Source organism: Melitaea cinxia, chromosome 18 (genome assembly GCF_905220565.1).
Source record: "Melitaea cinxia chromosome 18, ilMelCinx1.1, whole genome shotgun sequence".
NCBI lineage: Eukaryota > Metazoa > Arthropoda > Insecta > Lepidoptera > Nymphalidae > Melitaea > Melitaea cinxia.
This window is the reverse complement of record NC_059411.1, coordinates 14,430,847-14,719,204: the sequence shown is the minus strand read 5'-3', so window position 1 is coordinate 14,719,204 and position 288,358 is coordinate 14,430,847. Positions and strand designations below refer to the sequence as shown.

Here is a 288,358-nt window from a genome sequence, read left to right as displayed (position 1 = left end):
ACCTAAGTCACTAATTATTTAATATCTACCGGAAGTTGTGGTTTTAATCATGTTCGCGTCAAAAAGTGCTAAGAATAATTTTACCATTGAAACGTAATACCGATCGCTGGACAGAAATTGTCACCAGTTAAGGTAAGGCAATAATAAAAAAATGCGAGCCGTCACGTGACGGCTGGCAGATGCGAAACATTTAATAAACATTTATTTTCTTTATATAGAAAAATTTTAATTCAAAAATTTCTTTAAATTCGCGACGTTTTTATTATATTTAGTATATTATAGCACATATATCCCATCATACAGCATGGCGATGCGTCGCCACGGCCTGTATCGTCACGCCGACATTCAGGTTTACCCTCGCCTATAGCGCAACTACAAGGTCTAAATGTTTTAAACATTCATTAAAATAACAAAATATTATAATTAAAAACATTGTTCTATTTTTTACTAGGATTAAATATTTGAATGAAAATATTTACCATGAAAAGGTGAAATTCTCATTAAAACGCAAAACGTTTCGACCATATAGTAAATTGAATGGGCAAGCTTCATCATCAATATTAAAGGAAAACTCTTCGTTTGAATTAATTTACCCCTGCATTGTACATCTCTATTAATTAGACAGAGGCAGGGTGTGATTAAAAGGTAATGGGATCGTGGGATTTAACCAGGGTTCACTTACGTGAGCATCCCTTTACGATTTGACGCCTCGAAGATAAGCTAGTGAACGTTGAAATTAAGATAATGTTCATTATCTTGACAGATCTGGCTAGAGTTGAACCTTTGATACAAATAGTTGAATTATATTCGTATTTACTATTTATTGGCGTGTAAGATGTTTGCTTATAGATAATGTCCAAACAATTGTTGACAGCTTAAGTGAGGAAATTGCGCAGTATTATCGCTATTGCAAATGTTTTCTGCGTATTTTGTACGCTAATGTGAATAAAGTTTTTTAGCAATAATTAAATTTGGAACAATCAAACGAAGATCTAGTTGAACTTGTCAAAACTTACATTGGATATCCGTAGCAGTCCATACATTGAAAAAAGATTTTTGACTGTCCTAGACTTCATTTATTGACTAATAGACATGTTCTCGTACCCGTCCCTTACACTTTATTTTTTTAACTTTTATGTGACAGAACGTGTTTACACAAATATTTGTCAAAAAAAAAAACATCATTATAAGTTGAAATTTTACAATAATAATAAAAAATTGAAACTGTAAAATAACAAACAAAATACACAAACTAAATATTAACCAATGTACAAAACAAAACAATCAAATTGTCACTTTCACTCCAAATAAAGTTCGATAGCACATATAGCATTAACATTTAGTGCTATTGAAATAGAGATCAAATTTGCTATTTTTTTTAAATTTTCGTTCAATTTTGCTCGTCATTGAACTCGTGTTTTGATTATGTACGCTTCTAATGCAATACCCCTTGACATTTGCCTTTGACATAATGACGTGGTACAGGAAATTGACAGTGAGATAATGGAAAAAAATGAGATGCTGTCACTGATTATAGAGGAAAATAATTATGGTATATTATGGTCTTCAACCTAGTAATTAAAGATATACAAAATAAAAAACAAATTGAGACATAATCCGATTTTCTGCAAAATTCCTACAATTTTTGTATTGTAAAATTTCATTATTGACTTTCTAGCCTAACAACGCTAAAATCTTTGAACTCTTACCATAAATAGCCTTTATCGTTAAGGTCATGGTATTTTAAATCTTCTTGATTATTTTTTAAATTCCAATCTCGAATTAATTTTGCTAATTGGAACCAATCCTAATTTGTTTTGAATTTCCATTATTTTCCAAGTTATTTTAAGTACAGTATTCTTAAGAACACTGAAATGTAACATCAGTAAAAAAAATAGCTTAAAACATCTTTAATATATTCAGTTTATGAATATTTTAAAATAATAGCAATACCAAGCGTCTTATTTACATCATTAGATATTATATTTCTCGAAAGTAATGAAAATTTAAAAGCAAATACAAAACGTAAATGTCAAGTATATCAACGGTGCCATCGTTCTCGACAATATTTCTATATTCTCGCAAAAATAAAAAATAAATATTTCATTTCGTCCATTTTGTTTACAAATTCTGAACGTGTTTGTCTTAGAAAATAAGTTTCTGAGCTTAAAGCGGAGTCTTTTACCCTTAGTATGCTCGAGAGAAAATCCGTTCCGTGAAAATGTAGTTTAAAACACTCGCAAGGATTAATTATAATTTTAGTAAGCTGTTTTACATCAAAAAGTGTAGCTTGGGCTTGTTTACATAATAATTTTGTAAGTCGTAGGCGTGTCTGGACAATATTAACATCTCGAGTACTTTTTAGGAACAAATAATTTAATTTATTTTGAGTAATGGTTATATTAGCTTGACGTGATAATGCATGTTGTGATAACCTGTAATTAAAAGAGCATTGACGTCCTTTTGTAAACTCATGTGTAACAAACTATTATTAATGTATCTTTTGTTGGTTATCCTTTAATAAATAAATAAATAAATTAATAATTAAGTAAATAAATAAATAAATTAATTAGCCGTAACTATCAACTTAGTAGATTAAAATAAGTATATATTAGTGCAAAACGAAATCAAATAGAAAGTATAGGAAATCTTTAGAAGAAGAACAGATCATATATATATTAATACACTAAGGTTGTTTGCCTTCTTTTTTAGAAAAAACCTCACAATTACTGCACATGAAATATATATCATTTTATAGATATTTCCTTACTCTACCGGTATCGACAACTAAAAAAATATTTTTGCTTTTATTTTTGTTAAGTTAATTAATTATTAAAATTATATATATGACGGCTTTAATTTTGAAATAACGTCAACACGATTGACGGTCGGTAATTTTTTTACTTATTTAGTGCGAATTATTCGCACGGATATTACTAGTATATACTTATATGTAATAAACTGATAAGAATTAACTCTTATAATAATAACTAATACTCAAATAAAAATTGAGAAAATTTTTAGTAATTTCGTAAATATATCGCGTCAGCCGGTAATATCCCACAACTGGGCAAAGGCCTCTTTCCCCATGTAGGAGAAGGATCAGAGCTAAATCCATCCGCTACTCCAATACGGATTGGCACATAAGTAAATATATATTTATTTTATATTTTGACTAAATTAAATTCCTTAATTAAAAATCGAGAGTAATTTTAGTATCAGGCTAAAAACTGAGGTAGGGCACAGCAGAAATTTCCTGCTCAAAATATAGAGCAGCCCGACTGGGGTAGTACCTTGACCTTACAGAAGATCACAGCTAAATAATACTGCTTTTAAGCAGTATTGTGTTCCTGTTGGTGAGTAAGGTGACCAGAGCTCCTGGGGGGATTGGGGATTGGGTCGGCAACGCGCTTGCGATGCTTCTGGTGTTGCAGGCGTCTATAAGCTACGGTAATCTCTTACCATCATGTGAGCCGTACGCTTGTTTGCCGAACTAGTGATATAAAAAAAAATCTTCCGAAAATAAAAAATATTATTATCATTATTATTCTAAAGTTATTATTATCATTGTGATTTATATATTACTGTAAATCTAAGGTGTTCAACTGTCATTTTTATTTCTAAGTATGGACAGCGATAAGTTATCTTTGTGTGGATGGAGCCTTAGTTAAGGAGATTACTCGAGAACATAGGGGATAACAGGCGCAGTTAAGTAGATTCTAAGTTGTTCCATTTTACATTTCGACTGAGCGGAAATTATTTAAAATGAGCACGAAATATTTGGACCCTAAATTAACATAATCCTCGAGGTGAGTTTGTTTAATACACAAAGGCTTATAGGACGATTTATTTTTTATCATTCAGATGTCATGCGATTCTTACGAGTATGAGTATGTTTTTTATAAGAAAAAAAAAAACACAAATTTATTCGCTTCGACGCTTCTTTACTTCCATTCAAATTATTAAAAGAATGTAGTAACATTTATTAAAATAATTTAAAAATACATATTATGCCCTTTTTCTGTACGTGTGCGAAAAATATCGTTAAATTAATGTAAATTATTGGTTAAAGAAAAACTAAGTAAAAAAAGTCGAGTGTGTTTTGGACCAAACGACTGAAGTAAAACTTACGAAACGTAAATCTCTCTCTTTCTATCTAGCTTATATCTCCCTATCAACTTCCATTCGCCTCACCCCATCACACTTTTCGTAACGCCCTCGTCACGCATTCACCAGCTTACTAAATCAAGACTGCGTAAAAAAGTTTTACTTCAAAAATGATTTCAAGAGGTTTAAAAAATATGAAGTAATATTTGTTTCCGATTTCAATGCTTCTTTTTTCGAAACAGTTTCACAGGCGAACGTACATAGAAAAACATACAAACGAACATACGAGACCTAAATAAATAAATAAATAATAAATAACATATGACATACACACACGGTCATCTGTTCCTAAGTTACTTAATGTTTGTGTTAAAGGTAACAGCTGACTGTTATAATTATTATTATTATTATTATTTTGATAAATATACATAGAAATAATACATATATAAATACAAATAAAGGTAAAGTTATCACTACTTATATTAATTTTAACACAGATAAAAAGTTTTCATATCAAATTTATTGAAGTGTATGCCCCTTCTACAATGAAATTCATACCGTCACCAATTTAATCATATTTGCTAAGATTTTTTATCTCCGTGCACATTGACTTAATAACTCAGGTTTCATCATTTCTGTCTCCTGAAAATAATTTACAAATGTGTCATATAGTCAAAATTTCATCCTTCATCTTGAGATATAAAGTAAACGAAAAAAAAAAGTTAAGTCAGGTTTTGGACGCGGGGTCATCCGTCAATATTTACATAGAGTTGAGTAATTCCAGTGTTTGCATTGTATTTTCGTAGCGAGATGAAAAATCCGAACGAATCCAGAGACGCTTATTTGCCTTCGAAAATTTCTGATCCCTGTTTTATTTTACTTTGGTTATTCTTAGAGGATTTGAAAACTGGAATTTTTATGTTTGACTTTCGAACGTTTAGAAAGTTAATTTTAGTTCGATCGGACAAAAGAGTTTCGCTCATTTTAATTAAAATGCTCTTCCAAACACGTTTGACCGTGACGTTACCACAAGACCTTAATTCCGTGATCAGTTTTATCATGTTAATTAAAACTTAAATTATATTATTTGATTCGTTGATTTGGAGAAGATTGGTTTTGGTATTGGGAAGATTTGGAGAAGATTGGTAGCAACAACTTAAATGCTAAAATTTTGTAATAATAAGAATAGTCATTGTTCCATTAAACCTATTTTTTTTGCAAAATTGTTAAAATTTTACCGGTTTGGCGTATCAAGCTGTACGTCGTAATGTAAAGCCTAAAATAATACAGACTCAAATATATAACAACTGAAGTTGGGAAAAACGGCTAATTTCCTACTAAAAATATGGAGCAGCCCGACTGGGGTAGTACCTTACAGAAGATCTTCACTTCAGCCTATCGCAGTCCACTGCTGGACATAGAACTCTCTAAGTTCACGCCAAATATGGCGCGAACTCATATGTTTTGCTCTACAGAAGTGAAAATCAAAGCTAAATAATACTGTTTTCAAACAATGTTGTGTACCTGTTGGTGAGTAAGGTGACCAGGGCTTTGAAATGGAAATAGGATCGGCGACGCGCTTGCGATGCTTCTGGTGTTGCAAACGTCTATAAGCTACGGTAATCGCTTGTGATCAGGTGAGTTGTATGCTTATTTGCCGACTAGTTCAATAAAAAAATCTCAAGATCTGATTCAAATCGCAAAATTCTTTTTGTTTTAGGTAGTCCATTTTCCGCAGACGGCTATAGGCTATATAACAAAATGGGTTAAACCGCAGGACACAGCTAGTATAGCACTCGTATCGGAGGTGTTGTAAATGTATATTTTTGACTGATTATTTCTATTTTCAACGAACGTTGTGTATCTATTTGAAGATGATTCAAATGATAATGAATAAGTAATAACGTGAAAGCCTGTATGTGCTAAGTTTTGAAAAGTTTATTTAATTTCAGATTTATCTCTGTACCAAATTACATAAACTTGGTGTTTCCTTAACATAATATCAACTCACTTATGTAATCAAAAGATTTATTATAAGATTAAGAACTTAAAAAGTTAAGCCGGTAATAAGATTGATGCCTGCTATTCAGTTACTTAGAGACAGTGAAGTAGGTAGTGTATTTTAGAACATTTTTTTTCAAGATATAACCTACTAGCACAGTGGCATAGCACTCAGTGCACAGGCTGTTGCTTTTGTGACCGTGAGTTCGAACCTTGCCATAAAAAATATTTGCAAAGGTCTTTTATGCGTGTGTATTGTGTGTGATACTAGACACAGGAAAAAATACTGGGGGCTGTTGTGTGTCAAGTGTTTGTGAAGCCTTTTTAAAGTAATGTTATTGATGTTTTTAAATTAATTTTATTAATATTCTTTTCAAATTAAACTCTAGAACATAATAATATCAATTTAAAAATGTATAGAGAATAGACATAGTCCACAGAATTAGCAAGTTGAAGTGGAAGTGGGCTGGTTGGAGCAGACGGGTCCTGGAGTGGAGACCGCAGTGTGGGACGTCCTCCGGCCCGTTGGACCGATGATTTACGTAAGATTGCCGGTGTGGGCTGGATGAGGATTGCGGAAAACTGGGATGTCTGGCGCAAACTTGGGGAAGCCTATGTCCAGCAGTGGACTGCAATAGGCTGAACTAACTAACATAATAATACTTGAATCGCGTCTCATACACCACAATCTCATCATCAGTCGATCACCGTATTCCTTTGTATGATTAAATTTGTCATATTGTTATCATCTATTCATGTAAACATATAATTCCGTATCTCATCAAACCTACTTAACATTAATAATTGATCTCAAATATATCTTCCAATAAAACATAAGCCCTATTAAATTTTCATCCAAGATCGATCGCTTTAATTATGATAATAACCATAGACACCAATTAACAAGGTAATGAGATCATTTATGATTGACTTGTTAGGGAACAAATTCTGAAATTTCGTGTAAGTAATAATGCACCTTATTGTTAAAAGCGACAAGAGCGAGAATGTCTTGTATATGATAGGAGGAGATTAGACCTCCCATTACAGACTAAAGTCGACAGATATACATTATATGATCAGGAATGTTCAAACAGTGGAATTATTTGTACAATATGGGTGGGTGGGATCAAGTTTTAAGGTACGAGTGACGACTTACCATGTGTTTTGACTTGTCTAATTTTAATGTGAACTGATATGCGCTTGACAAACTACAATGGTGTAATTTCGCGTGTTGTCGCTTACTGGCGGTAAGGCAACTTACAACATGAGTCGCATCACGAGAAATTATTTGCAAATCCACAATAGAACAGTGTAGTAGATTAAGATTCAACCGTTCTCTCACATAGAAAAGAGGCCATAGCCTGACAGAACTACAGGCTTCCTATAGGCTGATTAAGAACAAATATTGGTTATTCGAGATGGTTTAGTTGACAGAACATAGAAACCCTAACAGACAAAAAGAGACTAACAAGACCTTTATCCAATACTAAGATATTTAAAGGTTTCTTAGTATAGCAAAGATTTGTTTTGTAGTTGTATAAGTGGTGATAGTGTTAACGCGCTTACAATTAACTTAATTATTTTTTATTGAGTACTTAAACGATTCTTACGATTACGACTTACGATACGACGAACGATTTCTTACGATTACTTAAACCTTGGTTATTTGTGATTCTGTATGAGTTATTTTTTCACAGCTCTTACCATTTTAATTTAATCACGAAAGTAATATCCTCGCTTGATATTTTATTGTAATGCAAAACTAATAAGGCCTTGATAAAATTTGATATGGAGTTAATTTTAGTCTGATAAATGATAAAGGCTAAATTGTATACGCAAGAACAGGATAAATAGTAAAATTCAACATAAAAGAAAAGCCGTGTCACGTAGTTATTACTAGATATCTATAAATATAATACTTTAAAAGGGATGTGATGGTTCAAAACTGTTGTTTACGATCAAGAAATTTATCGATATTTTCGGTGTTGCGAATTTTTATTTCTATCTACGTGGGTTATAATTTATGTGTAATTGGCAAACAAAACTGAAATCAACAACAAAACTTTTAGGGATCAAAATATTTTGAGCGTTGGTCATACTACCTTTTTAATTATTTAACTATTTATGTAACTGAGGCTATAACTGGTAATTAATATAATGATTAGTAACTAGCTGATTCAACAGACTTTACTCTGACTTGCGAAATTTAAGTTTAAGCCTTAGTTTTCTGAAGTTTTCTAAGTGTACGTAAGATTGCCGGTGGAGGCTAGATGAGGATTGGGAAAAAACAAAATGTTTGGCGGGAACTTGAGGAGGCCTATGTCCAGCAGTGAGCTGCGATAGACTAAAGAGAAAAAACTTTCCATAAAGTATTAGAAAATAGATGATTATTAATTAATGATTTAGTCAATGTCATGTACAATGTAGAGGACACAAAGAAGAGGGAGCTCGAAGCTCGAAGCTTACAGTAAATTTTAACTTCAAAATTAATTTACATTTTACATTACTACATTTGTACATGTATATTGGTATAAGTATAATTGGTGACTGTTGATTTTTATACATTTTAAACATGTTTTTTTTTTATATTGAAATGTAACGTTTCTTTTTGCATGTGGTGTTCACCTTCATTGTAACACTTAGCTCTAAAGTATTTATTAAGATTAGGTTTACGTTATGGTGTAATTAGTGTTAACAATTACTGGTGATCCCAAATAAGTAAATAAATATTGAAAAAACAATTGTAACATATTTATATAAGAGTAAAATTGAATGTATCCTTGTTAATTTGAATTCTATTTAATCGATTACTAAATATTGTATATTTGTGTGTATTTTGATATAATTATCCTATGTTTTGTTATTTTCCTATGTTTTATTTTGGTTTTTTCTCTGTTTCTTAATTATGTTTGTATTCTGCTGTTTAATTGTATGGACTTTGTCTGAAATAAAATTATTATTATTATTATTATTATTATTATTATTATTATTATGTTAAATATCACAATAACGTTCCAGCAATATTTTACAATAGACAATGAATAATACCTATTACAATATTTTTACGTCGGTGGAAGTCATTGTAAATGGCAACACTATACATTTCACCCGTCAAGTGATAGTCGAGGTCAAGCTGTCATCGAGTTTAATTGGCCATTCGCACTGAAGCCGTCGTTGAAGACACACGCTTGTTTTGACATAATTATGTACATTGAAACACTTATTAATGTTGAATGTTTTGATTTTAAATTGATGTTGAGAATGATATTTTATACCAGGCTGTATTATTTGTATTAATATAAAATTATATTATATTTTTTTATTGTAATTTTAATGAAATAGCCTGTAACCAACTTGTCACTCTTGGATAGAATTATAAAAAAATTCAAATTAATTAATAAATACCATCAATTTGTTACATTTATGGTACTTATATAAATACGATAGCTTTGCAAAATTAATTTCATATGAAGAGTTCGAGATGACAAAACTTAAGTATCAAAATAAAATAACTATTTCGTTTATTTTCATTCACAAAGAAAATATGATAAAATATAAAAAAAGGTACACATTAATAAACATTTATTCACGTTACAATATGCTTCTAAACAACTTAAGCTAAAGAACTTATTCAAGTATATTGATAGCATAAGTCACAAGTTCAAGTCTAACCCCTCTGGCTATTGTCATGCCCACTCCTGGTTCAAGTGTCACGCTTAGCTGGAGACGAAATTTGAATATTGAGCTTTAAATAAAACGGTTAAATTCAAATAAATCCGAACTATTTTAATGAAGCTGGTTTCTTTCACAGTTCTTTTATTTATTTAATGTTTTATAAGTATTTTGACTAGACGACAAATTTATATCAAACCGCTAAAGTGATTTATGACAATTTCATTTGTATGACTATACCAATTGCTTCGACCGTTTTAATCAGAATTAGGTATGCGATGAGTTTGACGTGTCCTTTATTAATTTTCAACTTGATATAGCATAGGTTTCCTCAATATATAATTGTAGTTTTTATTGAGCTGGAAAAATTAATAAAAATACAACATGAAAAGACTTGTTTGTACAAAGGAGGAATCTCTCTAGAGGAGATCTTTTCAAGCAGTAAACGTTATAAATAGACTAGTCGTCGCAAAATATTACTAAATTAAGATTATTTTCTGATAGAACTTCTGGCGTATTAATAAATATATTTGCTTAAGATTGCCGGTTGGATTGTAGGCTGGATGAGGTTTACGGAAAACTGGGATGTCTGGCCCGAACTTTGGGAGGCGTATGTCCAGCAGTTGAGTGCGATAGGCTGAAAAGTAAGAGCGCCTTCAAGTTAGAGGCATGAGGAAGCGCTACAATGGTGCCGCTGTCGTGCGCTAGCTGCGCGACTACTAGTTTTCATACAATTTCTAGAAACACAGTCGCAGCGCCACTACCACGACACGTGGACGTTATTTTTGCGTAAGGAAGTGACGCGCTTTTAATTATTATTATTGATAAACAAGATACGCTTCTTAACTAAATAACGAACTTAGCTCTAGAATTTGCCAAAGCATTACCGACGCACGTCTGCTGCGCCACAGTCGCGCCACTGCAGCGCTTCCTCGCGCCTCTAATTTGAAGGCGCCCTAAGTGTTACTTAAAAATTGTCAAATACAATTCTTTCACTATATCTAAATTAATAAGGAAGTGACAATAGTTAAAATGTTTCAATTTGTCTACTAATATTTTTATCAAATATAGTACTTGGTTATAACTGGGTTTTAACAATTGCACTTTTTTATCCTATCGCTCCACCATAGCAAGGCAATAATCTGCCCCTTCTCCAGTTTTAATAATTTATATTAAACACCAATCAAAATCAAAATAAAAAGTCCTATTTCAAAACCACAAGAATTATTAAGTAAAGTACAAAAAAAAAAAAAAAAAAAACAGATGAATTGAACTGAGAAACTTATCGCGATTAATCTAAACTTTTTTTAAAAATATAAAAAACAACAAAAACAATTTATTTCCATTTTTGTTTCAAAGTATGATAAAACAGTATTTAAATATTTTAAAACGAATACATCTAATTATATCATCCCAATAATAATTGGATGCATTCATTAATAATATTATAATAAATAGCTAAAATCAAATGAATTGAAACAAAATAATCCTGATATAATAATCAGATCGTCAATATTCATGAGTATCTGATTGTTATCATGATAATTATGGTAATAACATAATAATAATGTATATGTAATACATACCTACTGTATAATACACACATAGTAAAACTGTAACCGTCTTTTCCCTAAATTATCAATGTTATTTTGGTAATGTCTTAACAATTGCGTCTTTCGTATATTGTCAAAAAAAACCGCGTGGTGTCGTGGGACACATGATAGGAACGAAGTTCCTTATTATAAAATATTGATTTCAAGTTCTTTTCGAAGTATAAAGAAAATAATTATTTGGGCATAGATTTTTTATTATGATTTTTTTATCGATTAAAAAAAACTACTTTAGAAATTTATCATAATACATAATAATAATAGCAAACTGCAATAATAATAACAGTCATCACGTAGACTATATATTAGACACTGTATAGCCATCATACATAGACTATATCTATATATGAAAATCTTACGCTTTTTTTAACGTTACCAACGTTTTTTGCCGGCTGGGGTACCCCTCGCAACGCCCTATAAGGAACTTCGTTCCAAAATTGAATTTTGAATCTTTGTTATAGTTACCAAAAAATAAAAATTTATTTTAAGAGTTTCTTCTCAATGCAGATACGAATTTATTACCACCACTGGGTATGTGGTGAATTTTTAAACATAGTAAAACTGTATCGTAGCTCTGCGGTCTTTGCACGAAATCGATTGTGTGAACTTTCGGTTAAGATCCACATGCTCAATGTATTGATCATCTCTCTTCTATCTATTTGTGTATCTATCTTTTATATTTACATAATCAAAAACATTACTTATAAAAGCAAAAACTATGTATGTTTTTAACCGACTTCGAAAAAGGAGGTTTCTCAATTCGACAGTATATATTTTTTTTATGTGTGTTCGCGGGTAACTTCGTAGTTTATAAACCGATTTTACTGATTTTTCTTTTTTTTGTTAGAAATGGGATAAGCCAAGGGTGGTTCCATGATAAGGAAACCAGGATCTGATGATGGCATCAGAGAAATGTTAAGTATGTATGAATGTAATTGAAGTCGTTTTTTTTTCGTTGCTAGCAAACGCAATTATTGAATCAGTATTTAGGATCCAATTAATAAAAATCAAAACGTTTCGTATACTTTTTAAAATAACTAGATCTTGCTTGTATTTTATTCAGTATTAACTACCTTCCATTATTCAAGTTTTCTAGACAAGTTTGAATTTCACATTTTTTATTTAGCAAATCTCCGCTGAGATCCGACTAGATGAAAAACGACAGCTAGATGAAAAACACGCTTTCTTAATCCGATTAAAAGATCTCGAAATTCAGACCAAAATAGTACCTACACTTAATCATCTCCTTAAGCAATGTAAATAAAGAAAATACGAAAATATTCAGATTCCAAAAATGTGTATAATGAAGAAGACTCGCTAATTTGGGTGATTAATCTTCGAGATTACCTCTAAAGAGATGGTAACTACATTTTTTTTAAATTAAATTCTGCAAAAATAATATCCAACGTAGCGTGTTCTGGTCATTCTTTTAATGTTAAAAATGGAATTCGTAAATTTAATACTCATTTTCCTTATACTTTTGCATTCTTTACATTGTTACTTCTTCTCGATGTTATTTTCTAAATTTAGCCGTACTTCTAATCTTAGAGTTTGTTTAAAAAATACAGATATTTAGATAGTTTTTTTTTTTACCATCGAGCACTTATAAATTAATTTAGACGTATTTAGTTGTACTTATAATTGGGGTCACATCAACCCAGTTCTGGACATACATTGATACGGTATGTAACCCCGCAATCAAAGTGAATAACCAATATTTCACACTTATATATTATTATTCCTATTTGCTTTGAAGGATCGTAGTTGAATGTTATTTATAATTATATTTAAAATTACAAAACATTGAAATTTTGAAACTTTAATTGTCATTTATTTAGTTTCCTTGGTGACAAAATCTGTCGAACTTAGAAACAAATTTAGTATTTGAACAGATAAAAGAACAAGAGAATGTATGTTAGTAATATAATAGAAAGAGGTAACAACTCTAAGTTAATTGACTTGACTAAATTACGTAATCAAATTTAAGCAGACGGGTATTAAAGTCACCCATAAAGTACCTCTGTGTGCTAAGAAAGTTAATCCACAAAATATAATACAATAGATTGTGGGAAGGTAAATTTATATCAGCAAAAAAATACGCAAACTACAAGACAATTTTAAATAGTTTTTATTTTTTATTTTTAATTATTAGTATTTAGGAGAAGAAAAGCAAGATGGACGTTAGAACAGGATTTAAAATTAAATATTTATTAGACAATAAGTTCACACACCAACTCCATAGGCGTCCATTTCTAAGTAGATTAAAACCAAAAATGATCATTTACCAGGCATACTGGAGACTTGAAGAATACAGCGGGAAATCGCTGGGTTCAGAGAACGCAGGACCGGACGAAGAATGAACATTAGAGAGGTTCATGTCAAGCAGTGTACTGTTAAAGAATGATGGGTGGAAAATCATTTATATTTAAATTAAAAAAGTATAATTAGTATAGATTAAAAGCAAAAAGCTCTCCGATTGCGGCTTAAACTACACCGTATCATTATTACAAGTTTACGCCAAAAATAACGTTATTTAATAAAAAAGGAAATTTAATAAAAAAATATATCATTACAGCCTATACAGTCCACTGCTGGACATAGGCCTCCACAAGTTTACGCCAAAAATAACATGAACTCATGTGTTTTGCCCATAGTCACCACGCTGGGCAGGCGGGTTGGTGACCGCAGGGCTGGCTTTAACGCACCAAAGACGCTGCTGTCCGTCTTCGGCCTGAGTATTTCAAAGCCAGCAGTTGGATGATTATCCCGCCACCGGTCGGCTTTTTAAGTTCCAAGGTGGTAGCGGAACTGTGTTATCCCTTAGTCGCCTCTTACGACACCCACGGGAAGAGAGGTGGCTATATTCTTTAGTACCGTAGCCACACAGTACAGTACACAGTACAGTACAGTAGTCATAATGATTACTCGATGTTAATAGTAAAGGTCACTCCTACACTTGATTATGACAACTTTTCAATACAAACTAACTATAAAGCCAAATCAAAAACTCTACAAGCAAAGCCACGCTTATGTACTTGTGTAAAATAAATGAGGTTCAACAGCGGTACAAACGAGGACACAAGTGTAAACACTAAGACTACGGCAAATAACTATAATGTTGTCTAAACAAATATTTGCCTCGAACGAGAACCGGATTTGTCAAAGAAGACAAGTGATCGTTTTCAATCAGCTATATCATAGACATGTTCTGTTTTTTTGTACTAGTAAATCAACTTGGATTTGCATAAATTCAATTTTATTAAGAAAAGTGTGTGTGAAATTCACAGAAGGCAGAAGTGAAACATCTGAAAAGTTGTTTTCTCCGAGAATGTTATGTACTGCGTGACGTACTTTATCTCATTCTTAATCGTGATGGACTGTCGTTTCATCGAGTTTCAAACAAAATTATAGTTACGTTTGCTACTAGCTGTGCTTGTGGTGTCGCCTACATAAGCTTTTATTTACACAAATATGTTCGTCGTTTCTTGTGGTACCAATTTTAGAAATATTATTTCTAGTATTTATATCTTCAGTAACCTTTTATTTGATTACAATTTGACAAACAATACTATATTATTTCAATGAACACACATCATCCAACTAATTTGCATTAACAATAACTTCCTCGAGTGATCTTTGAGACCTTCGTAAGATACACTTGACTAAGATATGCCAATTACTCGAAACCGCTAAGTATTTAAGACTGCTTACGTTAGAAGTACTTAGTGTTTAACGACCTGGGTACTTAGTAAGGCTAGGATTTATGATTCAAAGTGCTGCCTGTCGGAAAATAAGTGGTTAAAAAGGGTATAAAAGTGTTTTTTTGGGTAATGGAGGTGAAATACTTTCTTAGATATAAAGGATTAATAACTGTTATAACTTAAAGTGTGGTAAAAATGAATAAAATTGTTGAACAGACGAAAAGTCGTTTGTTTCTAGGTAGGCGCTTAGTAACAAAATAAATAACATTTGAATAAATGCCTCACACTCAACGGGAACACGCAAAATACACAAGTACAAACGCCCAGACCACAGCCAATACCTGTATAGCCAATACAAATGTTTGCTATGTGCGGGGATCAAACCCGCAACCGCCAGCGTTACAGCCACAAATTAGTGTTATGACCGTTGCGCCAACGCAACGCGTTGTCGCATAAATACCTCTATTGTAAGTAAAAGCATCGTTGATTTATCTGGAAGAAATAGCTTAATAGCCATAAGTCAGCCTATTGAACTACGCAATCTGTATGTATCTTTAAATTATGTTTAATATTTGTTATGTAATTGTAGGGTAAAATAAAGTATAAATAAATAACAGCGGACGAATTTACATATTTTTGTAATAAATATTATACCTAGACTTGAGGCGCAAGACGTACCCTTGCTTCTGAAACAGATGGAAGGGTAACCATACCTACGTCTATGTACGCTACATATCTCATATTATGAATTTTCTTAATATAAGTAATTGTGTTTTCACGCAAACGAAAAAAACCAATTACATCGACAATACAACGTATGTAGACAAAGAAAATTAACAAACACACTAGTGAAGGTTAACCTCGATTTTCTGGGATGTCATCATTAGATCCTGGTGTCCTTATCATGGCACCACCCTTAAGATATCTCCTTTCCAATAAAAAAAGAATCATCAAAATCGGTTCACAAACAACGAAGTTATACACGAACACACGTAAAAGAATATATACGGTCGAATTGAGAAAAATCCTCCTTTCTTGAAGGTGGTTAAAAATAACAAGCTATTTTTATTACTGCATGATGACTATAGTCATATTCAGTAGGATAGTATACAGCATGTCTTATACCATTCACTTTCAAAATTATTAGGACAAGTCCAGATTTTACATACAATCAATATCCTTAAAAGAATTATTTTGGAATTTCTTGCTTCTCCTCAGCATAATCATCATTTCAGGCCTATAGTAGTTTCACATTATTTTACAATTTATTAAAACAATTATTGTGTTTGCAGGCAAACGAAAAAAAAAAGCCGACTTCAATTACATCGACAAGTAATACTACGTAAGTAGACGAAAAATTGGTCAAGTAAATATACGCATTATCAAAGATTACTCCAAAAGTTGTAATCCGATCTCGATGAAATTTAAATGTGACCACATGATAAACATCGACTTTCGATTAAATTAAAAATCATTAAAAACGGTACACCTAGTAAAAAAAATTATGCGGATTTTTGAGTTCCCCTCGATTTCTCTTAGATTTCATCATCAGATCCTGATTTCCTTATCATGGTACCAAACCAAGGATATCTCCTTTCCAAAAAAAAAAAGAATGATCAAAATCGGTTCATAAACGACGAAGTTACCCCCGAACATACATAAAAAAATATACGGTCGAATTGAGTAACCTCCTCCTTTTTTGAGTCGGCTAAAAATATAATATATATTCAAACCGACGGTTCTAACCTACTTCACATGTAACATTCATTTTCATGACACATTTACCAAACGTCTTATAAATATAAGACGCATCTGTTAATGACAAATCAAATACAGTTAATAGTGAAAGTGACAACGGATGTCTAACCATGGGGCACAGCAGGTGGCGTTTTCAATTAAACGCGTAATTTAGCAATAGTAGCGAATAATGATAGGCAGTATATCAATGACAGAAGTATCTTTATTTTTAATCTATACAAATAAATAAAATTGAAGTGTCCGTTTGTAATACTAAAATGACCGCTTTTTACGAAATGCATATGGATGTATACACGGTACATATACTAAAATAACGTTTTCTACAATTTTTGTCTATCTGTCTGTTTGTTCCGGCTAATATCTGAAATGGCTGGACCGATTTTGACGGGACTTTCCCTGGCAGATAGCTGATATAGTAAGGAGTAACTTAGCCTTCTATTATTATAGCAATTTATTTATTTTATAACCCTACAAACTGAACAATAACTTTTTGTTAAATTCCACGCAGACGAAGTCGCGGGCATGGCTAGTACTTATATCTAATGATATAAATTGATTAAGCATATAAAGTCCAAATAAAAAGCCTGTTTCTTTATATCAGAACATTGCGATTGCGAGCCTGTAACATCTCATCGTCATCATCTGTAACAATCAGATCAGAGCTAAATCCACCAATCCACCACGCTGCTCCAGTACATTGGAGAATATTCCCTACTATGAGTAACAATCGCTGTCAGGTGTATATGATAACAACCGAGACCAAAAGCTTAACGCGCTCTCCGAGGCACGATGGGAAGATCCCAAGAGGACAAACCTCCACACTGGAAAAAAAATTTGTACAAATACAAATTTCCATACCTAGCGGGAATCAAACGCACAAATCTCCGGCGCTTAGACTATACGTTATAGGAAGAAACTATAACTAACCTATTCCTAAATGAAGGAACCGTGAAATTCCTATAACCCTATCTTCTATTGCCTTTTAGTCTTTCAAATTAATGTAATACGTATTCAAGGTTCAATTTAAAAACGAAATATTCTCAAATGCAATAAATAACCGTAATCATGTTATATAAAAAAATAATAATTCTCAATTTGAAATGAAATAGAAATGATTTAAGGCTGTGTTTTATTCTAAATTCCAGCCTAAATTAACATACGTACTAGGCTGTTATTACCCAAGCTTTTTTGTTCTTTAACAATGAGATTTTAACTTAAATTTCTTCAATATAATTCGAAATGATTGCTACACTGATATTTGAAAAGAAGATAGTAAGAAATTTTCTTTTTTTAAGCATTTAATAATTTAATGACTGTAGAGTGATTCTGTTATTTCAATCGTGTCACATTTGTAAATCAATTGTATCATTTAAACCCATTTCAAAAAGGAAGGGGTTCTCAATGTGGCTGTATTTTTACTTGTGATTCTATTTGTAATTGAAAGGTTGCCATGTGGTCTTATAATCATTTCAGCCTATTGCAGTCCACTGCTGGACATAGTTGCCTATAGTCACCACGCTGGGCAGGCGGGCTGGTGAAAGCAGGGCTGGCTTTGTCCCACCGAAAACAATGCTGCCCTTCGGACTGTGTATTTCAAAGCCAGCAGTTTGATGGATATCCCGCGATGGGTCGTCTTTATTAGTTTCAAGGTGGTAGTGAAACCGTGTTATCCCTTAGTCGCCTCTTATAACACCCACGGGAAGAGGGGGTGGCTACATTCGTTAATGACGTAGCCACACAACATAATAAATATTTAAATTTAATCAAGATACGACCAGTGCTTTTTCGGTCATCCCTAATAATACATATTTACTTGACTATTTTTTGCCAACTTACGTAGTATTACTTGTATAAAAACAAATAAAATTAAAAGTAATTTTTTTTTATTAAATTAATTTCTAAGTGAAATAAACAACTAGGAAACTAAATAAATTAATTTATATTGTTTAATAAGCGAAAATATAAATGAACGATCAAATTTAAAACAAAAGACACATCAAAACTAAAAAGCTGATCATACAAAATTAAAAAGCTGATTACGTTGCTAAGAATGTTATTAAAGAAAAAAAATAATAATAACTTCTAAAAATATACTAACAAACGACATTTACCAAAACTACAAGTGGTCTGTCAATAAATACTAAATTAAGTTAAATGTCATGCGAGAATGTCATAACGATATTTCTGTAATATTAAATACACTTTATTTAACCGTCCGTCACGAAAAGTTAAATTAGGCGATATTAAATATATGTTGCTAGGTTGGGATTGGTGGTGGTTAGTATTAGAAGCAAAACTCCATTAGTCCAACTTATTAATAGCTTTCTTTCATAAATTTCATTTTATAATAAGCAAGTGTATCAGCTGCCAAATATATTAAAATTATGGAAAATAAATATTTTATGTATAGCTCATATGAGACACACGACCTTATAATTGCTGTAAAATAAATTATAAAGTTAAATTAAAAATAATTCAAGATTATATAAATAAATTAAATAAAAACTGACACTCGCTACGCGCGATCCCAGTGGAACTTACATTGATTATGTTTTTATCAAAAACCAGATACCTCTATGACTACAACAAATAAATGCCCAGAAGTCCGTTTTGCTCAATCTATACCTAAAACAGCCAATGACTCAATATACGACTACAATGATTAAAAATATTGACAGAAATACAATACTCAGATATATTTAACAGTGATTTTGGCCCTGTGTTAAGTAATCCGGATCCAAATAAATCCCTTGATTACTTCTTGAATCAATAAAAACTGCTATTCAAAATAACACCATAGTATTAACATTGTCAAGACGTAAAAAAAAAATATTAACGACGCGACGTCGACGAAAAAAATGGTCAGATAAACATGCGCTATTAGATAAAACTCGAAAAGCAGATGTCAGATCTCAATTTAATTTAAATGGGCCCATAATCCATACACCACTTCTCGCTTAAAAAAAACTTCGAAATCGGTCCTCTCAGTCAACAGTTCCGATAACTCCCCCTATCTTGGAAGTCGGTTAAACAAAGCTCAATAACTACTTCATTAATATATACACCAAAAAACCTTAATGTCGAACGATATTCTTTGTTTGAAACAGTTTTAAATTACGGTCACAATGAATTAGTATTAGGGTATGGATGGTTAATGTCGCTGTTTTTTCTTGAACGATTCTCACCTTGACCGAATTACGTAAGATATTTGGTGCTATTTCGTTTGTAAGGATTTGTATGACTTGCTTTTATACGTTGTGATTGCTTTGTATTGTTTCCTAGTACTTTTAGGTGTCCTACTGAGATTTCATTAGTTTTTACTATACCTGGCTGTCTTTATATAATTTCAAAGTGCTTCCTTTTTAACCGACTTCCAAAAAGGTGGAAGTTACTCAATTCGACCGTATTTATGTTTTTTTTTATGTATGTTCGTGGATAACTTCGTCGTTTATGAACCGATTTTGATAATTCTTTTTTTGTTGGAAAGGAGATATCCCAGGTGTGGTACCATGATAAGGAATCCAGGATTTGAAGATGGGATCCCAAAGAAACCGAGGGAAATCCTTGAAAATCCGCATAACTTATTACTGGGTGTACCGATTTTGTTGATTTTTAATTTAATCGATAGCCGACATGTGGTCACATTTAAATTTCATCGAGTTCTGATTACATCTTTGAAAATGCGTACTTGACCATTTTGTCATCTACCTACGTTGTATTACATATACATACATACATAAGTTGTATTACATATACATATATACATATACATATGGTCGATGTAATTGAAGTCGGTTTTTTTTTGTTTGCCAGCAATCACAATTATGAAGGTAATGATTGACGGATTACTTTTTTAGATAAAGCTGTAGATTCCATAAAATTAAATAGAAAAAAAAAACGAATAGTGGCCAGTTTTAAACAATTTTTTTAATAGTTTATTCATTTTTTTTTATATAAAATAACTTCTTTAAGCCCAACTGGACAAGACAAGCTATTAAATTGTTTATGTAATTTGTGTGTATGTGTGTTTATGTGATTAGTCAGTCAGTCAGCTCAGCCTATTTCAGTCCACTGCTGGACATAGGCCTCCCCAAATTCGCACTGATATAACATTTTTATTTTAACAATATTAATCTAAATAAATAAAAAATAAGGTAATATTCCTGTAGATATATCCTGTATAACAACATTACGAGAGTAAATGTCTTCAATGATATCATGTACTCACTTAGCGTTATCGACTTTCCAGTAGGTCAAAGAGCTCGAATCACGGAACAAAATATATTAATACACTTACCCGCGTATCGAGTGATAGATAAAATAAATGAAGATAAGATTCACATCCGTATTGGAAAAGAAAAACATTGCTAAGAAGTATGAATCGTTTTCGTATAAAATGTTCTAAAGACATTGACAATAAGTTACCAAGCAACATTTTGTTAAGAGTACGCTAAGGTATAGACTTAACTAGCTTAAATTTGGTACATGATTTTGACTGTGCGATTTCTTTTCGCTAGTATGCATCATGGCAAACGTCTTGGCAAATGCAGTGTGGGACGTCCTCCGGCCCATTGGACCGACGATCTACGTAAGATTGCCGGTGTAGGCTGGATGAGGATTGCGGAAGACCGGGACGTCTGGCGCGAACTTGGGGAGGCCTATGTCCAGCAGTGGACTGCAATAGGCTGAGCTGATACTGCTGATATCTCATGGCAATCAGATTTATCGTAGTGTTAGGGTGGTGAAAGAATTTTTAACACAGTTCTAGTTATTTTTGAAATTATCAACTACTTACAAACAAATAAAAAAAAAATCTTTAGAGCACACGACTGTAATAAAACTTACGAAACGTAAATCTCTCTCTCTCTTTCTATTTTAACTAACTTATATCTCCCTCTCATGTTCACCTCGCCCGATCACGCTTTGCGTAACGCTCTCATCATGCATTCACCAACATACTTCCCAAGTCAAGCGTGCGTAAAAAAGTTTTACTAAAAACAAATATTTCGTCTTTACAATGTTACTCCTTACAATAACTTGTACTCACTTAGTTATCAAAGACTATCATTGTCAAAAAATTATAAGTCACGTAATAAATAAGAAAATAGGTCTACAAAAGCTGATATTAATTTATATATCGTGTATTGTATTGTAGTAATATTTTATTTATTTATTTTCATTTTTGATAAGTTAATTAACAGATACTTACATACTAATTTAGTAATTATCATATATACACACTTCATTATAGGTGAGTGTTGACAGTTGTTTTGGCCATATAGATGTTTGTTGTGGTCTGGGCGTTTGTGCTTGTATATTGTGTGTATTTCCAAACCCCCGACACAGGAGAAAATCCTACTGGAGGCCGTTGAATGCGAAACGTTTATTTATTATTTATATTCGTATCGTAAAATGGACGACGAAAATAAAACTATGTGTATAATTTATATGGTGTAGCGCTTAGTTCGCTGTTGACAATTCGCAATCAATCACTGACGCTAGTTTGTTATGTCTCTTAAATTATTACGTAAATTTTATTCTTGATAAACTTTTGTATATCAGATTAATAATACATACTTAAGTACATTTTAATAGGATTCTGTCATTTATAAAGATAATAATAAGGAAATATGTTTAACGCTTCAGCCTGTAATATTCCACTGCTGGGCATAGGCCTCTTTCCCATGTAGGAGAAGGATCAGAGCTTAATCCACGGTGCTTTAATGTGGGTTGGCGGATATATTCCCTACTATGAATAACGATCGCTATCATAACAACCGAGACCGATAGGTTAACGTGCTCTCCTAGGCACGGTGGGGAGACTAACCTAAGGTCGTCTATTCCTAAAGTCAGCAACTTAATGTATTTTTAGGTAACAGTCGGTTGATATAGATTACATATGATTACCGACTGCGGTAAAGCCAAAAAAGGGTCATAATTTTAACAGTCTATGTTTGTATGTTCATCTGTTTACTGATATCTCCAAAACGAAAAATACCAATAAAGAACTTCGTTCCAAAATTCACAATAATAATTGATCGTAATCATGGTCTATTAGTAATAATTAATTAACATGAAAATTATATGCCCTAACGTTACCTTTTAATTAAAAAAGGCATTTTCTTAAAAATAAATTGTTTAGCGAATACAGAAAATCTCACAAGCATAACCTATATTAGTCCTATAAGTACTTGAGTAAGATTGATATAAGAACTAGCCATAATATAATTCAAAAATAAAATCCCACTAATATTTTAAATTCGAAAATGTGTGATGATGGCTGGATGGATGCTTATTTTTACCATTTCACGCAATCTTATTCACTGATTGTTACAAAACTCGACATACAGATAGCTGGATCACCAGAACAACGCATAAGCCACTTTTTTAGCACGATATTCCAATGAGATCGGAAACTAAGGGAGTGAAATTGCAAGTATCAATTATCACATAAATGACCAAGATAGAAGTCCCCAAAAGTTCTGATTATATCTCGAAATCTTTTATTATAGCACATAAGTATTTAAATCATTGCCAATATCTAGAATATCCAATTTATCTTATCTTTAAGGAGAAATTTAAAAGATATTGCGAAATATCCATAAAGTTTGAGATTATAACAATTTAAAATACTCTAAAACGGTAGATAAATTAAAATTAACAGAATCTGTCGAAGTTTCTTGCGGGCAAAATTTTGTAGATAAGGTTGATTAATAGTTCGAAACGAAGTTAAGAATGTTATAACTTCCGTTTTCAAGGATTTTAATCAAATTGTTTTCTGTATATTTGGGTTAAAAAAAAAATCTATTATATGAAAAGGTTGGGTATGTCAAGAATTGCTTTATATTTTATCATTGACCATGACGTTTAATTGGCGAAAAGGTTCTCGAATAATTCGAAGATCATTTTAAAAAATTCGGTTCCTTTTCTTGGTACGTTTGCTCTGAATAATTGTTTTGACTTTTTTTTCTAATTAATAATAATAATTTTTTGATCTAAAATGTCATAATATATATTTTTTATTATGATTTAATATTAACAATAGTTTATTAATAATTAAATTACGTATATCTAAAAGGCTATAAAAACTATTAACGAAACTAAAATATAACAAATCCGAGTAGTTCTTAACAATGCATAATTAAAATAAAATAATTCTCAAATACAGACATTTTCAATTATAGTAATTATTTTTTTATTTAATTCATACTAGTAATTATTTATTATATTTTAATTTAACACTTATTATAAATTATTTGAGTATTAAATTAACTAGTGCTATATTTTAATAATATAAAATTGAAAAGCACTTACAATATTTTCTAACCGCAGCCTTAATAAACCAGTAGCTATAGCTCACAGAAATCCAATTAGAAAACACAAAAAACACCTGTCCAAGACACTATTATTTTCAAATTATGTACACTAAAGCACAGTATGGGGAAATTGAGCTGTGTCACTGCACAAATAGTATTTATTTTTAAAATCAAAAACTGTCAAAGTCACATTAGTTTAAAACAAAAAATACATCACGATTTTTTTTTTTTAAATAGTTTTATTTTTCAAATCACAATGCAAAAATATATTGCGATCTCTCGTTTTACAACAGGATAGCGATAGAGGAACCTCATGACGTGTTTCAAGCTCAACAGCCTGAAGGGAACTGAGCGTTGATACCTGCAGCGCTACGCACACAGCTGCAGTTACGCACACAGAGAAGCTCCCGCGATTTTAAGCTACGTCTCCACGTGTTTAAGTTTTTTTTTTGTATCATCCTAATTCGCACGCAGTGCACCAAGATCTGATTTACTGCGGATGCAGTTAACACTAAATTAGTTCTAGTAAGGTGTTAATTTAATAAACGATAAAGCTGTTTATAGGTGCAGCAAATTTTGGAGTATGAAGGTTTTATATGTTTTACATAAATGAGGTGTTATATAATTTTTGATATAATTGATTAAAACACTATTTGTCGTGATATTTTATAACTGTTGACGCTGAAATAGGGATTCAATAATAATTTTAAACATCAGTAACGTAGTTTTAAAGCTACTTCAACACTTAACTTTCATATAAAATCGTTGAAAGGGTTAAAATTAATTTAGTTTATATCGGGATTGTGATTATTTAAAGGACTTTTCCCTTATTGAATTTACGAGTCTTTAATGACTTATTGCTCGGTAAAAGCTTCTGGAAGATTCTTTGAATAATTTCCCACACCCTATTAGTTGATTGTGAAAATATAGGCAATGTTCTATTGAAGGCCATTTTTAACCGACTACAAAAAAGGAGGAGGTTACTCAATTCGACTGAATATATATTTTTTAAACGTATTTTCGGGGATAGCTTCGTCGTTTATGAACCGATCTTGATAATTGTTTTTTTGTTGGAAAGGAAATATTCCAAATGTTTTACCATGATAAGGTAACCAGGATCTGATGAGAAGTATGGATTTATTAGTGGAAGTGGGCTAACTTCACTACTGGTGGTAAAATCTATTAGAAACTTATCTGCGAGATTATCAGCCAGCAGTGAATCAGGCCTCTGTTAATTTCATGTATTGATATGATTAAAGTCGGTTTTTTTCGTTTGCGAACAAACACTGATTATTAAAATCAGATCAAAAACATTATTTGAGTCAGATTTTTCAGATCTCTTTGTGTTTAGCAGACTCTACAATGTAAATTCTTTATAACTTTATAAAAGTAATTAATTATTTCAATAAAATGACGATTCGAATCTGCTTTGAATCCTAGTCGATTTTTTTTTTAATATAATATGATTCGAAATTTAAATAAGACTTAAAGCTGTCATTATTATCAATCACACTTATTAAGCGATTAATCTTTTATGCTTTACAATGTCACTTAATTTGTTTAAGGGGTAATTGATTAATTTCTGAGTTTATGATTAATCGATTTTTGATCAATTCAGCCTGTAACATCTCACTGCTGGGCAAAGGCGTTTTTTCTTCATGTAGGAGAAGCATCGGACGATGGAGGAACGATCGCTATTAGGTATTTATGATAACAATTAGGACCGACAGCTAAACGTCCTACTCGAGGTACGGTGTGGAGGACCACAGGGAGAGAGTGTATGATTAGGTAATGTTTTGTAATAATATAGTAACTAGATGAGATGACTTGTGCAATCCTTGTGGGTCTCCCCACCGTGCCTCGGAGAGCACGTTAAGCCGTTGGTCCCGGTTGTTATCATGTACATCTGATAGTGATCGTTACTCATAGTAGGGAATATATCCGCCAAACCGCATTGGAGCAGCGTGGTGGATTAAGCTCTGATCCTTCTCCTACATGGAGAAAGAGGCCTATGCCCAGTAGTGGGATATTACAGGCTGAAGCGTATGAGATGACTTTGAATAGTGGTCTTCCATACATAAATACTTGCATATTTCGAGTGAAGTATTAACTACTTATTTTACATTACGATTTAGTTTTCTTTTATACGCCTCAGGCGTAACGGTTACAGCCATGGATTGCATCTGTTGCGCTGGCGGTTGCGGGTTCGATCTCCGCACATGACAAACATTTGTATTGGCCATACAGATGTTTGCCGTGGTCTGGGTGTTTGTACAGTCCTAGTGGGTCTCCCCACCGTGCCTCGGAGAGCACGTTAAGCCGTCGGTCCCGGTTGTTATCATGTACACCTGATAGCGATCGTTACTCATAGTAAGGAATATAAGAGTTTTCTTTTATGATTTATTATGTAAAATAAAATATTTAATAATGATTAAACAAAAAAAAAACTTTTTATGGAGAAAGGCTGTATATAAATAAATGACTTTAAGACCGACATACGGTTGTTGGTTGTTGATATTTAACAAAAAAGGCCGGTGTGGTTACGGTATTAAGAATATAGCCACCCCCTCTCTTTCCGTGGGTGTCGTAAGAGGCAACTAAGGGATAACACAGTTTTAATACCACCTTGGAACTTAAAAAGCCGACCGATGGCGGGATAATCATCCAACTGCCGGCTTTGAAATATACAGGCTGAAGAAGGGCAGCAGCGTCTTTGGTGCGACAAAGCCAGCCCTGCGGTCACCAACCCGCCTGCCCAGCGTGGTGACTATGGGCAAATCACATGAATTCGCGCCATTTTTGGTGCGAACTTGTGGAGGCCTATGTCCAGCAGTGGACTGTATTAGGCTGAAGTGGATTTAACAAAACATTACGATATACTCGTATACAAGCTGAGCAGTCCACTGCTGAATATAAACCTCAGCAAGTTCGCGCCAAACATCCCGTCCGTAGTCCTCATCCAGCCCAAGCTGAATATTAAAGCTCAACACTAACCATTGAAACCATACTACTTAGACTACACACGACGTCGAGTAATTTAAACAAATTTATGTAAATACACAAGACATTAATATTTTTACTTTAAGCTTGTTTGATCGATTAAAAATATTTGTTTAGGCGTAGACATGAAGTTTGAAAGTGAAGATTTGTTTAGTTAGAAACGGTAATTGACTACTCAGGCTTTAGACAACCCACGCAATTATTGCATGCAAATAAAGAAACCAGTTCTACATTTAATTAATTAAATTTAATTTAACTCAAAAAAAAAAACCAAAAAAAAATGAAAATAAAGAACCTTTTTTTAATTTTTTCAATTTGACTACAGACTTTGACAATCAACAAAAGAGTATAATATGCGTGTGTGTATCAAATACATCGTAGTGTGTGTAATGTTCTTTTTTTTTATTGATTTAATATATAATTTTTGAATAATTAAAAAAAATTGTATTCTGCACCTCTTCTCTATATAAACTATAAGTGTACGAAATTTCATACTCCTTTGTTTGTGTAAAGTTTGTGCTTCACGTATTAATATATAAAAAACTGTTCCTAAATAGAATTAATATTGTCAAACATAATTCCTATTTTAAGAAATAAATTATCTTCACTCTTATCAACGAAAATTTTTCATTTTTAATTTTCATGTTTATTAACAAGGATCTTTTCAAAACTTATTTCTTAATAAATTAAATGAACATTACTACATAATATATAATCACTCACCTAACATTATTTTGTAAATGAGAATTTTATAACTGTATAATTATCTATTTACTCGTAAAATCTACATCTGTAACTAAAGGACCCTTCCGTTTTCCGTCGCATTATAATTAATGACTTTACCGTTGCGATAAAACTAGACACTTTTTTTTTAAAAAACATTCTTTAAGTATTAAAATGAATTCCGAGACGAGCTTAGAAAGATAGTTCCAAAGGAAAAGCTTGCAAGGCATACACATTATGATTGACGGGACCTCTCCCGTCTCAGCTTTCAAACATAGAAACACACTTTTTACAGCATGTTAAAATTTCGTTTCGTATTATTTGCCGTATTTTAAATACTAAATAATGGATACAATCATGTCACCATTTAAGTGATACGCATCAATGTAAAACAAAAAATACGCCAAAGTAAGAATTATTATCATCACATAATAGTCTAAGATACGAGCTAGACGTGATCTTCACCCATCTGCTTAATGGATAAAAATTAAATAATTATCTTTTATAGTATGTTAAAGATAAATTACGAAAGAGTTGGCTGAAAAACTCCTGACCAGGCTTTATTATATTCGGCAACCGTCATTAAAGCCAGACTTTTAGCAGACAACCCTATGTCATCGTATTTGCAATGAAACAGCGCTCATTTTTATGTAAGATTTATATATGAAACATGTAGGTGAAAGTAACTAGAATAATATTAATATATCTCTTTATACCTGCCAGCCCAGTAGTTATGCCAGGAAAATAACAGAAAATTCAACGGTTGCATTTTCTACAGGCTTCATACTGTCAGTATAAATTAATTATTAAAACTCGTAGTTGTATTTTTAAATAAAAATAAATTAATTAATATTGAAAATAACTAAAATAAATATAAAATAATTTTCATCCATTTAGCAGATGGGTCGTCTCTAATTCGTATCTCCTACTATAATGTCTACCGACTTTTAACAGATAATAACTTTGACTGACAGATAAGGCTGGATTACTTTCTGTCCGCTTTTTACAGTACTGATGGCTAAGCAGGACAATCAAGTAAATAAATTTTATAAATCACTATATTTTGAAAAGTAAAGTATAAGAATATGTCAAATTATTGGAACATAGAAACTGAGGATTTGTTTTGAAAATAACATTATGATATTTATTTTATTACAGTCATGTATATGCATCGACTGCGCTAATACATAAAAATGTCAAAAGGAGGTTCTAAATTCGATTGTATTTTTTATGTATGTTACCACAGAACTTTTGACTGAATACGTGTGACGTGTCATGTGGTCCCATTTAAAAATCGATTTTTTTTGACTAGTCTTTGATAACGCGTATTTATAACTATTTTTTCATGTATCAATGTCGTAGTACTCGTCGGTGTAATTGAAGTCGGTTGTTGTTTTCGTTGTGATCAAATACAATTATTAATGTTTTTCAAGAAAAAATAATACTGTACATAAAATCGAAGTTGGAACGTCCTTTGGGATATGTTTAGTAAGTAGCATTTATTTCAAGTACAAAGTGGTTATATTCTTAATAATGATACACTCTAATATATCGAGTAATGCTCTCATCAAATTTCTTTACTTATTTTATTAGAACCATTTCTGTACATAGAGGATGTTCTAAAAATGTTTATTGCAGGACGTTCTATACCTAATCGATAGCAATGCCCATGGTTTTTTTTTTGACTGTCTGTCTATTTTTCTGTTTTGTAGATGCATCAAGCTGAAATCACTAAATGAAATAAGATGAACCTTAGTATGATTTAAGTCCATGCTGAGCTAGGACAGGGATTGATAGAGCGAAAAAAATTTGAAATGTTCTGATTTAATTTCAATGGATATTTGTATTTGTAGAAATATTTCTTGCCGGTAAATAAAAGTAAATATGTCTGTTGTCGGTCACGCTTTTAATCATAAATATCTGACACCAATCCGTTACTTATAGTAGGGAATATATCCACCAATCCACAGTAGAGCAGCGTGGTGTCTACTACAAAATGACGCCTATTCCCAGCAGTTAGATGATACAGGCTGAATCGTGAATATCAAATGAAATTAGTCTTCTATATAAACTTAAATCTACAAGAAAATGTCCATGTACAAGAAAAAATTCTCATTTATACATAAGGGTTAAATCTTTATTAATTACCTTTAATAATGATATGTGATCAAGTTAGATAAAAAAAAAATAGGCGTGTAATAATAATTAGGCGCTATTGAAACTACACTAAAGCGTTGTTAACTTTACGATTTTAGTTGTAATATAATAATTATACAAGTTATATCATGGGTGTCTCAGTATATGAACGTCAAGGGCAAAGGGTTTCGTCCTAATAAGTTCAAACTGCCAGACCACGACAAACATCTGCATGGCCAGACACAAACATTTATCACGAGCGGGGATCTCGCCTAACACTAAAACTGTGACCTCTCCGTCAACCCGTTGTCAAATATTGTATAGCGTATATATAATATACATCCGATGCTGGTCAGAGACATATAACCTCTTTGTATAAGCCTTAACACTTGACTCTATATAAGAATATTAGTAACTATATATAAATCAACTATTTTATAACAGAGAACGTGTATTAAAAAAAAAACAGTATGTGCTCAAGACCGCACGGTAGATGTGAAAACTTCATGGAAATCGCAATTAAGCAATAACGCAATAAGTCCCAAGTTCACCCGATCGAGCCTTTCACCTTTTAGCAGCGAAGAGCAACTGTCTCTATATCTCTCACTCGGGTACTCGGCAGTCCCGAGTTCAGCCGATCGAGCCTTTCACCTCAGAGCGTGATGGATTAGTCTAACTTACTACCTACGGAAAGAATTTTTCACTTCAATAAAAGTTTCGTCAACTTTTGGAGACTTATAAAAGGTAAATATTACTTATTCGAATGTGGACATTGCTCTGGTGTTATGGTGCGTGCACCGTGTAGGCGCGATTGCAGTTTCGATTCCCGGTCAGGATGGATATTTGAATTTGTACAAATATTTCTTTCCAGTCTGGTTCTAGTTCTTGTGGGTCTACCCACCGTGCCTCGGAGAGCACGTTAAGCTGTCGGTTTCGGTTGTTATCAAAGATACCTTAAAGTGACCATTACTCATAATAGGTAATCTATCTTCCATAATTATTTTTCTATTCTAATTGTGAAATATAAAATTGTAAGCAAATGTGTAATTAATGTTGTATGTTGTAAGCAATACTTATGTAAATCTTTTTATTTTTTTTATAATCTTTGTCTAAGTGTAATAAGTGTTAAGTGTAAATTTTAAAAATATGCAACGTTTTACAAACGGCTCATACGATTAGGTACTAAACCTGCCTGCCGGCCTGATAACTGTAAAGTGTTTTTGTGTAAATATGTTATAATTACTTTTTCGTGTTTCAACGTGTATGTTTGTAAAGGTGAATTAGCCTAAAATTGTATTATAAATATGATGTTAAGAATGAGTGAGCTTTTGTCAAACAATTTGTCAAATTACATGATTTAATAAAGACGTTAAAAAATCAATCAATTAGTCAATATATCTTCCAAACCGCAGTGGAGTAACGTAGTGGATAAAACTCTGGCCTTACTTCTACATGAAGAAAGCGGTCAATGCCTAGCAGCATTACGGGATGAGTCGTGACATTGGAATGTTGCGAAAGTGCTAAACTCTTTATTACAAAATCTAAGTTAAACCTGGCTGATTTGTTTTTTATTATCTAAAACGGTTTTATTTGACTTACGTAAAAGTATATTCTGCGATCTTTGATATATGGTTTATAAAATAAATAAATAAATAAATAGTATTTAGTATAAAAATGACAAGATATAATAGAATTACGTAATGTATGAAAGTCCTAAAAATAATTTTGCAATCGTCATTGTTCACAACAAACACAATAGCCCGTTTCTTTTCACGTCGGTACACCTCACCCAACCGGGGCGAGGTATTACAGCGCTTAATCTAGGTTAGATTAAAAAGAAAAACGAAATGAATACATACAAAAATTCTAGTTTTATTGTTACGAAATAATATTAAAAATGTTCATTCTGTGTACATTTCCACAGGCGTATTAACATATTATGAAGGGGGAAATTATTCTTTGTAATTTTGCACTTCTCTCGTTAGCATTCTTGACTGAAGTATCTTTCAATATTTTGTGAAGATACTAATGAAATAATTCGTATATTAAGGTCGCAAAGGCATGTGTTAGATTAGTTTTATTATTTTAAACAGTACTACAGATAATTCGACTTGAGCTTTGAAGGCTTAATTTTAAGTATAATTATTTGAATACATATCTCAAGACAAATTCCAAGACATAGGAGAGAGGTAGAAAGAGCCAGAGAGAAAGAGAGATAGAGAGATTATCAGATTGTGACCAGATATATGACTGTCGCGGTTGTAATAATCTTTTATAGCCTACTAGCTGTTCCCTGTGTTAATTTGAAATAAACAATAGGCTACAGATTAGACGACCGTGTAATGGTGCGTGTGCAGTGTCACCGGTTCCTAAATACCGCCGGTCGTGGGTTGGGTTCCCGCTTGGAGTGGATATTTGTGTTTATACGAATATTTATTTCCGATCTGGTTGTTAGTCCTTGTGGGTCTCCCCACCGTGCCTTGGAGAGCACGTTAAGCCGTCTCTTCGATCCCAGTTGTTATCATGTACATCTGATAGCGATTGTTACTCATAGTAGGGATATCGCCAACCCTATTGAAGTAGCGTGGTGGATTAAGCTCTGATCCTTCTCGTACATGAGGAAAGAGACTCAGCGGTGGGTATTTCAGGCTGGAGCGTAGTAGTCTATAGATTTCCTCGATAAATGGGTTATCCAACAGAAAAAGAATTTTCAATTCGAAGCAGTAGTATAGATTAGCGAGTGCAAAACGCGCAAAGAAAACTACACCTTTTCTACGGAATTTACAAAATAAATACACTGTTGCAAGGTAAAGCATTTTATTTGGAAACATAACGGTGAAACAATTTTTTTTTTTTTTTCGAATTGTAGAGTGCTGTTGGCCCTAGCGGCCTTTACAGCGTCACCGGTGAGAGGGTCCGGGCACTTAGGCAAACCGGCCGTGAAGGAAGAAGTGGAGCCCTCTGGGAGGGCTCGGGGGGGAAAGACGCCCGCCCTAAGGGTGTCTCCTAGCGAGATCGCACCTCGGCTTAGAGCGTCGTCGGAGTGGAGGAGGCGCTATGCGGAGCGCTGAGACGGCTTACGGACGGTCAGCTACGCGCCTAGGCACGTGCGAGCCGTCAGAACGCGGGGACCTCGCCCTCGCCGGCGGGGGCGGTGTTTGTGTGTGGTGGTGTATATGGCGTTAAGCGCCGTGATCCTATCGTCAGGGTCGGTTAAGACGTGCATGGGACGCCTTTGTACGGTCTGTAAGTTTAAATTTTATATGGAGACGCATATATCAAAACCGTAGAACCAAACGATAGCGCGATTTAAATGCGTAAAACGACATCTATCGTCGAGTAGCGATATTACGTTGAACAGTTTCAATATTATGAATTACTAGCCGTGCCCGCTAACTTTGTCCGCGTGGAATTTAACAAAAAAGTTATTGTTCAATTTGCAGAGTTATAAAATAAATAAAATTTTAAAATAAAAGTAGCCTATGTTACTCCTTATTACATCAGCTATCTACCAGTGAAAGTCCCATTAAAATCGGTCCAGCCGTTTCAGTGATTGGCCAGAACAAAGAAACAGATAGAAAGACAGACAGACAAAAATTGAAAAAAATATCATTTTCAAAGAAACATGTTATTAATAATATGTCTTCGGCTTCATAATTAATTTAAAAATATAAAATAATTAACTACTCCTACAACTGCAGCTACATACGCACGCACGAACGCACACATACACACAAACACACATGCACACGCAGACGTGTTAAACGAAATTGTGTAATATTTTTAATATGTTGAAATTCAATATTTTCAATTGACTGCATGCGACTTGATAAATTGATTTGCATCAAGCGAGCTTCCAGTTATTAAAAAATTAGCATATTATATAAAACGAATTCATCAATTAAATTCACAATACACGATTGTTCAAATTATATTTATTTATAAATTTAACGATTCTTCGTAATATTGGTGTGTATTGGCAGATTGTCTCGATTTTTTTTTCTGAGGTATTGTTGCCTGTGGATGACGCGACGTGATGCGACGTATTGCGATTTAACACAACTAATATTTATATCTTCTAGATATCTAAGCTGACCCCACGAACTTCGTACCGCTAGGATTTTTTTTATGTCGTGAATACGTCGTTTTTTTTTTTACCCGACTGCCAAGGAAGTGTTATGTTTTTCGCGCGTATCTTGTATGTATGTAATATTCTTTACTACCTCATATTTCTAGAACCACTAAACGGATTTACATAATCGAGGTATCGTTAGGTTCGTCTTAGCTGCCCAAGTGTTCTTAGATAGGTGACATTAAAAAAAATCAAACATGGCGGCTGCACGAAGCCATTGTAGTTAATGAAAAAAAAATTTTTTTCTCGAATACTACAATATGAGTATCAAATTGAAGGGCACAATACAAGGATTTTAAAAAGGTATATCATAATTATTATTACCGTAATACTAATAAAGAAATACAATATTAAAGTTTAAAAAATGTGGACTTTGCTCTTTCCCACGCCTATGCGATACCAAACTCGCTTCCTAGGCAACGATCAACTTCGGGGTGTAGCCTTTCTAATAAAATACAATGGTTAAAAAAACCATACAATTAAAATTACAAATAAAAATTAATAAATGTCACACCAATTTACAATTACATTAATAAAATCAATAACAAATACATAATACCAAATACAAACAAATAATTTTAATAATAATTTCATTATATTATAACTAATAGTTGTTGACTTAAGCAGTCACCTATTTGCTAAAGGTCAGGCTTACGTTGCTTTGAGCAGAGTGAGATCTTTCTCCGGGCTTGCTATCAGTTCTCTTGACCCTAAAAAATTACTTAATCAACCACATGATGTACACTGTTTTAATGAATTGAACCGATTACGTAATTTGTCTGACTAAAAAGACATAAATAAAATAATAATTAAACAAAAAAACAAAAAACCCGCCTGCGTGAAGAACAACTAATAGAAAATCAACTGAAAAAGCTGGAACAGGATAAAAATTCAATATGAACACAAAGTCAGCGAAATAAATAGAAACAATATCAAACATTTTGTGCTGTACATTTAAAATATATTAATACGGTAGTCCTTCGAAACTTTATGCAACGTCGTAGATAATATGCAGTCTGCTCGATATATGGAGCAGCCCGACTGGGGTAGTACCTCGATCTTACAGAAGATCACAGCTAAATAATACTGTTTTCCAGCAGTATTGTATTCCTGTTGGTGATTAAGGTGACCAGATCTCCTGAGGAGAATTGGATAGGGTCGGCAAAGCGCTTGGGATGCTTCTAGTGTTGCAAATGTCTATAAGCTACGGTACTTTCTTACAATCAGGTGATCTGTATACTTGTTTGCTGACCTAGTTATATGAAAAAAAAAACTACACGAGTTAAGGTTCAATATTTACAGGTAAGGTAAGTATGAGAGGTAAGTCCGCTTGATAGAAGTATATTTGAACAAATATAATTCAAAACCCACCTCAAGGTATATTATGTAGTGTGATAGAAGAAAATATCGAACAATCATCACACTGAATAAATATTATAGAAAATGTTTTCACAACGAAAAAACGAAATCACATTCAATAATAAAAACTAGTAATAGAAATTTCTCGACGATATTTACTTCCAAGTTGGCTTAAATGAAAGTATTGTTGTGTGGCGCATTTTATAAGAGGTCTGTCTTTATTATCCTCACACACGTAAATAAATAAAATTCCAAAGGCATAAACAATACATATATACATGTACGTACATACATATAACAAATATTTTTAATTTAATATTAACAGTGACAAAAACGAAATTAATGAGGAAATGATAAGATAACTGAAAATATTATTGTATATCATTAATAGATCTTATTACACACAGAGATTAGAAAAGAAGATAACGCTCTTTGAGCACTTTAAAAAATGTGGTTGCTTAATAAATAATACATTAAAAATCCTGTACTTAAAAAACGCTACATCTTATGACTTAAGTAAACCAAATATCACCGGTGACAGCAAAATTCCTGCCCGGTAGCGATCAATCAATGTCGCTAAAAACTCCTTGTAACCGATAACGACCGAACGAAAATTTAATGATAATATAATTATAACTTACATTTTAATGTAAAAGGATAAAGTATAAAGTTTGACAGATGAATCTAAAATTGAAAACCCAAATAGTCTTAAAATAAAATAGCAGAAGAAGAAGACTTTAGTACTTACTTAATTAGAAGAAGACTGACTTAATACATAAAAAAAGAAATATTATATTGTTTTTATTAAAAAAAAAAAAAAAATGTTTCGTCTATTATTATAAAAATGTTTGTCACGGATTGATTTTCCTAAATTGATTTCAGTCGTAATTTAGATTTTCATTGCTAGTAATCTTCAAACTATCAACGAATCACCAAGAGTATTAACCGATCAAAGCTTAATCCAAGAATATTCAAAGTTACAACTTAGTGGTTAGTTACAAAGGGAAATAGTACCTGGCCACACTAACATACTTTCAGTAGCTTAGCTTAGACCAGGTTACATGGTCAAATATCTGAACATTCACACAACATCACCTAGAACCGTTCATTCTGTAACACCGCTAATCCTAGAACACTTGTAAGAGCAACGCTATTTGCTTTGCTTCAGGGATATAAGGAATTGTAAGGTAACACTTCGTAATCTACTATCTTGTGTTGTACTTGTTTTAGTTTTAGACTAAGGTCGATGAAATGCGTGCAAGCACGTACGCTGAAATGGTCCTGAGAGGAATTCTATGTTATCATCTACGTCATGCATTAGATCGTTCTAATGCAACATTTTTTTTTTACTTCAGTTAAATTGCATGTTATTTTATTTACATTTTTAAATATTTCGTTAAAAACGAACTGATCCGAAAATACATAAAAAAACCTATAGTATCAGATTTTAACATTAGGTGTTTTTTAGGAATTAATTTCATTTTGTGCGACATATTTAAGTGTTATTTCTATGATAGATATCGGTGTTATAATGTTATGTACTGTCCTGCAAATGTGTCAATATTGCCAAGTCACATCTATCTCTACTAAAAAGTCATCTTCTTAACTAATTTTCAGTGAATACTGAACATATAATGAATGATAACCATTGACTGAAAGAGAGATGTTAAAAGTCAAGTGACGACGGTCATGATGTCGCTTCAGCCTGCAAAATACAGCCACTAAGTACTGGGCATAGGCCTCTTTCTTCATGTAGGAGAAGGATCAGAGCTTAATCCACCACGCTGCTACGATGCGAGTTGGCGGATATATTACTATATATTATATACTACGAGTAAAGATCGCTATCAGGTATACATGATAACAATCGGGACCGACGACTTAACGTGCTCTCCGAGGCACGGTGGGGAGACCCACTAGCACAAACACCCAGACCACGGCAAACACCTGTATGGCCAATACAAATGTTTGTTATGTGCGAGGATCGAACCCGCAACCGCCACAGCAACAGCTGCATCCATTGCTGTAACCGTTGCGCCAACGCGGCATCGTGATGTCGATTTCATCTTAAAATTGTTTATTTCGTATTGCGGTTATATATCCTTGTAAGTCTAAATCTATCATGTACACATGGTCACTATAATCATTACTTATGGGGGAAAACTAATCCGTTGAACCCTAAGAATAACGTGAGGGGTTAGCTTGACCTTTCTTTCCTCTTCTTGTCCGATTCTTAGAAATAATACTGCTAGCTTAATATAGCATATCTACTGTTCTACCAATCCATTAATAGAAATACGTCAAAATGTATATGAATAACAACATTTCGTAGCTATTCTTACGACACTTCTCTCAGTCGAAATAAATTTTTAAGCAAATTTGTCCACTTCCGTCACTTTTTGGTTAAACGTGTATTTTGTTCTCTTGGCCATCTCGAGGTAAAATATATTTTCATAAGATAGAGCTATACACCAGTAATTGATTCATGAGTTATGTCACTTTTTAAATAATTTATTATTTAATAATTATACTCTAGTTCTGTAGATGGGTTGTATAAAACAAAGCTACTTCCCACTGTCTGTCCCTGTGTATGCTTAGGTCGTTAAAACTACGCATCGGATTTTGATGCGTTTTTTTTAAGATGGAGTGATTCAAAAGGAAGGTTTATACGTATAACACATGCGTAATATGGTAGAAAAATACTGATAGTTTTAGAGGTTTCTAACGTATCTTCTGTTGTCGATAGTCTCAACATTGCACCCGTGCGAAACCGGGGCGGGTCGCGAGTGTTTAATACAACATAAGTGAGCCTTTCCTAGTAACGTACTTACAAGAGGAATAACAAACAGTTCTTTGTAGAAAGAAATATTTTATATTTTTCTATACTTATAAAAAGTAAATTCCTTATTCAGCTTCAACTAATGAAATTTTGTATTTACCGTATTGAAATCTCAAAGACCTTTAATTCTGAACGTCTTCTTTTTGTACGAAATAATTATGAATAATTGTGTTTGCTAGCAAACGAAAAAAACGAGGTAGGTAGACGAAAAAATAGTCAAGTAAATACGCATTATCAACGATTACTCAAAAGTTGTAATCAGATCTCGATGAAATTTAAATGTAACATAATAAACATTGGCTTTCGATTAAATTAAAAATCATTAAAATCCGTACATCCACTAAAAAATTATGCGGATTTTCGAGGGTTTTCCTCGATTTCTCTGGGATCCCATCATCAGATACTGGTTTCCTTATTATGGTACTACAATTAGAATATCTTCTTTCCAACAAAAAAAAGAATTATCAAAAATGGTTCATACACGACGAAGTTATCCCTGAACATACATAAAAAAAAAAATATATATATATATATATATATATATATATAAGTACGGTCAAATTGAGTAACCTCCTCCTTTTTAAACATGTCAAAGATAATAAAATCACGTCAGTTATTGAAGTGAAAAATCTTTAGGCGTATGAAGGTAAAATTTTCACGGATGAAACCGCGACGTTTTGATGAAACGGCAACGTATTTGTCGATGGCACTGGAACGAAAATCAAAAACCTTAGATTTGTATAAATATAAACGAGACTTGAAAATTGGTTTGCCAAAGAAGTTTCACTTCTGACATGTGTACTTTGTACGCACGCACTTTTTTTATTTTCAGACAAACAGATACTTAAAACTTGAAATTTTAGTTTCGATTCTTACCAGCATCTTTTGCTTATCTCTTTGTTTGTGAAATCAAAACACTATTGAACTAAATTACTTTACATACTAATAAATTTATTATCTCGTGTCTTAACAATATCGTCTGTTATTTTGTAGTAATTAACCTATCGTATCCAATAACTACAGAAGCCTAACATTGAAATCTCTGCTCTGTTTCCCTCTATTAAATTGAGTTCATCCTCTTTATAGATAATATACATACGCACAATCCTATTAGTTTCTTGAAAGCAATCTTGAAATATTGATTAAGTTCGGGGAATTACAAGCCTCATATTTGTATTAAGGGATTCTGATAATATTTTATGTAAGTTCTTACGAACTTGACTATGAAACAATAAATTTCGTAGATATATATAATATATAAATTATGAAGGTAAACTTGGAGATACGACAGATATTTACATACCTAAGAATAGAATGTTAGAAAAGGATTGAAGAGGTAGCATTCATAAATGTATTAAAAAATCTTCACGGAAATAGAGTCCTGCGGTGGCCAACCCGCCTGCCCAGCGTGGTGACAATGGGCAAATCACATGAGTTCGCGCCATTCTTGACGCGAACTTGGAGAGGCGTGTGACCAGCAGTGGAATGTGATAGGCTGAAGTGATGAAGCAATTTTTAATCGTATCTCGTCACTTACAAATTATATTAGCTTGTAAGAAGCGAGGTCGTGACATTTATTTAATGAATCCATTTGTAAGAGTTCTACTGCTGGCCAAATGTTTTTTTCTTCATTTAGGGGAAAGGTACCTTAATTCACCACGCTACTCCACTGTAGATTGACAAATAATTTACCTGCCGTGAGTAAATATGTGTATTAGTTTCTATAACATCAACAGTAAAGCGGGATGGGTATGAAAGAGTTCTGGTTACGTTTGGGGACGAGAGAGTGAATGACAGTGGGAGAAGCCTACTTGAAGTATGTTTGGAATGGAATCTTTGCGTGGCCAACACAAGGTTTGACCACAAAAAGATCCATTTGTATACAAGAGATGAGGGTGAGTCTAGAAGTATGATTGATTTTATAATAGTGGATGAAAGACTGAGGAAGAAAGTCCTAGACACTCGGGCATACCGCGGTGTAGGTCTCGACACAGACCACTTCCTGGTCGGTCTGGTTTTCATCTATGTGTGTATGTATGTATGTAACAACAACAGGATGCGACAGCTTCACCTCCAGTCTGAGGAACGCTGAGAAAAACCCACTAGGACATAAACCCCTGCCCTGGAAGATATTAGAATTTGCGACTACTGGCTTTAAAGTAACTACTTTAATTACTGACTAGTTCGTTGGCGCAGTTTGTAGTGGCCATGCTTTCTGTGCCGCGGGTTGCGGGTTCGATTTCCGCCTGAGTCTGGGTGTTATATTTGTATTTATATATTTAAATATGTATTATTTCTATGTATATTTATAAAAAATATATAGTTATAACAGTCGGCTGCTACCTAATATGGGAACAGACGACCATGTGTGTGTATATTATAAGATATTTATTTATTATTTATTTATTATAAAATGAGGAATATTATCAGCAATACTTAAAAAATCTACTGTGCCAACGTTAATTACTCGAGAAAAACAACTTACGACCGAATCAAAAGAAAATCAGACCTCTCGACCAGCTGATCTTCGTCTCAATTTAAAATTATAATACCCGCCATTTCAGCAGAGCGGAATAAAATTATATATTCAAATATTCTTAAAACAGAAAGAGATAACGTTTTACTGGTCGTTCCGAATTGTGGCCCGCAATTGTCCCTTATCTCCGTTTAATGTAAGGGGAAAAACAAATTTCGTCTCCTCGAAATGGATTTACTGGTGACGCAGCTAATTGAAATTATCGTTATGTCTTTATTGATATGGAAAATTAAGGGTGTCTTTCGCATTGGGTTTATCGTCGGAATTATGTAATTGTGTGTGTGATTATTAAGTCCCAGTTGTTATCATGTACACCTGATAGCGATCGTTACTCATAGTAGGGAATATATCCGCCAACCCGCATTGGAGCAGCGTGGTGGATTAAGCTCTGATCCTTCTCCTACATGGGGAAAGAGGCCTATGCCCAGTAGTAGGATATTACAGGTGTGTGTGATTATTGTTTCGGTGTGAATGTGTTGTGAATTTTCCATAAAATTGTTAACATCTTCAACAGGGTCTTTGATATCTATTACGATTTAAGCGCTTACATGACGTGAGAGATAGATTTTAGATATACGCAATCGAACAACTAAAAAAGCCAGTAGATACCACTGTTAAAGTGCAAAAACTTAACCCTACGTAAAAACTAACTGAGACTAATAACAATGCATTCAGCCTGTAACATCCCACTGTTGGGCCTCTTTATCCATGAAAGAGAAAGATTTATTTATTTATTTATTTATTTATTTGTTTATTTATTTATTTATTTATTTATTCATTTATTTATTTATTTATTATAATGCGCCAACAAGGTAGACTAACAAATTCATTATAATCATCAGCATAGGGTACAAACAATTGAGTGTTACCTCAATTATAGGCACATACAGCTTACATGAGAGTATTGCGTTACAAAAACATATAGAATTAAATCAATGAAAATTAAATTATTACAATAAATTAAAAAATAAAATAATCCAATTTAACTTAATTAAGAAAATTAATAATTATACGATAGAATTAAAACTAATACTACAAAATTAAAATTGATACGAAAGATTAATAATAAAACAATCAATTATAGAATTATGAATAAATTCAACATTAAAAGCAATGCCATAAAAAAAATTAAGATTAAATTTGATTTGATACAATGATATCAAGGAAATTTATATTATAATAAAAATTATGAATAAATGGAATGGAAGGATTGGCGCTTAATCCTATGAGTAACGATCGCTATCAGGTATTTATGATAACAACCGGAACTAACGGCTTAACGTGCTCTCCGAGGCATGGTGGGGGATACAAGGACAGACATCAACACCGGAAAAGAAAATTTGTACAAATACAAATATCCATCAAGAGCGAGAATCGAACCAGCAAATTGTCGGTGTTTTAAGCGACTACTCGCAATACTATACCAGAGCGGTTATCGTCAGTTACTCGGGCTAATAACAAGTATTGATCAAAATAGTAAGATCTAATCGAAGCATGAACTCAACTTCTGACCGTCGTAGATGTTAAGTCAACTTTCGTTACTAAATACCAGAGATAGGTTTCCTCTACATATAAATAGAAACAGTCCCTATATCACAAATTTCTTCTAACTGAGGTAGGGCACAGCAGGAATTTCCTGCTCAAAATATGGAGCAGCCCGACTGGGGTAGTACCTCGACCTTACAGAAGATCACAGCTAAATAATACTGTTTTCAAGCAGTATTGTGTTCCTGTTGGTGAGTTAGGTGACCAGAGCTCCTGGGGGGATTGGGGATTGGGTCGGCAACGCGCTTGCGATGCTTCTGGTGTTGCAGGCGTCTATAAGCTACGGTAATCGCTTACCATCAGGTGAGCCGTACGCTTGTTTGCCGACCTAGTGACATAAAAAAAAAAAAAATTATTTTAGATCTAGGTTTTTTCTAGTTAAAGGTAAAATATAACAGTCGGACAGCAGATAATAATAAAGGTTCGTTGGAAATCTTGCGTAAGGAGATCGGAAAGCTACAATTTATAAAATTACTCTAGCAATCATATTAAGTACTATTAAGAAATAGTTTTCCAAAAATAATCTTCTTGTTACATACTCGTATTTACAAACATATAAAAGTAAATATTTGTTGTAAGCGTTGGAAGTTTAACCACTTAATTTAAAATCACATCATCCCTTAAAAAAGGTGCATCAAGTCAAGATTATCTGTTCGTGGAACGGTTCAACTCTTTCCATAACTCTCTATTGAATTTAAACTTCTATTGTATTGTAATAAAGTTGAGTATATCATAAACGTTTTTGTGATTTCTTTTCTAAAACAAGGGTACACGGTAGGCTTCAAGCGCTGAATATTTTAATTTCCGGGGTTAAAGTCAACGAGATTAAGAAATACTGACGAATAGATATCGTGAACATGATAACGTTTGCTCCAACGTGGGAATACAATAATTTTTTGTGCGTTTTTTCGATTAATTTTTTTCCAATTACACGGCATATAATTTTACATAAATTCACGGTTGATTTTGACTATAAGTCAATTAATCGTTAATTTGTAAAATTATTTAGAACTTATTAGAAGTTATAACAGAAATTCTTAAAAAGTTTTTATATTTGAAAAATAGCTTATTACTTGAACACGTGTAATCATGGCCACCATTACTTGATGTTAGAATAATATTGATAAGAACATAGGACAAATAATAATAAAATAAATATGTTTAAATAAAAACCGTTCGCTCTACAGCTCAACATACAAACATAACATCCAGAGAAAAAACAAGAAAAAAAAACATTTGCATGATCAGCGCAAAAACATGCCGTCAGCTGGGCTGCATCATACCTATACGGATGATATACGTAGTTCAACAGTCCTACGACTTCTGAAATATCCATTGCTCTACGGCTACGAATATAGTTAACATAATAATAAAATAGACACACAGACGCAATGACAGTAAAAATAATAATATGTTAATACAAAAATTACATTACATTTTTTTTACGAGAAATTAATGTAAAAAGTAATATAATGTGACAGCTTAAAAAAGTATTCCAAGTCCAACACCATTAGTGGAGTGAGGATGACATTTCTCAAAAGTTGTTTAATCAGGTCTGACTTGGTACCGTATAACTTTCGGTACGAGTTTTGGCATTCCGATTTTATTGATTACAAGCGATCCTACTTTTGCTCAATTTTGCTTTTATAAATAACATTGGTTATAAGAGGATAAATATAGGGATGGGGGAGATGGGGCGCTTAAATTGAATTACCCAATAGTACCTAATATTACTTTTCTCCCTTTTAATTAATTAGTGTAATATTTTTCAGTACTATTGTTGTTTAATACTGATAACAACTGGTTCCACCTTCTTACAAACCTTATTTACTGGACATAAGGTTTGTTTGTAGTTTAATCGGGCAATATATACTACCTTGTTACACGTTGACGAATACTTTTAGATGAGTCTTGATGTTTTTGTATAGAGTTTTCTTATTATACTTACATTTAATACATAACGCTTTACCGTCGTGAATTTTTGATGCTTTTAAAGCGATAACGTATTATCAAGTTCATATTTAGTAGTAAAATATTGCAGTCAAAAAGTATGACGATACCTTAGCGTTTAATGTATCTGAAATAATTTTTAAGACTTATGCAGAAGCTAATGTAGAAGACTGTTAAGCCATTTAAACATTAAAATGTCCCGCTCAATTCCTTTGTTTATCACATTAGAAATTACCATATTATCGGATATTATGATTCAAGCCCTCATATCTCCACCCCTCTTTGTCTAAATTTTACATACATAAGATATAATTATGTCATTATCGTTACCCGAATTTATCTTAAAATATATTCTATAAGTATTTATTTAATTTGTATTTTAAATTATATTAAATTTGTATTAGATTTTTCACTATTTGAAATTAAATCTGTACGTTTTGTGTAAAATTCAGAATTAGCTAGTTGTAGTGACATCGGTCTAGTTAAGTTAGTCCCGTTAGCGTACTCGGGGAGGCCAATGTCAAACTGTATACCTCAACAAACTGTTGTGATGTGATAATAATGTCAGTCAGTCTTGAAGCTTTGAACACGTTTTGTATACATATTCTCAAGAGTCTAGACTACTAAATAATAAATATCATAAAGTCTTCTCGTCCTGTCTTTCTTGATTTTAGGGTTATTACATACTAGTATAATATTATTATAACACTATATTATTTTATTTTCTAGAATAAAAATTAATAATATTCATATTACTGCAATAGAATGAAAGTAACCGACATAGCCAGCACAGAATTAACAAGTTGAAGTGGCAGTGGGCTGGTAATCTGTGTCGCAGGACCGATGGCCGTTGGAGCAGACGGGTCCTGGAGTGGAGACCGCGTCTTCGCAAACGCAGTGTGGACGTCCTCAGGCCCGTTGGATGGACAATCTACGTAAGATTGGTGTAGGCTGGATAAGGATTGCGGAAAACCGGGATGTCTGGCGTGAACTTGGGGAGGCCTATGTCCAGCAGATAAAAGATATTATAAATAATAATAAAAATATTTATTTATTTATTTATTTATTTATTTATTTATTTATTTATTTATTTATTTATTTATTTATTTATTTATTTACTTATTTATTTATTTATTAAGGGCAACCAACAGACGATTCAATATAAATGTTTCAATACATACTTAATAGGTAAACAATGATCATTGTACTTCTTTTTATAGGCAGTCACTACATGCTATACTGCTCAGTGTAAATTCCATTCGACTACACAAATAATCGGTAATACATGTGAATATAATTTTAAAAAATGAACATAAAGTGGTTAAAGAATAATAACGATTAATTATAATAAAAGTAATAAATGCAGCCATATCATTCTCTTTATATGTTTGTCTAAAAAAATATTTTTTTAAGTATGTTTTCGCAGTTTATTTTTTTTTTCTTTTTTCCTTTTTTAAATTTTTTCTTTTAAATCCGATGACAGATTATTTATTAAAAAAGAAATAATATATTCAAGCGTACGTTTTCCATAAAAATTACGATATGGATTTTTAATGTGTGATTTTTATATTTATTGTTAGTTTATAGTGACTCATTTTTATTTGATTGATGAATTAAAATATTGTTGTATTAATAATGCATATTTTATTTTATTATGTATTGGCATTACTTTGCAGTAGTTAAGTAATTTTAAGGAATTGTTTTTCCATTTATGTCTTATGTGGGTACGGGTACAGGGTAGAAGGGGTAGGTACAGGTAGTTTTTCAATATTCTTAATTGGAGATGATAGATAAGTAATAATATCATCATCATCATTACAGCCTATACAGTCCACTGCTGGACATAGGCCTCCACAAGTTTACGCCAAAAATAACGTGAACTCATGTGTTTTGCCCATAGTCACCACGCTGGGCAGGCGGGTTGGTGACCGCAGTACTGGCTTTGTCGCACCGAAGACGCTGCTGCCCGTCTTCGGCCTGTGTATTTCAAAGCCAGCAGTTGGATGGTTATCCCGCCATCGGTCGGCTTCTTAAGTTCCAAGGTGGTTGTGTATAACCTTGTTAGTAAAAGTAATAATATGCGTATCAGTATTTTTAACCAACTTAAAATGAATCGAGGAGTTTCTCATATATATATTTTATTCTTCTTCGTTATTATATATATTTTTTAAATATATTTTTTGTATATGTGATATGTCATAACTGTTTATTTAATGTACCGAGAATGTATCGAGGTATGACAAATAATTTTTGATTTACGGCTACCGATGCGTATTTAATTGAATATATTTACGTCTACCTACATTTTATTACTTGTAGGCTTATATTGAAGGTGGTTTTTTTTTTCGTTTGCGATCAAACATCACTTTTTTTTAAATTCAGCATGTATTCAAATATATAAAAAAGTAACAAATCTGCTATTAATACAGTATTTATCTACTGAAAAAATACTATTTTGAACCAATATAATTAGTAAAATAACGTAAATAACTCGAAATATCTAAAATAAACAAATATCCAATAATATGTACTCTTGTTAAAACAATATTGTCACAAATGTTAGGAAGGCAAACAATTAAACACTAATTTGACCGCAGTTTATTTCATACCGACATCACTTCGCCGACATCCGTTGCACATGTCGAGAACTTTGAAAGTGGAAATTATTGCAGTTTCCAATATTAGGTTCGGTATTGAAATATTAGTGATGTACACTTTATTAGTTTTAGTTATAAAAAAATAGATGAAATTAATTAATTACTTGGAGTTTTTTTTTATATCACTAGGTCGGCAAACAAGCGTACGGCTCACCTGATGGTAAACGATTACCGTAGCCTATAGACGCCTGCAACACCAGAAGCATCGCAAGCGCGTTGTCGATCCAATCCCCAATCCCCCCCCAGAAGAAGCTCTGGTCACCTTACTCACCAATAGGAACACAATACTGCTTGAAAACAGTATTATTTAGCTGTGATCTTCTGTAAGGTCGAGGCACTACCCCAGTTGGGCTGGAGTTTGGTGATATTTTAATTTTATTTGAAGTTATAAAAAAAGTGATACGTAAAACAAAATCTTAATGATTGTTTTTATATGTAATGAAAAACCTGATGGTAAGCGATTACCGTAGCTTATAGACGTTTGCAACACCAGAAACAGTGCAAGCGCTTTGCCGACCCTACTGGGGACCCCGACCTACTACTATCCCTCCCAGAAGTTCTGGTCACCTTACTCACCACAGAAACACAAGACTGCTTGAAAGCAGTATTATTTAGCTATGATCTTCTATAAGATCGGTGTACTTCCACAGTCGAAAAAAAAAAATCGTTACCTAATCTACATTTTAATGAAAGACCCTGAGATATGCAAATATGTCCTTCAATGAGGATTAAATTACAGTGGTATAGTTCAATGATTTCACTTCCTAAAAAAACAAAAAAAGGTCAAGTTGATGTAGAAATATATTCTTACTATGGGAAATCTGCAACATATAATACCGTACTGTGGCTATATTAATTAGAATTTAGGCTTTCACTAGTACCAAGATAGCACAGATAATTTCATTAATGTCATGTGAAATGGATAAAAATAAACGAGACTGGTGGTCACGGGTACATTATGATGACTTATGTAACTTGGATGACTCAACGCTGTGTAACGCTTAACCACTATAGAAAAAGTTGTGTAGTGCGGCGAACATGCTATGGATATCACCTCAATTAACCTTACAATGTAAACATAGTTTATATAATTTTATATTTCATAATTATGTTACCTAAATAAGATTGTGATTGTATTATAATTGGCTGACGACGCGTTGGCGCAACGGTCACAGCACTGGTTTGTGGCTGTTGCGCTGGCGGCTGCGAGTTTGATCCCCGCACATGACAAACATTTGTATTGGCCATACAGGTGTTTGCTGTGGTTATTTATGCAGTCCATGTGGGTCTCCCCAACGTGCCTCGGAGAGCATATTAAGCCCTCGATCCCAGTTGTTATCATGTACATCTGATAGTGATCGTTACTCATAGTAGGAATTATATCCACCAACCCGCATTGGTGCAGCGTGGTGGATTAAGCTCTGATCCTTCTCGTAAATAGGGAAAGAGGCCTATGCCCGGCATTGGGATATTACAGGCTGATGCGTGTAATTGACTATAACTGTCCCACTGATGAACAAAGTCTTTTATTTCTCTGAACACTCACAGAATAACTATCCAAATGTAGTTTTGCGGACCATTAATTTCAATAATATGTCATTTTAGAGGAAAAGATGCTTTATAATTATTATATTTTACAATAAAGATATTATGTAACAAACAATATAAATTTCAAACATGATTGATGTGGAGAATCTGAAAAGTCGGGCATGTAAAAAAAAAACCTAATAGATCGCAGTAGAATCCGAAACAGTTGTTTCATTATAATATTGAACTAAATTCCAAATTTATTTTATTTCGTATTCGGATATTGAAAGCCAAAAATCGATGTATATCAATTGTATTTTATTTTTGCAGAAGAGATCTGTTTTGTTGGAGTGTTCGATACAAAGAGAATTTAAGAGAATTCATACATTGTTTATATACTATTTCATAAAGGCTTGCGGCTTAATCCGCATTTATTAATAATTTTTGCGGTTCTATTTTCTTTAGTTAAAATAAAGCCTATCTCACTCAAATGTAACTCAAATATAACGTAGGATTTAACTGATACATTTTTGAATTAAGGTAGGATACAACAGGAAATTTCCTGCTCAAAATCTGGAGCAGCCCGACCTGGGTAGTACCTCGACCTTACAAAAGATCACAGCTAAATAATACTACTATCAAGCAGTGTTGTGTTCCTCTTGGTAAGTAAGGTGAGCAGAGCTCCTGGAGGTGATTGGGGATATGGTCGAATTTCGACCACTGGACGATCACTAGCTACTATAAACACATATTCAGAAGAACAGTAAAAACATATAACAAAAATGTTTAGTGTATTTCAAAATTTTAGCATTTATAAAATGTTTATATCGCAAATTCAATAAAATCAAAGATAAAATTGATTCATATTTACCTTCGTACTAACACGAAATACAAACCAACCATATACCAACCAAGCTACCTCTCCGTTCGGAGAAATTTAGCTTCCGAAAGCTTTGTTACGCTTGACTAACATATGTGTTAAATAGACAACCGAATTTATTGTTTAAACCGCTCCTATGAACTGCGGGCTATTTTATAGTATTTCCTAAAACATACATATTCTGAAATAACGAGAATTTTTAAAGCCAGATCTTTAAATATTTAAATTCAAAAAAAGAACATTTTCAATGTTTGTTAGGTATACGAGAATCGATGTTTGGTTGGTTGATTTAATTCAACCTGTAACATCCAGCTTGGTACAAATATCACTTCACTTCACTTCACTTCAGCCTATCGCAGTCCACTGCTGGACATAGGCCTCCCCAAGTTCGCGCCAGACATCCCGGTCTTCCGCAATCCTCATCCAGCCGACACCGGCAATCTTACGTATATCGTCGGTCCAATCGGTCCATCGGCACAAATATATCTAGTGTATATGATAAAAAACGGGATGGACAACTTTACGTGCTCTATTTTGACGTAAACACACATCACTACACCAGACCGGCTGTCTCTGGAAATAATGCCTTCTTACGTTATGTATTACAAATACGCATAACACTGTAAAATTTTAAAATAAATTTGTTAAAATATTCATAAACACTAAAAACTCTTTATTAAAACGGCAGAGGTAAAACAAACACTTAAAGCACTTTATACAATTATTACTTTATTAATAATCACTTATACAAACTGGCAGCGTTTCTACTTATTTGAATGCTAACACAAGAATAATCACATAAATCAACAATCGGCTCATTTATACCCTCTTTATTTGGCGGTGGAACGTAATGTCACTCACAACCGGAAGATCGTTATCGAACCGTATGGCTTTGGCTTTGGCTTGGCTTCGCTTGGCTATGGCGTGGCGTCATAAGGCTCGGCTAGGCAATATGGTGTGGCGTTACAGTCGGCCATCCTGAAACAATTGCTCCCGCAATGGGAAGACGTTGTCAATTAGCTTTCTAGAAGGTCAATAAGATCTTCAGTTTCTAGTTGGTCGTCAGAGCTGCTCGCGCTATCTGAGACTAGGGCTACACTACGATAGGGTCGCAAAGAGTCAGCGGAAACTAACCCGGTAAAGTTTTTGTAGCCTCTTAACCCCTTTATGCTCCTAATTCTATACCTATCGTTACCTATGACTTTAGTTACAATATAAGGGCCTGAATATAAGTCATCTAGCTTAGTGTTAACCTTAGCAGCACTACTTGTAGGCGCCTGCCTCCATAGAACCAAGTCTCCCTTTTTGTAAATATGACTCCTTTTGCGGCGTTTGTCAAAGTTTCGCTTCATCTTAGCGGTGGCCTTATCAATACGTGCACTGGCCTTTTCGCGCTTAGACTGAATTGACTCTGATACCTGATCTGGAATCGTTACATCACACACTGGCCTACCATCACGTGCAAACATCAAATCGTAGGGCTTAAAACCAGTAGTATCATTTACGGTATTATTTATACCCCAAATAACGTCGGGGAGGCAGTTAGACCAGTTATTAGCTGCTTCACTAGGGTCAGTGGCGCGTAGAGCATTTAGTATAGTTCGATTAGTGCGTTCAACTTGTCCATTAGCACGCGGACACGCAATTGAATTTAATGTATGTTTGAACTGTTTGTCTATCGCGAACTTTTTAAAATACCTACTGGTAAAAGCTTTACCATGATCCGTCACTACTCTATCTGGATAACCAAATAATGAAAATGTTCTTTTGAGTACTCTTAATGTTTCTACGGAATTGACTGTCCTAGTAGGTTCTGCGATTACAAATTTCGAAAATGCGTCCGTTATAACCAACATGTATTCGTGACCTTTCTTAGTTCTACAGAAAGGGCCTAAATGGTCGATATGGACCATTCTAAAGGGTTCATTTGGCTTGGGAATCGGGTGTAACATACCTTCCTTTTTACCGTATTCTCCCTTACCATAAGCACAATGCAAACAAGATGTTACATACTTTCGAATGAACCGTGTCATTTTAGGAAACCAAAATTCATTTTTAATTAGATCTGTACAACGTTTTAATCCTACGTGGCCTATTTCATCGTGATGCATTTGAACGATCTTCCACCTTGCCGCCCCAGGAACGACGAGGCGATTGCCGTTGAGCGTTTTTCTATACAGTCTGTTATCTAATATTACATAATTATTCACTATATCGGGCCCAGCAGACTTAGAGTTTAGTTGATCGATTATGCTTTTCAATTTATCATCCTGATACTGAATCGTATAGAACCAATCCGAGATTTCGAGGCGATTAATATTTACTGCATCAATAGGATTTCTACTTAACGCATCCACATGCTTCATTCGTTCCCCGGGTCTATATTCTACACTAATATCGTACTCTTGTATTAGCAACCACCACCTAGCGATACGGGGAATAATATCTCGTTTAGTAAGAGTGGCACGGACGGCAGTACAGTCAGTGATTATTTTTACGTGTTTACCTATAACGTACACTCTGAATTTACGCAAAGATTCCACGACCGCTAACGTCTCTAACTCATAGCTATGGTACATAGTTTCCTCTCTAGACGTTACTCGGCTAAAATACATAACCGGACGTAGGGTTCCGTCAAGCTGCAGCTGGAATAATATACCCGCTATGCCTAACTTACACGCATCGGTATGTATTTCTGTATTTAAAGTAGAATCATATAAAGCTAAAACTGGTTTAGAGCACAAACATTTCTTTAATTCATTAAAACTACCAATTTGTTTATCACCCCATACCCACGGTACATTTTTCTTTGTTAGTTCTGTTAAAGGGCGGGCGATAATCGCGAACTTATTAATAAATTTTCGAAAATAGCTACAAAGTCCTATGAATTGACGTATTTCATGTACATTCTTAGGTATAGGAAAATGTGAAACCGCAATCAACTTTGGCTCTGCAGGTTTAATCCCGTCTTGAGAAATTTCATGTCCTAAATAAGTTACTTTATCTTGTAAAAAAAGAGCACTTTTTCATATTTAATTTTAAATTTTCCGATTGAAATTTTTGTAATACCGCTTCTAACATTCTTAAACCCGAAATAAAATCTATTGAGGGTAGAAGTAAATCATCTAAAAAGGCGAGAATCTCATGACGTGAACTGTCACTCTGTGTACAACGAATTGAATTAACAATTTTGCTAACCACCCGCATAAAAACAGATGGTGCATTTGCTAAGCCAAATGGAACACGTAAATATTCGTACTGACCCTGAGGTGTAATAAAAGCAGTTTTGTGAGTGTCCTCTGGTGCGATTAATAACTGATGATAACTTTGGGCCATATCAAGACTAGTAAAATATTTCTTACCGGCTAATTTAGAAATATGATCGTCAATGTTAGGCAATGGATATCTGTCTTTAATAGTGATAGCGTTAAGAGCACGATAATCAATACATAATCTACTATCACCATTCTTTTTCTTGACTAAGATAACCGGAGAGGCATAATTTGACTCGGACTCTTTTATAATACCAGCATCTAATAATTCATGGACTTTGGAATTAACTATTTGTTGCTCAGTGTGCGATAACCTATAAGGTTGACGATATATTGGTTGCTGCGTAGTAAGTTTTATTTTCATTTGTATTATCTTTGTACAACCAAGATCTTTCGTATTATTTGCAAAGGTATGTTTATACTGTAGCAATAAATTTATTAAACTATTACGCTCGTTTTCATTTAAACTTCCCATACTAATTTCGCAAATAGGTACACCGCCTATGTGAATACTAGATATTTGGTTCACCGTAAAGATGGAGGCAGACGAATTTACATTATTTATATTGTAAGTAGAAGTCATTAAGCATTTTCTATTATTTGGTGAAGTAGCAGGCAAGTTGAATAAAAATGGCTTGGCTTGACTCACCTGGCTAGGCTGGCTGGCTAATTCGTCATAGCTCTCGGCTCGAGCTAAAATCTCGCCGGCTTCCCAGTCAACATTGACGGTCCCAGTGTTGACAACCTTAATGTAGCCCTCGCTACCTCGGAGCAAGGTCGCTGGTAACATGTAGGACACGCCCTGCAGTTCATAGTGGCGTGGCGTTGTACAAACATCGTTCCCGGACGTATTACCCAGCACTCTAACTTTGATGATTGAGGCACCGGGTGGTAAAGATTCCTTGCTTGAAGTCACCACTTTAAACTTGTTAACTTTTTCCACTACATCAAATCCAGTTAAAGGACCAGAATCCACTCTTAGCGTAGCCGTCCCATTTGTCACCACAAGTGATATGTGATCAGCGTTTATAATTGGTTGTCCAATTAATAAATGAATGTCTTGCATATCCATTTCTGTAACATGTGCAGTACATTGTACTACAGTGTTATCGATTTCTAAATCAAATTGTACTTCCCCGCGACTTGTAAGTAAACCACCAGAAAAACCTTTTAGAATAGTGTTGGTAGGTGAAACTTTCAGTGACAAAAGAGAAACAATTTGAGAATTTATAACATTCACTTGACTACCCGTATCTATATATGACTTTAGAAAAATTCCGTTGACCTTCACAACTTTCTTATAAATTTCGTTATAATTTTGCACTATTCTGATTTCCTTGGTATTGCTATCCGATTCAAGGTTCGGTTTGGCTTGTGAAGTTAATATACTTGAACAGCGGGAGGCAATATGACCTTGCCGACCGCACTTAAAACAAACTCGTTGATCAGGTAGCGTACAATTTCGTAAAATGTGACCTGTCTTCTTGCAACGCGGACAAGGATCGATTTCAGGATTAACTTTTTTATCAGCGGTGAACATTTGCTTAGTATCCTTGATTGGTGCGCGTACTTCGAATACTGGTGAACGATAATCATCGAGGGAACAGAGAAATGCCTCATATAGTTCATCCGGACGCTGGCATTGGAAAGCACGTGCATTCGGTTGTAGTGAAGTCGGTAATCCTCTGATTATACACGAGACACTGGCAGCATCAGATAGATTGCAGCGAAAACACATGGCGATTTTATCTTGATAGTATTTCGTCATTGTCTCGTTCGGTAATTTTTTTCTATGCATCATTTCGTCTAATAAAGCACTATAATCGCGATGTTTGGGAAAAGCTCGTACCAACAAATGTTTCCACTCATTCCAAGTATAGTTATATTCATCGAGTCTGTTGTACCACTTTCGAGCTTGCCCGCGAAGTTTGTCTTGTAAGTGAAAGGCTTTTACTTTATCATCCCAGCCATGTATGTCACCCAACTGATCAATCTTCTTTAACCATGCTGATACTGTGCAATCTTCTCCATCGGGGTCAAATTCTGGTATGAGGGACGCGGCGCGATGATCTTTAAAATTGCCAAGTGGTATGCTTTCTTCATTAAGTTCGCGTATAGCCCTTTCAACTTTGTTCTCTAGCAAGGACTTTAATAATTTTCTTGCGGGTGGTGACGGACATTCTTCATCTTCGCTGGTATATTGTTCTTGCTCACTCCATCCAGGCGGACGGACTCTGTTGCCGGCTTCATTAGGGCGATTACGTTTCATTATCCCACTTCTGAGTAAAACGGCAGAGGTAAAACAAACACTTAAAGCACTTTATACAATTATTACTTTATTAATAATCACTTATACAAACTGGCAGCGTTTCTACTTATTTGAATGCTAACACAAGAATAATCACATAAATCAACAATCGGCTCATTTATACCCTCTTTATTTGGCGGTGGAACGTAATGTCACTCACAACCGGAAGATCGTTATCGAACCGTATGGCTTTGGCTTTGGCTTGGCTTCGCTTGGCTATGGCGTGGCGTCATAAGGCTCGGCTAGGCAATATGGTGTGGCGTTACATTATTGAATATTTAAAATAAATATTTTCAATGCTTCCATTTCGAATACTCCTATAGAATATCGTAACGTATTTAAAATTCGAACCATTTTGAAACGTTGAATGCGCGAAACCACCTTATATTTAAAAACTCTCACAGTGGAGTGAACTCTTGATATATCTACCTCCTGCGTTTAATGGGACCGATCCCTAACTTGCGTGAAAAATCTTTCTAAGTTCAACCGTTAGCTCCGAGATTAAAGCGTCTTCGCATGACGTTCCTGTAGCGGAACAGTATTATTTATTAAAACCTGTTTAAAGAGATGAAAATTTAAATGGTTCTTTTGGTATAGTGGATTTTTCTAGAAGTATTCAATTATCCATATATCGGTTTTTCATAATTTTTATTATCTTTTAGTTAAGGAAGAATTACCAACCTGGTTTCACATTACTGAACGGTGTCTTAGGAATGGTTGTTTGAACTTTCAGAACATAGTTAACGTGAATTTTTCATTTGTTGGTTCTTATCAACTGAAGTCTTGTAAATATACAAATAAAAACCAAGATCACTAAGACCAGAATATAAAATCATCATATCAAAAATTTCGATCTAGCGAGTACATCGTTCCATAGCTTAATTGGCTAGAGCACCGACACGGTCAATCGGAGATGCAGGTTCGATCCCCGCTATAACGGTTGATTTTTGATATGATATTAAAAATGTTTAAATAAAAACGCATTTTTTAATAAATAAGTATAGAATCATAATAACATCATCGTGGTCGATCACTTGTTTCTGCTACCATAATAGTTCGTTCTGATTCTTTAGAGTATTGTAAAATGTTATGAAGAATCTAAATATACAGTTATACTTCCAATGTGTCTCATGTCATGTCATGATTTCAATTTTAAAATGATTATTCGTAACCTTTATACCGAACCAAACCAATATATGGTTATAAATATTTATTTAAAATTATATAAAGATAACAAAATATACAGAATTTCTTGATAAAACAAATAAAAATGTTTGAAAAGTTATTGTTATAAAGACTGCCTTGACACAAAGCCACGAAAACAATAATGTGCCGCAGGAAAACTCAAAACACGTTTCCTCTGCGGCTTTCAATTTGCACCCGGTTTAAACCAGTTTCAACCGATACGCTCCAAATGTATACGTTTAGATATTTCAAGGAATTCTGGCTACATGTGGTTTTATTCACTACAATGGATATCTGCTGACTATACAAATATTGTCTTTATTAATTTAAAAGGACGAACGAACAGAGAATTTCAGAGACTTTGAAAATCTGAAAATTTGGAATGAGATTCTTAATTCGACTAAATTTGTTTGTCTGTTACCTAATAATTTTTTACTGAATTTACCGATTTTTATGGTTTTTTTTTTTAAATCGAAACCGGGTACTTATTATATTTTATTAGATTGAGATCAGACGAGCGGTTTTTTTTATATCACTAGGTCGGCAAAGAAGCGTACGGCTCACCTGATGGTAAGCGATTACCGTAACTTATAGACGCCTGCAACACCAGAAGCATCGCAAGCGCGTTGCCGACCCAATCCCCGATCCCCCCAGGGCTCTGGTGACCTTACTCACCAACAGGAACACAATACTGCTTAAAAACAGTATTATTTAGCTGTGATCTTCTGTAAGGTCGAGGTACTACCCCCAGTCGGGCTGCTCCAGATTTTGAGCAAGAAATTCCTGCTGTGCCCTACCTCAGTTAAGGTTTTTGAGTAATCGCTAATAATTAACCGACTTCCAAAAAGGGGGTATTTTTTTCTTGTGTCTATTTATGATTTTTGTTTTAATCGAACGCTGATGCTTATCTTGTATTCCCGCTTAAATTTGATCGACACCCGATGTCTTCTTTTTGAGTAATCTTTGATAACGGGTATTTACTTGACTATATTTGGGTCTACTTACGTAGTATCAATTCCCAGTTTAACTTGTGTTATTTTTTTTCTTGAGAATAAATACAGTGATTTGGAAATTTACATTAACTTAGAAAGGCAAAAAATAAAAAAAAAACAAAAATTCGTTTCAGTTGCAGACTACTTAAAATGCTAAATGATTAATAAAGTAAGATAATATAAGATAATATGTGTTAAGGAATGTTACGTAAACTTGATGCGATGTTAGTAAAAATGGCTGTCTTTGAGTTTGAGCGGAATTTAAACTTAAAGGATAAGTGTAAATGACAATATTTATTTTAATAACGAGACACACCAACCTATCTCGAATATTCTGGAAACCACAACTTCGAAATGAGAATTCTGTTTTATATTTTACCAGGCATTTCTAGTGAGATCAGACATTTTAAAGATTTCTTTTGAAATATATTTTCAAACGACATTTATGGTTTTCCGAAAATATGAAAATAAATTCAATAATTTCGTGAACATGGTGTGCTGATATATAATATTTACAAATACAATTTGAAAGACCGTTGCTTTCTAGTTGCATATACAATACATAACTATGTAAGCGTTGATACAAATGACGAGTGTAGCGTAGGGTTAAAGAAGATACGTGAACAGCCATACACCATATATTGTGCCGTTTAACAAATTTGTTTAGGAAAGCGTTTTAACAGAATATTAATAATAATTTGCTAAAATTTATGTTCACTTTTAAGTACACTAATAAATCCACTTCAATCCGATTTCGGAACTTTTAAATAGAATTTAGTGACGACAAAAGAATTAAAATCGTATATTTACGAAATATATAATATAAATATTATAAACGCAAACGTTTGTATGTATGGATGTTTGTTCCTCTTTCACGCAAAAACTACCGAATAGATTTTAATGAAAGCTTACAATAATATAGCTTATACATTAGAATAACACATAGCTTTTAAACATAATTTTTAAAGATAGTGTATGAATTGTCCAAAATATAACGATAACCGGTACCGAGACCGGTATCGGTCGATGGTACCCTTCTCGAAGTTGTTCAGGATTATATTTACTTAGGCCATACTATCCAACTAGGCCGCAACAACTTCGAGAGGGAGGCCGATAGGAGGATTCGATTGGGCTGGGCAGCGTTCGTCAGGCTTCGTCGAGTCTTCACTTCGAAGATTCCGCAATGCTTGAAGACAAAAATCTTCGAGCAATGCGTCCTGCCTGTGTTAAGATACGCAGCCGAGACGTGGACACTGACGAAGGGACTAATCCTCAAGTTTAGGGCCGCTCAACGTGCAATGGAACGGGCTATGCTTGGGGTCTCTCTCAAAGATAGGATTAGAAATGAGACTATCTGCGAGAGAACGAAAGTAACCGACATAGCCCACAGAATTAGCAAGTTGAAGTGGCAGTGGGCTGGCCATCTGTATCGCAGGACCGATGGTCGTTGGAGCAGACGGGTCCTTGAGTGGAGACAACGTCTTGGCAAATGCAGTGTGAGACGTCCTCCGGCCCGTTGGACCGACGATCTACGTATGATTGCCGGTGTAGGCTGGATGAGGATTGCGGAAAACCGGGATGTTTGGCGCGAACTTGGGGAGGCCTATGTCCAGCAGTAGTGGACTGCAATAGGCTGAGCTGACTGACTAACTAATACTACTAGTAGAATTATGTTTTAGAAGGTTTTAGTTTTAAGGCACACAATGAAACATTCGTTCGTTCGTCTTTGTTAAACTTTTGTGTAGTCCAAATAAAGAAACAATAATTGTGTTTGCTCGCAAACGAAAAAAAAAACCGACTTCAATTACATCGACGAGTAATACAACGTATATCGACGAAAAAATAGTAAAGTAACTACGCGTTATCAAAGATTACTCAAAAAGTAGTTACAGATCGCAATAAAAAAATTATGTGACCACATGACAAACATCAGCTTTCGATTAAATTAAAAAATATTAAAATCGGTACACCCAGTAAAAAGTTATTGCGGATTTTTAAGTTTCCCTCGATTTCTCTGGAATTCCATCATCAGATCCTGGTTTCCTTATCATGGTATTAAAATAGGGATATCTTCTTTCAAACAAAAAAAGAATTATCAAAATCGGTACACCCAGTAAAAAGTTATTCCGGATTTTCAAGAGTTTCCCTCGATTTCTCTGGGATCCTATCATCAGATCCTGGTTTCCTTATCATAGTACTAAACTAGAGATATAATCTTTCCAACAAAAAAAGAATTATCAAAATCGGTACATCCAGTAGAAAGTTATGCAGTATAATACAACGTAGGTCGATAAAAAAAGCGTCAAGTAAAAACGCATTATTAGATATAACTCGAAAAGTAGTTGTTAGATCTCAAATAAATTTAAATGGGACCAATTGGCACACACCACCTTTCGATTAAAACAAAATTTGTCGAAATCGGTCTACCCGGTCAAAAGTTCTGATGTAACATACATAAAAAAAAAAAAAAAAAAATACAGTCGAATTGAGAACCTCCTCCTTTTTTGGAAGTCGGTTAAAAATTGTCACCCATCGGTTATAATCGGTTGTTATTCAGATCCCTGAAAACCATTTCAAATTATCGATTAACCTAGCCAATCAGCTAAGCATCGTGGCTGGTAACATTCAAATCTTCTAAAGTATGGAAAAGGTTCCTTTAACGTAGCATTATTTACTGGGTGTAGGCTGGATGAGGATTGCAGAAAATTGGCAAGTCTTGCGTGAACTTGGGGACTAATTGACATTTAAAGTCTGTTTCAGATTAGTTTATACCTAAACGGGCATCGAAACCATCTCAAACGCAACATCATTTTACGCAAGACTGTACCAATCCGTTATCGAAACAGCCGATACGTTAGCAGAGGTACTAATATTGAACTTTCGTTCCTAGTAGTTGACAATATCGTATTTTATTGTAGACTTGATTGATCGCCGCGGGTCCGAGAACGGTATTCGATTTAAGAAGGTAAATAAAATGTAACTTTATAGTTTCTTGATAAGAAAACACAAAAGGGAACAGTTATTTGATTGGTATGATCCGAACCATTCGCTTTTTGTGTTATTATTAAAAGGTACACAAAGAGATCAAGAGTTACTTGTATTTGTATTAATCTTACAAAACTTACGTTTGCTGTTTTATTGATACAATAATGTACGATATAATTATATAGATTTTAATTCCGTTTACAAACAGAAATGTACATTTTATTAAGTGGGATAGTTTTGTAGATAAAACGACTGAAATTTCGATATTTATTGACGTGACCTGGCACAAAACTGAAGCTCCTCTAACCTATTTTTTACATGTTTTGACAAGAGATTCTGTTCTATATTTAAATGAGAGAAAACGTAATATGGCTATAGCCAAAATCAGTTATTTAATCTTAATATTCAGTTCAGTTCAGCTGTGTGGTTACGGCAGTAAGAATATAGCCACCCCCTCTCTTCCCGTGGGTGTCGTAAGAGGCGACTAAGGGATAATACAGTTCCACTACCACCTTGGAACTTAAAAAACCGACCGATGGCGGGATAACCATCCAATAGCTGGCTTTGAAATATACAGGTCGAAAACGGGCAGAAGCGTCTTCGATGCGACAAAGCCAGCCCTGCGGTCACCAACTCGCCTACCCAGCGTGGTGACTATGGGCAACACACATGAGTTCACGTTATTTTTGGCGTAAACTTGTGGAGGCGTATGTCCAGCAGTGGACTGTATAGGATGTAAAGATGATGAAATGTTTGTAGTGCTTTAAAAAATTAGAAGAAGTAATAAAAAATGCTAATTAATAAGTTGACAAACTATTTGATAAATTAATACATGTTTGATAGTATATTATTGCTTTCTGTGTATAGTTCTCTTGTGATTCGTGAAGTGTTCAAGTGGGTCATTAGTGATCGTTACTCCTGGGTAGGGTCATTATGCATTTAGATCAAAGTAGGGTGGAGTTGTTCATCTCCTAACACGGACAATAGTTGTTAGGAAATCACTAAACGTTTTCAGGCTGTGTTGATAATGATATAAATTATTAATTTGATAAATGTTGTAGTTAAAAACGAGTAATCAATCGACGCTACTATATCATCTCCTCTGCCACTAGGTTGCCTGAAAGAGCTTATCAGCGATAAGGTCGCCCTTTGTATCTTATGATCATCATCATCATCATCATCATCATCATCATCATCATCATCATCATCATCATCATCATCATCATTCCAGCCTATTGCAGTCCACTGCTGGACATAGGCCTCTACAAGTTATCTTATGATAATTTGTTAAAACCAGTCTAATATGTACTATTTCTGTTTTGGTGTACAATAAAGTGTATTGTTATGTTATGTTATGTAAATCAAGACTTTACTCATAATATATATGTCAATGTAAATGAAAACGAAAAATGAAAATGGAAAAAATATTTATTTCAGCACCATCGAGGTATTTTACACATTGTGATTGACTCACTCAATTAGGTGCAGAAAGCACCTGAGCCAGATGGAGTCGCTCTTCCATTATAAATTAAATACAAGACAAAATAGTACTTAGCGCTAATTCAATAACAAAAATGTGTATAGTTCTACATTTAAGCAAATATTACATAATACCTATGTTTATTTAAAACTGAACAAGTGGTATAAATGTACGTAATAAGTTTGGGAGTAAATTGTCAACATATGTAGCACAGTTCGGTGAGGGTAACAAGTTGGCCTTGTCCTGTCGCAAATATGGAAACCAAATTTTCGTTTAATTGTTAGAACGCTCGTTTACTAATGTAACCTTACACGTGTAGTTATTTTATATTAACAAAATACTATCAAGAGTAAATTTGTTTATGTTAAATATTAATCATTATTTACAGCTTTTTTTACTAATATATCAACAGTTTTTTTTGTTTTTTAACAACATTCACGGGCTTAGAGGTGTACTACACAAAATATTTGTTTTACTATTGACGTGCTTTTTTTATAATTTGACTTCAGACCAGCAACCCTAAAACTGAATTAGAATTGCTAGGATGGTTCAACATTGATCACTTTTTGTTGTTACAAAGATATTAAATATATCTATACAAGTAAATAAATATGGATTTTCTGTTTGTAATATTAGAATAATGCTTTTTATTAATGCTTATTGGATGTATAAACTGTACATATACCAAAATAAAACTTTTACAATTTTTGTCTGTCTGTCTGTCTGTTTGTTCCGGTTGATCTCCGGGCTATCACTGGCAGATAGCTGATGTAATAAGGAGTAACTTGGGCTTTTTATTTTAAAAATTTATTTTATAACTCTGCGAACTGAACAATAACTTTTTTGTTAGATTCCACGCGGGTGAAGTCACGGGCACAGCTAGTAATAAATATATTAAACATAATTATAATAATACATGTTTGATTTTTTTTTAATTTGCACATAGAACATACAATGGTAGTTAGTGAATACAATTTCAAGCATTTCATCATTACATTACAGCCTATACAGTCCACTGCTGGACATAGGCCTCCACAAGTTTACGCCAAAAATAACGTGAACTCATGTGTTTTGCCCATAGTCACCACGCTGGGCAGGCGGGTTGGTGACCACAGTACTGGCTTTGTCGCACCAAAGACGCTGCTGCCCGTCTTCGGCCTGTGTATTTCAAAGCCAGCAGTTGGATGGTCGGCTTCTTAAGTTCCAAGGTGGTAGTGGAACCTTGTTATCCCTTAGTCGCCTCTTACGACACCCACGGGAAGAGAGGGGTGGCTATATTCTTTAGTGCCGTAGCCACACAGCAGCATTTAATTTCCAATTATTTCAATACACAATAAAATAATATACTAGGTTTTATCACGTCATTACTTACGTTATATATTATTACTAAATTGTATTTCGTAAAGAAGTGACTCTGCGTAAATAGATTTGATACCGCAAATTCATGATATTGTAGGTAGCGTAATACAACAAAAGATTTATTTGAAATATTAAGACAGACAAGGGTTTAAGTTAATTTCACTTCATGTTCAGTTACCTTGATAGATATAAGATTGAGTAATAATGTTTAGGAAGTTGGAAGAACAAATGGTATAGAAAAAAAAATCCAGGCTATGAATATGTCACCCGAAAAACAAATCTTGAATGTTATTCTGTTGAGAAACTATGAATGGACAATATTATATTTAAATGGACATTTAAGTGCTAAGCACACATGATTAACAACCGCTCTGGTTTAGTGATACGTGTAGCCTTAAAAACCAACGGTTTGCGGGATCGATTCCCGCTCGGGATGTGTATTTGTATTTATACAAATATTTCATCCCAGTATGGATATCTGTCCTTGTGGGTCTCCTCACCGTGGCTCTGAGAGCATTTTAAGCTGTCGATAACGGTTGTTATCATAAACACGTAAGAAACATATCGCCAACCCGCAGTTGAACATCGTTGCGGATTAAGCTCCAATTATTCTCTTATGCCCAGCAGTGGGATGTTACAATCTGAATGCAAGCATATGTCTAATAAAGTATTTTCAAACTTTTATAAATACCTATTTGTTCGTTTTCAAACTCTTGTATTGTGTAGCTAATTTAAGTGTAAGTACTGCGTTTCTAAATTTATACAATACAACAAAAAACAATCTTTTATAACTTCGCCTTTAATACAGTCGACATCATTTATGCACTAATCCTAAAAGGGGTTTCCGTCAACGATTGCCAAAGTTTATTTGACTTAGGAACCTTTACTTAATCCGATGTTAATAATGAAAGCCTTGTCCGTCGAATTTGAACGTAAATTTTCTGTTTCGTTCAATTAAAAAAAAAGTTCAGAAAAGTACTTCTCGAAATATATTCACGTGTAGTCAAAAGTTAGACAGCTTCTGTTTGTGATGTGAGAAAAAATGTGTCTGTAAACATTTCTGAACGTAAAATATAATTAAAATATATTAAATACTTATAATTGAGGGTTAGATTTATATAATCAAGGTTTCAAATGGTCCTTCTCCTGCATTTACAAAACACCTATGCCCACCTACCATGCCTTGCAAGCTATGTTACAAGCTGAACCGAGCTGTTAATAATATAATATAAACGGATTTGAAGTCTGACCGTCGGTTACAATCCACATGTACAATCCACGTTATTCTTAAATCCATCTTAGCTTCTGGGAAGTCGTACATAATCCCGGTAATCCATCTCCCGTTTTATTGTATAATCGATTGATCGTTACTACTTTGAGTAAACTATTTTATTCTACAGATAAAAATAAAGCTTTATCGTTCCTTAACTTGGATAAATTCTGAAAATAAATAATTGTGTTTGCTATAAAACGAAAAAAAAACGACTTCAATTACATCGACAAGTAATACCACGTAGGTAAACGAAAAAAATTTACAAACGCACTAGTCGCCACTACGATTTTCGAAGGTTACCCTCGATGTCTTTGGGATGCCATCATCAGATCCTGGTTTACTTATCGTGGTACAAACCCTTGCGATATCTCCTTTCCAACAAAAAAATAATCAACAAAATCGGTTCATAAACCACAAAGTTATCCGCGAAAACACATAAAAAATATATTTACGGTCGAATTGATTAACCTCCTCCTTTTTTGAAGTCGGTTAAAAAAAGTAACAAAATCTATTCTACGAATCATTTGTAACTAACATCAACGTTTCTTGAAAGGTGTTTTTGTGTAATAGCATTACTTGCTACACTTACTTAGAAGCGATTACTTTGTCTCTGACATAAACTGTTGTGAATGCAATTTTTGTCTCGTGGTATTATTAGAGAAATCTATGGGTAAACTACAGTTTGACACATTCTTTGTTCGACAAAGTTAAAGCTATGTATAAACTTGGGTAGTAAAATATGAACCTTCATAATTATTCAAGCACAGTTATCAAGTAAAGGCAGTTTCCTTTACACATATAGAACGTCATAGACGTTTTAAAGTAATCAAGTCCGTAATCCAAAGACCAAAGAAGTAGTTATTTTAGTTTGTAATAGTGTAAAAAATTTGTAAAATGTTATCTAACGGTTTCACGCATTGTAATTTAAATGTTTCTAATGTCTTCAAATGTCTGTTGAGGTTTCAGTGAGGTTCTTTGAATGCATCATTTCTCTATTATATGTTCTTGTCACTAGTTCTATATAGCAATTTCAAAGCTATTGATTGTAATAAAAAAATTACAAACTAAATAATGTAAATTTAATATCATGTCATAAATCGTACGAATTAAATGAAGAACAAAATGAATAAAAAAATATTAAATTGAATTTGACTAGCCCGTGGCTCAGTTTGTAACAACTCAGCTTTCTGTCCCTGTGTATTATCTGTATTTATATACGTATTTGTTTGTTATAATACAAACATTAAGTTACATACCGTAGAAACAGACGGCTTATGTGTATATTGTAAGATATTTATTTATTATCTATTACTATTTAATAACACGTACAACAGAAAACTAATATAACAATCCCATAGCTCCCCGTGTGTTATGTTACAAACCTTTGAAAATGAAATATGATATTCCCTTACCTAATTCCTACCTTTACCCTTGTTCTTTAGAAGCATGTAAAGTGTCTCATAGTACGTGATGTAAGAGAAAGCGTTTTATTGGCAAGAAGCGACGTGTCACCCCAAGTGAGACGTAACTTTTAAAATGTATTTACCAAGAACAAATAGTTTTCTTGTACAATGACTTGCTTATATCATCGAATGTTTGACATATTGAAGTTGTAAATCTTATCTTTATCAGTTAGTCTTGCTGCTTCTTTCAATTTCAATCTATATTTTTAATTTGATGAAGCTTAATTTAAACTAGAATTGATTATTTAGTTGCTACAATAACGATTCAAAAAATGATTTTAAGCTTTATTTTATTTATTCATTTTTATAATAAACAAACAGTACATAACAAATTTTATACCTAGCATATATTTAAAAATCATTACCAAAACAGTTTACAATAATTATTTAGAATACAATAAAGTACATGGCGTATATGCACCTTTCGAAACCAAGCAAACTTAAATTTAATAACCGACATTAGAGAGAGAGTGTGTAATTATTCAAATTACCGATCAACATAAAAAACAATAATAAATAAATAAAAATTGTATCATTTTATCATTAACTATAATTTAAATTAAAAATGATTATAAAATAATAGAAATAATAATAAGATAAAATAGGATTACCGGGGAACAAATTTGCTTATAATGTTAACCTTATTGATTTATCTAATACTTTGTTGCAAATAAAATAACAATATACAAACTAAACATAGCAACATATACGATTTTGTATACGTTTTACGTACAGATATTGTAAGTAATATCATTGAAATATATCCAGCAAATATGACATAAGACATTATAAGATACTAATTCGTTACCAACAAATCCTCTCCGAAAAATTCCAAGGCCTCAGTCGCCAGCCAATTACGAATGAGTTAAGTCACCCATCAGCAAACAGAGTTTCCAATATTTACTTAGGAAACTTCGGACGGAATCGATCCCTTGACGAGATACGACACACACTCGTTTATCCGTTCAAACATGTATTGAAAATGCTTTATACCTTTTGACTTTACCGTGGAGATTTCGAGATTTATTTTTAATTTTTAGCTATTTTTACGAATACATACTGGTTGTTAAATTCCAGAATATTCTTTAAATCTGACGATGCGTTTTCGTCTCCATATACTCGTAATGTGGTTTGTACTGAGGTAGACAGAACGTAAAAAATCTGGCTCAAGAGCAGAATTCCTCAATCCTCAATCTTATGGAAAATCACAACTAAATAACACTGGTCAAACAGTATTGTATGCCTGAGTTGAGTAAGGTAATCATAGCTTCTTGAGGAGATCGGCTAGGGCCTGCAATGCAGATAACAAAATTCTCCTGGTGCTAATAATTTCGTAATAATTACGTCAGTCAACTATTAATTCTCGAGATAGGTTTCCTTGCAATGTTTTTCAAATAACACATTTTTTTTATTTTACAAATTGAGAATATATTGTGTAGATGATTGACTGCTTGTTATATCATAGATTGATCGCTGCAGAAAATTGTTGTGTGGAGAGAATGTTCGATGAGCCGATGACAAACATTTACCAACAGTGAAAAAGTTTGATGTATTAAGCTCTTTATTGAAGCTCTGAAATTTTTCTATTTACTGTTATACTCGTTAACGCTGCATTATAAAAGTATAACTTCACTATTTATTACTTATTAAATTAAACAACAAAATCTTGTTGTTTTTTTTTTTCGAATTGTTGAGTGCTGTTGGCCCTATTGGCCCCAGCGTCAACAGTGAGAGGGGCCGGGTACTATAGACACCGGTCTCTTGAAAGAAGGTGAGCCCTCTGGGAGGGCTCGAGGAAAACGTTCGTCCTAAGAGTGTCTCCTAGTGAGATTATAAGATGTATATTTAAGAAGTTTTTATATATTTGAGAGGTTTTAATATATTGTTGAAAAAATGTGGGCATTTAATTTTTAAAACTGGATGTTGTTGAGCTTGTTTCTTGGACTCGGGACACCGTTTATTCACAGGGGGTTCAGAGATTCGAAGGACTATAGAAAAGAGCGGGGGTGGTTAAAATCCGGCTCGAATTACCCAAAAAATGTAACCGCTGGTCACACGCGACGATGGGTCTGTTGAGCGGGGGCGCTTACACGCGCTGATGGATATGATGGACTTACTTGGGAGTTGGGATGCAGATGAGCGGATGGTAGGTGTACAGCGGCTAGTTGCACTCGATGGCGCTGGGCGGATGGCACGAACAATCCACTCACGCGTTAACGTCTTGTCGCGAACAGGGCGCCGCGGGGTGACGCTCGCGTCGAATCAATGAGCGAGTGAGTGAGCGAATTAAGGAATCAATTGTCGCGCTAAATGGCGCGTACACATGCCATACTTGAACTAATTCAAGTAATAAAACTAAATACCTAGTTAATTTTAAATTTAATTACTTAGCTAATTTAATTTTCTTCTCTGCAGATCCTACATTCAGAATCGGTGTGGTAATCGGTATCTGTAAAATGACGATTTAAAATCAACTTTGAAGCCTACTTGGATAGCGTAAATTTTTCTGAAACCCAAACATGTAACCAAAATACAAATTACACATTAAAAAAAAAAATTAGGTTTACATAGGAATAGTCTGTCGTTCAACAATCATTCGCAACACAAGAATCACAATACAGTTCTTAATCAAAAGAAAACAATATAATTATGAAGGTAGTATTAAAAGAAATCCGACAGGCATTGCATATAATATCCTCGAGTATCCACACAGATTTGATAAATTGATACCATAATCACCTGAATCTAAATACATTTACCAAGAAGCCCCGAGGCTGGAAGACCTAAAATAACAAATAAGTTAACCTACATGATCCCTACTTACAGAGTCATAATATTACAATCTTGAACAATATAATAAAGATGGACCTTTACTGTAATTCGTGTAGGTTTAATATAATTAATAACACATTTCAAGTCTGTAACTATAATTACAATGTTTGAATAATTAGCTGAGGTAGGGCATAGCAGGACATATTCTGTTGAAAATTTGGAGCAGCCCGACTGGGAGAAGTACCTGGACCTTACAGAAGATCACAGCTAAATAATACCTCTCTCAAGCAGTGATGTGCTCCTGTGGTGATTAAGGTGACCAGAGCTCGAGAAGGATTAGGGATGAGGTTAACAACGCTATTGCCAAACACGCTTGCAATACCAGAACACCAGAGTGTTTCAGACGTCTATAGGCTATGGTCGTTTACCATCAGGTGAGCCGTAAGCTGTTTGCCAACCAAGTTGTATAAATAAGTGAGGTGGGGTCAACTGAGGTAGGGCACAGCAGGAATTTCCTGCTACAAAATATGGAGCAGCCCGACTGGGGTGGTACCTCGACCTTACAGAAGACCACAGCTAAATAATACTGCTTTCAAGCAGTGTTGTGTTCCTATTAGTGTGTAAGGTGACCAAAGCTCTTGGGGGAATTGGGGATTGGGTCGGCAACACGCTTGCGATGCCTCTGGTGTTGCAGGCGTCTATAAGCTACGGTAATCGCTTACCATCAGGTGAAGCCGTACGCTTGTTTGCCGACCTAGTTATAATAAAAAAAAAATAAAAAATAAAGGGCAAATATAAACATATATTGCTATTAGATGATGCAAGTGGTTGGTTTCACACGCATTTATGATTACAGTTTTATTGACATACATTATGGTAGGGCTTTATAACTTTAATAACTTTATAACTTTAATAACTTTATAACTTTAATAACTTTATAACTCGATGAATAATCCTTCGAATACAAACAAAGTCCTGATCTATTTACATTAGTTTTTATTTCACTTTTAATATATGAATGTAATTATGTTTTTAGGATAGAGACTCTAGAAACTCTTAGAAGTTAATTTGTAAGCGTACGAGAATATATTTAACCCATTATACTAACATTTTGTATGTACATTTATTTTGAACTAGCTGTACCCGCGACTTCGTCATCATTCATGGAATTAAAAAAATATTGTTCAGTTCGCAGAGCTACAAAATAAATACATTACTAAAATAAAAATAGCCTAAGTTACTCCTTATTACATCAGCTATCTGTCAGTGAAAGTCTTGTCAAAATCGGTCCAGCCGTTTCAGAGATTAGCCAGTACAAACAGACAGACAGACAGACAGACAAAAAATGTAAAAAATGTCATTTTGGTATATGTACCGTATATACATCCATATGCATTTAGTAAAAAGCGGTTATTTTAATATTACAAACAGACTCCCTAATTTTATTTTATTTTTTTAGATGACAATGCATTGTTAGCTGTCATTATTCTAAATCCAAGATGGCGGAAAACGTAAAACTTCGGACTAGTTATTAATATTAAAACGACATTTTTTTGATAAACTTGGCACTAGATAGGATGGTTTTGTTGAAACTTTTTTTAATGACTTCAAAAAAGGAGGAGGTTACTCAATTAGATCATATATGTTTATATAATTATATATATACATATACTCGTATATATATATATATATATATATATATATATATATATATATATATATATATATATATATATTTTAATGTATATCGGGAATAATTTTGTCGTTAATGAACCGATTTAGATAATTCTTTTTTTGTTCTAAAGGAGATATCCTAAGGTGGTACATAAAAAGGCCACCAGGGTCTGATGATGGAATCCCAGACAAATCGAAGGGTACATTCGAAAATCATAGCGACGACTAGTGCGTTTATTAATTTTTTCGTCTACCTACGTTGTATTACTTGTCGATTTTATTGAAGTCGGTTTTTTTTCGTTTGCCTGCAAACACAGTTATATTAGAAGCGGTCCTGGAAACCATCTCTATCTAAGACAAATATTAATAGACATTAAGAGCGGTAAATATGTATGTGTATTATACAAAACAAAACAAACTCTTAGCTACCATCTCTCCTTCTCCCAGATAATTCAATACCTTCAATATTATCTAACAACAAATTGTTTTTGAGAAAATATCGATAACGTCTTAACAGACATGGGTAGTAAACTCGGTTTATTATATATCTCGTTTAAGTATTTTTCATATAACGGAAAGTTAAATAAATAAATAAATAATAATAAATAAATATCTACACAATACACACACGGTCGTCTGTCCCTAAAGTAAGCAACTTAATGCTTGTGGTATAGGTAACAGCCGACTGGTATAGCTACATTTTTTTTTTTGATAAACATACTTATAAATAATACATATATAAATAAATATATACATTACACCCAGACTCAGGGTGGGAATCGAACCCACAACCCTCGGAGCAGAAAGCAGGGTCACTACAAACTGCGCCAACGGGCTAGTCAGGGTCAGGGAGATTATATTCTTACAATTCTATGAAGGATTTCTTAGTTTTGTCTAGTTTGCTAGTGTACCTCACAAAATATTAATAATACAGTGAAAATAAAATATCACAAGGATGGGAGGGTTTGAATCATCAGAATAAAACTTATTACTTTATCTTGGGATTGTTATCATCATCTCAGTTTAAAAATAAAAAAAAAGTTATAAGACGCTCAAATAAAATTTTGATAAACTTTTAAATTATGATTTGTCTTCCAAACATTTTAATTTGTATTTTTAGTTTTTATTTTTAATAGTTTTATATTTGTATGTACCTGTATATTTATTATCTAGCAATTACTAATAAAAGTAGTAGAATCTAGAACGCATTTGATAAAAAAAAATATAAAAATAAAAACAAGACTTTCTAGGTTGATACAGTTTGCACTAGTTCCAGAGACGAAGCGGGTGTAAAGGGGGATCATGACAGATGACAAGCGATCCCTCCACATCGAATGTTTGTCATTCTATTAGCAAAGAAAACATCTCGTTGTTCAGGATCCCCCAAATCAATTTCGCTATGGACGGCGGTAATTAAATGGATAGTGCCTTTTTTTCTGGTAAAATGTTTCGTATCTTTTATTTTATTAATTTTTATTTTATATTTAATTAACTGAGTTCAAAGAAATGTAATAGGTTCTCGAACCGACTGTGTTTTTTATGTACGTTACTTCAAAAATTTTCACTAAGTGTACAGATTATGATTATTATTTTTTTATTCGAAAGCTGGTGCTTCTTGGTTCATTATAAACTGATTGAGATCTTACTGGTAACTTTTGAGTTATAATAATGCGTATTTGACTTCTTATTTTATTACTTGTCGATGTAAATTGGTGTTAGTTTTTCATACTTTCAAATTTTGTATATCAATGAACATAACGTAATAAGTCAGGCGTCAAGTCAAAAAAAAAAGTATTTTTGTCAGCTCCGACGTACGACTGGAGCTTACTCCTTCAGATCGACTGTCTAAATAGGCACAATAAAGGCTTACTACGAAAAAGATTAATTCCATATCAAATGGTAAATTAACAAATCAAATAACGCCATCTATCGGAACCCTTTTGAGTTCGAGTGAGAACTTAGTTGTATTGTACAAGAAGTTACGTTGTTGAAGTATGAGGCTGTGTATGGATATCATATTTACACTGTATTTTGTATTAAAATTTTCATAGGATTTAAGTTGATTGTTTTAAAATTATTCATCCGTGTACGTAAATATATTTATTTTTTTATATGATTTCGAAGCAATTACAATAACAACACACGAATTGCAAAAACAAAGATTGTTTATTGTTTTAATTTTGGTAACCTCTTTTCAACAGTGTTCAATAAGTGTGTTAGTTTTATTCTTGCAAGTTTTCTAATAAATTGTAATGACAAACTCATGTTCAACATAATTATGTATATCGGTTGAGGCATGGGTAACTTTGGCGCTGGCAGTAGAGAAGGATTTTTGGCCTTGATCGGAATATTATTTTATAGATGTTTCTCGATCGCACCGATCTCTTTTTATTGTATCTTCTTCATTCCACATCATCACTCCAGCCTCAGTCCACTACTGGACATAGGCCTCCACAAGTTCGCGTCAAAAATGGCGTGAACCCATGTGTGTTACCCATAGTGCGTGATAGCGTGGTGACGCTGCGCAGGCGGGTTGGTGACCGTAAGCTGGCTTTGTCGCACCGAAGACGCTGCTGCCCGTCTTTGGCGTGTGTATTTCAAAACCAGCAGTTGGGTGGTTATCCCGTCACCGTTCATCCTTATAAGTTCCAAGGTAGTAGTGGAACTATGTTATCCCTTAGTCGCCTCTTACGACACCCGCGGGAAGAGTTCATTCCATATAACCGTGGCAAAATATTTTGTGTCTAACTGACATATAAAAGCGCAACGTACACAGCACTGATTTATTTGACTTACTGTTGCTCTGGCGTTTGCGGGCTCAGTTCTCGCACATGACATACATTTGTATTAGGCATACAAATGTTTGCCGTCAAAGTTTTTTGGTTTGGGTATTGTGCCCCCCCCCCTCCTCGACAAATGAATAACTTCTAGTGAGGATCGTTGAGTTGGCAGATTTTATTTCATTAAGGACAAAAAACAATTGTACAGTAGATAAAAATAAACAATGATTGTAACTAAAACATATGTTTTGTTGTATAATCAACACCAACACACACAGTTGAAATTTTTATACGAATACTACGGAAAATGTAATTAAATCTATCCAAAAATGGGTGTATAGTTAAACAACTGGCAGTATAAGAAATAAAAATCGATTTAAAAAAGAATTCAAAGCTTATAAGGAAGTTAATTTTCATAGAAAAAAAATAAAAAGTATGGTAAAAATACGTGAACTCGAATTGGCTTAGCGTTTGAACTTGGAGAGATTTTTTACGCAAGTTAGAATACGGTCCTATTAAACACATCGCCCGGAGTTTCCAACTCGCGAGCTTTAAATGAAATAAATACTTTTTTCGAAGCATTCAACTGATTTTTAAGTATGAAATATTGTAAATTACCTACAAGCAAGGAAGTGATACTTGAAACGTGTTTGATATGTAACCGATTTTATAAAACTAATTAAGATTCAACTATTGTTTAATATTTCTGAACACAAAATGAATAATTCGAGTACATTAACTTCTTATTCTTTGCAAAAAATATTTGCTAAAACTAATTTTGAATTCAGAACAGATTTATTTGAATAGTCTTAGCCTTATTTTAAGTATGCAAGGCTCTGTCCAATACCTATTAGAACATTTTACGCTAATTTAATTTTGTTCAAATAATATTCAATTAATAGTAACTAGTAACTGAGATGGGGCACAGTCGGAAATATTATTACATTGCTTTCAATCAGTGTTATATTATGACGCCGACGTTGGCGCAACGGTCACAGCCATGGATTGTGCCTGTTGCGCTGGCGGTTGCGGGTTCGATCCCCGCACATAACAAATATTTGTATTGATCATACAGGTGTTTGCTGTCGTCTGGGTGTTTGTGCAGTCCTAGTGGGTCTCCCCACCGTGCCTTGGAGAGCACGTTAAGCCGTCGGTCATGGTTGTTATCATGTACAACTGACAGCGATCGTTACTCATAGTAGGGAATATATCCGCCAACCCGCATTGGAGCAGCGTGGTGGATTACGCTCTGATCCTTCTCCTACATGGGGAAAGAGGCCTATGCCCAGTAGTGCGATATTATAGGCTGAAGCGAAGCAGTGTTATGTTCCCGGGACGAGTAAGGTGACCAGAACTCCTGAAGTTTTGGGAGTAAGATCGGCAACATACTTGAGTGTGTGCGGAGCGATGCTTTCTACTTTTGCAGGTTTATTACCTATGGTTCAATATCTCAATAAAACTAATAAAAAAAAACACTTCAAAATCACAATTAACACTAACTTACACCATAAAACCTTCTCCTACATGGGGAAAGAGGCCTGTGCTCAGAAGTGGGATATTATATGCTGAAGCGTACAATATAAAAAAACTTCAAAATATTTTCACATTAAAATTCTCATGTCGCGGTGTTTGTAGTTAAACTCCTGCAAAACGGCTTGACCGATTCTCATGAAATTTTGTGTGCATATTGAGTAGTTCTGAGAATCGAAGAACATCTATTTTTCATACCCCTAAGTTACAGGGGGGGGATTAAAGGGTTTATAATATATATGGCAAAACAACGTTTGCTACGTCAGCTAGTAATATCATAATATTACGTTACGGAAAAATCCCCGAAGAATATCGGAGTGGCCATTGAAATCGAACTTATGTAATCAGGACACTCGCTTGCATTCGTATAACTTTCCACGGCACAAGTTTTGGCATTCGAACCGAATACTACACCTATGCGAACTAATTTTATTTCTAGATCATTAATAAACTGCCGCTGCTTCTACTTTTGTACTGATAATAAGGTCTCAACTTGTATATTTGTTTGTTTTAAACATTGCCATATTCTACTCACATTGTCCAAAATGTCATAGATAAAATTTTTTATGTTCCCAAAGTGGTTCTTGATGGTATAACCAAGTAATGGAGCTGGACTGATCTACATCTGGGTATATCGGAACTTTGTATAACCGACCTTATATATGTATATCCTTCTCTTTGCTTATGTACTAGGATAAAACTGGGATAGATGCCGATGGAATGGATGCCTTATTTTAATCTTAACCTTCCTAAATTCGGGTCTAAGAATTAAAATGTTACAGGTAATAGGGACAGCAGTCACCCCGCACCCCTTAGGCCACGGTACATCTTGCGGTATTGCGGTGAGGACTCGTTTAGCTCCAATGTGCAATTATCTCTGCGGCGAACTTTACGAAAACGTCAAAATTTTAAATTTTAATTTTCCGTTGTATAACTGTGTTTAGTAATGTAATAAAATGTAGCATGTTTTCTTATTCTTTATATAATATTGAAACTGTTCAACGTAACGTTGCTACTCGACGATATCGATGTCGTTGTACGCATTTAAATCGCGCTATCGTTTGGTTCTACGGTTTGATATATACTTATATATCATATGTATTTATACATTATACGTATGTACGTATATTTAGGTTTAGACTCGTTACGGATTGTTGCATAATATCTATCACACGAAAATAAATAATTGTGTTTGCTCGCAAACGAAAAAAAAACCGACTTCAATTACGAGTACATCGACGAGTAATACAACGTAGATCGACGAAAAAATAGTCAAGTAACTATGCTCAACTCAAAGATTACTCAAAAAGGGTTATCAGATCTCGATAAAATTTATATGTGACCATATGATAAACAACAGCTTTTGATTAAATTTAATTATCAAAATCGGTACACCCAGTAAAAAGTTATTGCGGATTTCCGAGAGTTTCCCTCGATTTCTCTGGGATCCCATCATCAGATCCTGGTTTCCTTATCACGGTACCAAACTAGGGATATTTTTTTTCCAACAAAAAAAGAATTATGAAAATCGGTACATCCAGTTGAAAGTTATGCAGTATAATACAACGTAGGTCGACGAAAAAAGCGTCAAGTAAAAACGCATTATTAGATATAACTCGAAAAGTAGTTGTGTGATCTCAAATAAATTTATATGGGACCAAATGACACACCGCCTTTCGATTAAAAGAAAATTTGTCGAAATCGCTCCACCCAGTCAAAAGTTCTGAAGTAACATACATTAAAAAAAATACAGTCGAATTGAGAACCTCCTCCTTTTTTGGAAGTCGGTTAAAAAGAAAGGAAGGAGCGTGAACTCGAGTAGCTCTTAGACTACAGAACAACTTCAATCTGCAAGTTACAAGCTTAAAAACAAAACGCGGAAATAAACAAAGTATTCTGACAATTTGAGATTCCTGTGGGTATGTAGTTAGTTAAAAATTCAAAATATTTTGTAAATTAATTTCTGGTTTCGAAATTTCTTATAAAAAAAAGTTATTCAGGTAAATATGTGAGGCGTAGATAGCAATAGCTTGCAGTATTTTTAAAATTGGGTCGGCAATGCACTCATGCATGTACATATTTCGAATATAAAAAGAATTATTAATGTCGGTCCTCTCAGTAAAAAAAAATATATAAGATAATACCTACATATTAAAAAATACAGTCGAATTGAAAACAGTATGTATTTTTTTTTTGTTATTTTATATATTTACAGAAAGCCATCACGATATATAAATTTATAATGTCTTTTTATACATTATCTACAATATAATATTTTCATATCGGAATTCATTCCTTTAGAATCGAATTACACATAAAGTGTGAAAAAATTAAATCTACTGAACGAATGACTTCGTTACGTTTCACGTAACGCCATCTATCGCGTAAAGTCAAAGGCGTAACGACGTTTTCTAATAACGCCATATCGTCGTAAGGTATCACCGATAAGTGGCGTTATTTGATTCGTTTATTTACCATTTGATATTGTATTAATCTTTTTCTTAGACTAGTAAGCCTTTTTTGTGCCTATTTATGCATTCGATCTGAAGGAATAAACTCCTATCGTGCGTCGGAGTTGACACATACTTTTTATACATTGCAATCTTAGGCTAACTTAACATAATTATCATTGGAAATATGTATCATAAAGAAAAAAAGAAAAAAAACTACGTCTTAGATAAGAGAAAAAATATTAATCTAACTATCCTATATAGTAAAATAAAAATAAAACAATCAAAAATAAATAATTAAAATGAATATTAACTAATAACTTACTAAAACTGACTATATTATATATCTGTACTTATAAAAATTATTAAACATACATTCTTATGTTAATAATACATAGAAATTTTTTCTTAAATATAGTAACGTATGAGTAAAGCCACATTTTTCGTCTTAACGAAAATCATCAAAAGTACTCGTAATAAAGAAAATCTGTAATACACCAGCAATGCATATTCTATCAGAATATAATTTACTGTAGCATAGGAGCAAATCTTCAAAACCGAAAATTAGGAGTATCTTCGCCTTGTCTTTTATACTGAATAAATAATAGAAAATGAAATTGTGGGTTTTTACCTGCCGCTTTAAAACTCATTTGTATTAAAAAGCCTACGTAAATAATTCATCGATGTTGCTCAAAAATTTTCTTGGTATTTTCAATTTAAATAGAATTTCTATTATGTAAGTGCCTTGTACCTCGACTGTTCATCCTTAGAAATGATTGTTTGGTTGCTTTTTATGTTATGATTATAATTGAAATCTATACTTATATTATAAAGAGGTGAAGTTTCTAACTTTGTTTGTATGTAGGGGGTAATCTTCGCAAATACTGATCTGATCATGAAAATTCTTTCACTAACAGAATACTACACTATTCAGGAGTGATATAGGCTATAGTTTATTGTTATTAAACAAAAACTTCAACTAAAAATAATTTTATATGTAAATCAAGTCGGAGAAATGCCAGTGAGATGAAAACCTTACTGTATATTTGCATCACAAAAATAATAATCAACACCCAACGAAGTGGGCACGGGTCGGCTAGTAAGAAATAAAACTGATTTTAGTATGTTTACAGGGAAATTGCTTGGGATTTTATTTGAAGAGAATTATAGGCTATAAAATATTGTGGTATTAATAAGCATAAAAGTCAGTCACGTAACAGATTAAAATTAACAATTTTATTTATGTTATATAATGAAATGTATAATTAATTTTAAATATTTAGAAAGTTATTTTACCATATTTACTGGTCTATAAGTAATTTTTGATACATGATGTAGTATAAATAATAATAAGCAAAAAACGTACAGACTTATTATCATCTAATAACACCACTCGTCCTTGTAACTGCTCTGGCTTATGTGTCACATATATATACTCGCCGAAGCGGTTTCGGTTCGACTCACACTCGAGATGAATATTAGTGAAAAAAATTTTTCAAGTAAAACTTCTTTATAATCGTTGTGATTTGAAACTTGATGAAAAAAAAATTGCGGCATAATAAAGAAAGAAATATATAAATGTATAGGTTAGAATGAGATAGAATACATTACACATCAAAACACGTAAGCGACGCGTTTCGCATGGCTCTTACGACCTTTTTCACGTGACCGTGATCATCGTCAATAGGACAAATCGCAACTGTCTACTTTCCTATGATGTTTCAGAAGTTTCAATTTTTCGGTTGTACACACACTTTTTTTATAAGGTTAACCGAGAGTGGTTAACACCGATTTTTAAATATTTAACGTTGAGAAATAATCTTTATATTGATACGAGAAGCAAAAACTTTGTAGCCCCTTAGTACAAAAATTGACCGCACGGAGAAGTATGAAACTTCACACACGTATAGTTTATATAGAGGAGTGCAAAATGCTAATATATATTTTTTAAATATTGTATATAAAAATACGTTCAATCAATAAAAAAAACGGTTATACACACTAGCATGTATTTGACACACACACATGCACATATCTTTTGTTTATTATAATAATTATGGTCAAATTTCAAGCACTGGGTGACCACTAGTAATATACAAATCCAACAACTACTTACAGGCTAACACTACAAGCAAAAATCGCACTTGCACTTAGTAAAAACGATTAAGTAAATTAAAACAATCAAAAATCACAATAACCATTTGTACAAATATTTCTTCCCAGTTTGGGTGTCTGTTCTTGTGGGTTTCCCAGCTTGTCTCGAAGAGAACGTTTGTTACTCAGAACTTTTTATTGGTGGGTCCAATTTCAAAAATTTTTTGATCAATCAAGATCTGATGATTACTTTGAGTAAACTTTGATAACGAGTATTTCATCATCATCACTTCAGCCTATCGCAGTCCACTGCTGGACATAGGCCTCCCCAAGTTCGCGCCACACATCCCGGTCTTCCGCAATCCTCATCCAGCCTACACCGGCAATTTTACGTAGATCGTCGGTCCAACGGGCCGGAGGACGTCCCACACTGCGTTTGCCAAGACGCGGTCTCCACTCTAGGACCCGTCTACTCCAACGGCCATCGGTCCTGCGACACAGATGACCAGCCCACTGCCACTTCAACTTGCTAATTCTGTGGGCTATGTCGGTTACTTTCGTTCTTTCGCGGATAGTCTCATTTCTAATCCTGTCTTTGAGAGAGACCCCAAGCATAGCCCGTTCCATTGCACGTTGTGCGACTTTAAACTTGTGGACCAGACCCTTGGTCAGTGTCCACGTCTCGGCTCCGTATGTTAACACAGGCAGGACGCATTGCTCGAAAACTTTTGTCTTCAAGCATTGCGGAATCTTCGAAGTGAAGACTCGACGGAGTCTGCCAAACGCCGCCCAGCCCAACCGAATCCTCCTATCGGCCTCCTTCTCGAAGTTGTTGCGGCCTAGTTGGATAGTATGGCCTAGGTAAATATAATCCTGAACAACTTCGAGAAGGGTACCATCGACCGATACCGGTATCGGTATGACTTGGTTGTTAAACATAACTTTCGTCTTATCCAAGTTCATACAGAGACCAACACGTCGGGAGGACTCGTTTAGGCCGGCCAGCATTTGGCCTAACTCATCCAGCGTCTCCGCAAAGATGACAATATCGTCGGCGAAACGAAGGTGAGAGATGAATTCACCGTTGACGTTGATGCCCCGTTCCCCCCAATCCAAGGTCTTAAAAACATCCTCTAGCGCAGTGGTAAACAGTTTCGGTGATATTACATCCCCCTGTCTTACCCCGCGCCGGAGGGAAATAGGTCTTGTTCTTTGGTCATTGACATGAACGGTCATCGTCGCCGCGTCGTACATAGATTTTAGTACTTCGATATATCGCCAGTCGATATGACATCTCTGCAGAGAGTCCAGGACAGCCCAGGTCTCGACGGAGTCGAAGGCTTTCTCGTAGTCCACAAATGCCATACACAGCGGTTGATTATATTCTTCCGTCTTTTGGATAATCTGCCGAACAGTATGGATGTGGTCCACGGTGCTGTAGCCATTTCGAAACCCAGCCTGCTCTGGTGGTTGGAATTCGTCGAGTCTTCTGGCGAGACGATTCGTAACAACCCTCGAAAACAGCTTATAGACGTGGCTCAGAAGTGAGATCGGTCTGTAATTCTTTAACAGAGACTTATCGCCTCTCTTAAAGAACAGCACCACCACACTCCTGGACCACGCCTCCGGCGTGGTACCTCGGTGGATGACGGCGTTAAATAGTCTTGCCAAGGCTTTCAGGACAGGTCGCCCTGCGGCTTTAAGGAGTTCAGTGGTAACTCCGTCATCCCCCGGGGCCCTTCCGTTTTTAAGCTGCCCGAGCGCTGCACCAATCTCATCCTCTTCGAAGTCCGGGATACACTCCGAATAATGGCGCAACAATGGTACCCGTGGATCTTCGGTGTCCCAAGTCGCAGGTTTGCGTGCGCTCGACGAGTACAGCTGTCCATAAAAATTCTCAACCTCTTCTCGGACCCGAGGGCGAGAGCAGACGGTTCTGCCATCTGCTGTTTTAAGCTTCGCAAGAAGGCTTCTCCCCAATGGTCTTTGGAAAACTTTGGACCCCCTATTCTGCTCAATCAGAGTAGCAACCTCTCTCGTATTTGAGCAGCGGAGGTCTCGGCGAATAATTTTCCGTACCCTCTTGGAAAGAGCCCTCTGTTCTGGCGAAGCAGCCGGCAACTCGCGCCTCTGCCGCATCAGATCCAAGGCTTCGGGAGAAAGTTTGGACTGCTTCGTTGGCTTTGTTGGTGGAAAGTGCCTGCGACCCAGTGTACACACCGTCTTCACCACGTTGTCGGTTATCTCGTCCACGTCGCTAGTAGTTTCCAGCGAATCGAATCGGTTTTGGAGTTCCAACTGAAACTGCTCGGAGCCACATAGTATTTGGGGCAGCGTAGGTCGGAGAGTAGATTTCATCAAGCGGGTCCGCTCCTTTCGGAGACATATATTCAGAGTGCCCCGTACTAGCCGGTGGTCGCTGCCGGTGTTAAACCTGTTAACCACTGAGACATCTCTGAATATATGCCTTTTATCCGCTATGATGAAATCTATCTCGTTCCTCGTCACAGTATCGGGGCTTTGCCATGTCCACCTCCTTTGGGGCTTCTTCTCAAAAAATGAGTTCATCAAGAAGAGCCCCTCCGATTCGAGGAAGTTGACAAGCGTCTGCCCCCTGTGATTCCTGTGCCCCAATCCGTGTGGTCCGATGCTCGATCCGTCGCGGCCTTGTACTCCCACTTTAGCGTTGAAGTCTCCCATAACAACGCTGTAGAAGGTCGAAGTAGTGGCATGTATGGCCCTTGTGATATCTTCATACAAGGCTTCGACTTCATCGTCAGAGTGTGCCGAGGTCGGCGCATATACCTGTATCACTTTCAGGGAGTACCTGTCGGTGAGCTTAAGTACAAGGTACGCTACCCGGGTCGACACACTACTGACTTCCACAACGTTGTTAGTGAGAGTCTTGTGAACCAGAAAACCGACGCCACCTTGGGAAAGCCCATCACCTTCACGGAAGTAGAACAAGTGCCCGGAGTCCAGGATCATCGTGTCCTCTCCCTCTCTTCGGACTTCAGACAACCCCAGTATGCTCCACTTAATGTGACTAAGTTCTACCTCAAGTTCGGTGAGGTGATGGTCCAACCGTAGCGTGCGTCCATTATACGTAGCCAGGAATATTTTTCTATGGCAGCCTCCCGTACCCCGGTGATTCTTAGCACCCTCTACCCCACCGTTACCACGGCCGCTGCCGTAGCCGGGAATAGTGGGGCTGCCGGGAACTGAGGGCCTTATTTTTAGGTTCGAACTCATGGGGGTTTTTGCCCATAGTCACCACGCTGGGCAGGCGGGTTGGTGACCGCAGGGCTGACTTTGTCGCACCGAAGACGCTGCTGCCCGTCCTCGGTCTGTGCATTTAAAAAGCCAGCAGTTGGATGGCTATCCCGCCATCGGTCGGCCTTTCAAGTTCCAAGGTGGTAGTGGAACTGTGCTATCCCTTAGTCGCCTCTTACGACACCCACGGGAAGAGATGGGGTGGCTAAATTCTTTAGTGCCGTAACCACACAGCACAACGATTACGAGTATTTACTTGTCTATTTTTCATCAACTTACGTTGTATTTACTTGTCGATGTAATTGAAGTCGCTTTCTTTTTTTCGTCTGCGAGCAAACAGTTATTAAATAAGAATGTCTGTAGAAGGTTATTCTCGATAATTTATTAAAACAAGTTTAGTGAGCAAAGGCAATTTTTAAATCTCATAATTAATTCCTTGAGCGAGGTGTAGTCGTTTGTAATCAGGCTTAGATAAATCTCTTGCTTGAAATCATACTAAATACTTGATGCATAAGCCGCATGTGAAGTTATATATTTGTAAAGAAAATATATTATATAGAAAAAGGTAAAAATGAAATTTTAATTACACTCATACATATAAATGACAGAATGAAAAAGGAAAACTAAAAATAAGCTTCTTTATTGAACAATGTTACTTAAATTTGACACTTGACAAGTTGAGAAAAAGTAATGTTTACATTTTTAATTTAAAAAGGACAGTTCCTATTTTTTCATCTATTTTGCTGTCATATAAATCACGATATATCACGATAAATATTTTTGCTAATTCTATTAATTAACAAATTAATAAAAATGCTATAAAAATAATAATAAATTATGTTCAGTAGTGGACTGCAATAGGCTGAACTGACTGACTGACTGACAAAGTATTTTTGTATAAAAATCAATGAATATATGTAACGCGGTCGTCTGTTCCTAAGCTTAAAGCCTTTTAAGTTAATTTGGCATTGAAATTAAAAAAATATTTTTTATCTATACTAATATTATAAAGAGGTAAAGTTTCTAACTTTGTTTGTAGAGGGTAATCTTCGCAAATACTGATCCGATCACGCAAATTCCTTCCTTATAGAAAGCTACACTATTCAGGAGTGACATAGGCTATATTTTATTGTCATTGAACAAAAAATTCAGTGAAAAATCTTATATATAAAATTCTCGGGTTTCAGTGTTAGTTACAATACCCCTCCAAAACGACTGGATAGATTTTTATGAAATTTTTTGTGCATATCTGGTAGATTTGAGAATTGGCCAACATCTATTTATCAATCAGCTAAGTTATAAGAAGGGCGGGGGAAGAAGGGGGGGCTTTAAAACGATTTTTTAAGAGGTTTAAAAGGGGGGGGGGGGTTAATAACATATATTCCAAAACAGCGTTTGCTGGGTCAGCTAGTAAATAAATAAAAAGGTTTAAGAGAAAGTTAAAATTAAATAATATTTCATTTAATTAGTAAAAAATCAGGCGAAGTAAACATAAAATAACAAAAGACGTTTGTTTGATTTAATGATAAAAAGTCAATTACGTACAAACAGCTTTTATCCATTTGTTTGCTCGCGTTGCATTAAATCGTTTGTACATTAAAATATATCAAATTATAAAAAATAGTCATGTTTGTATTATAATAGTTGTACCAATAAAAAAATATTGAATTTTCACTTATAAATTTTGAATTAGTTCAAAATATTTTAATAGTCAGCCATTTTTCAGACTTTATTTTCTTTTTGACTAAAATAGCTTAATTTCAGCAATAGATAATTACTAAGGATATTTTACAAGCTTTCAAAATTATTATTATTATTTTAAAAACAACGAAGTAATTACACCATTCGTTAAAAGATGGCGTTGTATACGATACAACTACTTTATTTACACTAACTGATTACTTAGTTTTTTTTTATATACATATAACTAGGTCGGCAAACAAGCGTAAAGCTCACCTGATAGTAAGCGATTACCGTAGCTTATAGACGCCTGCAACACCAGAAGCATTGCAAACGCGTTGCCGACCCAATCCCCAATTCCCCCCAGGAGCTTACAGTCACAGATAAAGTGTATTTTTAAAAAATATAGTTTTTCTTTCTGCAAAAAAGGTGGAATATTATTTGATCAACAATATTATATTTCATTTGAAATGGTTTTAACATATTTTGGATTATAGTACAATTGTCTAAGCTCCATGTGTTTACGGTTCACACAAATAAAATGCGTACATAGATAACCGAATTCATTATCCATTCTTTGTTGTAGCGTAGTCGAGTAAACATTAAGAGACACGTGCATAATTATCTATACATATTATAAAATGGTAGGAAAGTCAAAACTGTACATTGAATATTTTTTTAAAAAGAATACCTACTTGGGGTGTGATCTATTATCGATACCGAAGCCAAAAATATAGTTTTTAGAATTTTCGTCTGTTTTTCTGTTTTTATGTTTGTCTGTATGTATGTCCGGGATATACTCAAAAAGTACTGCATGGATTTACTTCAAATGAATGAATATTATTAATAAGTCGGGTCAACATATAGACCACATATTATCACCTACGGGGAACGAGCAGTGAACCTTTATATCTTCAACGCATTCTGTAACAACGTGTAATCTAACGACAAATATTTGAATGTTGTTGTTATTATGTTAATAACCACGATATAAGCTAGCTTCACGCTATAAATAACAACATTCTGTAGTATATTTAGTATCAGCATTGCACCTGTGCGAAGCCGGGGCGGGTCGTTAGCATATTTTTAAACTAAAATGAATCCAACTGATTTCTAATAATAACCGTGAATCAGATCCAAACTTCCGAATTCAGAGATTTAGAGAATCAATTTCAAACCCTTGAAAATGAATTCCCAAACTTGTCTGAATAATAAACAGACCTTGCCCAAAATCTTCGTTTCATTAAAATTTAATTATTATTACAGAAAGTCCATTGTTACAAAAGTTTTAATTTGGGTTAACATTTTAGGGGATTTTCCAAATATTGTAAGAGAGATTGGAAAAATTCAGTTGGTTAATTATTTAATTTATTAGCTAGATAATGATAAAGTTCTCACTTTATAGTTTTTTACATATTTCTAAATAATTTTATGAAATATTTTTACTATAGTTTTGACTTGATTAAAAGTTCAAAATGATATAACTTACGAGTACTTGATGGTTAGTAACTTATCAATACTGTTACCAGAATTGAGTGTTAAGATACAAAAATGATTGTATCACTTGTGTTTTTACTTATGGCCGTGGTATTTTATTAGAAACTAGCTGTGCCCGCGACTTCGTTCGCGTGGAATTTAACAAAAAAGTTACTGTTCAGTTCGCAGAGTTAAAAAATAAATAAATTTCTAAAAAAAATTAGCCTAAGTTACTCATTATCACGTCAAGTATTTAAAGTCCTATCAAAACCTGTCAAGTTGTTTCAGAGGTTAGCTGGACAGACAGATAAAAATTGTAAAAAATATTATTTTTGTATATGTACCGTGTATACATCCATATGCATATAGTGAAAAGCAGTTATTTTAATATTACAAACAGACGCTCAATTTTATTTATTTGTTTAGATTTGAAAGCGACACAAAAAGCACATAAGCTTTTCTCTAGTGTTCTAGAATTTTAGAAAACCTTAACATACATTATTTTTTTGTTCAATTACAATAATTTGATACTTCATACGTTATTTACTTAACTGCTACATTGTAAAAAATCTAAACATAAATTAGTCGGCTTATTATACGAATCAGCATCAACAGTGGAATAAAACCTTATCACGAAATACACGTTTCCATTATTCCATTTTCTCGTTCCGTCAATTTAAATTTTTCGAGTAGAATTGTACCTCCAGTAGCGAAAGTCATTGAATCTTCTATGACCTTATACAATAAGATAATTATTAATAATTTCGTTTGCTCGCAAACGAAAAATAAACCGACTTCAAATTACAGCGACAAGTAATACGACGTAAACAGTTGGTAAAAAGTCAATTAAATAATCGGTATTATTTATTATTGAGATAACTCAAAAAGTACTAGTTAGATCTCAATAAAATTTAAGTGAGATAACACTAAAAGAAACACCTTTCGATTAAAAAAAGAAACATCGAAATCAGTCTACCCAGTTCAAAGTTATGAGGTATGAGGTATGCATCTTTAACATTAAAATTTCCTGACTGAAAACCCTTAAACTAATTTTGTGCTACTCTTACTGAAACTACATTAGATCCATAAACGTCACAATTTTTTTTTCGCGTCTTTAGTGACACTTTTCCCTTTTTTTAAATATTATGTACCGAATTTCTTCGTTAGATTCACCCATTTTGGTGGGCAGAAAAACAAAAGAAAACTGGCGGGAAACTGTTCCCTTTTATGCTATCACAACTAATTAAAAGAAAATATGAAAATATTTTTTCCTCGACTTTTTTTTTATATTACGATATTTTTAGCAATGTTTCCTTTACAGGGTTTCCTATAAGAAATCCTTTCAGTGTTAATTTCACCTTTGCATTCTATTAATTTTGTTATCTACGGTTAATTTTTTCATATATTTTTGAATGCACAATATAGTATTAAATAAATAGATAGTAAAGTAGTCTATCTTGCTATAAGTCATAATGGCAAAAATTATTCGTACGTTATTTTTCTTTGTTTCAATTTAAATTGACGTTGTGTTACAATGTGAACAAACTTTAATGTCGCACGTCGTTCTCTGTTACCAGATTATTTTATCTTAGGCTCTTGATAGCCTCTAAAGGAATTTATTTTTAGAATATACTCTGTTGATAATTAGAATAAATTTGCGATTTTTACGCATAGTGTCGTAGTCACTTAGATTAGGATTTTAAAATGTCAATTTAATTAGGGGATATTTGCAATAGCATCTTAAAATAATTGCTAAAATTACAATAGTAGTCTGGTAGATTTAAATGTCAGGAATTTTAATGGAAATAGCCAGCTAAGCAACAAATGAATTACATCTTCCTAAGTACTTGTAGCAACAGAAATGCTACAAGATTTGCTGACTATGAGATTAAAGAAAATAGTAAGAATTTAAGGAAGGGGAGAAAGAAAGGGATATTAGGTTTCAGATCAATGAGTTATTTTTGATGATTAATGTTTATAAAGCTACAGTATAATACACAAGGTAACCATCTTGGCGTAGTAGCAGTAAAAGTACAATTTTAACTGTGAGGTCTGGCTGTTATCATAATATTAAATTATTAATGAAATTTATCCGTCTGTCCACAATGGGACAGCGTGCCGTATAGAGCTTTACGCTTCTCCCTAACTCAAACTTTTTTGCTGTATAGAAAAAGAAACTTTTACCTAACAATGAGATTTTTTTGCAGGCTATTTTTGCTTACTTCTAACGAATACTTATGACGGAAATATTTTATTTAATTTTACAAAAATTTTAATCTATTATAAAATATGAAGAGAATAGTAGCTAATACTACTATGAGGTGATAAGATAAGGAACATTATTAAGACTAGTAAATTTATCTCTTTTGTTTTACTAATCATTTCGCATCAGCCTATGTTGTTTGGAAAAGGTATAAAAGATAATGACAATAAATTTATCAATAGAATTACAGTATTCGAACAACATTAGCAGGGAAGAAGTTAATGTTTCTAATACTAATCCACTATAATTCCTCAACGTTTTGACAGTAAAAAAGTAAATAAGAAAGGCATAGGCACTTAAGATGCCATGGATGTTTAAAAAAAAAACACTAAAATTATGTGGTAGTTATTAGTAGGTACTGGAAATGTTGTGAGAATACTTATTTTTCAGGTGGTGCTATTTTCTTATAGTGAACGTTGGTTTCTGGCAGGATTTCTTCTAGAAAGTGAGACTGAATATTTTACGAAATCTATGCTGATTCCGATGGATGAAGGGTTCGTGTTGAAAATTTCCTAAAAAAAATTAAGGTAAGTATTTTAGGTCGTAATAGCTTCTTCAATGCATTTACAATAATGTTTTGTTGGAAGACCTAATAATTTGTTACAAATTCTGTCTCAGTATAATGAACTATCGTTGTATATTTACTTAATACTGTGTTTAGTTTTTTAAATATTGATATTTAAACAATGATTTTAATAGTCACCCAAGAATCACTGACGTCTGTATCGTTTACTGTAAATTTCTAGATTTATCATTAAAAATGTACAAAAAATTAGGAAGTATTCTACAAATAATACTGTTTTTGTCGTAACTTCACGAAGTCATATCTTATCTTAATTGTAGAATAATTCCTTTAAATACATTCGTTTTATTGCTTTGAAACAGTACCGTGTAGATCTCCTCTACAGCTAGATCACTTACATGATGGATATATCATTACTTTCTCATATGAAACACACGGCTGTCAAATGATATCTACGACAATTATTTTGGGATCAAAAAGGTAACTAAGATATTTATCATCTTCACCTTATTGTCCAAAATCTTCATATTTTGATTCTTTTATAATTTTTATTTAATTTCCAAGATTTTGACTTCCTCCGTCTTATCTTTTTCTTTTTTTTATATCACTAGGTCGGCAAACAAGCGTACGGCTCACCTGATGGTAAGAGATTACCGTAGCCTATAGACGCCTGCAATACCAGAAGCATCGCAAGCGCGTTGCCGACCCAATCCCCATCCCCCCCAGAAGAAGCTCTGGTCACCTTGCTCACCAACAGAAACACAATACTGCTTGAAAGTAGTATTATTTAGCTGTGATCTTCGACCTTATGGTCGAAGTACTACCCCAGTCGGACTGCTCCATATTTTGAGCAGAAAATTCCTGCTATGCCCTACCTCAGTTGAAAGTTTTAGAAACTAGAACGTTAATAATTTAATTACATCAAAAACGTGCATTTTAAAATATCATTATCTTTTTTCTTTCCCATTTTAAATTTTAAATATGTGTATCCTTCAACAGATATGAGTGAAGACAATAAGCAATGGACTCACCGTTGCTCGGAATCATCTCAAGAAACGGAAGAATGTAGCCCTGGAACTTCTCTAGTGCAACCTGGTACTTACCATCCATGCAAAAGTAAATATATATAATTATGTAAGATAAGTTATAGACAAATACATTGTTCCCAGTGGGTCATTAACACGAGCGTTCTATCGACCCAATACAATTATACATCACAAATAGTTCTTAATACGCCTTGTATTTATTATATATGCTTGCGATGCGTTTTACAATTTTTATTAAATATTTATAAATTTGTAAATCTTACCATAAACTAAAGTCAAGTCATTGAAATTTCGTCATACTGAATTTATACAGACGTCCTTTCTTAGTAGAGTGCTTAAATAAAATTTACCTACTTGATAATAATAAACAAATTCTAATATTTTCGTAAAACTTTAACATCGAATTAAGCTAATTTTTATCACTACTAATTAAATAAATCTAATTTATCTCAGGGATATCAAACTCAAAAGCAATACGGCGAAAATATCTTCGTGCTGTATTTAAAAATGGCGAATTCAATATCCACAAGACACCAACAAAAGTTTTTAAGTTATTCTCAAATTACTTCATGCTACTAGTGGAAGCAAGGTGGAGATGGACCCTTCTGAACTTCTTCACAGCGTTTACTTGTAACTGGTTATTCTTCGGTATTATTTACTGGATAATTTCTTACAACCATGGGGATTTTAACGAGGATCATCTGCCTCCTAATCAAAATATCACAGGATTCACGCCATGCATCAAAAACGTTTACGGATTTACATCAACATTCTTGTTTAGCGTCGAAGTACACACGACAGTCGCTTACGGCCGAAGAGCCATCACACTCGAATGTCCAGACACAATCACAGCAATGTGTTTTCAATGTATTGTGAGTAATATATTCCAATCAATTATGATTGGAATACTTTTTGCAAAACTAACACGACCAAGAGCAAGAACTCAAACTATCCTTTTCAGTAAGAATATAATTGTGAATATTAGAAATGAAAAATTTTGTCTGATTTTCCGTGTAGGTGACATGAGAAAATCGAGGATACTCAACATAGAACCAAAAGCATACGTTTTGAAATTCAACACTGATTCTAATGTACTGGACGGTTCAGAACAAATTGAATTAAAGTTGAATATCGATGAATGTGAGTCGATCTTCTTCTTATGGCCTGTAACAGTGGTGCACGTCATAGATGAAAAAAGCCCTTTTTATGGATTATCAGCAGCTGATCTCCTTTGCACGAAATTGGAAATTCTTGTTCTATTCGAAGGCATAATTGAATCTACCGGTCAGCCTGTCCAAGCAAGGTCTAGCTTTACTGAGCTTGACATATTATGGGGACATAGATTTGTACCTATGGTTGGATACAATTTTAAAAAAATGTTATATGATGTTGATTTTTCCAAATTGTCTGAAGTTCAACAAGTAGATACGCCACTTTGTTCCCCAAATGAGTATGAACATTTTTTATCGATGTTTCAAAGTGAAAAATGTGTAGATCATTATTGGCCATCAGATTAAATACGATTTCATTTTATAGAATAATATGTGAATTTTAAATTATGCATTTATTTGATTATAATGTTAATGTAATGTGAATAATTATTCAGTTATTGTTACATTTATACGAATAGAAGAGGAAAGAAATTACAAACAATATTCTTGTATTTACTTGAGTCTGTTATAAGAAATTTAATCCTTTCCTTAACTTTTTTCTAGATCTTACGATGTCTAAATATTTTTTTTTTTTTTTTTAACAATATATATCCACGGGCTCATAATGCCCGTGCTTTTATTATTCCAATATTAGTTTGTTAGTTTCGATAACTTGGTACTTACACATTCAACTTAGAGGACTAATTAAACTAGACTTAGTATCTCTAATCCTACGTGAGTCCACCGACCAAAAATTTAAAGTTATACTAAATTTACTTCTATATATATTAATTACTATGTGTTATATATTTTTTGTATTCCTACTGTCAGTTTTATTATCTAAGTTTATATTTACACTTATATACTAGTTACCGTATATGTACACTTATGTCCTAGTTACCTTATATATACACTTATGGCCTGCTGGGCTAGGATGTCTAAATATTTGAAGACATCAAATATTGACACTGTTGTTAAATTATGATCTAAGTTTGAATAATGATATCAAATAGCCCCGTATCTTAAGGGTAGAAGCGTAAATAACTGCCACATTATAAATACAGGTGAATCTAAGATAGTATATTGTTTAGAACTGTTTAGTGCTAACGATATTCTACCCATACATTATGCAGACATAAAAAACCTAAAATTTATTCAACTGAGATCATACAAATTTTATTTAAATTAACATACATATACATAAGTGTGCGTGCAGGGGGTTTTAAAAAATTCAGGAATCCAAGGAAATTTAAAATAAAAGACTGAGATCTTACTATGAGCAGTGCTAGCAGTATATTAATTAAATAATTTTAGTTCACCGTCACTTCCGATTAGCTGACGCCTTACAAAATAAAAAAGCAATCGCGTCTTGAAGCGAAGATGAGCCTGATGCTTCAACAATAAGTAATTATCAATAATAATAAAATTATTGTTAAAATAATTTATTTTTATTTAGTATGATTTCGTATTAATGTATTATTGTATTTTGCAAATTGTCGTGACATTCATTAAATTTTTTAGTTGTGTTTGTGTTATTAGTTTTTTAGAAAAAATGTTTTATGGGTCAATTCTTTCCTGAAATAAAGAAAATTATTATTGTTATTATAAATAGTCCGCCAACCTACAGTGGAGCCGCCTGATGGATTAAGATTCAGTGTTTCTCCTACATAGAGAAATAGGCATATGCATAGCAGTGGGATATTACAGGTTCAATCGTAAAAAAACTTAATTCATTTCTATCCAATGTTTTACATACAATAAAATTTGATAAATATATTTAAGATAATAAAATTACTTTGATATTCGTAAGAAAACAAGCTTTATTTAAAAATAAACCACTACAAACTATCATTGTATATTTACGCCAAAGTAAAGAATACTCTATTCTTTGAAGTTTATTTATTTTAACTTCAGTGCAGACATTGTTCACTCTGAATTTACAAGAATGCTTCAAATAAAACAACATCATGAATAATTATGTGTTTTACTGTTCTGTTTTAAAGGCTATTTTTACAAGATGGGGAGATATACATCTTTGTACCACTAGGGTGGCAAACAAGTGAACGGTCCGCTTGGTGGTGAGCGATTACTGTAGCCTACAGACGCGTACGATACCGGTTGCATTGCAAGCACGTTACTGGTCCTACTTTTGACCTTGAGATCTAATGTTTGGATCTAATTCAAGGTTGAGGTACTCACCAATTCGAACTGTTTCAAAATTTCGATCAAGATATAATATAAATAATATATAGAAGATATTTCCTGCTGAATACTTGAATAAGATTTAAGTAACCTATGCGCGCGTTGGCGCAACGGTCAAAGCATTGGTTTGTGACTGTTGCGCTAGCGGTTGTGGGCTCTACACATCACAAACATTTGTATTGGCCATGCAGATGTTTGCTGTGGTCTGGGTGTTTGTGTAGTCCTTGTACCCACCATGCCTCGGAGAACACGTTAAGCCGTCGGCCTCGGTTGTTATCATATACACCTGATAGCGATCGTTACTAATAGTAGGGAATATATCCGCCAATCCGCATTGGAGCAGCGTGGTTCTCTTACATAGGGAAAGAGGCATATGCACAGCAGTGGGATATTACTGGCTGAAGCAAAGCACACTATATGCTGTTTTTATTACCTCATAAATCGTGTCGTTTATCGCATGACATAAAGGCGACTAAGCCGCTAAGTTTACCGCTACGATCTGAAGAACTTATAACGAGGCTGAAGATAAAGCTCCACCAATTAATTAGCAAAAGTTTTGACTAGGTTTCAGAATTAATTGTTGGAATCAGAACTAGGTTGAAATTGAGCTGAAGTATCACGTTTGAACATGATGAGGTAACGAAACCCGATACGCTTGTTTGAGTTGGTTTGTTTTAAATCAATTAAATTAGTTGGAACCGATAAAAATATTGTAAGACTGTTTGGAACGGTTTACAAATTAGAAACTCAATCTAGGTTTATGTTATATGGATTAAATTGATTTTGTAAATAGTTTTATATCAAATTTACTATCGACGAAGTATCATTTTTAAGCGACTTCCAAAAAAGGTGGAGGTTCTCAATTTGGTTTTTTCTTTTTTTTATGTTACCTCAAAATTTTTGAATGGTTGGACCGATTTCGATGATTTTTTTATCGAAAGGTGTGTGCATACCATGTGTGTTTTTAAGAATCTGTGATAACACGTTTTACTTTATTTTTTCGGTTGTCTTACTTGTCAATATAAGTCGTTTTTTTTTTGTTTGTTTTGTAACCAAACAACATTATCATTTTCATATCGAACGCAGTGTGAGCCTATCATTTTTAAAAATCTGGTTCTTCTTTAAATATAATTGCTATATATTACGTATATATATAGCAATTGTTATATATAGTCCCATACCACTACAAGGTTTTTTTTTTGTACATAAAAAGATTAAACAGTAGGTATATTATATCAGTAATAGCTTACTTTTATGGTGAATTTATATGATAATCTACATAGTTTTATAGTTCCGTACCCAAAGGGACCAAACGATACTCTGTCTACGACTGTAAATATTTGAAAAAAAACAACAACAAGTGATACACGCACTTAGTCATTACAGCCTATCGCATTTCACTGCTGGACATAGGCATTCCCAAGTTCGCGCTAGACGTCCCGGTTTTCCGAAATCCTCATCCAGCCTCCACTTTATGTAGCTCGTCAGTCCAGCGGTAGAAGCAGAGTAGTAAAAAATCGTCGCAGCAGTAATTAAAAAAAAGACCGTTAAAACCAACGTCGTAAACTTTGTCATGAACTTATTTTATTGCTAAAATTTCGGGTTTAGTTTATCAATTTATTTATTTTATTTATTTATTTATTTATTTTATAGGTACATCCACAGAATACATACAAAACATTATATATGAATCATTATTACATTATTATCTAGTATGTATCCCATTACGGAGTACACAATATTCCACCATATATTAATGTCATGAAGCAAGTATAATTAAGATAACATCACATAAAAAAATGTAAAGTAAAAAGTAAAAATCCTACTCATTAACAATAAAATTCATTTTAAAAGATCTGTAATCAAATTATTATAAAAAAAGTCAAAGGAGCATTAATAATTATTAGATTAGAAAAATAATAAAACAACTAGAACTTATAAGTAGTTATTTTTTTTTTAACAATATCTCTACAACACGGAACTCAAAAAATTCGAATCAAAAACGCCTTTATTTAAGTGTATCTGTAATTCAGCCTATCGCAGTTCACTACTCGATATAGGCCTCCATAAGTCCAAACCAAAAATGGATTGAGTTCATGTGTGTTGCCCATAGTCATCGCTGGGCAGGTGGGTTGGTGACCGCAGGGCTGGCTTTGTCGCACCGAAGAAGCTACTGCCCTTCTTTGGCCTGTGTATTTCAAAGTTCAGTTGGATGGTTATCTCGTCATCGGTCGGGTTCCTGAGTTCCAAGGTAGTAATACCAGAAGCATTGCAAGCGCTTTGACAAGCCTACCCCCAATCCCCCTAGCAGCTCTAGTCACCTTACCACCACAGGAACACAACAATTCTTGAAAGCAGTATTATTTAGCTGTGATATTTTGTACGGTCGAGGTACTTCCCCAGTCGGATTTCTCCAGATTCCTTCTCCAGCCAAAAATACAACTCAACATCATGTCCACGTCATGTTACAAAACAAAAAATAGCGTTTCACTTAAAATACAATCGTTAATTTTAGTCAGTTCACGTAAAATCGAATACGAAAGTGAAAAATATTTTTTTGATATTTGTAAGCGCTTTTTAATTCGTGCCGACAGTTGCAGGTAGATCGGAGCGCGCAGAAGCAATATTGTACGTGACTGTACCAAACACAGCGCTGTCTTCGATCCCTGATTAAACTAGGATAAGGGAAAAGTTGAAAACGTTCAAAATTGCACATTTCTTATATTCAGTTTCATTTTGAGTCGCTTTTGAAAGAGAAATCCTTTTGTAACTTAAAATGTATTGTAATTCCTAAAGAAACGAATATATCTTGGAGGATAAGTACAAAGGATATTAGACGTTAATGGAAATTCCAAAATACATACATTGCTGCAAGAAAAACAATTTTGACGCATTAACAAACCGATGTCAATTTAAATTTTGATTATAATAACTTTTCTTCATATAAACTTATACGAGTAACAATAAAAACAGCAAACGACATATTAAACATAACAATTTAACGTTGTAACGACTCCATTACAGTTATCCGCACGAACATTCGTTTGAATGTATTATGCAATTATAATCCTTGTATCAATAATATAAAGCATGAATTCATGTGGATATAATTTTTAAGATAAAATGTGCGTCTCCGTACTCTTGAAATTAGGGCACGGATGAATCACGCTAGTAATATCGTACGTGACTGTACCTTGGTTTAAATCACGTCCTTATATGCATTAGAAATTAAAATTGAAAGAACATTTCGTTATGTCCATTACAAGAGAACAATGTTATAGAGGTGCCTTATGCTTGAAATTTCCTTTGGAAATATGATAAAAGTTATATCACAGTGCACTTAAATATTATACAGCTGAAAAGTTTGTTTGTTAGTTTAAACGCTGGTTGGTTCGAATTGAAAAAATCATTTTTGTGTCGTATAGCCTATTTAGAGAGGAAGGCTATAGGCTTTTTGTTCTTATATTAACGCGTGTGTAATCGCAGGGCATGGCATACTTATAAAGTATTATATTATATAAGTGTACAGTGATACATACCGATAGTTTCTTATACTAAGTGAATTTAGTAAACTGAATAAAATCATGTATTTGAACGCTCCACTTTGAATATTTACATTATTAATACGAATAGTTCTTATTTAATCAATTCACATAGTTATCACTTATCATATACAGTATCTGACGCGTTCAAGTAGATATTTCTTTGTTACTGACTACCCGCTCTCCTCATCGTTGATTGGTTATAAATCATATTTATATAACATTCATATAACCTTAATATCTTGTTTGCATCTAATCTTAATAATCATATAGGTCGATGACTCTCGAGTAAATCCATATTTAACTTTCTTGCCTCTAATACCATGAGTCGACTCGAATTCCAAGACTCAAAGTGAGTAAAATCAGAGGCTGTCATAGTCATAAATTTTTAGGACATGATTAAAATGTGGCCACACAAATGTTTGTAATTAGCAGTGCTGTAGCTGAAACAACTTATCGTCAAGACCAGTCCAAATTTAATGATAAGTGTGGGATTGCTTTGTCTGTCTTATCAGCCATTTATAGCTAGGATTTGTGTAAATGTTTGGGACTGAAATTTTTTTATAGTTAGAATTCTTGATATGTAAATCGGTAACAGTCTGCAACAGTATAACAATGTAAAGTCAACAAGTACAGGGTTATGAAATAATATTCACGTGAAAATAGATTTTCTTAATTATTTGAATGCAATCATTCATATCATATGTATTGCTATTGACTTTGTAACAGGCGCTTGCAATAATGCCGTTCAAAAATTTATTAATCAAAGATTAAAAGTCGAAAGTTTTCTTAATAAAAAGTTGCATATATCTTTACTTATATATTTTAAAACTTAAATATACACAAAGATATATAAAATACATGACAATGAAACAAGTAAAATAGATATGCTTATTCCTAAAAGAGATATTTTCCAAATATCAGGACTAATAAAAAAATAATAAATTCATTTTATTCATTTTAGTTTGTTTGCTTGCAAAAAAGAATATCACAATCAATCAACTCAAAAAATACTCATCAAATCTCAATAAAATTTAAATAGGACCATGTGACAAAAACCAATTTAAAATCGATATACTTACTAAAAAGATACAACGACAGTCGACAAAAAAATAGCCAAGCAAATACACATTATTAGAGATTACTCAGAAGTCCTAATTAGTTCTCGATGTGATTTAAATGGGACCACATGACAAATATGCCAACTTTTGATTAAAAAAAGAATCATGGAAATAGGTCGACCTATTAAAAGTTCTGAGGTGACTGAGACATATAAAAAAATTGCAATCGAATTGAGAATCTCCTTTTTTTTAAAGCCGGTTATAAACATGTACAAAATATTTCTAATCATAAATGTATTTTTATTATATCACTCGACTGATTTATTCCGTTCCGATATCAATCAGAAATTTTTTTTTGTTATTTCTATTGTTATTAAGCAATATTAAACATCAATCCAACCGATTTTCCTCACATCTTTTTTTTTATATAGGTATATAACTAAGTCAAAGAAGCGTACGGCTCACCCGATGATAAGCGATTGCCGTAGCTTATAGACGCCTACAACACCAGAAGCACCGTCAGTGCGACAAACCTACCCCCAATTCCCCCCAGGAGCTCTGATCACCTTACTCACCAACAGGAACACAACACTGCTTGAAATCATTATTATTTAGCTGTGATCTTCTGTAAGGTCGATGTACTACCCCGGTCAGGCTGCTCCATATTTGAGGGTGGGGTGCCAGAGGATACGGCACTCCACACGCTGGAGGTGTGCAGCGGCGCGCGCTTTCGGTGGTTCTCGGGCGAGTTCTCTCACTGCCGACCGTCGTAAAAGCCATGCTCGACAGTGAGAGATCGTGGCAGGTGGCGGTCTGCGTCATTACCTCTTCGCAGAAGGAGGCCGCGGAGCGGGCCAGGGAGAATGACGTCTCCGCTGACCCACTCCGGCGCAGACGTACGGGTGCAAGGAGGAAACGGTTTGTCCACCTCCTCCCCCCCTCGTAATAGTGGGGTCGCTGGCCGATAGTCGGGGGACTTGGCCGGCCGGACGACACGATCTCACATGTCTGAGAGGTGGCCTTGTTGTGAGCCAGGCCACCCCACCATTGTGCCGGGGCCCGGAGTCTTTGTCCGGGCCTACCGCCGGGGCGAGGTGGCGAATGCTAGCGCGACCCCATCTCGCCCTACCCAGGCGGAAGACTGCTCACACGCGGTGGTTTTTTAGTCATTAAGAGTCTGACATAACCCTCTGGCGCCCCCGCGCTGGAGGGTATCCATGAAGGATTTTCCCCACGTAAAAAAAAGGCTGCTCCATATTTTAAGCAGAAAATTTCCTGCTATGCCCTATCTCAGTTAAACCTTCAACATATAATTATGTCATTTATACATATCAATTAAAGTAACCGATTTTATTTTAAAATATTTAGACCTCTCCTCTATACAATATAAATAAATAATGATATATATAGTTGTAATATAACAAAAAAGTTTAATAAGCATTAATACAGACAGAGTATTTAATAAGCGCAAATTATCCACGTATATAATTTTCATTTCGACTTACAATACTAATTAATTTAATTTAAACGCTCTATAACATGCAATCATAACAAATTTCGTTCGTCACAAAGCGGCGTCAATTATAAAAGGAATCGTTATAATTAAATAAGGCATTCGATTGTTCGAAACGCCATCCGTTTATAATATTTGCGTACATTACTTTAAAATGTATGATTTTTATTATGATTCAACTAGTTACGATAATACTTTAATGATTGTTTTACAATTATTAAAAAAAAAGTGTAGTTCCTTATTATAAAATATTAATTTCAAGTTCTATTCGAGGTATAAAAAAGAGGATTATTCGCGTAGTTATAAATTTTTTATTCTGACTTTTTTATCGATAAAAATCAAAAACCGAATAGGGCAACTCCCCGGAATTCCCCATACTGAACTTCGTTAAAAAAAACCATCTTACTTTAATATAGTTGTAATAATCCCGTTATTAATATCAGATACGTAAATCATAAGCTTTTTTAAACAAACAAAACTCTCAAATAATATTGTAGTAGTACAACATTTCAAACACCACAACACCGACATCGTAAAGGTTTCGTTAACCTTTACGAAAACCTTTTTAAAACGTGTCATCGAATAAATACAAATATAAAAAAAAACTTAAAGTTCATTCAAGAACTTTCATAAAATATTACATTCAAAATATCCTTTCGCTTCGTATAATTATTTGATTTAATTTACACGTTTCGTGTTGAGACTTGCTGTACTTCGGCGTTCTCTCATACAACATAGTCAAAATGTTATAGCGTCATAAGTTTTAAGTAGAAATAAGCGGTTTGGGCTCGCAACGTCTCGGAGGTCGCGATAACACGACGGAACAGGAGTTTGAGGCGTGTGGTCTAAGTTACCGCAGTTAGGATTTAGTTTTATTATTTTTTTAAGAAATAATTTTTTTATGAAATTTAGTAATAAAAAACTGAAGACAGTTAATAGCTTTGTTGTCTGCTAGATAATGAATGATTTGATATTAGATTTCAAATGTAATAAGTGATTTGTATACATTAAGATTGCTAGATTCGAAATTATAAGAGATTAAAATTTACCTAATTTCCTTTGAAATTTACTTTTATATGTGTTACGTACATAAAAATATCTGCCAACCCGCGTTGGAGCAGCGTGGTGGATTAAGCTCTGATCCTTGTCCTACATGGGGAAAGAGGCCTATACCCAGCTGTGGGATATTACAGGCTTAAGCGTATATAAAAATAATTGTGAGGAACTGGTGATCTGTAATTCGGTATACCTGAGACTCCAGGTTCTCAAATACGCAACTGTAATAGGTAAACTTGTATCATTTTCCAGTTAATATATTTCATAAATAAAAGTTAAAAAAAATACGTCACAACTATGAAACAGTCCGCCATTTTCTTAACAATCGTACCAAAGACAAACATTACCAACTAAAACTTTCAAAGTGATTTCGAACAAAGTTTTCTTGGGCAAATAACAATGTGTTAAATATTATATTCGAGGATATATTTTTTATCATTTTTTATTTTATTTTCGTCATTTACAATGGAATATATTATATAAACAAATGGTTTATTTTGCAAACTTTTAGTTCTTTATACAAACGTCGTTCTATGGAAAATATTAATGATATAATGTCCCACTGATCTAAGGCTTTTTGTGAAGACTGGAGCTGTTTGTTACAAATAAAGAAAGTATGATGTACTGTATGAGCCCTCTCATAAAAATAATAACTCTTGATGTCAACCTATCGGATAGCTTGCAGTGAAGCAGTGTGTGTTCTAGCGCTAACGTCTTCCTTATAACTTCTACAGTTCGTTTATATATTCCACTAAATTTTCATCATCATCACTTTAGCCTATCGCAGTCCACTGCAGTATAGGCTTCCCTAAGTTCACGTCAAAAATGGCGCGAGCTCTTGTATTTTGCCCATAGTCACCACACTGGGCAGGAGGGTTGGTGACCTCGGGGGTGGTTTTGTCGCACCGAACTAAATTTCACACTTTCATAAATTCAAACAGTAATATTGAATAGAGATATTTTATATTTGTGATACAAATTTGTCGTCACAGTAGTTATTGTGATAAAGTCCTTAAATGTTAGTCGAGTATTCCAACAAAACGATTTGTACCGTTATATCATAATGTCATATATATTATAACTATTTTGACAATCAAATAAAACTATTTGGTAATGGGCATACCGAAGTACGAACTATGTCATGTTGTGAGACACCTTCCAATGGACGATTTCGGGTCGTTTTATTACTGAGTCGAATACTTGCTATTAATTTGTACATTAAACTTATTAATTTATCGAGAAATGTTTCCGAAGTGTTATAAATACAAATACAATACATTATTATAAATGTGGATCTGTTAAATTTTAACAATGTATTTATAATCTGAATTATATGATGTTACCAATATCACAGACATTAAGTTGCCAGCCTCAGGAACAGACAACCGTGTGTAAAAGTAAAAGATGTGTATTTATTATGTTTCTTTATTATTTTAGACAACGCAATTTTGAAACACACGCAGCACTGGCTTTTGGTCGCAGGTTCAATTGCATGGCAAATATTTGCAAAATATACAGACGTTTGCGTAGTTTGGTAATTTGTGCTTGTTTATTGTGTGTGTCCGGAATCCCGACATAGGAGTAAATCCTGGACTTTTGTTATTTTTAAAGCCAAAACTCGGGCTGCTTCAAATTTCGACGTATTTCCTGCTGTGCCTCACCTTAATAATAATGTAGCTAGTTAAAATAGTAAGAGATTCATCGAATATTTGATGAATGATGACTAGCCCGTTGGCGCAGTTTGTAGTGGCCCTGCTTTCTGCTCCGAGGGTTGTGGGTTCGATTCCCACCCCGAGTCTGGGTGTAATATAAATATTTATTTATATATTTATATATGTATTATTTATAAGTATGTTTATCGAAAAAAAAAATATATATGTAGCTATATACCAGTCGGCTGTTACCTATAACACAAGCATTAAGTTGCTTACTTTAGGAACAGACGACCGTGTGTGTATTGTATAGATATTTATAAAAAAAAAAAAAAAAAAAAAAAACATATTCTAAAATCGTAGCATCAATTGTGTTAGCACTTATAATACAATATGCCAACGTCTGTGCAGTGGGTTTCTAGTTAGGTACGAATCATACAGTCCATATTCTGTGCTCTTACCTTTGCAGAATATAATACTATTTTGTTCGTTTTTACAATTACTGTTGTATATAAATAAGTAAATATAAATATATTTAACATAGACATTTGATCGTCTCTTTTTCTGAAAGGTTTTTATTGAGAGTCGAGCTTCAATAGCCATGTGAGAGATGAACATTGGTCGCATATGTGCAAGCAATCCCGTAGCTCCTCTAACTCTATGTCGGAACGGCCATCGCAGGGATTTTAGTGGGTAAAAATCCCATAATACCTGGTTCTACCCCATTGACTGGAAATCTTTTTGAACATCATCATTTGACAAGAATGGAAACAGAAGAAAATATCATTCCATCAGACGAACCGTATGCTTGTTTTATCCTAGCAATAGAAAAAAGTGTATGCATCAGCTCTAACGCCCGACTGGAGTTTATTCCTTCAGAACAACTGTCTATATAGGCACGAAAACGGCTTAGTCTAAGAAAAAGATTAATACCATATCAAATGGCAATTAACGAATCAAATAACGCCATCTATCGGCGATAGTTGGCGTTATTAGAAGACTATAGTTTTTCGGAACCCTATTGAGTTCCGATATTGCAATCAGCAGCATCGTATATAAAAAAAATAAGAAATAAAATCTTACACCAAAGTTCTGCAAAACAGTGATTATAAATATAAAATAACGTCACAAGTGTCGAAACTCAACCCGATGGCACTCAACACGTGCGCAGTCCAGAGGGCTTTCCAGTTTATAATATTTAAAAATTACTTTAATCAATCACAGTGATTCCCACGTCAAGCTCTCATACTTAGCTGGTTATCACCGTCACACCGCACGCTTTAACCTATTTTTCTTATACGTTCCTTTAAACTTCTAATTCATTAAGTCCTCACTGTGAAATTTAATAAAAATTAACTAAATAGTTAAAGTATTTTTTTTTCTTTAATTCGAAAACATAATTTCAGATATGTAGGTATGTTTTTAGATTTATACCATTCGCCTTATTGATGCTAAAACAAAATTAAGTTCAGTGAAAGTAAATAGAGCCCAAATATTGTGGAATTAAACTTTCTATTTATTTTCTTTATGAATTATTATGTGAGTAGACGTGCCATCTGACTTTACTCGTGTTAAGGTTTGATATTTGTGACGCTGATTTAGGTAATGGGTACCTTCTCTTGTCTTGTAAAGCATGCAGGTACCTCACTAACAAACTGGTGTCTTAAAATGGACCTTATACTCTTAAGTTAGACCCTAATGCATTAAATTTAAGACTTTTTACTATACAAATACCCGACTAGGAAAAAGGTCAGGTTCAACCAGATCATGTATCTAGACCAGATCAGGATAGAGTGAGGCATGCCAGATTCGGCAAGCTCTATCAGGACCAGGCCTAGTCCAAACAAGGATAGCCTGATGTAAAATATAATCAAGTATGGTAAGGCATACTGGATCAGGACCCGGTCCGGTCCAGATAAGGACAACCTGATATAAAATATAATCAAGTATGGTAAGGCATACTGGATCAGGACCCAGTCCGGTCCAGATAAGGACAGCCTGATGTAAAATATAATCAAGTTTGGTAAGGCATACTAGATCAGGACCCGGTTCGGTCCAGATCAGGATAGCCTGAAAAAAATTACGCGAACTGAACCTGAATCGCGCTATCAATGTTTTTAAGCGCACTTAGTATATATACAGTTATCAGGACAGTCTAGCAGGGAGTCCATGTCTACACAGTGGAGCAGTCGTAAGTAGTAGGAACTAGTTAATTAAATCCAACCCACCCAGGAGCTTTGGACACCTTAATCACCACAGGAACACCACACTACATGAGAGCAGAATTATTTAGCTGTAATCTTCTGTAATGTCGAAGTACTCTCCAATCTTGCTGCTCCATATTTTGAGAAATGCTGCTGTACCTTACTTCAGATAAATTCCATACTTCAGCTTAATTTGATTAAAAAAATACTACTCAGATGTAAATATAAACCAAATTAAAACAGAACAGAGTAGATAGCAGTAAATATCTTTTAAACTTTGATTTATAAGTCAGATGGCGCTCTAAGCCCGTTTCCCTGCTTGCAGCGACGCATAAACAGTGAACTAATGTGAGCTACTATAATACAGGATATTTTGGGTAATTATTCATTAAATATCGTTTACAACTTGTTCAACTTGCGCATCTGCAACCTGCAAGATTCACTAACTGCTCGGTGAAATTTAAAAACAAATGTAGTTATGTTGTAAATTAATATATTATTTTGTCGATGTAATGAGGAGTAACTTAGGCTACGTTTACTTTAGAAATTTATTTATTTAGCACAGCGAACGGAACAATAATTTTTTTTTAAATCCACGCGGACGAAGTCGCGGGCATAGCTAGTAAATAAATAAATAAATAAATAGATAGAATAATGTATATAACGCAAACCGCCTGTGTTTAGGCGACCATACGCTCCACTACACCAGAGCGGTTGTTTAATTACCTATATTATGTCATTAAAAAAATCTTATTTAAGTATTTAAAGAATGTTATTCAAGTATTTAAATAAGATTTACTTTATGCCAAAGCAAGCGATTGTTCCAGTTATTTCTTCTAGATTCCAAAGCTGTAGACACTGTTGCGTGTACGTGTGGGAGTGTGTGTTTTTTTTATCAGTATAAAGTATGTTATTTTTTTAAATACGAATTTTACTTAGCAAACTATTTTTTTGAAGCTAAGACGAAAGCTAAATCACGTGTCTAAAATAAATTTCATAGGTACAAAAAAATATTTTCGTGTCTATACTAACTTAAGATTTTACGCGAAAACGCCCATCTTATCCTGTTAAGATTTTCGCCAAATAGACATATCTTATCCTAGTTCGGGAAAATGTGAAATATTATTTTTGGTCACGTGCGTAAAAATGTACCTGACTTTGGATCTATTATATTATCACGGTGAAGAAAATAAGGGTTTTTTCACACAGATAAAAAATGCCAAGATAGCTGAAATATTACAGTGGGTAGAATACCCTAAATGAAAGGTCGTGGACTCGTGGGTCGTGGAAGAACGATTGACGAAAAAAGTGTGTAAGGCGAGTGTGGATGGAAGGATTGGAAGGGTTAGACTTAGGCGGACATTCCGAGACCAAATAAGGGACGTCTTGAAAAAAGGCCAGGTCAAGAGTACCCTAAACCGAAGAGCGTATGAAGGGAATAATGAAAGTGGACGAAGCGAAAGAAGTATGTAAGGATCGTAGCAAGTGGAAAGAAGTGGTCTCTGCCTACCCCTACGGGAAAGAAGCGTGATTATATGTATGTATGTATGTATATATGTGGACCCCAATGTAGCGTAGTACAGCTGCGTTTACGAGCGGTTTCGTTTGAGAATCCTCAAAAATATCAATGACAAACCTACATATGCATCGGAAGAAAATTGAGACATTCCCTGTCATAATAAAGGAGATCTTTGTCCAGTAGTTGGGAATTTACATACTGACGATGAGAGGAATCCTCTTACTATCACCATAAAATGACTCATACCTACATTCATCTATAAAATCACCTTTTTCCATGATGTGTTTATAGATGAGTTGTATAAGTAATACAATTTAGATTAAGTATCTTTATTTTCTTATTTGAAATCATACATTCATTTGCACGTGAAATAGACAATTAACATACACATTACCAGACTAACAGACACAATACCATCTCCTCTGCCTCTAGGTTGCCTGAGATGCAGCGATAAAGCCGCCCTTTGGACCTAATAATTCTTTTTTTAAATCAATCTGATATGTATTATTTCTGTTTTGGTGTACAACAAAAAGTAGTGTTATGTTATTACATGAAAAATGGAATTTCGAAGTCAACGATAACGTTATACAAATTTAAAAAAGACGAGTGTGCTTTGGACCACACGACTGAAGTAAAATTTCTTTAGCTCCATCTATATGTAGCGTCTTCGGTGCGACAAAGCCAGTACTGCGGTCACCAACCCGTCTGCCCAGCGTGGTGACTATGGGCAAAACACATGAGTTCACGTTATTTTTGGCGTAAACTTGTGGAGGCCTATGTGTCCAGCAGTGGACTGTATAGGCTGTAATGATGATCTATATGTATGTATTTATATATGAGAGACTCTCTTTTTCGATCTTCACTAACTTATATATCTCTCTCAACTTCCGTTTTCCTCGCCCGATCATACGTTTCGTCACAGCAAAATAATACTGTTTTCAAGCAGTATTGTGTTCCTGTTGGTGAGTAAGGTGACCAGAGCTCCTGGGGGGATTGGGGATTGGGTCGGCAACGCGCTTGCGATGCTTCTGGTGTTGTTGGTGTCTATAAGCTACGGTAATCGCTTACCATCAGGTGAGCCGTACGCTTGTTTGCCGACCTAGTGACATTAAAAAAAATACTCTTGTCACGCATTCATCAACGTACTCCCCAAGTCAAGCTTGCGTAAAGAAGTCTTACTTCAAAAATACGCTATTTAGTATAAACAGTAGGTAAGGTGAATGGAACTACCTGTGCACCAATAGATCAATCTCGAAAGCAGTCAGGGGCCCGCGCTGGCGTATAAAATCGACGCGGGTGCCTTCGCTGAAATATAGAAGCAATAAACATCCTACCTCGACAATGTGATATATGTACATTTGTTGCGGTTCAACGGTGAGATTTTTGGTTTTAATAAGTGTCTAATTGTGTTTTTAGAATATTTTTAAATTAGAGATTATATAATTTCTTAATTATTGCGGTGTTTTTATAAGTCAATTGATAGATATCAATCAAATTCTAGATGTAATGAATTATTTAATCAAATGTCGTCACATAAAAATGTTGATTTTCAAGTGGCGTTTTTATGTACTGGTTCTAGTAAAATAAATGTAGGCGTATAATTAGCGGCTTTTATTAGTACAAAAAACTGTCTATATATATATATATATTGACTGACTAACTAATAAGTTTTTATAAACGATTAATATCTACAGCGATAAAGATACAATACATTCGTCTATTTTTTTTTTTCATAAATGTTCCAGATTTTATTAAAAAATAAAGAAAAGAATGGAACATTCGCAACGTTACGGACAAAAAATAAAATCAATAAATAATAAGTAAACATTTTTATTTCGCAAAATAATCAACCGGATTTTTCTATAAACGACCGATAAATAAAATTCGAAGTAACATCGATGCCTTCAATAGATGGGATTGTTGTGTAAGGAAGACGCGATTGTGAATTATTGGAGAGATATCGGCCGATACGTAAGAGCTTTCGCCCATCTCAGCGAACGATAATAAAACATACCGCTCACATGTATCCGCTGATAAAATATATGATACAGAGGATGTGGAGGAATTATGTTTTTGAGGGCGTTTAGGCTTTGAAACGAGATGGTCCGATAGAACACGGGAACGGTAATCGTCTGTCAAGTTTATATATATATATGCCCTGTTATGTATGTTATTTTTGGTTTTGACAGATTGGTATAACCAAAGATTGGTTATACGAAATTGCTGTTAGGCTAAACTTTGTTTTAGTGGGCATTTGTATTGTTTTTGCGTATACAATGCGAAACAAATATAATTCACACAACTTTTTCTACTCATTCTGACGATGAACTAAATTAACTGAATCAGCCAGTAACGTCCTATTGCTGGGCATAGGCCTCTTTCCCCGTGATAGTGAAGAATAGGAAAAACATTAAAGCTAAGTTCAACTCGCTACTGTTACTGTTTTTAAATAATTTCATTAAATTACTCCTATTTTAATAATTTGCATTATCATATCAGCCATTGGATGTTTACTACTGAACGTAGGCCCTACTCATCGACCTTGAAAACTTTCGATCCAAGGCAGCTTTCAACCAACACCTTATGGTGAGTCTTTTCATATATCTATATTTTATTACTCAGATGAATGGTACCATGTAAATTGATTTGTCACAACGATGTCACAAGCATGTCACTTTTGTCCAGATCCCAAAGAGTTCTCATTTTGTGCAATGACCGTGAATTAAATTATATTAATATGACTAGCTGTTCCCGCTATTTCATCCGCGTGGAATTTAACAAATAAGTTTTTGTTCAGTTCGCAGAATTACTTAATAAATAAATTTCTAAAACAAAAGTAGCCTTAGTTCTTACGTCAATTCTATTTATTTATATAGATTTAGATATTTTTCCGAAAGTCGATGCTTGCTCGAGAAGACAAATCACAAATCCTTTACTATCCTAACAATGAGACTATTGTATCAATTACTGAAACTCAATGCAGGTGACGTACGATGGTAATATCTAAAAGATACAATTTTTAAAGTTACGAAAATTTATTTCGTATTCGAATAGTTGCTAGAAAATGTGAGTCTTAAATATTAAAATATTCAAATCACAAAAAGGTTAAACCTAATCGTCTGGGCTAAAGTTCAATTCTAAAGCAAATTTTAAACTTTCGTAAGCGAATGCACAAAGCAACTAACGCCCGACCCCGGGGTTCGCGGGTTCGAAATAGTTGATATTAACATAGCTTTGTGAGAACTTTGCTTGCAACTAAAATACTGCCGTGAAAAGGCGATAAAAGTAAAATGTTTTTTAATTTCTTAGATATTCGTGTAAAGTAAAATAAGATTTGACTACAAGTATGAAGGTTGTCTGGAAGAGATCGCTACTTAGCGATAAGACCGCCTTTGTACATTACTATCTCTATGTGTAAATAACTGTTTTATGTATTTTTTTTTCTCCGAGTGGTGTACAATAAAGTATAATCTATCTATCTATCTATGAATACTATAATACTTATTTTACATTTTATTTTTAATGGCTATGACTTTGTATTGGATAAATGATTACTCCTCGATAATACCTTGAGATTTCACCTTTTCATATTATATGGTGTTTGATTACACGTTATCAATCTCATGTATGGTAAAATTGTTGAAAGTGAGTATTACTTTTAATATGCGGTCTCGTCTTACAGACTTAAGTTAGGGGCGTCCATTAATCATGTGAAGCTTAAAAGGGGTGAACATCACGAAATATTTCAAGAAGGGGGGGGGGGGTATAATAAGATATCACGTTTATTTATTTTTGTTGAACGCGAGACTTCTACACTAAAATAAAAAAAAAAACATCCTGTACCTTAATCCCTGTATAGAGATTTGTTTGAGTACTTAGTTTTTCAAAATTTAATCAGATTATACCTGAATTAAAAAATAACATTCTTAAATTTTGTATTTACTTTTCAAAAAAAAAAAAAAAACACGTTATTTTGGGTATTGTGTCTTAAACTTTACCAAACACAACCAGCTTGAGGGTCAGCAATTCAAAGGGTCGCTAAAAACACCAAGTGATTAGTGAACGACCCATTATGTTAGTCCTAATGTTTTGCAAAGAATTATAAAAACGTGGATTTTTAAACTCTGTGTAAGAAACATTACGAAACATAACATAATTTGGAAACTTGACAGACCCAAATATTACGCGAATATTACCGACATTTAAATCTTCACGGAATTACATTTGAAATTGTACCGTAGATACATTTACGGACCATTACATAACCATTATAAGTTTACAAAAGGTATGTCAAGCGGAACGGGTGAACTCGTCGAGAGCTATACAAAAATATCATGCAATATCATCTTTCTAAAAGTCGCGACATATCCAATAAGTGTTATGTATGAGCGACAATGCGACGGAGCGACTTTATTTTGAAAGTGACTATTTATTTCCTTCCTAATACCAGTCGGGACGTGTTTGTAATGTGACGTCGGAGTGCGGTTGAGTTACTGTCGTTTAGCTTTTTAGATTTAGTTTTTGAAACGGAGAAGTATTTTATGTTATATTTTTCATATTTTTGGGATAAATGCAGTATGAATTAATCCTAGTGAATTATTTTAGTGTATATTATGTAAGTTATTTAATATATTGCTGTTATGCCGTGTGCCCTGTTTGCCGTTATGTATAAGCTTTCATAGTCATAAAAATTATGATATAGATCGCCAGGTACATAGTAAATATTTGTTTCTGGTAGGTAATTTTAAGTGTTCGCTTTAGCTTGTAATGCTGGGCATAGGCCTATTTCTCCATGTAGGAGAATGATCAGAGCTTAATCCACCACGCTGCTCAAATGCGGGTTGACGGGTATATTCCCTATTATGAGTAACGATCGCTATCAGGTGTATATGATAACAATTGGGACCGAGGCTTAACGTGTTCTCCGTGGTACAATGGGAAGGCCCACAAGGACTGCACAAACACCCAGACCACGGCAAATATTTGTATAGCCAATTAAAATGTTTGTCATGTGCGGGATCGAACCTGCAACTGTCAGCGTAACAGCCAGAAACTGGTGCTGTGACCGTTAACGCGTCGTCAAATGTTCAATATTTCACAACTATCACAAGTGATATGGCCGGGGCTATATGCCGGGGATATGATACATTTGGAAAAAAAATATAAATATTTTATTTTACGCATATTTCATAGTTATTTAATGTTCAAATTATGGTTAAAAGTATACTAATAGGTATGGCCAAAGGTATCATATCCTCGAAATGAGATGAATTAGAGTTTAATCAACAGCGAAAGACTCTGCATATTCTGGATTCTTGAAAAAGTTTTGGTTTTTGTAAGATTCCGCGATGCTGATTAAATTCAGTAACTTCAATTTAGATTAATGTTTCTATAAAATTGGTCTTCTAGGTTCTACTGATCACTACATAGTTGTATAATACATGCATAATATAGTAGAGGAACACTGATAATTTTAGGCGTTTCTAATGTGATGTCGTAAATAAACACATTTTTTGCCTTTACATTGCAAATATTTATTATATATTATGTTTCAACATTGCACCCGTGCGAATCGTAGTAAATTATAAATCGTTACAGAATATAATTGTAAAGAGGTACTTAGTAAGCAATTATTTTATTTCCATTCAAAAAGAATTAATTCGTTGTTTTGCTTAACACATGTGTATTGAAAAAAAAACTCTTAGAACTGTATAACTAACTTGCAGTTGATTAGAACTAAATTCCAACGAAAAGACTAGAAAGACTGAAATTTCAGCTTCAGCCAAGACGGCTAAGGGACTTTTGACATCAACACTACTTGCTATGATATTTGTTTCGTTTTTTTTTACTAATATCGATTACTTTGAATAATATATAACTATATATTCAGTTTAAAAACTTTATCTGATTTTTACTACAAAATTCCAATTACCATCAAAGTTATTTGCTATGAGCACAAAACAAAGTTTTTGACTAAGTACAAATTCCACATATATTTTTTTTACAAAACTAATAAGTTTTGATTTTTGCACTATGGTCGGTAGCAATGTCTTCTTTTTCTTGGTTCTGCAGCAACTGGAGATCGCAGTAACAGTTGCTGTTTTATGAGTTTATCTGAAGCAGAATTAAGTGCCAACTGTAAAATAAAATCACCCCATGACCCATGAATTTATTATTGCTAAATCGAATGTATTGTAAAAACATTTTACAATTAGACGTTTGTATCGACCATATAAATGTTAGTGGTGGTCTGAGCGTTTTGTTTGTGTATTGTGTGTGCTTCCGGGCCCTAAACCACAGGAGAAAATCCTACTGGGGGATCCGCTAAGTGTGAAGCGTTTATTAGTTCTTAATTTAAAAAAAAAAAAACTTTCACAGGCTATCTTCTAAAACTTGATTGGATGTCCATCTTTCTAGTGCTTAAAAATGGGACGTCTTAATATATAAAGTAAATTAAAATATAAAAAGAGACACTGAATAATAATTAAAAAGCTAAATTTGATATTCGATAACCATAGCCAAAAAAAAACCCATTATCTCTCAAATTGTATTTAGGATTCATTAAATTTAGAAAAAAGTGCGTACGTACAAAGTACACATATCTGAAGTGAAACTTCTTTGGCAAAGTAATTTTTAAATCTCGTTTATATTTATACAAATCTAAAGCTTTAAATTTCCGTTCCAACGCCATCGACAAAAACGTTGCCGTTTCATCCGTAAAAATTTTACCCTCATGCGCCTAAAAAAGTTTCACTTTAATAAAAAAAAAGAAATAAAAAAATCTTCTTTAACTCATCGGATGCTAAAAGACCATTTGTCCATTTGAAGAGTAGACCTAGCGCGAGGTGAGACGTTTCTAGCCCATTTTAATGCACACAAAAACAAAACACATAAAAAACAAACGAATCAAATAAAAAATTAAGTGATATTTTTCAAAGAGCCATAACCTGAAATTTAAAACAATCAAAACTCTATTTAAACTGCTCGCATTAAGTACTAGATGCTAAGCAATTTACACTGACTCTAAATGCCTTCCTCAGTGAAATTGTTAGTATAAGCTTCTTTCATACTTTGGCGACCATTCGTGTTACTCGTAATCACATTTTAATGCTAATATTATAAATATGATACCATTTGTCTGTTTTATTTTCCAGCTAAACTGTTGGAACCATTTTAGTTGTATTTTGAATCTGGATAGGCAAATTAGTTATGTTCTTAAAAAACGTTTTTTTTTTATTAATTTTAAACAACTAGGTTAGTAAATAAGCGTACGGCTCACCCATGGTAAGCGATTACCCTTAGCTTATAGACACCTGTGACACCAGAAGTACCGTAAATGCTGCCTTTTCACCACCACAAGTACACAACATTACTTGATAGCAGGCTACTTTCTGCTGTGGTCTACCTCATTTTAAAAATACTAATATGTTTTTGAAATCTTAGTGCATTGTTTGATCTAGTAAATTATAATTATATATTCCTCATAATAGTAAATTATCTGGTTTGATACTTAATATAAATATTATTCTTTTGTGGAACAAATGATAAAATTTTGTTTGTGAAGTGTTAAAATTCGTTTAGTACACACGGTTTTGTAAAACATTTATGATATTTTGTAAGTATTATAATGTTTTACAGTAAATGTGCCAATCTATTAAAGCAATTTTACTGTAGATAACCCTAACTTACAAAAGAGTAAACAAATTTCAAGAAATATCTTTAAAACTGTAAACTTTTCAAAAGTAGCCAATAAAACATGAATACGAACCCGTCCCCAAACCCTTAATCACTCTCAAAATAAACAACATTAATAACCGTCTCCATACGTAAGCCTTGGCCATTCTTACATCGTAAAAAAGGAATATTTCCCTACTAAACCTTGCCATAAACACAATTCTGCAACATTATCATCTACCATCACCAACACCTCTAATACAGATCATTTAAGGTTGAAATTAACTTAATGTAATACATTGGTTAACTTTGTTCTGCCCAGCTCTGTAACGTTCCCTAATTCCTCTATAAAAGTATGCGGCACTTTAGTTTATTGCAATCTAAAGTTAATAACTTTGAAGATGGTTTATGCAAGCCCTTTGATGGTTTATAAAGCATTATTACTGTCTATATTCAAAGTTATTTCTTCACTAGCAAGGGTTTGTTTGAATTCGGATGGTTTTATGACCTTATTGAAAGTTAGATCTCGATAGGGACTCGAATTTCTATTTATGAGATATAACATGTGTCACTTGGGCTCCATATATAAGTGAGTGTTGTTTTACTGCATTTGGTTTTATTGAGTGATGAAATAAAACGAAAAAATAAGTTCCAATGAAATATTTCCCAAGATTTGTCGGTTTTTTTTTTTTAATGAGGAACTCTGAAGTAATTCTTGGACTTTTACGTCATTGAAGGTGATGAAATATAAAAAAGATTAATCTTTAAATTTTTGCAAATAATTTTTTGAAGACTTGAAGGAGGTTTGCTCGTAACTAATTTTCTTTTTCAAGTTTGGATACGAGAATTTATTTAAAAAGATTTGCACGTAATACAACCAATATAATACAAATACACTTAACAAAAAATGTGGCATATGAAAAATAAATAGAATAGTTCGATAAGACTATCGTATATCTTATATATATAAAAATGTGTTCGTAAGCGTATAACTCAACAACGCCAACTCAACAACGCCTAGATCAATTTTACCAATTCTTTTTTTAAATGTTCACTGAAGTCCAAGGATAGTTTTTACGGCGAGAAAAATTCGAATAATTTCCGTGAAAACCCTAAAAACAGCCCTTTTCTTTTTCCCATACAAACGTTTTTTTACTAAAATGTAGAGTGAATTTGAACTTTAATGCTATTTAATAAAGTTCCTGTTAAATAATACATTAGGGCCCATTTAACGTAAATTATTAATGATTAAATTGATCTTATTCGTAGACCGCATTTTAATTTAATTTACATACAGTAAAAGTGGTATTAACTGGCTATTTGACATTATCTATTATATTGTTGCGGAATTTCCCGTTTTTAAACTATCGACTCCAAATTTGGTACGAATCTCCTATATGTGATGTAGAAATGATCGATGAGCGGATTTTAGGATAACTCGTGCCATCAAGGATTACGGGGGTGGGCGTTAACAATGAAAATTATAAATGTATGTAACTCCGAAACTACTGAACCAATTTTTATCAGTTTTTTTATGCATTTGTAATTTGGTCCAACTTGGGAGATAGAGTAGTTTTTATCTCAATTGGACCCGATAGGTGACGCTGATATTGGTATGTAACTCCGAAACTACAGAACCAATTTTTATCAAATTTTGCACGCATTTATAATTTTGTCCAACTTGAGAAAAAGGGTAGTTTTTATCTCAATCGGACCTGCTAGATGGCGCTGCTATAAGTATGTAACTCCGAAACTACTGAACCAATTTTTATCAAATTTTGTAAGCATCTGTAATTTTGTCTGACTTGGAAGATATGGTAGTTTTTATCCCAATTTGACTCGGTAAGTGGCGCTGCTATCTGTATGTAGCTCTGAAACTACTGAATCAAATTTTGTAAGCATATGTAATTTTGTCTGAATTGGAAGATATGGTAGTTTTTATCTGAATTGGACTCGGTAGGTGGCGCTGCTATCTGTCTTTAGCTTTGAAACTACTGAATCAATTTTTATCAAATTTTGTAAAATTCTGTAATTTTGTCTAACTTGAAAGATAGTTAGTTTTTATCTCAATTGGACCCGTTAGGTGGTGCTGCTATTGGTATGTAAGTTATCAAATTTGGTAGCTGTTTTCCGGGCAGGACAACATCTGCCGGGTCCACTAGTAGTATTATAAATCCCGTAAAGACAGATCTAATAATATTTATAAGTTAATGTCAATAATGGTTAATAAAAGGGATTTAAAATTAAAATGTCAAGTTAAGCTTAGTAAATTACAATAAATTATAGTTAGCTATTATTAAGATTCAGTGGTAGGTAAATTTACACAATTATAAGCTATATCTTAATATATTATTATAACGTCTGCTAATGTAGTTTTTGAATTTCTGAAGGGGATTTGAGAAAAAAAATATTTTTCTAGTCTTTCCTGTAACTTGTTCACCGCAATTTTTCAGCGTTATACATATCAAAAATTCTATTTAAGAGAGAGAACCGTCCCAAGTTAGTACGCGCGTACTTTTGTGCAAATTGGACATACTTATTCAGTTTGGGCAGTCTTCTAGGCACATTTATGCTAATCTTGTGCAATAAGTAAGGAGCATCGATGTGTAAATGTGAATTAAGAAGAAAGAATAATAAGTCAAAAACTTTTATCTGCTGGATACCGTCATCCGTCAAATAGCGTTATCCACAACAAATGAAACAGGCTCTTACGCTAACAAGCTTGTACATATAAAACCTTATATGGGGCAGTCGGAGTAAAATGTAAACGACCGTTCTTCGCTACTGTAAAGTACACACTAATAATTTCATAATCAATGTACAACAATGTCAGCAGTAACAAAAATATGTATTTTTGTGAAGTTACCAGCTGTGGCACGCGGTTCATACGCGTTAATTTGAAGAAAAATTAGCATCTAATCATTAATAGAAAAATCCTTTTCGGTAAATAAGCTATCCCGTTGGATTAAAGAGTCCCGTTGGAAAGTTATCCTGTTGGACGAAACAAATTTTTCAATTTGGACAACTAATTCCCGAAATTGGCGCGCTTACAACTAAACTTTTCAGCTTTATAATATAAATCAATAGTATAAATTTATAAAAAAAGTTATGAAAATTCAGAAGTTGTTAACCTTTTGACTCGATCTTATCTAGTTTAATATAAGATTTCCTTTTGTAACATGTCTGTCATGTATAATAAATATTTTATCAGTTTGTACAAAAACCATTCACTCTTAATTTTATAGAACACTGGCTTCTGCCCGCGACTTCGTCCACGTGGACTCCACTCCGAAAGCATTTTTCGAATTGGACCAGTAGTTTCTGAGATTAGCGCATTCAAGCAAACAAACAAACAAACAAACTCTTCAGCTTTATAATATCAGTATAGATCTTAAAAATACACAAACATATTACATAATCATGTCATGCAACCAACAAGTTTCGTATAGCAGGATATACGCTGCGTGATACGCTGGTTTGCGTATTACTCCACAGAGCAACAAGTATTAATTTTATAGAAGAAAAAAAAAAACAGTAAAGAAAAGGATTAAAATAGAACTTAAACGTGTCTTCAGGGTCTGGTCCAGGATGAGCAAGAGACCTGGGGACTGTGAAATAAACATGACGGTCGTATTTGACAGGTATTCTGCATCGTTCATTTCGCTTCTAAACTTACTTTGTCTATATTGATAGTACAGATTAGATTTTAACAGAGAATAGTGGGAAAAAAATACAATAAAATTGATGAAGCGGCCACTGTTTACTTTTATTTCTGAAAAATTTTCCTTTGTGTCTTCTTCATTCTGAGTGTCATTGATTGTAATTCTTAATATTATTATTATTATTATTAATTATTAATTTAATTTTATTTTAAAGAATAAATGAATGATATGTTAAAAGTTTATTCAATACCATTGGCTTAATTGCCTTTTGTAGCGTGCATTTTTCAAATTTTAGAACAAAGTTCCTTATGGGGAGTTGCGGAGAGGTACCGTAGCCAGCAAAAACCGTCCGTAACATTACGTCGTTAACGTTTTCGGGGAGAAATCACTTGCAAGCCGCAACACAGTTACTTGTGATTTGCAAATTGTAATTGTCTTCAAACTGTTTTGTTATTATTATTTGCATTTTTTGTTGAACAATGAAAATAAATTAAATTAATAAATTTTAAATAAACCATTATCGTATATCTCTGTCGTGTCTCTGTCGTTCGTACAATCTAGACCAACAACTGGCACAGGCTATATGAAACGTACTGTATGCTCTAAACAAACAGTTACGGCGGAGTTTTACTGCGGGCGCACTTAAGTTGCACTGCTCATATTGTTGCATCACTTTACTGTGCCAACTTAACGTGGCTGAGTTGAGAACCCTTATGGCAAATGTTTGTGATCTTAGATTGTTTAGCTGGCAGCTCATTTTAGATTATGTACATGAATAATTGCTTTATCTAGATATTCAGACTATTTTGTCAACGTATCAATATTTATCTTTTTTATTATTTAACTTGCAATGTGTGTATCTATATGTAGATATGTTTGTTAGGGTGGAATCTTGCAACTCAATTTTGAAACATATATCTTTAATCGATTGAGCTGAAAGTTTTGTATACATTTTAAGTTGTTTAGCTATGTGACGTCATTTGAAATCCAACATGGCGTTCACATCCAAGATGGCCGAGTAGTTGTATTTGATGCACTGCTACAATATGGGTATCCAATGAAAAGGCTTTATGAGAATAGCTTGAAACATAAAGTGACGTCAGTCTATTTTAAATATGGCGGACTTTTAAAGACGGCGGACTAGTTACTTTAAATGCACACTTACAATATTAGGACTTGTGTAGAGTAACTCGAAAAAGAAAGTGACGTTACTTTAAATCCAATATGGCGGACTGGTACAGATGGGGAAATACTTTTTTAGCTTTCCTACAATATCGTATTAAAAAAAAGGTCTCGTTGGCAGTAACTCGAAAAACAAAGTGGTGTTACTCTAAATTCAATATGGTAGACCTCTAAAAATGGCGGACTAAGTATTTTATGCTTTACTGCGTATCAAACGAAATGATTTGTTGAGAATACTAGATGGAGAAACTTGTCCAGTGATAATTAAACAGTGAAAAAAAGTAAAATAACTGTTTAAAAACAAGCTTTTATTTTTATTCATTTTATATTATTTTTATTTGGGAAACATACAATTTTATATAACATTATTATATTATGACTAATTACAATAACTGAAATCAATAAAGTTTTCACTATTAGCTAATACATACAACAGCACTATACATTGCGCGAAACATATTGTTTGGAAAAAAAAATAACAAAACAAAATGGAGAAAAAAAATGGAGAAAAAAATGGAGGATAAATTTTATTTTAAATACGCTCAAAAGAATTTTAAAAAAACTTTCACTATCAACGTATAGCGTAATTACACAATTTATATGATATTAATAAATAACTTGATCTCATTGATTTTAATTTTTATAATTTTGAAACTAAGTAAATACGAGTACTTGAATCTCCGCTTCAACCTTAGACAACTTTAATGTCAATATATGTAACTAAGTTAACAGTAGTTAAGCGATTACGAGAAATGAGCAATAATTGCTTTGGAATTTGCGACTGGTCGTGTAACTATTATTTTCAACTGAGATTTTTTCGTTATTAAATAGATTGTTTTGTTTTACTTTAAAAAAAAAGAGTGTGCATATATGACCATACTGAAGTAACACTTAGCAACAGGCCTGTACAATAAACCTACACTGTGACTTAGATCTACGAAACGTAACTGGCTATGGGAGAAAGAGGGAAAGAAAATGTGTACTCCCACCTCTCTTTCTTGCTCCGTTCGCCTTTCCCGATCACATTTTTTGTAACGCTCTCGTCACTCATTCACCAACTCACTCCCCAAGTTAAGCTTGCGTTAAGAAGTTTTACTTTAATTACTAAAATGAGGCCAAACGACATACTACAGTAACGGTAATAATTAGTAGTTAAATTATTTTATATATTACTTGCTGACTCGGCAAACGTTGTCTTGCCGCTAAACGCTATTTAAAAGTAGGGGTTGGTAGTAGAAGGGTGAAAATTTAGGGTTGTATGTATTTTTCAACGCCAAATCATAATAAAATAAAGAATAAATAATTTATCTAAAAATTAAAAAAAATTAGGGGTGGACTATCCTTAACATTTAGGGGGATGAAAAATAGATGTTGTTCGATTCTCAGACCTACCCAATACGACACAAAATTTCATGAGAATTGATCAAGCCGTTTCGGAGGAGTTTAACTACAAAACCCGGGACACGAGAATTTTATATACATATTAGATTAGTACATAGTAATATGTATGTAAATGAATATATTACAGAAAAGTTTATAGCTTTATTATTATCTAACACTAAAAACATTGAATTTAACATTTCATTAATCATTGAACATTTGAAGAAATGGCTATTTAGCGATAAGATCACCTTTGTACATCTTGTATTGTATCTTTCTTTATATTTGTCTGTATTTCGGTGTACATTAAGAATAAATAAATAAACATTAGAAGCGCTTTGTCTAACACGGACTTCCCCAAAAGCTACAACATATGCGTTAACATATTTTAAATACTCTACCATTGCTTAATCATAATATCCTCAAATCAAATTTTGTTAAATATTTAGTCAAATCCACCGATTTTCTGTTTTAAATCCGTTGATATCTTCATTCAAATTTTATCGTATCCGATTCAATATTTTTTTTTTATTTTTATATAAGGATACCCCTCCTTTCCGTGGGTATCGTAAGAGGCGACTAAGGGATAACAAGGTTCCACTACCACCTTTGAACTTAAGAAGCCGACCGATGGCGGGATAACCATCTAACCGCTGGCTTTGAAACACATAGGCCGAAGTTCCCACATTTTTGGCGAGACTTGTGGAGGCCTATGTCCAGCAGTGGACTGCAAAAGGCTGGAATGGAATGATGATATAAGCATATATGTTATAAAGATTTTCAGATGACAGTTGACAGGCCGAAGACGGGCAGCAGCGTTTTCGGTGCGACGAAGCCCTGCGGTCACCAACCCGCCTTCCCAGCGTGACTATGGGCAATACACACGAGTTCACGCCATTTTTGTCGCGAACTTGTGATGGCCTATGTAAAGCAGTGGACTGCGATAGGCTGAAGTGGTGGTGGTGGTGGTGGTGGTAATAAAGTGTGTCTATCAAAATTTAAGTGAAAATTTGAAAGCACTAAAAATTTGACAGTCAATATTTTGAATATATAAACTGGGTACAGGTGAAACTGAAAGATACGTTTGTCTTGTTTGAATTATAATGAAGTGACTTTGAAAGATGAAATCAACAAAGCGTTACCAAAATAAGAAAATTCATTAAATTTGCTATAGGTACGTCTCGATAAAGATTAATTATACTTTTTTTGATAAATATCGCTGTTTGGTTTCGAATTCATGATTTCAAAGTTGGACTGCACTGATAATATAAAAAAGAATGATAATTTAAGAGCCTCAACGGTGACTTAATAGAAAACGTTGATCAATCTACATGATTATTTTCATTGAATTGATTTGTTTATATTTTTTCTGTTCACATAATATTAAACTGACGGTGGTATGAAACACAAATAATTATGTACATCTATACACAAATAAGTATGTGTACATTTGTCTGTCTATCGCCTTTTTAGCCAACTTCAAAAAAGGAAGAGGTTAATCAATTAGACCATTTATATGTATATACCATATATATTTTTTATGTATGTTTGCGGATAACTTCGTCGTTTATGAACCGATTTTGATAATTCTACTTTTATTGGAAAGGAGTTATCGCAAGGGTGATACCGTGACAAGGAAACGAGGATCTGATTATGAAATTCCACATAAATAAAAGAGAACCTTCGAAAATCGCAGTGAGCTAGTGTGTTTGTTAATTTGTTTCGTCTCTTTACGTTGTATTACTTATCGATGTAATTGAAGTCGTTTTTTTTTCGTTTGCTAGCAAACACAATTATGTATTAATAAGATTCTATGGCAGGACAGAGTTATTAATTAAACGCCCATTTCTTCTGTAAACTGGATGGAACTCGTTGGAAATGTTTTCGACAAAAAAAGGTTGGTATTTTCATTTAAATAGAGTCTGCTAAATAATGTAACAATATCCATTTTTCTTTAGCTCAAAGTACTTCAATTAATGGTCGCTGTAACTTAAAGGAGAACAAATGTAACATTCTTAGCCGGCAACTTGGTGCCGCTACAAGATTTAAAACTTGATTTATATACTTGTAATGTGTGCCAGAGAAATTTAAGCTCGGAAAAAACAACTTTTAAAAAACTCCAAAACTTCGAGTGATTTAGGGTTTAATAACGCGGCAAGTTAATTTATTGCTGTTTTAGGAATTTGAACGATGAAAAATTATAATAAGCTGTATGTCAAATCACGTGAAATTACGCTGTTGTTATATTAAAAACTGTGCTCGCGACTTCGAACGCTTGGAATGAAACTTGACATGTTCAACGTGATTCTTTAAATTGGCAAAACTTTTTTTTATTTATGAACCGATTGACATGAAACAAACACTAAATTAGCTAAGCTTACCAGCAAAAACCACACCTAAATCGGATATCCGTTTCTGAAATTAGCGTGCACGAACGTACAAATAAACAAACAAAAAATTCGATAATCATTCTTTTGGGTTCTATTTGCGTTGATAAAGGTCCCAATAATATTTTTTCTTATATATCTTAAGGCCAAAGTATAGACAGCGACCCGTTACATTTTTATTATATGTATTAATGTCACTCATTAGGAGAACGACTGAATTGTGCCAACAATGTAATATTCATCACTTCAGCCTATCGCAGTCCACTGCTGACACAGGTCTCCACAAGTTCGCGCCAAAAATGGCGTGAACTCACGTGTGTTGCTCACAGTCACCACGCTGGGCAGGCGAGTTGGTGGCTATGGAATAAATTAGCAGATTATTTAGTATTAAAACAGTACGTGTAGAAAAAATAATCTTAAGTACCGTCTTTGTCCAAAATAACGATAACCAATATATTTAACAATAACAGAGACTGTTAAATATCCAGTTAAATAGGAACAGAATAGATGGAAATATTTTATTGTTTAAATAAATATCAATAATAAGTATGGCCATAGTCCATAGTCATATTAAAATAACAATATAACATACTACATACACAATTGTATTGCTGATTGGATACTTAACAAAAAAAAATCGCTACTTGCTCGCGACTTCTTCAGCGTGGAGTTTTAAAAAATAAATACTGTTCATAGTTCCCAGAGTAACAAAATAAAAAAAAATCTGAATAAAAGTAGCCTAAGTTCCTTATTACATCAAAATCAGTCCAGCCTTTTTAGAGATTTGCCGGAACAAACAGACAGATAGACAGACAAAAGTGTAAAAATGTTATTTTGAAGAGACACTCCAATTATATTTATTTGTATAGATAATTTGGATATGAGCTAAACATTTTCATTTTCAGCATTTTTCTGTGATGATTCATACAACGCTAATTTGCCGAATTAACAAAAAAAGTGTTGTTTTACAGATTTCAATTATAACTTAATAAAACATGGTTTTTGAAAACAAATCTTCTTACATCCGTAATCAAACTTAATCAAGCAAGGTTGCGGCGACAAACTCGAGTTGACGCGAAATGGATTCAAAACTTGCCCTTCTCAATATTCTTGATGGCTTCGAATCCAAATGTAGGAAGCCTCAAAAGATAATATGATTCGTTTTATGTAAGCACTTTTATGGATTTCAGTTTGATCTGGGATGTAAAGGTAGATTTATACATGAGGGTAGGCTGTGTTGATTTATTTGGATACTTTTTTTATATATTGTTTACTCTGTTCTTTTTCTATATATATATATATATATATACTAGCTGACCCGGCGAACTTCGTATCGCCTAACAGTCGATTCTTTAATTTTATTAATTTTTTTTTTTTAGAATTTTTCTCTCCGTAAGAACCATCCTCGTACTTCAAGAAATATTTTAAAAAAAGAATCAGCGAAATCGGTCCAACCGTTCTCGAGTTTTGCGCTTAGCAACACATTCAGCGACTCATTTTTATATTATAGATATATATATATACTAGCTGTGCCCGCGGCTTCGCCCGCGTTGAAATTAGTATGTCACAAAGTTTTCCCGGCAAACTTCCAGTGAAGCTCTCATCAAAATCGGCTTAGCCGTTCCATAAACCTGCCTCTTGCCAATGGTGAAACCGCATAAAAAACCGTTCAGTAGATTTTGAGCGAATCGATCACATCATACTTTTGGGGACTTTTTATAATACACTAACTGTTGCCCGCGACTACGTCCGCGTGGTTATGAAGATATGCATTACTTTTAAGATGTTTAACGCAAATTATTTTTTTATTTCAGTCACTTGAAATGCTTATCAAACTGAGTAACTTTTTAAAAGGCACAATTTAGTATAATTTAATAGTTATTTTTATAAAACCTCTCTATACACCACATTTTTAGTTTTATTTTCAAGCTGTGTATGTTTCATACAAACTATCAATCCCAAATAAATCCCCTTAGCGGTGGAATATCGTAAAATCCCTTCTTAGCGGACGTCTGCTAACTATAATCTACCTCCCTGCCAAATTTTATCTTTGTCAAACCTGGATGGATTTTGAGTTCTCGTGATGAGTGAGTTATTGACCTTTCTCTTTTATATATATAGATTACGATGCATTATTTGGACACCTTCTCACCATCTATAGAGCATTTATTTTAAATTTCAAGTTTCTTACTTCAAAAACATAAGACTTTCATACAAACTTCCGACCCCCGTTTTATCCCCTTTGGGGTCGATTTTCGTAAAATCAGTTCTTAGCGGATGTCTACGCTCTATAAGGAACCTACTTGCCAAATTTCAACTTTGTAGCTGTTATCGTTTCGGAGGTTTCGTGATGAGTGAGTCAACCTACCATCCCCCGTTTTAACCCGAAAAGGGAGTTGCTTTCTAAAGATACATTATTTTGACACCTTCTCACCATCTAAAGAGCGAACATTCTACATTTCAAATCTCTTACTTCAAAAACATAGGACTTTCATACAAACTTTCAACCCCCGTTTTACCCCCTTAGAGGTCGAATTTCGTAAAATCCGTTCTTAGCGGAAGTCTACTTTTTATAAGGAGCCTACCTGCTAAATTTCAAGTTTGTAGCTGTTATAGTTCCGGAGATTTCGTGATGAGTGAATCAATCTACCATCCCCCGTTTGAACCCCAAAAGGGAGTTGCTTTCTAAAGATACATTATTTGGACACCTTCTCACCATCTAAAGAGCGAACATTCTAAATTTCAAGTCTCTTACTTCAAAAACATAGGACTTTCATACAAACTTTTAACCCCCGATTTACCCCTTTAGGGGTCGAATTTCGTAAAATTCGTTCTTAAAAAATGTCTGTACCCTATAAGGAGCCTATCTGCCAAATTTCAAGTTTGTAGGTGTTATAGTTCCGGAGATTTCATGATGAGGGAGTCAACCTAACATCCCCCGTTTTAACCCCAAAAGGGAGTTGCTGTCTAAAGATACATTATTTGGACACCTTCTCACCATCTAAAGAGCGTATATTTTAAATTTCAAGTCTCTTACTTCAAAAACATAGGACTTTCATACAAACTTTCAACCCCCGTTTTACCCCCTTAGGGGTCGAGTTTCATAAAATCCGTTCTTAGCGGATGTCCACGTCCTATAAGGAACCTACCTGCCAAATTTCAAGTTTGTAGGTGTTATAGTTTCGGAGATTTCGTGATGAGTGAGTGACCTTTCGCTTTTATATATATTATAGATTATAGATTACTGTATTGTATGTAAGTGAAAGACCACTACAAATAGACACAGGTGACAGAAACTTATCTTCTTTTGATTCTCAGCTTAAATACCACTTCTCTGAACACAATAATATTTCCATTTTGATTTGACTAAATTGATTGAATCGGGCTGTAACAGTTCTGTTGCTGAACAAATACCTATTCTGTCTATTGCAAATTCACAAATAATTTTCCTACCAAAGGCACCGACCAGAACGGTATATACGAGAATACGGGATTTGATAGGCACAAAATGACAAAAGCCTACACCAAAACTAATAATTTGGGCACATACAGTTATTCCAAGCGCGCAATTTTATACCTGATACTTTTATCGTATTTAATCGTCAATTCTAGATCGCATTCAAGAAATATCCTCATAATCATAAACTTCTTTACAATGCCTACATCGAGTTTATTCAATTTTTTAACCGACTTCAAAAAAGGAGGAGGTTACTCAATTCGACCGAATATATGTATATTTTATGTATGTTCGGGGATAACTTCGACGTTTATGAACCAATTTTCATAATTATTTTTATGTTAGAAAGAAGATATCCCTGGTGCGATACCATAATAAGGAAACCAGGATCTGATGATGGGATCCTAGAGAAATCGAAGGAAACTCTAACATCCGCGTAACTTTTTACTGGGTGTACCGATTTTGATAATTTTTAATTTAATCAAAAGCCGATGTTTATCATGTGGTCACATTTAAATTTCATCTAGATCTAATCACAACTTTTAGAGTAATCTTTGATAATGCGTGTTTACTTGACTAATTTTTCGTCTAACGTAGGTACGTTGTATAACGTTGTATTACTTGTCCATATAATTAAAGTCGGTTTCTTTTTGTTTGCCTGCAAACACAATTATCATCAGTCAACTATCTTCTGCCTGGTCTTAGAGTGATAATATAGCCTATAGCCTCCCTCAATAAATAGGCTATCGAATACTGAAATAATTTTTCAAATCGAACCGGTAGTTCTGAGATTAGCGCATTCAAGCAAATAAATAAACAAACTCTTTAGCTTTATAATATTAGTACAGATATAAATTTTGATTTAGATGTAATAAATTTCTATTTTGTCTAAGATTAAATATTCTGAAAAATATAGTAACTTTAAGATGACTTCAGAATGATATAAGGTTTTACACACCTTTATACATTGCACATGTGACCATTACGCTTGGAATACAGACGAAATTTCGGAAACTCAAAATGACAAGCGTCAAAGGTAGTAATAATAATATATATACATATTCTTGCCCTAAATATTATTTTCTAGGTGCTATCTTCATCTCCCGAGATAAAATCTTTTGCTTTCGGACAAGATTTCCTCGAATTCTTTCCCTTACTGCTTTAATCGCCTTTCGTACGAACACTACGTGGACGGCCAAATTTATTTCTGTCACAAACAGAGGTGGTTTCTTTGTACCTATCAATAGCCCGGTATACAAACATTTGACTAATACCAAGTGTATGGAGAGCGTGCGATGCAATCACAGCGATTCGGTTCTCTTTATCACCCCATCCAATTTTAAAATCAAAAAATATTTTACAATTTATCGACGCGAAAATGAGAAAACACAATGAACAATATAAAAATGACAGATTCCAAATTCAAATGTATTATTTTGTTTATAAAAATAAACAAAATGTTACATTTGAATTTGGAATTGTAACAGTAATTATTGCCAGACTATGTATGTTTAATATCTTATAACATACACACACGGTCGTCTGTACCTATGGTAAGCAGTATAATATTTGTGTTATATGTAACAGCCGACTGTGATAACGAAATATATATATAAAAGAGAAATAATAATATATACATAGAAATAATACATATATAAATACAAATATTACACACAAACTCAGACAGGCACCGAACCCGCAACCTGCGGAGCAGAAAGCAGGGCACCACAAACTGAGCCAACGGGCTTGTCGAAGGTAGTAAATATCTTCAAAATTTTTAGCCAGTCTCCCGAAGCCAATTACGTTTTTTAACATACTTTCTTATTATTACTTTTAATTGCTGGTCAAGATCTTTTTTTCAATTAACATTAATTTCCCTATTACGTTTCTCCTTCCTTTGTCACTCATTAAAAGTTTATCTTGTTTTCAATATAATTCTTCCAAATCGTAACGAATATATTTTAAAATTTTCGCAAAATAATGTCATGTCATTCTTCACGGCGTTAAGTGGTACATTACGATAATTAACGCTGCAGCCAATACGTATATGTGGATTTTGTGCCAAATCATTACAGTAATTTGTAATTTATGTTCAATTAGCGTCAAGAGAGTGTCACATTGAAAAATTGGTAGCTTGATCCATAAAAACTGCTTGTTTTTTTTTATATCGGCTATTGTTTATAGCTTCAGTCTGTAATATGCCCCTGCTGGACATAGGCCTCTTTACCTATGTAGGAGAAGGATAAAAGCTTAATCGACCACGCTGCTCCAATGTGAGTTGGCGGATATATTCCCTACTATGAGTAACGATCGCTATCAGGTGTACATGATAAAAACCGAGACTGACGGCTTAACTCGCTCTCTTAGGCACGGTGGGGAGACTCCAAGGACTGCACAAACACCCAGACCACGGTAAGCATCTGTATGGCCAATAAAAATGTTTGTCATGTGCGGGGATCGAACCCGCCACCGCCAACCAGTGCTGTGACCGTACGCCAACGTGTCGTCGTCAACGCATTGTTTATAGAAAAATAGATAAATAAAAAGAAACATTTTATCGTACACCGCATTGAAAGGTAAAGTCATAAATAAGTAATTTAAATGTTAAAATACGGATATTAATGTACAAAATAATAATAATAATAATATTTATTTATTTCAAATATTTGGTACATAACAAAAACTATTTGTAACGATAATAACTGCATTAGTATAAAACTGTGTCGCAGTCATTAACGCCCTCCTCACAAAAGCGTCGTATCACAAAGATGACCAAAAGTTACAAAATATAAACATAAACATACATAAACACAATGAAACACAATGAAACCAGGAATAATAAAGATCAAACAACAATAAAATAACTATGATAAAACAAAGATAAAAAAAGGGATGCAATGATGTGGAATTTAGAGACGTGTGTTGTGTGAAAGTACGAAATGTTTGTGTGTGTGTGTGTGTGTGTGTGTGTGTGTGTGTGTTTGTGTGTGTATGTGTGTGCGTAGGTGTGTGCGTATGTGTTTGTTAGAATATGTGGATACGTTTCACCACGTTCACCTATAAAAACACCAAAATGTCTAGCCAGGTTACAGTGACCAAAAGTTTTTCCGTCTGATTATAATTTAATTTCAATAACCAGTTTGTCAATTTAGATTTACATACACGATAAGTTAGGGGGTAAATATTTAATTGCTTATTAATTTTATTGTACAGTATGGGACTCAAGTAATAATACTGTCGAAATGAGGAGACTCTGTGACAAAATTGAACAGGACATACTCTATCACATCTCCGTTTTCCCGACAAAAACCGTTCATCAAGTGGGGTGAATTTGTGTTTACGGAGAACAGAGCAAAGGACAAATAACTGTCGAACTGTTAATACGCCACAAATCCCGTACAGTTCTGTTGTTGGGAAACGGATAGGTCTCGAAATCATAATCTTTAGGATACATCTCTGCACTCTTTCCAGTTGAAGCAAGATTGTTTTGGTTGCACCACCCCAAACCGGTATGCAGTAAGCAAGTAACGATTGCACAAGGGCATAATAAACCATCTTTATAATTTGGAAACTAGCACTTGATCTTAACTGTCTAAAGATGTATGTAAGTTTACGCAACCGGGAGGCAATAGCTTGTATCTGATTCTTCCAAGTAAGATTTTCATCAACGAGTACACCTAGATATTTTACAATGGAAGAGCGAGTTATATTGCTACAGCTGCAAATAAACAAGTCCGGGATAGCAATTATGTGCGGTTATAGAGAAGGAATTGGAGGGTAAGGAGCGCTTGCAGCCAAATGTCATAAACACAGTCTTATCCAAATTTAAAGTCAGGATGTTGTGAGACAACCAACTCGTCACGACGGAGAGAGCCATTTCGCTATGCTTACGCGTCTCAGTCCAATTTTTACCATGGACGAGAAGAACAGTGTCATCTGCATATGATACAATTTTGCAGTTTGGTATTTTAAGATTACAGAGGTCATTTACGTATATCAAGAAAAGAGTGGGACCCAATATACTACCCTGTGGTACTCCATACGTAAGATTCGCCTCATCACTGATGACACTGTTTATTTTAACTCTTTGCGTTCTTTCAGATAGATAGCTTTTCAGTAGGTTTAGAGCAATTCCCCTGACGCCAATTTTTTCCAATTTAATAAGAAGAAAAGGAAGAGAAACTGTATCAAACGCTTTAGACAGGTCCAAGAATATACCCAGAGTCCTCCTTTTACCGTCAATATTTCCAATCACATCGTCCACCAAAGTCATAAGCGCATCCTCTGTAGATTTACCAGCTCTAAAACCATATTGGTTACAAGCAAGCAAGCTATATTTTTCTAAATAAGATACGAGTCTTTTATTAATAAGTTTTTCAAGAATCTTTGATAGAGAACTTAAAACAGAAATAGGTCTATAATTGGTAACAGATTCTTTACAACCTTTTTTAAATATTGGGTGAACAATGGCGGTTTTGAAGACTTTGGGGAATATTCCTTGAGACAAGCAGAGATTACAGACCCTAGTAATTGAAGGTCAGAGAATGTCCACGGCGCTTTTAAGTAAAGATGTCGTTATACCGTCCCATCCAACAGCAGAATGGCTCTTAAGACCATTGATGATGGTTGTGACTTCTACGTCATCAGTCTCATTCAAGACCATCGAAGTTGACGCCAAAGTTGATGCAATGTAAGGTAGGTAAAGCTGAGGCTTATTCTCCAAGCTACCAGTGGCAGAAGCGAAATTTTTACCTATACTTGCGAAGAATTCGTTAACCTTGTTTACTGACTCGATCGGGTCATTAGATGATTTTATGAGAGGACTTGATGTGTTAGTATTTTCGTTAGATATATTGGTGACTTTTTTATTAACAGCCCAAGTTCTCCTAACATCTTTGCCAGCCTTCTGGAATTCGTTAGTTTCGAAGTCAGTCTTTATTTTCTTCAACAAATTATTGCAGAAGTTCCTGTAACGAGTATAGATTATTCTGGCAGTCATGTCATTTGGATTACTTTTAGTTTTTTTGTATAATTTATCACGATGTCGTATGCAGCGTAGTAATCCAGGAGTAATCCAGGGTTTTATGATTCGCTTCCTGCCTGAGAGCGTTATAATACGAGTATGGTCCTGTATGGTAGAAGATATTGCCAGTACTAATCTCCTCGCCGCATCCTCTGGATCAGTGCTGTTTAAAATGTAAGAAAAGTCTGTCTTCTTTAGTTTAGTCAGAGTTGCTGATTCATCGACATAGGATATAAAACGTGAAGCCGTAGTATTTTTGTAAATCATTTCACAGCAAACTAGTATGGGGCAATGATCGGTAAAAGGGGTATCCATTACATATGTAGCCGATTTCTTATTGCTTCGCATGAGTACATGGTCCAGGCAGTTAACTTTTCTTGTTGGAAACAAGTGGGCCGGTAGCAACCCATGCATAGCGCAATGATTTAAATACTCCTCTGCATGTGGATCAAGAGGCGACTTGCTAATATTAATATTAAAAACACCAATAACGACCAAAGTGTTAAATTTGTTTAATGAGGCCAAAAGCATGTCCAAACTATTTAAAAAAGAATTAATATCGTGGAAGGAAGGAGAACGATATAAACCAACCACCGCAAGAGTGGACGAAAGCCTGATCATCAAACAATTTGCATCACTAACCTCAGGCTCAGAAACCTCACACTCCAATATGTCTCTAACGTATGCAACAACACCGTCATTCTGATTAGAGAAACCTGACCTAAAAGAATTGAAACCAGGTAAAACTGGTATTGTATGAGTTTTACTTAACCAGCATTCGGAAAGAATTAAAATATCAATTTGATAACCCAACCTCATCAGCAAAACTAGAAGTGAGTCAAAATTGCAGCCTATGCTACGTATATTAACATGCATAATTTTTAATCCAAAAGCGTTCGCCAGAGATTGGTTACACTGTTCAGGAGAACAGAGTTGCGATCCAGAAACTAAAATATTTTCGATATCTTCAACAATATTTCCGTCAATCATAACTTGATTAAGTTTGTAACACAAGTACAGAAGGCCGGGATTATACATATATTCCCGACCTTCAAACTAGTAAAACGAACCAACATATTAAGTGTAGCGTACTTGTTTATGTGTGAATTAATATATAAATAAGGTGTATGAGTATAAGTGAGTAAGTGTAAAAAAATTGTAAATATCATGCAAAGCTGAAAGTAACACGAAGTAATATAAAAAATAACTTTAAAACAAACAAAATTAATACAAAAAATAAGGTTATAGAGCATTAAGATTAAAAAAACTAAAACACCATCAAAGCAAAATGTATACATATTTAAATTTACTAGTCACTGTTTTGGTTTTAGTTCTGTTAAAACGTCTTCATTTCTAACAATTATAGGCTTTTCTCCTTCTTTCCTTCTTAATAATATCTTGCCATTTGAAATCCAACAATGTGAATATTGATTCAATTTGGCGAAGTCACGGGCAAGAAAGAAAAGCCTTTTCATCCAGGGTGTAAGACTCTCAGAGATGAAAACTGGTTTGGAAGGTCCTGGTAATTTCAGTTGATCGGTAGTTAAACGGGCATTTTCCTTATTTCTCTTTCTGTACATCTGAATGACTTTTTCTTTCAACAAGACTCCAGTAAAATCTACAAGAACTGTCCGTGTATTTGGGTCCCGAGAGTTGATGCGAAAGACGTCCTTAACTTCATGCGACTTAAAGGGGACATTTAAGCTGTTGCCCACAGAAATAACAGTGTTTAACAGTTTGTCTTTCGTTTCAGATGGAATTGCAGGAATATTTTTAATTTCAATGCAGGTTGACCTTGACAAACGTTCATAATTTTCCATTCTGTTCTCTAATAGTTGTAATTGATGAAGATGTTGCTGTCTCTCCCTTTCAAAATTTTCAATCTGAACGATTATGGAGTCATACTTCTGAGATAAAAATTGAACCGACGTTTGAATTTCGCTATTCTGCATTTTAATCTCGTCAACGGCTGCAGTTAACTTCTCAAATTTTTGATTTTGTTCCCTTTTAAATTCTTCAATGAGATCCTTAAACAAGGCGTTCTTATTGCTAAATATCGCTAATTATGTAGGTATCTTCTATGTAACCATTTATACTTTTTTTATTCATTTATTTATTTATCTACTTAGTATACATCAACAGTCGCTACAGTATATTATTATTATCGCTTCAGCCTATCGCAGTCCACTGCTGGATACAGGCCTTCCCAAGTTTACGCCAAAAACGGCGTGAACTCATGTGTTTTGCCCATACTTACCACGCTGGATAGGCGGGTGACCGCAGGGCTGGCTTTATCGCATTTAAAACGCCAGCAGTTGGATGCTTATCCTGCCATCGGTCAGCTTTTTAAGTTCCCAGGTGGTAGTGGAACTCTGTTATCAATTAGTCGCCTCTTACGATACCCACGGGAAGACAGGGAGTGGCTATATTCTTTACTGCCGTAACTACACGGCAGATTATTATTACATCAAATGTAATTAGTATATATAATGTATGAGTATATATATTATTATATTAATAACTTTAAGAAGTTAAAAAATGTTAAAAAGTAAGCTCGAATATAACCCTACAATAAAATGTGTAGCAATAAAGACAGACATAGAAGATGAAAAATAAAAGACACTGTTAAAAATATAAAGTTTATTTCAATCATAACATTTGAATGTCATACTAAAACGTATACACATGTAATTTCTTACGTTTGTTTCACAGTTATTGGTATATTATGACAGTTGAGATGGCTGAATGAGTAATGCACCTTTGTCTAAGTGATTTGATAGATTTTAGAAATATGTCTTTGGCGTCTAAATATATTTTTTTTAATTAGTTGTAGTGTTTTTCTTTTATTTTATCATATCAGCTTATTCTTTTACTTATAGGTATGAAAAAAGCCTATAAAAAGGCAATTCTGAATACATTACGAAACTTATTGTCACACTGGCGCTACACTCCAGTCTACGGACAATAGCAATGTTTTGTTGAAACTGATTAATTCTAAAATGAACGAATCGACAGCTGTAAAAATAACTTAAAAGCAAAAATAATCATATTTGCTTTAGTTGAAAATAGACGTGACTCATTCTATTACACCGTTTTTATATACAAATGTATTTGTATTTTAATTTTTTTCATTGGCTTAATAAATATTATTTTCTGCTATAAATCTGTTATAAATACGATATTCGGCGGTAATAAATAGTATTCCATGACGTTGAAATATTCTATTTACACATATTTTTTATCGTTCTTTGGTATTTGAATACATAATATATTTTCCTATAAATTAAAACTTATATTTACTATCATTTGATAAACAAAAAAATTAAAATAAACGAATACGATTAATAATATCAAATAAATAAATAAAAGTAGTAATTAAGTCACAATTATTACGGGTTTTCATTAATTACAAAGATGATGAAGATTCGACTTTACTTATCATTTGGTCTGGTGCACCCCAGCAAGGAGAAAGGGGCGGCTCTGGGTATTAAGAGGCGCCGAGATCCACATACTAGGTCCTAAAATCGAAAATATCGATATATAAATCCTTATTCCGAAACTTTCAGATTGTGATTTAACAAATTGAAGCTGTTCGCTTTCTTAAACTGGCGTCTTTATTCAAGAAGGCTCACGGTTAATTGGACATAGGCGCTATATTTGCGAGAGCCACCCCTGAGAGGATAATTTGAAATAAATCTAATAATAATAAAAACGCATTATATACAATCACTCATTTTACATTAATACGATAAGGCTAAAAATAAAGCTACTGTCGGTGAGTTTAACAAAAGTAAATCTATTACTAACAGAATACATTGATAGAGGAATAGAACTGTCTAGAATAATACCCGTATTTGATAAATTAATCTTTGATATGTCAGACATGGCTTCTATTTTTAATAAAGAAAAAACTAAAATCGTAATTATCAATTCTGTAAATAACACTCTTAATATAAATTATCACTAATACGTAATACTGCATGCATACACATCACAAAAATTCTTTGATTTTTCCAAAGCTTAAAATAATAAAACGCGTGAATAACTTCAAGAGAGTAAAGTAAATGTTAGAATTGTTTAAGTCTCTTGTTTATATGCAAAACATTTTAAGCTCTTCATCAAGTTAATCTGATTTCGCGGAATTATATTATTCCATCGTTATTACAATTATTGTGTCATAATTTTGTATTGGTTTATCAGTTTATCAGATTGTTTTCAGGTGTCTGTTTGAGTTTCCATGGCATCAAGGTTTCCGGTCAAATCTGTTTCATGTATTTCACCATCGCTGTGACCTGAATCATCAGCTGTAAAGAAAAATAAAATAAAAAATTTATAGTTGTTTTTGAATTAAAATTCAGTTTCTGACAGTTTTTGAAAAAAACATTTTCAGGATTGTTACATAGATAGTTTTCACTTTAAAATATTTATTATTTCTTGCATAGTTTTTGGATTATAAGAAGACAGTTTCTGAAAAATAGGACATGAAAGTAAAGATTTTACTTTAATATTTATTTCAATTCATGCCTCATAATATTTTGTAAACAAAAAATTATGAATTGGGTTTGTAAGTTTTTTAAATCAAATTTTTCAATTGTACTAAAATCGCAAACATTTTTATATTATCACGTTCGTACTGAAAATTTTCAATCTCACTTTTACTTTACTATGGTATGATAATTAACTTTAGAAGTGTGAATTGACACCATATTCATACCATGTGGTCTTGTATCCAATGCAAGTACAGCGAGTGGTGCGTCTTCAATAACTCCCGACCATCTAGCAGCTAGAACTCTCGATCCCCTGTGACCTCTAAGCACAACTGTTGGTACTATACTTGATGATATTGATGATCCGCTATACATAGACACGCCAACGCTTCTCCGCAATATTGTACTATAAATAGGCATAATGGTCATATAGAAAATAACAGTCTATTTACTCGAAATAAAATTATGGCTTTGGTCAAATAAGAATGACACGAACTAATTTTAGGTTGGATAAATAAATCAATATTGTAGACTCAATTTTTTCTACCAATATTTGAATCTTAGTCCGGAAATATACAGAACACAAATGCACAAGCATCAAGACCATAAAAAACACAGCCTCTTGTACACAAAAATGTATTAACAAAAACAGATAAAATAATTATATAAGGATCGAAGTGTGACTGCTAACACACAGTCAGTTGCTGTGTCTACTGCATCAAGGCGTTATTTCTATAAAATTGGAATTACTAAAAGTTAAGATAAATGATCATCAAATGAATATTTTCACTTCTCTTCAATTGCAATGTATTATGTATATATAGTTTTATTCTTACTTCTGTTCTGGATCTCTTTGTGGTTGTTGCCTCTTCTTGCACATGATGACGAGCGTGACACAGACAGTGGTAAGGACAGTGAGCATCACCAATGTTAATGAAGCTCCAATTAGAAGTGCTAGACTGTTATCACTGTTTGCTGGTGTCTGTGGCGGTGAGGGAGTCATAGTTTGTAGTGAACCTACAAAAAAATAAAGTCTTAAAAAAAACTTAGGATAGCACAACAATAATTCTAAATTCGTATTTTATGCACTTCAACAAATGCTTTTATTCTTCATATTACGTTTGTTTTATGTCTGGTTCAAGATCAAATAAACCGATGAATGCTTTAAATGTATATGGCAAATATTTATATTATTTAGTTTTAGTGAAATTATTTTCTGTACCTGGTATGTCCAAATCATTTGAAGTTCGTATTGGAATACTATGCAAAGCAGCTGGGTGTTGAGATCTTCCACGTGGCGTTTCAGAATATACTAGGAATGTGTACCGTCCTGGTGACAAGGCATCAAGAGCGAACTGAGGCGTCACATCGTTGCTAGCTCTGTAAACGGCTTCTGAAAGCCCTCTTCCAGAAATGCCCTAAAATAAAATTTTAGGACTATTGTATGTCATTTTATTGAAGTATATATAAAACACGTACTTTATTTTTGTTTAGTAAAGTTTGAAGGGTGAAGCCTATAACGTACTACCGGCCAAATGCCTCTTTGTTCATATTGGAAAAGAGTCAGACAAAAAGAGAGAGAAACAAAAAGTTTCATCAATAGATACTGCTGAAGCAACCAATAAGATGTAAACCACCACCTTACCTGATCGTTCATGGTGGACTCGTCTTCCGGTATGCGCTCATGATGCCGTACCTCCAACGCCTCCAGTATAAACCGCTGCGGCAAACCGCCGTCGTGTCCTGGCTCACAGTGAAGGAACTCGTCGTCAATCTCGCAATTACTCGGCGCTTCAGGTAACGCTGTTGGAATTATAAATACAAAAATTAACTACCTGTGTTATTACTCATAGTAAGATATAGAAATTTATATATTTTTACAATCTTATGCTTAGGGTAAGCTTTACTCTCACCATTTTTCCCTAACGCGCTAAAAGAAATATAACTGTAGGAACAATAAAAGACGCAAAAATTACAGATGATCTTAAACAACAATATATAATCATAAGAAAATGTACGTAGTATAGTTTTGACATAACTTTGAACACTGTTTTATCAAGGTTACCTGCAGGAACTATCTTAAACAAGCACGGTTCTCTCTGGTTTCCAATGTCATTACTGGCCCAGCAAGCTAGCCAGCCTAAGTCTTCTTCATCATCCAATGATGGCAGACCGTGAATGACTGTACTTGTAGCACCCATCATAGTAACATTTGATGCGGGTATCTAAAATAATAACAATATTTTAGTATGAAAAGTATCCTTATTTGTCGATCAATGAGTTTATAAACAACAATTAACTTCTTTACGTAAAATTTTATACTTGTCGTTATTTTGACTTATTATACGCAAAAGAAAGAAAAATGGCAATGTACCGGTAGGACGTCTTTTGTTCCATTATAGGTCCAGTAGAATCTGAGAGGACCAGCGTCTCCAGCTGAAGGTGCGGAGACAGAACATCTAGCTCTTACTTCACCTCCAGGAGCTCCCGCTAACTGCTGCACTACACTACCAGCAGAACATTCCGGTCGAGCTAGAAAATATTTAAATTAGAAATTTGGCAATTAGAGGCAAACTATTGACAAAAACTTGTAAGTTAAATTTAGCTGACCAATTGATCAACAAATTCAAAAAGTTAGCACAAAAGCAAACATAATTTTAAACATTATTCGTCCAGTTAACTCAAGCTAAACAAGAAGTTCTAATCTAATCTATTGATATTGTTATTTTATTATCTAATAAAAAGAACAATAAAGTGTAATAAGATTAGATATTATATAAGAATCGTAGAGACTATTAGAATAAATAAATAAATCAATATTTTTAATGAGTAGACAATAAAAAAGTATTATAGACAAAATACATACATAAAACATTAAGATTAAGTGGTTCACTTAAGCCACTTCCTTCTGAATTCCATGCTCGGCATCTATATCTTGACGCGTGATGTCTTCTGAGACCACGTAGATACAGCTTGTCGCCTTCCACTGATATCCCTCCAATCGGGTCATCACGGATGAGATGATCCTGAATGATGTTAAATAAATTTTATATCTTTCTAATGACTATACTTGATTTACTAATCGTCCTTTTTTCATTATGTTTAAGAATCGAAGATATAACGTGTAATTTTTTTTTTTTTGATACTCGTAGATATTTTTTTTTTGTTTTTTTTTTTTTACATGCGTACGGCTCATCTGATGGTAAGCGATTACCGTAGCTTATAGATGCCTGCAACTATAGCATTGCAAGCGCGTTGCCAACCCTATCCCCTATTCCCCCCAGGAGCTCTGGTCATCTTACTCACCACAGGAACACAACACTGCTTGAAAACAGTATTATTTAGCTGTGGTCTTCTGAAAGGTCTAGGTACTACCACAGTCGGGCTGCTCCGTATTATGAGCAAGAAATTTCCTGCTGTGCCCTACCTCAATTATGCTGGAAAAACGAAGAATTTTTCTTTTAAATGGTAACATTTCTGCCTATATTCAGAAAAAAGTGTAACCATTCTACAAAGTAGACTAAATTAAAAATGCGACATGTTTTCATTAAACGAAAAAAATTCTCCAAAAAGTATTGTTGTAATTATCTCCAAGCATATTTTTCAAATAGAGAATAATTAATATACACTGTGGTAAAATTCGAAAACTTGTTATATGGATTTTCATCTAAAATTCGAAACAATACGAACCGCCAATTACATATTCGTTGCGGTCACGGGAAGTTTAAATCAAAGAATTTTGTTATTACAAATAGACTTATTAATTATGTTATAATGTACAAGCCAATCTGCGTAGTTATACTTCCGTTGATGTTATTTTAATTAAGAATTGAGTCAGTAAGTAGTGTGTAATAATTGTTATTTTGTTATTACATATAATATGTTTTATTGTGTGTTTCATTTTAGAATCTAATCATAATACCAGGCTCTTTAAGGATTTACCACTGATAGTATTCAAAAAAGTTTTTTTTATGAATTTCTGTTAAATAAATTGTATTATAATGTTAATGACTACTTAAATGACCATATGTGACATGGATTTTGCTGTTTATTAATTCATATTCATATTTATTTTCTTTCTCTTACTGACATGATTTGTTTTGTTTTTTGACATTTTATAAATGAAAATAATATAAATATTATGTTACATTAAAAAAAATTGCACACCGAAAAACGGTAGAATATGTTGGCTAACTATGTTTGACAACTTGTATACCATATTCTTGCAAAATAAATAAATTATTAATATTATTATTATTATAATCAGCAAGATTTTACTTTCACTGACGAGGATTTAAATGACTGAGTATGTAGGATGTAATGAGTTAAGTGAGCTTTATTTAATGAGTTATTGAGTGCATATAAACTTTTTAAATTTAATAAAATATATTAATAGTTATGATTTTAAAAATAGAATCTGAGTTATTTTTTATTATATTTTTTTTAGTATATAACCAAATCCGTACTGTTTTATGGAAATTAACGTTATTTTAATGTTGGTGATTAATCATTAAGCAGCGAGTTGAATGAGGTTTATCTAAAATCGTAAGGGCGTTGCCAACCTTACCCCCAATCCCCCCAGGAGCTTTAGTCACCATACTGATCACTAGAACGCAACACTGCTTGAATGCAGTATTTTTGAATGCAGCTTTATTTTGAGGGGAATTAGCAAATACCCAGCAGTTAATCTTTTATAAAACTGTTAATAATTATAAATAACATACAGTACAGTATATTCATTATAATACTCATCTTTTATACAAACATTTCGCGTTACTAAAGCAATAAAAGTGTCAGTGACTTCTTTGTATAATTTCAATAAACCTGAGCGAAACGTTCGAAACGATTAAATTTCAAAAATGTATAAAAATATGAAATTGAGTCGTTCATTGCATTCTGTCGTGTCACACGGTCGAAATGGCTTGCATAGCCAGTTCACATAAATCCTAAAATGATTTACATCGTTGAAAAACTAATTTCACACGGTACGAAGTTTTAATGAAACTATTATAAAGTTATTTTCTTTGCCAGCAAAATAACAAATTGAATTTTCACAAAGTACTAATTAAAGGCTCATTAAGCGTATGGCGTCACGCTACACGAGTATTACGTGGGGTTTGATCGACTTAAGTTTCAATTTGCGTGAAAAGCTCTTTTAAGCCGCGATAGTGGCTGTAGTGAGCGGTGGAAAATGTGAAATTCATTTATTTACATGTACAAAGTTTAAAAAAAATGTTTTTGAACGATTAGCTTGTGACAAGCTTAATCGTTTTATTACAAAATAATAATTACGAAGCTGAAACTAAAAATATAAGCAACGTTTTACTTTTAATTTAAGTTGTTAATATTAATCTACAATACAAATTTATTTATTAAACAGACGCCGTGTCGGTTTACTATATTTTACTATATCGACACAATATTTTGGTTTATGAATGTTTTCTAATACTTAGATTTTTTTTTTAATTCTTGAATGTTAATCATTGGTGAGACGACTTCAAACTTATTATTATTATTTCTTTTATTCAATATATTTTCTTATGAATACATTTTTAAATATATTTATAAAAAAGACAAATAAAAATATTTAAAAGTTATTATTATTATTATTATTATTATTAAATTATGGTTGGCTAACCTTCACGACTTATGTCGGTCTAAATAAATACCCCGTCTCGTAACCCACGAGAAAAAAGGCATTTATATCCCTCCTATTCTATACGCGCACGTTGCGCGCCATTTCTTTTCCTTCCTCTACCTCTTCCTCGTCTTTGTAAATTGTTTGTGCTAGGTTCATGAGTTGTGTTGAGAGAGTGTGGTGTGTCTGCTAACTGCTGTGTGTCTGGTGATTGGTGCGTGTCTCTATCTACTGATAGTTGTGTATTTTGTGAAAGTGGGTCTTGTATATTGTGTACGAAAACAGTATCTCCAAGTACTTTACTGAGTATGATTGTAGTATGTATGGCTGCTTGTTTCTGAAGAATGCTAACGTCAATGTTGGAATCTAGCTGTTCTAAGTACTTTTTTATGCTTTTAGCTACTACTCCTGTTGCTCCTATTACTATTGGAATGACAACCGTTTGTGTGTTCCACAAACGGCTGATTTCAGTTTTGAGTAGGTGGTATTTGCTTAATTTTTCAATTTCTTTAGCTCCGATGTTATAATCTGACGGTGCGGTTACATCTATTAGGTAAGTTTTGTTATTATCTTTGTTTGTATAAATTAAATCCGGTCTATTGTGCGTTATGGTGACATCAGTTTGAACAGGGATTTCCCACATAATTTTGGCTGAGTTATTTTCTTTTACTTGTGGTTGAGTCAGTGTTTCCTTCCACCATAAGTGAGAAACTTCCATTTTATGGTGTCGAGCCAAGCACCAGTAGATGTACTGGACAAGGTTATTATGTCGTTTAACATAATAGGTCCCTGCCAGTTTTTCACAACCAGATATTATGTGCTGAGTGGTCTCATCTTTGCTTGCACACAGCCGACACTTGCCGTCTACTGGCTCCTTAAGTATGTCACGTTGGTGTTGTCGTGTCATAATTGCTTGGTCCTGTATTGCAAATATTGAGGATTCGATGCTTGGAGATATCTGCTGTTTCTTAATCCATTTAAATGACAGTTCCTTGTCTATGTTACCTTGATCTAAGACTTTTTTGGGAAATTGACCATGTAGCTGTTTATTTCTTCATATTTCGTTGTGCCTATTTACTGTGGATTTCCTAATTTCTTCATCTGTTAGTGCATTTCCTTGAGGTAGATGTAGTTCTCTTTCTATTTCTTGTGCTTCCTTTATTATTGAATATCTATCCCTACTTGTATCATGCTGTACTATTGCTTTGATTAGGTGATCGCTTTCTGCTTTTAGATATTGCTTGTATTTAACAATTTGTGTTTTATACATGTATTCCACATTTAGTAACCCTCTTCCTCCCTGATTTATTGGTAAGTACAGTCTTTCTACTTCTGCTTTCTGTTGTTGTGCTTTTTTAATCGCTAGTAGTTTTCTAGTCTTAACATCTATTTTCTTTAGGTCACTGTTTTTATAGTTAATTACACCGAAAGAGTAAAGTAAAACCGGAACAGCGTACGTGTTTATACCTTTGATGAGATTACGGGAATTCAAGTGTGTGTTAAGTAGTTTTTTGACTCTTTTTAAATATTCTTTACTTATCTGTTCTCTAATGACGCTATGTTCTATTTTTCCAGATTCATGTACTCCTAAATATTTATACCTATCATCTATTGCAAGTTGTTTGAAAGTTTCGCCACTCAGAAGTATGTGCCCACCACCTAATGCTATGTTTCTGTGTCCTGCATTTAAATGTAATACGTTGCATTTCTCGAAACCAAATTTCATACCTATGTCGCTTGTAAATATCTCCACACTGTCAAGTAATACTTTTAAATTGGTTCTATTGTTTGCATATATTTTGAGATCGTCCATATATAAGAGATGATTAATCCAGATGCTATCTTTGAGTTTGTAGCCTTTCATTTCATACTTATTGAGTACGAATGAAAGAGGGTTTAATACTAAGCAGAACAATAACGAAGAAAGGGAGTCGCCCTGGAAAATGCCGCGTCTGATATAAATCGGTTCGGTAGTTATTGACTCGTGCGAGCCACGGGCTGTCATGATTACTCGCCAGGATGGCATGGCTAAAATAAGAAATCTCTTACTCACAGGAGGACATCTATAGACATCAAGCAGCTTGAGAAGCCATTCGTGTGAAACACTATCAAAAGCCTTTCGATAGTCTATCCACGCCATACTAAGATTCTTTTGGGATTGGTGTGCATCCTCTAATATAGCTTTATTGACCATTAGGTGATCTTTACAACCCCTGACTCCACGGCGGCATCCCCTTTGTTCTTCTGAAATGATGTTATTCTTGTGGCAATGGTTATATAGAACGTTGGCTAATACAGAAGTAAGAAGTTTGTACATACTTGGTAAGCACGCTATAGGTCTCCAGTTTTTCGGGTCCTCGGTGTTTTCATTCTTAGGTACCAGTATAACTTTACCTGTCGTGAACCACTCTTCTACTGGTTCTGTTCCTGAGACTATGTTTGTAAATAATGAGGCCAAGTATTTGTGTACGTTGGTCAGATATTTTATGTAATAATTTTGAATTTGATCTAGGCCCGGTGATTTCCAATTGTGCATTCTACGTAAGGCAAATTTTACTTGGTCTTCTGTAATCTCTACTGAATCTACTGTATTTACTTCGTTTGACATTGTTTCTATTTCTTTAATCCAATTAGCTTCCGCGTTGTGTGGTTGAGGGTTTGATAAGATCGATTTCCAGAATTCTTCTACATTTTCTTTACTCGGTATTTTTATATCTTTTGCGGTATTACTTCCCAGGCTTCTGTATAGCTTATGTTCGTTTTCGGCAAAAAATTTATTCTGTTCTTTTTTTGTATTCATTTCTTCGTATCTTTTTATTCTTCCTGCTAGTGCTTTGATTCTTTGTTTGATGATTTCAGCTGTATTCTTATGATCATTTTCACTTCGTATATTGTGTTTTGTGTATAATTTGTCCCTGATTTTCCTCATTCTATTTGTATTGATTCCTCTTTCTATCTCTATTAGTTGTCCTAGCTCTTTTCTTAGTTTTTCTATTCTGATTTGTATTCGTTTTTTCCAAGGTGGATCACGCTTTGGTTTTATGGCTATTGTAGGTGCATACGGATTTTGATTATTGTTTACTATTAATGTTTTAGCAGTTGCGTACAATATGTTGTTCATTTCACGTAGACTATTGTTAGTTACTAGTAGATTAGGTAGGTATTTATTGAGTGTGATTAGATTTTCGATGAAACTTTTGTTTATTTTAGCTTTAGGTAGGAATAACCGTTCTTCAATGGGAATGTCTTTAATTTCAGCTAAAGTTTGTAAGAATTGTAAAACTATTGGTTCCCGATTCTCATCTACTACTATATTTCGTGTCAACTGGTCTATTTCTTCAGCTCTTTCTGTGGATGTAGTTTGTGTGTTGTTAGATGGTGGGTCATGTAGTGTTTGTATTTGAGTTATATCCGATTCCTCACTTTGAATGTGAGTATGTTCTATGTGGCTTGGTGTTGAGAAATGATCTATGTTTTCTGTAATAACTATTCCTTCAGCTCTTTTTTGTATGCGGTTGAGAAGTTCTTGAGAAATAACATTTTGTTTGATAACTCTACGAGCTTGGTTGGCTAAAGTGTTTCCGTAAAATTTTAGGATTTTTGGATTTTCAGGGTTTCTTGCTGTAAAAAGTTCTTCTAATCTATTTATGTACCCGTCTCCTCCTGATCTAGCCTTGAAGTAACAGAACATGAGTTCTTCAAGCTCTTCTGTTGACCACTTGCGTCTTCTGTCATCACTTACTGCTTTATTTGTGGTCAATGCAGATGAGCCGACAGAGTTTGTAGGCGAAGCCCTACTCTGCAAAACATCATCCGTCCCCTCCCCGCCCCGTTGGTCGGCTGTAGTATCTTCGGGTCCCCCGGCTCTCGCCCGCCTGCTCAGCAAAGAGCCGCTGACGGTTTGCATGCTGTCACGTCCAGCGTCAGCTCCAAACGTGCCCCGGCGCTCACCCCCGGGAAGCGGCTCTATACGTTCATCATTAATAAAACTCTCCATTTTACTGGGTTTACCTGAACCTTGTTGGCCGTATAAGTTTTCATTGTATACGTTGCCCGCCCCCCACGAGGTCTGATGGTCGACTCGGGCGTAAGGTAGGATTTTGGGGGGCTTATTATTATTATTATTATTATTATTATTATTATTATTATTAAAGCAAAGTGTAATACACTGCGTAATTTAAAGTAATCCTTTCAAGTTTTTTAAAAGAACTCTATTTTATTTTTATTCAAAATATAAAATAGTGATGGCTACTTAGATTTTACTGTGTTCGTAACTGTATTCGGTGATCGACTTCAACTATGTTGTATGAGTTTTACTACTCTTTAGATATCTGAATCCCAACTTATTGTACTTAATAAAATTCAAAAATTGATCGATTCAACAGACAATAGACCAAGCTATAGACTATTAGAAACTTGACCATTGAGGAATTAAAAAAAATTGACAAAGTTCTCTATCACAATAAAAGTCAATCAAATTGTAGTATGAAAAAATGAAACAACTTTTTCGGAGTTTTCCGCGGGACATTGGTTGCTGTGAAGTATCCGAAACGTCGGGCATCTAAAAATTTCAATAAACCGTGATGAAATCCGGAAAACTTGTTTCATTATAATTTAGTATGAAATTCCATTTTGAATACTCTAGATACTAATATAATATTTAATATTGTCAAAAACATATTTGTTCGGATTATTATGAGTTAAAAGTTTTTCCTTGAGAATTTCCGTATACAGGGTATCCCAGAAGACGTTATGTGACGCAATAATAGTAAACACGAGATCGCAAATGTAAAAGACTTGACAAGCCTAATGCGACCAAGGATATCCATGTGTATTGTCAATGAGTTTTTGCCATCAACTTGATTGTAATTAGGTACCATAATCGAAAACCGAAGATTGTGTCATCAGTGTATTCCACTGATCGTTTCACTTACGGATTACATACATTTTTTTGGATTATATGATAATACGGTACCATTGATGAGTAAGTGTTTTATTGAAATACTAGCTGACCCAGCGAACTTCGTATCGCTTAACACAAACTTTATCGTATGGTATTAAAGTTCAAATTGACTTTTAAGTATTATCACAAATCTTTTGTATGGGAGTATAGAAAAGTGTTGTTTTTAGACTTTTTCAGGAAATCTAAAAATTTTTTTTTTTTAGATTTTTTCTCTCCGTAAGAACCACCCTCGTACTTCAAGGAATATTTTAAAAAAAGAATTAGCCAAATCGGTCCAACCGTTCTCGAGTTTTGCGCTTAGCAACACATTCAGCGACTCATTTTTATATTATAGAAGATAGCGGATAAAGGCAACTTTTTCGGATAACGACAAATTTTTCGGATTTTATCGCGGTTGTTTCATTAATTTTATTATTTAATATTACAAAGTTATTTTGTTATAATGACTGAAATTCGCGTAAACATTAGAAAAGAATATATTCTAAATATTTTATTTACTCCTTTGACTTCATTTTCTTTAATAAATTTATATTTTATAATATATATTTTTATTTACTCGTATTCAAGATAGCCTAATTCTGGTAAATAAATTTATTTTTATAGTTTAATACTTTTGTTGTTTGTGTCAATTGGGGAAGTAATTGTGAATCGATAATAATATAGGAAAATTTAAAAATAGGGCAAAGTATGTTAATTATTCCAGAATATGACCATCAATATAGATTATGTTAATACGTTTTATCATTATTAGTTCAGCTTGTGGACACGACAAAATTTAGCTATTAATTCGCTTCAGCCTGTAATATCTCACTGCTGGGCATAGGGATTTTTCCTCATGTAGGAGAAGGATCAGAGCTTAATCCACCACGCTGCTCCAATGCGGGTTGGCGGATATGTTTCCTACTATATGTTACGATCGCTATCAGGTATACAACCGGGACCGACGCTATTAATTGTTATCACATAATTAATTTAATGTAAAATTATACCAATATCTCAATTACCAAGTTTATTGCTACGTTTTATTTATAAGTTACAAAAGCAAGTAATATGGACCTAAATAAACTTCATTATGCCCGAAGAGCCATCATTCACGTTGCCAATTAATTATACGTATAAATTTTCTTATTAACCGCCAGTGTTCTTATTAACTTTCTGATTCGACTTTTTCAATAAAACTTTTTATATTCGTATATCGAAAGTAACATTATTGCCGGCTAATGTTCTAAGTTTTAACCAGTTTTAAGATCTGTTTCTATAATGTCTGAAAAGTTTGATTTTAAAGTATTTTTTCTTCTCAATTAGTGAGTTTTGTTTTAGTGTTAGTAAAGACGTTATACATTAAAATTTAATGGTTATGTTTTGACTTCTCTGCAGAATCTACATTCCGAAACGGTGGTAGTTTCACTTTTACAAAAATAATGATTTATTTTTAAAGTTTTAATTTGTAAAATGACGATTCGAAAGCGCTCTTGCCTATTTGAATAAAGCTATTTTTGATTGATTGATTGCTTTACTATGCTAAGACTGTAATAGTAGTCATCGGATTTCAAAAATAAGTTTAAAGGTCTATTAAAATATTGTACGTAGAAAATAATTATCTTCACAAAATAAGAACGTCGAATATATTTCGTACCTCACTTTCTTTGTAGAAGGTAAAGTTATATGCAGGCGGTGATGCGTATGATGAACAGAGCAGTTGAGCATCTTCATCTTCTCTTAGTAAACGAGCTTCCTTCGGTTCGACCAAAGATATCTGCGCCACTGGAGGATCTGTGTCAAAAAAATAATAACTCAACTATAACATCAGCTAAGAGTCGAATGGTTAAAGATTTCGTACAACCGTATAATATTTAAGACTACAAGGTACAACATGTAAATGGTAAACTGCTGCAAAAAGTCCACTTCTGTATATATAAGAAGCGATAAAGCTTATCCAAGGTCTAAATATCTAATCTACTGCAGTTTGGTACATAATAATTTTGGTTCGTTAATAAGACCCACAAAAACACACAACACAGAATAAGGATTTTTTTTATAAAAACAGCAACAATATAATATATACGAGTATAGCTGTTTACATAAACTATTTTGCTAGTTTATTACAGTTTAAGAATTGCTTTTTATCATCGTTTTTTGTCTTGTATACAAAAAACTCTTGTACACATTTGTATGTAAAATGATTTCTAGTACTTTTTAAAATAAAAAGAATGTCTTAAATATAATAAAAAAATAAATATTAAAAAAAATATATATAAAAAAATATCTGCCCAAAGCGGGAATTGAAAATGTTTTTTTTAAACATCGAACTGTAATTGTTAGAGATCACGCCAAAGCATATATGATTATTTTAATATCTACGATTTTTATCGTATGTTTTATAAATACTTTTCTAAGACTTGTACTTTGAAAAGAGCCGGAAAACCAAGTCCGAGAGATGGCGATGTACAGACACTTATGGACAGACTCCGAAAGGTAGCGTTTGAGACCGATTAACAACATTAAGAGACTGAATACAAACGTTGACGACAATTGAAAATAGATGTATCGAAGTGATTTTCATTGTCAAATATCACAGACTGATGTTACATCGATCCCGACAACTTTTAGATAATACAATGGAAAGTTAATTTAATATTATATAAAGCTAAATTAAAATTAATTTTGATACTCCTTCTAATTAATATAATAATTGAATGTCCCGACTGAAGAACATAAGCCGATACAAACTTTTAATTAGCGGATTATGTAAGGAGCATAAAATTTGAATTTTTATTCAAAAATTAACGTGAAATCGAATAGAAAGTATTTTTTTTAATGAATTGACTTTCTTTTTTTTTGTAAACAAAAAATTATCATCAACAAAATATACGAATTTTGAAAACTTGAGCAACGTTTTTTGTATATATATATAGTACAAGAAAGGCTCCAAAATGCGAAAAATTTATAGAGCAATATTTAAATATTTTATATTATCTGCAATGAAGATGGAGGTCGGGAATTTTTTTTTGTTAATTAACAATAGCCCTATTTGTTGGGACATGGACTTTAAAAAAAATTTTTTCAACACGAATTCATTCATTTGAGTATTTTGAATACACCATATTTTTTTTTTAATTTTTCAATTAATATTTAATACTCCAAAAAAATTGTAATATGTTTGTAGGTCGTTCTCTGTTTGAAGCAGCGCGCGTGCTACAGCGACCGCACAGAGACGTATTTTCAGCATTAAACTAATATTATAAATAATAGACATGAAACTCCCGGAGTAAGGTTTTTTTATGGAAAATATTCTCTTATAGGTTATAAGTTATAAGGTTATTATTTTTAAATACCTTAAATATTAAATTCCTTAATTATTATAATAGTTTCGGAATTATCACCAAAAAACTGGATTCCGTACCATTTTCTATCAAAATGGCAAAAAAATCACGTTTGTTGTAAGCCTCCTTAATTTTTTTAATTTTTTAAGTGATTATATAACCAAATAGTTTGTAACATTTCAAGCGTTTACCTGATGCCGTTATCGATATCGAGCAAAAACGAGCATAAAATGACGTTTGTTAATATTTTATTCTACTTTTTAGTATTTGTTGTTATAACAGCAACAGAAATGCATCATCTGTGATAATTTCAACTGTTTAATTATCACGGTTTATGAGATACAGCCTGGCGACAGACGGACAGACGTACGGACAGCGGAGTCTTAGTAATCAGAGTTCAAGTCCCGTTTTACTCTATGTGTACGGACACCTAAAAATGAAATAACTTGTATTTTGCAACTTAATTTGTTAATAACTTTTGCAATTTTATGCGTGCTAAAAAATCCTTCGACATTTTTTCTAGACTAGGAGCTTTATCACTATTTGACACGTTTTAAAACTTTTTGACTAGACCATCAACAGTATACTTGTGTTTGCTGGCAAACGAAAAAAAAACCGACTTCAATTACATCGACAAGTAATACAACGTAGGTAGAAAAAATATTCAAGTATATACATTATCAAAGATTACTCCAAAAACTGTAATCAGATCTCGATGAGATTTAAATATTACATGTGACAGCATGATAAACATCTCATAATTATTTCAGCCTATCACAGTCCACTGCTGGATAGAGGCCTCCACAAGTTCACGCCAAAAATAGCGTGAACTCATGTGTATCTGATAAACATCTGCTTTCGATTAAATTAAAAATCATCAAAATCGGTACACCCACTAAAAAGTTATGCGGATTTTCGAGGGTTTCCCCAGATTTCTCTGGGATTCCATCATCAGATTCTGGTTTCGTTATCATAGAACCACACTTAGGATGTCTCCTTTCCAACAAAACAAGTATTACCAAAATGGGTTTATAAACGATGAAGTTATCCCGTATATAATATATACGGTCGAATTGAGTAAACTCCTCTTTTTTTGAAGTCGGTTAATAAAATAATCGACTACTTCAAATTTAAAACAAGATAATTCCTCACTAACATACATTGTAAAACAAAATCTAACAAAATTCAGTCAAATCAAAAAACGATATTAAAAGACCTATTTTAAATAAATACAAACTCAAGTGATCTTTGCTTTAATCTTGCCTAGCGAAAAGAAAAATAAAACACGATGCAGCCATCAGGACGGAACGCTAACTACATGTCAAGGCTTTCTATCCAACGTTAAATTAAAACTCCGCTGTTCAATAAATGCAGTTCTGTATTTTAATTTTATTTAAAAGATAAAGTGGATTTTATTTATGAATTAGATAGAGAAAATAAATCTAGTGGAATGGGTTTGAGCTGGACGTATCTTAGGGCTTAATACCATAAGGTTAAGATTTGCGACATGGCACATCCGACTATTTGTGTTTATTCTAAGTTATATGTATTTATATATTTAGTTCTAGATATAGTGTTTAGGCATATAGTGGCTACTACTACTGCTACTACTGCTACCACACAAGAATTTAAAAATAAGCTGATATTGTTCCAAATACTTTTTGTATACAAAAATACGGAAAGCTAGTTTATTGTACTGTAATAAAACATTGTTTAAAATATCCGAGTGTTAATAACATCCTTCGTCCTACAATATTCCTAAATAAGTCCTAAAGTAAGTAAAATAGTCCTAAATAATAATAAATAAACGCTACAAACTCAACCACCCCCATAGGATTTTCTCCTGTGTTGGGGGTCCGGAAACACACACAACACACAAACACAAACGCCCAAACCACAATAAATATCTGTATGGCCAATGTATGTATCATAATAACCGGCCACTACACATACGCATTAAAATCCCTACAGAAAAACATATGTTCTTAAAGAGTCTATTATTCTTTAAGGTTTGATTTTAAGAAGTAAGATTCAGTATCATTTTGTGTTAATAAAAAATATTCAGTTAACTTCAATAACAAAAAAAAATGGTGCGTCCAGATGCGGAATTTTTACACCCTTGGGGATAGCCAAAAAAGTTTGAGAGGCACTGTCATAAAGTTTCACTTTTAAAACTGTACAGCAAACTGTCATACCAAATCTAATGGGAATTGAACGGTCCCCATAAAAATAACCCGCTGAAAACAGGACGTCAGTTAACTTGGCTTTAAAGCCGTACAGTCGTTTTACAAAATTACTGTTGACACAATCTTCCAAAAAGACCCGCGAGAAAATTACACGGAAGTTTCCGGAGCAAAAGGTATAATACTCTCGCTGGATTTAAGTTGCGACGCATAAAATCTTGTTACAGTGAGATGCAAAGCGCCGTGTGTGTATTAAAAACTTTAATACGGCATTTGTATATGAAAAGGTGAATCGAGGGCATGTCGTTTGTATCTGATTTTAAGTGGTGTTTTAATTTGACTCTTTTGGTCTTTATTTATTCTTTTTTGTTCTTCTGCTTTAATTTATATTTCATGATGAAAAATATGAATATGCCAGATAATAAAAATATATAAATTTACTATATTTGACTAGCCCGCTTGCGCAGTTTGCATTGAACCTGCTCTCTGATCTGGAGGTTAAGCGTTCGAACCTCATCCCAAATCTGAGCGTAATGTATATTTGTACATGTAGTATTTATATGTACATTTATTAAAAAAATAATTATTATGTGGTGTCATGGGACACCAGGTAGGAACGAGTTCCTTCGGATAGTATAGAAGCAACACAATTTGAAAAAAAAAAATTTGAATTTTATACATATTTTCTAGTTCTTGATTTTTTTTTTTTAATTTTTTGATTGGTTTTTAATTAAGTACATAAAAGTATTTAGGAAATTTAGTGCGTACGTCACTTCGTGTTTTAGTATCACATTGTTTTCAGTTCGCTTGCCAAGCCAAATGTCAAGCCTGCCGTAAGGAACTTCGTTCCAAAAAACGAGCGTGCTTTAGACCACACGACTGAAGTAAAACTTACGAAACGTAACCCTCTCTTTCTACTTACGTATTATAAGTAAATATGTGTATTCAAATGCGATTATACTTTTACGTATAATACCTACGAGTACAACTCAGGCACGAATTATTTAATGCGAAATCTATATAAATAAAAACGAATGTTGCTAAGTGCATAACTCAAGAATGGCTCGACCAATTCGGCTTATTATTTTGTATGTTAAAGGTTTTAATACAAAAATAAACTTAATTTTTAATATTAACTTTTGACAGAACAAAGTCTGTCCGGGCAGCTATTTATAAATAAATATACAAATTAAACATATTACAGTTTCTGTTATGTGCTAATGTTAATTGCTATAATTCTTATTTTAGTTTTTATTTAACAACAAATGCTCAAACGATACCCAAATACTTTATTTGAGACATGAAAATAACAATCATTAACACAAAAACTTGGGTCGTACACATATGCCCTGCCCCCTCAAGGGACCGACGTAATAAACCCGGTTGACAGCACACGATAATATTTAAACTTGATGAGATAAACTCCTAGAAAGTTCCACGACACAACTGTTCCACGTCACGTTTCAGAGTTGTTAAGTTATGGTTACAAAGTTTGGGAAGTTTAGATGAATCAATTTTAGCAAATTGAGGGTGAAGTCTTAAGTTTTTTATGTAAATAGTTTGAGAACAACAGACAATGTACGTAACAATGTTCTCCTTGGGGTGATCTCCTGTAGTGGGTAAGTTATTTTTACTTTTGCTCCGTTAAAACTTTGGGCGTTCAAAATTTTAGTTATGTCACAACTTTTTCTATGTTAAAAATGTAAATATTATTTTATTTTATTTTATTTTATTTATATACAAGGGATGGTACACAGCACAGAAAAAATTATAAAACAAACAAGGATTAAATATAATTAAAAAGGCCAATAACGACCATCCATCGGTTTAAAATTTAAATTAACAAACGTGAAAAACAAAAAAAAGGAAACACAAAACCATTAACACGGTGGAAAAAAAAAGAAAAAAAAAAGAAAAAAGAAAAAAAAAAACTTATTTCTATATTTAACCTATAAGTACCCATGGGAAGTATAAATTAAAAACAATTTACTCTATTGGAAGGAAATATAATATTGATAATAATAATAGTGAAGATTATGTAAATATTTATGAAATATATGTAAATTATATATATTTTAGTTGTTGTTTTGATTATTTTTTTTAAAGAACTGTTGTTTTATTTTATTTTGAAAAATATTTTTTGAACCTTTGAAAATATCTACGTCTTGAAATTTCAAATTGTATGAGTTAGGTAATCTTGTAAGTATAGAATTCTGTACATAGTTGGTGGAGCACTTCGGGACATAAAATAAGGCAGTGTGTCTTGTGCGTCGTGAAGGGTTGTTTAGTATAATGCGTTCAGCAAGCTCCGGGCAGTTGATGCGGCCACGAAATATATCATACAATAGCCCCATGTCTAATACCTCCCTGCGTTCCGTTAACGTCAGAAGGTTATAAGCTCGGCAGATATCTACGTATTCATCACTTATATCGGCTTTTTTACACTTAAATTTAAGGTGATGAACAAATTTCTTTTGTACACTTTCAATGCGTTTTATATAAACATCACACCTTGGAGACCATATAGGAGCAGCGTATTCTAAGATGCTTCTAACGTATGCATAATAAACTATTTTGAAGCTAAGAGGATCTTTAAAGGGACTACAGGTTCGTATGACAAAACCAAGATTTCTTAGTGCTTTGGATCTAATTAAATCAATATGAGAAGACATTAACATTTTGCTATCAAAATATACACCTAAATCACGGACTAAATTTGTTCTGCCAATTTCAACACCATTAAAATTATATTTAAAAAGAATGGGGTTATTTTTACGAGTAAAACTAATACATTGACATTTCTGAATACTAACATTTATATTGTTCTTTGTATAGTAATCAAATAGGTTGTTAAGATCATGTTGTAACCGCTTACAATCATCAACCGTGCGTACGCTCATGTATACTTTTTTGTCGTCAGCATAGAGTAAGTGTTTTGAGTTTACAAGAACCGTACTTATGTCATAAATATATGCGCTATAGAAAAGAGGGCCGAGATGAGATCCCTGGGGTATTCCAGAGGGTACATGGATGTAGTCGGACCTATAACCTCCAAGAACAACAGTCTGCGTACGGTTTGTAAGATATGATCGCACCCAACGTAACAAATCACCATGAATTCCGAGACCGTGTAGCTTTTCAAGAAGGATGTCATGGTCTACACGGTCGAAAGCTTTCTCAAAATCCGTATAGACCACTTCAACCTGTCCACCCTTCTCCATTGCCTTTAAAACAAAATCAGAAAATATAGCTAAATTAGATAAGGTTAACCTACCGCGTATGAATCCGTGTTGTGTATGTGGGATGCCCTTAGCAATAATTGAGTAGATATCTTCATACACTACTTTTTCAAACAACTTAGCGATAGTATTGAGAATGGATATTGGACGATAGTTAGAAATTAATGATTTTGAACCTTTTTTATGGACGGGAACAATTTGGGCTTTTTTCCAGGCATCAGGAAAAATTCCTTGTTGTAGTGACCTGTCAAACAATATTGCAATAGGATAGCAGAGGCTGTCAGCACAAGAAACGAAAAACAATGGCGGGATACCGTCACATCCTGCACCTTTACTTGTGTCTATAGTACGTAAAATTTTCAAAACATTATGTTTGTTAACATTAATTTTGGACAAACAGTCACTACTAGAGTTAGTAAAGGTTGTAGGCGTTGTAGTGTTTGCTCCCTGAGGTCTTAAAAAAACACTTTCAAAAAACATGTTAAATGCGTTACATATATCATCGCCCTTGGTATAGTCAATATTGTAATGTGTGAATTTAGAAGAATAGTTTGCAGATCCCATTTTGTTTTTTACATATTTCCAAAAGTATTTAGGTGATTTTTTAATGAGTTTTTCAGAAGAGCTAGTGAAAAAATCGAAACAGGCTTTTTGAACTCGGTGCTGTCTTTCTCTTAGTAAACTAAACTCATCATAGTCTCTGGGGTTACCGTACTTTTTCCATCGCTTATGAAGTTTTTTTTTTTCTTTAATAATTTTTATTAGGGCACGGCTATACCATGAAGGATATGATTTTTTATAAGAAACTTTTATGGGTACTAATAAAGAAATACATGATTGAATGATGTTATAAAATATTGTTACAGCGTCATTTACCGAATCGCAAGATAACAAATGTTTCCAATCGAATTTTTTGAGGTAATTGTTAATATCATCATAATTACATTTGTAGGAATTGGCAGTTTGTACTTTATTCTCAAGTAAAGGGGATACGTTTAAATCTAAAACATCTATATTTAATGCTGGATGATATTTATCCTCAACAATGATTGGTCTTGATACTATATGCGATACGGAGCACGGAGTGTTGCTAAAGCATAAATCTAATATTTTACTAAATTCATTCTTAACTAAATTATATTGTTTTAATCCTAGGAAGTACATTAGATCTACAAATGAATTAGCACTATCAGATACGACTTTAGAGCCCGAGTAAAGGTTTAAATATTCATTATAGTTGGTCCAGGATAAACAAGGTAGGTTAAAATCGCCTAGCAATAGTAAGTTATCAAAAGGAAACCTATCAATTATGTGTTGTATACTTATGAATATTATTGTCTAATTTTTGTCAAAAAAATTATGCCTCTGTGAGTGCGAGATTTATTAATTTATTCCGATTATTAAGTCTTTTAAATGCCCGAAATTTCGAATGGTTAAGAGCAACCATGGTCACGGGAGGACATGATGATTAATTTACTTTTTTTTTCAGTATAATAAATAATGAAATAATAATACGAATAAGATAATGATAAAAACATTAAAATTTATTTTGTATAATTTTTAAAATAAATAAACACCTAATAAATAACATTTTATAATCACCACTTTACAATTTGTAAGTACATTAATCTTTAATTAATTAAGTATAGTTAATAAATAGCTATTACTCATTCGGAATACATGTAAATTTTACTAATAAGCATTATAATTTACAACCTTATTACTTACTTACTTATTTGACGGTAAAAACCCTAATATCACCTCGTTATTCAAATAAAAACTTTTTATACAACGTTGATTCATTCCTGTAGTAGTAACAAAGTTTCTAAAAACCAGCGACAATACATCAAAAGCGCACATAGATAGCGCTGTTCCGGCGCTTGAGCTGCCAACTTCCACTTTTACTATCAGACACATTATGTTGGTAACACTGTTACTTTAGTTTTAAAACGTTTTTGATACACCGCGTGTACTGTGAGACATCTTTATGTTTTAAATTTATGTTTTAATAACATACAAACATATAAGTATATGTACTGTGTGGCTACGGTACTTAAGAATATAGCTACCCCCTCTCTTCCCGTGGATGTCGTAAGAGGCGACTAAGGGATAACACAGTTCCGCTACCACCTTGGAACTTAAAAAGCCGACTGATGGTGGGATAATCATCCAACTGCTAGCTTTGAAATACGGCCGAAGACGGGCAGCAGCGTCGTCGGTGCGATAAAGCCAGTACTGCGGTCATCAACCCGCCTGCCCAGCGTGGTGACTAGGGTAAAACACGTGAGTTCACGTTATTTTTGGCGTAAACTTGTGGAGGCCATATATATAATAACTATATATTAATATTTCATATAAACACTCGTATATTTTTTTTACTCGATTACGTACTGAAGTCAATATATTTAACTTATTTGCATAGAACCAAGTCTTGTGGTCATGTAACTGACACATATTCTCTAAGTCAAAACAAATTCCTAAGTCCCTCAATCTAGTAAGTTTCAAAAGGTATTTAATAATAATATCTTTTATTTTACACCATTAAAAGATACAAAAAAGAAGAATAGTAGTTATCGCTAAATGGGTGATTTCTTTCAAACAACCTTTGGAAAGGGCATAGAAAAACGATTACGATTCAGCTTATTATATCCCACTGCTGGACATGGGCCTCTTTCCTCATGTAGGAGAAGGATCAGAGCTTAATCGACCACGCTGCTCCAATGCGGGTTGGCGGATATATTCCCTACTATGAGTAACGATCGTTATCAGGTGTAAATGATAACAACCGGGACCGATGGCTTAATGTGCTCTCCGAGGCACTCATAAGGACTGACATCCAAACCCAGTGGAAATATTTGTTCAAATACAAATATATATATGTGTATATATATATTTAACGAAGTATAACTTCTTACGTGCGTACATAAGTACATACACACACTTTAAAAAAATAGTTTTATACTTAAAATAATAAAAATAAATAAAATATACGTACATAGAACTTCTAAGTTCAGTAAATCTTCCAACGTATAAGCAGGGAACCAAGGATTGGAAACGCGGCAGACGAGCTGCCTACCGCTATCTTCTCTTCTGACGCGCCAAGTTAAAATACTTTTCGTAACATCTCCTTCTACCTCTACCTGTCATTGAATACAAATGAGTAAAATCTCTTACATCAGTCAATCCGATATGACGTCATAAAAAAAGATCACTCTAACATAGTATGACATACGACCAAAAGTGTTTAATAAAACGTTACTAAGTTTCATATTGCTATCTCAGACAACGGTATCCAAGAGATAAAGGTTTTAAATATCGTTGTTTGCTTTTCAATTTCAAACTATACCATTGAGAGCCAAAAGGTATAGATTATGTCACAAGTAATATACTGATAGGCTATTAGAGATATTTTATTGCGCACTTAAGCCTGGTTTACGGCTAAGGTATTAAAATTAAAACACCCAATACCTGAGTCAACGATGAGTCAATCTTCTGCGAATTGATGAACCAGTCGATATTCGGAGCGGGTTTCGAACCCCGTGTTGTACATACGAACGATCTCTCGTGGCCAGCTCGTGTCGGACCACCGCCGGTAACTCGGATGAATTGTGGTTTTACTGTTTAAAAAAACGGTTCAAATAATGTCAATTAAAGTGACTACGAACATTTTACTCACTGACATCGTCATTACGGTACGCTGTTATGTGCAATATTAAAAAAAATGATACAACTTTTTTTTTCGTTTTTCGTTTACAACTAGGTCGGCAAACAGCCGTACGCTTGCTCACCCGATGGTAAGCTGAGATTACCGTAGCTTATAGACATCTGCAAAACCCCTCACCCGATCCTCCCAGGAGCTCTGGTCACCTTACTCACCACAGGAACACAACACTGCTTGAAAGCAGTATTATTTAGCTGTGATCTTCCGTAAGATCGAGTTACTTTCCCAGTCGGTATGCTTCAGATTTTAAACAATTTCCTGCTGTGCTCTTGGTATACACAAATTGGAAATTAGGTCAGAGGCAGAATAAGTCTGTCTAGTACACTTGCCGTGATAGTATCAATATCGCCTTTACAATACTTTATAATGATATCAATTTGACTCGTTGATTCGTTCTGTAAAATTCTTTTTGTGTTGGATTGCCCATTTACAGAGGAAATATATAGGCTATTTTTTCCCCTCAAATTAAGGCATGTAAAATCGCGGGGTAAAGCTAATTAAATGATACTCTAAAGCATTCTTCTGGTATTTTTTTTTTTTTTTTGATTTAGAGCAATTTGTAAGATGAAAGTTATCACGGAAATGGAGTGGTTAGAAACTATTTTATTATATTGTGGAAGAAAATAAAATAATTATGTTATAACAATATAGTACAGAGTAGTGGAACCTCTATTTTTAATTTGATTTAATAAGTAAGTGCATTGAAAGTTAATTTTATAGCTTTCCATTTTATATTTTTAACTATATTATTATATATTGTTGTCTGTTTAGGCGAATTTTACTCATTATAATCAAACAATTATTTTGGATTTTATCGCGGTTTGTTAAGTCCTCTCGTGACCATGGTTGCTGTAAAGTATCTGAAACGTCGGGCATCTAAAATACAATATAATCCGATAAAATCCGATAAAGTTGTTTCATTTTATTTTTATAATCTACTAAGATAATACTTACAGTATAATTTAATAGTAACATCCCTGTGCTGAGACTTCAGTAAGGGTGGTTCGACTCTACACTGCAGCTTCATTCCCGCCATCTCTCTGGACAAAGATGGCAGATGAACTTGACATACAGAGCCATCTTTGGTCATTGCTAGACGCTCCGTACCTCGGTACCAAGATACGTCTGGTGAGGGTTTACCTGCGAAATTGTTTAGATTTCAGAATGCTGATGTAATTTTGAAATTTTAAATTGAATATATTTCTATATTTTATTAACTATCTCTATTATTATTCCACATAATAATTTTAATGTTTTTAAAGTTTACTTGTCATAAGAAACGATATGAAAATAGTATGGAAAAAAATAAGGGGGATTGAAATCCGGTGAAACAACTGACGCTGACATTCAGTGACGCTGTGGCTTAGTGACGCTGTGACTTTTAACTGTTTGTGTTATATGTAGGTATAGTAAGAAAGCAACATGTGCCGATGCGACTAACAAGCTTTAATTTTTGAAGTAAAACTTTTTAGCACGCTTGACTTGGGGAGTAATCTGGTGAATGCGTGACGAGAGCGTTACGAAAAGTGTGATCGGGAGAGACGAACGGAAGTAGAGAGGGAGATATTAGTTAGTGAAGATGAAAGATAGAAAGTTACGTTTCGCATATTACTGTAGGAGCTAAATAAATTTTACTTCAGTCGTGTGGTCCAAAGTTCACTCGTTTTTTTTTTAGAATTTTATAATTAAAATTAATTATAATTTGATTGACTAAATACAACATTTTATATTTTAAATGTCACGGTTATTGCTCTTAAAAAGTAAACTCCAGTTGCGTGTCAGATCTGACACACACACACACACACTTTTTTCTTTTTTATTATCATTTCAGCCTATCACAGTCCACTGCTGGACATAGGCCTCCAAAAGTTCACGCCAAAAATAGCGTGAACTCATGTGTTTTGCCCATAGTCACCACGCTGGGCAGGCGGGTTGGTGTCCGCAAGGCTGGCTTTGTTGCACTGAAGACGCTGCTGCCCGTCTGTGTATTTCAAAGCCAGCGGTTGGATGGTTATCCTGCCATCGGTCGGCTTTTTAAGTTCCAAGGTGGTAATGGAACTGTGTTATCCCTTGGTCGCCTCTTACGACACCCACGGGAAGAGAGGGGGTGGCTATATTCTTTACTTAATTCCGTAGCCACAGCACTTTTCTTTTTTAAATAAAATAAAATAAGTGTTCGAAATTTAAGTTGTTTGAATTTTTGGTATTAATACTAGTATATTAAAAACTCCATTGAACAAAACACCATAAAGCTACTCTTATCTCCAAAGTAATATAACCTTATACGTTTTAAATAGTTTTTAAGTAAACAAGCTCATATATAAATGTAACAAAATTTTAATTTTACAAATTCAATAGATAGGTTAACGTTCTTAATACGAATTGTTAAATTCAAATATAAGCACGCGCACTAAAGCTAAGGGTAGAGGGCTTAAGAATTTATAAAGGTTAATCTTACCGCCAGAGGCCTGACAGGAAAGTAGTAAGTCCTGCCCTTCTCGGAAAGGTCCCGCGATCGATCCAAGAATCTCTTTACCTTCAGAATCATAAATTCGAGGTGAATCCGGCGGAACTAAAAGAAAGGTTTAGGACTTGATTAAAATATATATATATTGGGCAACAAATTTAATACGCACAGGGGTTCGCTTTAATTTGTAATAATTCTTGTAAGAAGATTTTGATAACAATAGTTGAGATTGTCTATCTATCATTTTTATTACTTTATACTCTGTTAAATAGCTTTTTATGTTTATGAAAATACCTTTTAGATTTTAAATGCTTATATATTGTAGTATATTTTATTATTGACTAGCTGTGCCCGCAACTTCGTCCCCGTGAAATTTGACAAAAAAGTAATTTTTACTTCGCAGAGTTATAACATAAATAAATTTCTAAAATAAAAGTAGTAGCCTACTTTAGTAGTTACTCCTTATTACATCAGCAATCTGCCGATAAAAGTCCAGTCAAAATCGGTCCAGCCGTTTTAGAGATTAACAAACAAACAGACAGATAGACAGACAAAAACTGTAAAAAAATGTTATTTTGGTATATGTACATCCACATGCATTTAGTAAAAACCGGTTATTTTAATATACGACGCCGCGTTGGCGCAACGGTTACAGCCATGTATGTTGCGCTCGCGGTTGCGGGTTCGATCCCCACACATGACAAACATTTATATTGGCCATATAGGTGTTTGCCATGGTCTGGGTGTTTGTGCAGTCCTTGTGGGTCTCCCCACCGTGCCTCGGAGAGCACGTTAAGCCGTCGGTCCCGGTTGTTATCATGTACACCTGATAGCGATCGTTACTCATAGTAGGGAATATATCCGCCAACCCGCATTGGAGCAACGTGGTGGATTAAGCTCTGATCCTTCTCCTACATGGGGAAGAGGCCTATGCCCAGTAGTGGGATATTACAGGCTGAAGCGTGTGTTAATATAACAAACAGGTACTCCAATTTTATTTATTTGTATATATAACTCTTTTGAAATATTTTAGACTTAAAAAAACGTGTTTAACAGCAATATATTTTGAAGAAATATCAAACAGGATTGGTTTAACCTATATAATATACTAACCAATTTATTAGGTGATAATCGAATTGGACAAAAAGATGATTATAGAGATAGAGAGAAAAAGAAGATTCTATCTGTGGTTAGAATCGATTCACTATAATAAGTTAAAATGGTAAGTTAAAAAATTAACTTTCAATATAGTTACTTCTTATATCAATTTTAAATTACAGATCGTTAAGGATAAATACTTTAGTTTTTTCTAAGCTATATTATTTAGTAAATTTCTACGTTTAGCCTAAATTAATATTCGCTTAAGCCTGTATAATATCCCAAATATAGGCATACATATAGGCAAAGGGATCGTTCTCTTACATAGGGAAAGAGGCCTACATATAGGCTAGGCTACATATGTATGATGGAATTAAAAAGAAATGTAAGAGAACGATTAGAGCTTAATCTACCACGCCGCTTCACTGTTGGTTGGCGGATATAACCCCTACTATGCGTAACGATCGCTATCAGGTGTACATGGTAACAACGGGACCGACACATTAACGTGTTTTCCGAGGCGCGGTAGGGAGACAAACAAGAACTAGTAACCAGAACGCTTTTTTTTATAAACATAAATATCGACTCCGAGCGGGAATAGAACCCGCGACCGACACACGCACCTATAGGTACACCAGAGTGGTATGATAAGTATCAAAATGCGTTGAAATATAATTATTTTGGTTTAAAAACGTTTAGTTAGATTAAAACTCATCACAGTTTAAAGAAATATTTATAAATGTAATTAAGTTTTGAATGGCGTGCTGTTAAAGAATTGTTTTAGTTGTTCGCTTAGAATTAGAAGTTCTAGTTTTAAGCAGTTGATTTTAAACATTAAAACTATATTATTTTTTAAAGTTGTACTTAACAAGTTCTTAAGTTTTCGAAAAAAAATATGAAAAAAATAAATTTTGTAATAATTTTGACATACCATGTTTCCTGAAACGGAAAAGAAGGTGGGAGTGAACGGAAAAGAAAGTGGGCTCACTTTATTGCCTACTAAGGAAGAAAGTCCTTTCTTTTTAAGACATTGAGTAAGGGTTTTTTGTTGGAATAAAACGATAATGGCCATGTTTACGTGATAACTGTTTTACATTGTTTTCAGCATTTATTAAGTTTTACGTTAAAATGAATGCTCATGCATAGAAAAAATCTATAAAACTTACCAATAACTGTCAAGTTGACCCTGTAGTTCCTTGTTGGGGAATCGATGTAGTCGATCCGACATCTGTAGACTCCCTCGTCATATCTCGCTACTTTATTGACGACGAGGTGAGCTGAAGCTGGATCCGACTGGTTCAGGACGAAATGCGCCCGAGTACCAAACTCACCAGCGACGGCCCAATGGACCGGTGGACCATTTCTGAAGTCAACGCTGCAACAAAATATTCAGTTCTCGAAATTGCAAAGCCTCTTGCTTATGTTTTAAAAATAGAAAGAGATTGACATATCGAGAAAAAATGGGGGTGATTATAACTGTCTGGAATATGTATGTCAGATGTGTATGTAACTACTAAAAGGAACGTTAAGCATTTCGCCTTTAACATCCTACTGTTGAGTATAGCGTCTTTGGTGCGACAAAGCCAGTACTGCGGTCACCAACCCGCCTGCCCAGCGTGGTGACTATGGGCAAAACACATGAGTTCGCGTTATTTTTGACGTAAGCTTGTGGAGGCCTATGTCCAACAGTGGACTGTATAGGCTGTAATGATGATGTTGGGTATAGGCCTCTTTCTTTATGTAGGAGAAGGATTGCAGCTTAACCTACCACGCTGCTTCTCTGCGGCTCGTCGGATATTCCTTACTATGAGTAACGATCGTTATCAGGTATTTATGATAACAAGCAGGACCCGACGGCTTAACGTGCTCTCCGAGGCACAGTGGAAACACCCAAAAGGACAGACATCCAAACCGGAAAGAATATTTTTTTTAAAATTCGATTATCACATAATTTTATATAAATATTCATCCCGAACGGAAATTGAACCAGCAAACCGGTGTTGGTCGGTGTTTTAGGCTACTACTGCCACCACAGCAGAGGGGTTGTTATATATTTTATATATATAGCAATCCATTAATTTAATTAATTAGAGAAAGTAAGGTATTTTAACAGCATCTAAACCGAAAATACAGTGTTTTATACTTTTAGAAAATTTGTAATATTTTAATTGAAATATAAAGTTTTTAAGCCATTTATTCTTCAATGTTACCAAAACTATACATCTATATCAAGTTCTGTTGTTATAAATCAACACATTTTTTTTACATGAGTATCAGAAAATTCTAGAAAAGTAAATTCTAAAAAAAACCAAAATTAATTTCGAATTTAAGTAAAATTAACACTACAACAAAGAAACAAAGGATTACAAAGAATATTTACAGAAAAATCTTCACCCAAGCAATCCGGTTCATATCGAATACGATGCCAAATCTAGCTCACTTCCTTGAGGCACTGAGTCAGAAATTTTTAAAACAACCCCCGAGGAAGGAATCTGTAGTACATCTTCCGGTTTGGATAAAGTCCAGTTGGGTAGAAACAAGGGGATTGCTATAAATGGGGGAAGAATCAATAACTGTTTTCTAGACAAAGGTTCTTTACTGTGTTTTAAAGTTAAGAGATTGTTATTGCCTTGTAATAAGTATAACTAGTGGTCGAAATTCACCATAATTAAAAATTTAAATTAAAAAAAATGAATATAAAGAACCTTTTTTGAAATTTTTGAATTTGACTACAGACTTTGACAATCAACTAAATGTGTCAAATACATAGTAGTATGCGTAATGTTTTTTTTTTTTTATTACTATTTGAATAGAATTTTATGCATGATTAAAAAATTAGCATTCTGCACTCCTTCTCTATATAAACTATAAGTGTACGAACTTTCATATTCCTCGGGCAATTATCGTAAAAAGGGGCACAAAGTTTTTGCTTCACGTATTAATGTTTAGATTATATTAATTATAATGAGCTCTATAATAACTTTTAGTACACAAAAAAGTAACGTATCTTTTCAAATATAAAAATAAAAAAGTTATTCGATTCGACAAATTTGTTACTAGCAGTGTTTATATAACTTCTAAAATAGCAATTTTCACAAATTAATAAAACATTTTACCCTATAAAATTTTTCATCTACCCTTTTTTTGAGATAATTTTGAAACCTCAGTCTTAAAATTTATTACGATCTTAAATATCAAAACTTGTTTTTTATTATTTCCAAATTGCCATAATATACCTTTACAAATAACCATTCATTACTTGTTATTACGAAAACATTTATCAGTCGAAGTGTTCAGTAAAAATGGTTTTAACCCTTTCACGCACATAAGGTTTAGAGAAATGAAACAAAAATATTTATTAGTCATAACGGTTTATTAGGAGCTAATTAAACATAAAATAATGAAAAAAATAATAGTTTATTATTTTTTATGTATTTTTCAGGCTGGGACATATGTGTCCCAGTGTGCGTCAACGGTTACAAAATGTACCAATTTCACGCACGTTTTTCTTATCGTTATTTCGCAAAAAAATTCACTAATACACTGTAAATTAACGTTTTTATTATATCAACTGAAAATTATAATCTAAAACAGAAAATCTTCAGTGGTATTCTTCAAAACAATTTCTTTCAGAAGTAAAACATAAATGTACATTACACGTTGAACATGTATTGTTTGTTCGATTCTCAACATGAAATTTGGCACATTGGATACATATCTTCCTTATATTTGCCTTCACCATAAAGTGAGAAGGCGTTTCCCGTTTTGGAGTATGACTTATCCGCTTATTTACTTGCTTGGTTACTGAAGATGGAATACTTCTCTGACGAGACGAAAAATCAGCAATTAGGAAAAATAGGGGACATGGCATTGTTTTTGCAATATAAGGAACTCCCATATCAGTCCCTGTGGACCAATAAGAGCGAAAAGAAGGTAAAAATGATATCTCATTACGTAGTTCATTCCGAGATAATCCTTGGCCTCAGCACTAGAGAGAGTAAAAGACATTCCATTTTGCAATGCGTATTGTTCCGATTCAGGTACAATAATGTCGTCAATTAATTGATTAAAATTTGTAACTGCATTGAAAATATTTTATAGAAAAGGAATTTGAACTACTAAGACTATCCAAAATATTAACTTTGCCATATTTGTAGCCTGCTTGATCATGAAATTTATGCGGTATGTAGGAGTTTTTTCTTCAGTTGAACGAGGGTACAGCTTCTGTGCTTGTTTGTAGAATTTCTTGTTGCAATTGGCTATCTTCTTAATTCTGTATATTTTCGCTAACACTCGGAGGAATGCTAGGTTCAATCTCAACGTTAGAAAGACCTTCATCAATGTCTTGCACCAGAAATTGTTGATCTTCTTCGTCCAAAAGAAGTCCATCCTCGTCGCCACTATTACCAGCTACTAAATATTCAAAAATCTCACTGTCCGTTGACGCAAACTCCCTAGTCCTTCTCGCATACATGTTTTCGAACTACTGATTCAAAATTTGCATTGACTTACAAGAATAATGACTTAAATATAGTAAATTTAGAGGGTAGTCAAACATATGACAAAAGGCTCCGTTGACGCACACTGGGACACCCGTGTCCCTTTTCGATTTTTCATAAAAAAAAACATATTTAGTAATGAAAACATTAGAAAAACAGATGAAACTTGCAAAATACTAACCAAAGAATATAATTATTAAAGAAATAGCAACATAAAACTGAAGAAATATTTTAAAAATTAAAATCTAAAAGACAACTTCTGCCGACGAAAAACTCACAGCTTCGCGCTTATTTATTTCTTTTCTAATCCGTCTAGCTCAATGATCTCAGATAAAATATCATTAAACGTACTTTTAAATTTATAAATACAAACCTTTAAATTGATTTAAACTAATATGTATCGCAGGAAACTGAAAAAACGTTCGGGGACAAATGTGTCCCATATGCGTTAAAGGGTTAAAAAATCAACACGGAATCTCAACAAACAGTTTCACCCAAAATTTTAACATAAAATTGAAAACGTTTCAATTTTGGTTTTCGTATTAATTCTGGTATTACTCCATGGAGCACGGGGCCCTAAATTAAATTTCGTCAATGAAGCTGGAACCGCTTAATTGCAATTGAGACTTGTTACACTTTCTAAAATTTTAATTAATTTCAAATTCTGCACGTTTCGCAAAATATTTTGATAATTCTGAATTTATTAAATTTTCCATAAACTACATTATTTTTATAAAGAAATTTTTAATGAGTCTTATTTCAACTTTCCATTTTTGTAGCAAAGTTTTAGTGGTTCATATTATAAATAAAATTTCAGTGTTCATTTTTGGTTAAAATTAAATAAATATTACGACCTAACAAACAAACTTAAGAGCCCTTTCGCAATTTATCGCTCTGCAAATTTAGGTAAATTTGGTCGCATCGCGCGAAACCTACACCTAGGTCGCAAGTCCTGGGAACTGCTCTGAGTTTTTTCTGCTAACGATGGACCCGGCACCCGCGCGGTAAATCCATTGAATGCTAAGAAGTTTGTCTCCCCAAGGAGTCACTTGTAATATTAGTATATTTATGTTACATACCCAATAACTGTACTAAAAATGTGAATTTTTACTTAAACAAAAATAAATAACAGAAAAGAAGAGTTTAAAAAACATGTCTCTTAACTATTCATTTTAATTTTCTCTCTCCAAATCTTAGAAAGAACCACCAGAATCTATTACGCGAAGCTGGATGAAAATCCCTCATATAAATTAAACTCGAAGAAACGAAGTCACGTGCAAAGCTACTGATATAAATCCTCTTTTCATAGAATATAAAACAGTCTTTATTTCACACTGGACCATCTGACAGAGAGCATTAATCACGACGCAACAGGACCTAACAAAGCTTAGAACTAGAGTTCAGGTGATCGTTAGGAACCGTCCTGGCATCAAATCTGCTACCCGTTGGAAATAAGCCAAGTATTTTGGTAGTTTCATCGTTGAGAATTTATGAAGGCTTTTGTTTCAGATGTAATTTCATCCATCGTGGTTTATGGCGCTCTTGTAGTTTATGAGGATTTTCAGATGAACTAAAGATGTTTTGCAGGTAACCTTAACATATCCCGAGTAGGATGGTACTCAGAATTATCACAAAGATTCTTTGACTGATTTTTCAAACAGTTTTTTTTAAGGTCAATCGATCCATAATTTAGACTTAATTGGTTTATTTTTTAATGTTCCACTGTTTTTGGAATTTTTCGATCCCATTTTAATTAGACAATTATGTTTACTACCAAAATTACGTGCTATAAAATATTTTATTAAAAAGAAGTAACAATACCAATTTTGCATTTTAAAATCCACTTAAAAACACCACAGCAGTTTTTGCCATAAACCTCCACAACCTCATATCGCACGAAATCTATTTTAAGGATGCATATAAAATTTACGATCCATAATAGATTTAACTTATGAAATTATACAATAAACTTTTTAATAAAACCGTCGTAAAGGTGAACCGTTCGTCACTGCATGCAATTTAACAGTCTAGACGTGTATCGTAACTTTAAAATTCTAGCATGCATCAGAAAACCTAAGAATTCTTTGTTAGACCATCAAGTTCCTGGATGGCGGCCAACGTAACTTCCCTTGATAAATTACTTTTGGGTATATCTAAATGAAAGCCATCGATTTTATGTAGACTGGAACTATGTCCACTGAAATGTTTTTATCTAATGATACTTTCGTTAATCATGTCATCAGTCATGGCAAAGTATACGATTTAGCATTAATTTGTTATTGATTATAATTTACTGATTTAATCATATTAAAAATATATTGAGGTACAAATTTGAAGGACTCTTCACTTCAAATTCTTCTTGTTTTAAAATATTATTTATTTAGAAGTACAAATCTGACAACATCAAAAAAAAAATTACGACAGTCTCAGAATGGCAAGACATTATGACAATCTCAGGTTCGAAACTTTTATTTTATTTCATAATCAAGATATATTAAAAATAAATTTGAATAACCATATTCTACAATTAATTAAAATTACAATATTTTAAGAAAATACTTCAAACTAATTGCTAAAATATATTTCAAGACTCAAAATTATGATGACACTAATTACTTAGCTTTAACTACACCAATTATTTTAGTTGCTTGTAACACTAAACTATCTATCTAATTTACTATTTGAGCTTTCTGCATAAATTACTTCTCGCATAGAATCGTGCTTAAATTTTTGGCGCGATAAGTGGAACTCATACCTTCTCAAACGCCTCTTTTACAACGCATACGTAATAAAAAATATCCAGCACCATTTCAAGGGTCGACACTTCCAATTTTATTACAAGATTAATTAATTCAGTATTCACCGAATTACGTATAGGTGGTATCAACTACACGCCAATTTAGAGTAATCAGTATTTACCTCTAAGCAACGCAAAGCAATAATGCCAGGACGCTCGTAAAGAAAGCTATCCCGCGGTTTAATGTCCGTCCGCGTCGCAATAAACCCGGTACCAGGAAATAGACTCGTGTATTTTAAAATGAGATAGTCTAGGTTAGAAATAAAAAAAAAGATAGAAAAATGCTCGAATAAACCTTATAAATAATGAAAATGAGGAACTTTTTGAAAGAAAGAGCAGTATAAAGGAGTTTTGTCTAAAACTGGAGGCACATAACATTTTTTATCATGTCAAAGAACTTCTTAAACCTGCACGCGTCAGTGGAAATTTTGATTTATGTATTATTCAACACTTCGCTGTAAAGTGTAGCAAGTTAAACTTTATGTTTATAATATTATTAATAATTTATAATATAATATTATTAACTATATGTTTTTTCCAATCAAGAGAAAATAATTTAGCTTCGTCCATAAATGGGATATTAATTAACTATTACAAATATTTTATCAAACATATTTAACCTCATACGAATTTAAACAATTCGTTTAAATTAAGAATCGACGATACGATACGATGCAGCTTGTAAAACCCTACTGCTGGGCATAGTTTTCTCCGTATAGGAGAAGGATCAGAGCTTCATCCACCAAGTTGCTTCACTGCGGATGATGAAACAAAATTGAAGATAAATTACTAATAAAATATTTTTCTTATTATTTGAGGGTATTATTCATGTAATTAACAAGTAAAAAGCCCTGCGATCACAAACCCGCCTGTCCAGCGTGGTGACTATGGGTAACGTGCAAAGTTCACGCCATTTTTGGCACAAACTTGTGGATGCCTATGTCCAGCAGTGGACTACAATAGGCTGTAGTGATGGTGATGATGATGATGATCATGTAATTAGTGATACACAATACATTCAACGGATTCACATACTAAGTAAAAAAGTTACCATTAATGGTAGAATTAGTCACTATGCTGTATAAAAAATTCATAAGGAAACTGACAATTAATTTTACATTGTTCTATACGTAAATAAATCAGACCTACAAATAAATGTCAATTGTGACGAATTTCGCTTGTTCTAATATCCATTCGTCACACGTGTACCCGTTATTAAATTTAATAATTATAATTATAACTCACGAATTATTATAACGCGACTATGCACATTTTGTTCGCGAATATTAATTTATTCGATGAAATTCGATTGGGCATGGAATTTGAATAATTAATTCTAATAATTTAATATTTTAACGCTGCTAAGCAGAAAATATATCTTGTATTTGTGCACTGTGTTTACGTTAACTTTTGTTTTATTGAGGTTAGATCATAACTGGAAATAAATAAACATTTATATTAAATATCACGAGTAGTCCGACTGGAGAAGTGCCTCAATCTTACACAAGATTATTGCGGAATAATATTGCTTTGTATTATAATTAATTGGGCTATGCTTGAGATTTCTCTCAAAGATAGGATTATAAATGAGACTATCCGCGAGAGAACGAAAGTAACCGACATAGCCCACAGGATTAGCAAGTTGAAGTAGCAATGGGCTGGTCATCTGTGTCGCAGGACCGATGGTCGTTGGCACAGACGGGTCCTGGAGTGGAGACCGCGCCTTGGAAAATGCAGTGTGGGACGTCCTCCGGCCCGTTGGACCGACGATCTACGTAAGATTTCCGGTGTAGGCTGGATGAGGATTGCGGAAAACTGGGATGTCTAGCGTGAACTTGGGGAGGCTTATGTCCAGCAGTGGACTGCAATAGGCTGAGCTGACTGAATATTGCTTTCAAGTAGTGTTGAGTTTCTATGGTGAGTAAGGAAGTCAGAGGTCGAGCCGATGCTCTATTTTGACGGCTATATAAGATCGGCAAACATATTTATGCTGCCCCTTGCGTTGGAAACATCCATATTTGTAGCTTATAGCACAGTAACTACCATTCGTACGCTTGTTTGTCAATTCAGTCTTATAAAAAAATTAACATCTATGTTTTGCAATACAGGTCATTGACACTAGAATACTACGTGCCTTTAAAGACTTTCTTCATTCACTGGGTAGTCTTTGATATGAGGACAAAGTTTCCCAAAAGCTGTTTATAACGTACATGGATACAACTTATTAGAAACTAACGTAATACGAAGACAACTGTTCTCACAATAAACGCTCTTGAAGTTAATACTGTAATTGCTATTTTCGGATACATTTCACAAAGCAACGTTATCTCGCTTGGGGAGGAAGCTAAGTTTTTTGGACTTCCGCCAGAGCCCTTACTATTTGTTACTTATGAATTGCAAAACCTAAATCTACTATAAATCATCCGTATTAATGCTCGAGTTATGCCTTTTTTATGATTTGGCTCTCTACATTTTTGTTTGTGCAGTATTTTAAATTTAGACTTTTAGATACTAAAAGTTGGTAAAGGTATTTAAGAAATGTTTTATAGCTGCAGTAATCAATCCGAAGCGTGTTATAAAAAATATCTATGATACATTAGAATTTGAATTGTAACTTTTAAATAAGTACATATTGTTGTTCACGTTTACGATTCCTAGTTATAAAGAAAACATAAAAATTCAGAGCCTGATAAAAGTCAGTGTCTAAAACGCGACCACTATAGGTCAAAATTGATTATTGTATTTATTTATAATGGTTGAACAGTCAGTCAGTAATTTAAATCAACTTAGTGTAAACATTTTTTTGAATATCATATCAAAAATTGATCGCTCCAGCGGGATTCGAACCCGCGTCTCCGACTGACCGTGTCGGCGCTCTAGCCAATTAAGCTATGGAACGATGTACCTGCCAGAGCGAAATTCTTGATATGATGATTTTTATTTTCGGTTTAAGCGAACCGTGGCGCCGTCTATAGTGAGTTCTTTACAGAGACCCGTAACTATTCAAAGTTTCATATTACAATGAAAATCTTTGACAGGAGACGACACCATGCTATTCTTAATATGTACAATTTTATTTTTGTGTTACCCACACATTAGGAATTCTAAACAGAACTGTTACCCGCACATTAGGGATTCTAAACAGAAACTGTTTAGAATCCTTAATGTGTGGGTAACACAAAAATAAAATCGTACATATTAAGATTAGCATGGTGTCGTCTCCTGTCAAAGATTTTCATTGTAATATGAAACTTTGAATAGTTACGGGTCTCTGTAAATAACTAACTATAGACGGCGCCACGGTTCGCTTAAACTGAAAATAAAAATCATCATATCAAGAATTTCGCTCTGGCAGGTACATCGTTCCATAGATTAAGTGGCTAGAGCGCCGACACGGTCAGTCGGAGACGCGCGTTCGAATCCCGCTGGAGCGGTCAATTTTTGATATGATATTCAAAAAATGCTTAGAATCCCTAATGTGTGGGTAACACAAAAATAAAATCGTACAACTTAGTGTATTTTGTTTTAAGCAACTAGGTAAGCAAATGAGCGTACGGCTCACATGAAGGTAAGCGGTTACCGTATCCTATAGACGCCTGTAACACCAGGAGAATAGCAAGCGCGTTGCCTACCTACTCTGGCCACCTCCCTCACCACAGAAATACAACAGTACTTAAGGGCAGCGGAACACAGGTAAATAACCTGTGATCTTCTGTAAGGTCGAGGTACTACCCCAGTCGGGCTGCTCTAGATTTTGCGAAGGCTATATCCTGCTGACTCCTACCTCAATAAAATAGAGATATAAATCACACAATTACAAAAAATAATGTCTTTTTAATAAAACATTTTTTTCAAGACATCATAAAAATACCTTCTCGAAACATATATATAACAATATATTTCGAAAATATTGTATTTAGTAGGAGTCAGTGACTCAACGTTTTTGTAAGATATTAATTTTATTTTCATTTAACAATTTTACTTATGTCGAAACTTATGTCAGGCGTTTTTATCTTGTAACACCGAAATATACTTTTGATTTGTTTAATTACTAAACTGCTTAGATATAAAATGATATTGACAAAGTATACAATAATATGATTACAAACTTCTTAAGTTGATGTAAGTTTTATTAATAATATCTTACAAGTACTTTTTATATTCTTCAAGTTTATATTGACTTTAGTTATTCAAGAGCAATCAATAATACCCTTACTAGTATTTTCTTAAACATTATTATACAGAACATCATTATAGTGAGATCTAAAACTTTTGAAATTTGATTTTTTTTTGTCACCAGTATAACATGCATAATCTATTGCCAGCTGGAAAAATTGTGGTGATTCAAAAGCGCTTATCTACACAAATAAATAAAATTGGAGTGTCTATTTGTAATATTAAAACAACCGCTTTTTACTAAATGCACACACGGTAACCAACCCGCCTGCCCAGCGTGGTGACTGTGGGCAAAACATATGAGTTCACGCCGTTTTTCTAAACAAATATGGATGTATAGACAGTACATATACCAAAGTAACATATTTTACAATTTTTGTCTGTCTGTCTGTTTGTTTATTCCGGCTAATCTCTGAAACGGCTGAGCCGATTATAACGGGGTTTTCACTGGTAGATATCTGATGTAATAAGGAGTAACTTAGGCTACTTTTATTTTAGAAATTTATTTTATTACTCTGCGAACTGAACAATAACTTTTTTGTTCGATTCCACACGGACGAAGTCGCAAGCACAGCTACTTACTACGCTTCAGCCTGTAATATCCCACTAATGGGCATAGGCCTCGTTCCCAATGTAGGAGAAGGATCAGAGCTTAATCCACCACGCTGCTCCAATGCGAGTTGGCGGATATATTCCCTACTATGAGTAATGATCGCTATCAGGTGTACATGATAACAAGCGTGACCGACGGCTTAACATGCTCTCCGAGGCACGGTGGGGAGACCCACAAGGACTGCACAAACACCCAGACCACGGCAAACACCTGTATGGCCAATACAAATGTTTGTCATGTGCGGGGATCGAACCAGCAACCGCCAGCGCAACAGACCACAATCCATGGCTGTGATAGTTGCGCCAACGCGGCGTCATGATGAGATTTTATATATATAACATCTGTCATCAGTGTCTTGAACAAATAAAGTTTTTATTATTATTACGTATTTGTTCAATGGTGCATCGGTTCAGTCAACTGAAATAGATTTTTTTTTTCGTTTAAACAAGCTAAAACAATTCCTACACTAAATCCTAAAATAAAAAATTTGTTTATTTTTAATTACTAAATAAAGCATTGTGTTTAGAAATATTGTTTTATTTTTATTTTTATAAAGTTAGTTCCGTCGATATTAAAGAAAGAAATTTTAGATACTGACGGCGTAAAGAAAAATCGTTCATTTTAAAGCCTTCCATTATCAACGTTTTTCAACAATTTTTACGATTCCTTTTATTTGTGTCATTTTCTTTTCTTGAGAGACGTACGAAAGATTTTTTTATAGACGAGAGTACTCTCTGAAATGGGCCATTTCCTTATAAGAAAACTCTATAAACGATTTTTCATATCATCAATATTTAGTACGAAATAATACAGCTTGGAAGGCAGCCAAGACGCTCGCTAAGTGTTAACTGTTGACGCTTTCATTGATTGTTTTAGGTCTTAAGTTGCCGGTTTTTACCAAATACTATTCGAAATTGAATTTTAGTAATTGTAATTTCAATTTAAGTTGACCCTTTAAAGTTAATTAATTTAATATTTCTGTATGATTTTCGTATATTTTTAAAAATTGGAAGCGTGTATTATATATAACATAGCTTTTTTTTTTTTTTTTTTGATATCGCAGGGTAACCCATTTACGGGTGATATCCAGGATGCCCGGGTAGGCATTCCTAGACCGTATGTCGGCTTAGCACTTGGGGGTGCACTACCGACCAAAACCCCTGCGGGAGCCTTCAGCCGCTTTAATTGGAGGGTCCCGGAACTGCAGGCAACAGGATCCCTCCAGCGACAGGCTGGCCTCGGCGAAAAGACCAGACTTCTCCTCCATGGGACTGTCCGGCTCACCTCTGAACAATCCCGACGACGCCATGTCTAGCAGGACCGGGTTCCCATCCCGGCCCGACATGGGCACAGGGGCGTTACTGGAGACGCATTAAGTAGCGCCTCCTACGCACCCCCGTTCGTCGCCTGCGGACGGAGGCCTCGTCGGCGGCCCCCTCTCTCATCCGCTCGTCGTTCTCCTTCTGGGACATTACTGTCTCGCAGAAGGAGACCATCGCCTTCCAGGACTCGTCGTCACCGAGCATCGCGGTGATAACGCTCGGCAGTGACAAGTCCCCTCCGAGGACTGTCGTCAGATCGCGACGTAGCGCCGCCCATCTCGGGCACACCTCGAGGGTGTGCATAACATAGCTTACTTTATCTAACTTTATCCAACCTAAAATCAACATGTTACCAGTATGAACAGATACAAAAATATAAATTTGTTCTGGGCATTTTAATTCTTGCTTTTGAAAATTCCTGTTTACAATTCTTAAATGAGACGCTATTTGCATAACAAATTATTTTTAAATTTTAAATACGTCTGATTTTCTAAGCGTCAATCATTTTCATCGGTACAATAGACTTAAAATTTCGCTCATCATTCATCATCATCATTTCAGCCTAACGCAGTACACTTCCGCAGTCCTCATCCAGCCCTCATATTTACGTAGATCGTCGGTCCATCGGGGCGGAGGACAAATACACGCGGTTTCTACTCCAGGCCACGTCGCTCCAACGGCCGAAAAATTTATCCATTAATAAAATCTTCACCTGAAATATACACTACATTTCAATCATATTAATATAAATCCAAGCTTAAAAGTTTAATAAACTTTTTTATTCTTCATTCGCCAAATAGTCCCATTTGTTCTGGCAAACGTTAACCGTAGATTGTTAGGGTCGGAATGAATCTTTGCACTTAGGAGATTAACCAACAAATGGTAACGGTCAGCAGAAATACCAATATTGTATGCAAATCAATAGTAACAAGAGTTAGAGTACAGTCAATGGACTCATACGCATGTGTTTATTCTGGCGTTTGTGTGTGTTCTATGTGCGTTTTAGTCTATAGGTATAATTTAAATTAGAAGGGTCATTGAAGTTAAAGTAATTTTCAGCTTAATACAAAAAAAAAATTGAAGATCTTATTTCTTCTTGAGGTGTATGTATTTTTCTTAGTCAGTCATAGATTGTGTCATTTGTATCACAATTGAACCTTAAATTATTTACAAAATTTCAGTTTTAATTGAATTTTCATTCATACTTTTTCATCTTTAATAATAGGAGTTTTAAGAAAAAAAATTGTATCATGTGACTCATCAATCGTCAACCCGTAGTAGAGCAGCGTAGAGGGACCAAACCCTTTGCCCGTTTTATCCATCCCACTGTTAACAAAAGTGTCGTCTTATGACGGGACTAGAGAATTTTTAAGAAAATGCCCTAAAATATAAAAAATCATACCCTATTTGAAGATCATTTGACATTATGTTGTAAAGATGGAAATTATTATGATATAAAAATTGTTTTTTACTATTGGTCTTGCCGCACTGTCGTACCGTCGATAACTTGGTAAGACTAATCAAATAACAAAGTAAGATTTTCCTTCTCAAATCCGACAAATTCTCAGTATTATTATGTGTGTAAAATTGGGCTCATTATTTCTAGCTTAGCTTTATAAATCTGGCAAACTAAAAAGGTAACACTCACTTTTTAGGTACCTGATATGAAAGTCGTGTAAACATTTAAATGGTTTTTCTTTTTCAAATCCATGCATGCATGCGTTCAGCCTCTACTATCCCACTGCTGGACTTAGGCGTCTTTCTCCGTATAGGAGAAAGGCTTTAAATATTTTTTCTTTTTTTTTTTCAGAAATATCATATTGCATTTATGTGGTGTATTTTTACACATTTATTATCTCACAATATCACATTGAAATTCATCTAGCCTTAAAATAAAGTAGTACCACAAAGTGATTTCAAGAAAACATTTTTCACCTCGTTTAAAAATACTTTCTTTTTAATATATCATTGATGAAAACAAATAAAACAATACGAGTGTATCAAAACTTTGACCTTTATCCGCCTCTTGGGACAAAATATTGGATCCGTATATAAGTCAATCTTCCGGTTCATAAATTATTTCGTCCTACTTTATTGTTTTTTCAGAGTTAATACGATATTTGATCTCTTTTTCTTACCAATTTTATAAACAGAATGAATAATAAGACCAAGTATCTACGAATCGGATTTCCAATCGAAGGTTTCCTAGTCACCGTTGCGTTCTGTTTGTTATATAATGAAAATATATACAAAACGTAGCCTCATTGAATTTTCAAATTTAGTTTATGGAAATCACTTTTCCAATGCTTCCTTTAAGTCAACTGATGGTATGGCAGAAAAGAAGCTAGGGATAGGTAAAATAGGCCGATAATTAATTTTCTGACAATATAACAATGGGTGTAGCCATTTCACGAAAATTTTATTGAGGTCTTGATATTGCGCAAGTCTAGACAGCCATGTATGAACTTGAGTTAGATACCCACATAAAAAGTTATGATATCCGATTCTTTGATCTGTCTACGAAGTGAACGTTTTGAGGTATTTTTAAACAAAAATCGTTTAACTAGCGATGAAATTCTAAAACATAGAAAACAATTTATTAATATCACTTAAACAGAAGACACTTAACCCCAGCATTGGATTGAAGATACAATTCGCTTGACAAGATTTACAACTATATATTAATAAAACATAATCTTCAATAAACCAAAATCTACTAAACTATCAAGAAAGTTTCATTACCGAAACAGACACACGGTCGGTTCCTCCGCAGTAAGCACATAACTCAAGTAGGGCTTTAGTGTTTAATTACGTGAGGAATTTACGAGAAATACAAATGGCAGTGCCCAGGACAAAGCCGAGTTGGTTACAGGCGTGAATTTATGTACTCTATATGTACAATCGGTAACAATTATACGTTAAAATTAATTATCTAACTTCTGTAGAGAAGTGGCGGACTTCAAGTGGTAAAATTGATAAAAATGATGATGTGTCTGGTTCAGTATTAGAAAAACTTTGTTAAATGACACAATCAATATTTGTGTTTGTTCGTAAACGAAAAAAAAAAAATCCGATTTAAATTTAATTCGTCAAGTAATACAACGAAGGTAGTTGGAAAAAAAATCAGTTAAATTATAGAACTCATCAAATCTGTATATAATTTAAATGTAGTCTCACATGACAATCACTAGTTTACGATTAATAAAACAATCAAATCGGAAATCGGTACAACCAGTAAAAAGTTATAAGATAACACACATTAAAATATACAGTCGAATAAGGAACAACTCCTCTTTCCGTAATTGGTTAAAAAAAGGAAAACACCAATATCCTTCATAATTAATAAATGCCACGCGCATCAGACTCTTATTATTATTATCTCTCTCAGGTTATTATTTATTATTGTTACATAATTTATATGATAGAAAAACTTGTCGCGAGATTTGAGTACTCGTATTTCCTTATTTTTGTTAAATATTAATAGTAAAAATCAATTAAATCAAGTTATTTCATTTACTTGTTTATCTGGACAAGTAAATCTCGCGACTAGCTTTTATACCATAATTATAAATTATGTAATCACATATATAAAATTCTCATGTCACGGTGTCAGTAGTTAAACTCCTCCATAACGGCTTGACCGATTCACATGAAAATTTTTGTGCAAATCAGGTAGGTCTGCAAATCGAACAATATCTATTTTTTATACCCCTAAGTTGTAGGGTATGGTAGGGGGTGGGATTAAAGGGTTTAATAAAATATATGGCAAAGCAACGTTTGCGGGGTCAGCTCCTTATAAGTAGATGGTAAAAGTTTTAAAGTATATACATAAATAGTTAAAACTAAGCCACTTAATTTCTTCTGAGCTTAACTTTTAAACTGTTCGACTTAATCTTCTCACATTTTATAAAATAATAAATGATTTATATAAAATATGCAATTTAAATGTCCGACTGTACACGACGTAATTAGTGCTAGTGCTTCAGTGTCAAACTATGGCTTAAATAATACCGTGCGAGCATTAATACGCTGCAGAAAAGAAGATTGAAAAAAAAAAAATTATACTCGTTTATGAGAATGCGAAATGTTTTACATAATTTGTATTTTCTTTTTTTTTTTGAATAATTAATTACTGTTGGGTCACCACATTACTATTACCATTGATGCTGTAGAATAGTAATGTTTTTGACTTGTGTTAAGTGTAATATTAAATAAAGTACATCAAGACTACCTTTGAAATGAATTTTGTATTTTTATCTTTTGGTTTATAGAAGTTTTGTCCTCAGGTCCTTTACCTATATAGAAATAATTGTGTTTGCTCGCAAACGAAAAAAGAACTGACTTCAATTACATCGACGAGTAATACAACGTCGATCGACGAAAAAATAGTCAAGTAACTACGCATTATCAAAGATTACTCAAAAATTAGTTATCAGATCTCAATGAAATTTATATGTGACCACATGACAAACGTCAGCTTTCGATTAAATTAAAAATTATCAAAATCGGTACACCCAGTAAAAAGTTATTGCGGATTTTTAAGAAGTTCCCTCGATTTCTCTGGGGTCCCATCATCAGATCCTGGTTTCCTTATCATGGTACCAAACTAGGGATATCCCCTTTCCAACAAAAAAAGAATTATTAAAATCGGTACATCCAGTAGAAAGTTATGCGGTATAATACAACGGGTCGACGAAAAAAGCGTTAAGTAAAAGTGCATTATTAGATATAACTCGAAAAGTAGTTGTTAGATCTCAAATAAATTTAAATGGAACCTAATGACACACACCACCTTTCGATCAAAAGAAAATTTGTCGAAATCGCTCCACCCAGTCAAAAAGTCTGAAGTAACATACATAAAAAAATACAGTCGAATTGAGAACCTCCTCCTTTTTTGGAAGTCGGTTAAAAAGGGACTTTGCCCAACAGTTGAATGTTAACGTTCAGACGACGACGCGTTATCGCAATGGTCTCAGCACTGGGTTATGGCTGTTGCGCTGGCGAATTCCGGTTTCATCCCGGCACATGCCATACATTTGTATTGGCCCTACAAATGTTTGTCATGGTCTGATTTTGTTTTTGTATTTCGGATCCCTTACACAGTATTAAATCCTAGTTAGGGCTGTTGAATTTGAGGCATTTATTCGATTAATTCAGTTATTTTACCATAAATAGCGTACTATTACTTTGTAGGCCTCTTTTTTCTCGTAGGATAAGAGCTAAAGCTTGATCCAACACTGGCTGAATCAACAAATTGATCAAAAAAATAAATAATTGGTTGTCTGTGAAGTTGGTTTACGGACGATAGTTTAACGTGACAACGTCATAACGAAACATCTCCTCGGATGTATTGGTCAATCTAGTGATAGAATATGGAAGATAGTACATAGGACAGTGAGCGTAACACAGTGAGTCATCCTTTTTCGTGCATGCAGCAGGCGTTCATCGATTTATTAGACGTTGTCACGTCAATTTTGTTGTAAAATTAATATTGTCGACGAAGATTTTCAATTCAATTACGAATATATTCAAGATAATACGTACATATCATTGATTTTGTACGTAATTATCTGTAATCAGGATGTGTTACATCAATCAAAATGTCGTCAGATGTCGACTTCGGATGCTTGCTAATTAATTAATTGTACTTTGTGACGTTTTGTCTCTCAATTAGTCATTGTGATAGTTTGTTGAAAATAGACGTAGCCTTCTGTGTTATTAGGATTAAATCATTACATAGTAAAAAACAAAGTCGCCTTTCGCCATTCCGATGTCAGTATGCTGATCTTTAAAACTACGCAATTGATTTTGATGCGGTTTTCTTTAATAAATAGAGTGATTCCAGACAAAGGTTTATATGTATAAAACAGCCATAATATAGGAGAGGAACACTGATAGTTTTATGGGTTTCTAATGTGATTTCGTAAATAAACACACTTTTTTGCGCTTATATTACAAATATTTAGTTTATATTTTATATTAGTGCTGTGTGGCTACGGCACTAAAGAATTTAGCCACCCCCTCTCATCCCGTGGGTGTCGTAAGAGGCGACTAAGGGATAACAAGGTTCCACAACCACCTTGGAACTTAAGAAGCCGACCGATGGCGGGATAGCCATCCAACTGCTGGCTTTGAAATACACAGACCGAAGACGGGCAGCAGCGTCTTCGATGCGACAAAGCCAGTACTGCGGTCACCAACCCGCCTGCCCAGCGTGGTGACTATGGGCAAAACACATGAGTTCACGTTATTTTTGGCGTAAACTTGTGGAGGCCTATGTCCAACAGTGGACTGTATAGGCTGTAATGATTTAGTATCAGCATTATACCCATGCGAAGCCGTTCGCTAGTAGATAAAGATGTGTGGATTAATTGACGCTGCATTTCATGCAAGATATTACTAATTTTTTATTTTATTTTACTTGCCGATTCTTCTATGCAGAGTCTACATTCCGAATCGGTAGTAGTTTCACTTTTAAAAATAACAATTACCTAAAATTTTTAATTTGTAAAATGACAATTCGAAGTTTTTTGAAGCCTATTTTAATTTATTTATTTTTGATTTTGATTTATTCTAGTTTTTGCATATATTATAGACACAAAATTTTGTGAATATGACATTATGAATAAATACTTGTATCATTTCGGCATAAAGAGGAGTATAATACCGAAGATCGAAGTCATGTCCGCTAGCCAAGTAACCAATCGATGTGACCATTTTGTCAACTCATCGTTGGTGTGTAAGACTTGAATACAATGCCCGAAAATTCCATGTAATTAAATTACCTCATTATTGAATATTTTATATGGAGGACTTCATAGATTTGATTTAACATATAGCAAATGATCCAAAATTAACGCTTACCCATAAATAGGCAAACTCGCTTACATATAAGTTACATAATGTATATTAGCTATGAAATAAAAATATAATATCTAATAGAGATACAGTCATAAATATCAGTCACTTTATCAGACTTTTGTGTTGAAATTTAAATCCCAGAATAACCAAGGCTCGGCGTTAGTTAATAAGGCTATTGTTTCAGCTCTTGAATAGCTTAATCAGGACTGACAATAGGTCCAATACGTGCAGTGCTTTGAGCTCAGAGTTAGCATATACGTTTAATGGACAAGTTATAATGAAATATATTCGATAATATAATGTTGAATATTGTGAGAATTCTACAAACTAACCAAATTTGTGGATAATATTAGAACTAAAATCTGCTATGATACAAATTATACTGACCATTAACTAAAGTGACTTATGAGATTAATTAATGTTATGGTGGATGACAGTTAAATGTGTGGTATTGTGTTGAATTTTGATTGGTGTATAATTTTTTTCTGAATCTATATTTTTGTCTGTGTGGGTCGTATTTTGTCTTGAAGAGCGAATGTAATCTGCTAATGCTAAGACCTCAGATCCTTTTTCTCAGTAGACTGAGGAACCATTGCTATGAGCAATTTGAATTCAGTTCACATCTATGCGATCTATCTTATTTAAAACAAATCTTCTCCCCAGCGTTAATATGAAAAAATGAGCTAATACACTTTTTCAATAAAACTTTTTTTTTTTATTAAGACTGTTTTTTTTTTTTTTTTTTTTTTTATATAACAATATATATCCACGGGCTCATAATGCCCGTGCTTTTATTATTCCAATATTAGTTTGTTAGTTTCTATAACTTGGTACTTACACATGCAACTTAGAGGACTAATTAAACTAGACTTAGTATCTCTAATCCTACGTGAGTCCACCGACCAAAAATTTAAAGTTATACTAAATTTACTTCTATATATATTAATTACTATATATTATATATTTTTTGTATTCCTACTGTCAGTTTTATTATCTAAGTTTATATTTACACTTATATACTAGTTACCGTATATGTACACTTATGTCCTAGTTACCTTATATATACACTTATGGCCTGCTGGCCTACTTACAATATACACTTAGCCTAGGTTACTGTTAGTAAGATTTTTTTTTTTTTTTTTTTTGTAGTCAATATTATATAATTTATCCTAATTAATTTGGTACACATGTAAAATTATTTTGCACACGTTTTGTAATATGTAATTAATACTATTTAATTTAACACTAACTTTATATGTTTATGTACACCCTATTTCTTTACTGAAACTAATTTCTTCACACGCCAAAAGTTTTCAACATATCGAGCACACTCTCAGTGACGGCTGCGTCTCTGTGATGAATCGCCATCTTGAGACTGTGCTGGAGTATTTCCTTGTCCGTGGTCTCCACTGCCCTCGCCACAAAGCGACCAATTGCGTCGTCCCTGTCGTCGGTGTAATAGACACAGGTGTTGGTGTGTCTAGTCACCGCGACTACAGCGTGCGAAACGCTGTCGTGGATCCTGAGCCTCCTCGTCTTCGTCTGGAGGACTATGACGTCCTCGTAGGTCTGGCCCTGCGCCTCGTGGATGGTTAAGACGCGCGATCCCTCCCCGGATCCGTATCCCTGGTCAGTCAGCAACCTCTTCTCCTCTTGCGTAAAGACCAGGTATAAGGTCCGGTCTCTTCCTGCAGGAATACGCGCGCCCGTGAGGCTCTCCACTCGCAAAGATCGGATCTTTGAGCTTGAGCTGTACACGTCCTTATAAACTTCGCTGATGGCAAGGGCGACGTCTTTGGGATTACGATGCGTGCATGACAACTCGCACGAGATGGTTGTTATCTGGGTTGGTCTGCAGTACCGCATTTCGAACAGGTTGTCCCTGTCGATGTACGGCAGCTGGTTTATGTCTCCGATGAGGACCACCTTCTGTGCTCCCGATAGTCGGGCGGCCATTACTATGGCTCCGAAGTGGTTCATGAGGGCCTCGTCCACCGTTAGGCGGTTGATTTTTGAGCCCTCTTTGAAACCATTAACTAGTACGGAGGCCATAGTACGCACCTTTTGCTTGGCTTTGTTGCCGTAGCGGTGCGCCAGTTTTTCTTTCAAGTCTTTGGCCGCCTCGACTGTGGTCGTAATCACGACCTCCGTGTCCTCATCGAAGTCCCCGACTATGCGAGTTGTCTTGCCGCATCCCGGTACCCCGTTTATCCACTCCAGTGATGGTAGTTCCCAGGGCACGGTCAGTAAGCCGTCCCGGTCGCCTGAGATGGTTTTCGCCATCCGTAGCATCCGGTCTCCCAGCATTACCTTCGTGCATCTGGCCACTACCACCACTGGGTCCCCTTCAGGTGTTTCGAAGGTTTGTGGCTCCTCGTCATTCCCCTCCGACTCGACTGCGCTCACGAAGCCTGCAGTGCTGTTATACGCTGCCATATACCTACCCGACATCTTGCCCTTGAGTGTTTGTCGGGTTTCACTGTTATATATGGCCGCTTCGGCTTCCTCGAGTTCCACCTCCAGTAATCTTTGGTGATCATATTGGTAGGCCTGCATGATCTTTTTGCAGGTGGCAAGGCTTACCTCGCGGTTTGCCTTTATTATCGCCAGGAACTCGATTAGGGCGTTCTCCGCATGTTGTAGCGGTGTGGTCGCAGGTCGAAGTCTCGGCGGTGTTACATGTCCCATGTCGGCCTTAGTACGAACGGCCGGTGACGCCTCTGGGTGCCTCGGACTACTGTCTCTGGTGAACCTGCTCAGCGCCGCCGATTGCTGCTCAGCCTGTCCAGTCTTTTTGGGAGAGAGGTGATGCGGGAGCTTGCCTGGTTTTGGGGAGATGGTTGCGTGGATAAAGGTCGCCAGTGGCATCGAGCTCAGTTCAGGTGTAGCCTTTGCCTTAATTCGCTCTGCCTTCTGGGTCTCGATCCGTTGCTGTAGGCGCTCCGAGCCGCTGAGCGTGGACTCGTCGACAGCCGGAGATGCAGGAGGTGTCGGTGTTATGGATTTCGGTCTTAGATATCCGAGATCCTCCCCCCTGTCTTCGTAGACTATGACCTCACTGTACTTGGAGGCCATTAGGCAACCGTACCTATCAGATACGTCACCTCTATCATATCCGACCCTCATCGAATCCACGCTAATTCTTTTGGGGACTCCACCGGGGGTCTCGCTCAACCGGCGTAGCCACACACTAGACTGCGCGAAGGGGGACGTCTCTCCCCACTCGAACAACGCGATGCATTTGTTGTTCAAACGCACCAGACGGTAGGTCGAGTCGCCCTCCCGTTCTTGCAATAGCGCTGTGATTTTAGTGCGCTTTATACTTGTCTTTTGCGTGCTACCCTTTAACAGTAAAGCGAGCCCCGGCGAAATCGCCAGCCGATCGCGTCCTTCGGAACGACAGAAACTTATTCCCATCCTCTCTACTTCGCTGTCCATGAACAGAGCCACGCATTTGGTTTTAATTCCCACTTCTTCGCTTCCGTTCCCTTCGCTAAGCGAGGATTGTGTCATCCCGCTGTGGGTCGGTTGCGGAGGTGCGTTTTGGTCGGCTCTATTCCTGAACAGCTTCTGCAGCGAGGAGGGCATGGCCTTTGTTATTTGACCCAGAAGGGTGCGGCCAGGAGTCATCCGCGGACCCGTTGAGCTGTTACTCTGGGTGGCTTGTTGGACACAGTTTTGTTGTGTTTGTGGTTGTGCGTTGTGTGTTTGGGCGTGTGTTGCGTGTGTGTGTGTTGCGTGGACGACGGTGTTAGCGCTCTGCGTAGGTATTACAGCAGGTGGTGGAGCGGTCGTGCTGTTCCTTTTTGTGGCTATATTGACGGCCTTTCTCGCGAATGTGAGGAAGACAGTTCTGTTTGTTTCGCTCTCCAGGATGGTATGGAGCGAGGTCTGCTCAAGTTTGGTCTGGAGTTTGAGTTCCAGATCCAGCCTATCCTTACTGAATCTCGGACAGTCCAGTATAACATGCAGAACTGTCTCCTCACAATTCGGATCGCAGATACACGAAGGACTGTCAGTGAGATGGAATCTGTGGAGATACGCCGCAAATCCTCCGTGGCCGGTCAGAATTTTTGTGTCGACAGCTGTTGGTGCCGATTTCCTTACCAGCCTGCAAGCGGTCTTTACATCCGGTAGGAATATTTTCGTGACCGAGCCCGATTAAGACTGTTTTGGATTCGTTCAGGTCTGTTACCTTGGACATAATCAAGCAAAGGAAGCTCACCGTGGTTGAAAATAGCATAACCCATTATTTGTCTAGTATAGTTTGTAACAGTACATATATATTAAAAAAATTCAATAAGCATAAACGCCTCACACTTAACCTACTAGTATTAGTAAACACACTGTACACTAGCACAAACATCCAAACTACGGAAGACACTTTTATAGACTATACAAATATTTGGCATGAGCGGAGTTCGATCCCGCGATTGTCGGTGCAACCAGTTAGTGCCAAGAGCGCTACACTTAATAATTTATGTTCTTTATGTGCCGTCACGATTTCGCTATTATGCATCAGCGTCATTGCTGTTACGTTGTTATTATATATTTATTCATTTACGAGGGCCTTATATTGTTTCCTAAAAAGTAAACTCTAAAAACCTAATCACTTTTCTTTCCCTGTTATTATAATTTTATCGGTATGTAATTTTTCTTGGACCCTGCATATCGCAACCGCAATTTGAATAATATATCTGTATTCAAGTATTGCTGAAGTCCTAGAAGCAGTGGAGCAGCGCATTGTTACTCAAATTAGCACTATAATCAATCTATCGAGCGTTTGCCGAAAAGTTATAAAAACTAAAAATAACGCTAAAGATTGAATTGAAGGACCCATATGAAATTGCATCGGATTGCAGTGGCCATATAATACTAATCCGAAGCGGCATAAAGCCAGCCAGGACTCTGAAATTCAATGCATTACAAAGAGACGCTATGTATTTTAGACTATTTGAATGTCTGAAGGCCTTCTATGTACAGTACTCGTGTATCGAGAGTCGATTGTTGGGCATATCGTTATCGTTGTCTGATATCGATTTATTTTGCTACTTTTATATGTGTCCTTTGTGACAGTACTGTTGAAATAAAGTAAATGTGCAATTACAGATTTATTGTGTATTCAAATCGCACATTTATTATGGAGGTTTTTTTTTATTTAAAAATTTTGATCCACGGGCTCAAAATGCCCGTGCCTTTTGTTAATCATGCATGCATTATAATAATACCACAGGCGATTTTTCTACTTATTATACTACAGATCGACAGTCGTGTGACTGTTTTGTAAAACTAGGACGTGGTCCGACGCTGACGGTTTCTTTTTTTTTTTTTTTTACTATGGAGGTTTAAGTCACTTAAAATAATAACACAAAAGTATACAATATCTGAAGGGAAACAAAGTCTACAGACTACTTAAGTATTTCTTTCTGAACGTTTTCTATTTTAAAAGAAAACCTCTTGGTCATAGTCATCATAGCTTGGTACCAAAATGAATCAATCAATCAATCATATATTTTATGAATTGCGATTTACAGATGCTTTTGAAATATTAAATATTGATTACTATAATATTAATAAGAACGAAATTGGGTTAATCCGTACACAGCGTCTAATTAATTATATTATTACGATTTCTTTTTTTGTAAATTTACTCAATCCATTAATTCCATTTGACAGTTTCATCGCGATAGCTTAAAGTTTCAGAACAGACAAAGGCCGATTGTGTCAACCGAGAGTTACTTTAGTCCGAGAGCCTCTCCGAAACAGACTCTCATATATCAAAACTTTACGTGAGAAATTTATTGATTACGAACATATATTTGGATATTTTAGACTATGGAAACTTCTAAAGCTATCAACCTAGTTGATTGCATTTTTTACATAGAATATTATCAAACGAAACAAAAAAAAACTCAAATTTGATTTCGTCTTATTATTTTTATACATTTACATCTATGGTTTTCGTAATTTTATTAATTACTAGCTGCTGCCCGCGACGTTGTCTGCGTGAACGCTATACAGCACCAAAAATACCTACGATTATACCTTTTAAAATAATATTCATTTACCCGTTTCTTCTTTACATTTTATATCTACAGAAAAATCTCATAGATGGCGCTGCTTTAAAATTGTCTTGTCTACTTATATTCATTTAATTATGTTTATCGGCTTAGTTACTTATATTGCGTGATTTTTGTAGTGTAAGGGTAGCTTATATAGCATGGTCATTAACATAATAACAGCAACATTCAAATATGCGTCATTAGATTACACGTTGTTACAGAATGCCTTGAAAAAATAAAGGTTCTCTGCTCGTTCCCCGTAGGTGATAGCGTGATAATATGTAGCCTATATGTTGACCCGACTACTTAATAATATTCGTGCCAAATTTGAAGTAAATCCATGCGGTGCTTTTTGAGTTTATCCCGGACATACATACAGACAAACAGACAAACAGACAAAAATTCTAAAAACTATATTTTTGGCTTCGGTATCGATAGTAGACCACACCCCAAGTATTCTTTTAAAAAAATATTCTGTGTACAGTTTTGACTTTCCTACCATTTTATTATATGTATATATAGATAAGCATCTTTTATTTGTGTAAAAATTTTATTTGAGAGTTTTCTATAACATAATTTCTGAATAGATTGCAACATTCACCACTAGGATACAATTTCGTTGTAAAAGTTAAGGATGTTAGACTCCTAACTGCGTTCAAACGGGGAATTCTGGAGGTTTAATAAATCACATTCCACGTGAAAAAAAAAACTTCTAGTCCTTTTTTTTCGCGTGGAACGTGATATATTACACCTACATAACCTCCCATATAAAGGAACGTAGTAAAGAGTCGAAAGCTCTGTATATTTGTTATTTTTTAACTTAAACACATCCCGGGGGGGACAATATACACAACACACCCATAACAGCATGAAGGGATGTTTAGTAATACACTTACGTATAAATGGGCATTCGGTCGCCATCTTTAAACCACATCATCATAGCGACGTCGGAAACGGAAGCCGCCAGGTCGCAAGGTAATCTCGTTTCGCTACCCGGTGCGGACCATACTTGTATTATATCTGTAAACAAAGCAATGATTCAAGGTATTATTATATTTTTTTACTTTATATACAGGTTATTTATACTATGTTTTACTGTTTACTACACACAAAGTCTGATTTTTAAGAGAAAATTTGCTACTGGGGCTTGCTGGGGGCATTTAGATAATAAAAAGATAACAAATAATAAGGACATAAAAAGGACAAAATAAAACATTTTTTTTAATAGAAATAATTATGTATGTATGCAATTTTTTCTTCTGTTATTGTACAGAAAATTTCTTTTTCAATAATACTACTTTCAAGCATTGTTGTGTTCCTGTTTGTGAGTAAGGTGACCCGAGCTCCTGGGGGAATGGGGATAGGGTCGGCAACGCGCTTGCGATGCTTCTGGTGTTGCAGACATCTATAAGCTACATTAATAGCTTACAATCAAGTGAGCCGTACTAGTAGTCAAGTGAGTAGTACTAGCCGTACTGTTACCCGTACCGTACCCACATAGCTATATAAAAAAAAAGTGTGTGTGTCAGCTCCGACGCACGACTGGAGTTTACTCCTTCAGATCAACTGTCTAAATAGACACAAAAGGGTTACTAATCTAAGAAAAATAATAATAATTAATACCATATCAAATGTAAATAAACGTGTTAAATAACGCCATCTATCGGATGGCGAGAACCAAAACGTAAAGAGGTGATTCCTTCAGTAAATTTTATACCGAGGGCCTTATATGAAAATCGATTTTTTAAAGAGTAAACTCCAAAAAAATTCAAATCGTCATACAGCTCTAATATAAAATAAAGTCAATAAACACATATCTTGTATACCGTAGTATCTATAAAAGATAATTTTGTAAAGAGTAAAAATAAAATTAAAAAGTGTGTGTGCAAAGCACACACGGCAGAAGTGTCACTTCTGAAAAGTCGTGGGAAGATAAGCCGTTTCTATCGACGATGATTACGGTCTCGTGAAATAGATCGTAAGCGCCATGCAAAACGCATCCGTTTTGAGGAGTAATTCTATCTCATTCTCTCCTATACATTTATGCGTCTCTTTCTTTTTCTTTTTTCTAGTTTTAAATCACAACGATTCTAAAAAAGTTTCACTTTAAATATTGACTGATTGTGGGAGTCTCCATAACTAATGTATATTTTATAAAAGTTATTTTTTAAAAACACATACCTATATGAGATCTGGTGGAAATCATAATTATTTTAATGACTTTTAGATACATAAATAAAGCCGTTCATTCAAGGTGCACTTAATTTTTCCCAAACACATCAATGAAAAATCCATATTAAAACATCCAATATAAACAATATAACAGGCACAGAGCGAATTCGAATTTTTTTATGTACATTCAATACAGAATTTTTAATTATACAATACGTAAAAATACGCCGTATTTCAACATACATTTTTTTTTTTCGCGAATAAAACAAAAAGGCGTGTATTCAAAAATTTCATAGGAGACAAAGCATTTTTAACCAGAATACGTCGGAAAACTGCCAAGAGGCAGCGCACAAGTACGCGTGGAAAACATGGCGTATTGTCCGCGAACGACGTTGCTGCCTCGTTCAAACAGGCGAGTAACACGAGCGAGTACTATATAACAGCTATGTAATCGTATTAACATTTAAATACTCAAGGGAGACTACGATAGACTTATATTATATTTATTATCTTAAACAAGAGTTACAAAAAATGTTCTTGTAATATCTCAGGGAATAAATATGAATATACAAAGTTATCAGAAATTTATTATACGTAAATTTTCTTGTCAGACAATATTTATTTTTCTCAAGGGATTTTATATGATGTTCTACGATCATTTTGTAATGAATTCGATGGCTAAAATGTAATCACGATTCAGCCCGTAGCATCCCAATACCAGGCATTGGCCTCTTTCTCCATGAAGATGGAGGATTGAAGCTTGGTTCACCAGACGTGACACAAAGACCACTATACCAGAGCGGTTGTTAAAAAAATATATATATTAATATTTATTTTCTAACAAACCTTGGACGTAGAATATTGTGGTGTGTTTTAACATCGGTCACTACTATAATTGATGATGGCATGTGTGCGGACTTAATTTTAGTCCCTATTACCCTTTATCCCTTTTGCTATAATCAACTGTTAGTTGGCATTATTTCACTTTTTTATTCATGTTTGGGATGATGTCATACCTTTCATTTTAACGTTAAACGAAAATTATAGTAACGAAAAAAAAACTTATAATTGGGCATTTAAAAACTGCAGTGTGGTTACAGTAGTTAGAATATAGCCACCCCCTCTCTTCCCGTGGGTGTAGCAAAAGGCATCTAAGGGATAAGTGACAGTTCCACCACAACCTTGGAACTTAAAAAGTAGACCGATGGCAGGATAACCATCCAACTTCTGGCTTTGAAATACACAGGCCGAAGACGGGCAGCAGCGTCTTCGGTGCGACAAAGCCAGCCCTGCGGTCATCAACCCGCCTGCGCAGCATGGTTATTATAGAAAAAACACACAAGTTCATTCCATTTTTGGCGCGAAGTTGTGGAGGCTTATGTCCAGCAGTGGACTGCAATAGGCTGATGTGTGTGTGGGCACTTAAAATCCATACTAATATTGTAAATGTGAAAGTGAGTTTGTTTTTTGTTTGATCCACTTTCGCAGCTCAACGGCTTGGCCGACCGCCATGCAAATTGGCATGCATATATAGCTTGAAAACCCGGAATGGATATAGCTATTTTTAATTTCGGAAAAATGCTATTTCATCATGCTATCATCCCGACTACTTTCCTACGAACTTAGAGGCAAAGATCTAACAATTTCAACTAAGATTAGTGAAATAATCTCACCAAGGACAAAGCAGTCAAAGACAATTGTTAATAGAACCAGCTTTATTTGTAACAGTTGGCTTAATTTCACTTTAATATGAAGTACAAATTAAAGGTCATATTTATTTGTTTAATAGTTTTATTAAAGTGGGAATTTGTAATATTATTATCGTGTAGCGCCGCCACTTTTAAAATGACGTAAATTAAGTTGCAGATAAATGTCGATGTCAGTGTTTCAATTTATTATTGTCAACTGTCAATGTGTATTTGTTTATATATTTTTTGTCAACCCTTATTTATGTCTTTTATTAATTTTATTGTTTGGTAAAAGTGAAAGAAAACTTTTACTTCACATTTTCAACCAAGAATAATGCTACATAATTATAGGTTTTTACATTGTAACCTTATAAACTTCAGATAGTAGTTTAATACAAAAAATATATATAATGATTCACAAATATAATTATGATGATGATATACGAAGTCGTATTCCGTCAATTAATTCATTTCATAAATTATCAACCTATTTTTTAGCACTAGCAAACGTAATTAATTGTAAATAATAAATAAAGATTAAAATCGATTAAAAAATTGAAACGTTACGTTTATTGTTTGCTTATAATATTGACTATTGTTTGTAACAACATTTTTTATTGGTTTTTCTTTTACAAGTACCCGAGTTTAAGCAGGTACAAAACAAGATTCATTCATGAACAAGATATTTTTTGTTATATACATAGTGTAACAAACCGCTTTAACATATGATTGACAGTCTTAAGTAGCGAACTCGTCACTAAAGGGCGCTGACCTCCGCTAAATCGCGCTATCAAAGTTTATCAGCAAAGGATTGATATAGTTAAGTTTCGCCTTCGTCACTAGATGGCGCTGACCTCCGTTTAATCGCGCTATCAAAGTTCTTCAACGGTGAGACTACTATAGTACACAACCTAAACCAGTGACGCTGTAAAAGTAAATAGGGCCAACAGTTACAGTCATTTCGAAAAAAAAGTTTTTTATTAGACTTAGTTTTTCTTAATTTACTACATCTTAAAATAACATTCTTTTAAATTCATAGTATGAGAGCTGTTTTTATAATTTATTTATATAAATATTTATTTATATAAATAAATCATATAATTTATTTATATATATTGTTAGCCTTTAAAATCTAGACCTTCGCAGGCGAAGCCGCGATAAAAACCAGTACATAAATAAATTTTTGCCAAAAGTGCATAATCGAGCGAATAGTCATTTCTCTTGTTTTTTTCTATGTTTTGCGAGAAGCACACAGCAATCACTTTTCCATATTGAAATAGTCAAAAAGCCTCGCCCCGTTCGGTCATTACTGACACTTTTTCATTTCTTTTAGCGAAAAATAACGATTTTTGCTGTCGAAATGTTTTATATTTATGTTAGAGAATATTTGATGAATGATTGTTTTTTTATAGTAGGTACCTACTAAGAGAGAATTTTGTATTTGACACATATAAACATAGAAACAAGGAACTACTTCAATTAATATTCAGAGTATATCTGCAAATAAACTCCCTTAGGAACTTCAGACGCCGCTAGCTACTGCCGAAGTTGACAATAGGTCATTTGAAATCGATCTATGAAAACTCAGAACTGCAAACAAAGACAGGATATCGGGTAAGCGCGCACTTGTAGAATCTTTCAGAAAATTCTAAGAAACGAAAGTGCTAACTTTAGTTGTTGAGAATTTCTTCAAGCGGTCGCAACGAAAATCAGCGACAAGTGTCAGTCAAATTGTCTGACACGCGAACTAATCTACGACGTGCTTATATAATATTTAAACCTATATTTAAACGTATATATTTGAATATAGAATTGCGAACTCGTAATGAAAAACTAGTTTATTAATTAACAACTGAAATAGTTCAAAGTCTCAGTTAAATTATTAAAAACTAGCTGCTACTTTCATCCGCGAAATTGCCAATTCCGTGGAATGTCGGGACAAAAAGTGACCTGCGTATTATTTCTGAATCTTTAGCTATCGTCGTACCAAATTTCATGGCCAAAGCTTAGTAGTTCTTGTGGGAAAGAGTTGCAAAACATCCGTTAATCTTCAAAATCTTTCGCATTTTTAATGTTAGTAGGATTTCATCATATTAAATATTCTCTTATACTGTCCAGCTTTGATATAAGCATTCTTGTTAATATTGAACACAGCATAGTACTCGAACTCAGATTGTCAAATAATGACGGCTTAAAATCTTTTGTCACGCCAACCCGAACACTTCTAAGTCGATTCACACATCTGCTTTTGATCCACGAATTCTTGTCTTACATCCTTTGTGCTAATGCCCTTTATTTTATGTAAGAACACTGACCTGTTTCGCTTTGAAGAAGATCTATTGTTAGGTTTCTTCGTTGCTATTTTTGATCCCATTTTATTTAGCAGTTATTTAAGTCTTGTATTTCTATGACTGATTGACATGACATTTGTGTGAACCAGTATCTATATCTGAAAGTATACATACGAATATTTATTCAAAAATAAAACTGGTAATAAAGAAGTCAGACTCGTCTACGCCTTATTTGGGATCGATCTTGTTATTCCCAAAAGGAAAAATATTGTGTGGTATAATTTCAAGTATCAACGAATAATTAAAATTTTACATCAAAATAAAAGCCTTATCATTATAACAATGAATAATTGAGAACATACTTGAATAATAAGTATTTAGATATTAAAAAGTTTGTCAAAAACCAATGAAATGACCGTGATAAGTGGATTAAAATAAGTTACAGCAAAATATATTATACAATATAGAAATACTACTAAAATTTTTCACATAATATATACTTAGAATTATATGAAGAAACATAATGCTTAGAGCTTTCCAAGTAATAAAAAATTTCGGAAGTATTAAACTTCATTAAACATTATAAATTAAAAATCACAAATTGTTAGGTTTAACAAAAATAGATGGTACCGAATTTCTTTTATAAAGTATAACTCGTTCAAACTCTCCAATTTTAGATCATAATGTGTTTTTATTATCCAATCTAAAATTCCTTTTGTTGTATACACAAGCGAGGTGTTTGTAATTTTAGTCTATAATAAATTATTAAACTTCGCATCTAAATTATGGAGATTTTAATTAATTTTAGTGCAACACAGGACTTGTATTAATGTTCATTGTCTTTCGCTTAGATTAATGAATGTTTTGCGTTGGTTTGTTTTCACATAAAATGTCACTGTAAGAATTATCATCTTTAAATCGATGTTGCTGCATTTTTTATATCCTTCTTTCATTCCTCTTTTCATCATGAATGGCCCCATATGAATAACTTTAAAAAAAATTATAGAAATACAAACTATTTATTATTTTTATTCTAATTATTATTTTTCTTTAACCACTTTATGTTCATTTTTTAACCGCCTTCAAAAAAAGGAGGAGGTTACTCAATTCGACCGTATATATATATTTTTTATGTATGTTCGGGGATAACTCCGTTGTTTATGAACCGATTTTGATAATTCTTGTTTCGTTGGAAAGGAAATATCTCTAGTTTGGTACCATATAAGGAAACCAGGATCTGATGATGGGATTCCGGAGAAATCGATGGAAACTCTCGAAAAGCCGCATAACTTTTTATTGGGTGTAACGATTTTGATGATTTTTAATTTAATCAAAGGCCGATGTTTATCATGTGGTCACATTTAAATTTCATCGAGATCTGATTACAATTTTTGGAGTAATCTTTGATAATGCGTATTTACTCGACAATTTTTTTGTCTATCTACGTTGTGTTACTTGTCGATATAATTGAAGGCGGTTTTTCTTCGTTTGCTTGCAAACACAATTATTTCCAATCATATTCACATGTATAACGGATTATTTGTGTAGTTTAATGACACATTTTGATAATAGCTTATAATGTTATCAGGAATACTTTAGTATTATTACTTTAGAAACACAGTGCACTGTTAAACTGCTAATTGTTTTTGCTGCACTGTTTACCACATAAATTGTATTTTTTTCTGTAAATAAATAAATAATAATAAATAAATATTCTCTAATCATTTCGTATTTAGCAGGTTCTGGACTGACAACGCCAAATTCTACAGTAATTTTAATCAAGACTTATTATTTTGATAACGAGAGTTTAGATACATAGAAAGAGAGATAAATAAAAACTTTACTGCAAGCACAACTTTGCAGTAGCAATCACAACTTTTACAGCGAATAATAACAAAACGAAATTACAAAACATACACAAATATATATAAATATATTTACATAGTAATATGTATACCAGACAAACTTTTGTGAAGTAAATTATATATTAAATTAACTATATTTGCGTAGTGCAAATTTAAGTTCACGTATCAAGATTTTGCATAATGTTATATAAGGAATGCTTAATTCTGACGTTGATAATATTACAAAAGATCGTGTTTATAACCAAGTACCGTACAATCGTGTCGGCGGTAAGTTTATATATCACTACGGGGCCGTTATCAGATGTATGAGGGATGTGTTCGTGACTATGAACTATAAAGTTATTCGGAATTACCGTCGTACATCAGTAGTTGATCGTTATACAGAACAGGGTCAGGATGTTTGCGTTGTGCTATCTTCGAGGGAATTAATTCTTCTCTGTGTGTGTAATGTTATTCACTTTTATGGTTATGTACGCTAAGGTTGCAAATGTAACTATGTTATTATTATGAATTTGCTGTCCATCTTTCGCAAGGATATTTTTGGGAATGTAATCATTTCTGTGTTTTGTTTTGAAAGAACACATTTCAAATGAACGAAAATCGGTTCAGGAAATCGGAAATCAATATCGTAAATTTAACTTGATATTACATTAGTGACTTAAGAAGAAGCAAATGAAATTGTTCTGATTTAGTCTAAATTGTAGACTATTATGAAAGTTTTTTTTTTTAAATTAACGAATAATAATTTTGAAGTCAAAAACATCTTAGAAAAATTCTTAAGTATTGGACATACTTACTTTAAGTATAGGATATACGTGAACCAACAAAACACAAAAGGAAAATTATTTGTATTATACTTATTTTGTTACTACCTTTAAATAAACCATTAACTAGAACATTGCTCCAAATTCCCAAAAGAATATTCAAAGTGGTACTTAGCGGGTAACAGTAACAAAGAAACAAATTTGAAATACAAATCGTGTACTTAAAATACTTTGTCAACATTCATAAACAAACGAGCCGTTAGTTTGTTAACATCTAGCAAAAGGTAAGAACTCTCAGACCTTTTGAATTCAGTAGAAGAATTCTAGTAGGGTAAGTAGGTTTTTATATAAGTAATATATTCTTAAAAGATAATCTAAATAAGTTTTGTTTGTTTTTTATTCAATATACATTCACTGCCTTGAATTTTACAAGCATTTGGCGTAAAATGTGATTGAACTTATGATAAATAAGCTTATATGCGTCAAATATTTAAATAGGCCATCTATATGAAGAATATGTTGTGGTCAGAGTCTTTTGTTTTATATTTCACTAGCTTTTACACTTTGCTTCGCTCAAATTGAATTAAAAAAAATGTACCCTTGGTTCCTCTTACACAGAGTACAACTTACAAACAAACTTACATTCACATTTATAATATTAAATGAAAAATAACATTAAATGGAAGACTTAACTTACACAGCCTTTAAAACACTCCAGTAAACTATAACGAAAATTTCCATTTTCTAAATACTCATTTATTTAACGATGGTCTTAAAGCAAGCGATGATAATAGCGTCCGTATTCAAATAAAAGCGAGTTTTATTGACTCAGCTAATTGACGAGAAACGTAAACCATTCTTGTTCATGGTGTAGCAATTAAATCATAATCGAGATGATGTGTATTCATTAGCGATGGTATGCCAAGACCGACGTGGCCAGAATTTATGGCTAGGATGGGATATTTTTTTAAACCTTTGATGTCTAAGATCGAGTTTTAATGGAACTTATACTATTTTCGTGTCTCGTATTGCACGAAAAATTTATGGCTATGGTTGTTATAAACAAATAAATGAATAAATATGTATAAAATACGCATGGTCGTCTGTTCCTACGGCAAGCAACTAAGGTAGTGCTTGTGTTATAGGTAGCAGCCGGCCAATATAGCAACATTTTTTATTTCGAAAAATACGTACCAGTGTCCTGTGTGTGTAATTTTTAATCCTAATCCTATCCCTCATTACCTTATAGAACGGTTTACGTTTCTTTGCAATTCCCATGAACGTTCATTTTGATCTGTATATTAATAATAAATAATAATGATCACTCATTTCAGCCTACCGCAGTCCACTGCTTGACAAAGGCCTCCCCAAGTTCGCACCAAACATTATGGCGTGAACTCATGTGTTTTGCCCATAGTCACCACACTGGGCAGGCGGGTTGGTGACCGCAGGACTGGCTTTGTTGCACCAAAGATCTGCTGCCCTACTTCGGCCTGTGTATTTCAAAGCCAGCAGTTGGATGGTTATCCCAGCAGATGTGGATGACTATCCCACCATTGGTCGGCTTTATAAGTTTCAAGGTGGTAGTGGAGCTGCATTATCCCTTAGACGTCTCTTACGACACAGGAAGAGAGGGGGTGGCTACATTTTTTACTGCCGTAACCTAATAAGTACTAATAATATATTGTAATCTAATCAATCTAATAATAAAAATATTCTTTATTATATTAATAAATAGGCATTAAAAGATAAAAACAAAAATAGTACAAATAGTCATAGTAGTAGTATACAATAGATTTACAAAGTCTATGTTATCTTTAAAAGAGTCAACATCATCAATTTTGGTAATTTTTACCAATGAAACTGAACTAAATATAAAACATTACAACCCATATTAAGACTTTTGAAACAAGTTCATCATCATTCGTCATTCACATTAATCTGTCAGGCGAATACCAAACTTAAACAAAATTATGTCTTACATATGGACACGTTCCTCTAGTTATTCTAAGTATTTGTAATTATTTTTTAATAACAAATATTGGAATTACAAAATTCTGGTCGTACTACACATAGTGTCGATTAAATAAAGTGTAACTTTAAACCGCAGAGAACTGCAGTGGGTTTGATCACGCGAATTGAAATTAAGTGGTCAAACGACAATCCGTACTAATCTCCCGAGTTAATATTTTGGGAATTCAACTGATACCATATTTTTTGCTTTCACTGTTTTTAACTTAATAATAATAATTAAGTAAAACTAAATACTGAAATAAAATACTGTAAAACCTACGTTCAACAATGGTTATTCTTTTATACTAAATAAAAATAAATAATATATATATTTTTTGTGTCTTAGTATTTTTCTGATGTTTTTGTAATTTTTCCACACATTGACGTAAAATTTATGCCAACCTGATGACGTAACAGGGTGACGTAATAGGTGTTGCAATTTTTTATAGTTTTAATTATTCCTTACAACTCTTCATATATTAAGCTTTGTGTGTGGTTTATAGGCTATTATGATTGATCATACCAGATCAGAGTGCAGATCTTTGATCTTAGAACTCGGCGCTACATGTGCGTTTAATTCGACACAGCTTTGATTTTCGTTTTCATCATGAAACTGTTATCATCATCGCAATCAATGTACATAATAAATAAATAATTTATATAAAAAATCAACATTAATATAAAATGTTAATGCTGATTTTTTCTTTGAATAAGAAATAGAAAAAAAACGATTGTGCTAAACCACACGACTGAAGTCAAACTTACGAAACGTAACTCTTTCTCTCCTCTATCTTTACTAACTTATATCTCCATCTCAACTTCCGTTCGCCTTGCCCGATCACACTTTTTGTAACGCTCTCGTCACGCATTCACCAGCTTACTACCCAAGTCAAGCGTGCGTAAAAAAGTTTTACTTCAAAAATAGAAATAGAACGAAGGAGTGAATATGAAAATATTTCTGAATAAGCATTAAGGAATAGTTATAATAAGAAAGTAAATACCAAATATACATTCAAATTTTTGTCGAACAAAAATAGCGAGCAATCGACAAACTATTCACGAATAGATATTAATACATACAAGTACGTATCAGCTCAAGGCCGTATTTAATTAAAAAAAATAAAAAAAAAATAGAAAAAAAATATTTACAAAAACGTTTACATAACATGATACCATTGTTGGGATATTAAGTGAGTTTTTACCTGTGTCTGGATGTCCCTCTCTTCCATATTTATACTTATAAAATTAAAACTTAACATTATCATAATTCAATCACAAAAGACAAAAAAAAAACAGTTTATTTATATATATTTCTTAGTGCTGTGTGGCTACGGCACTAAAGAATTTAGCCACCCCCTCTCTTCCCGTGGGTGTCGTAAGAGGCGACTAAGGGATAACAAGGTTTCACAACCACCTTGGAACTTAAGAAGCCGACCGATGGCGGGATAACCATCCAACTGCTGGCTTTGAAATACACAGGCCGAAGACGGGCAGCAGCGTCTTCGGTGCGACAAAGCCAGTACTGCGGTCACCAACCCGCCTGCCAGCGGTGACTATGGGCAAAACACATGAGGTCACGTTATTTTTGGCGTAAACTTGTGGAGGCCTATGTCCAGCAGTGGACTGTATAGGCTGTAATGATGATATATATTTCTGTGTGTGTATGGGTGTGTGTGTGAACTCGTTTTAAGCCCACGCATCTTTACTATCACAATATTTCTCAACATACTATGTTGTCGTCTTAAAAGTGGCAGAATTTTTGTCACTTTAGTGATTTCAAAGTTTTTTTTTTTTTTTTAATAAAACAAAGATAACGTAAGTAAGATCTTATTCAAATTTAAATGTGACCACACGACAAGAATCAGCTTTCGAATAACAAAACCTATATAACCGCTATAACCAGTAAAAACCTATGAGGTAACACATAAGAAAAGCGTAACTAATGAGTATGTGCGTGAAATTCACGGCAGATCACGGTCACGTGATCACGATCTCGGAAAAAAGCACGCCATACAAGATGCATCGCTTATGCGTTTTAGCACTAATCTTTCTGTCTCATTCTCTTATACATTTACGTGTTTTGGAACGAAATTCCTTACGGCAGGCTTGACATTTGGCTGGGCGACTGAATTGAAAAAACTTTGAAACTAAAACCGTAAGAAAAATATATAACGGAAGTAACGTAATATCAGCCACACGACTGTATAATATGACGTTTGTAAAACTAAAATGTTACTAGTAAACTTTTTTTAAAAATTATTTATGTAATTTTATACTGTCGAAAAAAATAAATAAAGACATGTGTTTTTTATTTCACTTAATAGTTTGAATTATTATTATTATTATTTTGTTTGATTTATTTTATTTTACGGTATTTGTTATTTTCTAAAATACTAAATTTCCTAAATACTTTTATCTACTTAATTAAAAACCAATTAATAAAATTAAAAAAAAATCAAGTACTAGAAAATATATATAAAATTCAATTTTTTTTGTGTTGCTTCTATACTATCCGAAGGATCTTCGTTCCTACCTGGTGTCCCATGACACCACATAATTTTTTCTTTCTTTGTCGTTACGCATTTTCGTTTCATCGAGTTTCAAATCACAATCATTCTAAAGAAGTTTTACTTCTAAATACAGTCCAATAGAAAACCTTCTTTTTTAAACCTATCAAAAATAAATACACCCAAGATATCTATTAATAATCTGCACTTTATTTAAAATCGTTTTAAATACTCAGAACGTTGTCGTCAGCACAAAGGAAGTTAGACAATGGTTGATTCGTATTTTAATCGTCTAATTTATGTGAAAAGGAACCATCTTTACTTTGTGACTGGAATCTTTGAGAATTACTTTATTAAAATCACTACATTTCGGCCTGCGACTTTAGTCGCTGGATTACATGATTTTGACGTTTTCTCGAATTATCATATTTTCGTTGTATAACGCATAACGTTTTACACAGATGAACTCGTTTCATCAAAAGCTGATCCTGTTTATGTTGTCTTACTTAAATTGAATCGAGATCTGATGATCACTTTTTAAGTAATCTTTGATAACGCGTATTTACTTGACAATTTTTTCGTACAAAAGTTGTATTACTTGTCGATGTAGTTGAAGTCGGTTTTTTTCCGTTTGCGAGCAAATACAATTATTTATATATTATCAGTATAGATAGTAATAGAATGAAAATCTACACTGCTGCATCAGTAACTGATATAACCACAAAAATATTTCTCTGTTTGCTATTGTCGAAATTGTCAAAAGCTTCTATTAAAAATCCATATAACGTATTTTTATATAAACTTTACTATAACTATTTAACTGAGGTAGGGCACAGCAGGAATTTCCTGCTCAATATATGGAGCAGCCCGACTGGGGTAGTACCTCGACTTTACAGAAGATCACAGCTAAATAATACTGTTTTCAAGCAGTATTGTGTTCCTGTTGGTGAGTATGGTGACCAGAGCTCCTGCTTCTGGTGTTGCAGGTGTCTATAAGCTACGGTAATCGCTTACCATCAGATGAGTCGTACGCTTGTTTGCCGACCTAGTGATATAAAAAAAAATATATATAAAAATAAAATAAAGATTTTAATGATTATGTTTGATTGCAAACGACAAAACACCGACTTTACCGACCGACGACCATACGACGTAGGTAGATTAAAAAACAATAATGTAAATGCGCATTATTAAAAATAACTCAAAAACTGATTACTGATTCAGTCAGATCTAGGTCAAATTTTTATGGGACCACGTCACAAGCACCGGCTTTCCACTAAAAAAATAATGATTGAAATCGGTCCCCCGGTAAAAAGTTAGGAGGTATAATACAATGTACAATATGAGGTATAATACAATGTATAATATGAGGTATAATACAGAGTAGATCGACGAATAAATAGTTAAGTCGCATTATTAGTGATAGTTTAAAAATGGAGTGTAAAGTATCCGAAACATCGGCATCTAAAAAACTTAATAAACCACGACAAAACCTGAAAAAGTTGTTTCATTTGAAGTGAAATTCGCGTAAACATTTTAATTAAATTAAATATATTTTCTAAACACATAGAAATTAAATTAAAATATTTAGATAGCCATTTATCATAAATATACACTAATCAGATAAGTCACTAAAATAACCTCCCAATGCAATTGCCGTTTATATAATTTTTTTTAACCACTGCAAAATTAAGATCGTAAATCTCACACAAATACACCAGAAAGTTCCTTTTATTTTCCACTGTTACCAACATCAAGGATTAGTAAGATGAGTTTGTATGTAAATCGTTTCTGAGCTCCCAACTAACAATAAATGGATGAATGTATCGAATTCAGTTGATCCGAAACCTCTATTAGGCTAACTTTAAAAATGCATATAACAAAATCTAGTTTAGATATTAAAGTAAATCGACGCATTTGAATGTTATGATTTTGAAATCGCCCATACAAAACCAGCAATGTGTATCAGATGAGTGTAAAGATCGTTTTTGTGTCTTTTTATTTTAGTAAAGTCGGGAGTCCAAACGAAATGAAATTACGGCAACAGAGTCCGGTTTTTAATCGAGGAAAAATCCTGTTTTCGTTAATAAATTCATTTTACTTTTATATTTTATTCGTTTCGATAACAATAACGCTTGTAAGAAGGAAAAAAAACGTGGAAGACCTTTGAATGTTCCTCAAGGAGCTTAGAATTGTATTATAAGAACTCGAACGTTCCATTCAAACCGTATATTGAGATCTTTTTTATAAAATATAGAAATATTTTTGGTGGTAACTGATATTTTTAGCATATTATTATAAATTGTTTAAAATGATAAGTTACTTACGAATTTTATGAATAGGATTTTGGTCTGAAATTGTAATAGCGTAAAATTAATCTTGTTTTCATCAAACGGATGAGGAAAATCAGAATTAATTTGTCGTATTTTATTTACCGATTGAGATATGTCAGTTAAACCAAATTTACTCACTTTACAGAGATACGTCAGTAAAACCACATTAACTCACTATACATTGTTGCTAATACAGTTAGTATTCTGGATGAGAATTGCGGAAAACCGGGATGTCTGGCGCGAACTTGGGGAGGCCTATGTCCAGCAGTGGACTGCAATAGGCTGAGCTGACTGACTGACAGTTAGTAAAACGAAATTTAAATTTTTTTTTCCCCATGTAGGAGAAGGATTAGAGCTTAATCCACCACGCTGCTCCAAAGCGGGTTAGTGGATATATTCCCAACTATGAGTAATAATCGCTTAACGTGCTCTCCGGGGAACGGTGGAGAGACCCCCAAAAACTGCATTAACACCCAGACCACAGCAAACATCTGTATGGCTAATACAAATGTTTGTCAAGTGCGGGGATCGAACCGCAACCCCCAGCGAAACAGCCACAACGAAATATACATATGATATTTTTTATCCATAAATATTATTCAGATAAACATGAAAACATTTAAATTATTAAAATTAACGAAAATTCTCCATCAATTATATCGAAAAACAATACGCAAAAAATTTAAATTTCCACTATGGTTACAGGGTATATAAAATACCATTAAACTCGTTAAGTATTTTTCAAATTAAGGCATAATATAGCATTGAATTGTACACCTAATTCAGAACAATAGTACAAAAAGGAAAAAAAAATGAAAATCAAAGACCAATAGCCACTCGATCGAAATCAATTTCAGACATGCTAATTCAATTTTACAATAACAATACCCAAAAAAGCATTAAATCAGCTCCTATTCGGATATTCAAATTTTGGGTTTCATGGCAAAAAGCCTGGAGCATCCTCCAAATATAATTGGTGGCTCAAAACTATCGACTGGGTAATTGCGGCGATGTGTTGAATATGCATGAGTATCGATCGTTGGATTTAATGAACATGTGGAGGTTTCGTGGATTTCCAAATATGAAATTATGGTCTTGGTCTACGATCCTGGACTTTTCTGATAATGTTTCTCGAATGGATTTTGTAACGTCTTCGAATACATAAGTTAATTTGTCCCCAGTCATACAATTTAGATGTTTGACAATTGATGTTGACTTTGTAATAAAATAATTCTGACTATGTAATAATTTTAAATTACGGTTTGTTAAATTTTTTTGATAATATAAAAAATAATAACATTAATATGTTCTCTTCTATATGTATAATATTATTTTCTATATCTTTTTATTTTGCGATCATTACTTGGGATATTTTTTTTGATCCATAAATTTTTTGACATTCGTTAAGTTTGCAAAAATACATTGATTAAAAAATTAATGTTTTCATTTCATTCAAATTATATGGTAGTATGATATGAGACAGCAAAAGACGCTAATAAAATATTTCTTAGATTCTAAGTCTCCGCTTTCCGTCCTTCGACATCGCTTTGGTGTCGCTCACACAATGACGATTGCGGGTTCGATTACCGCACAGGATGGATATTTGTATTCGTACAAAGATTTTTTGCTTGTCTGCTTGTCTGTCCGGTATTCCCAACCGTGCCTCGGAGAGCACATTAAGCAGTTGGCCCTGGTTATTATCATAGACAACTGATAGCGATCGTTACTCATAATATGGAATATATCCGCCAACCCGCAACAGAACAACGTGGTGAAATATGCTTCGACCCTTCTGGAGAAAAAGGCCTGAGCCCAGAAGTGGGATGTTACAGGCTGAATCATTGTCCATCCTTCTATCTTTCAGACAAGACAGATAGCGGAGCAATATTCACCTAGCTAGTAAATATTTGTAATTGTCATAAAATTTGTCCATCCTTCTATCTTTCAGATAAGACAGATAGCGGAGCAATATTCATCGTAGCCAGTAAATATTTGTAGTTGTCGTAGACTTTGAACTCCTTTGACCTCTATGACGAAACATTAAATAAAAAAAATTAAAAATTTATGATGTTTCATAAAAAGTGTGTGTACGTATCTACGCACATAAGAAGTACGACTTTATTGGCTAGCTAACTTAACGTTGCCAACTTCTTCTTCATTGACTAGCTAATTTCAGGTTGAGGGTTTTTTGTGACGGTGTGCGCGCGCGTCAAAATTTATTCTCATCGTTTTCCCTAAAGCGCCAAAATAACTATAACTTCAAAAAGATATAAAGTTTTTTCGACATATTCATTTCATCAAAGATTTAAATTAAGACGTCTCGAATAACGGATATGTCGCTTCAGCCTGTAATATCCTACTACTGGGCATAGGCCTCTTTCCCCATGTAGGAGAAGGATCAGTGCTTAATCCACCACGCTGCTCCAATGCGGGTTGGCGGATATATTTCCTACTATGAATAACGATCGCTATCAGGTGTACATGATAACAACCGGGACCGACGGCTTAACGTGCTCTCCGAGGCACTGTGGGGAGACCCACTAGGACTGCAGAAACAATCAGACTACAGCAAACACCTGTATGGCCAATACAAATGTTTGTCATGTGCGGGGATCGAACCCGCAACCGCCAGCGCAACAGGTACAATCCATGGCTGTGACCGCTGCGCCAACGGATATATCATCATTACAGCCTATACAGTCCACTGCTGGACATAGGCCTCCACAAATTTACGCTAAAAATAACGTGAACTCATGTGTTTTGCCCATAGTCACCACGCTGGGCAGGCGGGTTGGTGACCGCAGTACTGGCTTTGTCGCACCGAAGACGCTGCTGCCCGTCTTCGGCCTGTGTATTTCAAAGCCAGCAGTTGGATGGTTATCCCGCCATCGGTCGGCTTCTTAAGTTCCAAGGTGGTTGTGGAACCTTGTTATCCCTTAGTCGCCTCTTACGACACCCACGGGAAGAGAGGGGGTGGCTAAATTCTTTAGTGCCGTAGCCACACAGCACTATAACGGATATATACGTACATATTATTAAACATATAAAATTCAATTCAATCTGTTTATTGGAATTGTAAATTATTTGCTAATATTTGAAACAGTCGAACGAATTGCTGTTATTTTAGTGAAAAGCAATTGAAATCTTTCAACAAAATTATTTTCTAATTTGTTTTCGCCTTTTATATTGAAGTCCGATTGCTTCTTGTCCTAAAATGTATACATTTAAATTTATTTGAGCACAGACTGACGTAGCCCTACACCATAGGACACATACACACAAACTACACTTTACACTACTACATAGTAGTTGACACAATTTATATATTTAGAATAAAGAAGCTGTGACGTCTTCACTTATAAAACTGATATTCATTTGCCAGATATTTTGCTAAGCTGTCCGATACCCACTGACCGATAATACGGACGGCCCTGTAACTTCATGCCACAATCATAGAAAAAATAGTGAATATACTTAACGCATGGAGAAACTATTCTTGATATATAAAAATATACAATCATTGATCATCATCATCATCAACACTTTAGCCTATCACAGTCAACTGCTGGACATAGGCGTCCACAATTTTGCGCCAAAAATGGCGTGAACTCATGTGTGTTACCCATAGTCATGGCTGGTTTTGTTGCACCGAAGGCGCTGCTGCCCGTCTTCGGCCTGTGTATTTCAAAGCTAGCAGTTCAGTAAGTTCTAAGGTGGTAGTGAAACTGTGTTATACCTTAGTCGCCTCTTACGACACCCACGGGAAGAGAGGGGATGGCTATATCCTTTACTGCCGTAACCACACAGTAGACAATCATTGATGTTAAATGGTAATTCCAAAACGATAATTAGCGAACGATCGTGTTGTCGTAATAAACAATCGCAGAAAACCTCTACTAGCCCGTTGGCGCAGTTTGTAGTGGCCCTGCTTTCTGTTCCGCGGGTTGCAAGTTCGATTCCCGCCTGAGTCTGGGTGTAATATGTGTATTTATATATTTATATATGTATTGTTTTTATGTACAATTATTAAAAAAAATGCTATTGCATTAAGTTTCTTAACATGGGAACGGGCGGCCGTGTGTGTATGTTATAAAATATTTATATTTAAACCTTAATAGAGAAACAACACTGTCGACTTGCTCAATGGGATTTAGTATAAACATAAGTAATAAACACAATATTTGAATTCCCGCAAATTCCAATTCAATTTTTTATTATTCGTACGCGGCTGACCAACTGATACTGCATTAGTGATCATCAAGTGCTACTGCATTAGTGTCCATGATACTGCATTAGTGATCATCAAGGGTAAGCCACGTTTATTCGCAGATAATAAAAAAATATGACAATAATAATCTGTTATGAGTGTTAATACTGGTACAACAAATCTTTTTAATGTATAAAATTTGAAATAAACTAAGGCTTTTTCACATTCCTACTAAGCAGACGGTATGAAGGTATGATAGTATGGTTCCGAAAGCGGAATAAGTCGTGACTGTCAAAGAATTTATATTCTATGATTTTTATATTATTTTTAAAGAATATATATATAAGGAAAAAACATAGGACTAAGGAAAAAAATACTAATAATAACATAGGTTAAGTATATATTGTAAGTAGGCCAAGTAGGCCATAAGTGTACATAGGTATACGTTAACTAGACAATAAGTGTACATATATTATAGATAGCAAGTAAGTGTATATATAAACATAGATAATACTAATAACAGTGACAACAATATATAAAGTAAGGCGTAATATAATTCTATGTCTTTTTGCATGTAAGATATCAATTAAGTTTAGCATAATTTTGGTCGGTGGACTCACGTCTGCATTAGGGATACTAAGACAGAATAATTAGTTCTCTTAATGTAAGCTGCAGTAGTGTAACAAGTAAACGATCAGTAATAAAACTAAAAATCGGAATAACAAAAGCACGGGCCCTATAAGCATGTGGACATAACTTTATATAAAAAAAGAATTTATATTCATTATTTATTTATTTTTTTCACTTTGAAAGTTTAGTAAATACATGCACATACCTACATAAGAAGATAAAATACTAAAATATATGCCAATAATAATATAATACGGAGAAGAACTACGTCACGCCTTGGCGAAGAAACCGGATTGCCGTTGGCTAAGAAACCCTATGATATTCGCAGCCAAGCAATAGCACCTTCTGTATTCTGATTGTGAGCGCGACAGATCCCCAGATGTCTCAGAAAGTTAACAAACTGTTGACATATATTACGATACTTTTTTTTATATATTAAGAACGTGAATTTAATTAAATGTGTCATTGTATTTGTACAATAACAAATGTAAAATTATTCAGTATAAATTCTTGTAGAATCATATAATTGAGTTAATTTCCATTAATAACACTCACATAATTCTCAAAGCAAACAACAATGTTGTAATTAATTAACAAAACCGCCACGTGGTCCGTCTGGCTCACTGAGCTGAAACGGTGACGGAAGTGACGTACAAATTCGTGAAAACATCCTTTTTCTATACTGATTACAACACAGCAGGAAATATCTTTCTCAAAATTTTAAGTTCAACTGGAGAAGTACCTCAAACTTACAGAAAATCACAGACAAATAACAATGCAAACATTGGTGTTGTGGACATACAGATAGCTGAGATAATTTATACATAGTTTGCAGTAGCTTCATCATCATTTCATCGTGTGCACGGTAAGCTTATTTATTTATTTATTTAGCTTCTTTGGGCTTATGATATAAAAAAATCCTTGTCTGTAAGTTATATTGTAAATTATGGCTATCTTACAACATGACTTATTAGGATTTATTACTTGCCGTAAAAAAGCTTACGACTTATAAAAAAATAAGAGACGAAAAAAAGCGTAAAACAATATGAGTGTCGTAAAGCCGACATTTTGTTGACGTCATCATCATCATGACGAATAAAAGTGTGGATACAAATAATCTAATTCACTCGATTAAGAAGACGAATCGAAGACTTACATTATTTGGTAATATCTAGCGGCCCCATACTAGGCAACCCTGTGTCTTTACAGGAGTTATACTACAGGAGTTTTTCTTCTTTATATGAATTTTTTTGTGTAACAAGTATTTTTGATAACAAAAAAAAAGCTGTTTTTTTTATATTTATTTACCTACTATTTTGAGATATCTTGTAGCTCTTTAATAGCTTAATTTTATAATAATTTCAGAAACATAATTATAAAAGTGCATGTTACGCAAAAAAAGGTAAAAAAAGATTGCTATTCTTAATTAATATGTTTTTTCTTAATAAAGGGGAACGGTATTTTTTTTAAATCATTGATAAGATTTCTGGTTTGTGATTTATAGAGAGTACTCTTAGAATTATGTCCACTTTTTGTATCATCTTATATAAATTCTCGTGTCGCAATGTTTGTTAACGTACTCCTCCGAAACAGCTAGACTCATTTTTATGAAATTTTCTGTACGTATCGGGTAAGTTTATGAATCGGCCAACGTCGGGGATTAAGAGGGTTAATAACATATATGGCAAAACATCTTTGCGCAGTCAGCTAGCTACAATATACTCATAATATTTGTTAACTAATCACAATAAACCAAAGAAATAAATCTGAGTGTACTGTTACATAACATTATCGACACCATATCCAAAGTTTGCATGTTCTGTGCTCTGCGCAGTTTATCTCATTAAGCTAGTTTGCGTCAAGGAGAAAATTACAAGCAGATGCAGCTTAATTATGTTTGCCTTTGCTACGACCCTGTAACTATAGGAAGTGAAATGCGTCGAGCCCGAAAATCTCCCTAAAAACCATCTTTAAGTTCTGTTTTTCTTAACCCTAGACACCTAACCTTCGAACATATCCCTTTTAACCTAACCATTCGTCGATTTGACGAACAGTTTTTGGCGGCGTATAATTTTATAAAAATATGTATTTTTTCGGTAGTTTTAAAAGTTAATAAAGTAAAACATACATTATTTTAGTAAAATAAAACAAAATATTTGTAGTTTGGTAAGAAAATATTTATTTTATACTAAAGTTACAAAACACTAGACTTTTTGAGATCAATGATGAAGACAATTACCTACAAATAAAATTTAAAAAACATAACAAAAATAGCCTTCTTTTCTTTGGCAAACATAAATTATAATAGTCTTGTTACTTGGTAAAACACAAAAAAACTAATTATTTTGAAGCGCACTGTACACAAAAATCAACTTTATGTTCACCACAAATTGCGGTATTGCATTTTGAGCAGTAACATTTTGTCATGCGCCTTTTTTTGTATGAACATAGGCCACAAATCTTTCTTTTTCTGTTCACAGCCTCGAGTGGCTGAAAATCATTGTTAGATGATGATGGCTGACCTTGACCTTCCTCGATGGACACTCCTAACACATTTTTTATCTTATCCTTCACGTGTCTTGGCATAGTACGAATTTCCAGACGGGTTTTGAGCCACGATTCTACCAGTTGCATATGCAGCTTCTTCATAAAATCACGTCGAGTCATTACTTTTTGTCCTATTACACAAGTATTATGGCAGTAAATTATATAGCTGTTAATACATGATATGTTCAACATACCGTAGAAAACACAGAGTGGCCACCGACTAGTTTTTCTGCTGCAAGACATTACTGAACACATTTGGTCAAACGTATCCACGCCACCTTTTGTACTATTATAAAATTGAACCATGTGAGGTTTCTTTGTGTGGGGGTCAACTGTGCCGTCCTCGTCACACGAAGAAAGTAAGTAAACCATTTTTGATGGTTTTACCTTGTAAGAAAGAAGCGTTAGGGGACCATCGTAACAGAACATCGACGTATTGACGGCTCTTGATCGATAGTTCTTCATTTCTTCAGGGATTTCCTTTTTATTGGCTCGTAAAGTACCTACAAGCGTCATTTTATAAGGTTGCTGGAGTAACTGCTTCGCCAATGGTACTGATGTGAACCAGTTATCCATGGTTACATTCCGGTTTGTACCATGAATACTGCGAGTAAGTTCTTTTACAAAATACTCCCCCAATGGCACACCTCTAGTATTGGTTCCTTTCCCGAGATATGGTGTACTATCAATCATATACCTTGTGCCGCTATCACATAGCATTTCTAACTTGACCCCATATTTCGCAGGTTTATTCGGAATATACATTCTAAACTTACATCTGCCACGGAAAGCCAATAGCTGCTCATCAATGGTGACATTTGTTCCAGGCACATAATTTTGGCGGCATTGAACCATAAGCATCTCCCATAGGTCTCGTATAGGTGTAAAGGGATCGTCCTTTTGTCGTTGCAAGCGGAATGTCTTGTCATCGAAACGCAGACATCGTAGGAGGAAATCGCATCTTTCTTTACTCATGCATGACACATATCTTGAGCCAGAATACTCGGTGTTGAATAATTCATCAAGAGACAGATGATTGTCTTTGAGAGCTGCAGATAAGACTAGAATACCTATGAGAGCTCTAATCTCTTCTTTGGTTGTCTCATTCTGAGTTGATGTATTTTGTTCATAGTTTTGCCTTTTTATTGTAATTTCAGCGTTTGTCCATTTTACAATATCTTCTTGCATCTGATTAGTTATAAAATGTTCAAATAACAGCAGAGGATCCTCTATACCCCTTAGACCACGAGTAGGTCCTCTGGCAACACGCACTATATTTATTGCAGCTGCTCTACTCGAAGTACGACCTTTGCTCGTAGTCCAAACATGACGGGACTGACTTCGAATATTTTGTTGGGGTAAGGTCAAGATAGCTGAATTATTACCTGAACCTTCTTCAGATAGAGTTGAAGGAATTTCTGGCTCCGGTACATTGTCGTTCAGATCAAGCGAAGAAATATTTTCATGGTCGGAAACCTCATCTTGAGCGTCACTTTCTGCATCATCCACCTCTAAATTATCTTCTGTTTCGCTGTTCGATGACTCCTCTAACGCACTGGGATCTTCCTCATCCATTAACAGTTGTGTTATATTATCCTCAGTCAGCCATCGCTTGGAAGCCATGGTAAAAGCTGTAAAAAAGAACAAACACTATAAACAAACGAAAGCAAACACTATAAAAATTTTATACACAAACCCTAACCATTCGTCAAAATGACGACTATTTTCGTAATATTTCGAAAAAAGAAGTACTTACCCGCCAGGCGCGGTCGTCACCCGGAAGAGCTCGACGAATACTGAATTGACAAGTGAAGATTCTGTGATCGGCGCGCGTGGCGAAAAGAAATAGCGATATTAGTGCGGCGTACTCGTCGATTCGACGAAGGTTAGGTGTCTAGGGTTAAATATTTTTAATGACTGAAAAGAAAATAAGAAATCATCCAATACATACTAATTTTATAAAAAATATGTGTTATCAGTTTGGTGTACTAGCTTATTTATTATTTGAATAATGTTTTAGGCTATATAACATCACACTACGATAGACACATACATATAGACGGACCAGTAACTGTAAAAGTAAATCAAAATCAAAAATTACATAAAGGATAAAAAGAAAAAGTCTTCATAAGCACTTTTAAATCGTAATTTTATAAAGTGTGCATTAGTTATTACATTTTTCGCTCGCTTCAGCCTTTAATATCCCACTACTGGACATAGGCCTCTTTCCCCATGCAGGAGAAAGATCAAAACTTAATCCACCACGCTGCTCCAATGCGGGTTGGCGGATATGTTCCCTACTATGAGTAACGATCGCTATAAGGTGTGAATGATAACAACCGGTACCGACGGCTTAACGTGCTCTCCGAGGCAAGGTGGGGAGACCCACAAGGACTGCACAAACACTCAGACCACGGCAAACACCTGTGTGGCCAATACAAATGTTTGTCATGTGCGGGGATCGAACCCGCAACCGCCAGCGCAACAGGCACAATCCATGGCTGTGACCGTTGCGCCAACGCGGCGTCACATTTTTCAGTTGTTGCAAATTCAGTCATATGTCCTGCATTCAAGCTACACTAATATTATAAAGCGAGAAATTTTGTTTGTTTATTGGTTTCATTGAAAAATTATCTTTGTGTTGGATAGATTGGTAGATTTACCGAAGAAATTATAGGCTGTGTAACATTTAAGTACTTCTTTTTTATGGCATAGCTAGTTGTCTAATATATATAGATACATTATAGAAATAATTATGTGGTGTTATGGAACACCAGGTAGGAACGAAGTTCCTTCGGATAGTATAGAAGCAACACAATTTGAAAAAAATGCTGAATTTTATATATATTTTCTAGTTCTTGATTTTTTTTTAATTTTGTTGATTGGTTTTGAATTAATACATAAAAGTATTTACGAAATTTAGTATTTAAGAAAATAACAAATACCGTAAAACAAAATAAATCTAACAAAATAATAATAATAATTCAAACTATTAAGTAAAGTAAAGAAAACATGTGTCTTTATTTATTTTTGTCGACAGTTATGAAATTACATAAATAATAATAAAAAAAGTTTACTAGTAATATTTTAGTTTTACAAACGTCATATTATACAGTCGTGTGACTAATATTACGTCACTTCAGTTATATATTTTTCTTACGGTTTTAGTATCACATTTTTTTCAGTTCGGTTGCCCAGCCAAATGTCAAGCCTGCCGTAAGGAACTTCGTTCCAAAAACGAGTGTGTTTTAGATCACACGGCTGAAGTAAAACTTCTCTAGTTGCTCCTACAGTAATATACGAAACGTAACTCTCTCTCTTTCTATCTTCACTAACTTATATCTCCCTCTCAATTTCCGTTCGCCTCGCCTGATCACACTTTTCGTAACGCTCCAGTCACGCGTTCACCAGCTAACTCCCAAGTCAAGCGTAATTAAAGAAGTCTTACTCCAAAAATAAACATAAAAAAGTTCTTAGTTTAATGTTAAATATCTTTAGCTATTTATAAACTATCTAACGAGAGGATTAAAATATAATTGTTTGCATACAAACAAAAAAAAACCGACTTCAATTATCATTACAGCCTATACAGTCCACTGCTGGACATAGGCCTCCACAAGTTTACGCCAAAAATAACGTGAACTCATGTGTGTTGCCCATAGTCACCACGCTGGGCAGGCGGGTTGGTGACCGCAGTACTGGCTTTGTCGCACCGAAGACGCTGCTGCCCGTCTTCGGCCTGTGTATTTCAAAGCCAGCAGTTGGATGGTTATCCCGCCATCGGTCGGCTTCTTAAGTTCCAAGGTGGTTGTGGAACCTTGTTATCCCTTAGTCGCCTCTTACAACACCCACGGGAAGAGAGGGGGTGGCTAAATTCTTTAGTGTCGTAGCCACACAGCACACTTCAATTATATCGACAAGTAATACAACGTAGGTAGACGAAAATAATTGTGTTTCCTCGCAAACGAAAAAAAAACCGACTTCGATTACATCGACGAGTAATACAATGTAGATCGACGAAAAAATAGTCAAGAAACTACGCATTATCAAAGATTACTCAAAAAGTAGTTATCAGATCTCGATAAAATTTAAATGTGACCACATGATAAATATCCGCTTTCGATAAAATTAAAAATTATCAAAATCGGTACACCCAGCAAAAAGTTATTGCGGATTTTCGAGAGTTTTCCTCGATTTCTCTGGGATCCCATCATCAGATCCTGGTTTTCTAATCATGGTACCAAACTAGGAATATCTCCTTTCTAACAAAAAAAGAAATATCAAAATCGGTACATCCAGTAGAAAGTTATGCGGTATAATACAACGTAGGTCGACGAAAAAAGCGTCAAGTAAAAACGCATTATTAAATATAACTCGAAAAGTAGTTGTTAGATTTCAAATAAATTTAAATGGGACCAATTAGCACACACCACCTTACGATTAAAAAAAAAATTGTCGAAATCGGTCCACCCGATCAGAAGTTCTTATGTAACATACATAAAAAAAAAAAAAATACAGTCGAATTGAGAACCTCCTCCTTTTTTGGAAGTCGGTTAAAAATGTCAAGTAAATACGTATTATCAAAGATTACTCCAAAAGTTGTAATCAGATCTCGATGAAATTTAAGTATGACCATATGATAAACATCGGCTTTCGATTAAATTAAAAATCATCAAAATCGTTACCTACACCCAGTAAAAAGTTATATGGTATAATACAACGTAGGTCAACGAAAAAATATTCAAGTAAAATCGCATTATTAGATATAACTCGAAAAGTAGTGGTTAGATCTCAAATAAATTTAATTGGAACCAAATGACACGCACCACCTTTCGTTTAAAAAAAAAACGTCTAAATCGGTCCACCCAGTCAAAAGTTCTGAAGTAACATACATAAAAAAAATACAATCGAATTGAGTCTCCTCCTTTTTTGGAAGTCGGTTAATAAAAGAAGACTATCCACTTTAAAAATAAATCGATTTAAATATAACTGCTTTAAACTTCAACTATTATTAGAAACACAATGTAATAATATCTTTCCTTGTTACTGTAAAGTTCTTAGAAACGCAAAAGAGATATCTATATTGCAATAGCTTGGAGCAGGGTGTCTGTTAGTAATTAGACGAAATTTCAGAATTAATTTAATATATATTATTATTATTATATTTATATTATTAAGTTTAATGTCGAAATTGTGTCAAGTAAGTATATATTCAAATAAATCTATATATACAGTACTATATATACAGAGTATAATAAAAATATATTTTTTTATCAAGTCAGGTCGGCAAACAAGCGACAGGCTAGCCTCGGCGAAAAGGCCAGACTTCTCTTCCATTGGAACTGTCCGGCTCACGTCTGAACAATCCTGACGACGCCATGTCTAGCAGAACCAGGTTCCCATCCCGGCCCGACACGGGCACAGGGGCGTTACTGGAGGCGCATTAAGTAACGCCTCCTACGCACCCCTGTTCATCGCCTGCGGACGGAGGCCTCGTCGGCGGCCTCCTCTCATCCGCTAGTCATTCTCCTTCTGGGACATTACTGTCTTGCAGAATGAGACCTTCGCCTTCCAGGACTCGTCGTCGCCGAGCATCGCGGTGATGAAGCTCGGCAGTGACAAGTTCCGCACAACACTGCACTGCTTGAAAACAGTATGATTTAGCTGTGATCTTCTGTAACATTAAGGTCCCCAGTCGGGCTGCTTCCGTAATTTAAGCAGAAAATTTCCTGCTGTACCCTAACTCACTTAGAAAAGTTTAAAAAGTAAAATTTAAACAAAAGCAAAACTGGTTACAGCGACTAGTTCATACTAATATTATATACAACGAGCCGAGAACTAATCTATAGGTATGAGTTCATTTACTGAGATAGTATTCAAACTTACTCAGTTGTCGATATCTTTGTCTCGCTTCAATGTAGACTTTGTGACGTATAGACAGGCGTTTAAATTTTTTGTAGTTTTTGTAGTAAAATTTCTTTACGCATGTTTAACTTTGGGAGTAAGTTGGTGAATGCGTGACGAGTGTTAGGAAAAGTGTGATCGGGCGGAGCGAACGGATGTTGAGAGGGAGATATGTATAAGTTAGATGGAGCTAAAGAAGTGTTACTTCAGTTGTGTGGTCTAAAGCACGCTCGTTTTTTTTATTATTTGAGTTAGAAAATGAATAAAAACCATTTCAAAGATGATAAATTAGTAAATATATAGTTAGATAGCATCTGTTCTCGCTTCGGCGTTACAAATATTGAAGTTGGAAAGATACAGATAAGATTAGCATGGTTCCTGAGCAAAATGACACACAAAGTCATGAAGAGTTAAAATTTTTAATTTTTGTTTTTAAATTTGATTTTCATTTATTTATTTGATTTTAATTTGATTAAAATTTGATTTTTCATGAGATAATTATCCATCTTTAACATATATAATAATATTTACAATCACATCTCAACATTCCTAACTCTCTATCCGGTCCCCGATACGGTTGTTCCAAGCACTTCAACTTGTGCATTCTATTTGCATTCAACAATACTGCGACACTCATTTTTGCTCTTAAGTAGGACATTTCAATGAAGTGCTGTTGAAACAGTGCAACGATTGTTGATGTTTTGTTCGAAATGTTCCCGTTTTGTCGACGCATTGTTTATTTATACGGGAGCGAGTGATTTTGATTCGCGTTTCGTATCGAATGTGTTATATATATTTATATATTTTGTATATTGTTGTCATTGTTGTGATTCTTTTGTTGTATCTTTTATAATGTGTCTGTGTATAATTAGATTTCTTTTGTTTAAATTTATATGCTTCTGCTGTCTCTTGTTGGTTTTAATGAATGTTGTTTGTTTATATGAAAGTTTGTAAAATAAACTCTAATGCAACACATAATAAGTACATTCATAAACATGTAGTTACGTTTTTTGTACAACTAGGTCGACAAACAAGCGTATGGCTCAGCTGATGGTAAGCAATTACCATAGCTTATAGACATAGATAGATATCCTGCAAAATCAGAAGCATCACAAACGCGATGCCAACCCTACCCCCATTACCACCCAGGAGCTCGGGTCACCTTACTAACCACAGAAACACAACACTGATTGAAAGCAGTATTATTTAGCTGTAACCTTCTATAAGGTCGAGGACTTCCCCAGTCTGGCTGCTCCAGATTTTCAGCAGAATATTTCCTGATATGTCCTACCTTAGTAAGTAGTTAACAATGCTGTAATAAATACCGTTTTCAAAATTAGCTTTATTACAATATAAAATATAACCGTCATATCTTAGTTTAATTTTAGCACACGTGTAATTATCAATTGTAGCATCTTTTTTAAAATTACCCTAAAAATTGTAAGATAATAAATTTAATTTTAGACTAGCTTAACACTAGGCATGCAGCCTATTTATATTCTCAATTCGACCGCATATATATATATATTTTTATGTGTGTTCGCGTTTATACGTCTTCTTCGTCGTTTATGAATAGATTTTGCTGATTATTTTTGTATTAGATATCTCAAGGATGGTACCATGATAATGAAACCAAGATCTAATAATGGGATCCCAGAGAAATTGAGTGGAATCTTCGAAAATCGTAGTGGCAACTAGTGCGTTTGTTAATTTTTTCGTCTACTTACATTGTATTACTTGTCGATGTAATTGAAGTCGTCCCATTGTAGAAGGGAAAACGGTCACGACAGGACTGCAGGAATTACCGCGGTATAAGCCTCCTCAGCGTCGTCAGTGAATTGTACGCAAAAGTGTTGATTGAAAGGGTTGTGGATGAAACAGACGATAAGGTATGGGATGCACAAGCGGGATTTAGAAAGGGAATGGGATGTACGGATCAGGTCTTTTCTTTGCGGTGCATAGCCGAAAAGTGTTTGGCAAAAAACAAAAAAGTCTATTGCGTGTTCGTGGATTTAGAAAAGGCCTATGATAGAGTGATGACGAATGAATTGTGGTCAGCATTGTCTGTAAAAAGTGTGAGCAGTGTCCTCATACGAGCATTGCAAACTCTTTATAGGGATTCTAGTGCTTGTGTGAGGATAAATGGAACATACACTGAATGATTTAATATCGAAAAAGGTGTTAGACAGGGATGTGTAGCATTACCGTGGCTGTTTAATCTATTCATGGACAATTGTTTGACATATTTAAAAGAGAATGAAAATGGGTTGAGAATGAATGAGTTACTCGTCAAATGTCTTCTCTATGCTGATGATCAAGTATTACTTGCGTCTTCGCCTGAGGAGTTGCAGGAGATGGTAACTGATATGAGTGGAGCCTTTGTAAGAAAGGGAATGAAGATGAATGTAAAGAAGACGAAAGTGATAGTGTTTGAAAGAGATGAGGCAGTGACAGACTGCAATATCGTGATTGGAGATGAACAAATTGAACAGGTGAATAAGTTTGTGTATCTTTTTTTTTATGTCACTAATTCGGCAAACAAGCGTACGGCTCACCTGATGGTAAGAGATTACCGTAGCTTATAGACGCCTGCAACACCAGAAGTATCGCAAGCGCGCTGCCGACCCTATACCCAATCCCCCCAGGAGCATCTGGGTTCAAAGTTTACAAGAGATGGAAAGTTTGAGAGTGATATTGAAAGAAGAGTGAATGCAGGAAACAGGGCAAATGGAGCTTTGCACTCATTTATGAGCAGTCGGAAGGTGTCTAACAAGGCTCGTTTGGCTGTGCATGAGGGGGTGTTGGTTCCGACACTCATGTACGGAAGTGAAAGTTGGATATGGCAGAAGAAACATGAAAGCAGAATAAATGCAGTTGAGATGAGAGCGTTGAGAAGTATGATAGGAGTTAAACTGAGTGACAGGATAAGAAATAGTGAGATAAGGAAACGCTGTGGTCTGAAAGAAGATGTAGTGACAAAAATTGAGAAAGGTATGCTCAACTGGTTTGGTCATGTCGAGATAATAAGTGAAGAACGATTGACAAAAAAAGTGTATAAGGCGAGTGTGGATGGAAGGTTGGAAGGAGTAGACCTAGGCGGACGTTCCGAGACCAAATAACGGGACGTCTTGAAATAAGGCCAGGTCAAGAGTACCCTAAACCGAAGAGGGTGTCTGAAGGGAATAATGAAAGTGGACAAAGCGAAAGAAGTATGTAAGGATAGTAGCAAGTGGAAAGAAGTGGTGTCTGCCTACCCCTACGGGAAAGAGGCGTGATTATATGTATATGTATATGTATGTATGTAATTGAAGTCGGTTTTTTTTATTTGCTAGCATACACAATTATTGCACGCTTTAGTATTAATAGGTTTTTTCTGCTATATGTAGTACTAGTTTTTAAATTTATCAACAAAACAAATTAGATTTTCGAAAATCTACCAAAACAATCAACTTTAGAAAAAATTAAGATTGTTTTCAATAAGTTCACACATTTGTGACAAGGAAATCGGCAAGTATACAAAACACACCAACTAATTTCCCTCTGTTTCAATTCTACTTACTTGTGTCTACTATTTCAAAGTTTGTTAAAAATAACACTATTCGATAAATAGTTTCTATATTTTTTAACACGAATAATCTGAACGGAAGTTTTTTAAAATTATAATCCTGTCACGAGCATTGACCAAGGTTTTAATTAAAACCTATACCAAGCTCGCCCCATTCTAAATCGGTCGACCTTTTCAAATCAATTAATCCTTTTTGAGCTAATTACAGGACTGTGGCTAAGTCCGTTTTAATTAAAATTTCCTCCCACGAAATTATAAATTAACATAACATTTGTTTATAATGTATTTTTGTTGCTGGTATCATTTCGGGAAAATACCCTTTGTGAATAAGGTTTTCGTTGGAGGTCGGATATTTTTTTTTGTGCCAGAACTGATGAAATTTTAATACTTTATTTATTCCACTTTTTTTTTTCTTTTTTTTTACATACAAAAACAAATTGGTTGATTGTATGTAAAGTTGGTTACGGACGACAGTTTAACGTGACAATGTCATAACAAAATCTCGGACGCATAGCCCAATCTAGTGGAAGAGAGATAGATGCGGCGCAAGCGTAGAATGAGCGCGTTTAAATAATTAACCAAAGACTTTGGCAGTTGAATCACCCTAATTAGAACTGGGGTCAGAACAACTAGTTCGTGATAAACTTCCTTTCTGTTTCGGTAGTTGAGGGTCTGATTTCCACCCCGAACCTGGATGTAATTTATATTTATTTATCTATCTTGATTTATATATACATCTATACAAATAAATAAAATTGTAGTGTCTGTTTGTAATATTAAAATAACCGCTTTTTACCAAATATACACGGTACATAAACCAAAATATATATTTTTTACAATTTTTTGTCTGTCTGTCTGTCTGTTTGTTCCGACTAATCTTTGGAATGGCTGGACCGATTTGACATGACTTTCACTGTCAGGTAGCTGATGTAATAAAGAGTAACTTAGGCTATTTTTATTTTAGCAATTTATTTATTTTAAAACTCTGCGAAATAAACTTTAATTTTACTTTTTGTTAAATTCCACGCGCAGAAAGTCACCGGCACAGCTAGTTTATTCCATAAAATGGTAGCCATATCAGTATGACACAAGCATTAAATTTCCTAGCTTAGGAAGAGATGGGAGTCAATGTACGTTAATCTTAAAAAAGATATGTAATATTTGAGACAACAAATCAGAAACACGTGGTTGAAGACGTGAGCGGGAGAGCATTTTTATAAAGTTATGCTGAGCACCACTGAATTTTTCAATAGATAAAATTGAAATTCATCTCATGCTTCTTGACGATAGAAAACATCTTGAGGAAACCTGAGTGTCGTGAGGAAATATTACTCATTTTATGAAGATGAGATTTAAAGAAGATTAATTATTTTGTCTGATTTTATAATTTACTAACTGACCCAGGAAATAATGTTTTGCTATATCAATTTTAAGCTAGTTAATCCCCCCCCCCTTGTTTGTAACTTAGGGACGCGAAAAACAGATGTGGGCCGATTCTCAAATCTACACGATATGCACACAAAATTTCATAAAAATCGGTCCAGCCGTTTCAGAACAGATTGGCAACAAACACCGTGACATGAGAATTTTATTTATTAGATTTGGCCCAACAAAGCTTTATAGGCTATTATGATTATTTAGGCTATTATAGATGGAAAAGTTATTATACTAATTTTATGAAGACGACCACATGATTACTACATGGCATAGTTGTATGTTGTTAGCTTATATATAATTTGTGCTCCTCAGTTCCACACGCATTAATTTAAGGAAAAAAATAGGCTATAGGCTCACCTCATTAAATAGGGTATCCAACACAAAATGCATTTTTCAATTTGAACCAGTATTTCCTGAGATTTTGAGGTTTAACCAATAAAATTTTTTAGCCTTATAGTATTAATGTGGATTGTTGCGTTGCCAGCATATATTATATAGCCTACGTTTTAAAAACCTCAATTAGTAGAACTTATAAGCTGTGACGACCGTTCTAATTAAATCGTGTTAAAACATCCATCAACGTTGACGGTTGCAGCTTTGATTACTTCGTGGAGCAGATGTTTGTATTTATTCTAAAATTTAGTTAAGTTTTTGGACTTCTCACCATGTCACATACATAGCAATCGGTATCGATTACTATCGCAAGCAAATGATAATTATCGTTACTCATTATAGGTAAATTATCCGGCAACACAAAGTAAGAATATTAGAATCGAGAAATTTTATCCTGTACTAGCTGTCGTAGTTGTAGTAGTCGTAGCTGTAGTAGCGTTTTCGGTGTGATAAATCCAGCCCTGCGATCACTAACCCGCCTGCCCAGCATGGTGACTATGGGCAAAACACATGAATTCACTCCATTTTTGACGCGAACTTGTGGAGGCATATCTCCAGCAGTGGCCTATATTAGGCTGAAGTGATGATGATGACTAGCTGTGCAACACGGTTTTACCCACGTTTATTAGAAGAAAAGCCTATTAGAAGAAAAGCCTTCCTTGGTAAATAGACTATGCAACACAAAACGATTTTTTTTTAATTTAAACAAGTAGTTCTTGAGATTAGTGATATTAAAGCAAACAAAGTCTTCAGCGTTATTATTAGTATAGATGTAGATTCTAATTCACCATTTTTTGTGAGGTAATATGACTCGCAAACATATTTTGAATATGTGTTATGGGTCTATTGTGTTATATTTAGTGTTATGAAATGTCACATACGTATACATCAACAAAAAAAATGATAAGAAAACTTCAAGTTACCAAGTTGCGAATTTTCTTCAACTACCCTCACAATATTTTTGTTCTCATTATAATGCTGCGTGCATACTCTTCTAAGAGAATCGCGCGAAAATTGTTCAAGGAATTTCACTTTTATTAAATTATCGGATTCCACGTAGAAGACAAGTTGTACACGTCACCGCGATTAAACGTGTTTGGCTTTTTATTAATTCCGATCTCTTTCCGTATTCCTGTGCCGTTCTCATCCGACGTTTGTAATTCAACATGAACATTTTTCGTGAATTTGACCAATCCGTAAATTATGGGGAGATTTTGGTATTTTGCACGTCTCCAAGGAAGACTGTGATTTATTTTCACAAAATGTAAAGTACAAGAAGCGTTTACTCTTCAACTTCTATATTTTTACACAATACACAATGCATTAATATTCGATTAAAATACATACTTTTATACACAATACACGTCAAACTATAAATCAAATGTAGTTTGAAGTTTTTTTTATCTGTTTGATTTAAAAGAACCGCTTAAATAAACAGTATGATGGATTTCAACATTTTTGAAATACGAATGATGACAAAATAACCCAAGAATCATTTCACGAAATAAGGTGTTTTTATTTTATTTATTTTTTTATTTTGTTACAATACTAATTAACTAAGAAAACTATTGAGAATGAAGTAAATGTGAATGTGAGTTTATGATTATCTGCAAGAACTAAATCAACTAATCGAAATTTTAATCGCTGTACGGTCGATCATTAGTTGTTAATCAAGCTACTAGAGGGCGATGTTATGTATAATTTGCAAACAATGGTTTTAAAAGTGTGCGTGGAGATAGCCGCGCCCTTCTGGATTTTCCCAAATATTTTTGGATATTTTTAATGTTTTTATGAAACAATGCTACTCTCACATTTTGCAACATAGAAAAAAATCTATAAATAAATGGTTAATTAGCTATATATCCGCCCATTATTATCTTTTCTCGTAAATAAAATTAAGAAAATCTAGTTATTGATTAGACAAGAGTGTAAATCTATAATAAACTAGCAGTGACACACGATTTCAATCGCCTTAATTTGAATAAAAAACGTACTTAAATATAATACAGCCTATAACCTTCCTCAATTAATGGACAATAAAAAGCAAAAATCTTTTTTTTAATTCGAACCAGAGATATTAGTCCAAACAGAGAAACCAACTCTTCAGCTTTATAACATTAGTATGGATATACGATAGTCATCTACATATTTAAACATTTTTGAATATCATATCAAAAATTGACCGCTTCATATTTAGAATTCCTAATGTGTGGATAACACAAAAATAAAATCGTACATATCGACATATTTTTTATTTTTATTTTTATAAATTGCTATGCAAAGTGATAAAAATCATCGGGAATGTAAAAATCTAATAAACTGCGATAAAATCAGAAAAAGTTGTTTCATTATAATGAGTTAAATTTGCGTAAGCATTGGAAAACAATATGCATAAGATTTGCTCTTGTAAGGTCTCGAGTTAAATAAGATTATTTAGATTTATTTTATAAAATAACTAGCCGACCCAGCAAACATTGATTTGCCATATATGTTATAAACCCCCTTCATCCTCCTCCCTTATTACTTAGGGCTATGAAATAATAGATTTTGGCCGATTTTCAGACTACCCGATATGCATAATAAAAATCGGTCCAGCCGTTTCGGAGGAGTATTGTAACTAACATTCACTTCAGCCTATCGCAGTCCACTGCTGGACATAGGCCTCCACAAGTGCCAAAAATGGCGTGAACTAGTGTGTTTTGCCCATAGTCAACACGCTGGGCAGGCGGGTCGATGACCGCAGGGCGCTGTTGCTCGTCTTCGGCCTGTGTATTTCAAAGCCAGCAGTTGGAACTAACATTGTGTCACGAGTATTTTATATACAAGAGAATCTATTTATGAGTATCGTTTCATCCTTTCGTTATCAACTTCAATGATAAAATTTCATATTCATTTGAAAATTAACAAAATAAAAACATATTTATATACACGTACGTACATTTCTGTTTCAAGATATGAAGGTGAGACTTCATTTTAAGTTTTAAAAGAAAACCTGTGTCAAGACGTCTGACTTTTGTACGTATATAAGCTTAGAAAATTCTATCCTATTTCTACCAAATGAATTCCTACGTATACACGTAGGAAAGGTGTTTATTTATTTTTTTTAATTTTAATACCAAAAAGACATACACTACCAATTTAAGTATAAGTGTTGCCTTAGTTAATTCGTGCTACACACATTTCGGAAAAGAACGCAAACGCAAAACATACAAATAAAGTTATATAGAACGAATTATATGCGTCAACGCGAATAAAAAAGGATAGAAGAAATATAATTAAGACGCAGCGTCTATTTAGATATAAATAAAATAAACATATTCAATAATTGTAAGAATCTGTCTCGAAATTATGACACTATAAGCTCGCTATGTGGATTATTTTCCAGATGACAAGACGAATAAAATTTTTAACGTTTCGATATAACTGCTAATGTGGTATTAATACACCAAACTTCTACGGTGTAGAGTATACGCAAAGCCATTGAATTGTAAACTCCAACATCATCAATACAACTTCACTGCAAACATCGAAATTTACGTCGAGAGCATTAGATAATTTCGTACACCTGAGCAGACACAATGTACCAGAATTAAACGTCATTCTGGTACTACGAATTTTGACGGTTTGTTTCAGAAATGTACATTATAATTGGGTACAGCGTTATAATTATTTATACTAGATTTATCGTGGCTTCGCCCGCGAATATCTAGACATTATAATAAAAATATAATAGATATTTAGAATTCCTAATGTGTGGGTAACACAAAAATAAAATCGTAGATATTAAAAATATAATAGATTAAAAGCGTAGCTGTGTATATAATTATATAGTACTGTAGTATTTTATGTATTAGATATATAATTATATATATTATATTAATGTAATATATTTATAATAGCAAAAAGCCTTCAGTGTCGGACCTTCCTAGCGATTTGAGAACTACTGGTCTGAGGTAATTAAAAAAAAAACATGCACGCCGATAATAAAACAAATATTTTGTGTAGTACAAATAGCAAGGGGCAACTAAGAGCCCGTGAATGTTGTGAAATACAATTAAAAAAAGATAATATAACCACAGGATTGTAAGAGGTTCACTCACACTCATTGGCCTTAGTCCGTCTATTGCAGACGATTTAGACAGTGTCAGAAAGACACTGTGTCGCCTAGGTCAATCTTCAGGAAAACGCAGAGTTGCCTAAGCTCTGCGCCACCCTCTCGATATCACTGACTAGGCCCACAGGAACGACGAGTCGATACGTGTGGAGCCAGTTCGGCTGCGGGAGTCTTTTTCATTTTAGAGCTATGCCACGAATGCTTGACAGAAGCCCCATTCTGGGTTTCAAATGTAAGGTAAGAGGTTCACTTTAGAAATAATTCCATAAAATGGCAAGGTCAATATTAAATATTGAAATTTTAATTAAAATAAGTATTAATATACACTATGACTCTGGTTTTACGTTGGTGTGTTAAAATATTTAAAAAAAAAATACGTAAAGTCTTTTCCCTATCCCCCGGGAACTACGCATTTTTCCGGGATGAAAGGTAGCCTATGTCCGTTATGGGTCTCTAACCTATATGCATACCAAATTTCATGGCGATTGGTCAAACCGTTCAGCCGTGAAAGTGGGACAAACAAACGAACGAACAAACTCACTTTCACATTTATAATATTACAATGGATAGGCGCCATACTTTGGTTCGTTTTGTAAATTATTTGTAATTGTTTATATTATATCATTATTTATATAAATTTCAAATTTATACTCAATTTAATAACATACAAACTACATTCACACGCTTTAAGTTTTTCTTGTTTTAATAAATGTTGTGTTCTGAAAATCTATACAGAATATTTCTAAAAATTATACTAAAATGGGCCATCCACCTTATTTAAAAGAAACATACTTAATTTGGGAAAATAAAATATGTAGTGCTGGTGAATTTATGGCTTATTCACTTATTATCACTTTGTATTATTTATTTCAAACAAAACTCAACAAAATTTACAGATACATGAAATCCATTTTTATAATACGCGTGATTATGTATTTATAACAAGTTTTCCCCAACCTTTATATTTTTTACGGGATTTAACACTTAAAGCCATTTTAATACAACGGTTAAACGTATAATTGCCAAGTACTTCTAAGCATTCCCAGCGAAATAATTAAACCCATACAGTAAAAGCCGAGGGCGAGAGCTTGTACCTAATAAACGCACTTCGAGCGCGAAATTTACCCCATGCCGTCTTATTTTACGGAAATTGCGAATTCTGGGTCGTTTCTATTAAATTTGAATTAATAATAATATAATGTGCGTAATTGGAATTAATTCGAGTGGACGAATTTGATAATTAATAGGAATTAATTTGCTATTTTCGTCGAATAATTAATTATAACAATCATAATGAAAATGTTTTTATGTTGACTTTCAAAAGAACGTTTCTAATCAAATTATATTGCTATAATACAATATTATAAAATTCATGTTGTTTAATGATTTCATCTATTCTTAGAACATACATGCCTTTTTAATTTTTACTTAACTAGGTTGGCAAACAAGCGTACGGCTCGCCTGATGGTTAGCAATTACCGTAGTTTGTGGACGCCTGCAACACCAGAAAGCAAGCGTGATCCTACCCTAAATCCTTCCCAGGAGTTCTGGTCACCTTACCCACCACTGGAATACAATACTGTTTGAAAGCAGTATTAATTAGCTGTGATCAAAAGATACAAGTACATAAATACAGACAGTGTCGTCTGGCCGGCCGAAGTCCCCCAACTATCGGCCGGTGACTCCAGTATTACGAGGGGGGAGGAGGTGGGCAAACCGTCTCCTCCTTGGCCCCGTAAACTTTCCCAGTCGGCCTGCTCCAGGTTTTGAGTAGGATATTTCCTACTGTGCTCTACCTCAGTTAACACACCTATGATTAACTGGACGATAACCGCCAGTCTGCCACTGCATGCCTTTTTCCCAGTTATCTAAACATGTGGGCAAAAGTTGCACAGATATCGGACAAGGAAGATCAATTATGGTTTTTGACCCTAAACTCTGGTTTATTTCAGGAAAAAAATGGGTACATAGCTTATAGATTTTCACGACACGTTAGACAATGGTCATAGTACTACCTTTTTATTCCATAGCACACGTTTGATAAGACACAAAGATTGCTATGGTCTAAGCATCTTTGCTTGTACTCGTATGTTGTGTGGGTTTCAGGACCACCAACTCAAAAGCAAATCAAGCAAAAGATGTTAAGTATGAGACATTTGTGTAGTTATTTATTACATTTTGAATTGTATGGCACTTCAGTTTAATAAAAAACGAGTTTGCATTAGACCACACGATTGAAGTAAGCCTTCTTTAGCTCCTACAGTTATATACAAAACGCAACTCCATTTATATCTTCACTAACTTATATTAAAAAAAAATTATATATTTATTTACATGTTTACACAACACATTCAAGTAACAAGTAACAAAAAAGGAACAATTAGTTTCTAGGTGTAATTTGAAAGTAATTACTAAGTATGATCTCTACTTCTCCTAGCTAGGTAGCTGAGCTATCTGTATTAAGGATATCTGCCTCTCAATTCCCGTTCGACTTACCCGATCACACTTTTCGTAACGCCCCGGTCACGCATTCACCACCTTACTCCCTGAGTCAAGCGCGCGTAAATAAATTTTACTTCAAGAATTAATTAAATCCTAAATTCACACATAATAACAGAAACGCACGATTTAGCATTTATACTCAATATTCAAGAACTGTGAATGCAATATGGCGTCGCTTGAAAATACCAATTTCCTGCCATATGACTTGTGTGAAACGTCTTTATAGATTGGCAATATCATTGAATTATGCTCAGTTTATCGGCCGTTCCTCGAGAGATAGTAAAGAAATATATTTGACGCAAATGTCGCCATGGATTCATTGGCGATTACGTTTAGTGCTTCTCCTTTTTTATGGTAAAGGATCTTTTATGAGTAACATTTGATGTCATATGTATGCTTGTGTTGAGATTGATTGTCAACACAATAATTTTTGAAGTTATAGTATTATGCATTGTGTATATTTCGAGAGCAACACCGTTCTAGTGTTTACGGGCACGTGAGCGCCATGTGCGTGCCTAACACCGGCCGTTTGCGTATTCGATTCCCGCTCACGATGGATATTTGTATTCGTACGTATTTCATTCCGGTTTGAATGCCTGTCTTTATGGGTCTCTCCTCATCATGACTCAGTGAGCTCATTAAGTTTTCGGTCCCGGTTTTTATCATATAATCCTGAGAGTGATCGTTACTAATTATTGGGATATAATATCCGCCAACCCGCGTGCGTAGTGAAGCAGCGTAATGGATTAAGCTCCGATGCTTTTTCTGCATGGAAAAAGAGGCGAGGCCCAGCAATGGGATGTTACACTATCAGAGATATTGACGGTATAAGCGATATGTACTCCATAAATTAGCATAAAAGGTAACTAATTGGTATAGTGACGGAGAATCATAGCTGATAGTTTCAAGTCAATAAAGGTGTTATTCTTTTTTTCGTGTTACGAGTGATATTAAATTCTTGAATATTATCGTTACATAAGTTAAGAATCGTGTTTAAAATTAACTGAATATTCCAGTGAAACGAAAAACAGACGTGTATTAAAAGAATATGAAAATTTAATAAATTTTCAAGAAATAAGAACTCTGCACTATATCCCACATATAATTATATTGTCGACCTTTAAACCCTTGTCTAAAAATAAGACATTTAAGGTTATTCTGTATGTCTGCAAAATAGTAATCATATAATATTTATAATACCGATAATTATTGAAATTTTATGGTTGCCAATAAATATAATAACATTATTTAAACAACTGAATATAGTTAAGAGATCACACAACTATGATCAATAAGTACACACAGACGAAAAACCCTCATAAAATACTAATTATTCAAACAAAAAACGGCGTGCCGGATCGATGGTACCCCTTTCGGTCGCCTCGAATTTCCTTTCGCTTTTTGGTAGATATTTGCTATACAGTAAAAACAAAAAAGTTTCTTATAAAATATATTGATTTCTATATAATGATTTACATGTTTAGGATGTATGTAAAAAGACCGAAGCATTACATGGAAAAAATAAATAAAATTAAAAAAAAAAAGATAAATTAAGCACTAAATGATAGAGGATTGTTTAGTTGCTATTATTATTTTATTATTTTATTAATGATTTTTTTTTATTTGGGAAACAAACTTTAACTGTAATTTGTAATAAAAATAATTAAACAACAGTTAAGGTATATTTAATAATAATTTTCAATTGCAGTAATAATTGGTTTGTGGTAACTAAAATATGACTCGTATGTTTGAGATCTAATTTTATACTATAGTAACAAATGTCGAGAAAGCCTTGTTACACTTTTCTCGATCTCGCCTCCATCCCGCTCAGTGCGTGTATCGGGCGACAAGGAACTTCGTTCCAAAAATACTCATATTCCCAACTTCCTAACTAATTTTCCAAAAGTATTCCAACAATCTAACTAAATCCATTCGCCTGAACATAGCCTTTAAAATTCTAAAAGTTAAAACTTCAGAACATTCTAGTCGTTATCTTATATGAAATAGGCATTCTGAAATAGTTAATAGAGCCAACCACTTTGCTGTTCGCACGCTTGTAAAATTTGAATCGACACTTAAAGATCTTGTTATATTATTATGATCTTTAACTGTGTAGATATATCGTTCATTTTCTAATGACAGGAGATAAACGGTTTGAAAATCTGCAGGCCAGATACGGAGGCAGGAAATTACGGGTGCGTACATCGATATGTTTTCTTGTTAAACTAGAATGATGGAGTTTGGGACGTATGACTTGTTTATACTAAGTGTGAATAGAATTAGTATAATATCAAATATGAAACAAAGTAAATTGAATCTAGTTTGCCTTTAAATTTGTATCATAAGTGTATATTTTAATACGTGTAAGAGTGTGCTAAACCTTAAAGAAAGTTCTGACTGGCTCAATTAGCATTGTTAACAGTGATCCTGCTTCCTGATTCAGGATTAAATATTCATTATTTCCCTAGGATTTGATGTTTAATTTAGAATTATATTTTATAGAAACATAGATTTTAAATTAATACGTATCAGTTGGCTGTTACGTAAAACGCCAGCGTTCTGTTACCTATTTTAAGAATAACCACCCGTGTGTGTATGTTAAGCATATAATATATGACTAGCCCGTTGGCGCAGTTTGTAGTTACCACTTTTCTGCTCCGAGGTTTGTGGGTTCGATTCCTACCCCGAGTCTGGGTGTAATATAAATATTTATTTATATATGTATTAGTTATAAGTATGTTTATCGAAAAAAAAATGTAGCTATACCAGTCGGCTTTTATCTATAACACAAGCATTAAGTTGCTTACTTTAGGAACAGACGACCGTGTGTGTATTGTGTAGATATTTAGATTTTATTTATTTATACATGTCAGAAAAATATCGAAATACCATATAAACATACCAGTTAGTATAGTTAGTATCACTGTTTCGTAGATAGAAAACTAGGAAATTATTGCAAAATTACTGTGTAAAATTATTTAATGTTTTGTAGGTATCCTTTCGAGTAAGTTAAGTCAAATTCGCTGTAGGTCTATCTTCTTTAATTTTATCGTCGTTGAGTCAAATTATACAAAGTTCCTCTTAAAATATTAATACTTAACTCTTATGACCCGTGTCACTAGGTGTTTGACTAAATTTATGTGTCATATAAGTAACTAATATGAGGCTTTATCATTGGAAGGACAAACAAACTACAAAGCTTAGGACCTCTTTTACTTACATTTATTATTTTTATTATGATTTAATAATCAAATAAATAATAAAATAATAATTTATTTTAACACTTAAACACTTAATGTTAATTTTTTTTTTCTTTCCAATTATATTCACATGTATTATTTATTAGTTTGTATAGCTTTATATCATATTTTTATGTTAGTATATAATATCGTATGTACTTTAGTATTATTACTTTAGAAACACAGTGCACTGTTAAACTGTTCGTTGTTTTTGCTGCACTGTTTATCACATAAATTAATTTTTTTTTCTGTTTATAAATAAATAAATAAATAAAAAACTTCGCTCAATAAACTATTACTTTTAAAAAAGAACAAAAGGAATATAAAACTTAAATCCATTGAAATTTCAATACATTTTCATACCTTATTCATTACGAGGAAACAATAAAATATAGGTAAACTATCATTATGGCGAAAATAACTAACTTCAACTTCCCCAGAGCCGTAAAATCTCCTTCAAGAAATTTCTGCAGACCGGGAAATAGTCCATTAGAATAGCGGTCTGCTTCCCTGATTGTGATTGATAGGTCGTTGTTACTCTTATCGGTGATAAATAAACATTTTGCGTGGACGTAAGTGCCCCATCCATACAAATATGAATCCCAAAGATTTCCATGAATGTTTAACCAGTAAATAAAGTCACACGGTTAACCTATCTATACTAATGTTATTTATTTGAAAAGTTTGTCTGTTTTGGTCTAATTTCAATTCGTTTCCATTTAGCGAGGAAGATGATACACTATACAATATATTTATGTACGTTTTTTTTTTTTTTTAATTAATACGGGTGAAACAGTGGTGCACGGTCCCAATACGATTTATTCTTAAAGCACAAACGTCTAGACCAGCACAACCATGTATACGAACTATACATATGTTTGTTGTCAGATGTGGAAGAATCCGCGACTGCCAAAGTCTTCTGCACTATAATTTATTTGCATACATCACCAATAACTAATTGAGAAATATTTTAAAACTCTTTTCATTTTTCATTTATTTTTAATTGTATCCAGCCTGTATCATCATACTGCTTTGCATAGGCCTCTATCCTTGTAGGAGAAACCGGACCTTCCGCGCTATTCCACTCCGGTTTGTATTGTAACGTTGATATAAATTACACATTGAATTTAAATACATTATCGTTTAATATTAACATAAACTCAATCGACTCTCAACGATCTGCATGGAGCAGGCCCTTACCTTCTTCGGGCACATTATGCGGTCTCCTAAGCATAGTCTTGGCTCAAGTTGAAGGGAAACGCGCCAAAGGGAGGACACCAGCAAGATGGTCTGATGTCATCAAGAATTCGGTGGGAGGCAGCTTGCACCGTGCAATACATGCTGCTTACGATCGCCTTCAATGGAGACATATCATTCGTGGTCGCGATCCTCATCATTGAGAGAACGAGGAAAAAGAAAAAGAAACTCAATTAGTAGGGTTATTAGTAGGATACAGCAGAAAATATCCTGCTCGAAATCTGGAGCAGCCTGACTGGGGAAGTATCTCGACCTTGCAGAATATCACAGCTAAATAATACTGCTTTTAAGCAATTTTATGTTCCTGTGGTGAGTAAGGTGACCAGAGCTACTAGGAGGGATTGGGAGTAGGGACGACAAGGCGCCTGCGATGCTTCTGGTGTTGCAGACGTCTATAGGTTATGGTAATCGCTTACCATCAGGTAAGCGCTTGTTTGCCGACCTCAAAAAAGTCCAGCGTAATAAACATTTTATCTTTAATAACAGGTTTTTTTCTGTGAATATTTTATGTACTATTTATGGTGTAACTAATCTTTTACAAATAAATGAGTGTGAAACTATGCACTTCTAAAATGATACAGGCTGTAATGGCGACGACGACTACGACTTTAAAAACAAAGGGACTGCGAATGTCTAGTGTTATGCGCAAACATAATACCACACAACATTATAGGAATTGCAGGCACGTTACTGGCTTTTTTGTCTTTTATAGAGCTTAACTATGAATTTTATTCTATACTAGCTTAGCGCTTATCTTTTGTTGCTTCTTCATTTTGATTTCAAAAAAAAGTAAGTAAAAAATTAAAATAATTGTGTTCGACTGCAAACGAAAAAAAAACGACTTCAATCACATTAACAAGTAATACAACGTAGTTACACAAAAAAAATAGTCAAGTCAAATGTCAGTTTAGCCTATTGGAGTCCACTTCTGGACATAGGCTTCTGCATCCCTGTAACATGAATAGTCAGGTAAACACTCATTATTAAAGAAAACTCAAAAGGCACTAATCACATCTCAATCAATATAAGATGAGACTATGTGACAATCACTAACTGATCAAAAAAAGAATCATCGACATCGGTACACCCAGTAAGAAGTAATGAGGTATAATATAACGTACTCGTAGGTAGACGAAAAAATAGGTAAATACGCATTAGTAGCGATAACTTAAAAAGTAATTGTTAGATCTGAATAAAAATTTAAATACAATCAAACATGCATCATCCTTTGATTAAAAAAAAATCATCGAAGTTGATCCCCCTGTCAAAAATTTTGAGGTAACGCGGGTAAAAAAATACAGTCGAATTGAGAACCTCGTTCTTTTTTTAAACTAGTATATATTTTTTTTAATTTATATAGTATAGTAGTCAGCAATATAGTAGTTCAATAAAAAAATATGTCTACAAAATATCAAAATAAAATTCTTACTCTGCAAAAAAATATATAAAACACACTTCAATTTAATATTATTTATAAATATATATTTAAAAGATCCTCCGAATTGATAAATAAAAACCTTAATTATATAATTTTAAAATTACACACATAAATATTAATTTTTATTTAGAATTTTATCTGGACGCATCTATTTAAACATTTGAAGATCCTATGTATTTGTGTTTCGTCGCTTATCAATCGCTTTTTTTCTGCATAGTGACTGATCTTCCCATCGATGTAGTGCGATTCTACCCTCACTTTTGTGCTTTTTGTGACGATATCGTATAATGAACTATTGTATATTACCGAAACGCTTGGCTAGAATTATTGTAAATTTATAGCTATTTAAAAATGTATTATTTCTAATGGATTTCTCATATAAGTGAAATGTTAATTCCTATGAGAATATCTTTGACCTGAAGTATTTTAATTATTGATTGATTACTGTTTTTGTAACGAATCAATTAAGTATAATACAATTCAGATTCATTAATAACGTCCTTGGGTTTATAATCACTTAACCTAGCCTATTTTAATAATTAATATTTAATATGTTGACCAATGGTGTCATACAAATTGTCCCAATTACCACACTCATACACATTAATAACACACAGTAATATAGCATGACTAATCAAAATATTTTAATCTCGCGATGATACATCATCATACATATTAATACGCTAAGGTTGAGATATTTGCCTCCCTTTAAAAAAAAAACCTCATATTTACTCTACATAAATCATATATAATTTTGTAGATGACTGCTTGTTCTACCGGCATCCACAACTAAAAACTTTATTATTGCTTTTGTTTTTATATATTAATTAATTACTTACTATGTATATGACGGCTTTAATTTTGAAACAATGTCAACATGATTGACGGTCGGTAAATTTTTTGCTCAATTTCAAATCGACTTAAGTATAAATACGGTTTTTGTAATTTTTTAAACTTATCTAATATATAAAATACTCGTGTCGCGGTGTTTGTAGTTAAACTTCTCCGAAACGGCTTGACCGATTCTCATGAAATTTTTTGTGCATATTGGGTAGGTCTGAGAATCGAATAACATATATTTTTCATCCCCCTAAATGTATAGGGGTAGTCCACCACTATTATTTTTTTAATTTTTAGATACATTATTTGTTTTTTGTTTTATTATGATTTGGCGTTGAAAAATACATACAACCCTAAATTTTCACCCTTCTACCACCAACCTCTATTTTTAAATAGCGTTAGCGGCAAGACAACGTTTGCCGAGTCAGCTAGTAATTATTATAATTATTTAGTGCGAGTTATTCTCACGGGTATAGCTGGTATCACTTCATAGAAAAATGACAACTTGATAAACTTTGGGCATATACACATATACACCTACTTGTAAATCACGTACACAGACATAAATACATACAAAAACATTTAAAAATTGGTTCTGATTAATTTGCTCGTTTATCATGTTAATCAGGACATGTGATGATATTCTTTGAAACGTTCTTTTTGTAATTGATACTATATTTCTTACTAGCTGTTCCCGCGACTTTGTCCGCGTGGAATTTAACAAATAGTTATCCTTCCTGGAGCTATAAAATAAATAAATTTCTAAAATAAAATACGCCTAAGTTACTTCTTACTATATCAGGTATCTGCCAGTGAAAGTCCCGTCAAAATCGGTCCAGCTGTTTCAGAGATTAGCCAAAACAAACAGACACATAGACAAAAATTGTAAAAAATGTTATTTCGGTATAATTGTACCGTGTATACATTCATATGCATTTAGTAAAAAGTAGTTATTTTGATATTACAAACAGACACTCCAATTTTATTTATTTGTATAGATAGTAGGTAGTTAGTCTGTAGAACACGACATTGTGACTTATTTTGGGCAAAGTCAAAAACTAAAAGTCACAGAATATGACAACACTGAATTAATTATGACTAATCATTTCTCGCTGAGATAACGCTACGATTCCTAGAAAAATAAACAGGATATAGTTGAGCAGAATACTTAGAAGGTTATTTTAGGCATATGCTAATTAATCTAATTTACAAATAGATTTTTATAAACGATAGGATTCATTCTTTGCTAACGAGAACGTTCTAGATCTAGATGTTTAGCAAAGAAGACACGGCTAAATAATACTGTTTTCAAGCAGTATTGTGTTCTTGTTGGTGAGTAAGGTGACCAGAGCTTCTGGGAGGAGGAAGAGGGGATTAGGGATCGGATCGACAATGCACTTGCGATGCTTCCGTTGTTACAGGCGTCTATAAGCTACGGTAATCGCTAACCATCAGGTGAGCCGTACGCTTGTTTGCCGACCTAGTTATATAAAAAAGATATATTTTTCTTTGCAACTATAATGGAACTATTTACGATACTTTCCACGTGCTACTACTCTGTTACCGTCGAGCTTTCATGCCATCTGTATCACCTAAAGTATCACAAGCGCGTTGCCGACTCTACTCCTGATATTAATGCAGCGCAGTCCAAAAAGCTCGGCTTGTCTTACTTATCACACGAGAACATTGCTTGAGGGCAATATTATCTAGTTATGACCTTTTTAAGGTTTACTACACCGGATAAAATAAAAAAAAAATATTTTACAAAAATTATCTTAACACCTTTCTTTTATTTACAATGATTTATAAAACTATATAATAATTATCGAATGATATAATAATAGCAAACTGTGATAATAATAACAGTCATCACGTAGACAATACACTACATACTGTATAGCCATCACATATGACTATTTATAAAAATCTTACGCTTTTTTAACATTACGGACGTATCGAAATCGATCCACCCAGACAAAAGTTCAGAGTTAACACACGTAAAAACAATTTAAAAAAATACAGTCGAATTGACAACCTCATCCTTTTTTTGAAGTCAGTTTAAAACGCTGCTCATGACCAAAAGCAGGACGCACGACCAGTTTCAAAATGACAACAAAAACATATAAAGAACGTCATATAAATTACCCTGTCCGCTTATTCTCACAGCGTCGAGAGCTAGATTGCTAAAACTTTGCCTCAGCGGAATTTTGTAACCGTATTATTATTATACGACGAGGCAGCCGCAGTGAAATTAAAAATAATGTTCGTGTTTCCTAACGTCATGTATGTCATGGACCATGGTGTAATGAAATGTTATTTTTGGGACAGGAAAATTTTAATTTTATATTTTAAAATTAATGTAACTGTGTATGTGGTTAAGTATATATGTATTTTATATCTCTAGTTTTGAATGTATATATTACAAAATAAGTTTATTAGTATTATTTCTATTGTTTTTGTTCGTTTTTTTTTTTGTACCTTATCACTCTTGCGCTAATGTGTCCCGCGGTAACAGCCCTGCGGTCACCAACCCGCCTGCACAGCGTGGTGACTATGGGCAAAACACTCTTGGCGCGACTTTTGGCGCGAACTTGTGGAGGCCTATGTCCAGCAGTGGACTGTAATAGGCTGAAATGATGGCAATGATGATGATCGATCGACAGTTACCTACAGTATATGTATTAATTTACCAACATTAATAGTACTAAGCCAAACTTTTTATAAAATTTTAATAGTTACCATACAATCCATTCCAAATAAAATAAGAAAACCTCTTGACTTATATGTAGCCTAAGTTGGTGATATACAAAAGCTGCACGTCCCGTTTAATTTGAAAATCAGTGAGTGCTGCAGTTTCCAACGAGCTCCCAGTAGTTACCCTATGAAGACAGTCTTCTTAAGAACAGCGCTTGCTGTAGTTCACCCTCTAAATATTTATAACGTTAACTTAATTGAATGTCATGTTCATTAATGTTTTGTTTAGTAACTAGTACTATTTTAATTGTATGTGTTGTATTATGCGAATATTATAATCTTTTAAATAAGAATACTTGTGGCGCCATCTAGTAACTGTTTTTAGGAAAGTCAAGGTTTATCAATTGTCTTTAGTTTCGATTGTCCTCCTCCTGTCTATTCTCCGTGTGTTTTAAAAAATGAAATGGTAAAATGATGTGCATCAATATAGAATTGTACAGGTTTACAAGTTTTTAATTATTGAACTTTTCCAACAGTAGGTATGTACCTATTTATTTATTTGTTAGTTTCTATTTACTGTTACTTAAGTTTTGACAGACGTTGATTAGCATGAGTTAGCGTTAGAAAACTGAATTGTTGAGATAAATAACAAATGACGACGCGTTGGCGCAGCGGTCACAATCCCTGCACACGACAGACATTTGTATTGGCCATATAGATGTTGGTGGTGGTTGATGATGTGAGCGTTTGTGCTTGTGTATTGTGTGTGTTTCCGCATCCCCGACACAGGAGAAAATCCTAGTTGAGTGTGAAGTTTATTTATTATTTATTAATTCATATAACTGCACATTTTTTTAAAAAATTAGAGCGATTAATATTACAAATAAAAAAGAATGGTTAAAGAAAAAAAGAATATATTTGTTAAAAATGTAAAAAAAAAGTAATTAAAACTTTTTAAATAAAACTAACTACTTAAAAAAGCAATTCGAAGTTTTTTTTTCTTTTCCAACTAACGAACGCCACAAATATATACCAAAATTCGTAAAACTATATTCAAATATTTAAAAAAAAACTTCAACATCAACTTGACCTTAAACTGAAACGTGTTCTCTATTCATTTTAAATCGGAAAAAAAGCACTATTTCTATTTCCATATCGAATTTTCTCAAATTCATTCAACAAAAACCTTTGTTATACAAAATGAAAAACACTTCTATTTGGCTTCGGGAAAAGCCAGCTAATATTCTGGGCCGGTCGTTATTGTAGGACGGGACGCCGCATACATAAAACATACTGACTCTTTGCCGCATCGCACCAGCTATGATCTAATAACGTTGTGCGTAGTACAGGATAAGGTTCCATGATTTGGAACGTCACGAACATTTTTTGTGGAGTGAAACTTCTTAAGGATTGTCGTGATTCGAAATTCGAAGAAAAGATATCGTCACGACAAAGAAAGAAACACATAAATAGGTATATAAGAGAGAATGAGATAGTATTAGTAAGAATAAATTAGCGCTCAAAGCGCATAAGCGACTCATTTTGCATGGCGCTTACGAACTTTTTCACGAACCGTGATCATAATAATTATATAAATTCCTACGACTTTTCAGTTAGTTCTTTCACATCTAGCATCTGTAATTTGGACACACAGACACTTTTTGTGTTTTGCTATGAATTTTATGAATCCAAGTCAAAAACGTTCTGACTTTTTTCCGCATCGTATGACTACGATCTATTTGATTGGGTGATTTGTGATATCACGGAAAATTTTCACATGAAGAGAATTTGATTGTGTTTTTCCTGTGAAGTTTATTAACATTTATGTTAACAACTGTTAATTGTGAAATGTTATTTAAGGAAACGCTTTTTATAGCTCTACATCTTGTGACCTTATATTTCCCTGATATAAAAGACATATATTACACACACACACACACACACACACTCATACATACACACAGCACAAAATGTTTTGCATTGTTTTTAACGTTCCATCAATTGTCTTGGCGCTATATATGCCAGTCGATATAAGTGATAGTAGAAAAATCTGTAGTTAGCAATGATGACAATGACAACGATTAAGAAATCACTTAAATTGCACAATTAGTCTTGCACTGTGAATCAATACCAGATAATTATAGAACTAATATTTATAACTTTCGACTAGTCCGTTGGCGCAGTTTGTAGTGACCCTGCTTTCTTCTCCTGAGATACCAAACATCACACATATAAACACCTGCTTTCAATTAAATTAAAAATCAATAAAATCAGTAACCCCAGTAAAAAGTTATGCGGTATAATACAACGTAGGTCGACGAAAAAATAGTCAAGTAAAAACGCATTATTATTATATATAACTTGAAAAGTTATTGTTAGATCTCAAAGTCAGCAATGTCAAAATGATGACTTTATTTATACAAAATATTATACATATTTACAATTCACAACTTAAGAACTAAATATTTACAGATAGTTTTGGTATAAATCATGTCCGCGTGGAATTGTGCCAAGAATGCTGGCAGCATTTCCCCGTTGAATCGCTATGCCGATTCTCTGGGCAAAAAATGCACCAGCCCTCTTGTCACCAGTGGAGGTAATAAGGCGAGGTGTTATCTCATTTAAAAATTTTTTAGCACTGCTACTCCAAGGTCCAAGTGTTTCGACTGCAAACGGCACAAAGATGTAATTTGGAATTAGTGACGAATATTTGTGCCGTTTAGTCGTTTCAGCTTTTTCCGCTGCGGCTCCCGCTTTTAAGGCTGTTTCCCTGACATGAGACGGAGCAAGTGTGTCAACGCAGGTTGCGTCCCACAAAAGCGCCCGTCCCCTTTCCCAGGGAACCAACGTCAAACCATCAGGCCATGCTCTTGCCATCATTGCGACTAATTCCAGTTGGCTCGATAAGAGCAGGAACGTCGATGGTGGCAAGAGCCCTTTTTATGGTATCGTTTAGGGAACCGTGGCGGGAAAACCTACCTGAACTCTTGTTACAGGAAAGGCCGTGTAGTCCGAAAGAATCGACCTCTTTTCCGCACGGACATCTGTGTTCAAAGCACAGTGGAGCTCCCAACCGGAGACCGAGAGCAATTCTAAAACTTTCATTGTCTAAAAGTGTCCCAAGATTTTTTGACGGGTATTTTTGATCTCAAATAAATTTAAATGGGACCAAATGACACACACCACCTTTCGATTAAATGAAAATTTGTCGAAGTCGCTCCACCCAGTCAAAAGTTCTGAAGTAACATACATAAAAAGAAATTATACAGTCGAATTGAGAACCTCCTTCTTTTTTGGAAGTCGGTTAATAAATGTAAATTGATTTAAGAGTTTTTTTTTCTATTAGCTACATCAATACTAAACTAATAGTTACATTCCTGTAATTTACTTATTTTAAAGCGAAACACCTGCTCCTTGACGTCATTTAACCAGTCCAATATATTGTTTTAAATATAACTAGGGCGTACGGATCACCTGATAGTAAGCGATTACTGTAGCCGTAGCTTATAGACGCCTGCAACACGAGACGGAGACCCTATCCCTAATCTCCCCAGGGGCAAATTTAAATATGATCAAATGATAAACACCAGCTTTCAATTAAATTAAAAATCAATAAAATCGGTAACCCCAGTAAAAAGTTATGCGGTATAATACAACGTAGGTCGACAAAAAAAATAGTCAAATAAAAACGCATTATTAGATATAACTCGAAAAGTAGTTGTTAAATCTCAAATAAATTTAAATGGATAACCAAATAACACGATGACGAAATTTTGTCGAAAACGGTCCACCCGGTCAAATGTTCCAAAGTAACATACATAAAAAAATACAATCGAATTGAGAACCTCCTCCTTATTTGGAAGTCGGTTAAAAAGAATCGCTTAATCAAAGTTTCAGGCAAAGTTTCAAGAGTTTGTCCTACTAACAATTATCAAGTTTAGGAGAAAAGGACTTTGCCAGTAAGTATAGTTTTAGAAAAAAAGACTCAATAAACAATGGAAACGAACATAACCTAACTCAATTCGTAGAGCTCTCGTCTTTTGATGTAACTCAGTCCTTAGCGGAGTTAGAACTAACGTCTTATGGCTTTGTGTTCACCTGTTTTATGTTGTGAAATTCTATGGTATTATATAAATATATATGTCTTTTAATACACTATATACAATATAATAATATAACGGGCAGCAGCGTCTTCGGTGCGGCAAAGCCAGCCCTGCGGTCACCAACCCAGCGTGGTGACTATTGGCAAAACACATGAGTTCACGTTATTTTTGGCGTAAACTTGTGGAGGCCTATATCCAGCAGTAGACTGTATAGGCTGTAATGATGATGATGATGATGATATGTCTTTTAATATCTTTTCTTTTTATAATTTTATTATCATAAGTAAAGAAAGCTTGAGTACTTCGGCCACATCATGAGAAGCTCTAAATATCAACTGCTTCGACTTATTATCCAGGGCAAGATCCAGAGCAAGCGCAGTGTGGGTCGTAGAAGAACATCTTGACTAAAAAATCAACGCCAATGGTTTGGGAAAAGCACCGTTCGTTATTCAGGGCTGCGGTATCAAGGATACAAGTTGCCAAAATGATCGCCGAACTTCGTGAGAGATTGCACTTTAAGAAGAAGAAGATACGTCTTTTAATAAAATAAATACATGTAATATTTATTGAATATTTAATATTTTTATGACAGCAAAAAGCTATCAGTATCGGTCCATCCTAGCGATTCTAGACAGCTTTAGAACTGCTGAAGTTAAACTATAATAAAACAAATATATATAATATTACTAGCGACCCGCCCGGGCTTCGCACGGTTGCAAAAACTATCAGTGTTCCTCTATTATATCATGCATGTATTATACATATAAACCTTCCTCTTCAATCACTCTATCTGTTAAAAAAAACCGCATCAAAATCCGTTGCGTAGTTTTAAAGATTTAAGCATACATAGGGATATAGGGACAGAGAAAGCGACTTTGTTTTATACTATGCAGTGATGTAGGACAAATGGCATGGACAACGAGAACCCCGTAGATGTTGCGAAATATAAAAAAAAACTTATCACTTCCAAACATAAATTAAATGCGACCGTCGGTATTAGTTAAACTTTCATGAACACACAACCAACAAACTTAAACAAAACAGCTGAAACAACGCAAAATATGTAATACAATAATAAATATCATAAACAAAACTCAACTAACATAACTAATACAGTTTAAAACATCGACCGTATCCCAAAAAGTTCGACTATAATCTTAAAATACACCGTTCCCCTTCAAAACCGTCCTAAATACAGAATTGCACTGCGACATCTGATATTTAAGGATCAGCATTTCTTGGCCACAATCCAAATAACATCTATAAAATTAGATTATAACATAGCGCCACCATTAAAAAACCGCTATCATTAGCCACAAAAATGATTTGATTACTTTGAGTTAAAACTGACGGAAACCAGATTTTTAAAGTTTAAGAAGCGATCTCTTTGAAGCTCCAAAAAAATTTGCTAGCAATTAAATTTTACTGTTTCGTGCAAGCACTGGTATTAAATATAGATTTTTTTTAAAAGGTCGGAAAATGACTATTTTTAATATTCCCATCAGTAAGTTCTTCAATTACACAAAAAATAATTCAAACAATAAAAATATAACCAATCTAAGTAATACTAATGTCTGTAAGGACTTTACGATACACGTTAGAAATATTACCCGACTGGGGTACCACGACATTACAGACTGAATACCACAGCTAAATAACACTGTTTTCAAGCAGTGTTGTGTTCCTGTTGGTGAGTAAGGTGACCAGAGCTCTTGGGGAAAGAGCTCCTGGGAGAAAATAGGGGTAGAGTCAGCAACGCGCTTGCAATGCTTCTGGTGTTGCAGGCGTCTATAAGCTACGGTAATCGCTTACCATCAGGTAAAAAAAATATTATGAATAAAGACTTGCAAAATAGTTAATATTTCTCCATAAACATTATTAATATCATTAAAACCGTGTCGGTGCTCTAGCTGCGGTCGCTTAAAACCGAATATAAAATCATCATATTAAAGATTTCATTCATTTAAATTGACACGGTCAGTCAGAGATGAAGGTTCGATCCCCGCTGGAACGGTCGACTTTTGGTATGATATTAAAAAATGCTTAGAATTCCCTGATATGTGGGTAACACAAAAATAAATAGGACGAATTTCTCCATAAATATCCTTTTTGAATACCTTACCTATATAAAAGTATTCAAAAATAGAAAAAGATGTACAAAAAGAAAAAGAAAAGATATATAAACAGATATACAAAGAGTGTGTCTATTTTTACGTTTAAAGAAAGCCAAAGGGTTTATCACTCGATAATCTTTTACGACCCAATTTGAAATTTTGTTAAGTAGCTGTTTATTGAAGGAAGTGTTTGGACCTAATAATATATCACACTCGTAAAGACTTTAACAAAACAAATATGATGAGGGGTTAGTAGCCGCGGGTTCGATCCTCACACGCGACAATTTTTGACCGTTATCAACATGATTTCGGTTTTTGTGTCTGTGAACCTTCAGCACATAACTTACATCCTTCCGTTTTGACGTAGAGTGTCATGATTCAGCCTATAACATCCCACTGTTGGGAATAGGTCTCATCTCCCCGTAGGAGAAGGATTAGAGTATAATCCACCACGCTGCTCAACTGCGGGTTGGTATCCACCAACTACATGTTCCCTACTACGATTAACGATCGCTATTAGTTATTGATAATAATAACCGGGACCGACGGCTTTACTTGCTCTCCGAGGCACGGTGAGGAGATCCACAAGGAAAGACATCTAAAGTGGAAAGAATATTTATACATATATAAATATCCATCCCGAGCGGGAATCAAACTATCACCAATCAAACAATCGGTGTTTTAGGTGACTACACTCACCATAACACCATATTGAGTGTAAATTTGATTTAATTATAAAGAAGAAGTACCTAGTTTTTAAATTTATAATTTAAAGTAAAAAGAGTCACATCTATTCTTAACACGAGGACATTTCGAAATGTGTTGACGTTAAAACATATTTTAGTTCAGTTTGATAAAATCGTAGCGAGGCTAATTGTATGAACATTTAACATTTCTTAAAAATAATTATTATTACAAAACAATTTTAACATATAATAATAATAATTTACTGTGACAACCTGTAAATTTTACTGCTAGGTAAAAAGGTATATTTTCTATAAAGGACTGCAAAAGTATATAAAAAGCCGACCGATGGCGGGAAAAGAATCCAACTGCTGGCTTGGAAATACACAGGCCGAAGAAGGGCAGCTGCGTCTTCGGTGCGACAAAGCCAGCCCTGCGGTCACCAATCCGCCTGCCCAGCGTGGTGACTATGGGCAGAACACATGAGTTCACGCCATTTTTGGCGTGAACTTGTGGCCAGAAGCCTATGTCCAGTAGTGGACTGCGAATGGCTGCTGTGATGATGATGATGACCGCAAAAGTATTATCGAAGAAAAGAAATAACTTTCTAACCATCTTTAACAATTTACTGTCAAACACAAATTACTTTTAAATCTATAACGTTAATCTTATGACTACTCCAAGCAAACAAACACTCAAACCATATTACATAAACATAGAAAATTTATATGATCCGATACTCTCAAAACCATTTCGACATACAATGTAATACGCTCAATGTTATTGCTAACCAGATAATTTTACTACGAAGACATGTTTACCCAAGCAGTAAGCCCAAAAAGGCCTAGAAATCGGTGGCGAGATGCCAAGTACTAATAATATCGGCCTAAGATCGGACGTAGCAAGTGTCAAATAGTTAAAATAGTGCTGACATTTAGATACAGTTTAAATACAGAATTGCTGTGTACAAACACTCAGATTTAATTAGGCCGAAGGCCTCCTAGAAGTCTCCGGCCAATCGTTGTAATTTCAAAAACTTTGACATGCTATTAGTTAAAATAGTCTAGATGTGCTTAAATAAATTTATTAATTCCATAACGATATATATTTCTTGAGGTTTAATTAAAACCATAATTAGGATTAAATATATATATAATTTATGTAATTGTATATTCTTAAAGTATAAAATATTAAGAATACAGATTATTTAGACAAAATATATTCTTTTATAGATTATTTGTTATAATTAAATTTATGACAGACTGTTAAGAGAAATAAATGAAAACCTCTTTTTTCGTTTCATTTGTAAAAACTGTTCTTTGTAACTAAACCAACATGACGTCTCATCTAAGTTAAATACAAGGATACAATCTGCTTTAAATACTAAATATTTGTCAAAAAAATAATAATAAAAAAACATTTAAAATTTTCTCGTAGTAACGAAGTGGTGTATTTATTTTTCAAACTCAAATAGTCTTAAACATTGGCATATATTAACACGTATCTATACAAATAAATAAAATTGGAGTGTCTATTTGTAATATCAAAATAACTGCTTTTTACTAAATGCATATGGATGTTTACACAGTACATATACAAAAGATAACATTTTTACAAGTTTTGTCTGTGATCTTGACAGGACTTTTACTGGCAGCTAGCTGATGTAATAAGGAGTAACTTAGGCTACATTTATTTTAGAAATTCATTTATATTGTAACTCTGCGAAGAAGAAGAAGAGAACGAAGTCGCTGGCACAGCCAGTAATACATATAAAATATCCGACATTTTTTAGTTTACTTATTACGTTTTAAAAATTCAATTATCTGATCCAAGCTGTTATAGATCTAATTTGATATAATAGATAAGTTAGCGCTTCAAAACTTTATAGACATCCCTAGTAACCATCGTAACCAGACATAGAGACGCCTAAAATAATACCAGGTACACTGTAATAGAAATAGCGTTTGGACAAATTGCACCGGGTCGCTTGTAGGCTAACGACCCGACTTGGATCAGATCCATAATGATTACACCTGTTGTTTACTATTATATAGAATTGACAAACAATTTGTCTATCTATTGTCTAAGATAATATCGTGTATTATTGTAGAAATAGCTTGGGGATAACTGCACCGATGCATTTGTAGGTTAATGACCTGACTTGGACTAGTACTATCCCTGTTGTTTACTATGTATATCCAACTGAGAAATAATTATCTATTGTCAGGATATTTTTTAACTTAAGGAAAAATATACTTCTGATTGTACGGAATTCGCATCAACCTATAATATCCCACGGCTGGGTATAGGCCTCTTTCCCCATGTAGGAGAAGGATCAGAGCTTAATCCACCACGCTACTCCACTCCGGGTTGACGGACATGTTCCCTACTACGAGTCACGATTGCTATCAGGTGTGCATGATAATAACTGAGACCAACGGCTTAACGTGCTCTCCGAGGCATGGTAGGGACAGGACTACGAGACTTACTATGATTTTTATTTTGAAACTCCCGAAATTTCGATGTTGTTGCAACCCTATGAGCAGAAATTTCACAAACCTCATAAAAAATATGGACAAACACGTACCAAATTCTCATACGGAGTTACGAGAGGCTATGAGATATACTGGTCGCGGGTGATGAAATAACGATTAAAAATGATAATCGTAATAACGCCCATCGAATCAAGTAAGTACATAGTAGCCGTGAAAGTTTAAGTACCTATAAGGAAAAGTATACTTACATGATAGTATAACACAGAAGTGGCAGTGGACTGGTCACCTGTGTCGCATGACCGATAAATGTTAGAGCAAACGTGTCCTGGATAGCGGAAACCCGGGATGTATGGCAGGAACTTGTGGAGGCCTATATCCAGCATTGGACTACAATAGGCTGAACTGACTAACAACACTTAATCCATAATGTAAAATCTATTAAGACGATTGGGTAATCTAACTTAAAGTAAATTACTACATCAGAATACTGTGGCTGGTAAACTAAGGTGCGTATTGTTAAATCATTATCCTTTATATTTACCATTCCATGCGATATAATTTAACCAATAAAACACATACAAAAAGACAGTATAAAAATAGACAAAGTATAAGTACAAAAATAGAGATAAAAAAAATTATGTTTAAACTAAATATTCTCAAACTAACCTTTTTAATATAAAACCTTTTGTTAAGCAAGGTTAAGTGATATAAAAAAGTCATAAGCCAAACTTACGAGAGCACATTAAGCTGTCGATTTGGTACTCACTATAAACATCTGATAATGATCGTTACTGGATAGGGAAATTAAACATCTGCGCAGTGGAGCAGCGGAGTAAATTAAGTTCCAATCAATTTTCATATGTATCAAAAAGAGCTTTTACATAGCAGTGGAACATTTGTTTATGTTGTTTGTACCTTTTTAGTTTAGTTCAGTAGGTCATAAAATTCCACGATACGACGAACAAGCGAAATAAATAACTATACATTATTTACCTGACGCTCAATTCCATTATTATTATTAAATTATGTGTCAAAGTTTTGAAACCACATAAAATATTGAAACAAACTGTACCCTATACACGTCAGTATGGGATATATTCGGTCAGTATTTATAACCCACACATAAATTTGGGTATAGTGGGTTGGTCGGGGTCCACGAATCAAGACAACCGAAACAGGCTGTTTCTGTGAGTACTACGCTAAGCTATCATCGTTGGAGAAAATACTGCACGAGACGCATAATTCTATCATAAAAAGAAAATAATAAAGTCATTATGAGGTATCTTGTAAGCTTACAAAAAATGATTAGTGATTTTTTTTATATGTAACTATGCCGGCAAACAACTGTACTCGGCTCATCTGATGGTAAGTGATTACCGTAGCTTATAGACGTCTGCAACACCAGAAGCATCGCAAGCGCGTTGCCGACCCTATCCCCATTTCCCGCCAGGAGCTCTGGTCACCGTACTCACCAACAGGAACATAACACAGGAAAACAGTCATTACTCAGCTGCCATCTTCTGTAAGGTCGTGGTACTACCCCAGTCGGGCTGCTCCATATTTAGAGCAAGAAATTTCCTGCTATGCCCTACCTCAGTTAAATCAATAGTACCTGGGTGACCTTACCTTGGTATTTTTAGTAAATCGTGTTTTTTGGAATTCATACATAAATACGAATTACATATTGATAAAATATGAATAATATTTTATCGATTTTACCGACATAATAATAAAAAATATGAACTGTTTATTTAAATAAAAAATCATGAGTGTAATAGTATTAGATTAAAATATTGTTTCATAACAGATCGAACTATTAGTCATTAAATTAGTCGATCCAATTTCATTAAACAGAAAATAATTACTCGCTCCAACTAAACTTAAAAAGACATTAAAACCAATCCTACCAGGATGGGTCACCGCAACCAACTAGAAAAACCATTTCGTAATCTACACAAACTTTTAAAATCCAAACAGAACCATTAAACTTAACCGGAGTCTAAATTTACCCGGATACGATTATTTAGATCACTTTAGTACAATTACAGTCTCTGTGAGGTCTTAAAAATCTTAATGGTTTAGTTGAATTTATTTGCTGAGCTTATCTGAGGATAATTTAGAATTGTAGCCGGATATAATGCGGTTGCTTTACATTTTTATTTATGTTTATATTTATATGCCTGTACATTATTTTAGTGTTATTAAAAATGTGAAATCAGAAAGACTTTATGTAATAAGCACAGAATTTTTTGAAGTAAAACTTTTTTACCCCAGCTTGACTTGGGGAGTAAGCTGGTGAATGCGTGTCAAGAGCGTTACCAAAAGTGTGTTTGGGTGAGGCGAATGGAGCAAGAGAGAGAGGTGCGACCACACATTCTCTTTCTCGCTTTCTCTCATAGCCAGTTAGATTTCCTATATCTAATACCAGAGTGCAGGCCTATTGCTAGCGAAATTTTCTTCAGTCGTGTGGTCTAAAGCACACATGTTTTCTTTTATTTACTGAATATCATATTATATTATTATTTTATACATAATATCAGTACTAATAAATTTAATTAGTAAAATACCAGATTTATCTATCGAAATTCAATTAAATCGAAAGTAAATTCGGCCCTCAGGAGAAATTAAAGATTAAATTATGATTCTTCAATACCGTCTATAAATTATCCGCTCTATTTCTATCAACATCTATTTTAATTATAATATTCAAAAATTAAATATTTTCACATACTGGTATAAAATTTCTCAAATATAATTAATAAACCTTAAAACAATTATCAATTGCTTGACGAACAATGCAAAGATCAAAGGAGAGGAAATAGCATGTTGGCAAACGCAGTATGGGACATCCTCCGGCTCACTGGATAGACTCATTATCACTTTCTTTCGATTTCTCTGGGATCCCATCATCAGATCCTGGTTTCCTTATCATGGTACCAAGCTAGGGATATCTATTTTCCAACATTATCGAATCGAATATCGAATTATCGAAATCGGTCCATAAACGACGGAGTTATCCCCGAACATACATAAAAAAAAAACATATATACGGTCGAATTGAGTAACCTCCTCCTTTTTTGAAGTCGGTTAAAAAGGTGCTAACTTAAGAAAATCACGAAATGTAATATTAGTGTAAACTTTTCTTTTCTTTTAAAATACATATATTGGTTTTCTTTAATTAATATTTATATTAAATTATAATTTATTACATGACTGCAGAATTGATCTAAGATATGTTTGGTAATGTTTTTTTTTTTTAATTTATTTTGTTGTCAACACAGTGCTATCGATGTAAATGATTAAAAAGAAATGAGAAAGAAAATTATTTCCCTAATTGATTTCAATAAAATAAATACAGTTTGATAAATGAATATTGTTTCAGGATTTAGTGTCTGAATCCTATAAAACTTATAAATCTTCATTTATCCGCTCAATTGATTTACTGCTTTATTTAGCAAGTTTTAAATTCTACAACGACGAACCTACAACACTTACTTGAACAAGTAATATACTATTTGTTCCTTGTGATTTCAATCGTTTAACTTTAGACCAGTAGACGAAGTTCAAGTATTATTTTGGATCACTAGATATCTACATACACAGTTCCATTGCCGTTTAGTTCTTTCCGTTTACGTAAGTAAACAAAAACATATAAAGCTACGAATATATATTGTATAATCGCTCAACTGTAACTAAAATATATTGTTTAATCACTAAACTGGTGACCCCGATTTTGATCGATTTCTTTACATTTCTTTATTTTGCATCATTACATCTTAACTAGGCATAACCTGTATCTTAGTTGTAAGCCTTTGTATCGTATATCGTTAAATCCATTCTTTTCAATCTTCATATTTAACATTCTAAAGTTAAGTAGTTATTCTGCCAGCGTCTCTGATTTAGTTGTGCGTGTGACATGTACGGCGATTTGCAGGCCCGATTCCTCTATCAATATTTCTTTCCGGTCGGATGTCTGTCGTTGAGGGTTTTCCCACCGTGCCTCGACAAGCACGTTAAGCTAGAATATATCCACCAACTGGCAGTGAAGCATCGTGGTGAATTAAGCTCTAACCCGTCCCCTACATTGAGATGAAGCTCTATCCCCAGCAGTGGGATATTACCAGCTGAATCAAAGGTATTGTGCAAGAAATTTGTTGTTTCTATCAGTATTGATACATAAAGATGTAATGAAGTTATGCGATAAACCATTTCTTCTTCGTCTTCTTGATTAATGGCTTTCAATAGTGCCAAATGAAATAAACCATTTCTAAATAAAGTTTGAATTAATCTATATGACAACCTTTCGAAGAAATCGTGTTAGTAGTCCTAGTTTTTAGTTTAGCTGACGGACCGAAATGAACATCTGCAATTGGAACATAACCAACTGTTTGTAGTTCATTTTAAAAAGCATAACTAATTAATTATTGTCGTGACACGTTTCTTGAATGTCGTTATTTTAATAATTAACATATTTGACCTATTTAGAAGTACAAATTCTTCTAACTAGATGCTTAGTCGAAATAAGAAGAATATTTTTAAATATTGTCATATTTTATTTAATATTACAAACGGAAAATCCGTGAAGATAGATAGGTGTTTGTGACTCTTTTAGGTAAAACAATAGTGAACTGAATGTAACGAAACTGGCTACGTAAATGTCAGGAATATCAGAATGACACATAGGTTACATCTTCACCCGACATTCTCGCGGGATCGGGAATTGAAATGAAATCACTTGGCTAATGTATAAAAATGATAAGTTTTATTTGTGTACAGAAATAATGTTCGTGAAGGGATATAGATTTTATTTTAGAAATAGAAAGACACTTCTAGCATACACTGGTTAGTACAGTTGTACTTTAGATAATTGCGTTTGCTGGCAAACGAAAAAAAAAAAACAGGACTTCAATTACATCGCCTCGTAATATAATGTAGGTAGACGAAAAAATAGTCAAGTAAATACGCATTATTAGAGATAAATCAAAAATTTCTTGTCAAATGACAAGACCCAGCTTTGATTTTAAAAAAAGAATCATCGAAATCGGCAAAGCTAGCTGTAAAAAGTTCTAAAATAACACAGAAAAAAATACAGTTGAAATGAGAATCACCTCCTTTTTGTATTTGGAATTATTTATTATTAGTGTGATTTTATTATTGTACTAGATACGCCCGCGACTTCTTCCGCGTGGAATTTAACAAAAAAAGCTGTTTTTCAGTTGGCAGAGGCATAAAATAAATAAATTTCTAGAATAAAAGTAGCCTAAGTTACTCCTTCTTACATCCGCTATCTGCTAGTGAAAGTCCCGTCAAAATCAGTCCAGCCGTTCATCATCATCCAATCAGCAGACAAACAGACAAAAATTGTAAAAAATCTTATTTTGGTATATGTACCGTGTCTACATCCATATGCGTTTGGTAAAAAACGGTTATTTTAATATTACAAACAGACACACCAATTTTATTTATTTGTATAGATATGCAAATTGTCGTGACATTCATAAATTTGTAGTTGTATTTGTTTTATCTACTGTAAGAAGAATTGTTTTTTATGGGTCATCTGTTACCTGAAATAAAGGATTATTATTATTATTATTACTAGCTGACCCCGCAAACGTTGTTTTGTCATATATTTTATTAACCTTCTCAATCCCCCTCCCCCCCCCTAATAAGTTAGGGGAAGGAAAAATAGATGTTGGCCGATTCTCAGACCTACCCGATATGCACACAAAATTTCATAATATTTTATTAACCCTCTTAAACCCCCCCCCCCTCCCCCTATAACTTAGGAGTATGAAAAATAGATGTTGTTCGATTCTCAGACCTAACCGATATGCACACAAAATTTCATGAGAATCAATAAAGACGTTTCGGAGGAGTTTAACTACAAACACCGCGACACGAGAATTTTATATATTAGATTATTTAAAGCCGGTTAAAAACTACTGTAAATAATAAAATTTTATAAATAATAATATAATTCTATCCCTAAAGAATTCACACAAATCGGTTTAACCAAACAATTTCATTAATCCACGAATATTCAAACTATGAGGCAGATCCATTCAGCAGTGCTTTGGCGTCTATAAACTACTTTAAATGTTCTGAGATATTCCTATTCTGTGCAATTTGCATAAACCCGATAAATAAAATATTACCCTCGGCAACGATTCGCTTTGAATTTATTTTTACCGGCATTACTTCACCTCCATTATTTCAATTTTTAATCGCGTTTGAATAAATTGATTTTGAAATTGATTTGTTTTCCTTATTTTCTTCCTTTTGAATTTTCTTTTGTGTTTACAGGATATCTATTATTTTAAATTTAATTGATTATTATACAATATTTAAAATTGTCCTTTAAGGATTTTAATGTTGGTTTTTTTTTGTGGTGACAGGAAACACCAAGTCCCGTAGTTAAGCAGCGTGGTGGATTAAGATCAAGGTGATTGAGATTTCAGGATTAAGCTTCCTTACTATAAGTTATGGAGAAAGAACATTTATTGAAATCTTTAAGCGTTTAATAGTCGCAAAATTTTGGTAATTACTTTAGTTTAGATTTCATTGCTATAGCTTGCTATGGTACAGTATATATATTATATGATAACTAGCTGACCCCGCGAACGTTGTTTTGCCATATATTTTATTAACCTTCTCAATTCCCCCCCCCCCCCCTTATAACTTAGGGGAATGAAAAATAAATGTTGGCCGATTCTCAGACCTACCCGATATGCACACATAATTTCATAATATTTTATTAACCCTCTTAACCCCCCCCCCCCCTTATGACTTAGGGGTATGAAAAATAGATGCTGTTCGATTCTCAGACCTACCCGATATGCACACAAAATTTCATGAGAATCGGTCCGGAGGAGTTTAACTACAAACACCGCGACACGAAAATTTTACGAGTATATATAAGATATGGTATGCGACGCGACGGCTTGTCCGGATAAGCTCTTGTGAGTTTTCGTGGCAGGCTTATGTATAAGTGTAAAGTATGTATTTTTTGTATTTTTGAACAAATAATGAAAAAAAGAGGTCTACGCCCAACTGTCGGACGTAACAGGCTGATTCATATCGTATTGTAATCGTTGCACGTTGACATGAAATGAATTTGTGTGTTATGTCATATTTAATAAACATTTTACTTTGGTTTAAATTAATTATTTTTAAAGAATAATTTAAGTACTAATTAATGGTAATAATATTATATATAAAACTATAGATGTAATTTTGTTTTTGGTAGTTTCAGGATTTAATTTGATCCTTGTACTTTGCTAACTTATTTGGTTTGCTTCTAAATTTTTTTTCTAAGATAACTCAAATTTTATGTTCTATATTATTCAAGCAAGTGAATGCCATTCTTAGTGAGAAATAATTAATTTTCTAAATGTTAGTATTTTGAATTTTATTTTCAATAAATTAACTTTATACTTTTGGGTACAAATCCATACCAATAAATAAAATGGGTGTGTCTTTTTGTAATATTAAAATAACCGCTTTTTACTAAATGCATAATATGGATAACATTTTTTAAAAAATTTCTCTATCTGTCTGTTTGTTTCGGCTAATCTCTGAAATGACTGGACCGATTTTGACGGGACTTTCACTGGCGGATAGCTGATGTAATAAGGAGCAACTTAGGCTACTTTTATTTTAGAAATTTATTTAAATTACTAACTGACTCGGCAAACGTTGTCGTGCCGCTAAACGCTATTTAAGGTTGGTGGTAGAAGGGTGAAATTTAGGGTTGTATGTATTTTTTTTTTCAACGCCAAATCATAATAAAATAAAAAATAAATAATTGATCTAAAAATTTAAAAAAATTAGGGGTGGACTACCCTTAACATTTAGGGGGATGAAAAATAGATGTTGTTCGATTCTCAGACCTACCCAATATGCACACAAAATTTCATGAGAATCGGTCAAGCTGTTTCGGAGGAGTTTAACTACAAACACCGCGACACGAGAATTTTATATATTAGATAAGTCTGCGAACTGAATAATAACTTTTTGTTTCACGCGAACGAAGTCGCGGGCACAGCTTTGAATAATAAAATTTGAATCTACAACTAACAAGACTCTTGCTCGGTAATTTATTAGTAAGGTATTTCTGAAAGATTAAAAATCTTAAGTATAAGCTATCGCGTTATCCAATACTTTTTACGAAGAAATAATGATGTCTCGTTCGAGAGTGTCGAGGGCTAAGGGCAAGATGAGAGCCCTTGTAATTCATTATCAACTCGACCAATATCTACGGTCGGGCATGTCCTACATTTTCAAACCTTCATTTGAGTAAGAAAATTTTAAAATGTTCTTCGAAGACGTAGGTATGAATACTGTTCCTAATAATTTTTAATTTATTTAGAAATTTCATCTTATTTATGAAATAGACCCGTGATATAAAAAAATATTGAATGAAATTCTTGACCTGCCTTGAGGTTCTTGAAAGTGACCGCGCAACCCTTTTGCGAGAAAGACATAAATATATATTTGAAATGTCACCGAAATTGTTTTAAGAATTAAGCTCCAGTTGCTATTGGGTATACAGGCATTTTTATAATAATTATTACCCAGTTTGAAACTCATTTGCATAGAATGGTCCTATACAATTTTTGATATCATATCAAAAATCGACCGTTCCAGCGGGGATCGAACCTGCATCTCCCACTGACCGTGCCGGTGCTTTAGCCAATTATGCTATGGAACGATGTACCCTTTTTAGATCGAAATATTTGAAACGATGATTTTACATTCGGTTCTAAGCGACCGTGGCGCCGTCTATAGTGAGTGTCTATGGATGTTGCTTTCACTTACCACCAGGTGAGCCAACTGTCCCTTTGCCCCCTCTTCTATAAAAAAAAGTCGTGTGGTAAGCACTTTTATCCTACTTATTTCCTGACTTCTGATGTAGGTTAGGTTAGGTTAGGTTAGTACATAAACCCAGGCTTTTGGAGCCCAGGCCCCAGACTTAGGTCTGGGACCTGGGCTCCAAGGGGAGGAGTTCCTGGTCTTCTACCTGGGCGCGTCCCCCGTTTGGCGGATAGGGGAGTGCTGCCTGCGTTACTGAGCAACGCAGGCGGTAGGGGTCCTCGGACCCCCGCGGACCAAAACCAGGCGGTAGGGCGCGAAAGCGCATTGGAGTGCCGGGGCGCTCCGGGAGGTGGACGGGGTGGGCGGATTCGCTCGCCCGCCCTGGCGCTAAGGCGCGGTGTGCGGTATGCTGGCTGGGTTGTACTGGCTCCCTGGAGCTTGCTCGGTTGCTGGTGCAATCCGGCAGACCAGTTGCGTGAGGGCCGGGCTGTGCTGGCTCCCTGGAGCTTTGGCTTGGTTGTCGGTGCAGTTCGGCGGACCCGTGGGGTAGTTGCGGGGTCGCGCTGGGCTCCCTAGACCCTAGTTAGGTTGCTCGGTGCGATCCGGCGTTGAAGGACGGGCGGTCCTGCCCCCCAACGCTACTTGCCGGCGTTGGAGGTCAGGACTGCCTGGCTTGGAGAGGGGACGCTCCTGGACATGTGTCCCCATTCTGCAGACGGTAGACTGGTCCGGTTGAGCGTCCCCTGCGTGGGGTGGCCGGCTGGAGGGACAGTAAGACCTTCGGCTGGCTTGAGACCGCACGCGCGAGACGTGGGAGCGCTCTCGGTGCCCGAGAGTGCTCCACAACAGGAGGCGGCCTGTCCTGCACCCGCAGGCAGGCCCACCGTCCGGGGCGTCATGGCAAATACTTTTAAGGGGTCCCGTGGCGCCCCACCAGGACGACGAGGGCACCGCTGGTTTTTACTGAGTAGTCCGGCATTGCACTTCCCGCCGGGAGTCTCAGACTTCCGTCGCCTTCGGGTGACGGGGGTACGTAAATGCATTTTCCAGCGTAAAAAAAAAAATAAAAAATAATAAAGGTTAGTACATAAAAGCTGTGGTTCTTTTTTCGCTATTGATTACCTCTCTGAAAATGTCTATAAAAGACAAGGTATGTGTTTTTACTTAATAACTAAAAGTAATATAATAATTAATTTATACGAACCCATACGTATATATAACGTCGATTTTCACTTGTAACTCTTATTAAAGTAGTAAGTAATTTTATGGGCTTCGTCTAGACTATATTGTTGTCGCCGTTACAAGTGAATATGTTTCATTTCAACTAAAAATAAATGAAATCCGTATTTATACAACGAAAAAAAATATCATCTATCATATATCTGTTCTTTAGCACTTTTATGGGAAGGAATAGGAGTTAAAAAAATATATATTTTACTTTTTTTAATTTATTTAGTTAAATATTCCAAATGTAGCTCTATAGCAAATACCAGGCGGTCATAACGTCAACAGAAGTTTCATACCATCATTATTAAGCTGTCTATTCATCATTGATAAAGCACGTGCGATATTCGCTCGTGCAAGTGTATTCGTACGAGTACAATTTGGCGATTTTCCAGCAATAAAGTGACTTTTGCGATATTTATTGCTTTAAGTGACATTTCATTGATTGTTGCTTAAGTGAGGAATTAAAATCTACATTTTTTTTATTTGCTAAGTGTATTTTAAACAATGTCAGAATAACATTTAAATGAAAGAATACAGACTAAAAACTATAAAAAATTTAATAACAACAAAAAAAACTACAAACTATAATTTTAAATTGTCAAAAACGAATTAAGAGACGATATTTCTTATAAAGATATTTACTTTAATTTAATTTGAATGAAACTTAATAATAAGTTAAGTAAAAATTTAATATTTTAAATTTTTCGTAGAAAATATTATTAACCGTTATAAAAGAGAGCAGTCGGGAATATGAAAATTCAAAGTACCAGTAAACTAAAGCAAACACCAGTTCTAATACGTTTATGATTCGTAATGCAAGGTATTATTATTAGGAATTCCAAGTTGAACGTGAAGGTACCACATATTCGAAATGTAGATTCTGCAGAGAAGACTGATAAATTGAAAATTTCTTGCTCAAAATATGGAGCAGCTCGACTGGGGTAGTACCTCGAAATTACAGAAGTTGACAGCTAAATGAGTCTTTTTAAGCTTCCGTTGTGTTCCTATTAGAGAGTAAGGTGACCAGAGCTCCTGGGGAGAACTGAGGATAGGGTCGGCAATGCGCTTGCGATGCTTCCGGTGTTGCAGACGTCTATAGGCTACGGTAGCTCCACGTTCCCACAACGACGATGAGGGCACCGCTGGTTTTCAGTGAGTAGTCTGGCATTGCACCTTCCGCCGGGATCCTCACACTCCCGCCGCCTCCGAGTGACGGGGTCAGTGCGTAAATGCATTTTCCAGCGTTAGAAATAGATACGCCACGTACGCTAGGTCCATAAACGTCACAAATTTATTCATGACTTGAGCCAAATTTTTCGTGTTTACCCGACTTCCAAAAAAAGGAGGATGTCTTCGATTCGCAAGTAAACACAATTATTTAAAATGTACTAAATTTATTCGTTGGATTCACCCATTTTAATGGACAGAAAAACATGAAAAGTGGGAAGAAACTTTGCTTTGTGTTTTTATTTCATTTTAAACATATATTATATACAGTCATAACAGTCGGCTGTTACCTGTAACACAAGCATTAAGTTGCTTACCACAGACAACCATGTGTGTATATGTGTATGTGTGTATAATATGATATTTATTTATTTAGGTAACTATTTTAACATGAAACCTTTTTGTGAGAAGCGTTTATATAACATTTGGTTGGATTAAGGGTCAAATACAGACGACAATGTTGCTTAAAAAGGCCTGTATTACGAGGAGGTTTCTCAGCCTGGCGCATTAACTAACGATTGCCTGGACCTCAACCTGCCACCGGAGTAGTACTTTTTTATGTTTTAAAAAATAATTTGTTTTTTATAAATATATTTTAAAATGTATAAAATATACTGAAATTAAATTTTAATAAAATTACCAAATAAATCACAATTATAACAGAATTATAATGGATGTAATTTTTTCATACATTTTTATATCAAAGAGAGAATTCATCAATCAACTTTCAAAGTCAGTCAAAAATATACGCATTATAAAGCAAGTACATCGTATCAAGTTCTAGGTAAACAAAAAAATTATAGTTTCATATACATTAACGATCAAACGGAGAACTACATTTTAATATTTCTGTTAAAGTTGGTTAAGATAATATAATTAGATTAATAAGAAAATACCACGTAAATCATGGTGTTAGAATGGCGGCCTCGTACGAGTAAGCGCATCGTTGGATAACCCCCCACTAGAAGGACAGATGAGATCTAACTGGTCGCTAGTAGCCGCTGGATGCTAGACGCGCCAGATCACGAAAGATGAAAGACCTTGCAAAAGACGTCAACTGCTGAAGATAGCTTCAGCAGTGGACGTCCATCAGTTGAAATGATGATGATAAAATATATTAGGTACCAGGCAAACATAACATTAGAAGTAGTTTCAGATATCTTCCGTCTCATTATTAAGCTTCCGTACATTATTGACAGAGCACGTGTGATAGTCGTTCGTGCGAGTATATCCAATTTGGCGATCCGCCAGCATAAGGGGGTCGAATGCGACACTGCTCTCAATGATACTGAATTAAGCGGCACTATATTGAAATATGGTCGTGGAGTAGATAATTTAGGATTTAAACTTATCCAAGTATTTTGATTACGAAATTATTTTTAAATATTTTGTTTATTTGTATTTTATAATTAATTGCTTCACGTATGAATATGAAGTATATAACTTTTAAAACAATAAATATATTTGTTTGTCTTGCGTTATACTTTTTTTGTGTTTGCTACAAAAGGATTCCAACTCGAATTTCAAAACAAAATAATAAACTCAACCTATGTAGATAATACGACGCCGCGTTGGCGCAACGGTTACAGCCATGGATTGTACCTGTTGCGCTGGCGGTTTCGAGTTCGATCCCCACACATGACAATCATTTCTATTGGCCATACAGGTATTTGCCGTGGTCTGGGTGTTTGTACAGTCCTTATGGGTCTCCCCACCGTGCCTCGGAGAGCACGTTAAGCCGTCGGTCCCGGTTGTTATCATGTACACCTGATAGCGATCGTTACTATAACGCAACGAATATATCCGCCAACCCGCATTGGAGCAGCGTGGTGGATTAAGCTCTGATCCTTCTCCTACACGGGGAAAGAAGCCTATGCCCAGTAGTGGGATATTACAGGCTGAAGCGTGTATAGGTAATAAGTGATGCTTTACATTTAAGCTCCAGTTGGGTATTCTTTCATGCTGGTTATGGAGTCCATTAAATACATACAGCACAAACAAACGCCGAGACCATAACAAACATCTCTAAGGCGTATACAAATATTGGCATGAACGGGGTTCGCTACGCTAGAACCAGCTACTATGATCAATCAAAACCAAATCCATGCCAAAATTAGTGTTTGTGTACTACCGCTGAAATTTTTATTTCCACCTTGAACTTAAAAAAGTTGAATATTTTACTTTATATCAAAATTCAGTCTCCATACAAACTCGTACATAATAAATAGATTTGTCGTAGTCTGGGCGTTTGTGCTTGTATATCACATGTGTTTCCAGATCTCTGTTATCAGATTCAAATTCTGGTGACACTCAAGTCTAGAGCGTTTTGTTTTGTTACAAATAATCACTCCATAATAAAAAATTATCGATAAAAGATCTGATTAAAAATTAAAAACAAAGGAACCTTCCTGGGGGGATTTGAGAATAGGGTCGGCAACGCGCTTGCGATGTTTCTAGTGTCAAAGACGTATATAAGCTACGGTAATCGCTTACCATTATGTGAGCCGCACGCTTGTTTGCCGACATATTTGTATTTAAAAAAATCGATAATGTTAGAGCAGATAATAATTTTGAAAAATACAACATTTTACAAACAAACATATGCATTTTATAATATTCAAATAATGTACACTATAAAGTCGTACAAAGAAACTATGTCTTGTTCGAAATCAGAATAAAAAATGCAGGTACTAATTTCTATACAAATCAATTTAAATAAAATATTACAACTTACTCGCTTCCACGATCTCCTCACTAGTTCTAATTAGGCTGTACAAAATTAGTAATGTCACAAGCACAAATAAATTCGTATCTCTCGACATTTTCACTAAACAACATCCAAATCACATCACTATACAACACACCGACATCTGATTTAGCACACATTGATATTCGTACACTATTTTCAAGTTTAAATTTAATGTGTATTTGAATTTCTTTATTTATATCCTGATTAACTTCATATCCCAATTGTAGATGTTTATCATCTCCAATTAATTTTATGTCTTCAATATTGCGGTCTCAAAAATTGATTTTCGTTTTTTTTTTTTCAATACGAAAAGTTATTTCCTAATCCATCCCCGAAAATATAATTCTATTTTCGTTCATCAAAGTGTCATAATGTTTGGACGCGATCCAAGTTATTTATTTTTCACCGTCAGCCGGTGAAATTTCGCGCGACCGGAACATCTGAAAAGAAATATTATTTTTGATAAAATAAACATCTATGTTTGTGGGTTAGATTTGTGGAATCACTTTCATAAATAATACTCAGCCAATATTCGAGTGTATAAACAAATGCGGTTCTCGACTTCGACTAATAAAGCGCTGCTTAGATAACTTTACTTTCTTTATGTGTGAAAGAATCTTAGCGTATCTCAGTCGCTTCCTGTGTTTATTTTTAATTCGGATTTTCAAGATTTTGTTTTATCTTATACACATGTATATAATAAGGCTTTCTATGACATCACGTCAGTTGAGCGTGAGTCAAATACGTATTCAAGGGTTTCGTACGTATCAAAAGATCACAAAATCAATAAAAATTACTCCCGAGCTGTATGTGTGCGAATAACTTCCGACTGCGCCAAATTGGATAATTTTTATTCGATTACTGATGTTCGATTATCAAAAAATTGATAAATTCTTGAAAAGAAAAAATGACGCTACGAAGTTGTTGAATGTACGAGTTGCCGGAAAAATGAAACAATATTTTGTACAGATATACAATGCTTGTATCCTTTTGGTTTCGAAAGATACACCCAGGTGATATAATAATAATATAAAATAGTGTATGTTATAATATATATTTAAGTTAGTTTTAGTAATACTAAATATCTTATAACATACATACACTGTCGTCTGCTCCTATGGTAAGCAACTTAATGCTTGTGTTACAGGTAATAGCCAGCTGATACAGCTAAATAATTTCTTTTTTTTTTTTTTTTTATAAATATACATGGAAATATTACATATATCAATATAAATATTTCACCCAGACTCAGGTGGAAATTGAACCCGCAACCCGCAGAGCAGAAAGCAGGGCCACTACAAATTCCGCCAACGAGCTAGTCATCAGATAACTAGTGGGTGGACAGTTTGACGTACTGAAAATGTAGGTGTAGTCCATTTTCACCAATGATGATAAGGTTTATCTTGAACATAATATATACCACATAATGAAAAGATATAAATATTAAAGTCTACAGAAATACCTGAACCTGAGCATCACGATTAGTCACATCGAACACCGAGAGATCAGAATGTTTCGGCCACGACTCACTTCCGTCGCTCTAATAATAATCCCCTCCGGAAATGACGGTTCCGTTGCCTTGAAAATATTAATCAATACAATTACTCCCAGTTCGTGTAATTAAATGAAATGGCGTTTTTACTGTCGCTAATAGGAAATGACTACTTTCATACTTTTGTACCTAAATGTTATTGAATGAATATAAATAAAAACTTTACAGTCAATGGATCCAAAAGGATTTAAGTTCTGTTTCAGGGGTCAAGATACCTACAAGCGTGCATTTCATATAGACAGAAAGGCACTGCCTACCTTGGCATGTTACTAAAAATGATATATAAAACATGAACATTACATATTTTTGAAAAAGACATATACCATAATTCGATTAAAATCCACTTTAATTCGAAAAACCCGCCGTCATATATGCGATATCGGCACTTCGCGCGAATCGACGACGAGCCTTTTATGAAAATTTTGCCTACAATCGCTAACCAAATACAATTTTATAATGTCGCGCGTCATATGGAATACGAACAAAGTATTGTGTTTTTAACATTGGTCGGTTTAACAATGACAGGAGGCACAGCCTAAGAATAACCTGTCAAATCAAATTGTCTTGGATGCGATACCGTTTTTAACAATAATTATGATTTTTGATACGGTCGCATAATCGCATCTGCGATCTATAATGACAATTCACTTTGAATTTTTCATTTGTGCGTTCTTGTTTTTAGTGAAAATATTAATATATTAGTGATGAATAAGTTTACGTATAAAATATGTAACGGAGATATTTGATGAAAGTAAATAGTGCATCCAAATTCAACACGTTCGATATTACGGATAAATTAAAAATTGTTCAGGCGTATCGATTTAACACATAAATAACAATGACGTTATAATTTTTCATTTATTAATAAATAAACAAGTACTTTCATTAAGATTACAATTTCGTAACTAATTAATAGTGTTATCAGCGATTTTCTATGTTTGACACAAACGAAATTATCAGAGTGCCGGCCTTATGAGGTCACTATGTGTATCCAGTAACTGATTTGTTTGATAAGTATCAGTTGGTTGCTGTACGTGTATTTGTATGCCTGCATTAGTAGTATAAATGCACTTTAGGTGTCCAATAATTTACTTGTCTGTTCTTGAAATTATCTAAAAGCTATTCTCAACAAAATCGAAATAAATTAGGAAAAAATTGCGTCAGTAAGTGCAGTGTGGCTGTTCATTTATTTTTAACTGCCTACCCTGTCTAAAACTTTATGCACGCCACTGCCTACAACACAATCACAAACGCGCAAATAAGTATATCCGTCATATAGGTAATAGTCGGCTGATATAGCTAAATACTTTTTTTTATAAATATACATAGAAATATTAAATATATATAGGGATATAAATACAAATATTACACTCAGACTCAGGCGGAAATCGAACCCGCAACGATCAGGATCACTAGCTGCTACTACTACTAAACTGCGCCAACGAGCTAGTCGCAAATCACAAGAAACATCTATATAGCTAGATTTTTGACCTGTAGGACATATCTACGACTTTATTTTTGTGTTACCCACACATTAGGAATTCTAAACATTTTTGAATATCATATCAAAAATTGACCGCTCCAGCGGGGTTATATATAGTTTGTAATTATGCTATGAACCAAAATCGCAACTTATCATCAGGTAGAACATACTTGTAGATTTATAATATTATACAATGGACCGCACAGCGCACCGTTTTCGAGTCGATCAACGCTCAATGAAAATGTTTGTATTAAGTCCATAAATATTTCATAATTATATTTTGAGGTATTATTTATTTATTTATTGTCCAAAATATTATAATACTGAAACAATTCTTTAGAGATCTTGTCCAAACAAAAAAATACACAACTTTTTTTTTTTTTTATTATAATAATTAAAACGATTTACACCATTAATAATATTATCTGATTTCATGTGAACATATTAAAACCCATGTTTAATTATCTCTTTATAGCTAGTTCTTTACTATAGCATTACTTCATATATAAATTATATTACTAAGGGTAAATGAGCCGATGTAATTACAAGGACAACGGATTTAGTATCTTAAGCTTAATTTATTTGAGTAGTGGCAATTAAACGGCTTTAGTAATACTAGCTGTTGACTGTTGTTCGACGTGATAACTTATATGTATAAAAATAAATATTTGAACAAATTGTCCTTAAAAGTACCCGACCGGATTTATTATAATTAGAAAAAATATGCATTTTTAATCGACTTCAAAAAAGGAGGAGGTTACTCATATATATATATATATATTTAAATGTATGTTCGGGGATAACTTCGTCGTTTATGAACCGATTTTGATAATTCTTTTTTTGTTGGATAGTTGATATCTCAAGTGTGGTACTATGATAAGGAAACCAGGATCTGATCATGGAATCCCAGAGAAATCGAGGTAAACCCTCGGAAATTATAGTGTGTAGTGCGTTTGTTAATTTTCGTGTACTTACGTTGTATTACTGTCAATGTAATTGAAGTCTGTTTTTTTCGTTTGCAAGCAAACACACTTATCACAATTTGTATTCGTTAAAGTATTTCCAAGTAATAAAAATTGTTATGGGTAATTTATTTTAATTAATAAAGTAGTGTGGTTTGTAGCTGTTTAGACGAACATACATAAAAACGCTATAAAATTTAATAACAATTTGTCAAAAGGGTCGCCGCATGATCATGGGGGCTCGTCCATTAACAATGGCTTATCTCTTGATCTCTAGGTGTTAACGAAAGAATCCAATTAAAACTTTTAATTAAGTCTCTATCGCCCTTTTTGAGGGGGTAATTTTTACTAATCATTGTAGGAAATAAAATTATTTTAATACATTTGTCAATTTATTGGATTGGTCCCATCGTTTTTTTTTTTTTTTTTTTTTTTTTTTTTTCAATAGCTACATTTTAATTCATCATTTTAATTATATTGATAATCATCCAAGACCTACGTAATTATAATTTTAATACAGTTTATTGAAATACAATAGGGGAATTTTCGTAAATATGGAAATAACAACAAAAGTAAACATAAAATAAAAACGAGAGTGCTTTCGACCACACGGCTGAAGTAAAACTTCTTTAGCTCCATCTAACTTATAACTCGTTCTCAACTTCCGTTCGCCTCTCCCGATCACACTTTTCGTAACGCTCTCGTCACGCATTCACCACCTTACTTGCCAAGTCAAATGTGCGTAAAGAAGTTTTACTTCAAAATGTGCTTCTTGTGATGAATGATATAAGTCGAGTTATACCCCTTTTTTAACCGACTTCAAAAAAGGAGGAGGTTACTCAATTCGACCGTATATATATATATTTTTTTTATGTATGTTCGGAGATAACTTCTTCGTTTATGAACCGATTTGGATAATTATTTTTTTGTTGGAAAGGAGATATTCATAGTTTGGTACCATGATAAGAAAACCAGGATCTGATGATGGGATCCCAGAGAAATCGAGGGAAACTTTCAAAAATCGTAAGGGTGACTAGTAAATTTAATCATGTTTTCATTAAGTACTATAAAGCACCACTATTTAATAAAGGTCTGGAGTCGATCTGATGATGGAGACGAAAGATAGTCGAGGGTACTCTTCAACGACTTATAGCAATTACCTGCTGTTTGAACTTAATTCGTTTCTATTGATGAGAACTTTGCACCTATATGAGTTACAAGTGCCATTAAAGTCTGATGATGGAGACGAAAGATAGTCGAGGGAACTCTTTAACGATTTATAGCAATTACCTGCTGTTTGAACTTAATTCGTTTCTATTGGTGAGAACTTTGCATATATATGAGTTATAAGTGCCATTTCAGTCTGATGATGGAGACGAAAGATAGTCGAGGGTACTCTTCAACGACTTATAGCAATTACCTGCTGTTTGAACTTAATTCGTTTCTATTGATGAGAACTTTGCACCTATATGAGTTACAAGTGCCATTAAAGTGTGATGATGGAGACGGAAGATAGTCGAGGGAACTTTTCAACGATTTATAGCAATTACCTGCTGTGTGATCATCTGTGTCGCAGGACCAGGTTTGATGATGGAGCCTATAAACACTCGAGGGAATTTCTCAACAATTTACAGCAGTTACCTTTTGCTGTTTGACGACCGCTTTGATATAAGGGTGCATGTGTCGTGTCAGCGGCGCCTAAACACCGACGGTCGCGGGTTCTATTCCCGCTCGGAGTGGATATTTATGTTTTTACAAATATTTATTTTCGGTCTAGTTGTTAATCCTTGTGGTTCTCCCAACCTAGCCTCGGAGAACACGCTAGGCTGTCAGTCCCGGTTGTTATTACGTACACCTGATAGCGAACTTTACTCATAGTATGGCGACGCGTTAGCGCAGCGGTCACAGCACCGGCTGTTGCGCTGGCGTTAGTGGGTTCAATCCCCGCGCACGACAGACATTTGTATTGGCCATATATATGTTTATCATGATCTGGGTGCTTGTGCTTGTGTATTCTGTATGTTTCCGAACCCCCGACATAAGAGAAAAAGCATCCTTGTTAGATCTGCCCATCACTAAAAATTGTAAAATAAAATAATTTTTAACAAAAAAAAACCGACTTCAAAAAGGAAACTAAAATTTATTTAGTACAAAGTAATTTGTGTTTTGATTTAGTTAATCAGAAATGATTAAATAAATATTTTATAATTTTGAAGTTGGTGCCAAGTAAATACTACAACAACCTGGCTACAATAACAAATACAAACAACACACACAACAAACAAGTACAAAAAATATTATTAGATATGTCAAAACAATAACAGTATTCAACCTAATAGTCAATGAAAAACAGTGAATAATGAATGAAATGTCAAAAAATTATGAAAGAAAACTGAATACAACTTACGAGTAGATACGAGAGTAGTAATTGTTTTACTTGGCACCGACTTCAAAATTATAAAATATTTATTTAATCATTTCTGATTAACTAAATCAAAACACAAATTACTTTGTACTAAGTAAATTTATTTTTCACTTTTTAGTTTCCTTTTTGAAGTCGGTTTTTTTTTTGTTAAAAATTATTTTTGTAACTTTAGCATATGCATAAACAGAAAAAAAAACTGTCAGTGAGTAATCAATCCCTTTGTCAGTAATCAATCACTATACGTTTCCAATACTATTTTTTTGGTGCATTGTGATTTGAGTGCGATTCTATTGAATTTCAAAATTAATTCAATTCAGGTAAATACATATGAATACGAGAGTGATAATAAAAAAAACAGTTTAAATGTTTATATATCTATCTTTTCTTTGAGGAACGATCACTATTCTGAAGTTTACACGAAAATAAGTTATAGGTATAACGCGATTTAACGGTACAAGTATCATTTATCACATAATTTAAGCACTTGATAATTGGAAAAAATATACGTTTTAATAAGTTTTTTTGTAAACTAACTTCACTTAATAAACTAAATTTAATTCTTTACCAAAAAAGAAAAAAATTAAATTTATATTTTAACTACAAAAGAAGATATTCAAGTTGAACCTATTCCCCCTCGATGACGAAGAATTATTTTTGAAACCTTTTTTTGCTCTACTTAAAAATAATGATTTTCGACTTATACCACTTGTCACAGACGGCACTTTACTCATAGCATTAAAAATCAGCAACGATCAAAACAAACACGAAGTTAGTAATAAGTAAATAAATGTCCTGTACTTAGCTTTAACTTTGACCCAAAAAAAATAAAAAATTCTATCGACTGCTCTTAAAATAACTAACGTGTCACATCAAACAGCAATGAACAACTGGAATTTGCTCCACGAAAGCATTATAAGCCAAAACAAATAAAATGTTAAAGAAATTAACGTCAAGAAATAAATATAATTATATTATTAGGGGAGGATTCGAAAAACGATGTCGCGGTTGTCGTCAAGTTAAAAAAAGTCACCTTAAATCCCACTAAGGCATATTACAAAATTGTTGATGCAGCTGGTAAAACGAAAACTAAAGTACGAGTAAAGCATCCAGATTGAGATCCAAGTGAATATATAAATTTGTCACTCATTATAGTGGCGTTTGAAGTGGGGCCCTTTGATCCAGATGACATTTAGTAAACTGAAGATGATTTGCTTCGCTCGGTAGCACCCGTTGAAGATGTATTGTAACCAAACTAATTATAGACACAGTTTTTGTTTAAGACTAACGATCTGAAGAACGAAATATTAAAAGGAGTATGATAGATGGCGCACTTGAAAGTAATAACGAAGATTGATATGTTTTGGGTGGTATTTCAAAAATAGTTTTTCTTTTAAATCAATTTTTCATTTCAGTCATTGATCTATGTAAATGGTAAAAGTAACTGTTTGTTTTATAATAGTATTCTGTTTTAGATATAATTATGAATTTATCTATAAATAATACTTGCACTTCTAAAATGTGTATAGAAGTGAAGATTTATTTACACTTAAATGTAAACCACTCCAATATTGCAGGTGGGGTGACTGCAGCCTTTTTCTACGATAAGGTTTTATGCTCGATATGCCCTGAGTTTGGGTTTAATCTACATTCTTTCATACATGTATTTTTTATATTTACGTTTATTTTAAATAAACAAAGTTTTACCTAAAACATAGCTATTTAATTGGCCATCTTAAAAAAAGATGATCTTTTGTCTATGAATAAATACTAATACCATTTTTGAATGGGGGCTTTTAAGTCTGGTCAGTCAGTCAGTCAGTAAGTTAGCTCAGCCTATTGCAGTCCACTGCTGGACATAGGCCTCCCCAAGCTCGCGCCAAACATCCCGGTTTTCCGCAATCCTCATCTTAATTATTAATCTTAAGTCTGGTATTTACGAAATATTACAAACATTATAAAATGTAGAAATAACTTAAGTTTCTCTCAACATTAAACCAAATGAATAAAATGGAATCAAATTTCCCTTTTCGAGACAAGACACTATTGCCTACTGTGATTTGTATGTAAAACGATTTTCACTATTTCTTTCGTTAGGCATTTTGAGTTCCAAAAAATAAATATCGCAAAAGTTCATAGGCTTTAATACATCGCCCTATAATCGTTACAAAATAAACAGTTAATATTACTATTAATCATTCTGACACATTATTCCGTTAGGGTGGAACGGTCGGGGTAATCTTAATTCAAAAATAGACGCAAATAAAAACACGTTCCAGTACGCTTCCTTCTATTTCCTTTTTCTTCGATCTATTAAATAAATTCCTGGAATCTTGGTGGGCCGTTTTAAATATACTCCGCCTCGGCGCCCGCGCAATTAGGATCACCAGTGACAGTGTCAAATGGAATGTCAGATGTCAGGACGTATATTAAAGAGTTCGGTGCAGTTTTATTATATTATACATATATTTATGTATTTACAAACTTTTATATTAACTCGATTTCTCTGGGATGCCATCGTCAGACCTTCGTATGGATATCTGCTTTCCAACAACAAAGAATCAGCAAAATCGGTTCACAAACGACGAAATTATCCACAAACACACAGAAAAATACGATATGGTCAAATTTAGAAACCTCCTCTTTTTTTGAAGTCGGTTAAAAAGGTGTCTAGGGTGATAAGTTTTCTGATCTAGAAGGGTTGCATTAAAAATCGAGACAGGATGTGTATATAACAAAAATCCTTGTAAGCGGTACAGGCTATAAGCTACGGTAATCGCTTACCATCAGGTGTGCCATAAGCTTGTTTGCCGACCTAGCTATATAAAAAAATCATTGTGAATGAATTAAATTTATTTTTTAAGCATGTGTATATCAAAATGAACAAAAAAAGGAATAATAAGGAAGAAACTCTCTCGTATATCACAACGCAAACAAGCAAAGATCACGAATCTCCTGAATGTAAGAGGATACCTTAGCCTACGGACGCCTGCAACACCAGAAGAATGACATGTGCGTAGCGAACCATACCGAAGAACTCCAACTATCTGAATTATTAGAATATTAACTGAGTACAAGTCAGCAGGTAGCACCCTACTCCAAATCTGGAGTGGAATAATATTATACGTTTTTTATTCTCAAATTAACGCGTTTGAATCCACGGGACACAGCTAGTTTGATATATTTCGATTGTTCAGCAAAGTCACTGTAATAGATAGTGGGTGTAATAATCATCGGTCGAAAGCCGACATGACGAATGCAATCCATCACAATTGATGCGCTTGCATTCCGAGGTCGTTTCTATAATATGCAGAGTGTGTGAGGTACATCTATTTTACCACAGCGGTTCTTAAGTTTATTACTTTCAATTTTCGTTAACTTATACTTATTAAAGCATGAAAGATTAAATAAGTATAGGAACATATTAGAGACGAAGGACTATATATCCTTCTGATAATAATGACATAACTGATCCTGAGAAGCCTTTTTTTTATATCGCAGGGTAACCCATTTACGGGTGATATCCAGGATGCCCGGGTAGGTATTCCTAGACCGTATGTCGGCTTAGCACTTGGGAGTGCACTACCGGCCAAAACCCTGCGGGAGCCTTCAGCCGCTTTAATTGGAGGGTCCCGGATCTGCAGGCAACAGGATCCCTCCAGCGACAGGCTGGCCTCGGCGAAAAGACCAGACTTCTCCAACATGGGTCTGTCCGGCTCACCTCTGAACAATCCCGACGACGCTATGTCTAGCAGGACCGGGTTCCCATCCCGGCCCGACATGGGCACAGGGGCGTTACTGGAAACGCATTAAGTAGCGCCTCCTACGCAACCCCGTTCGTCGCCTGCGGACGGAGGCCTCGTCGGCGGCCCCCTCCCTCATCCGCTCGTTGTTCTCCTTCTGGGACATTACTGTCTCGCAGAAGGAGACCATCGCCTTCCAGGACTCGTCGTCGCCGAGCATCGCGGTGATAACGCTCGGCAGTGACAAGTCCCCTCCGAGGACTGTCGTCAGATCGCGACGTAACGCCGCCCATCTCGGGCACACCTCGAGGGTGTGCTGGGCAGAGTCCACCGCCGCGCCACAATCGTGACATTCAGTCGTCGGCTCCCTTTGAGCCATCCGACACAAGTATTCACCAAAGCAGCCGTGCCCGGTGAGAACCTGCGTCAGACGGAAGGTGAGGGGTTTGCGCTTACGGCGCATCCACCGCTCAAGGACCGAGCGCAAGGCAGCCGTTACGCGTGTGCCATACGGCTGCTCCACCAGATCCTCCCCCCACCTCCGCATTAGTGCTTCTTGCCCCATCCGGCGCACCTGTAGGATCCCGTCCAACGTGGGGTTCTCACCGAGAGCCCTCCTACCCGAGACGTATGAGTAGGTCTCGGCAAGGACCTCCGCCACGAGTTCCCACGGGGGATCGCCGGCTAGAGCAGTAGCTGCAGCCCACGATACCGTACGGTACCCCCGGATCAGCCTCACCGCGATGATTCTCTGCGCAGACCGCAGCGAATCCTGAGAAGCCTGAAAATTTTGTACGAAGTATGGTTAGAAATCGTTTTGAATTTTTAGATTTATTTTAATTTTTTTAATCTATTCTCTCTATACTATATAAAATTGAAAAGTTAGTTGGTTTGTTTATTTAAACGCGCTAATCTCTAGAACGCTGGTTATAATCGAATTTGTTTTTGTGTTGGATAGCCTATTTACTGAAAAGGGCTTTAGGCTATTTTTTCCTCAAATTAACGCGTATAAAACCTCGGAGCACAGCCTATTAATTATAAAGATAGAGCCTTCTGATTGGTTTACGAAGAGATAAACGACGAACATTTTATACATATATTAGGCCTTTCAGGTTCATTATATGACATGATAATACGTGACATACACCTAAAACTGGCAGTACAGAGTTTAAAAATAAGCTACGTTGTTTTAACTATATGGGCCTGCACTTGACAACGATCACGCAAGGTTAGTAAGTGATATTAAAGCCTAAAGGGTGTGCCTAGAAGATCCCACAGCTGGACAATATCATCTTCTACTATGAAATCTGAAATTACCCTCTCTCAACTAATGATGCGCTATTTTTCCTATACACGAATTTTCAAAATATTATGAGTTATCGAGTTTTGCTTTTCAGTCATAAACAATTAATAATTATAATAAATCTACTATTTATATGCAATGAAGAATTCATTTGTTTGTTTAAACACTAACTTTCATCCTAAATAAACAATTGTTACGAACTATATTAAATATTTCAAAGCTAGTCACTAGGCATGACCTTTGGATCGATTGTAATAAGATCATAAACGCGAAATTGATAAGGGTGGATGGAGAGATAGATATTTATTACTGATTCATACAAAAGTCGTTCAAACCATTGTGTTTTGAACGATCTATAAATATTTATATGAATGTTTGTCTGTATGTCCTTTACAGAATCTTAAACTATGCATTTGATCATGTCATGATCAACAGTGTTGTGCATGAACCTACAAAGGTTTCTGAGTTGGTGCGATCAAACAAAAGCGTGGCAACGCGTGCAGGCCAGCTAGTTCTTTTAAACTAAGCTGTCAGAAAATTGTAAATCTAGATGAATATATATGTACATTCAACCTTTTACTTTTCATTTCAAAATTTCAAACTTTCCCAACAACGTACAGTTATCATAAAACTAATTAGTTGTACATAAAGTCTCACAAAAAAGGAAGAAATAGAAGTTGGCAGTCAGAATAAGTGGTTATAATTCTAAAATCAAGTCATGCAAACTATCTACATGCAATTAGCAGACGTCTAGTTTACTCATTAGACATACCAAAGTTGCAGATGATGAATGAATGAATGTTATATTTTGTTTTAAAAATTTTGGATAGAAACTACTTTCTGTTCCAAAAAAATTATACTACCGGGACTTAAATGAGTAAGACATCTGGCAACAGTGTGAAAACTGTGAAACTCAAAGCACAAACACGAAATAACATAAGCCAAGAATTCTATTCGTATGTAAATATTCGTTTACCAATTGTCGGTCTAAATATTTCCGTCTCGCCGACAATTACGTATGTCGGCAATGCCGGCATAAATAATTCTAACGATACCTTTGGCTAAACTTACGGTATTGTCTGTCTAACTATATTCTAATACCATTATTTGTACGTGAAGTTCACGATTTGAATAACCATTATATTTCGACCTTCTTGTTATGTCTTGTCTTGGTGTGTAATAGATATGTTTGTACTTTACATCCTCTTTTTCCTAGTGTGTGTGTATGATCTACGTCGAAACTGTAAAACGTAAATAACTTATTATAGAAGTTTTACAATTGTACTTTTGACTGTCAACTATTATTCTAAATAATAACGTCTAATAAATCAATGAACGCCAACTGCATGCTCGAAAATGGATTACTAATCGTCCCGTTACGCTCATTATCGCGTTACGCTCATTGTACGCTTGCGCCGCATCTATTTCTCTTCCACTCGATTGGCCTATGCCTCTACCGAGATGTTTTGTTATGACATTGTCACGTTAAACTGTCGCCCGTAATCCAACTTTCCGACAACCAATATTATTGTTGTAACTAAATCCATTTTATTACAATAACTAGCTCAAACAAAACGTGGCTTGGTTGACAGTTAAGACTTTAAATTATTCTGGCTTTTCTTGGTTAGGTGTGACAGCACAGTTAGACAATAGACTTACGGCCGTTTTTGATAATCTGTCTATCCTTGGTTTGGCCTACTAGGGATAGTTGTAGACGCAATTTGTATGAAGCTTATTGCAAAATTCTATCTTTAGAAAGCAAATTCAGAGATAGATATATATTGAAACCGGCTGTTAGGGTACACCACAGCGTTACAATCGTCTTCCTACATGGTGAAAGAGACCTATGCCCAGCAGCGGGATATTATAGGCTTTTTTTTATAAATAAAGTTATGTCCACAGGCTTAAAGTGCCCATGCTTTTGTTATTCCGATTTTTAGTTTTATTACTGATCGTTTACTTGTTACACTACTGGATATTATAGGCTGAGACGTATTACTTTTTTTTTTTAACTCAGATGATAATATTTTCAAAGCAAAAATTTACTTAATAATAAATTTGAATCAGAACACTACATAGTAGTTCATTCAACACACAAGCCTAAAGACAAACTTCCGGCACACATGATTTACATTCAAATAGGTTAGTTTTGGTATAAATTACTAACCTAGCCATTCTAGACATCTCCCCTCACGGCGAACCTACGTTAAATTTGAAACTTCCTCCGTCCAAACGATTCGCAACTGTGTTACTTTGATAGGCCATTGAGTTAGCGAAGTGATTTGTTGTGTTAAACCTGCACATATACGAGTCAAACACTACTACTACTAGTTGTTAGTTTTAGTTGTAGTGAACACGGTTCAAATAATTAAATGTCGTGGGTTCTATACCCGTCTAGAGCCCGTTTGTTTCTTGTTTACTTGCTTGTCCCAATAGTTACAGAGATGCGATTATGATTTTAACAGAAATTAAAGCCTTCGAATAACTTTTATCATCATAGCGTGATAACGAAGTAGCGTAATGTTTTGAGAACCAGCTTTTCTCTTGGGTGTATGAATGCCTTTGTACGTTGGACGTTTCCAGATTTACATCAAAGGCAAATTTCACTAATTGCCGTTTAAACTATCTAACATCTGAAGGTATAAAATATATGATATTAAATTTACAAGTATCTTATAGAACTGTGAAATATCATTTTAAATGCTACGTTCGTTAGAATGACACGAAAAAACTGAAAAAAACGACATCAAACTATAAATAAACAACGTCAAAGACAACTATTAATTTGGTGGAGAAATGTCAGGAAAATGTCAAGTTCCGTTTCGTTGTTTTTTTATAATGATTTTAAAACTATGGTGGTTTTAATTTGTACGATTTTTTTGTGTTACCCACATATTAAGAAATTCTAGACTTTTTTTTTGATATGATATTTAAAAAATGTTTAGAATTTCCTAATATGGTGGTTTTTGTTGCTACGATTTTTTTTTATTAAGGAATTAAAATGTTGTTACATATATATATTTAAGTAACAATATATATAAGTTTATAGAAAAACTTTTGAAACTGTAAAAGCTTACTTGTAGGTAACGACTCAATATCCAATTTCTTTTGTAAGATATTTATTTTATAAATTATGTACTGATAAGTCTGTTTTTAAACTGATTTCTTTAATATTTTTATTGCTGTTAATTGTGCTATACGCCAGGATAACAGACCGACTAAATTGTTTTACTTAAACTATTCAGGGAGATATTTACTATGTTTTTTATTTTCATTTTGCGGAGCTCAATATTTCGACATTAACTGCGAATGTCTTGTTCACGAGACTGAAATTGGCGGGTAGATTTCGACGGCTTTAGTAATGTCCATATCGGAGTACCTCCTTCCTCACACGTTTGCTGCGTCAACACTGGTCACCACTACCATTGTTACTTTTACCCCTATCATTGTCCTTTGCGTTACGCACACTCGACACTCGATCCTGTGTTTTACAGACGACACTCACCGTATCGATTCGCGAACTGTTTATATCACTCTCCATGGGTTTGCATAACCTAATCTTATATATAATATATATAAATCTCGTGTCACAATGTTTGTCCTCAATGGACTCCTAAACTACTTAACCGATTTTAGTCAAATTTGCACACCGTGTGCAGTTTGATCCAACTTAAAAGATAGGCTATATTTTATTTTGATATATTATGTTATTATTATATTTCAGAAAAAAATAAGGTGATACGAAGTTCGCCAGGTCAGCTAGTATTCTATAAAATCTAATATATTGTTTCAATTGCTAGTTTATGTTTTTGTACATTTAAATACTTAAATTTCAGTATTGGATATTCATAGTTTAGCATTCTAGAAACGTCATAGCAAAAAAAAAAAAAGAAATGGATCGCGGACTTAACTTGAATTCATTTTAATTTAAAAGGGAAATAGAGAATGAGTAACAGAATGAATAAAAAATGGGTTGTGTATCGCTAAGACATTGGAGTAAAAAAAAATTAAAACATCTCAAATGTTCTGAACCTAAAAATGATTAGTTTAAAAAATGATTTAGTTTTATTATATAATACTGGACATAAAGCTCTTTATCTTATTGTTAGTTTAACTAGAATACTCCTCGATAAATCTCCGGTCACGTTAGTCAAAAGTATCGATGACTGATGAAGTGCTTATGTGTTTATGATTCATTGCTTGGTCGGTGTCAATCATATCACGGATATGCGCAACTGTCGGAAGGGATACTTTCATTCATTGTTTGATTTCAAGGAAGAGATTCTTAGAGTTTATCCTATGTCCGTAGTTGCGTAATATTTGATTATGCATTTCCTTTAAACTAGAAACATAGCAGTGAACTGTTATATTTATTTATTATTTAACACTTTATTGTACACCAAACAAATAAAATAAGCAAGCAACATTAGCAATAATTTGTAGAAAAAAAAATGTACAAAAGGCGGCCTTATTACTTAAGAGCAATCTCTTCCAGGCAACCTTAGGGCAAAGGAGATGATATATTGACAGTGTAGATGTGGAGTATAATTTTTTTTTTTAATAATAGGACTGTTATACTGGGTTTAGTAGGAGCAGTAGCCCCTAATCAGACATACTTAAGATCGGGTCAGTCATCTTCCAATTTCCATATACATGTGCCTAAAGAAACTATATTAATTCATTTGCCATGCTTTTTTTATACAACTAGGTCGGCAAACAAGTTTATGGCTTACTTGATGGTAAGCAATTATCGTAGCTTATAAACGCCTTCATTACCAGAAACATCTCGAGCACTTTTCCGACCTTACCCTAAATCCCTAGGAGCTCTGTTTACCTTACTCACCACAGAAACACAACACCGATTGAAAGCAGTGTTACATAGCTGTGATCTTCTGTAAGGTCAAGGTACTTCCCCAGTTGAACTGCTCCAGATTTTGAGCAGGATATTCCCTGCTACCCCCTACCTCAGTTATGTACAATGAATAAATGCCGTACTCAGTACACAAACTGAGACGGTAAGGACATTACTCACAATTTTATCTCTAGTTTCCGCTTTTGTGTTGCACTGTTGATATTAACTGTCACATAAATCCTTATTGGACCGTTTCCTTTTCTAAGTGCTATATTAATATAAATGAGCAAAGGTCAATTTGTCTGTCAATCAATCGCTTATCTTCTATATAAATAATATGATGGTGGTCATCGCTGTATGTACGTTACGGAACAATGATTGAATTGATTTCAAGACCTAAGTTTAATGTCTATAAAATTAATATGTCGATATATGCTTTTAAGATAAAAACTAACCGTCTTCAAAAAGGAGGAGGTCCTTAATTCGACTGAATTTTTCTTTTCTTTTTTTACGTGGTATATATTTATAACTAACATAACTTTTTACAGGCTGTAATGATGATGATACTTATAACTAACATAACTTTTTACAGGCTGTACTGAGTTTGATGATTATTTTTTTCAACCGGAAGCTGGTATTTGTAGGTTTAAATTTAATCGAGAGTCGTTGGTATGTATTAACAGTAATATACGTTTTCTTAATTACATAGACACATACACGCACCCATACATACATAGTGACAGTGAATACATAATTACATTTATGTATGTCGTTTACATTGGCACGCGCGTGCCAAAGGGTTATCAACCCTGACATAATCTATTTATATTTTTAAATAAAATGACTTCGGTTATTTTCGAGTTAGCAACAAAAATAGCTATTTATTTTGTTGTGTTCGTTGACAACTGAGATGTACACATTAGGGGAATATGTTGACGTATGTCTTCAGTAGAATTTAAAGACTTACTAATTAAGTAGACTTATTTTATAAGACATTAAATGCTAAATTTGTCCTGCTATATATTTTTACTAGCTTCTGCCTGAGACTTTTTCCACGTGGAATAGAAACAATTCTGTAATACAAATTTTTTATTGTTGATGCAGGGCACGCAGCGGAACCTCTCAAAAGGAAAAAACCCGATTTTGAAACATTCTTCATTGGTGCTCCGCTCGTACTGGTCTTAGCGTTATGATAATTATATACCTATAGCCTTTCTCGATAAATGGGCTATCTAACACTGAAAGAACTTTTCAAATCGGACCAGTAGTTGCTGAGATTAGCGCGTTCAAAGAAACAAACAAACAAACTTCACCTTTATAATATTAGTATAGATTATTTTTATGAAAAGCCGTGTCTTGACTAAAACGGTTAAAAAAGACTTTATCCAATTTAGTGCAGTTGTTTGGGAGCTATGTGCGACATATATATTATATATATTGGCGACTATTTTTATTTAAATATTTATATAATTCATGTCTCTTGTACTTATCATTATTTCAGAAATATCTCATCAACAATCTCTTTCATTGTCAATTTTGTTTACCCCTATAATGATTCATCATCATTACAGCCTATACAGTCCCCTGCTGGACATAGGTCTCCACAAGTTTACGCCAAAAATAATGTGAACTCATGTGTTTTGCCCATAGTCACCACGCTGGGCAGGCGGGTTGGTGACCGCAGAACTGGCTTTTTCGCACCGAAGTCGCTGCTGCCCGTCTTCGGCCTGTGTATTTCAAAGCCAGCAGTTGGATGGTTATCCCTATAATGATTACATAACACAGATTTTATAAAATTATTTTTTTATCGTAAATAGTTTTCATGTATAGTATATAATGCCATAATATCTTGAGTTTAGCGGGTAGGTGTGAAGTGATAACAACGTTTGAAAATCTCTGCTAAAACTTTTAGTGTTATAATTTGGTTATAATAGTAATTTGAACTTTTTTCATGAATTTTTATCGCGTTTAAATAATACCACTCACCTGCGAGCAATCTCCTTTAAATTCTACTATATTCCTATTTAAGATATACTGCTATGGATTCAGTGACCACTAAGTTATCAGCGATGACGAAAATGTTCCATGAACGGATGAACGAGTTTCAACATGAATTGGAAAGAAATTCACCACGGTTAACTTCCTCTTCATTGGCATCTGATTTTAATGCTTTCAAGACATTCATCCTGACTGCTCTCTCTGAGCTTCAGTGCCAAGTTGAGCTCCTGAGTAGAATCTTGGATCGTCAGGAAATGAAAACACGGCGCAAGATGTTACTTTTTCATGGAGTACCCGAAGACAAATCTGAGAACGTTTCAGCTCGCATCACCAGTCTCGTCGCTGAAAATCTCAACCTACCGAACTTCTCTAGTACTAGTATTAAGTCATCATACCGGCTTGGTCGATCCACAGGCAAGAAACCTAGGCCTATAGTCGTAAAATTTAGTGAGGTGGCTATTCGAGATAAGGTATGGTTTGCAAAAACAAGGTTGAAGGGAACTGGAATTACGGAGTCTGAATTTTTAACCAAACAGCGGCATGACGCTTTCCTGGCGGCTCGAGAGCGTTTTGGAGTCAGTAAGTGCTGGACACGCGATGGCTGCATTTTTATTCTCGCTCCGGACGGATCGCGCAACAGAGCTGAATGTTTATCTGATCTGGATGATATTCCTGATTTTACACCTACAACACTGGCCAGGTCATCACCTCAAAACATCACTACACCAAAAACCACGGAATGCAGAGGAGTTGCGTCTCGTTCGAAGAGGCCAGTTAGAAATAAATAAGTTACCTGTGAATGTTGTCAGCTTGTTTGCGGCTATTCTGTCTCGGGGCCCAGGGTCCCCGCTGTTGTGCACTATTTATTTAACAAATTTCTGTTTTCACTTTACATGTTTTTTACTTTTTTTTATAACATACTTTTTCATATTTATATAACTATACTTTGTTTTGGTTTTGTTTTCATTTATTGTTTTGTGACATTTTGGTGGGTATATATTTATAAAGTTTTTGTGTATCTACCCACGTGTAAGTTAGTTGTTACAATTTGTTGTAAGGTAGGATAATGATTAAAGTTGCTCAGCGATAGTGTCATGTTTTTTTTTTGTTATTATATTATCTGTAGCACAGGACTGTTTTTTTTTAGATTAAGTTACTAAACATTTTTTTTTCTTTACTACAAATATTTTTTAGTATTTCATTTTGTGATTTCGATTTGTTGTTTTTTTTTTTTAATCACTTTCATCGTTAGTGTTTTTTTTTTTGTTCTGTAGCATAGTACTGTGTATTTTATTTAGATTAAACAAACAATTTTTTTTTTACTATAAATATTTTTTTTTCTGTTTCTTTTTGTGATTTGGATTTGTTGTTTTTTATCACTCGTCTATTATAATGGTTATTGTATCTTTTTTATGAAAGTACTATTTTCATATTCTTGCGGCTGGCGGGTGAAGTTGTATGGTATATTGTAACAACACTTATTATTATATTATTGTCATTATTATTACATTATACATATATTTTACGTTTACTGCTTCTGCTTTAATAAATTTTGATCTTTATTTAGTTAATATTTATATTAATTACGACCTTATATTGTTCACTCACAAGTATTATAACTGCACATCACATTTATATAAAGTATGTCTTTTATAAACAATATCGATGATTTTGTATCATTATCATCGAATTCAGAAGATAGTAGTGACGATAGTTACTATAGTATTCCTAGCCTAAGTGACAATCTAAATTCTATTTTTTCAGATTGCCAAAAAAATTTTAATGTAGTACATATCAACGCACAGAGTATTCCTGCTCACTTTCCAGATTTCTTGTCTACCTTTAGCAACAATAGTAATATTCAGGCTATTCTAATTTCTGAATCTTGGCTTAGGCCTTGTCTGTCTTCTATTTCTTTTTCTCTAACGGGTTTTCACCTAATCCGCAATGACCGCGTTGGTCGGTCAGGCGGAGGCGTTGCGATCTACCTTCGGTCACACATTCCTTACAATATTATTGACTTTTCGCAACCTCAGACTGGTGGTGGAGCTGAACATCTTTTTATTGAGGTAGGTTTTTCACATACCAAACTGCTTCTCGGTGTTTTTTATAGTCCATGTGTTTCTGTTGACTATTTCACGTCCTTTGAAATATTGTTACAAAACATTACTCCTTCATACAGCCACACAGTGATCATGGGCGATTTTAACACCTGCTTGTTAAAAAATGACCACCGGTCCTCCCGTCTTAATTCTGTTGTCAAAGCAGTGGATTTGCATATTTTACCTTTGTCTGCTACTCATATTTTTCCTAACTGTTCTCCTTCACTGTTAGACTTAATTATTGTCTCTTCAACTGACCATGTTACTAAACACGGTCAAATGTCATCTGAGGCATTTTCCTATCACGACCTACTATATCTATCCTATAAACTTAGGCCTCCTAAAACAAAAACAAAAATTCTTTTGCAGCGAAATTTTGGTGGGATAAATTTTGAACGTCTGCAAGAGGATGCATTAAAAATTGATTGGTCTCCGGTGTATTGTGCAAGCACAATTGACAATCAAGTAGCTATTTTTGTTTCACTACTGACCCAGCTATATGATGTCCATGCACCTGTTCGGCCCGTAAAAATAAAGCATCTCCCTGCACCGTGGATTTCACCTGAAATTAAGAAATTGCAGGAGAAAAAGAACCGAGCTAAGGCAAAATATAGAAAAGATCCTAGTGAAGCCAACAGAGTAAATTATGTGAAGGTTCGCAACCGATGCAATAAATCTTGTAGAGATGCAAAACGAAGATTTATCTTTAAATCTGTCTCACAGAAAGATTCTAGTAAAGTCTGGAATTTTCTCAAATCGCTAGGAGTTGGTAAAACTCGTCGGATTGATTCCCAAAACTTTGATCTTAATGCACTAAATCACCATTTTTCCTCTTCGACTGCAATTGATAGTACAACCAAACTAAATACAAAAAACCAGCTTTCTTTTTTGCCAATCCCTGATACTCCTGCTTTCTTCTTTGGTCGGTTTAGTGAAAGTGAAGTTAAGAGAAACATTCTCGCGATTAAGTCCAATTCGATTGGATCGGATAGCATTAGTCGTGCTATGATTATCCCTCTTATTGATATCCTATGTCCCATTATAACATTTATTTTTAATTTCTCCATCTCCACTAGTTCTTTCCCGTCAGCATGGAAAGATGCCGATGTAATTCCACTTCCTAAAAAAAGTAATCCCTGTTCTATATCCGAGTTCCGTCCTATTTCCATTCTACCATTTCTCTCTAAAGCTCTTGAGCGTCTCATACATCAGCAACTTCGCCGTTATCTTTTTAGATATAATCTCGTCAATCCTTTTCAATCCGGTTTTCGTCCAGGTCATAGTACGACTACTGCACTAATCAAAATCACTGATGACATCCGATCTAATATGGACAATCAGAAGGTTACGGTGTTGACACTGCTAGATTTTAGTAATGCGTTCAATACCGTGGACTTTGACTTGTTAATCGATACACTGCGTACCTTTAACATATCTCCCAAAGCTATTGACTGGTTTACTGACTATTTGCAGGGTCGTCGGCAGCGAGTTAGAGCTAATGACTCCTTTTCCAACTGCGTCGAGATCAGTGCTGGTGTACCTCAAGGTGGCATACTGTCTCCTCTTTTATTCTCTATCTTTATTAACTCGGTCACTAACGTTATATCTTCAAATTATCATCTCTACGCTGACGATCTGCAAATTTACACCCACTGTACCATTACAGAATTACCAGAGGCTGTTTCTCGTATTAACGAAGACCTACTAGCCATTTCTAAATGGAGTCAATCTTTTGGCTTAACAATGAATCCAAGAAAAACACAAGCTATCATTATTGGAAGCTCTAAACTTATTCCTCGCTTAAATAAGACACAATTATCCCCTGTAATTTTTAACGGTGTTGAAATTCCATATAGCGAAAAAGTGACAAATTTGGGAATCATATTTGATCAAAACCTCTCGTGGTGTCCACAGATTTGTGAGATAAGTCGAAAAGTTTTTTCTGCTGTGGGATCCCTTCGCATGCTACAAAATTTCCTTCCTACGTCCACCAAAATTGCGCTCGTACATAGTCTTCTCTTACCTATCTATGACTATGCTGACACTTGCTATCTTGACATAACCGAGGAGCAATTGAATAAGCTTGAGCGCATTCAAAATTTATGTATCCGATTCATATTTGGTCTCCGCAAATATGATCATATTTCCAATTTTCGCAAAAAACTCAAGTGGCTCCCAATTCGCCTTCGCAGGAATACTCACATTCTCAGGCTATTATACTGCATTATGTTTAATCCGGCAACTCCATCTTACCTAAAAGAGCGGTTTAAATATCTAACTGATTTACATGAACGTAGTTTACGGTCGAACAACAATCTACTTCTTGAAATTCCTTCTCATTCCTCTACTTTCTACACCAAATCCTTCACCGTACAAGCTGCTCGACTTTGGAATTCTTTGCCCTTGTGGATTAGACGTTCTCAATCCCTTCCTATTTTTGAGAAATCCGTTAAACTACACTTTCTTAAAATGGGTGGGAATTAATCCTTTGCTTTAGGTTTCCAGTCTTATGATTGTCTTCTTCTGTCACTATTAATTTTGTTTAAAAACTTCTTAGTTATCTAGTATGAACTTTGTGTGTATGTGTGTGTATGAATGTGTGTCTGTGTGTATGTGTGTGTTTGTATGTACGTAAACAAACTATCTATGTTAGTATGTATGTTTATTTATTGAGTTGCTTTCTATTATTTTTTATAAAATTATACTCTACACCTACACCGTCAATATATCATCTCCTTTGCCCTAAGGTTGCCTGGAAGAGATTGCTCTTAAGCAATAAGGCCGCCTTTTGTACATTTTTTTTTTCTACAAATTATTGCTAATGTTGCTTGCTTATTTTATTTATATGGTGTACAATAAAGTGTTAAATAAATAAATAAATAAATAAATATCTCGATCAAATTCAAAAGAGACTACATAACAAGAATGCTTTAGATTAAAAAAGAATAATTAAAATCCGTACAATATTTAAAAGTTACAAGGTAACACACATAAAAAATACAGTCGAATCGAGAATCTCCTAATTTTTTGAAGTCGGTAAAAAGATAACGTGCCTGTAAGATTTCACCTATATAAGCTAGATGTCGAGAACGCTAATCTCAATGTGTGTACTGAGCGGTAAAAGTTTTACATCAGCTGTAGTAATTTTAAAGTTTTCAGTTAATCTGTATATGTAGTACGTCAAACTTGGTCCAGCTTAAATGTGGGCATTTGCACATGCGCGGACTTAGAACAAGCATTAATGCCTCGGTCCAAATATACGCGTTCTCTTTTTTATACAGCTAGTTTGGCAAACAAGCGTAAAGCTCAGTTTATGGTAAGCGATTACTATAGCGATGCTTATAGACGCCTGCAACACCAGACGCATCCCAAGTGCATTGCCGACCCTATGCCCAATTCCCCCCAGGAGCTAATCACTTTACTCACCAACAGGAACAAAACACTGCTTGAAAACAGTATTAATTAGCTATATATCCCTGAGAAATCGAGGTTAACCTTCGAAATCCAAGTGGCGACTAGTGCGTTTGTTAGTTTTGTTCGTCTGCTTACGTTGTATGTACCTGTCGATGTAATTGAAGTCGATTTTTTTTCGTTTGCTAGCAAAGGCAATTATATTGTTCTAGTTCTATTGCAATATGAAGGCACGGTATTTGTTTGTTTTTATGTATCAGTCAATAAGTATCTTTATGTTGTGCAAATGCTTATTACAATAGCAATAATGTTTTATTTAATAATAATAATGTTTACAAAACATATTTTCAAACTTATCCTATTTAAAATGAAATAAAAATTAATATGGGAATATTTGGGACAGGTTAATTATAATGTAGGTGGCGAATGCTAGCGCGACCCCATCTCGCCCCACCCAGGCGGATGACTGCTAACACGTGATGGTTTTTAGTCAGTAGGAGTCTGACATAACCCTCTGGCGCCCCCACGCTGGAGGGTATCCATGATGGATTTTCCCCACGTAAAAAAAAGGTTAATTACAATGTAAGGTACACACATAATAGTTATTAGGTAATGGGGGAAGAGACTAACTTCTTAGCTTACGATGGATAAACCGTGTAGGTGCTGGGTCCATCGCGTGGTAGAGGGAGAAACTCAGAGCAGTTAGGCTTGGACTTGCGACCTAGGTGTAGATTTAAAGAGGCCCCCTTTGAGATGCGCATCAACGCTAACCTTCACTACTCAAGTTGTCCGCTCTGCCTAGCCAAGTAACAAAAAAAAGGAACAATTAGTTTTCAGATGTAGTAGCTGAGCTGAGGTAGCTGATAGGATATCTGTTATTCTATTTAATGGTGTGATTATACACTAATCTACCATTTTACTCCAATACTGATTGACGTTTTATAAAGGGAATCTATAAGACTATATTCGAAAAGTTAATAAAACACAAATATATAATCTAATACTATTAAATGAGCAATTCTAGTATACTTGTACTCTTGTACACCCTATTATCTCGGAAACGGCTCCAACGATTTTCATGAAATTTAGTAGGCAATGGATTTCGGGGGCGATAAATCGATTAGCTAAGATTCATCTTTAGAAAATGTCGTTTCACCCCTATTTTTAGGCAGAAAAAAATGGCTACAATATCTTTAGAATACGAAGGTAAATTTCGCAATTTCTAATAACATTGTAATAGCTCAGGTGGGAAGTCGGCCGTTCGGGATCGACCGAAAATACCACGGTTCAAATCCCAACGTCTCCAGATCGATTATTTTTCTCCTTTTTCTTCTAATTTCACTCATGAGTTTTTTTTTTAAATAACCAGTTCATATTTTTTATTATAATGTCGGTAAAATCGGAAAATATTATTCATATTTTATCAATATGTAATTCGTATTTAAATATGAGTTCCAAAAAAACATGATTTACTAAAAATACTATCTATACTAGCTAAGCTCGGTCACCCAAGTACTAATACTTACTTGAATGAAATAATAATATCATTTAATATTGTCTCTGATAATAATAGTAAAGTAACAAAAACGTTCACTATGAATGTCTGTTAGTAACAATTCAATAAACGATGATAAAAGCGCTATATATCTTATGACATGACAGGCTGTGACTGTCCCTTGATAGTATGATATACGGACCACTTTAGGTTTGTTACTAAATTAACTATTTGGTTTTTAGTGTATAATTTTGGTATATTATTATATCTTATATATAAAATTCTCATGTCACAATGCTAGTTACCATAATTCTCCGAAACGGCTGGACCGAGTTTTATGAAATTTCGTGTGCATATCGGGTAGGTCTGAAAATCGACTGACATCTATTTTTCATATCCATAAGTTATAAGGGGTAGAGTTATAGCACCCCCCCCCCCCCCCCGGGAATATATGACAAAACAACGTTTGCGGGGACAGCTAGTAGTTATGTAATTTCAAAAAAAATATTGTATCGGTCTTTGAAAAGCCAGTTATATTTTAATTAAAAAAAAAACATCTGAACTATTTTTTTTTTTAGTTTATCTCAAATCCTCAGCCATTATTGCGATATATCTATACTAATATTATAAAGAGGTAAAGTTTCTAACTTTGTTTGTTTGTAGGGGGTAATCTTTGCAAATACCAATCCGATAATGAAAATTTTTTCACTAACAGAAAGCTACACTATTCAGGAGTGATATAGGCTATATTTTATTGTTATTGGAGAGATGCGAGCAAGATGACAACTTTACTATATATTTGCATCACAAAAATAACAATTACCGCCCAACGAAGTGGGACCGGTTCGGCTTGTTCTACATAAAAATAATCGTTGCTTTAATCAAAAATCTAAGCAAAACAGTATGTTGTGCTTTTTAATCAGTGATCTTTCGCAAATTAAAATCATTTATCTTTAAAAAGTTTTTGGTAATGTTTAATAAAAAAGATTGTGAATTTGGCAATATTGAGATAAACTATTAAATTAAGACGATATTTTGAAATTAAAATATGCATAGAATAATTCGTTCAAAATATATAAATCCTTTTTAATACAAAGCGCTTTTCAAATAAAATTTAAATTAAGAACCGCATTTAATTATTTAATAATAACTAAAAAAAAGTAATTAAAATAAACAATACATACCACGAATATCTAACATCCATGACCATCAACTGTCACACAATATCACGACACACACATTCACAAAAACGACACATGACAGAACCGTCACATTACACGTACATGCGTGCACGAAAAAAACGTAAGAACTACGTGTAAAATGAACCGTGTATGCGCTTGCGGCTACGAACAACGAATGACTAAAGTCTTCGCGAGTATACTATGAACGTTTACTATAAATAAATTGTTTAAACGCGTTTTCCTACTGCTACCGTGTGGGAGACACTGCTCATACAATTCACACACTCGAGTTTATGTTTTTCAGCGATACGAATTGATTGAGTCTAATCGTTTTACTTTCTGTGTATTAATTAATATATAAAAAAATAATAATAATTTATCTTTGATTTCGAACATTAATCTGATTCGGAAAATATTTATGAAAAAATTAGTCACATAGGTATAATATTGTAAGTCATAATTAGATAGAAATAGTCGAACCCGCAGTGAGGTAGCGTGGATTAGGCTCCGATTCTTCTTCTACATTGAACAAGAGGCTTTTGCCTAGCAGTGCGACGTTATTAGTTGAATCAGATTCCGTAGTTATAAATGTTACTGAGC

At 34.1% G+C, this 288,358-nt stretch overlaps 2 protein-coding genes, 3 long non-coding RNA genes and 1 other non-coding gene across 6 annotated transcripts; 3 read left to right on the top strand and 3 right to left on the bottom strand.

Annotated features, from left to right (window-relative positions):
- The first annotated feature begins 15,851 nt into the window (after positions 1–15,851).
- Positions 15,852–39,146, top strand: LOC123662334. Its single transcript, XR_006744482.1, has 3 exons — positions 15,852–15,862; positions 29,768–29,774; positions 38,968–39,146. It is a non-coding gene; the product is annotated as an uncharacterized LOC123662334 (long non-coding RNA).
- Positions 39,147–50,158: 11,012 nt separating this feature from the next.
- On the bottom strand, positions 50,159–53,563 carry LOC123662318. The gene is made up of 2 exons (XR_006744479.1): positions 53,371–53,563; positions 50,159–50,427 (listed from the first exon to the last, which is right to left on the bottom strand). It is a non-coding gene; the product is annotated as an uncharacterized LOC123662318 (long non-coding RNA).
- A 35,719-nt stretch (positions 53,564–89,282) lies between these two features.
- On the top strand, positions 89,283–90,844 carry LOC123662150 (G protein-activated inward rectifier potassium channel 4-like). Its single transcript, XM_045597034.1, has 2 exons — positions 89,283–89,376; positions 89,781–90,844. Exons 1-2 carry the CDS (start codon positions 89,283–89,285, stop codon positions 90,842–90,844), a joined length of 1,158 nt encoding a protein of 385 aa, XP_045452990.1.
- Positions 90,845–134,207: 43,363 nt separating this feature from the next.
- On the bottom strand, positions 134,208–288,020 carry LOC123662149 (nephrin-like). Its single transcript, XM_045597033.1, has 17 exons — positions 287,762–288,020; positions 261,240–261,694; positions 188,338–188,461; positions 162,278–162,486; positions 160,005–160,118; positions 158,501–158,686; positions 157,294–157,442; positions 156,821–156,965; positions 146,717–146,853; positions 137,346–137,505; positions 136,854–137,011; positions 136,545–136,704; positions 136,125–136,282; positions 135,702–135,897; positions 135,316–135,496; positions 134,707–134,885; positions 134,208–134,296 (listed from the first exon to the last, which is right to left on the bottom strand). Exons 2-17 carry the CDS (start codon positions 261,325–261,327, stop codon positions 134,208–134,210), a joined length of 2,433 nt encoding a protein of 810 aa, XP_045452989.1. The 5' UTR covers positions 261,328–261,694; positions 287,762–288,020.
- Positions 211,993–212,348, bottom strand: LOC123662081. The gene is made up of 2 exons (XR_006744441.1): positions 212,215–212,348; positions 211,993–212,089 (listed from the first exon to the last, which is right to left on the bottom strand). It is a non-coding gene; the product is annotated as an uncharacterized LOC123662081 (long non-coding RNA).
- On the top strand, positions 216,679–216,784 carry LOC123662561. Its single transcript, XR_006744504.1, has one exon. It is a non-coding gene; the product is annotated as a U6 spliceosomal RNA (small nuclear RNA).
- Positions 288,021–288,358: the final 338 nt, after the last annotated feature.

Excerpts from the sequence above, each read along its gene's own strand:
- LOC123662150 (XM_045597034.1), top strand. The coding sequence starts at position 89,283 with ATGAGTGAAGACAATAAGCAATGGACTCACCGTTGCTCGGAATCATCT. Across the intron at positions 89,377-89,780 it reads AACTTCTCTAGTGCAACCTG|GGATATCAAACTCAAAAGCA; the intron begins GTACTTACCATC and ends AATTTATCTCAG.
- LOC123662149 (XM_045597033.1), bottom strand. The coding sequence starts at position 261,327 with ATGTCGAGAGATACGAATTTATTTGTGCTTGTGACATTACTAATTTTG. Across the intron at positions 158,687-160,004 it reads TTCCTGTCAGGCCTCTGGCG|GTAAACCCTCACCAGACGTA; the intron begins GTAAGATTAACC and ends ACAATTTCGCAG. Across the intron at positions 135,497-135,701 it reads AAATGATTTGGACATACCAG|GTTCACTACAAACTATGACT; the intron begins GTACAGAAAATA and ends ATTTTTTTGTAG.